At 37.7% G+C, this 235333-nt stretch overlaps 7 protein-coding genes across 24 annotated transcripts; 5 read left to right on the top strand and 2 right to left on the bottom strand.

Annotated features, from left to right (window-relative positions):
- The first annotated feature begins 2422 nt into the window (after nucleotides 1-2422).
- On the top strand, nucleotides 2423-37383 carry OCLN (occludin). The gene is made up of 9 exons (XM_081318226.1): nucleotides 2423-2520; nucleotides 4785-4858; nucleotides 5528-6221; nucleotides 7671-7829; nucleotides 23031-23167; nucleotides 28818-29018; nucleotides 30064-30235; nucleotides 32551-32592; nucleotides 35132-37383. Exons 2-9 carry the CDS (start codon nucleotides 4809-4811, stop codon nucleotides 35231-35233), a joined length of 1557 nt encoding a protein of 518 aa, XP_081174352.1. The 5' UTR covers nucleotides 2423-2520; nucleotides 4785-4808; the 3' UTR covers nucleotides 35234-37383.
- Nucleotides 37384-49110: 11727 nt separating this feature from the next.
- GTF2H2 (general transcription factor IIH subunit 2) lies at nucleotides 49111-67908 on the top strand. 3 transcript variants are annotated; one of them, XM_081317806.1, is made up of 16 exons: nucleotides 49111-49247; nucleotides 50089-50164; nucleotides 50274-50351; nucleotides 52333-52369; nucleotides 53233-53319; nucleotides 54539-54589; nucleotides 55393-55447; nucleotides 55650-55755; nucleotides 62152-62242; nucleotides 62399-62486; nucleotides 63800-63907; nucleotides 64445-64508; nucleotides 65092-65195; nucleotides 66540-66642; nucleotides 67170-67209; nucleotides 67517-67908. In XM_081317806.1, exons 2-16 carry the CDS (start codon nucleotides 50109-50111, stop codon nucleotides 67634-67636), a joined length of 1188 nt encoding a protein of 395 aa, XP_081173932.1. In that variant the 5' UTR covers nucleotides 49111-49247; nucleotides 50089-50108; the 3' UTR covers nucleotides 67637-67908. The 3 variants fall into 3 exon arrangements, with proteins under 3 accessions (XP_081173932.1, XP_081173931.1, XP_081173933.1); XM_081317805.1 differs by having other exon boundaries at nucleotides 64424-64508; XM_081317807.1 differs by lacking the exon at nucleotides 66540-66642 and having other exon boundaries at nucleotides 64424-64508.
- A 7091-nt stretch (nucleotides 67909-74999) lies between these two features.
- NAIP (NLR family apoptosis inhibitory protein) lies at nucleotides 75000-104051 on the top strand. 2 transcript variants are annotated; one of them, XM_081317804.1, is made up of 15 exons: nucleotides 75000-75056; nucleotides 83491-84059; nucleotides 87489-87588; nucleotides 88934-89015; nucleotides 89490-89538; nucleotides 90389-90514; nucleotides 92372-92471; nucleotides 93478-93559; nucleotides 96222-96279; nucleotides 97911-99251; nucleotides 99600-99770; nucleotides 100774-100935; nucleotides 101715-101801; nucleotides 101977-102141; nucleotides 102990-104051. In XM_081317804.1, exons 2-15 carry the CDS (start codon nucleotides 83492-83494, stop codon nucleotides 103352-103354), a joined length of 3456 nt encoding a protein of 1151 aa, XP_081173930.1. In that variant the 5' UTR covers nucleotides 75000-75056; nucleotide 83491; the 3' UTR covers nucleotides 103355-104051. The 2 variants fall into 2 exon arrangements, with proteins under 2 accessions (XP_081173930.1, XP_081173929.1); XM_081317803.1 differs by having other exon boundaries at nucleotides 97149-99251.
- Nucleotides 104052-107974: 3923 nt separating this feature from the next.
- On the bottom strand, nucleotides 107975-121368 carry LOC308662426 (survival of motor neuron protein-like). 8 transcript variants are annotated; one of them, XR_014025187.1, is made up of 11 exons: nucleotides 121184-121368; nucleotides 119892-119963; nucleotides 118562-118687; nucleotides 117065-117265; nucleotides 115161-115304; nucleotides 112995-113066; nucleotides 112139-112252; nucleotides 111540-111721; nucleotides 111113-111213; nucleotides 110586-110647; nucleotides 107975-108275 (listed from the first exon to the last, which is right to left on the bottom strand). XR_014025187.1 is itself a non-coding variant. In XM_081318222.1 (9 exons), the coding sequence occupies exons 1-9, from the start codon at nucleotides 121235-121237 to the stop codon at nucleotides 108272-108274; spliced, it is 840 nt and encodes a 279-aa protein (XP_081174348.1). In that variant the 5' UTR covers nucleotides 121238-121368; the 3' UTR covers nucleotides 107975-108271. The 8 variants fall into 8 exon arrangements, 3 of the variants coding, with proteins under 3 accessions (XP_081174348.1, XP_081174350.1, XP_081174349.1); XR_014025188.1 differs by lacking the exon at nucleotides 111113-111213; XR_014025189.1 differs by lacking the exon at nucleotides 111113-111213 and having other exon boundaries at nucleotides 110595-110647.
- A 1248-nt stretch (nucleotides 121369-122616) lies between these two features.
- Nucleotides 122617-129661, bottom strand: SERF1B (small EDRK-rich factor 1B). Of its 2 annotated transcripts, XR_014025192.1 has the most exons (4): nucleotides 129551-129661; nucleotides 125296-125404; nucleotides 124906-125071; nucleotides 122617-124155 (listed from the first exon to the last, which is right to left on the bottom strand). XR_014025192.1 is itself a non-coding variant. In XM_081318225.1 (3 exons), exons 1-3 carry the CDS (start codon nucleotides 129555-129557, stop codon nucleotides 124999-125001), a joined length of 189 nt encoding a protein of 62 aa, XP_081174351.1. In that variant the 5' UTR covers nucleotides 129558-129661; the 3' UTR covers nucleotides 124525-124998. The 2 variants fall into 2 exon arrangements, 1 of the variants encoding a protein (XP_081174351.1); XM_081318225.1 differs by lacking the exon at nucleotides 122617-124155 and having other exon boundaries at nucleotides 124525-125071.
- Nucleotides 129662-132265: 2604 nt separating this feature from the next.
- Nucleotides 132266-184522, top strand: BDP1 (BDP1 general transcription factor IIIB subunit). 6 transcript variants are annotated; one of them, XM_081315715.1, is made up of 41 exons: nucleotides 132266-132648; nucleotides 134950-135511; nucleotides 136723-136832; nucleotides 137749-137808; nucleotides 139796-139951; nucleotides 142719-142852; nucleotides 144364-144458; nucleotides 144976-145030; nucleotides 145610-145768; nucleotides 146392-146673; nucleotides 147384-147543; nucleotides 148321-148453; nucleotides 149386-149459; nucleotides 149646-149870; nucleotides 151374-151521; nucleotides 152369-152451; nucleotides 152587-152824; nucleotides 154336-154529; nucleotides 158129-158321; nucleotides 159352-159524; nucleotides 160847-161045; nucleotides 161215-161342; nucleotides 162363-162570; nucleotides 163710-163876; nucleotides 164140-164356; nucleotides 165167-165372; nucleotides 166907-167279; nucleotides 168815-168922; nucleotides 171744-171777; nucleotides 172066-172149; nucleotides 172734-172962; nucleotides 173701-173864; nucleotides 174205-174361; nucleotides 174821-174992; nucleotides 175915-175966; nucleotides 176433-176604; nucleotides 180462-180681; nucleotides 181741-181783; nucleotides 182313-182529; nucleotides 182975-183215; nucleotides 183573-184522. In XM_081315715.1, the coding sequence occupies exons 1-41, from the start codon at nucleotides 132398-132400 to the stop codon at nucleotides 183681-183683; spliced, it is 6987 nt and encodes a 2328-aa protein (XP_081171841.1). In that variant the 5' UTR covers nucleotides 132266-132397; the 3' UTR covers nucleotides 183684-184522. The 6 variants fall into 6 exon arrangements, 4 of the variants coding, with proteins under 4 accessions (XP_081171841.1, XP_081171840.1, XP_081171842.1 ...); XM_081315714.1 differs by having other exon boundaries at nucleotides 176424-176604; nucleotides 183573-184521; XM_081315716.1 differs by having other exon boundaries at nucleotides 132267-132648; nucleotides 159448-159524; nucleotides 176424-176604; nucleotides 183573-184521.
- Nucleotides 184523-190199: 5677 nt separating this feature from the next.
- On the top strand, nucleotides 190200-226820 carry MCCC2 (methylcrotonyl-CoA carboxylase subunit 2). Of its 2 annotated transcripts, XM_081321300.1 has the most exons (17): nucleotides 190200-190394; nucleotides 192791-192857; nucleotides 194010-194094; nucleotides 194778-194879; nucleotides 195923-196050; nucleotides 197279-197391; nucleotides 203950-204063; nucleotides 205654-205718; nucleotides 205991-206090; nucleotides 207615-207710; nucleotides 215745-215817; nucleotides 217114-217190; nucleotides 220486-220552; nucleotides 221280-221436; nucleotides 222379-222493; nucleotides 223191-223276; nucleotides 226535-226820. In XM_081321300.1, the coding sequence occupies exons 1-17, from the start codon at nucleotides 190263-190265 to the stop codon at nucleotides 226650-226652; spliced, it is 1695 nt and encodes a 564-aa protein (XP_081177426.1). In that variant the 5' UTR covers nucleotides 190200-190262; the 3' UTR covers nucleotides 226653-226820. The 2 variants fall into 2 exon arrangements, with proteins under 2 accessions (XP_081177426.1, XP_081177427.1); XM_081321301.1 differs by lacking the exon at nucleotides 203950-204063.
- Nucleotides 226821-235333: the final 8513 nt, after the last annotated feature.

Genomic DNA, 235333 nt, shown 5'->3' with positions numbered 1-235333 from the left:
AGGCCGATGTTGAATACTGGAAGACACGGGTGTCAAACTCACCGCATCACGTGACATGTCATGATGTATTGTGACTTTTTGCATTGCCAGAGCTGGGTGAGTGTGGCCTCCGCATGATGCAACCGGCTCCATGGGCCAGTAGTTTGATACTCCTGCAAGGAGTCACTGATCTGGCCCCAAAATCATTGATTTAAAATATTTATATAGCTGCCCATCATGTATCATAATATTGGGCAGTTTACAAAGAATAAAAATAACATTTTTGGTTTCCAGCTAATATGTTACTCTAACATGTTAGCAGGAAGAGCCAGGTCTTCAAGCCAAGGCTTTCCAGAAGGTTGGAAAGGTAGAGAGTTGCCAGATTTCAGAGAGAAGGTATTCCAAAGGGCACGGGCTGCTAGTGAGAAGGCACACTGCCTACATTTAAGGGAAGGGACCTGGGTGCACCCATCCTATTGGACTTGGTACAGTGGGCGGATACCTTCTGGGAGAGGGGTTTCACAAACAACCTGCTCCTGTGACACTGAGGGCTTTAAAAGTGATAATCAGAATCTTGAATTACACCTAAAAAAACTAGAAACTTGTACAGCCACTGTGTAATATGGACAAACCATGAGTTGTCCAAAACTGTGTGCATTGCTGCACTCTGGACCAGTTGCAATTTCCACATGGTCTTCAAGGACAGCCCTGTGTAAAACATGTTACAGTAGTTCAGTCAAGAAATAGGCAACTGGTTGAAAGTTTGTGTATCATAGTTGAGTCCAAGGATGGCCTCTAAAGATCTTGGCATTCTTGTCAAAAATATCATCATCATCATCATAATTATTCTCCTTACTTTCTCATGTAATTTGATCTTTTCCAGGATTTGGACTTTTGCAGCTAGTATCAAAGGCAATCACATTCCATGGTGCCCACAAGTAGCTCTTTGTTAGCCTTTGGTTTATTTTATAGTCAGCAAAAGCCTTTTGAATGGCATACATTTTTGAGGGACTACCTCTCTATATTTACATTTACCCTTCCCATCAGGTTTAACAGGAGAGGTCAACAGATTCTGTCTATGAAGAAGTGTCACCTGACAAAACCTAGGAAGACAGCTTTTTTTCCCATGGGATCCACATTTTGGAAAATCAGTTCCTTGGAGCTTAGATTGGTCCTGACCCTATTGGCATTCATGAAGGTGCTGAAAAGACAGCTTTGCTCTTGCTCTGAGGGTCAGTAATGGTAGATAGCTTTTACAATGGCTGTATTGAATGTGATCTATTGATTGGATTTGGGGTGTGTGTGTGTGTGTTTTAATGTGATATTTATTGCATATCTTGTTTGTTTTTATTGTTTTTATTTATTTGTTTTGATTTCAGTGCTATTTTTATTGCTGGGCTCCACCCAGAGTCACTGAATGATGTTGGTTGGCTATACAAATTCAATAAATAAATAAATAAATAAACCCCTGAAAGTACTGAATGATGGCACAACAACCCTGAAATTGTTTACTTTCATTTATATTTAAATTTACACATGATTTCTCTTCAACCATTTATTAAATATTTCTCTTCAGTCACACTAAACAGTCACAGTTTGGTAACATTATTTGGTGTGTCTGTCTAGGGGCCACTTCCAACATTTCTCCAGGCTACTTGATGTGCACCTCTGCTTTACAGCAGCGTTTCTCTTGTTGAGTGGGGACTTTGAGAGTTAAAGTCCGCACATCTTTACACTTTTAAGGTTGAGAAACACACAGTGTACCTCCTATCTTATAACTCTGAGATGGGGGATGTCTCCCTGAAGATGAAAATTATTTTTCAATAAAACCGTTTTTATGTGGAGGGTATATTTGCACACTGTAACTCCAGTGCTAATTACAAAGAAGTAAGGAAGATATGAACCCATCTGAAACTTTCGATCACCCAAAAGGATACATAGCACCATCTTTTCCGAAGCAGCTTTTCCCAGAGCGCTTCTTCTTTCTTTGATTCCGCCTGCCCGGAAGCCAGGCAGGGAAATAAATTGCTTCTCCTTGGAAGGGTTTCCTATCTTAGAGGACTACGGTAAGAGGAAAGCGCTGGACAAGCCTTAGTCTAATTATTTATTCTTCGTGGTGCTAGTCCTTGTGGTTGAAACTGTCAGATGACAGCGAAAGAATCCCTGGAAACAAATCCTCCTTGCGTTAAAGGAACTCTCCCGCCCTGAAGGATTCATCCAACCAACCTACGGGTTGCCCGCGGGCGAGTTTCAGGTGTTTGGGTCACACGGAGACAAAGACACTTCTCATCTCGGCCTCTTGGGTGCCTCCGAGCCCCGCCCCCGAATCGGCCTGGAAAAAAGCGCTCGGCCAATGGAGCCGAGCGGGGCGAAGGCGCTTCTTCCCCTCCCTTTGCTCAGGTAGGTAGGTATTGCGCATGCCCTCTCCTGGCTTGGGTGTGGCGCGCGCGATAGCCTGCCTGGGCTGCCGAAGGAGGCGATGCGCCTCTTAAGAAGTGCGAAAGCTCAACAGGTGGCTGAAGCTCCGTGAAGGCGAGGTAAGGCTGCCTTTCAGCGGAGCTGGTGGGCAGAGCTGGGCAGCGCGAAAGGCGCTCAAAGCAGAGCGCGTAAAGAGGAGCCTGGGAGGAATGATTTCCCTAGTTGTTGTTTTTTTCTTCTCTGAATTGGCTGTGATTTGAGATAAGCGTCCTTGTGCTCGTCGCCGTCGCGCTAACTTTAGGACTTGAAAAGGGCTTCGGTCCCACGGCCTGATCTCTCTGGATCAAACTAGTTGGTTCAGGTTTCTCCTAAAGTTGAGCAATAGTGGCCGGAGGAGTGGGGGAGCCGAAGGGGACGCAGGAAATGGGAGAGGGGGAGGGAATGTGCCTTTTGATTTTCTCTTTTTATTTTGATAAGGATCCCTCGGGGATATTTATGCTAAGTGACAATTAACTTTTAGACATTTGAAGGTTGGGTTTCAGACGAGCTAACTGCATTTTGGCTTAGTTTGATGTATGTGCTAAACCTTAATTATTTCCTTTTCGTCTCGAAAGTATTTCTGGTGTAAACACCTCTTTATTTATCATGACTTATTATGTTTCCACATAACAGTTAGCTAGGTTCTTCAGTTGTAGCAAAAATAGTTGCACTTTGCAGGTGACGGAGATAGTTTCGGAAGTTGGAAATAAACATCTCTGTAGTTATTCTACTGCTTCCTGATATTTATTTTCTTGTAAGAAAAAAAACCCTCCAAAACAGTGTAATATCATGAGAAGTGACAAAAATATCCTACATGTTCCATAGCATTTTATGATTGAGAAGATTATGTGACATAAAAGCCTTGTCAGGAAACATCCAAAATTGTATGTATGCTACCTTATGTTTGTACTAACTATACCTACTGTAGATAAATTTGTTGAGAGCAGTTTAAGTATTTGATAAGCACAGTACATACAAACTGATAGCCACTTTTTAAAGTGCTACTTTTTTCTTCTACTTTAATGCCTATTTTCCTTTAGTATTAATCTGATTTACAAGTGTGTCCAATTTAAATACAGATAGATACTTGGATCTTTCTGCTCTTTGCAAATTAAATCACTTTAAATCACTGAGCTGTGTTTTCCAATATATGGTAGTGAATATCTTTAAGCTTGCTGTTAAAGAACTAAAGACAAATCTTTAAGAAATTTGCTAAAAATGAAGTCTTTAGTATTAGGCTGTGTTACCTATAATAACAATCCCAGCTTCTTGCAATGTTGCCATTCTGTTCATTAATGTAATTCCTTTAATAATCTTATGTTTAGTTTATTCAGATGCCTTTTAAATAAACACACTTATGTATTAATACATTGGTACATTAATGTAATATAGCAATTTATATATTGCTATCATCCTGGCTCTACTTCATAGTTGTAAAACATTACTATCATCCTAGCTCTACTTCATAGTTGTAAAACATTGTGTTTTTTACTATATTTTATTATTAAAAAAAACTGCTTTCAGAGCAAGAAAAATATTTCTCAGTAGCTTTATTTTTCTGTTCTTGAGGTTACCCTTAGTAAATAAGTGCATGCCTTATCAGTAGTGTGATATAAGTTTTTTTCTGATTGTTACTTTTCTTGAAAGAGGTGAAAAAGTATTTCATTAATAAAAGGGGCATAATAAAAGGAGCTCCTTTGTCATTTCCTGTGACCACCTTATTTATAAAATATGTTCAGAATGTGAAACTGTAGTTTTTATTTGGACTAAAATAAAAGCTTTGAGGAAGTGGGATCTATGATGCATATTTCAGTGGGAATCTACATATATTTGAAATAAAGACCAAAGAATGCAGAAGAATTAATCTCCAAATTATACCTCATTTAGTGACCATTACAATGGTGATGAAAAAGTAACCTTGCAATCTGTCCTTGCATTTATGGTACAACCTTTGCGGGTGCTTAAAGCAAAGGAATGCTGATGTAAGATCATAAACACAGTTCAGTTTCACTTAGGACCACTTCACTTAGTGAAGTGCTAAAATAACTGGTCCCAATTGTGGTCACTGAGTGAGGAGTGCCTGCATTTCTGTAAGATCGGATAGTGAATCTAAATAGTTTTCTGTGAATTACAAGGGTAAATTATACAACTAAAAATAGGTAACTGAAAAAATAGATGATTGTGATATAGTGAATTAATAATTTAACTCATGATTCCAGGTATTCTTGGCTAAAAGATGTGTGACCTAAACTTAATCTTGAAAATTGCATTTCACATAGTTATTAGCATTTTGTTTCAATTAAGTTAAAATATTAAATAACTTATTTGAATATTTTTCTTTATAGTAAAAACGTCACAACCCAAGTTCCACTATGTCACCCAGACCTTTTGAAAGTCCTCCACCCTATCGACCAGATGAATTGTAAATATCTATTTCATTTACTATAAATAAGTAAAGTACACTATTAAAATATGGATTATGGCAGTTTTCTCCATTGCTGATATAATTTCTTAATTCTTAATATAATGACAGCTATTAAAACATATGTACAGTGCTTAGAGTGTAATATTGTGACTAAAGCTAAGATACACTATAGCACCTACTCATTTTGTTAAAAACTTTTATAGGTTTCCCAAGTAGCTAAATATTTAACAGCAGGCACACAAATGTTTGGGAGCTTTGAATCTCATAAAATACAAATTTGAGGTGAAAGAGGAGGTAAAGTGTATTTTCCCAGTGACAGGAATATCACAATAACTGACCATAGCTGCATTTATCAAGCTATTTATTTTAATGGAAGAAATATTCATTGCTGATTCAGACTGATGGCTCAATTAAATGAATATGTTAAGGAAATATCTTTTCCATCTTATTTTCTCATTTTCATTAGCAACACTACTTAAGAATAAGCATTTTTTTGGAAGCAGTAAGAAATCTTATGGACTTTCTATATGCACATTTTATTTGATCATGGCAGATTATACATGTGAATATGTAGCATATATAAATATGTTTTTGAGGACTATAACAAAGTAAACTTGACATTTAATGTTATTTGCTAGTGTCTAATAGTTTCTTTAATCTTTGTAGCATACCTTCACACCATTTACCAAGCAACAATACATTTGGTGGTGAATTCCATTCTCAGCTTATGCACTCTCAACCAGCGTATTCTTATTATCCGGAAGATGAAGTGCAACGTTTCTACAAATGGTCCTCCCCACCAGGAATAATCAAGATCATGTCAATTCTCATACTAGTCATGTCTATTGGGGTCTTTGCTTGTGTTGCTTCTACTCTGGCTTGGGATATGGACATGTATGGAGGTCCACTAGGAACTGGTTTGGGCTATGGAGGTTTTGGAACAAACTATGGTGGATACGGTGGCAGCAGTGGTTTTGGAAATTATGGTAGCTATAATAGTGCATATGGCCTTGGAGGAAATTATATTGATCCACGAGCTGCAAAAGGCTTTATACTTGCAATGTCAGCCTTTTGCTTTATTGCTGGATTGATGGTTTTTGTATTTGGTGTTACAAAGACTAAGATGGGCAGGACAAGGAAATATTATCTCTCTGTGATAATAGCAAGCTCTATATTGCTCTTCTTGATGTTCATTGCTACAATTGTATATATACTAGCAGTCAACCCAACTGCACAATCTTCTGGAACAGTGTTCTACAATCAGATCTATATGTTGTGCAGCCAGTTTTACACACCCACAACTACTGGGCTCTACGTGAATCAATACTTATATCACTACTGTGTGGTGGAACCTCAGGAGGTATGTAAATAAATTAGTATCGTACCAAATGCAAAATATTAGTTGTATTTGAAATAAAAAATAGAATTAAATAGCTATATTAAAATTTAGTTTTATGCAGAAATGATTTCACTGGTTTGTGAATGTCAAATGTCATCCTTTTTTGCAGCAGTATGATTTTTTTTGTTCTTAATATAGGGCAGGGGTAGGCAACCTCGGCTCTTTTATGACTCATGGACTTCAACTCAATCACTCAGGAATTCTGGGAGTTGAAGTTCATGAGTCATAAAAGAACCGAGGTTGCCTACCCCTGATATAGGGAAACAAAAAAAAAAATGGAAATCTCTTAGTTCTCATTTCTTCTAAACGGATTTTGACACAATGCTCACTAGATGTTTTGGGAAAAACCTTCGTGCTGTTTAAGCTTGGTTGGTTTTTTTGCAGACATTTTGTGAACCAAACTAGGTGACATCATCAATACTCCAACATTGTTGATGTTTGGGGCTACAATACCTATAGTATCTGCCATTAACTATGGGTTATTGAAATTGTAGTGCAGTTCATTAGGAGAATACCACTTCCATAATAACTACCCTGTTAAGATAAGAAATAATCTACAAAATGTTGAGGTGGAAACTAAATCTTGCTTTATTCTATCATATAAGTGTAGGATTCCAACATAGTGGCTTAATTGCATTTGTATACCATTATTTGCTTTTATCTCTACATTTTCAGTCCAATTGTATGTTTCCCAGTTAAAATTCTACTTCATATATAAAACCTTTTGCTAAATATATTGGCTGCAGTGGTTTGTATTTTATTAGACTAACTTATGCCTTTGCCAAGGGAAATTCTGTAAATGGATAAGAATTTTAGATATATCTGATGCATTTGTGCAAGCTTAATTCTTTGTAAGCAAACCAATACAAGTGGGGAATCCGGAATTTATCTGATCATTACAAGGGTTTTTATAATTTTATTTTTAAAGTTAACTTTATTACATATTTTGAATACTATATACAATACATATGTATTTGCCTGGAAAAATATACCATAGATTAAACATGGAAAACATTAGGTTTTTTCCAAAAGCAGTGTTCCGTCAGACTGAGTTCAGTTAAATCAATATGAGGGACATATTTATTTACTGCATAAATATTATTGTTAAAATAATGCATGTCTGTGTACATGATATGCTTGGCTTTTGCCACTGAAACACATGTAAATAATACTTATTTCTATGTTTAAGAAGCTCCTCCCCAATTTGTTTAATTTTCCATATAAATCAAAATTTCTTAATATAGTGAAAACCGGTTAAATTTAACTTTGAATCTTGCATATTTGGTTACTATGTAATGATTCCATGTTGTTTACTTGTAATTTGAAAAAGACTTTCTACTTAAGAGTATTAAGATTATTTTTGACTGTAAAAGCAGTAATCTAAACATACTAATCTGCTTTTTCCCCCAGGCTATTGCTATTGTATTAGGCTTCCTGATTGCTGCAGCTTTGGCTATAATAATATTTTTCGCAGTAAAGACCCGAAGTAAAATAGGTTACTATGGTAAAATGAGTATACTCTGGGATAATGCAAAAGGGTTTGATGAATCTCCTAATGTAGAAGAATGGGTAAGTTAACTATTTAATATTTATTTTGGCCTGTTGCAGGATTGATGTTTGTTTTATAAATATGTGCCGTGCTGAAATATGCTTTGCAGTAATGTGCAGGTGGTAATGTCACTTAAAATAAGGCAGAAGTATTTTTATCCCTGCTGGAGTTATGTTATATAGACAATTGTGAATAATCATCAATATCGGTGTTTCTTAACCTCAGCAACTTTAAGAAGTGTGAACTTCAAGTGCCAGATGGCTGAGGAATTCTGGGACTTGCTCCAGACTGATCTACATAATTTCTCCAATAAACAGTTGTTGAATTGTTGGAAGGAGGAGGTGTGTAGAGAAATAAGTGAGAGCGAAAAGAGGAGAATGGGTAAATATGTAAACAGCTGCAAAGACTGCTGCAGCAAAACATGGTTGTCTTTAGGATTTGTCTCAGGATCAGCTGTTGCTTTGGAGGAGCTTATGTGCTGGCTGCCTTATTACTGATTTTTGTCCTTTTTATAATGGCTAAATCAAGGCGCTCTGCTTTTCTTCTCTGCCAATTATGCCTTATTGCATCTGTGTTTTTTTCTCTGCTGGAAGGCAGTTGAGAATGTATCTACATCAATAGGTTTCTATGAGAGAAAAATGTATATGAATGAATGAATTTTTATTACAGCCTCTGGCCAATGAGGATAATATATGCAAAGGTAGAGAATGTTATTTTATAGGCAATTCATTTTAATAAGTAGGTATTTAATTTATCATTCATCTTGGCCTTGCCTCTACTGAGAGGAGGAATGTAGGTTTTGGCAGATGTCAACCCATCTATACATCCATCCAGCTGCATGCAAATGTTCAAGAATATTTGGTCAAATTGTCTGTTTCAATGGATTCCTGAGTGAAAAGAAGTTGATTCAGCCCCCATATTACAACAAAGTTAAAACAGCCCGTTTTTTTACTATTTATGTACAGTTTATGAACCCCAGATAAGAAAATAATTAATATGAGAGAACACTATTCACTTCATTGTTTTATTCATGGGAGAAATGCTTCTCATCAAACATTAAAAAGGTAACAGTTATAGAGAGTGCTGTTTATTTGGTTGTTTCATATGGGAATTCACACTTGAATTTTAAAACATACTGAATTGGTGAGTGAGGGTCTTTAGTAATCCGCCTGTAAAGTTCATAAAGGGAAAAGAATTTCCAAGGGGCACAAAATGCCAGGAATGGCCTTCACCCTAACTTCTGTGGTAGCACGGGATGTTGACCACAGGTTAGGGTGAAGGACATTCCTGGCACTTTGTGCTGCAACTGATAAAATGATGGGGTTAGCCTTGAACAATTCAAGTACACCAGTCAAACGGACTACAGCAGTTGAAGCAACATTGTCAGGAAAATGTGCCTGGAGGTTGTGTTCATGATACCCTGGGCAATGGGTTTTATTCCTGCTATCCAAAACTGGTTGTTAGCCTAAATGATGCAAGGTGCCACTGTAGACAAGCTCTTGGGTAAATCCAATTTTACTTCCACCAGCATGTTATTTCCTGTGCCACTGGCAGCCTCACAACCTCCAGACATAAGCGGCTTCCCTCCCTGGACTTAAAAGTTGGCATTACAACTTTTTCATCTAAAAACAAATAGGCATTATAGATTGAATCTTATAGTATTAGAAATAATGAAGTAATTTACTTTCTTAATTGTCCACTAATGGAGAGGAATTAGAAACTAAAAATAGCAGCATAAATCTTGTATTTAAATTGCCTGTTTGTGTTTATAGTATTCATTGCATCCTGGCACCTTATGACTTAACTGCGACATTGCTTTGGCATTGACCTTTATCGAGAAGCTTATTGTAAAGAGACTGATTACTTCATCTAGGGCTTTAAATGAGACAAAGTGAATGTTTCGGTGAGACAGTTTCTGGGCGTCTACTTTATTAGCTAATGAACTTGTTTACTCATGTTTCACCTGATAGAGGAGAGAGTAAAACAGAGCTGCAAATCAGATCCTAGTGAATAACTTGCAGCTGTGGTTTTTGTGTTTATCACAGAACAGTAATTTGTATTTGTGCATAAGTGTAGACTCTTGATTAGTACCTCCCCTCATATTATGATTTTGGTCTTGGTGGTAGTTTTCATTTACCTTTTGTTCTACTTATTTTGCTTTTTGTTTTGCAAAATAAATAGGGAAGAAAACCACATTCTAGTGACTAACTTTTACTTATGGTTTGTTTATGTGTTTGTTATGGACCAACAATCTTTCATGGAAGATCATTGCAAAGGCTATGTAAAAAATATTTTGGAGAAAATCTGTCTGCACAAGAGGCTTGGTGGAGGGTGGGAGGAGAATTACTACTTCTTTGCACTTGTGTTGTCATTTTTTTTCTGTTTCTTAGAGGACTTTGAAATGTACATAACAACTTACTCAGAATTACTCAGTATGTGGAGCCATTTATAGGACATTAATCCATTTCTCTTAGATTATAATTGCTAACCAAAATTGCCTGAGGATTAAGCAGAAGACCACAAGATTGATGTTGTCTTCTTTGTGTCCACTAAATGGCCTTGGTTACAGAGACTACAGTTATTGTAACTGAGCAAAACATTAAATGGCTTCAGCAATGCTGAGTGTGTTGAGCTATAAAACCTGGGGAGGTGAGCTGTCACAGGATTTGCAGTAGAAATGGTCAAACCATATAAAGTGCTTTATGTGCATCTGCACAAAAGTTATTTCTCACAGTTTGGAGTTGACTATGCCCTTACAGCTTTTGAGCACAAAAGCAATTGAGGCAGAGCCATGATTGTCATGTCGATCTGAGTCTGTGAAGCTGCTGGAAGTTGTCCCAAATAGTTCTGAGCCCCTTAATCAGGCTCGGTTTTTTGGATATTGTATTTGCTCTATAGCATTTTCAAAGCAGATCTGAGTATCATTTAAAACAAATAGAACACTCTCTCATTGAGGGGAACACTGTTACTTGCTTTAGTTCAAATAAGAATCAGTAGTTTTCACTTGGAAAGGAAAAAAAAGTTTCTTTGAGAATAAGAGCAAACAGAATATTCTTCTATTCCTTCCTTGCATCAAATAATGGTAATGCCTTAGTTTCTCTAATGCATTTCTTTAGGGCTGAAAAAATACTATATGAAAGTGAGACTGTTACCTTTACTTAGATTTAGTAAGTCCACAGAGATCTAATATTGTGGCCATACTATATGAAGAAGCTATGCAACCTAGGCTCAGAGTTATTTTTTAGATATTGTTCTGTCTGCAGCTATGCCAGAATTAGTGAGTTAATATAATGCTAAATTATACAGGGCCCATTGTGTTCTATGTAAAGCAGGCATGTCCAACTTGTGGCCTATGCGCTGCATGTGGTTCTGGACAGCTAGTGATGTGGCCTCACAAGATCATAATAAAAATATACATTTAAAAAGGAAAGTTTGTTATTTATATACATTAACTGTGTTTTGAAAAACCCAGTGAAAAAACAAGAGACAGCAACACAAAGCAATAATTCTTACTTTATGATTCAGGGGTTTATTTCAGCAATAATTTGGAACACACACATAAACATCCAATGACATAGCAGTTCCAATAAGGACAGCTATAGGCCAGTGGCAAATCAATCAGGTCCAGTCCCAACCTTTTATACCCTTTCTCATCCTAAGACCATAGACAGATGGTCAGCAACCTTACACTTTCAACTGACTTTCTGCTGACCCTTTGCTGAACATAACTTTCCACACACTCGTGTACATTGGAACCCGCATCCATCAGCTACTTTCAGTTCCCTATTTCTTACAGTTCCAGTCCTTATGTTCTAAATATATTTGAAACAAAGAAGCTTAGCAAAATCATATTAAGTAAAGTACAATTGCAAACTGCAAAATTAAACATAGCACAGACTTTGGTTCAGTACTTTTTCCATGAGGCCTGATTTAGTTCACCTGGGCCTAAACCTTGCATAGATGAACAATAGACAATATTTTCGTTTTCCACAACTATATTATATATTTTATGCAGGGCCCGAAACAATTCCTCTCTATTCATTGCGGCCCATAAGGCTGAATATACCTGAAATAAAGTATTAGATTAAACCAGGGAGATCCAGATTCAAATTCAGTCTCAAGCATGTGCTTCTGCACACTGTCAGATCAATGTATCTTACAAAAATGTCATTGTTGAAGTACCATATACACCTTCTTTGAGTTCCCGGGGGGGGGGGGCAGGATTGAAATGTAAAAATAGTAGTCTAGCAATAAATATAGCATGTAGACTTTTTCTAAAACTACTTATTGCTTAAGTAGTCAATAAATAGCATTAGACTACTTTTTCATTGTAAGAAAAAGTCTAGCATTAAACCCAGATATTTTCCTTATCCTATTCTTCTTGTACACCACAGTTAATTAATACTTCATGATTTGTGATTACCTATAGTTGGCGGCAGCATATTTAACAGAAAAATGTCATTTCCATGTGACAGTACATGTAATTAGAAGCTCTAAGTGGGTGTCTGTACAATGTTTCCCAGACTGCTTTACCATCACTTGGTTTATACTATATATGAATAGGCCTTATGTTATGTGGGAACAATAGGAAACATCCACAATTGTTGATTCAGTGTTCCATAAACACCTCCCAAACAATTTAGCTAGAATTCTTTCATATATGACATATAAACTCAGCATAAACTTGCATCTGAGCATATAGAAAGATCTACCAAGAATAGTTATATAATACTGTGATTACATTCAGACTTCATATTTTAAAATCTAGTGTTAAAATGTAATCTACCACATTCTTTCTTTACATATTTATTCTTCCTTTACTCTTTTAAATATATTGTATACCATTATTATGGCTACTAATGGGGGGAAAGACTTTTTCATAATTTGGAGTTTGGGCTATTTGCTTATAGTAGCAGTACTCCCACCACAATGATTAAGAACAAAAACCAATAAAAGCTATTCTGATTTTATTCAGTGCATTACTGCTGGGAAGACTTGCATTCCCAGAGAATTCTTTGCAATAAAGAAGTTTTCCCCAGCACAGTATAGTTTAGTTTTCCTTTGAGTAATTTCATTTTCACAGAGCAGAAAAGGTAAATCTACTCTATGTAGTGTGGGTTTTCTTCCACCCCAGTTGGATCCACTTACCTTGTTAATGTATTGTTTTAACCATAGTTTATTGAAACATTGTGAGTTGCTTCACACTTAATGTAACCCATAAACTACAATTTGCAGATCACATAGCTCATTTTATACATCACACTAAGCCAGACTCAAACTAAGCCTGGTATGCTTTAGCATAATCCAAGATCTCACTAGAGTTGGCTGTTTCTATTGCTGTGCCTTGGAAAAATGTGGTGCTATCCTGTGTATGTGAAATTTGTAAGGTATTAGCAATTCCTTTTCAGGTTTATAGGCTTTAAATTTGAGATGTTAATGTCATGAAACAAATGAGAAAAGAATGTTGAGCACTTAAAAATACCTTCCCCTTTTTCTTTGAATTTTTTTTTCTATAAAGCTTCATAAAAAGCTTGAAAAACCAGTTACACTATCTTTTTTGTTTTCTCTTTCTGTTGGAGGAAATCCTAAAGTGAACCCAGACTGATAACAATTTGAAAGTTAAGTCTATATAACACTGAATATTAGCTGCAGTTTGGAAATATGCTTTTGTGGTAAATGGTTATGCTTATAACGTATACTAGCTTACAAAACATAGTAGGTAATAGCCATGTTCTTAGTGGTCTCTTAGGTCCATGTACACATTAAGCAGCTATTGAATAATCTTAGCCTAAGTATTGTTATCAGCAACAAATATTTTGCCCTGTTTATAATGTGAGAACACAGTTGAAACAACAGTTGTTGTGATTCTTCGCCAGCCAGTGGATCTGGCAGCTGAGTCTGAGGAATCAGATGAGGAGGAGGGGCCTGGAATGACATCAGAGTCAGAGGAAGGCTCTGAGCGGCTCCAAGTCTTACAGTCAGATGAAGAGCCTGGCCCCTCTACTCGTGCTCAGGCTGAGACACAGCTATGCTGGGACCCTGAGTTGGACAGTGATGAAGCACAGTTGGGACAAATCCAGGATGCATGAAAGCGCAGGCAAGAGAAGACAGTAGGACAGAGGAATGCAATGGGGTGGCTCCAAAGGCAAAGGAGAAGGCATTAGGAAGCCACACCTTGGCGGAATTATAAAAGGGAAGGTGTGGGAGGTGCTGGTTGGTGAAGGCAACCGTTTGTGTTGAGGATCAAATTTCTGTGGACTGTGTTTGTTTGCCTTGGACATTGACTCAGGTCTGTGACAATAAAAGGGGTTGGTTTTTTTCTTGCGGTTCATGCCTGTTTCTTGGAAGAGGGGTTTCTCCTTGTGAGCATAACAAGGACTCACGTAGGCTGGGACAGAACAACAGGTACCTACCTTAGGAGATCCTTATTCTTCTGAAGAAACTGTAGAAAGATATTGTAAGTGTCAGTACAGTAGTTACAACCACAATTGAGGCCAAAGTTTACAGTGCTAAGCGAGACAGTTGTTAAGTGAATTTTGTCCCATTTTACTTTCTTGCCATAATTGCTAAGTGAATCGCTGCAGTTAAATTAGTAACAGGGTTGTTAAATGAATCAGGCCTCTCCACCAGCTTTGCTTGTCAGAAGATCAGAAAAGGTGATCACATGACCCAGGGACACAGCAATACATGCCAGTTTGCAAGCATCTGGATTTTGATCATGTGACCATGGGGATACTGCAATGCTTGTAAGTATGAAAAACGGTCATAAGTCACCTTTTTCAGTACCATTGTAACTCCAAATAATTAATGAATGGTTGCAAATTAAGGACTACCTGTATCAATAAACCATAGTCAAAAGAGTGTAAATCATTCTTAATAATGAATGCAATGAATACCAGCATCTAATTTTCCATTAAGTTGAACTACACATTATATCTCTTTTCTATACATTAAATTCTGTACATTAGAAAAACAAATTTGTGGAGTGGTGTATATCAAAAATTAAATTATAGTCCAGGAGTTATTTCTGATTACACTATAATGAAATTCAGATTTACTTTTAATACACAAAATTATTCTGAAGATCAAAGATACCTCCACAGCTTATTACCATTTTTCCAAGGAAGGAATCATTTCTAGTATGAAGCTCATAACAGCCTTACAGCAGCTAAGAATACAAATCTACCTCAGTATACAGTGGTGCTTAAAAGTTTGTGAACTCTTTTGAAATTTTAATATTTTTGCAAAAAGATGATCTAAGATGTGATCTATCCTCCACACAAGTACTAAAACTACATAAAGAGATCCCAAGTAAGCAAATGGGTCAAAATCATTTTACTTATTCATTGATTTTAAAGGAAAATGATCCAAAGCCACATCCTGTGATTGTGTGTGGCAACAGCAGATGAACTTTTGCTTTCAGTACTGGTTTGCCCAATCCCCCCCACTACCCCCAGGCAGCAATAAGTGCAACTAAATGTTTCTGATAACTTGATCAGCCTTGCACATCAGCTTGGAGGAATTTTAGCCTTTGCAGAACAGCTTCAACTCAAGGTTCTTGGTAGCTTTCCTCAGGAACTGCCTGCCTTTGGTCTATCCACAACATTTCTATAGGTTTAAGGTAAGGACATTGTAATGGCCATTCCAAAACATTAACTTTCTTTTGCCTGAACCATTCTTTGGCCATGCAACTTAAGTATTTTGGGTTGTTGTCTTGTTGCATGGCACACTTTCTCTTGAGCTTCAGTTCATGGATAGATACCCTGACATTTTTTTTAATAGAATTTACCGGTATAATGTTTTTGACTCATTTGTTTAATTGGGTTCTCTTTATCTAGATTTTAAGATGAGTGTGGAGAATAGATTGTGTTTCAGGCCATATTTATGCAGGAATATTGAACATTCAAAAAGATTCACAAACCTTTAAGCACCACTGTACCTTGAAGGAATAAGCAAGATGTGGTGGCGTAGTTGTTAGAATGCAGCACTGCAAGCTATTTCTGCTGACTGCCAGCAGTTCAGCAGTTCGATTTTCACAGGCTCAACGTTGACTCAGCCTTCCATCCTTCCAAGGTCAGTAAAACGAGGATCCAGATTGCTGGGGGCAATATGCTGACTCTGCAAACTATATATAGAGAGCTGTAAAGCAGAGGTCCTCAACCATTTGGGTACCAGGGACCTGTTCCATGGAGAGAGGTTTTTCTGTGGACCAGAAGGTGTGTGATTTTCTGTGCTGCCTGTATCCCACGGATGGGGCTTTGCTTGTTTGTGCGGACCGGTTGCTGGCATGCCGCGGTCTGGTACTGGTCCACGGACCGAGGGTTGGTAAAGCACTGTGAAGCGGTATATAAATCTAAGTGCTATTGCTAATATATGGATCGCTGTCTTTAGCAGATATTGTTTTAGCCACATGGTCTTCTTAGCATGAAGTTATATCACATTATATGGGACGTGGTGGCTCAGTGGGTTAGGACGCTGAGCTTGTTGATCAGAAGGTCGACAGTTTGGCGGGTCGAATCCCGAGTGCCACGTAACAGAGTGAGCTCCTGTTACTCATCCCAGCTTCTGCCTAGCAGTTTGAAAGCGCGTAAAAATGCAAGTAGAAAAATAGGGACCACTATGGTAGGAAGGTAACAGCGTTCCGTGCACCTTTGGCATCTAGTCATGCTGGCCACATGACCACAGAGATGTCCTCGGACAAACGCTGGCTCTTTGGCTTTGAAACGGAGATGAGCACCGGCCCCTAGAGTCAGAAACAACTAGCACGCATGTGCAGGGGAACCTTTACCTTTACCTTTATATCACATTACTTACGTGACCATATTTATTTCTGTGACATCTTGCCTTGCAGTTAGCATTGTTAATAATTTTTGTTACCAAGCTAATACTTTAGGCTGAACATTCCTGAATATATAAATGTGTGTCTTTCACATTTGCCTGGAAATTCTTTTGGAGTATGACTCATTTATCTGTCAGTTTGTCCAATTCCCATAAATACTGGAGCCATATCTATAGGTGGACCCTTAAGTGAAAAGAAAAAGTCCTTAAATTCTATTTTGAACAGTGAGTTAAAACAGGTGCAGAATTGGCTCTTCTCTGTTGAATGCATTTCAACAGGGTGCATTTCCTGCTGGTTCTCTTTTTGTTGAAAAACATGGCTGTTGTCAATACCTTTTTTTCTCTTCAGTTGGCTGATTGACATGTATGTTAAGCTTTTAATTAGGATATGTATCCTGGAGGACCGGGTTTTTGTTGGATTGCTGCTTTCTTATCCTAGAATGGTAATTGTTTATACTGGTTTAACTGAGATGTTGCTGCTTCACATGCTGTAATGTGGTAAAGAATGAGACTAAATCTGTTTTTGCTCCTTTTTATCTGATAGGAAGAAAAATTTCTAGTAAAACTTCTGTTCTTAGTGTGAGCAGCTGCATACAAGGGTTACTACTGAAAGATTGGGATTCAGTGACACACTCAAATGTTGCTAAAGTAAAACTCACACAATTGGTCATGCTGTTTAGGGTGGCTCGGCACTATGATTCATGAATGTCTGGAGAGCAGATTTCCTACCTTTGCACAATTATAGGAGCTATTGTGTATCAGTATGAGGTACTTACACATGACTACCGTATATACTTGAGTATAAGCCGACTCGAGTATAAGCCGAGACCCCCAATTTCACCCCCAAAAACTGGAAAAAGTTATTGACTCGAGTATAAGCCGATCCGCCGTTCTGCAAGCCTCTGCCGCCAGCAGAGGCTCGATCCGCCATTTTGCAAGCCTGAATACACAGGAATACCCTGTGTGGCCGCGGCTCGTTGGCAGGTCTCCGTTCCTCCTGCCGACCTTTGGGGAGGTTTGGGCGCCTCCCCAAACCTCCCCAAACGTCGGCAGGTCTCCGTTCCTCCTGCCGACCTTTGGGGAGGTTTGGGCGCCTCCCCAAACCTCCCCAAACCTCGGCAGGTCTCCGTTCCTCCTGCCGACCTTTGGGGAGGTTTGGGCGCCTCCCCAAACCTCGGCAGGTCTCCGTTCCTCCTGCCGACCTTTGGGGAGGTTTGGGCGCCTCCCCAAACCTCCCCAAACCTCGGCAGGTCTCCGTTCCTCCTGCCGACCTTTGGGGAGGTTTGGGCGCCTCCCCAAACCTCGGCAGGTCTCCGTTCCTCCTGCCGACCTTTGGGGAGGTTTGGGCGCCTCCCCAAACCTCTGCAGGTCTCCGTTCCTCCGCGCAGACCTGCCGACCTTTGGGGAGGTTTGGGCGCCTCCCCAAACCTCGGCAGGTCTCCGTTCCTCCTGCCGACCTTTGGGGAGGTTTGGGCGCCTCCCCAAACCTCCCCAAACCTCGGCAGGTCTCCGTTCCTCCTGCCGACCTTTGGGGAGGTTTGGGTGCCTCCCCAAACCTCGGCAGGTCTCCGTTCCTCCTGCCGACCTTTGGGGAGGTTTGGGCGCCTCCCCAAACCTCTGCAGGTCTCCGTTCCTCCGCGCAGACCTGCCGACCTTTGGGGAGGTTTGGGCGCCTCCCCAAACCTCGGCAGGTCTCCGTTCCTCCTGCCGACCTTTGGGGAGGTTTGGGCGCCTCCCCAAACCTCCCCAAACCTCGGCAGGTCTCCGTTCCTCCTGCCGACCTTTGGGGAGGTTTGGGCGCCTCCCCAAACCTCGGCAGGTCTCCGTTCCTCCTGCCGACCTTTGGGGAGGTTTGGGCGCCTCCCCAAACCTCGGCAGGTCTCCGTTCCTCCTGCCGACCTTTGGGGAGGTTTGGGCGCCTCCTCAAACCTCCCCAAACCTCGGCAGGTCTCCGTTCCTCCTGCCGACCTTTGGGGAGGTTTGGGCGCCTCCCCAAACCTCCCCAAACCTCGGCAGGTCTCCGTTCCTCCTGCCGACCTTTGGGGAGGTTTGGGCGCCTCCCCAAACCTCGGCAGGTCTCCGTTCCTCCGCGCAGACCTGCCGACCTTTGGGGAGGTTTGGGCGCCTCCCCAAACGTCCCCAAACCTCGGCAGGTCTCCGTTCCTGTTTGGGGAGGTTTGGGCGCCTCCCCAAACCTCGGCAGGTCTCCGTTCCTCCGCGCAGACCTGCCGACGTTTGGGGAGGTTTGGGCGCCTCCCCAAACCTCCCCAAACCTCGGCAGGTCTCCGTTCCTGTTTGGGGAGGTTTGGGCGCCTCCCCAAACCTCCCCAAACCTCGGCAGGTCTCCGTTCCTCCGCGCAGACCTGCCGACCTTTGGGGAGGTTTGGGCGCCTCCCCAAACGTCCCCAAACCTCGGCAGGTCTCCGTTCCTGTTTGGGGAGGTTTGGGCGCCTCCCCAAACCTCCCCAAACCTCGGCAGGTCTCCGTTCCTCCGCGCAGACCTGCCGACCTTTGGGGAGGTTTGGGCGCCTCCCCAAACGTCCCCAAACCTCGGCAGGTCTCCGTTCCTGTTTGGGGAGGTTTGGGCGCCTCCCCAAACCTCCCCAAACCTCGGCAGGTCTCCGTTCCTCCGCGCAGACCTGCCGACCTTTGGGGAGGTTTGGGCGCCTCCCCAAACGTCCCCAAACCTCGGCAGGTCTCCGTTCCTGTTTGGGGAGGTTTGGGCGCCTCCCCAAACCTCGGCAGGTCTCCGTTCCTCCGCGCAGACCTGCCGACGTTTGGGGAGGTTTGGGCGCCTCCCCAAACGTCCCCAAACCTCGGCAGGTCTCCGTTCCTGTTTGGGGAGGTTTGGGCGCCTCCCCAAACCTCCCCAAACCTCGGCAGGTCTCCGTTCCTCCGCGCAGACCTGCCGACGTTTGGGGAGGTTTGGGGAGGCGCCCAAACCTCCCCAAAGGTCGGCAGGAAGAACGGAGACCTGCCGAGGTTTGGGGAGGTTTGGGGAGGCGCCCAAACCTCCCCAAACGTCGGCAGGTCTGCGCGGAGGAACGGAGACCATGCCGAGGTTTGGGGAGGTTTGGGGAGGCGCCCAAACCTCCCCAAACAGGAACGGAGACCTGCCGAGGTTTGGGGACGTTTGGGGAGGCGCCCAAACCTCCCCAAAGGTCGGCAGGTCTGCGCGGAGGAACGGAGACCTGCCGAGGTTTGGGGAGGTTTGGGGAGGCGCCCAAACCTCCCCAAACAGGAACGGAGACCTGCCGAGGTTTGGGGACGTTTGGGGAGGCGCCCAAACCTCCCCAAAGGTCGGCAGGTCTGCGCGGAGGAACGGAGACCTGCCGAGGTTTGGGGAGGCGCCCAAACCTCCCCAAACAGGAACGGAGACCTGCCGAGGTTTGGGGAGGTTTGGGGAGGCGCCCAAACCTCCCCAAAGGTCGGCAGGTCTGCGCGGAGGAACGGAGACCTGCCGAGGTTTGGGGAGGTTTGGGGAGGCGCCCAAACCTCCCCAAACAGGAACGGAGACCTGCCGAGGTTTGGGGACGTTTGGGGAGGCGCCCAAACCTCCCCAAAGGTCGGCAGGTCTGCGCGGAGGAACGGAGACCTGCCGAGGTTTGGGGAGGCGCCCAAACCTCCCCAAAGGTCGGCAGGAGGAACGGAGACCTGCCGAGGTTTGGGGAGGTTTGGGGAGGCGCCCAAACCTCCCCAAAGGTCGGCAGGAGGAACGGAGACCTGCCGAGGTTTGGGGAGGTTTGGGGAGGCGCCCAAACCTCCCCAAAGGTCGGCAGGAGGAACGGAGACCTGCCGAGGTTTGGGGAGGCGCCCAAACCTCCCCAAAGGTCGGCAGGAGGAACGGAGACCTGGGGAGGTTTGGGGAGGCGCCCAAACCTCCCCAAAGGTCGGCAGGTCTGCGCGGAGGAACGGAGACCTGCCGAGGTTTGGGGAGGTTTGGGGAGGCGCCCAAACCTCCCCAAACAGGAACGGAGACCTGCCGAGGTTTGGGGACGTTTGGGGAGGCGCCCAAACCTCCCCAAAGGTCGGCAGGTCTGCGCGGAGGAACGGAGACCTGCCGAGGTTTGGGGAGGCGCCCAAACCTCCCCAAACAGGAACGGAGACCTGCCGAGGTTTGGGGAGGTTTGGGGAGGCGCCCAAACCTCCCCAAAGGTCGGCAGGTCTGCGCGGAGGAACGGAGACCTGCCGAGGTTTGGGGAGGTTTGGGGAGGCGCCCAAACCTCCCCAAACAGGAACGGAGACCTGCCGAGGTTTGGGGACGTTTGGGGAGGCGCCCAAACCTCCCCAAAGGTCGGCAGGTCTGCGCGGAGGAAGGGAGACCTGCCGAGGTTTGGGGAGGCGCCCAAACCTCCCCAAAGGTCGGCAGGAGGAACGGAGACCTGCCGAGGTTTGGGGAGGTTTGGGGAGGCGCCCAAACCTCCCCAAAGGTCGGCAGGAGGAACGGAGACCTGCCGAGGTTTGGGGAGGTTTGGGGAGGCGCCCAAACCTCCCCAAAGGTCGGCAGGAGGAACGGAGACCTGCCGAGGTTTGGGGAGGCGCCCAAACCTCCCCAAAGGTCGGCAGGAGGAACGGAGACCTGGGGAGGTTTGGGGAGGCGCCCAAACCTCCCCAAAGGTCGGCAGGAGGAACGGAGACCTGCCGAGGTTTGGGGAGGTTTGGGGAGGCGCCCAAACCTCCCCAAACGTCGGCAGGTCTGCGCGGAGGAACGGAGACCTGCCGAGGTTTGGGGAGGCGCCCAAACCTCCCCAAACGTCGGCAAGTCTCCGTTCCTCCGCGCCCTGCCTGCCTGCTTCTTTCCGCTGCGGAAAGAAGCAGGCAGGCAAGGCGCGGAGTTTGGGGAGGTGCGCGCGCACCTCCCCAAACCTCCCCAAACTTCGGCAGGTCTCGGACGGCGGTGGCTTGGGAGAGGTGCGGGCGATCCCGGAAGCACCAAAGCCTCGGCCGCGCACAAGTCCTCGGTAAGTTTTTTTGTTGACTGGAGTATAAGCCGAAGTGGAATTTTTCAGCCCAAAAAGTGGGCTGAAAAATTCGGCTTATACTCAAGTATATACGGTAATTTACAGAGCGCATTAGTTACCCAATCTCTGGGTTCATACAAAGCTTTGAACCAGAAACAAATCACACAAACACTTGGATAAAATAAGGCTGGCTGGTCTTTTAATGTAGCATACAGCCCTTGGCATTTTCCAGGCTTACAGATAGTCTTTGGCTTACAATCATTTGTTTAACACCAGTTTAAAGTTACAGCAGCCTCAGAAAAAGTAATTTACAATGGCTTTTTAAAAAATTTGCACTTACAACTATTGCATCACCTTCGCAGTTGCATGATCACAATTTGGGCACTTGATAATCAACTTGTATATATGACAGGTTCAGTGTCTAGTCAAATGATCATGATTTATGACCCTTTGGGGGGAAGCTGGGGTCACTTAATGTTTGCCAAAAAAAATTATTGTAAAATCGAATCTGACTCAATTTAAGTGTCCAACAACTTACAACAGAAATTATGGTCACAATTGTGGTCTTAGGTCAAGAATTACGACATGGTTTTTTTTAACTGAAGCACATATGAAAATTCCTAAAATGACACCAGTAAATGCTGTTTCTCCTAGCCCCTGGGCCACAAACCACTACTGGGCTGTGCAAGTGGCAGGCAAGCACTCCTGCTTGCAGCTCCACTTGCACGAGCAGAGGGTCCTTGTGCTCCTACGTGCCCAACACTCACACCGAACTATCAGCCTTCCTCATTGGACTGCCAAGTTGTAAGGTTTGGGGACCGCTGGCCTAGAAGAAATGGTCATTATGAATGAAGGGGAAAACAATTTGTCACATCATCTCCTCAGATGGAAAGTAGAAGTAGACAAGGAGGTTATAGAGATGGCAGTCCAGTGTTCTCCTGTGGCAGTATTCAGAGCTATGCTATTTCTCATCCTAGAGATAGTAGGTATAGCCATTATGACTGAAGCCATTGTTAATCTTATTCCCCATGAATGTTGAAAGTCCATTGGTGGCCAATTCCATCTAGAGTCACATAAAACTGAAAATGGGTGACTATATTAAACAAACAAACAAACAATCTTGCATTTATTTCTTCTGCTAAATTAAAGTTTATTCCTGTTTATTCCGGTTGTATTGAAGAAAGCTTAGTGAAAAATGTTGGCAATGGAATCACTCCATAATTATATTTGGAGCGCAGTGGCCTGTCACTGGAACCCCATATCTTTGTTAGTGGTGTGTTTCTACTGCAGAAGCTAATACCTTCTCTCTTGTTTCCTGACAGTGTTATGTAATATTTAAACATACGAAGTCTAACCAATTAGAACCTGAAGTACTAGATTAATTGTATCCTTCTCAATGTTATGTCATGTATGTTCTTCCAGGTTAAGAATGTAAGTGCAGGGCCAGAGGCAGCTGCCTCAGGGACTGACTATCCAGATCGAATTGCCAGTTCTATGGGATACTCAATTTCTGATGCTCCCGTGCATCAGATTCGCAACGACAACTACACAACTAGTCCGTGAGTAATCATTCCTATATTTCTGCTTCATTGAATGAATGCAATGTATTTGAAAGTCAGGCAAAAACATGGGTGCAAGCCATATGAGAATTTGCTCCTTCCTAGAGCAATTTTGTAGACCATGAATTCTCATTATATTGCTGTTGGTGAAACTTTTAAAATCTGTGTTATTCATTCTAGCTTTCGGTCCTTTCAGAGATTTGTTTCTGCTACTAATTGATTTACAGTGTATCAAATTTACTTTCGCTCTTTTTTCTAATGGGGTTCTTATTCTTTATAACAGCAGCATTACAACAGTTTGTTTATTCATAGTTCAAAATTATAATGGTCGTGAAAAAAGTGAGTTATGATTGTTTTTCACATTTACAACCATTGCAGCATCCCCAGGATCACCTGATCAAAGTTCAGATGCTGGGCAACTGACTCCTATTTATGATGGTGGAGGGTCCCGGGGTCATATGACCAAGTTTTGCGACCTTTTGAAAGCAATGGGGAAGCCAGATTAACTCAGTAACCTTGTTACTAACTTAACAACTGCAGTAATTCACTTAACGGTGGCAAGAAAGGTCATAAAATGGGGCAAAATTCACTCAATACATGTCTTGCATAATGACAGAAATTCTGGACTCAGTTGTGGTTATAAGTCAAGGACATTAAATATGAATATGCTTGCACATGATCAACCCAAATACTTTAACAATTTTAATAACTGGCACTGATAAATATCATAAATACGAGGTATTAATTGGGCCTAATTAATTCTACAGGGACGCAGTGGCTCAGTGGGTTAGGATGCTGAGCTTGTTGATCAGAAGGTCGGCAGTTTGGCGGGTCGAATCCCGAGTGCTGCGTAACAGAGTGAGCACCTGTTACTTGTCCCAGCTTCTGCCAACCTAGCAGTTTGAAAGCACGTAAAAATGCAAGTAGAAAAATAGGGACCACTACGGTGGGAAGGTAACAACGTTCTGTGCGCCTTTGGCATCTAGACATGCCGGCCACATGACCACGGAGACGTCCTTGGACAAGCGCTGGCTCTTCGGCTTTGAAACGGAGATGAGCACCGGCCCCTAGAGTTGGAAATGACTAGCACGCATGTGCGGGGGAAACTTTACCTTTTTAATTAATTCTAGAATGAGAGGCTTCCAAGGTTTGCCAGACTGTAGTTAAACTGGGAGGTTGAAATCCAACCCAAAGAAGGCAAACTATTTTGTAATGTTTTCTAAGGAGAATACATGGGCACCCCCACACTCACCAAGAATCAAGCTTGCCCTGAAGACTCATCTTTTTTTTGTCTAAAACAAGCAATTGTGCTTAATTTATTAACTATCGTATTTAAAATTAAATCCATAAATTGAGTTATACATGGTACTTTGCAAGCATATTCAATACACTGAAAAGTTATAGGTTATGTAGATCTAATGACCAAAATTTAAAAAAAGTTCTAAATAGGGGATGGGAAACTGCAGTTTGTTCAAATGTAGTTTTGTATTAATGAAATGACTGTCTTATATGTATGTTCCAGTTCTAATCTTTATTTGTATAAGATAGCCTTTGTTTGGATAAGAATAAGTCAGTTTGTCTTTTGATAACGTAGTATATAAATATACAATTATGGTGAACCCTGTGCTCTCTGAGACTGCCAGGGCTTGGTAAGAAAGTAGAGCTGAGACAGACAGCCTGTGATCCAGGATCACATAACTGCATTTAGAAGTCTTGGGTGCAGCCACCAGAATCCTCCCAGAGTTTGTCACAGTGGTAAATGATTAAATTTAACTTTTTTCCCCTGGCTTTAATTTTTGCTTAAGTTGCTTTCTGGAAAATCCCCCCCCTGTCTTTTCACCTGAAATAAGTTATGTCGTCATGATATTGTCTTAGTTTCTTGACTGTATTTTCTACTACAACATTGTCTTTGTGTTGCAGTTTAGATTGGTAATATGTTTAAAGGACGCTATGATGAAATCTACAGTAAGCAGAAGGCATGAAGCCAATATTTCTGGGTCTTAAGGCAATTGATCTACTTTGGCTTCCTGATTGGCAGCAATACTCAGTTTTCTCTCATTTGTCTACTTAATGGAAAGAAGATTATCTGTGAATTGAGAATGTCATCCTGATTTGTTGTTTGGGACTACATGCCTGCCAGATTTGAGTCATTCTTTAATCCTTAACAAGATACTCTGTTTTACAGTATTTTTTTCCTGTCCAGTTATATCATCCCATCGTTTCCGCACAATTTTGTCCCCTCCCTTTTCATTGCTTTCCTTCCAAATACAGCACCCTGTTGCCTCCTACCTCCACCCTGTTTTTCACCACCTTTATACTATTTCTGCTGAAAAGAGGAGAGAAATATGTGCCTCTCAGAGATTGTGTGTTTGTGTATTTCTGCAGAGGAGGCTGCTTTGTAGGTGAGAGAGGCAGAGGTTCTTTGGTGCTGAGGACAACTGGTTTTCTAAATGAGATAATTTGAATCACCCATAGTTAATACAAGCTAACCCTTGAGTTAACAGCCTTGTTTAATGGACTCTGGATGCTATGAATAAAATCTGTAATTTCCTTCAAATGTGTAGAATCCTGTTTGCCATTTTATGCATGCATAAAGACATATTTCCTATTGTTTGCATATATAACTGCCTGAGATATACATACTTAAAATGAATAAAATATGTATGCATAAAATAATCTTCCCATGCTTAAAACATTCACATTTACAATATCATATGGATTTAACGGTCATTCTTTTCATGGATACTACTTAGTATGTTAAATCCAGGATTTAGTTGTAATTCAATTTATGCTCCTCCCCACCCCCACCCCCCAAATTCTGGCTCTTCTTTTTTTAGACAGACTTTTGACAAGTATGCATTGTGTAAGTACAAGTGTTTTACATGCATATATTTATTACAGAAAGAGAGCCCAGAATTGGTTTTAGTGGGACTTGGCAATTTATAGTAATTTATAGTAATTTATAGTAAAGGGGAGCCAAACAGGATTTTTGTCTAGATATTTTTTCTTTTTGCTGTTTACTCTTCCATTGGAGATGGGGGTGAATTTGTAATTCTTTGGGATAAATATGATAATGTTAGAAAGATTCTTTTAGTTCATTTTCTCCCATGTTTTTAACTAAGTGGTAGTTTTGCAAGAGCATTATATGAGAAACATCAGTAATTTAGATTATTGGAGAGATGCAGAACATAGTCATTTTACATTTCAAAGAGATATATTGCGATATTTCCTTTTGTTTACAAGCCTGGCTTGCTTTTTCTTACATCCATTATTGCTTTCCCAACAATGTCTGCTGTACTGTTAAGAGGCATCTATATGAGTTTGCCTTCTCATACAGAAGTATTTTGAGAGTACCGTGGAGCTATTTAGTAAACAGAAAGCCCTGCTGCTTACCCTACCAGTTTTTAGAGTGCCCTTCAACACACTACAAACTTCAGATATGCTCAGTGATCTTGAAAATTCCTGGTTTGTTGCACCATTTTCATCAAGGGTGTGCAATTTAGATGTAATATTTATATCTTTGATATAGTTGGCAGGTTTTGTCATGTGCTACACTGTACTTTGTATAGCCAACGTCCATTTTGAGAGGAGTTTAAGGGATGAAATAGGTAACCAGAGAATTTGAAAGTTTTAAAGCACCCAATTTGCTTTTTTCAAACTCACCAAGATGCTCCAAATTTTGATGCACATGGAGGGGGGGCATGGTCACATTCTTGGGGTTACAGAAAGGATGTAGCTGCTAGACCATACTTTTTGCCACTCTGATCTACATAATACAGGGGAAAGTTGAGATTTGCTTTTCAGATGGCAGGTTGTCCAAAACACTTGCACGGGGCTACTTGAATAGTAGAAAATAAACAATACTTCCCTTTCCTTAGCTTTTACAGTGTGAAGCTAGATAAAGAAGCATTGTTCTTGTTTTGCTAGAGAAGAGAAAAAGATCAGAGTCTAACTAACCTGGATTTACAATAAAAGTTTTCAAGTAAGCATTAAGTTGCGCTTAAAAGGATTGTAATTTGGAGCTCACACATTCTTCATGACTACAGAAACTAATAAATATTGTTGCGTGTCTCAGTTTTATTTTAGTATATGAATATATACTAATTCATATGTGTGTGTGTGTGTGTATGAATATACTAAAATAAGAGTGTATATATAAATTTGCTATTTAGCTTGATTGTGAATGTAGAGTACTAGGAATGGATGGTGGATGCTTGGCTATTTAATGTATGCATATTATTGCTAACAGAATAAAGATACAGTACTATAAACCTTATTTTTCATTCTTTTTTAATTAGTTTTATTCATTTATAACATAAAATGTGAAAATACAAAAGCAAATAGTAAGGGACAAGAGTAAAAAAAGGGAAAACAAGATGTGAAGAAAGGGAGGGGAAGAAACAAAAGTATTGACTTCTGATTCTGTTGCAGTAAAATCAGACATTAAAATCAAATCTCAACTTTTACATTTCTATAGTAGTGTGCACTAGCCTAGCCATTTCTGTATCAGCAAATCAATCTAATCGGTAAAACATCATAATATCATTTTTTTCCACCTCAAGCACAAAGTCCAGAAGCGGTTTCCAAGTAGAAACAAAAATACTTATGTTCTTTTCTTTAATCAGCACAGTCAATTTGGCCATCTCTGCTAATTCCATCAGCTTTTGTAACCATTCGTCCATGGTAGAAATCGAGGCATCCTTCCACTTTTGTGCACGGAGCAATCTTGCTACCGTCACCATATATAAAATCAGAGTTCCAAATTTTTTTCTAGTTCTTTTTCCATTAGACCCAGAAGGACTTATTTTTCATTCTTGATCTTGACAAAAAAATATGTGGGTTATTCTGAGAGTTTTGTTGCTCATTAGCTTATAAATAACTCACAAAGAAATGCAACAAAGAAAAGGGAAAGAAAGTAGTAATGGGGGAAAATATGCAATTATTTAATTTATTAGCTCCAGAAAGTGATCATTGTATGCCAGTTTTTTCAAACTTAGTAGCTTCCAGAATTCTGGAAGTTGAAGTTTATACAGTACATCTTAAAGTTGCCAAGTTTGAAAAATGTTGTAGGCTGTAGGCTTTGCAGACTGGCCATTGTGTAATGGGCAACAACAGTATTTAGCCATTCAGATTCTGGAAGTGACTTGTCCAGTCATTAATGCCCAGCAATTATGTTTTAATTTTGTAGAAGCCTATAATAACCAGGCACCTAGTGCTTCTTCATTCTGTTTCAATGTTCTAAAATATAAATATTTCCAGTACAAATATAATTCATATTCACAATTCAGTACATTCTTTTGCTTTTCTTTTTATCATTAGGTAATTACAGGGGAATAACTTAAAGATCTATTGGCTGAAGTATAATTGCAATTCTAATCGTTAAATATGCAACTAATAATTTGTTCATTATTTGTACCTTTAGAAAAGGATACAGGCTTATACCACAAAATAGAATATAGAACAATAAACAATACATATAACAAGAGTACTACACTATTTGTCACTAAAAAATTGTTATGTTGTCCATCTGTTAATCCATGTAACATAGTTCTTTTCTATGAATATTTCTTGCATAATATAGCAAAATCCCCCTGCATTTTTGATGTTTTTGGTATGAGCTTGAGAACTAATTATCTTTACATTTTAACAGGGTACCTGAAGTTGTTGCTCCCTTAACAAAAGACCTAAAACAGTCCCAGTATGTGAACACCAACAGTTACAATGGGTCAGCTAAGGATCCCCCACGTAGAAAGAAAAGAGGAAGAACAAGAAGAGCCACTAGTGATAATTATGATGCTGATTATACCACAGGTGGCGAATCTTGTGATGAACTGGATGAGAACTGGGACAGGTATTGGCAACTTCACCTATTTAGCTGTTGTTATAGCACTAATAGTAGAAGATCTTAGTTCTAGCAATATCTAAGAGTATTGATGATGATGATGATGATGATGATTTAAATGTATATGCTGCCTGTTGCCCAGCAACTCTGGGAGATATCTGTGTGCTATGGAAAGAGGAAGGAATAAAAATTGGGGTTCAGTCTCACAGTTATTAGGAATTAACATTTAATGTTTTAACAAAAATGGATGAAATACCTTTCCTGTTACCAAGAAAAATACTAATCCTATTTGTGGCTGAGATGAAGCTCATGCCTTTTATGAAAGCATGTGCGCATTAATGTAAGGTTTTGGGATTCGGTAGAAGAGAAAGGTAAGGTAGATGTAGTTGCTGTGTTAGTGTCATTTGATATCAACATATAACTATTTGCATATAAGTGTAGAACCATGAAAAGAAATGCACTGAGAGACTGTTTTCTCATAAAACTCAATCAGAAACAAACAACTCTAGACATCATCTGTCAAACATCTTTTTAAAAAATCACCCATACAAAATGTGACAATAAAAATAGAAACTTGCTTAAGGAAATCTTAACTATTTCATCAGCATTAATTAGCCCACATGTCAACATTTTTTTTTAAAAAAGTTCCTTGGGTTGGGTTGGGTTAAGAAAGAGTGCAATCTGAGTATAAAATGTTGCTTTATTTTGTAAAAATCATTTTCAACCACAAGTGCCTACGCCTAAATGAGAATCAAATTAGCTGTTATAGTTTGCTGTCTGGTCAATATATACTACTCATTGTGTCTAGTACATTTGAAAAAAGGATGCAGAAAATATAGCCTGTCAAGTACATTTCAAGAATTGGTGGAATTTGGAGCAAATTCAGAGTGTTTTAGGAACAAACCAAATACAAGTTTCTTCCTTTAAAATCCCAGATATTTTTTGTTAAGATACGTTTTAACTAATGCAAATCAGTTTGTTTTGGGTGTAATCTGACCATAATTATGGACCCAAATCATTTTACAAGATCCGTTTTAAATTACATGTCATCTAGAGAGTATCCACCTGTATCATCAGACCAGCAAAGACAAACGTACAAGCGAGATTTTGATGCAGAATTACAAGAATACAAACGACTGCAAGCAGAACTTGATGAGATCAGTAAAGAACTCTCTCGTCTTGACAAAGAACTAGATGACTACATTGAAGGCAGTGAAGAATATAAGGTAGCAGCTTTATTTAAACTGATGTAAACAGATAATTCATGTATTCGCCACTTTAAATTATATAAGGAAAGGGATTATTATGTTTTTAGTTAATGTTGGTCCTAAAGTTATCTTAAAAGTTGGCCCTAGAATTGATCCTAGAGTTAAGGATGTTGCAACTGCTTTTTATTCAGGTCATGTCCAAAAAATAGGTTGAAGCAATTTGCAGTAATTACCAAATCTTTTTCAGCTGTCTCACCGAGTGAATCACCTTTAGCGTCATTTAATATGACTGGATTGCTTCACAGCTTCCTATTTTTGTTTTTTGAAATCTTCTAAAACATGAAGCAATATATCCTTTTGCAAAATAATAAGGTTAAAGACTATTAAGTTATTTTGTTCGCAGATGTTTTTTAGGATACTGAAGAATTAAAATGGAAATAATTTAAAAATAGCACCTAGAGAAAAGCACATTGGCATTTATAATCACTGTAATTTTGTTTCCTAGAAGTTAGTCTGATCATACTTTAAAAGGCTACAAGCATTTCTCCTTTTACGAATTTCACAGAACAGTGGAGTTTATCTAACAAATAATACTGCCTGTGATTAAAAAACTTTATTTTTTGAGCAGGGGAATGGGTACCAATCTCTGATCACCTGCTCAGCAATCACGGATTGAATCTGCTGAGAATTTGAGTCTTATCAGCATTTCATATAAACTCTATATCCCTGATTTAAAGGAAATGGCATTTTAAGGAAACTTTTAAAACTTGTTCAGACAACAAGGTTATCCATTTGTTATGGTGGTTAACAGTAAATAATATTCAGTAGTTTACCTTTCACATGAAGGTTAGTGTCTCAATACTCATTGCTTCTTCCTTCCTGACACATTAAAATCTTAACGTTCTTAAAGATCAATTTCATATTCTGAGGTTAGTCTAAGACAGGGGTGTCAAACTTCTGGCCCGTGGGCCAGACGTGTCATGATAAAACTGCACCCACCCCATTGCCAGCAATGGGGAAAAAGCTCCGATACGTCGTGCGACATCATGTGATGTCGCGAGTTTGACACTCCTGGTCTAAGAGTATTGAAGTCTCTCTTCACTATTTTTTGGTTCAGACATCCTTCCAGTCTGTTCAACAATGGTTATAAAGGAAATGCTTTGGGCTTCTTTTAGAATATCTTTTTACAACTGCAGTTTTTCTTGTTCCTCTCCATACAAACACAGTTGAGACCAGAAGTTCAGTTGTAAGTCATTGCAGTTGTAGTTGTTAAGTGATTGATGGGTTGTTAAGTGGAGTGCCTGAGTGCCTTAGGTACAATACAGCAGTAGGCAGAAGCCACACAGTACAGCAGTAGCAGAAGCACTGGGTCTAGGCTTGAGGTAGTGCAGGGGTGTCAAACTCAATTTCATTGAGGGCCGCATCAGCATTGCAGTTGCCCTCAGGGGGCCGGGTGGGTATGGCCAGGGTGGGCGTGGTCTACTGGGTGGCCGTGGCTAGAGTGCGTATGGCCTACTGGGTGGGCATGGCCAGCTCTACATCGTTCGCATCAAGGGTGCCTATGGGGGCCTGGGCAGGAGTGGGACAGATCTGAGGGTTTCTGGCAGAAGGAGGGTCTCTGGGCCAGGGCCAAGGCAGTGGGGGCCATTCCCTCACTGTTTCCAGGATGGCTTTGCGGGCCGCATGAAACCACTTCGCGGGCCGGATCTGGCCCCCGGGCCTTGTGTTTGACATGTCTGAGGTAGTGACTTAGGGCCTTCAGCAGTCTGAGCCAGCTGCACTGCCCCAAACCTTGACTTCATCTCTAGTGTTACAATGGATGAAATGATGATACGGAATTACATAATTTATTTTGTACTTCATCTTCTGAAGACAATATTATCATAATCTTGAGAGATCAAGATGCCCCTGCTTTTATGATTAGCTCATTAAGGTAGCTATATCCTCATTCTTAAAATGGTGATTTCTTTCAGGCTTACAAGAAAGCTTAAAAAAAGACATGACTGCTTTAAAGAGATGCTTATGTTCTGCATGTTTTAACATATCTATACATATTTCTAATATTTCAAAGTATGTAAAGATTTAGCAATAATTTGCCAGCTGCATTGGGTTTCAGCTCAATAGGTAAATTATCTGAATTAGGTAAAAGTGGTTTCTCTTTGGGTAGTGACACACAAACCCATTACCCCAAAACAACACATTTAAAGAAGGATTTTCTTATTAGTAATAAACAGGATTGTTTGATAAGCATTTTGCGTAATGAAGGAAAAGGATTGAGAAATAATGAGCTACTATATGGTTTCTAATTTGACACTGGGTCTTTTTTTTCATAGGCTGCAGCTGATGAATACAACAGATTGAAGGATATCAAATCAGTAAGTGGTTTTAATAACTGTGGTGGCAAGACTCAGTTTAAGAAATAATTTTAAATGTTCATTGTTGAATCCTTATTTACATTTCAAATTGTTTAGTGTATTTCCTTACTCATTCTTCATCTCCAGGCTGCTATGTGAGCTCTTCATCATAACTCCTGTTTAATAGCAGCTTCCTATTTCCCAAACACTTGAGATAGATAGGATCATCTTGTGGAAACAGTCTTTGGACCTGCCAAAGAAGGCAGAGGCACTTTCCCCAGGGCCAATTCTCTTGTCTACTAGGATTTTATGACACCAAACCTTAAATAAGTCAAAGTGCAGAAAGAGGTGTATATACTAGGCAAATTTATATTAATCACAGTGATTCAAGATCTAAGAGTGCATAGACTGATCACAGCAAATCTTATATAGGGTTCAGAGCGAAAGGCAGGAGAACAGTTTGATCTTCTCATAAAGGAGTTTGTAACTACCGTAGTAGGAAATGCAGATGGGTTGCCTTAGGAATTCTGAGTGTCCTCCTGTTGGGGACAGAATATTCTTATTCCTAGGGCACTTTGCTTAACAGTACAATTGCCATGCTAATTGCTGTTTGTTGTTATTTTAAGAATTGACCCTCAATCCATCTCAGATAGGGAAAGCTGTTATCTGCATCCTTAAGGGGGAGGGATGGTGGTTGTAAAGACCATCAAAGGCTTTATGGTTCAGGGAGGAGATGCCTAAGGTAGATGATTTAAATGTACAGAAAAAGCTGCCATAGTTAAAGAAATTGTGATAGACCTTGTATCAACAGAAACAGAAGACAGGAAATAAACTCAAAGGTTCAAGTGATGGAGCTAATGCAAGTGATGGTATTAATTCTAATAAATAATAGAAATATAGGCTCAATATGTGGACCAACTTAAAAAATTAATAAGGGCTCATCTTTGCCTCTATATAATGCTAAATGTAAAATTAGCTCCGTATTCAGTACAACAGTTAATAGTATAGTGTTTCTTGAAGATATCAGCATAGCTATGTCTTCTCAATTTCTGATATCAGAACTACAGCAAACAAATATATATATTTGACACTTGATCAGCTCCCCTGCCCAGGGGAGCCCTTTGTAATTCAAGCTGACTGCAGTGACCATTGCAGTCAGAGCTGTATTACTGCAAAAGAACAAAAGTGAGGTCCTACATGATCATTTATACAAAGGGATTCTGGTGTATCTTGATGACATCCTGATATACAGTATGAATATGACTGACTATATGTATATATTTGACTGACCATATATACATTTTTTTACCTCTGTCCCTAATAAATGTTGAGAGTTCTTAATGCCTGGCCTTGAGAAAACAAAAGTAAGACACAAGAAAGTTCATACAGATCACTAATAGCAAGCAGTAAGCAGATTTCAGGTTTGTAAAATCTGTCAGCCAGATTTCAGAGACATAAAATAAAATTAAAGGCTGAGAAATTATCAGAACTAGATGGCAGTATTCCAAACACAAATTCAATCCTGTATACCCTAAGTCTTTCTTATTTCAGTAATATAATTTAAATGAGTCAATTTGTTGTTACTCTAAATCTAATAGAACCTGGCCTGGCTTCATCCCACTGTTGATTTATAACGTCCCAGAGAACATATTGATCCATTATGATGGAATCCTATCCCATTAATAAAAGAGAACTGTGCTTTATTTAATATAGCTGCTTAATTTGATTTTTAAACTGAAATTTGGGATCTATTTACTTAACAATTCCATAAAAACAAGCAGGAATTACTTATCAGGTTGTAATATGTAAGACTGTAAGATTCTAAAAATTGTAATGTCTCTTCTTGGATGATGCAAATTAACTTACAAGTTTTTTAAGAACAGAGCTTATATATATATATTGCTTGTTTTAAGGCTGTACAATGCTTTGGATTCAGTTTGGAAGAGTGTTTCACAGTGCTCAAGACCACAAATAACATTTATTAAAACAACTGAAGCGGGATTGCCCAGTTCTAGAAATAGACCCAGTTGCTTCAATAATTCATAGCATATGCTGCTTTCAGGTTTCTCTGCATTGTGAAGAAGCCAAGTAGAAAGACAAACTAAACAGTTTTTAGCACATTGTCTTTTAAGTACCATTTATGCTATTATGGCTGTAGGAAGTATAATTTCTTAATTTTGAAATATAGGACAATTTAATTTTATTACTATTCATTACTGCCATGAAAAAAATGATCATTTTCATGTCAAACTTCATTCCTGGTGATTTCATGGACACATAAATGTTGTTGTTTTCTTGACAACAAAATAAGAGTAATTTTTCATTGTGTACTTTGGTGTGTTTTTTGACTTCCCAGTAGCCCCAGGATACCCTGGTGATTTCTTAATCAAGTCCCACCTTACTTAGCTTTTTTTGAAATCAGCTATAATTGGCTAGCTCTTGCCATCTGTGATTATTTTTATGGAATAAAACAGGAGTATTAGTTACATTAATCTATCTTGTATTCTTAACATTAAATTTTACAATTTGACATTAATACTGCTTTGCACATTGTCCTTAGTCCGCAGATTATAAGAACCGAAAAGCACACTGCAAGATGCTGAAGAGTAAACTCTCTCATATCAAAAGGATGGTCAGTGATTATGACAGTCGGAAGTCATAACAAGAAGGAAACAAATCAGTCTGCATAAGAATGCTAATTTTCATTAAAGCTGGGATACCTTTGTGTTGGACAATAGTGGGAGAGATCCTTTGTATACTTTTATATACTTCATAATAATATTTGTGCCATGTTTACCATGAAATAAGAATTCAGTATATGGGATCTTTTATAGTTTTACTGAGTCAAGGAATTTTGATGACTTATGTTTTCAGAATCAACAGTGGATAGGTTGAGCTTTTCCTTTTCTCATCTTTGCCAATTCATTCCATTTTTCTCAGCATATTACAGTCTTAATTTCAGAAATATTTGATAAATGTTTTTCATTACATTTATAGAATATAAGCTATGTCCTTTATCTGAAACCTCTGTCTTCCTTTTTTTATTCTTAACCAATTTTATATATCTAGGCCACTTGTAAATAAAAAAACTAGCAGGCTTTACTTTTAAATGGCATCTAAATGGGCCCATTGTTGATCAGCCAGTATAATATATTTTTATTGACAACATGAAACTGAATGTAAATTTATTCTGTTAAAATCTCCTTGTATTTTAAGTACCATTTTATTACAGAAATATAATTTTAGTACTAGTGTATTTGACTTGACTGTCCAGTTTGTAACTATTAACAAAAATGCCTGTATGTAATATTTGACTATATAATCAGCTACAATTCTATACAAACTTAATGGGAAGTCCAAAAATCAATGCGGTTTATTTCTGATATTGTTGGCACAATTACCTGATCCTTTTAAATTGCCAAAAAATCTAGACTGCTCTGTAAAGACAGATCATATTATGGCCAAATGACAAAACATAAGTAAAAGCAAATGTATTCACATTATAAGTAGTCCTCGTGTAACAACCACTCATTTAACAACTTTTGGAAGTTACCATGGTGCCGAACAAGTGGTACTTTTAACCAGTCCTTCAGGTTCTGGCTGTCCCAACACCCCTATAGTCATGTGATTGCAATCTGAGTGCTTGCCACCTGGCTAACATTTATATGGTTGCAGTATCTTGCAGTCCTGGGATCGCCATTTGAAACCTTCCTTGCCAGCTTCCCACAAGCAAAGCCAATGAGGAAGCCAACAGAATAGGTTACAAGTTTCTCTGGTAAGTTGCTCACGTCCTCCCACACTGGGCAGCAATTATCCCCTGGCTGTGCGATGTTCACAGCATAGGCCCTCCCTGTCTGCTTGCAAACTGTCTGGGACTTGCTTAATGATTCTTCCTCTCCACTTAACAACAATGGGGAGTAATGCGGTCACATGGCATCATTCTTTACAATCTCATTGGTAAGCAATGGAAATTCTGGTTACCATTGTTAATCCATGACTACCTGTAATATATTTAGTGTTATAATGTAGATATGTTAAAATATATTAAGTAATATAAATTTTTACCATGAAAGCAATTACTATAAAACAAGAGAACCTAACTTTTATACAGCTAATACTCTGTTAGTTTTAAATATGGGCACTCTTTTGACAATTTTCTCTGGTGATTGAGTGTTGGTGCTGTTATCAAAGCCTGCTGGTGATAGAAAAATTATAAGCACTGAATTGAAAAACCAGATGCATACATTTTGGCTGTATTCCACTGATGTACCTCATGAATGGAACTGGGGAATTTATTTTCTTTTGGTGGGTCCCAAAACTACTTGATTTTAGGTTTCTGACAGTGACTGCATCTAGAATTCTTTTAGATTAAAAGGTGGGGAGAGATGCTGGAGAATAAAAGGAATACATGCCATACAACTAGCAGAGGTATAAGATGAATCTAAACTATTGGATTGCAAACAAGTTTGATTGTAGAACCATAGAGTTGGAAAGGATGCCCGAAGTTATGCAATCCAAGGATCTGTTGGACTCTGTTGCAGGGTCTGTTGAACCATGTTTTAAAAGATTCATTGAGACTAGTAAGATTCAGTCATGACCAATAAATCCCACACATCGAAATGTAACTAAGTTTGGATTCATTTACTGTACATTTATGTAAGGATTGTAATTTTTTTTTAAAAAATCACTTTTTCTTAACAATGGAAATAGTGTTTAAAAATATGTGACTAGAATGCAATACGTACATATTGAAAGACTAGATTTCATTTTGTAATTTGTGATACAGTGTCAATAAAATTCAACTTTGTCAATATATAAACAATCAAATCAAGTGTTCTGTTTCATAATATGTTCCATTCTGAAGGAATTGAAGTTCCATGCAAAGAGACACCACGCAGGCACCAGCTTCACCCTTATTTCCCCCATAATTTTGGACTATTGCAATGCTCTCTGTTAGAATATGTTGTTGAAAAAATGGTTTGTTTAACAGAGTATTATTAATACACAGTGGAAGTTGTGCTGGGACTTTTAGGCAAACAGTAATGCACTAACACGAGTTTTATAACTTATTTTTACTCAGACAACAAAAAGAAACACAGTAAGAAATAGTCCAAGTATCAATCCAGTATCATGCACATAAAAGTCAGTCCATAAAAACATAGTATCAAAATACAAAAGCTGCTTACCAATATCAAAAACAATATACACTGTAGCAAGCAGTTGATTCTTGAGAGAATAAATATCAAGTTAGCAAACAAGAGAACAAGAGATATCCAAACACTAACATCAAACACATATACAAGAGCAACTACATGTAACATCTAACTCTCTTTTATGTGGAATAATTACAGCCACACCCTTAGGCCGTTTAACTCCTTAAAGGTGCTTTTACTCCATTATATAATATTGTCACCCAAATCAAGTTTAATCTCTAACAATCTCCCCTTTTGGGTGGCATATTATACATATATTTTTACAATCTCAAATTACACATATCACAAACAGATTTATGCTTTATAGCACCCTGAGCTTTAGTAAACTGATCAGCAATATTATCTTCAGTTGCACAATATTCCAGTTTAATCAAATTATCTTTAACACATTGTCTGACATTTAGATACCGTAGATCCGTATGTTTTGATCTAGTTTTCACTGCAGCATTAGTTGCTAATTTTATAGCTGCTTGATTGTCTTCATACACTTTTATTGGTTCATTACAATTTAAACCCATATCAAACAATAATTGTTTCCATACCAATAGCTCAGTACATAATAAAGATAAACAAGAAAATTCGGATTCAGTTGTTGATAAGCTTATATGCTTCTGTCTGTTAGACCTCCATCCTACTAAAGCGTTTCCCAATAATACAACCAATCCTGAAGTGGATTTTCTGGTTACAGTATCAGATGCAAAACTAGCATCTGCAAATGCTTTTAGTTCCAATTCCTTTGTTGGCTCTAGATATAGAGAATAATGTATGGTGTGCTTCAAATATCTTAAAACTCTTTTCGCACCTTGCCAACATCTGGTTGTAGGATTCTCACAATATCTAGCTAAATGATTAACTGTAAATGCTATGTCAGGTCTTGACCAATTACATAAATACATCAAGCTGCCTATTAATGATTGATATATCTTTTTATCAAAGACATTGCTGTTATCTGCTGAACTCTCAAAACCTTGAACCATAGGTGTTTTTACTGGTTTACAGTTTTCCATATTATAACGTTTCAGCAAACCATTAATTTTCTTAGCTTGAGACAATTTAAATCCTTTACTAGTCCTGACAATATCCAGCCCTAGATAATGACTAATAGCTCCTAGATCTTTTACTCTAAATTTTCTTTTTAACCCTGAAATTATTCTTTCAGTTTCTGTTTCATCTTTTGCTATAATAGCAATATCATCAGTGAATAATAATAACAATGATAATTCACTATTTTGCTGTTTTATAAATAAACAAGGATCTGCAATACTAGCTTTAAATCCCAAACTATTTAACTCTTTTACTAAACATCTATTCCACTCATAACCTGACTGTTTTAAACCATACAAACTCTTATTCAGTTTCCAACAGTACCCTACCTTACTTTCTATTCCTGATGGAACTTTCATATATATATCATGGTTTAATGTTGCATGCAAATAAGCAGTTTCAATATCTACATGTTTTATACTATAATTCTTATTTGCTGCCCAAACTAAAGCAGCCCTAAGAGTGGAAGCTCTTAACGTTGGGGAAAATACTTCATCATAATCACTATTATTCTGTGCAAATCCTTGAGCAACTAATCTTGCTTTATGTATTACCTCTCCTGTAACACTTTCTTTCAGTTTAAAAACCCATTTACATCCAATTAACTTTTCTGTTTTAGGTATTTTAACCTCTTGATAAACATTAAGATCTTGCAAAGACTTTATTTCTTTATCCATAGCTACTTTCCAATTCTTTCTTTCATTCTCAGGATACATTTTTATTTCTTCAACATTAGAAGGTTCAATGTCTATTTGACAAATTAAACCTGCCTCAAAACGATCAGGCTGTCGTCTTTCCCTGTTAGACCTTCTGAGAATTATTGGACTTATAGGTACATTTACATTATTATCTTCTTCCTCTCCTGTCTCCACTATCAGTGGTTCTTGTTTGATCTCTCTAGCAGGTTCCTCCTCTTCTTTATCACTTTCATTTGAGGAGTTAGTTAAATCTTGTTGAGGAATATATACAATATCTTCTACCCTTTCCCAGCCTGACTGTTCCTGAAAAACAGCGCTAGAACTACAATAAATGTTTTTAGTACCTTTCTCCCAGAACCGATAAGACTTATGGTTTAACTCATAGCCAACAAAAAATAATTGTTTAGCTCTATGTTCTCCTTTATTTCTTATTGAACTTGGAATATGTACCCAAGCAGGTGTCCCAAATGTGTGAATATAACTAAGATTTGGTTTTCTCTTATACCATAAGGTATAAGGAATTTTACCTGTAGCTGAACTAACCACATTGTTTAAAATATGATTAGCACATTTTGCTGCTTCTCCCCATAAGCTATCAGGTAAACCAGAATCTTCAATCATAGATCTAATCATAGCTTGCAATGTTTGGCCCCTCCGTTCAACAAATGCATTATGCTGAGGTCTATAAGGAGCTGTACGTCTATGCTCTATTCCCTCTGAAACTAACAGCTCATTGAACTGTTTATTAACAAACTCAGTTCCATTGTCTGTTATTATGGTTTTTACATTTAACTGAGTTTTCCTTTGTACAAACTTGAGCCAATTAGATATTGTTTGTATAGTTTCAGTTTTTGACGTAAGGAGATAACAGAACCCATATCTGCTATAATGGTCTAGAATATTTAATATGTAGCAAGCACCCCCTAAACTGGGTTTCATAGGACCTATCAAATCCATAAATACCAGTTCTAATGGAGTTGTGGTTTTAAATCCATCTAACCTATTAGCTGGTGCTGCCCTGCTCTTTTCTCTACCACATACGTTACACTGTAGATATTTCTTACAAGCCTTTAACTTAAACCCATTAGACAAAGCTACAGTTCTTTTTAGTGTATTAAAATTCACATGACCCAATCTTCTATGTAATAAATGAATACATTCATCATGTGGTTTTTGATTTGTACAAGTAGTAGCCATTATAATAGGATCATTGCTAATTACAAACAAACCGTCTTTCATATTAGCTATTAAGTTCACTTCATTCTTTTGAATAAGACATTCCTCCCCTTGGAAAGTAACTTTAAAACCTGCTTCCAATAATGCCTTAACTGATAATAGATTATAATCACATCTGGGAACATATAGCATTTCCAAATTTTGTTTTAAAAATGAACAGTAAACCTTACCCTCTCCAGAGACCTTGACTCTCCAGCCATTAGCCATAGAAATATATTTTTTACTAGACCTTATATTCTCAAAATCCCTTTTTATTTTTGAAATACAGTGTGTAGCTCCACTATCTACCACCCACCAATTGTGGTTATTAGTAGTTCTATTAGCTACAGCTACATTAATCAGCTTTTTATTCTTTCTATGGCTTTCCTTTCTCTGACAATTACTATTCTGACAAAACTTAGCAATATGTCCCTTTAACCCACAATTAAAGCATTTCCTTAAAATATAAGCAGATTCAGTCTTCTTTATTTCTTGTTGCAATGGCTCTCTCAACTGTTTTCTCTCCATACGACATCTTGATTCTTCCAACAACCTTCCAGTTATTGAAGAAACAGTTAGGTCTTCTTTGGACAAAACCTCCAAGGACGATACAAAGGCATCGTAGCTCTCATCCAATGATGATAAAATGATGTAAACCTGGTGAAGCTCTGAGAAAATAAGTTCTTTTTCTTGCAGTTCCAACAAAGTTGCTTTTATAAAGTTAAGGTGAGCTAACATATCGCCATTCTTTTCCAGTCTAGCTCTAAATAGCTTTCTGGTAAGATTTATATGAGCACCAACACTGTCCCGAACAAAAATCTTTTTCAACTTAGCCCAACATTTAGCAGCAGATTCTTCTCCACGCACATGGACTAGCTGTTGGTCTCCTAATGTTAGCCCAATGATAGATAAAGCCTTATCATTGTCTTTATTGAAGTCTACAATCTTCTTGTTATCTTCTTCATTAGTTGGATCCCAGGCAGTTACATCAGGAGGATTATGGACTATTTTCCAAAGACCTTGATTTTGTAATAGCAAACTACATTGTGTAGACCAGGATACGTAGTTTGACCCATTAAGCCGGGTAATGCAGAATGGATTGAATAGTCCTTGTGCCATTGTCTGAATTTTAAAAACTCAGTTAGGAAATATAAATACAATACTGTGCCTGTCCTCAGCACCACACTGGATCTGGGCCCATAACCATTGTTAGAATATGTTGTTGAAAAAATGGTTTGTTTAACAGAGTATTATTAATACACAGTGGAAGTTGTGCTGGGACTTTTAGGCAAACAGTAATGCACTAACACGAGTTTTATAACTTATTTTTACTCAGACAACAAAAAGAAACACAGTAAGAAATAGTCCAAGTATCAATCCAGTATCATGCACATAAAAGTCAGTCCATAAAAACATAGTATCAAAATACAAAAGCTGCTTACCAATATCAAAAACAATATACACTGTAGCAAGCAGTTGATTCTTGAGAGAATAAATATCAAGTTAGCAAACAAGAGAACAAGAGATATCCAAACACTAACATCAAACACATATACAAGAGCAACTACATGTAACATCTAACTCTCTTTTATGTGGAATAATTACAGCCACACCCTTAGGCCGTTTAACTCCTTAAAGGTGCTTTTACTCCATTATATAATATTGTCACCCAAATCAAGTTTAATCTCTAACACTCTCTACATGGGACTACCCTTAAAAAGTGTCCGGAAGATTCAGTTGGTGCAGACTGCAGCTGCACAAGTCATGTTGGGTGCCCTTATAATACCCTTGCTTCATGAATTGCACTGGGTGTCAGTTTGATCCTGGGTCCAATTCACCTATAAAGCCCGCTTTGTCCTATCACATCAACCTGTTGCACTTGATCAGGCAGGGAAGGTATGCTACAGACGCTTTGTTAGTCAAAAAATGTCAGCTGGGGGGATTTAGGAAGAGAGCCTTCTCTGCCGCTGCCCCTGCATTATTATGCAACATCCTGCCCCAGAGGCTGGCCTTCTGAAAAGGGGTCAAAACCTGACTCTGTGGCTTGGGGGCAGGGCACAGAAACCACACAACCATGGGGCTGACTGGCCCCATGAGAAAAAAAACCCACCTGTATTAACATTCTGCTAGACCAGGGGTAGGCAACCTTGGCTCTTTTATGACTCGTGGACTTCAACTCCCAGAATTCCTGAGCCAGCAAGTCCACGAGTCATAAAAGAGCCGAGGTTGTCTACCCCTGTGCTAGACAGAAGCTCCCTGAGGATGGGCTCAAGCATGAGTTCGAAAGCTTGGAGGACTAAACCTCTGGTCTCAGTGACCGACCCAGATTGGGTCCTGTATTAACTAATGCTAAATGCCTATCTTGGATTTTTTTTTACACTTTTCAAATGTTATCATTTTTAATTTTAAAAAATCTTAATATTTTAATGTTAATTTTATATGTTTATATATCTATTATATTATATTCCCTCTCTGAGGGAAATGGATGGTTTAGAAATAGGAAATGTAAATACAGTTTGCAGGTCTACATGGTGTTCTCAGTGCAGTTCTCCTCTGTTCTTTTCCTCCCATTGGGCCAAACAGTATTCCTTTTTGTTGGCCAATGGGAAAGCATGAAAAACAGCAGCCATCTGGCTCTTTATTCTTCCCCCTTCCTTGCTCCATTCATCTTTCATGATGGGGGTGGAAATGCCCCGTCCTATGTACAGGAGAATGGCAAACTCCTGCTCAGAATAGCCAGGAGAAAATGGAGAAAAATCTATCCAGTAAACCTTAAGGTTTCCAGGGTATCTCAGCTTCATGAATCGAAGGGTGGAAGATCCTGCCGCAGCTCCCAAAGCAAATGTGCAAAAGTCTCTTCACAGCATTTTATTTGGAGTACTTGAGCCAAATGTTAAGCAGTTCGGTTTGCAAAAACATTTGGAAGTCCAACAGAGCGCAAACACATATGAATATACCATAGATCTCAAATCAGCCAAGCCCTTGCATGTGGAAAAATTCAAAGTCAGCACAGGTAAAACTTACAGATAAGTAATACTGCTCATTTTGCTAGAAGAGATGAAAAGCTGTTGGCATTTTAGATGAATTCAATTAGTTGGTTTACCTCTTGGCACTGCTTTTTTTCTAAAAAAAAAAAAGAAAAAGGTGCCAGAACTCTCATCTTGGCGGGCGCGGGAGGCGGGGGGGGGTCCTGCTGCGGTCATGGGTGTGAGGGGTGTTGGCAGCGGGCTGCCCCCTGGGGCTGGAGCTGGCGCGGCTGGTGCTGTGGGAGCAGCAGGGCCCGCTCTATATGGTGGGGCTGCGGGGGGTGGGCGGCAGAGGCGATGCGGGGCAGGCAATACAGGGCGGCCACTTAGGTGCACAGGGCGAGATGACGGTGGCGCAAGTCCAGCACCAGGTAGGCCACCAGCCTGGCTGACACTGGTGAGCACAAGGAAGGAATGCACATGGACTCCGCAGAACCCACTTCCCACTCCTTGTCCTCTCTTACTTACCTAGTTGAGATGGTATAGTTGGGCAGTAGGGAGGGATGCAAAGTTCCTGCCTACTCGCCTTCACTGCAGACAACTTTCCGGTGCAACGTTTGCCGGCCAGGTCTTTTGGCGCATTCAGCAGCAATTCCTAATGGCTTTCGAAAGCCAACAGGCTTTTGAAAGCGAATAGAGGGAGTAGCATAGCTTGTGCAAAAACTTTTTTGTGTGTGTGCAAAAAAGGTGCTGGAACGCCATTCTGAGCGTTCTATGAGAAAAAAAGCCCTGCCTCTTGGAATCAAACTGATGCCTGGGGTGCCAATGTGTCCATAGGCTTTGCTCTTGGTGCAAGCCAGTTTCATTGTCGCACTAAGTTTATGTAACATTTTTTAAAATGTTAAAGAAAGCTAACTGCTGCAAAGGGTCTTGTGTTGTTGTTGTTAGTTGCGAAGTCGTGTCCGACCCATCGCGACCCTATGGACAACATTCCTCCAGGCCTTCCTGTCCTCTACCATCTTCTGGAGTCCATTTAAGCTCACGCCTACTGCTTCAGTGACTCCATCCAGCCACCTCATTCTCTGTCGTCCCCTTCTTCTATTGCCCTCAATCTTTCCCAGCATTAGGCTCTTCTCCAGTGAGTCCTTCCTCCTCATTAGGTGGCCAAAGTATTTGAGTTTTAGCTTCAGGATCTGGCCTTCTAAAGAGCAGTCAGGGTTGATCTCCTCTAGGACTGACCGGTTTGATCGCCTTGCAGTCCAAGGGACTCGCAGGAGTCTTCTCCAGCACCACAGTTCAAAGGCCTCAATTCTTTTGCGCTCAGCCTTTCTTATGGTCCAACTTTCACTGCCATACATTGCAACTGGGAAGACCATAGCCTTGACTATACACACTTTTGTTGACAGGGTGATGTCTCTGCTTTTTAGTGTGCTGTCTAGATTTGCCATGGCTTTCCTCCCGAGGAGCAAGCGTCTTTTAATTTCTTGACTACAGTCCCCATCTGCAGTGATCTTGGAGCCCAGGAAAATAAAATCTGTCACTACCTCCATTTCTTCTTGTACATTGTATTTATTTCCTAGAACTTTTGAATTCACACAGATTCCAGAAATATTCTTGCAAAATAGTAAATCAAGGCTAAGAATGTTTCCTTGCCAAGAAGAAAGACAATACAAAAGGTAAAGAACACCTTGGGTGTTAACAGGAGTACTGTATCCTCTTTATGTGGTGTGTGTGTATGTAGCTATCTGCAATGCTTTTTTTGTAAAAGAAAAAGGTGCTGGAACTCACACATGTCATACAACCCACCTTGCCTACCCTACAAGGTTCCATCCAAAAAAGGTGCTGGAACTCCGTTCTGAGCGTTCTATGAAAAAAAAAGCCCTGGCTATCTGTGAGTACATCTAATATGTTTTTAATATGTCTCCACCTCTTCAAAATTTGATGAGCTCAACTTCATAGATGTATCTATGGTATATTCTTGATTTCTTTTAGGATCATCTTCTCTAGGTTGTTGCTGGATTTATGTGTAAATGAGATTTGTAAATAAATCCATGATAAGACTTATCCTCATGTATACACTTAACATGGAAGTGTCTAGGAACATTAGGTTTAGTTTCACTTCTGGACTATCTCGAGTTTTTTCATGAATGATCAAATTAGAGATCTAGAAAAATTCATCAACTCTTTTCTTTGTGAGAAATAACTGTGTTCAAAAGCATTATATTGGGGAACAAATAAACTAGGAGAGGACCAGGCTGAGTCCAAGGGAAGGTTCAAACACATCATCACTTTGGAAATCCTTCATGCCCACAAGAGATCTAAGTCCAGCCCTCCTTGAATTCCGTTGACTCTTATCTACTACCAATTTGCCTTGACCATTAGTAGTTCAGATTTTTGTAGGGACATAGCATGGAATAAACTTGAACTCATTTGAACAACCCTGGTTTCTGATTTCTTGCACCTACAGAAATGTCCTTAAAATATTCACCTGCCAAATTGGAAATGCAATGCTTTATCAGACCAATTTGGTAGCACAGCTTGGGCCTCTATTACTGGTAACCCTAATATGTATATTAGTCTGCTCATTTGATAAGCAATTGGCCTTGGAGTCGATTCCTGAAGATAAAGTGGAATTAAAGAACTCTTTAAAAGAATTTTTTAAAAATATTGCACTTGCCAATGTGTTCCACATGTAATGAAGTAATGGACACATGTTATCACCTATTCTCTGAAATGTTCCTCTTGAGATCAAGATGGCCCCTATTCTGTTATTGGTTTGAAGAACTAGGAAGACCTAACCCTTCACCCAGGCCTTTGGTCACTTGCAATCTTTTATCTTTTCTTGATTTACTTTTAATTTCTTTTACTGTATTAACAGCTCAGATTTATTGAGGCAAAATACAAGTTTAATAAATTATTACATACTGTACAAAGAGGGTTATTAAAATTGTATGTTGAAAAAAGATGGAAGAAAAAAACTTCAAAAATATGTACCCTGTCTGCTTTAGATAAAACTAATCCAAGAGATTGTTCACCTCAGTTTCTGTCTGTTTTCCTATTAAAGTAAGCAAGGTAGCTACTACATATAATATATTACATATAATGAACTGAATATTGTTATAATTGCATTTTTGTAACTTGTCTGCAACTTATATATAACTTGAGAGCAATCCACAATCTCTTTAAAACTAATGGGAACAGGAGAATAAAGCTCAGTAACTAAAGCCTAAACCAATTTACACTAATTATGACATGAACCATAACATAGTATTTTGTATATGCAGTCCATTTCTTTTAAGCATTTGATACTTACTTTAATGCAAATCTAGTTATCTTTAAAGACCTACTTCATATGTTTGTTAAAACCAAAATAGTTTATTTCTGCTGTTGTGGAATTTTGGGATCTGCAGATTTATCCACGATGAAAATTGAATATACTGTATATTCATGTATTTCCATTGGCTCAAATAATTTTCTTTAAGATTTTCTGAACAAATGAAGTAAATGAGAAATAAGACAGAAGGCTAAATACTAGAACCACCAGCTATTCTGATTCACAAACTCATTCAAACCTGTCCTTTTACATGTTACAAGGAATTATCTCCTCCTAGAAGAATATTTTGTTAAGAGCATTAAGTTGGAAACTTATCTGATTAAAAGTAATGTTTGATGTTCCTCTAGTGAACTAGGACAATGATGGTAAACCTTTTAGAGACTGAGTGCCCAAACTGTGACCCAAAACCCACTTATGTATCATTGGGTGCCAGGTGGGCATGGCCCATAGGGTGGGTGTGCCCAATTGGGTGGGCATGGCCCATTGGTTGGGTGTGGCTGCGGTGGTAATGGCAGACTGGGACTAAAAAGTTCAATCAATTAATTCCAACTTTGCGAGATCTTTTTTTTCCCCATGAAAAGTTGAAATTGATTGATTGATTGACCCTTTTTTTGCACACGATGACAAAGGAGGCCTAAAGCGAAAAGGTTTAGAAAAGATTTAGGCTGCCCTATGTCTCCTGATAAAATACATGGGAAAATCCCATTGGAGAAAAATTCCACTTAGACTTAGGGTTAGGTCTCCATGAACTCATAGAGCAAAATGGACATTGCCAACAAACTCAAAGTGCCTGGGTATGGTTAGGAGGACACTTACTTTTATAGGCTGCCCTATCTATGTTTTCTGGTAAAATACATGGGAAAATCCCACTGGAGGAAAATTCCACTTAGGGTTAGGGTTAGGTCACCATGAACTCATAGAGCAAAATGCTTCTTGGGGGGTCTTTTCTAGGAAATTAAATGTAGAATAGGAAAAAGAAGATTGAATTCCTCTCCCAGTTTCAAACACACTGTTCACAGTTGTGCTGGTTAGTGCTTTTGGCCCTTGGTTGCTAGCAGCTTGGGCTGGTCGATGCAATATGACCACCCTTTCTCCTGTCGGGTTAGAAGGCTTTCCTGAAGTCGAATGGAATGGCCACTGCCATTCCAGAATTGCTAGAGCACCCTTCTTTCTTCATCTCCTATCCGGGGCGATTTAGACCCATTTAGGATCCCCAGGCAGGGTAAAATTATCCGTGGGGGTGCGGAGTATCTGCAAGCCTGTAAGAGGTTGCTACTGCAGAAAACCGGAATTCTTGTAAACCAAACCCTTCCTATGTACACCCATACAACTGCCTTAAATTGACCCACTCCATGTCAGGCCAATTCAATCCTACAATCAGTTGCATCTGCAGAAATCAGCTGTGCTCGACTTAAATGCTCCATTAAGGCCTCTATGTATTTACGCAGCTAGCATGTGGGTATAAGAGTATACTCTGAAAATGTCTCTCTCCCCATTCCCCCCCCCACCTAATGGAACGGAAGCTAGCCAAATTGAGCCCTTCCTCCCCTTTTGCTATAACTTGTAGCGGTTGAGCGGGTTCGAACAGTAATACACTGGTATTCAATCACAATTGCACTCCAATCTGTTATCTCGATCCCCTCCCATCATTTCTTTTTGGATTGCTCCCACTCAAGGTCTAATGATACCGTACGCCTAAATATTACACATAAAAACGAAACAGAGAACGAGGCTGTGTTGATCCGGAAGGGAATAAAATCCAAAGCTCAAAAATGGGTTTTATTTTTGATACAACTACGCAAAACAACTAAACTGAACAGCTGAACTCTTTGTCTATCAAGAGGGTCCTGTAGAAAGTCTTCTCCAGAAGGCCCCTTTCAAGGATTAACCCATTGGCTAATAATAAGAAATAATATTTATTGTGCATTACAGTGTTTTTCCCTCTTATCTCAAGGTTTTTCCTCGGCGGAACTATAGTGCACCGTTTTTGCACTGCGACCGGAGTGTTTAAAGAAGGGACGGAATCAGAGAGGAGGCGGCGTTTGGTTGGGTTGTTGTCGCTTTTTTCAGGAAAAGAGATGGTAGTTTTGTTCGTCTCCTCATTGTTCCAGACAGATTTTTGACGAAGAAAAGGAGGCTTGGTGAATCTCTCCAGTTCCGAGTTGTTGTTGTTTTTTTTAACTCTTTCTGTCAGCTAAGAAACGCTGTGAGTCCAAAATGCTTTTTCTCTTAAAATTTGTTCCGCTGCTCCTGGAGAGTGAACCTTCCAGATCAGACATAATAGAGGCTGGCTTTTCTTCGACTATAGCAGTCTTTGCTCAAAGTTTTGATCTCGTGCTTGGTGTTATGTTAACAAATACCGCGTAATTCTTGTCCGTTTCTGAGGTTCTCCTTACAGCCCCACGGTCCGATTGTCACGTCTTTACCTCTAATCAAATCATATTTTGAGATTACTGGTTATATATTACTGCTTATATACTTTATTTTTGTATTATTCATTCATTCACCTAAATTTATAAAGTTATGTCAAAAACCGTTTAATACATTACTCTGTAAATCACATAAATTCAAAGGATATACTTATAATTTTTTTTCCTGTGTACACAGTAAAGGTTTAGAGATTGGCACAAGAGCTTAAAAACATAGCTGAAATGTATGTTTATTCACATACATGTATTTAGAAAACAAGGCAATGCACTGATTTCCCACAGAAGTAATAAAAAAGGATGTGGAAGTGCCTTGGAATGCAGAGAAAAGAATTAATAGATTTTCAGAATTTTGAATGAAAGGATATGAAAGGTGAAGGTGAACTTTGTGGCCTCAAGTTTTAACTTGATGTTTTCCATGTAGCAAGTATACACAAGTTTTTTTTTCAGAATTGAGGGAAACACAGTTGCATAAATTTAGTCTTGAACACAATTCAGGGATATGGTTATATTAGCTTTCTATCATTGTATGTATATATTGTGTGTGAATATGTGTTTTTGTGTGGCTATTAGTATAATGTTCTAAAATCTTAATTAGATTGTGATAATTATTATTGTTAGGAAAACATTGACTCAAAGAAATGGATGATGAACCTGAAAGAACCAAACGGTGGGAAGGGGGTTATGAAAGAACATGGTAAGCTTGCTTTTTTAGCACTTAAGTTTTCCTCCATTTTTAAAAATGTGACATCCTGCTGTAAGTACATTACAGAATTTTTGCTTTTTTGTTTTTTGTTTGCTTCTAGGGAAATTCTTAAGGAAGATGAATCTGGATCATTAAAAGCGACTATAGAAGATATTCTCTTCAAGGCCAAGAGAAAAAGGTAAGCATTAACTGAGCGCAGTGTACAGTACATTATATTGATATAACTTTATAATAAATGTGTAACTTGAATTTAAATACAGTTAATTCCATTCCATATGTAGAATATTCAGCTCTCCCTTGTTTGAAGTTATATTCAGTCTGATAAATGAAATATAGCGCTGTTCTTATCTTTAGTGGTTTATTTTAAAATTCCAAAATATGCCTAGTAATATTTGTTTATTTGAAATATTTTACTCCATTGTTCAGCTGAAAACATTGAGATTGATTTTTAAAATTAAGCAGGTAGGATATTTAATGTTAAAATTAAATAAGTAGGATGTCACATGCCAAAAAGGAAAAGAGATTTGGACTGAGAAGGTAAAAATTGAATTCAAGCAAACTTTGTAGGTAGCATATTTGTATAACAACATGCTAATATTATTTAATATTTCTTTAACAATTGTGACTCAAATGTCAGTTGAATGTGATAGGATTTATATCTCAGTAAAACACAAAACTATGCCTGTAATGTGATGTTTTTCATTTCATTATAATTAAAAAGATACAATTTGTTTATATATTTTTAATGTAAATATAGTAGTACAATTAATGGAATACAGCCTGATACAGTTGTTCAATTTGTTTTCATTATCATAAAAGTTTAGCTATTCATTTAAATTGTGTAATTCATTTTTATGCAAATAATCTTTAACTCTCAATATTGATTTTTAAATATTTCTAATTTTGCTGTTCATTTGGTTTAGAATTCCAGTTCATTGAACCTTGTGTCTGTTCCTAGAATAGGAGGCTTTTCTCACAGTAACTTTATGTGACTAGATACTGCAATTGGTCTGGCCTTGAGGACCACTCAGAAGCTATAACTAGTTCAGAATACAGTGGTGTGAATTGGTATGGGTGCATATCAGTACAGTGATGTAATGTTATGTCGTGAGCTGCACTATTGTACCAGTATTCTTCAAGGAGCTTCTGGTCATCTATAAAGCCCTTCATAGTACTGGGGCTGGATATTTGCAGGATTGCTTCTCCAGTTGTACCTGCCTGATAAGTTTGGACAGCTTAGTATCCTCCAGGTCCAAACACTTAAACAATGGCACTTTGTAAGACTCAGGAGACATGTCTTCTCTATTGCCATGTGTGTCCTATAAAACAGTATATCCTCTGAGGCAGATGTGGCTCTAACCTTGTTGATTTTTTGGAAGAAATATGTATTCTGAATTACTTTTATATATTGTCCTCCTAAGCATATATATCAGATTTGTTCTTCCAAGTATGTTTTTTTATTGTTTTAATTGCTCAGAGTCATCAATGAGTAGGGAGCCTAAAAATAAAAATTCAAATAAGCCTTTTTTTAAAAAAAGCCAGTAATTAAAACCTTAGGGCAGAATATAATTGTTAGTATGTTAGGAGATGCAATTTTCCCATGTGCCTCAAGTACAGCTCCAAAGTGATATGGACACACTGTGAGGAGAGAGATAGGAAAAGCAAGCTCTGTACTACTGATAGAAGGAGCGAGCTTTATTAATTTCTGGATCTAAGATATGGAGGCTGCCAGAAAATAGGCCTATTTTCTTACTAGTATTTAATTCACTCCTTGCCAAGTTATTCTCACTAAACTGACAGATTTTATCCTGTGAAGATGATGCCTCGTGCAACCAGGTGCCCATGCCACATAAGGCTTTTTAAGTCATAAACACTGCTTTGAAATGGAGCTGGTAGCCTGTGCAGTAATTTCAGAAACATTACCCTACAATGGGGGGATTGACCCTCTAGCAGTCTTGTCATGCTACTTTGGACCAATTGTAGGCACCTGTTAATATCCAAAGGCTGCTGTATATAGAATGTGTTACAGTAATCCAGGTGGGTAATGATCAATGCATGAATTACATGGATTATAACTTTTAGACAATGTACAAATTAAAATATATGAACAGCTTACCTACGGACCATGAAGATTGCAATAATTATTTCTTATTTTATAGAACTTTTGAACATCATGGACAAGTACGACTTGGGATGGTACACTTTCATTTTCTCATTTTGCTTCAAATAAATTTGCTTAAATTAGACTTAAGCATTAAATGAAGTGGGATAAATTGGATGACAGCTTATCTGGGTTTTGGTGTGGAAGGATCAGTGATTAAGGTACCAGGCTAGAAACCAGGAGACACTGAATTCTAGTCCTGCGTTAGGTATGAAAGTCAGATGTGTGACTGGGCCAGTCATTCTCTCAGTTCAACCCACTTCACAGGGTTGTTGTGGGAAAAATAGGAGGAGCAAGGAGTATTAGGTAAGTTTGCCGCCTTATTTATAAAAAATAAAGGCAAGATAATAAATATATTACCTTTAATTGTGGTAAGTAATAAATTACTTGGACTAGTTTGGGTAGATTTTTATAATACTTCAGGCAAAGAGGTGAGAGTGAAGCCTCAAAAAAAAAATCTGATACCTGCAGTCTGTACTTGACATTTATATATTCATTATTAGTTTGTTTGCTTTCAGTTGAGCTTTGAGTTCAGTAGATCTTAAACAAGTTTATGGAGATTTGTAATTTGCTACTCTACCTTAGTTTTAAATTTTAACATTGTTTTATTGTTGGGCTATTATTAATTTAATTCTTTTTAATTCTATTTTTATCTTAATTTATATTGTCTTTTAAATATTGCCCTGTAAACCGCCCTGAGTCCTTCGGGAATAGGGCGGTATAGAAAACTAATTAAATAAATAAAATAAAAAATAAAGAAAGAAAAAAACATTTTGAAAACCAATACATAAAAAGCTTTGTCACTTAAGGTTAAGTTGTATATAAAGGTAATATTTAATGCTATTTTTTGAATACAATAGTATAGTTAATATTGGCTTTATGTTTTTTATCTTTATAGATGCGCCATCTGTATGTCATAGTAGATGGATCAAGAACAATGGAAGATCAAGATTTAAAACCTAATAGATTAACGTGTTCCTTAAAGGTGATAATTTTTGAAATAATTCAAAAGTGCTCCAAATCTGTATAGCAAATATAATGTGGGGTTTGTATAGGACAGGGGTAGGCAACCTTGGCTCTTTTATGAATTCAGCTGCCAGAATTCCTGAGCCAGCATGGCTGAAGTCCCCTGGTATAGGAGAACCACCATAGACCAGAGATCATTTCTTAGTTTAATGAACATGCACAATTATTCTTCTAATAGAAGATAGTAGGAAATAACTATATCACTGGGAAAATGAAATATATAAATATAGTACATTATTCACTATTATTTTTCCTATTCAGTGAATATAAGAGTCTATTGCAGACATGTCAAACACAAGGCCCGGGGGCCGGATCCGGCCCACGAAGTGGTTTCATGTGGCCCGCGAAGCCATCCTGGAAACAGTGAGGGAACGGCCCCCACTGCCTTGGCCCTGGCCCAGAGACCCTCCTTCTGCCAGAGACCCACAGATCTGTCCCACTCCTGCCCAGGCCCCCATAGGCACCCTTGATGCGAATGATGTAGAGCTGGCCACGCCCACCCAGTAGGCCATACGCACTCTAGCCACGCCCACCCAGTAGGCCTCACCCACCCTGGCCACACCCACCCGGCCCCCTGAGGGCAACCGCAATGCTGATGCGGCCCTCAATGAAATTGAGTTTGACACCCCTGGTCTATTGAAATTGGTACTCATATATAAGGTATTTATCTTGTAGCAGTTTTCCAACGTGTGAGTTATCAGCATATATTAAACTTTGTTTCAGTGAATTAGCGTGCAGTTTAATCTCAAGCACATTAGCAATTTCTGATTTCATTGGGAATTAATCTCTAGAAAATATGTTCAGAAGTGCAGTTTTACAAGGTAATTACAAACACACCAGTTCACTTTCAAGTCCTGTTAAACTCCACAAGTGTCGCAGTCAAAAGACGTACATAGATTCCACTTACAATTGTTTTTTAACTAAGTGGGCTGTGCAGAACTAGGATCATCCTTTTTGAAAAGAAGCTGACCCTTGAAGTGTGCTTATTTTCATAAACATAATGAATAGATGTCACAGTATTTTTTGCTATTAACTTCTAGATATATTTTTAAACCACTATGGTTATGTTTAGAAATTAGTTTGAAGAGCATTTTTCTAAAGAGATGCAAAGAATTCAATACATTTGCCCAATATAAAATAGTATTTGATAGATTGTTTTAATGTTTCTCATTCTGTAGCTACTGGAATATTTTGTTGAAGAATATTTTGATCAAAATCCTATTAGTCAGGTATGTGCATTATTGAAAACGAAGTTCATAGTTATTGCTTCTTAAATTTTATCTGTTTAAATATATAAGATAAGAAAGGGTTATATAGAATTTGAAATTATTCAGGGCAGGATGTTGCATGCGTAGGACAGCCATTCCTGTAATTAACTTTTTTCCTTAATGTTTGGTAAAGTGTAGTGGTTAGTTAACCATCTAGAGTTGGGGAAGCAAGTATACTTTCTTTTTTCCCAGTTGTCGCAACTGGATTCTTGGCATGGTTTAGAATGCCAGAGCCAGCTTGGTTCTGCAATCTACGTGGATATAATTAATCTTTATTTATTTCCCTGGATTATGGAGAAACAGTTCATGATAATATCCTGAAGCTCTTAGAACTATGATTTCCTTCTTTCCTGGGCTTCTGATTTCATCAGTCAACATCTGTCAAGCCTGTTTTGTAGCCATATAAATTATAAACTTAAAAAAAAAATTGGTGGGGGAGATCAATGATTCCTAGCATTCTGAAATCTGCATTATCAGATTCCATGGCTTTACAACACAATTAAGCAATAAAGAACTCCTTTATGTAACTTAATTAAGTATGCAGATTACAAAAAGTTTCCTAAAGCATTTTGCTCCAGTAAATATTTTGCAGTAATTCTTTTTCCCAGACCCAGCAAAATCTGTAGTAAATACAAAGAGAAGCAATAATGCTTTGTATGTGGAGCTATCCTATTCTGCCTGTTATATAAATATAGCCACATCTTTTCCGAGATATAATTTTCATTGCTCAGTGAATCCTATTAATGCAAACAAATTTCTTGCAGATTGGCATCATTGTAACTAAAAGTAAAAGAGCTGAAAAACTGACTGAACTTTCAGGTATTGATTTTCTGTTTCCTGAGTTCTTATTTCTTCCTAAAGTGGCCGTTGTTTCTGATACAAATAATATGTATTTGATGTTGTAAACATGTACATTAAAGGCAGAGAGAATAACAACTAAATATCCTAAGTGAGTATTTTCCTTAGCCTGGGAGTGAGCTAGGACACTAATCTGTAATGACAGGTTAATTTCTTTTCATAGGGAATCCAAGGAAACATATAACGGCTCTGAAAAAAGCTGTAGATATGACCTGCCTAGGAGAGCCTTCTCTATATAATGCCTTAAATTTAGCCACTCAAACATTAAAGTAAGTATATGTTGGAAATGTAAGAGTTATTTTATTTTATTTTATTTTATTTTATTTTATTTTATTTTATTATTTTATTTTATTTTATTTTATTTTATTTTATTTTATTTTATTTTATTTTAAAATAGCAGTAAATGATTGCACTAATTATAAGTGAAGTTAAAAGAGCAAAACATTGACAGGGCCATTTAATAACTTTTGCATCTGAACATGTCTGTCTCATGTTCTGGTCCTTTTCCTGACTTTTGATTCCAGTGGTAAATCATAATTTCTTGTTAAATCTGGACAAATGCATGTCTTGCCTACATACCAAACTGCAAACTAGCTGCCTTAATTTATTCTTAGTACAACAACAACAACTTTTATTCATTAGCCCTTGGGCCATATCAAAGTACAAAGTTCCAGCAACAAACCATCACCAAAACTAGATAAAAGCAATCCGAAATGGAATTTGATAAAATACAATTTAAAATGGAATTAAAATACAATTTAAGTTAAAATAGTAATAAAATGCAAATTTAAGATATAGATAAAATATGGAAACATTATATTTCGGAGTCGCCCTTACAATCTACCCCAATCAGTCCCACATATGCAGATCTTAACTGGATCATTTTGTTCAAATACTGTGCTACGTTGGATGTTATTTTCAAGTTCTGGCCGGACATAAGGTAAGTTATTTTGATATGGGGATCCCAATGGGTCATTCGTTTGGTATATAGACCAAGATACCTGTCTCTCACCCTCTTATACAAACAACAGTCAAATAGGATGTGAGCCAGGTCCTCTACCTCTGCCGCTCCGCAAATGCAGAGACGCTCATTGTACGATATAGCATGAAATCTCCCATATCTGACCATTGTGTCCAGCTGTTCAAATCTTGCTCTCGTAAATATCTCCCTAAGATGTTTTGGGAGTTGTGACTTCAAATAACTGTCCACTTGAAAAGTACATTTGTATTTACTCAGCCATTTCAAGTTACCCACCTTACTAAGGATAGCTATATCAGTTTGTGCTTCTATATCCTTAATTCTTTGGGCAACTCTTTTTTTAGATTGTTCTCCTGTTACGCAAGAAACAGGAAGGCCACAGCTTCTTACAAAATTTGTTAGTTTGGTGATCCAGGAGATTTGTGATTGTAGTTTTATTTGCTCTAGTAGGCATAATTTGGGGAGTCTTATCAGTCTCCATTTCATTAACTTTGCACCAGTAGTTATAAGCTCTAATTTTAGATAATGCCTGAATTGTATGAATTCCCAATTCAGCTCTAACTGCTGCAGCAGATGTTCTTGGATCTACACCCAAAATGCATCTCAGATGCTGGGACTGTGTTCGTTCTAAAGCTGTGGTTGAATAAAGACCCCAAATTTCTGCTCCATACAAGAGCATTGTCGTAACCTTAGCCTTATAAACTTTGAGTAGTGGAGCTAGGGACCCTGGGTAACTATGATTCTTTAGTTTGAGCAATAAATTCAAACGGGCTTTTGCTCTAAATGTACTTCGTTGATGATGGCAGGCCCAAGATCCAGTCTTGGAAAAAGTTACTCCCAAATATACAAAGGTATTAACCTGTTCAATTGGTTCACCGTCTAATTGCCACTTATGTCTCTGATGGTTTCTTCCAAACACCATTATTTTCGATTTGGATTTGCTAATAATTAGGGAGTTATCCTGGCAATAAGAGCTGAATCTTCTTAATAGCCTACGTAATCCTACTTGTGAGTATGATAATAAAATCATATCATCAGCATAAAGCAAGCTGTTACAGTAAGTATTTAGGATCATCGGCATGTGTACCATGGTATCCTTCATTAACCCTGGCAAATCATTGATGTATAAATTAAATAATAATGGGGCCAGGATACACCCTTGCCTTATCCCTTTATTTGTGTGAATCCTATTAGTCAGGGCCCCATTAACCCCATACCGCACCCTCAAACAGGTACTTGTGTAAAGGGCTTTAATCAAGCCAGAAGTCTGGGTTCTATTTTAAGAGATATCAATTTACTCCATAGTACGTCTCTATTTACCATATCAAATGCTGCTGTAAGGTCTATAAAAGCAGCAAACAGGGGTCTCCTCTTATAGGCATATTTGGCAATTAGATGGTTCAAAACAAAGCAGTTATCAATAGTAGATCTGTTCTGTCTAAAACCTGCTTGTTCTTCTGTGAGGATGTTGTTTTCCTCTACCCAGATTTCAACTCTGTTCAAAAGGTACCTAGCATATATTTTTGCTACAATGTCAATCAGGCTGATGGGCCTATAATTACTAGGATCCTTTTTATTCCCTTTTTTATATATAGGGACAACTATTGCCATCTTCCACCCATCTGGTATATGGCAGGTGTTATTTATGTGTGTAAAAAGACCTGCTAATACAGGGCCCCACCAGTTGGGAAATTTCTTAAATAATTCTGCTGGTAAAAAATCCTCGCCTGGGGCTTTATTGCTCTTTAAGCTTTTAATGATGGACTGTATCTCCTTTTCTGAAACTGGTGGCCAAGGGGGGAGGGTTCTAGGATTTACCAAATCACTGTTTAAAAATAATTTCTTTACCGGTTCGGTGGGGGCAAACAAGCACTGATAATAATTCTCCCAGTCCGCAGCAGAGATTGGTATGTCAAATGCAAATCTCCGTTCCTTCAGAATACCTGCTACTGAGTGCCAAAATAATACTGAATTATGACTTCTGGCAGCCAACTCAAGTTCTGACCAGATTGAAATGGCAAAACGTTTTTTCTTTAATGTTATAGTTTTTTTATATTCCCTTCTTGTGTGCAGCATCTTAGCTTGTATATGGGCAGTAGGATTCCTCTGGGCAAGCCTCATGGCTGCCTTCAATTTCTTTTTCTGTCGCTGGCAATCAGGATCAAACCAGCGAGGTCTACCCACTTGGGCTCTTTTTGTAGTAGGTTTAGCTGTTAGGTGTTTCTTCAGTATGTTACACAGATTGGAGAATGCATTGAAGGCTGACATCCAGTCAGTAGTAGATGACTGTATTGTTCTAGCCCACTTAGTAGCATTCTCTGTTTTAAGGCATTCTAATATTGCCTTAGTATCAACTTTGGCCCAAATTAACCTTTTATTTTGGGTCACCTCTACCTTTTTAGTGAGCCATCTGTCAGCCATGTTATATGGTCTTAAATCTGAGCGGCCTCGCAATGTCACACTTACAGGCTGATGGTCGCTATTGTCGCTAAGGTGTACTGTGACCTCTGAGAAGAGGTCAGCCTTATCTCTAGACACACAAAAGAGATCCAGTACACTACTTGAATTGGCTGAGTGGTATGTATAAGGGTATGTATAATTCTTGTCCTTACCTCCCAAAATTTGGAGATTATCCTTAAAAATTAAGGAGACTAGGAGCAGGCCAGCGGCATTACTTTTACAGTCTCTTGAGAGCCACTGAGGATGGTTATCAAAGAACTCCCCTGGGATTCCCTTCTTCTGGGCAAGCTCATACAGAGAGGGACCCAGTCTAGCGTTCAGATCTCCTAATAATACCACTATGGACTGAGGGCACAATATAGATAAATCTTCTAAGATAACTTCCAAGCCCATCCAATATTCAAAATTATAGTGCTGGGATGTGCTTGGAGGAATGTACACATTTACCAATATTAACTCAAACTGGTCATATTCAAATTTGACAGCTAGAAAGTACGGATACTTATCTTCGTTATATAATTTCTCTCCCTACCATTGCAACTCTTCCTTTATAAGAATGCATAGCCCACCAGAGGGTCTCCCTTTGTTCTTTGTTTTTAGGGCTGGGGAGGCCCATCCCTGAAAGCCTGGCAATTGTACTGGTTCATCCACTTCGGTTAGCCAGGTTTCTTGAAAGGCTATTACGTCAAATCTAGAAAGAAAGCTCATTAGTCCACTATCAACTATCCTTTTCCAGCCAGCTATGTTCCAGGTCATCAACTGTATGGGGTTCTCAGAAGCAACGTGGTCTGACTTGGTTGATTGGCTAGATGGTGGAAATGCCAGATGTCAACTTGACAATGGAGCTGGGTCAATATCATCTAAGCTTCCCATATAAACACAGTTGTTGTGAGGTTCGATATTTCTCCTCGTGGGTTGCAGAACTTGTTGTTGCTCCTCTATATCTCGGTTGCCAGTGTGCCTCTGCTCTTGCTCCAAGAATGATTTTTTTCCCAAAGAGCAGGTACTCTGGCTTAAGTCTATAAATGTAGATTTATGTCCATTTTTGGAGGGGCATGGCTGAGGGTTCATCTTGTGGAGAGATGTTGTGGGAACTTCTAAATCAAATGAGGATGGAAGCTGGATTATGTCCTTAGTGTTTGTCAGCTTAGGGGGCACTGTGTGATGAAGCCCTTTGTCTTTCAGTTGTTTCTCAGAGGCTGGGTCAGTCAGTGCAGTTACTCCACTCTCAGCCTGTGTGACAACACCTTTTTTTACTGTTGAGGTAAAGGCAGATTGTTGATTAAATATCTTGTCACAAGGTTGCGTGTTTAGTGGATCCAAATTAAATAGAGGCTTTGCTGTAGATTGGGTTGTTGTCAGTGCCTCTTTTAGGTCGTCCAATCTTTGAATGATGTTAACTTGCTCAGGTTCTGGCAATGCACTGAATAGGTCAATCAACATTTCCTCTGGCACATCCTCAGCAGTTCCTGCAGCTGTGGGTAACACAGTTCGTATATTGCTTCTTTGCTTTCTCAGGGTCAGTTCAGTTGCAGCAGCCTCAGGCTTAGTAGTGTGAGGGCTGTTGCAGCCTAGATTTAAAGCGACAGTTCCCTCTTGGTGACGCTGTTTCAGGAGTGGGCACACTTTTTCTGAGCAAAAGACCCTTATTGGAAATATAGAGAAAAAGCTCAAAAAGGGCTTCATTCTGAAGAGCATGGAGGGAATTGTGGGCTGCTTGAATGATAGGAGAATTCTCATACATTGTGTTCTTGCTGGCAGCCACTCTACATGTAGTAGATCTATCAGAGTGGATTCACAGCGGAGCAGCTGGCTCAGGGACAGCCTAATAGCTTTTCTATTGCTCCAACGCCCTCTATTTACTCTCTTGTCATAAATTTGCAAAGTAACCTGGTTAGTTTGCAGACTGTAGTTATATTGGTCATCTCTTAGACCTTTGCCTGATTGAGTGTTTTCTCTGTAGGTGTTCAAATTTTTGGGAGGAGAACAAGGTCCTTCTCTACTTTCACCTTCTGAGTTAGCCATCTCATGTCTGTCCATGGTTATCCTCCCAAGTCCTTCCACAGTATTTGGGTGGCTCCTAACAAACTCTGCAAAAGACTCTTTCAGACAATCAACCTTATCCATGACAATTGACAAGAGATTATATATTGAGTTTACAGTTTGGGCTGTAAGCAAACATTGTCTAGAGAGGAAGTCTGTCACATTTTCCCCCTTCAAATTTGCTACATCTCCCTCCTGTGTAAAAGAGGCTGTTGCCAGATTCCAAGGAGGGGAGCCATTCTCCAAGAGGGAGGAGGACAACTCCACACGCTGTCTGCTCTCCAGTTCAGTTTGTAAGTCCCATTCCGATGAGTCACATAAATTAAATTTATCTGATAAGGTGCCTGTGAATGAGTTACTTACTGGAGCAGACTGTCTGTTTGCAATATAATCCTCCATTTTCTGCTGCTTCAAAGGCTTGGATATACTTTCTGCTGCAGAGTGCTGTCTCCTCCTTCTTTTCCCCATTCAGGTTTGTTAAAACAGGTTTAAAAATAAGTTTAAAACTATGGTTTAAAAAGTTGAAATGGGTTAAAAATGGGTTTAAAAAGTTTAAAAGAGGTAGGTTAAAATACAATATTAAAAGAGGTTAAAAAGTTAAAATAAAAATAAAGTAAAATAAAATAAAACCTTTACTTTTGGAGGAGCTCTTTACAGCCTTTGCTGCCTCTCCACCATCTTGGCTCCGCCCCCCTAGACTTCTCTATTCTTAGTAGATTGTTCCTGCAAGTCATTTTGAAATATAAAGCCCCTAGAATGGCCTTTTTAGCTTTGTTCCCTCTAGCTCTGTTGGATTCTTTTGTTGTTGGAAGGTGTGTAGTCTTGCATGATTACAGAAATAAACTGTGTTGGAATAATAACTTTATTGAATTGGTCTTGTTATTAATGATTTTGGAAAATTGTAAAATCCCATATGATTTTTTTTATTTGTGCTTTTATCAATATGAGAGTAAATGCACATTGTTATATACCCACTCTTTTTTCAAACTGCATATATGTACAATTTTGCATATCTGCATTACAAACTTAGGTTTGCTTCTTTCAGTAAGAAAGGATTTAATAAAAACGTATTCCTCTGATTACAGTTGAAAGTTCAAACAGAGTTCACATATTCAATAAAATCATAAATACATTTGGAACTTGTTCTTGTAACTATTAGAAGTGAACATTTTATTGTCTTTAGGCACATGCCAGGACATACAAGTCGAGAAATTTTAGTAATACTCAGCAGCCTAACAACATGCGATCCCTCAAATATATACGACCTAATAAAGGTACAGAATTTATTTTGTTTTATTATTTAATTGTCATATTGGACCTGCTTGATAATTAAATAATTGGGTTGTTATGAAATATTGGAAATTTCTTTCCTGTGATAATTTTCTGTTCTGATAGTGTTTTTTTTTATTTTTGTCTTTTTTCATCCAAAGTCCTTAAAATCAGTTAAGATCAGAGTGTCTGTTATTGGTCTTTCTGCTGAAGTTCGAGTATGCACTGTGCTTGCCAGAGAAACTGGTGGTATGTATATTTATATACATAAAATGAATTCATAAATATACAAATGGATTTTTACCAAAGAAAGTGATGCAAGGATCATCATTTTATGAAAGTTTATTTATAACCATTCCCTAATATATCTTTAATATGCTTATGGTTGTGTTCAATAATCACTGTAAAATGTTGAACTCTTTGTTTCCTGTAAAACGTTCACAATGCTAATTACCCCTTTCAGTCGTGCATTTGAAGCATGACTGAGAAATCTTTTGATGATTGAGGACAACACTAAACATGTACTGAGTCTCTGACAAATGCAGGGTGATAGTGGCAGGAGGTTGGTGATGTGATTTTAAAAGAGTTGTTTCCTTTCACTTTAGAGGGAAATTGTGGACTTGTTCTGCTTTAAACTATGTTAGCTATTTTAAAGTTTATACTCCAGAGTTCTTTTTAAAAGTGTTTTCTGCTTCAAAGTGATAGAAAAACATGCTACAAAAAGGGATTTTGGAGCAGATTTCAACCCTGGGTCTCTGGTAGTTTATTGCTGCTTGGGGGGACATAACACACTGACACAACAGCAACTGCATGATGGGAAGTGTGTTCAGTGTAGCCGCAAGGAACTTTAAATATATATTTTTCAAACAACTGTCTTGCAGCAAATTTTAGATTATTGATGTAATTTTTTAATAATACAAGAAAATAAATTAGGAGCATGTGGTGACTTTAATAAAAAATGAATGAATGAATGAATGAGAAAATTCCTCAGTATTTGTTTCTTATAAATTGTATATTGCATCTGGCAATTAGAATTGACTGGGTCTTTCTGACACTGAATACAGTAGAATTGATCTACCGTATTTTTATTCATGGTTAAATTATTACGCTGCAGTAGTGCAATCAATGCACTATTAATAACACAGTCAAGGTTTCAGTAATATCTTTTTTTAATCAGCCTTACAAAAATTCAAAGATAAGTGGATGAGAAACATTTTCACTATTCCCTCTGTGTACAGTTCTCATATGTATTGGCTAGACCAAGGGTAGGCAACCTTGGCTCTTTTATGACTCGTGGACTTCAACTCCCAGAATTTCTGAGCCAGTTATGCTTCAGTTCTGCGAGTTGAAGTCCACCAGTCATAAAAGAGTCAAGGTTGCCTACCTCTGGGCTAGATCAAAGGAGAAAACAGCACTTTTCCTTTTTAGAGAGCTTCTTTACTTGCAAAGAGTCTTTTTTTTAAGTCTATAGGACAGTTCTAGCAGGCAGTTCAACCAAGCAGCTGTTAATACATCTGCTGGCAGTGATTGCAACTTCTGTTGTATTATTTTCTGTACGGCAGGAACTTACCACGTTATTTTAGATGAAAGCCATTATAAGGAGCTCCTGATGCATCATGTCAGTCCACCACCGGCCAGCTCTAGTTCTGAGAGTTCTCTTATTCGAATGGGTAAGAATTTTGTTACTTCTAAGAGTTCAGTATTAAACAGGCAGCATTTCTGTAAATGTTTGATGCAATTCTCTTTATGTCATTGTTTTTAATATGAGAAGTGCGGGTCATAGTGTGGAAACCTAGAGGCAAAATTATGTCAAGTCTTTTTTGTTTCTAGGTTCAGTATGCAATGTCTCAATGATAGCTCATTCTACCATATTGAATATGTAGTCATGTATGCCAAGGGTAGTCCTTAATTTTGTTAAGAAACAGCTGTATTAAAAGAAGTTGCATGTTCCTGTTCATTGAGAATTTGCACAGATTGGAACATTTTTGGATATTATGTTCTATATCAGGGGTCTTCAAACTTGGCCCTTTTATGACTTGTGGACTTCAACTCCCAGAATTCCTCAGCCAGCAAAGCTGGCTGAGGAATTCTGGGAGTTGAAGTCCACAAGTCATAAAAGGGCCAAGTTTGAAGACCCCTGTTCTGTATCTTGTCTGAATGCAAACTTGGACATCAATCTTTCTAAGTATTTCTTTTTTCTTACATAGGCTTTCCTCAGCACACAATTGCACTAATGGCTGACCAGGATGCAAAACCATCTTTTAGCATGGCGTAAGTAATATGTGATTCTATATTAGGTACTGCATTTTATAGGGTAAAGGTTTTTAAGGTTTGCCAGACCATTCACTAGCTTGTGTTACATTTTCTACATCTTCTCTGTATGTATAGGCAAACTCAGTCTTGCTTTTTCAGCAGGAGGTGATGTACTGAAAATGGCAAATACATTTTTGATACAAGTGCTTTTGCATATTTTAAAATTTTAATCAAAATTAGTTTTCACCAACTTTTTTGTTCATGCTAAAAGTATTGATCATCTGATCTTTTTAGATGTACTAATTGTCAATAATTCAGTTGTTATTTTGTAATTGAAAATAATCCCGAATCATTTTTAGCATTTTATCCATTGCAGGACACTGAGATTTTCCTTATAAAATGTAGCATAATTGCTGGAAAAATGCAGTATAAAATGGAAGCACTTAAAGGTCATGATTTCTTTGATGTATGGCAATTTCTGTAAGAATGAATCATAATATTACTTGTAGAATCTTAACATATCTGCCTTTAATTTTGTTCAAATAATTCAAGTACATTCAGGAAAAAAAGTATTTAGGAAACAATATGTGTTTCTATACAGGCATCTGGAAAACAGCAATGACCCAGGCCTTACATTAGGAGGGTATTTCTGTCCCCAGTGTAGAGCCAAATATTGTGAGCTCCCGGTGGAATGCAAAGTATGTGGTGAGTATCAGGGCTTTTATACTAGTCTGCCATAAATGAAACATAATAGCATGTTCTTCTTTTTTGTTCTTATAGTTAAAAACAAAGTAGTTTCAGCATTTTCTTACAAAGTAGTTTCAGCATTTCCACTTCCTCCATCTTTCATAAATGATCTATATCTCAGTTGGTTCAAGTGTGTCACATTCCCTAGAAAATTCTATCTTTAAGCTGTTACATGGGTCTCAAGTAAGCTGCTATTCTTATGACTTACTTAGCAATTAAAAATCCGACTCAAATATAGTTTATCTACTGGAGTCTGAACAGTGGTTAAAGATTTGTTTAAGATAGAAGCAATTTGTTTACAGAATGAATACAAAATAGTTTCAAGTAAGCAGTTTCTGGAAGTACTACTATTACCAGCAATTAACAATGTAAAGCTGATTAAAGTTTTCTCCTGTACTTAACATAGTCGTTTATCTGATGCTTCATTAATGAGTATTAATGCCTAAAGCATTCCTAGCTTATTAATATTTTGCAGTTTAGCGCATTGCTAGATTTGAATACAAGTATGTTTTGAGATATCTGAATGAACTTCTATAGTTTTAGGATTATAATTTTATTGTCCTACTTTTTAATGACCTGAGTTGAGATTATGACTTAAAAGTAATATACATTTCTGTATAAATATTTTAAATAATACTTTAAACATTGTTGCTGGTCTATTAAAAAGATAGGTTTACTGGAATGGGAAGTCCAAGTGCACTTGTATCTGCCATGTTTCATTAGAAACTTCAACCATTCCATTCCTGTGTGCAGGACATCCCTAATTGATAATACCTGAATGAATTAATTCTACAATTCACTATGATTGAAATTAGACTCAAATATAAAGGTAAAGGTAAAAGTTCCCCCGCACATGCGTGCTAGTCGTTTCCAACTCTAGGGGCCGGTGTTCATCTCTGTTTCAAAGCCGAAGAGCCAGCGCTTGTCCGAGGACGTCTCCGTGGTCATGTGGCCGGCATGACTAGACGCCAAAGGCGCACAGAACGCTGTTACCTTCCCACCGTAGTGGTCCCTATTTTTCTACTTGCATTTTTTACGTGCTTTCGAACTGCTAGGTTGGCAGAACTATAATCACAGACTTTAGATTGGCTGTGGCTATTGTGTTAGGACTAGAGTTTAGTATGCAAATGCTCATTATCACACTTCAACCCTTTTAAGCAATTAGAATAATACCTGGGACTTAAGCTTATTCCCTTGCAACGTGACATGGCTAAAAATAAACTTAGAACTTTTATATATTGGACACACTATTTTGGGATAAGGAACAGAGGCTTGAATATCTATAAAACGTATTGTATGCAGGACTTACACTAGTGTCTGCACCACATCTGGCTCGATCATACCATCACCTATTTCCTTTGGATGCTTTCGAGGAAGTCCCAGTGGAACAGTATATGGGGGAAAGGTATGTAAAAAATACTTAGGATTGCGAATCCAAACTCCAGGAATTTTGTTCTTCAGCTAAATGATATATCTTTAATGTTTTTAATTAAGTGCCCCTTGTTTAAAGCACAACATGTTCACTACTAAGTAAATTATTTCCAAATTATTTTTTTTACTTTATGATGAGATTTCTTTTGATTCTTCATTTATTACTGTTTCTTTCTAAGAGTAATTTAAGGTTTGAGGCAGAGTTCCAACTTTTTGGTATACAGGGGAGGGCCGTTTCCTGCCTTCTTCTAAGGCAGTTGAACACAGTTCCTTGGATGGTGTGAATCCCTAAAGGGCTGTTCACCTAAAGAAAACTTTGTTAAAATTTTCTTTATGGAAATCATTATATTCTGTTTATGTATTTTAAATGAAGAGATTATACGCCATTATTAATGGCATTTACAATAGCAGCACCAATCCTCTTCTAATTATAGTAGTAAATTGGGAAAAAAAAGTTGAATACGTATTTCCTAATAGAACTTTGCAAATATTTTTAAACAGGTATTGTCAGGGATGTCAGGGAGAAATTAGAGATCATCATGTAAGTATTTATTAAATTTAATTTATAAACTATTCCGTATATTATGTCCATGCAAATAAACATCTTTTGGGGAGCTTCATATGTATATCACATTAGATTTAGGGCCTTAAAAATAATTATTTTCAGTCTTGACATTGGAATAGACCAGGTTTCATTACAATGTAATAAAATTATTGCTTATAATATTAAACAGGTTATTATCATTTGCTTAGCAAAATTTTAAAAAGCATACAAAGGGCATTGGTAGTTTATTAACAACGCTACGATGTGCTAACATGTTACTTTTAAATTTCATTTTTCCCCTCAGGTCTACATCTGTAAAGTCTGTCATAGTGCATTTTGTGTTGAATGTGATCTTTTTGCTCATGATACCTTGCACTGCTGTCCAGGTTGCATTCACAGCCATCCTGGTCCCCCCTGCATTTGATGCCTCTTATTAAATATTACTTCTTGTACAGAAGTAATTCTCTGAGCAGAGAATCTTCACCAGTTATTGAACATCTTCAACAAATTAGGTTAAAGAGAAAGATAAGGAAGATAAGTCAGCTGGAGGCGTATCTAAATATGATTTTATGCACCCATTCTATAATGTATTTAATGGACACTTAATTCTCTGTGTTACCTGTATTTGTTTTTGCTAATGTTCTTTTGGAATAATGTGGAATAATGTGCCAAATATATCTTGAAAATATTAAAATGGACATGTGCACTTAAAATATGAGTCTTATTTATATGTTGCTTTTCTTAAATATATTTTCTGAAATTGTAAAGGCTATAATTATAACGGCTATAATCTGACACTATTAGAAATACTTCATAGCAGTCATTTTTATATACCTGTATATTATGTCTGGATTTACAGAACATGAAGTTTCTTTTCTGTGATAACCCCCTGTGCATCTTAGCTTCCTTTGTCCATTCCATTAAGTGTAGGGAAATGTTGAGATAGACTCCAGATAACCAGTGTGCTTCCATCTCAATAATTTTAAAGTACTACATATTTTGCTATGACATTGTTTACAGTTTAAAGATGAAAATTTACAAATGTCCAACTCTTCCTTAGCTTCCATAGGCAGAAGAGAAAGTTGCCTTCTATAAGCATAAGTTCTATTCAAAGTGATTTTTCTATGTAGAATATTTTATTTGAGATGTAATTTTAATTAGTGAGACTGGGAACATAATTTTAAAAATTACTCTTAAATCTGTTCACAAGATCTGCCAATATCTAGAATATCTCTTCAATGACATCCAAAGCAACTCATGGTGATACTAAAATGATGACACACATGATTATGTAATTATTATGTATAATGTGAACTTAAGGTGAATGTACTTATAATCCTGCCTCTTATTTTTCCATAGCAACCCTGTGAAGTGGGTTGAGCTGAGAGAAAGTGACAGGCCCAAAGTCATCCAACTAGCTTCCATGCCTATGTCAGGTCTAAAACTCATAGCCTCCTAGTTTCTAAGGCAGCACCTAAATCATTACACCAAACCTGGTGTAACTTTGTATTGGGAAATTGTTATGTATCTCTTCAGACTTGGTTTAATATCATGGTTCTGATTGACAGAGACAAATTAAGCAGAACTCCGAGGCTTGCAAATTCCTCAAAGAACATGTTTATTGATAGAGTATCAGTACTTTAAAAGTGAAACCAAGTCTGAAGAGATGCATAACAATTCCCCAATACAAAGTTAAGAAATCCCACCCCCGAAGCTATGCAAGCAACTACGTTTCCCCACTCAGCCCGTTGGGCTTTTTATGAAGCGCCCAGCCCGCAGTCTCGGGAGCAGCCGATGACTGGTTCCCATGAGAGAAAGTCCGAGAGACAAAGTCTGTTTTGTCTAGCGCAACACCTGGCAAACCCCTCCCTCCATGCTATGTGGCAACTAGGAATGAGAAGGAAAAAGATGGCAACCATGCTCATTCTAAAGTTGACACCTCGCTGTCATGGAAATTATATATTTATATCAAAACATCCCCCTTCATGGATTACTGCCTTTTCGTGGCGAAGGGCCTTGCGTAATTCAATGAAGCTATGAGTTACGCCATGCAGGGCCACCCAAGATGGACAGGTCATAGCAGAGAGTTCTGACAAAACGTGATCCACTGGAGAAGGAAATGGCAACCCACTCCAGTATCTTTGCCATGAAAACCCCATAGACATTACCAAAAGGCAAAAAGATAGCACGCTGGAAGATGAGCCCCTCAGGTCGGAAGGCGTCCAATATGCTACTGGGGAAGAGCAGAGGGCTAGTAGTAGTAGCGCCAGAAAGAATGAAGCGACTGGGCCAAAGCCAAAAGGACACTCAGCTGCGGATGTATCTGGTGGTGATAAGGAAAGTAAGAAGCTGTAAAGATTCTTTCTCCATAGGAACCTGGAATGTAAGATCGATGAATCAAGGAAAGCTGGACGTGTCAAACAAGATATGACAAGACTGAACATCGACATCTTAGGAATCAGCGAACTAAAATGGATAGGAATGGGTGAATTTAATTCAGATGACCAACAGGTATACTACTGCGGGCAAGAATCCCTCAGAAGAAATGGAGTAGCTTTCATAGTCAATAAAAGAGTAGGAAAAGCAATGCTGGGATACAATCCTCAAAATGACATAATGATCTCAGTTTGAATCCAAGGCAAACCATTCAATATCACAGTAGTCCAAGTCTATGCCCCAACCACCAGTGCTGAAGAGGATGAATTTGACCAGTTCTGTGAAGCCCTACAGCATCTTATAGAACTAACACCAAAAAATGATGTCCTTATCATCATGGGGGGTTGGAATGCTAAAGTAGGAAGCCAAAAGATAACTGGAATAACAGGCAAGTTTGGCTTTGGAGTATAAAATGAAGCAGGGCACAGGCTGACAGAATTTTGTCAAGAGAATACGATGGTCATAGCAAACACTCTTTTCCAACAACCCAAGAGATGGCTGTACACATGGACATCACCAGACGGTCAACACAGAAATCAGATTGATTATGTGCTCTGCACTCAAAGATGGAGAAGCTCTATACAGTCAGTAAAAACAAGACCAGGAGCTGACTGGTTCAGATCAGGAGCTTCTCGTTGCAAAGTTTAGGCTTTAACTGAAGAAAATAGGGAAAAGCACTAGGCCACTCAGGTATGAACTAAATCATATCTCTGATGAATATATAGTAGAGGTGACAAATAGATTTAAGGAATTAGATCTGATAGAGTGTCTGAAGAACTATGGACGGAGGTTTGCAACATTGTACAAGAGGTAGCAACTAAAATCATCCCAAAGAAAAATAAATGCAAGAAAGCAAAATGGCTGTCTGAGGAAGCTTTGCAAATAGCTGAGGAAAGGAGGGAAGCGAAAGGTAAGGGAGAAAAAGAAAGATACATCCAATTGAATGCAGAATTCCAGAGAATAGCTAGAAGAGATAAGAATGCCTTCTTAAATGAACAGTGCAAAGAAATAGAAGAAAACAATAGAATAGGGAGGACCAGAGATCTCTTCAAGAAAATTGGAGCGATGAAGGGAACATTTCATGCAAAAATGGGCATGATAAAGGACCAAAATGGCAGGGACCTAACAGAGGCAGAAGAGATTAAGAAGAGGTGGAAAAATTACACAGAAGAACTATACAAGAACAAGCTTAACGTCCCTGATAACCACAATGAGGTGGTAACTGACCTTGAGCCAGATATCCTACAATGTGAAGTGAAGTGGGCCTTAGGAAAGCTGAGCAACAACAAGGCTAGTGGAAGTGGCAGTATTCCAGCTGAGCTATTCAAAATCTTAAAAGACGATGCAGTAAAAGTACTACACTCAATTTGCCAGCAAATTTGGAAGCCTCAACAGTGGTCACAGGATTGGAAAAGATCAGTCTACATTCCAATTCCAAAGAAAGGCAGTGCCAAAGAATGTTCAAACTATCACACCATAGCACTCATTTCACATGCTAGTAAAGTTATGCTTAAAATCCTACCAGCTAGACTCCAGCAGTATGTGGATCGAGAACTACCAGAAGTACAGGCAGCATTTCGAAGAGGCAGAGGAACTAGAGATCAAATTGTCAACATACGCTGGATCATGGAGAAAGCTAGGGAGTTCCAGAAAAACATCTACTTCTGCTTCATTGACTATGCTAAAGCCTTTGATTGTGTGGATCATAACAAACTGGCAAGTTCTTAAAGAGATGGGAGTATCAGACCATCTTATTTGTCTCTTGAGAAACCTATATGCGGGTCAAGAAGCAACAGTGAGAACTGGACACGGAACCACTAATTGGTTCCAAATTGGGAAAGGAGTCCGGCAAAGCTGTATACTGTCACCCTGCCTATTTAACTTATAAGCAGAGCACATCATGAGAAAGGCAGGGCTAGATGAATCAAACGTTGGAAATAAGATTGCCGGGAGAAATATCAACAACCTAATATATGCAGATGATACCAATCTAATGGCAGAAAGTGAAGAGGAACTAAAGAGCCTCTTGTTGCGGATGAAGAAGGAGAGTGCAAAAGTTGGCTTGAAACTTAACATTAAGAAAACCAAGATCATGGCATCCGGCCCTGTCAATTCCTGGCAAATAGATGGGGAAGAAATGGAGGTAGTGACAGATTTAATTTTACTGGGCTCCAGGATCACTGCAGATGGGTACTGCAGCCAAGAAATTAAAAGACGCTTGCTCCTGGGGAGGAAGGCCATGGCAAATCTAGACAGCACACTAAAAAGCAGAGACATCACCCTGCCAACAAAAGTGCGTATAGTTAAGGCTATGGTCTTCCCAGTTGCAATGTATGGCTGTGAAAGTTGGACCACAAGAAAGGCCAAGCACTAAAGAATTGAGGCCTTTGAACTATGGTGCTGGAGAAGACTCCTGCGAGTTCCTTGGACTGCAAGGCGATCAAACCAGTCAGTCCTAGAGGAGATCAACCCTGAGTACTCTTTAGAAGGCCAGATCCTGAAGTTGAAACTCAAATACTTTGGCCACCTAATGAGAAGGAAGGACTCACTGGAGAAGAGCCTAATGCTGGGAAAGGTTGAGGGCCAGAGAAGAAGGGGACGACAGATAATGAGGTGGCTGGATGGAGTCACTGAAGCAGTAGGCGTGAGCTTAAATCGACTCCAGAAGATAGTAGAGGACAGGAAGGCCTGGAGGAACGTTGTCCATAGGGTCACGATGGGTCGGACACGACTTTGCAACTAACAGCAACAAATCAAAACATCTGGCTTAAGTATGTAAATTGTGGCAGTTGCATGATTACATTTCTGCACATGTATTAATTTGCTCCTGTTGCAGGCACCATTGTTGCTTTGTATCCATCATACCTTTAGATTGTTGGGGGCAATAAGCTGACTTTGTAATAATGCCGCTTGGGGCCCCCCGAAAGCCCTAATAAGCAGGCATATACATAGAATGAAGGCTACTGCTAAGCTTGTAAGCCGCCCTGAGTCTTCGGAGAAGGGCGGGATATAAATGGGATTAAAATAAAAAAATAAAATAAAGCTATAGTTTTAGCAGCAAAGCAGATGATTATTTGCAGAAATGTGTCCTCTATTTTTATTGTAATTTATCTAATCATATGTTCTGTATATAAAAAATAAAACCTAAATATGCTTTATTTTCATTTGGCATATCCAAGTATGCCGCCAGTCACTGTTAAAATCCTGCCTTTTGTTTTCAGAGTACATAAATAGTACCCTGCTGATGCTCCCAGTAGCTATTGGGAGACTTAAATAATCTCCCAAGGGAGTTTCACTCCTACTGCTCAGGTCTTAATGAAGGCCATTCACCAGAATGACCAGGCTGTTTTTGTTCCATGCCCTGGGCTGAATCCCAACTGAAAAGGATCGAGATTAGGTTTTTTCAAACAGGGCTCCAAGGAACTTGGGGTTTCACAAAGACTTAATGGGTTCCACAGAAATAAGTAGTAAAGTACTTATTGTACAAGAAGTAAAAATTGAACTGTCCTGTCCTGACTTTTGTGAATGCTCTGTGCAGGAGACAAACTGGCTGCCTTTCCCACACTATGCATAAGCACAAAACATGACTCTGACTGCCACCAAATTCTGACACACATTCCTAACTGCACAAGAGCAATTCCATCTGTCCTCACTTTCCACATTGCAAACAGTACAGTTTTTGTGTCTACGAGTAGGCTGGCTTGGTCGCTCAAACAGTGATAAACTGGTGAAGCGGGCATAGCAGTGATTGCACTTTCTGCATCGCTTGAGAAAAGCTCATCTTACTTCCCCTGTCCTGACCACTTTCTACAGGGGGATGATGGAGAGCATCCTGTCATACAGCATCACAGTCTGGTTTGGAAGCATCACTGCTTCAGACAGGAAGGCAGTGCAGAGATTGGTGAGGTTGGCCAAAAAGATCATTGGCAGTTCCCTCCCTCCCATCCAGGACATAGCACAGAAGTGTTGTTTGAACAGGGTCTGTAAAATTATCTGGGGCACTACTCATCCTCTTCACATGCAGATTCAACCATAGTTTCATTCCATACAGCATTAACCTTGTGAACTCTTAGGCTTCCTCCTTCCGTTATATATTCAAGATGGACAGTATTTAATATTCTACTGTTATCTATATGTAGGGTGTGGGTCTATAGATATGTTGTATGTAGTATCTTTTAGATGCGTGTCATGTATGTGTTTCACTTTGAGAGCGGGCAACTAAATTTCATTTTTGATGTGTGCCGTTGTGCCCATAGTAAAAATATGACAATAAAGATTATCTTATCTTATCTTATCTTATCTTATCTTATCTTATCTTATCTTATCTTATCTTATCTTATCTTATCTTATCTTATCTTATCTTATCTTATCTGTAAGTCCCCAAGGGGCCCACTTGATTATTACACTTGACATCTTGTGCACACCTACTTAGGTATAAGGCTTATTGAGCTTTATGGGGACTTTAAAAAGATTTGCAGACAGACAGGAGGAAGATGCGTATCTAAGGGGCTTCAGCTAGGCATTCACATCCCATTAATCCCCATCCTAAATATATGCGCCCTAAAGTATATGTATATATTTTTATTTTGTTTTTCTGTTATGCCTTATATCTTTAAAATGAACATTTTTTTAAAAAATATAGATAATTGGGTACCAGACTGGTACAATATCAGATAATATACAAAAAGATGGAATAAATAAAAATAAAAATTCCAGGGCTGCTGATATTGCCGCTTCTGGCACGTTTTCAGAGATTAAATTTGACTGATTTCATTAGCATTTCTTTCTTCAGAATTTATGAATATCTGAATATAGCTTTAAAACAAATATCCCAAATTGCTAGTCAAGCATTGAAATATGCTGATATTTTTGTAAGACAATCTGTACACAACAAAAAAAGGAACATAGAAATAGGTTAAATCTAGATTACATCTTTGCTCCTTATCTTGAACTTTTGTCCAAGGAATAGGAATTACATTGCAATCATTGAAACTAATTTATTTGGTTAAAACATTAACACACTCTCTGATAACTGAAATTCAAGTTTTATTTTTGTTTTTGGCATTTATAATCAACAGTTTACTTTTCATTTTATTAGCAACATTAACACTGTAACTCTTGATTGGGGTTCCAGGAATTTTTTAAAGACATTCCGTGGTTTGGAAAAGTTTGAAAAACTTTCCCCTACCCCACCCCCAGCAATAAAACCATTCTTACCCTAGATTTTGCTACACAAACTGTTCTGCTTTTGCTTTTGCTTTCCACACATACATTTCTCAACTGAGCAAAGTCTATTTTTTCTCGCTTCCTGTTTCCTGTAAAGTTTACTTTTGGTGTGCGGGCTGAGAGATCCTTTGTTCCCTGAAGGAACTCATTTCAACTGTCCAGAAATCAGGACCTGGAAACAGGTAAGTTCCAATGCTAAACTGAACTATCAGTAAAGAAGAACATTTGTAGCTCAGGGTTGAAATGAGGGGTCCTCGGTGCTCTGAGCTTGCTTGTTTTCTTGCAGATGTTTCATTACACAAACTAGGTAACGTAGCACTGACGATATTACCTAGTTTGGGTATTGAAGTGTGTTCAGGTAAACTGAACTATATTTGAGAATGATTTAGACATTATTTAATATGGTGACAAAGAATATAGTGACAATGTGAAACAGTAATATGCATTCTTATTTCCTCCTATCTCTTTTTTCTCTGTGTTTCTTTTGGTGTCAAGTTTTGATTTTTTAATTTTATTTTTATTTTTGGAAGTGAAGCAGTTGTTGCTGTTTGCGGCAATTGCAATATCACATATCTGCCCCAGCCCATTCTTTGGACTCATTAAGTTACAACTTTAATTGAGTCCATGAACAGTGAGTTTCACAAGACTATGCTCTTCAAATGCAAAAGGAAAGGGAAGCCATATTAATTTCTTGTAGATATCAAGAGAAATTGTGAACCACTGCCTGAACTGGTGAGAATAAAAATTTCTTTTAATGCCAGAATCGTGATCTTATTAGTACCACAGCAAGGAGCCCAAAGATTGTTATAACTTCTAATTTGGATTCAGACTGTTTATTCATTTCCAAGCCATTCACACAAATCTGAATTGCAAGTGGCATTTCATCTATATTCACATATTAAAAAATGTCCTAGAAATTTGTTTTTGCATTGTTTTGCATGTAACGAGAAAAAAAATGTGAGAGAACACACATAAATACGATGTGCACAAAATCTACTTCTATAATCAATGTAGGTTCTTTTTAAACTTCATTGATGTTTCTTTTTTAAAGGTTTTATTTTTTATTTTTATTTATTTATTTATTTATTTATTTATTTATTTATTTATTATTTAGACTTATATACCGCCCTTCTCCCGTAGGCAGTATATACCTATACCTACATTGCTGGGACATACTAGATTCTTCTATGGTTCTTATAGGGAAAAAAACATTACAAGAGAAAAATGAGGCACAGGAGTTTTTATATGGGCTTTTCTGATAGCTTGAAAAGAGGGGAAGGGAGAGAAGAAAGTAATTTGTAAATTCTTTTTAGTAGAAACTGACATAATTGACATCTCACCTAAGATTTTGTTTCTACTGCCTGATGAACTTCAAGGCCATCCTCCACCATGTGAATGTCCATAATATGCTGGGCTAAGCAAAAACCTGAGCAACTTCCTGGCTTTGGATGAGTTTGTAATGTCTGTGAATGGACCCTGTTCCTTTCCTCCTAATCTGGTAGACCCAGGTGTTAAGGATGGATGCAATTAGAAGAGTAGAAGCTCTCCTGATATTCCTTGGAAATCCTCCTCCATGCCTGCAACCTATCCTCTAGAATACAGTTCTGGTGTGCTTTTGAAAAATTGCTAAATCTGTTTCTACAAATGACCTAGCTTGTCATGTTGCAACAGTAAAGGATGAACACATAAACAGTAAAGGATGAACATATAATGAAACAGAAAGAAAGCTCTTTGAAAAGGCCATTTCTCATGTATTCATAAATTGTCTCGCTCACAAACTGGAGGTATGGAGCACTTCTGATCCTGCAATCTGCTAGATGCGAAACCTGATAATTGGCTAAAGCCAACATTCATTCTCCTGCCAACTAGCAGTTCGAAAGCATGCAAATGGAAGTCGATAAATAGATACCACTTTGGTGGGGAGGTAACAGCATTCTGTGCACCTCAGCATATAGTCATGCTGGCCATATGACCACAGAAGTGTCTTTGGACAATGCTGGCTCTCTCGGCTAAGAAACAGACATGAGCACTGCCCCCTACCTTACTTTTTTAACATTCGTTCAGCTAGCCACTCCTCAGAAGATATTATGAGTAGAGATTAATAGTTGTTTTTGCAGCCAGAAGTTGAAGTTCAGTTGGAGGAGAAGGAAATCAACTGATTGTTTTCCTTAACTTCTCTTGAATTAAAACTATAAGACAGCACTGTTTACCATCCTGGAAATAGGACTCAGCCTTTAGGACAGCAAATTTTAGACCAGTAAAATTTCTGCCACCTCAAGGACTGGTGGATTACAGTTTATTTTAACTTTGTTATCTGGCTATCTCATTTACAGTGGCAATGAATGCACAGTTGGAATACTTGAAAGAACAGGTTATGGATAGACCATCATGGGGAAAAATTGATGTATACCAGGGCTTTTCAACCAGTGGTACAGTTACCACCTGGCAGGTGGTACGCGACCATCCTAGAAAAGTGGTAGCGGGGGAGGGGAATGAGCTGAACTGGTGGCAGCACCACACAAGCCTCCATCTTTAAGTTAAACAGTAATCTATAGAGTTTATTAATCAGTTTTTCATCTGTTTTTAACAATGTAAGATCAAGTTCTGTCTGTTCCTTATAGAGCCCCGTCGCTTTCACGTCTTCTTCATATCTCAACTGAATTTGTAAATATGGCAATACCTTGTTGTAAGTCTTGTCTAGATTTCAACCTTCCTTCATTATCCAGTAAGTCTTTATAAATTACAAGTTTATCATAGTTAATTAAGTTTGGGTAAGCAAAAGCTTCCATTGAGAGCCATTCAGGTATCTTAGTATAATTTTTTTCTTTTCTTTTTTCCCATTCTAAGAGAAGTGCATTTCTTATAGCATGGTTCTGAAAATATCTATGCTCTTTATTCTTTCCATACCACAGAAAGGCATGCCAGCCAATCTGCAGGACATGCCCTTCTAGGTATGGTAATCTTTTGTCTCTAAGTGTTATCCATTCTTTAATCCACGTTAAAGTAGCTGCTTGGTAATATAACTTCCACTCTGGAAGTCCCAATCCTCCCCTTTCTCTAACGTCCTGTAGCAATTTCACTTTAATTCGTGCTTTCTTCCCTTGCCAAACAAATTTCAAAATTATGGTATTCAGTTCATCAAAAAAGGCTTTTTCTAATTTTACCGGAATGGTTTGAAATAAAAAGAGTATTTTTGGTAAGATATTCATTTTAACTGTAACTATTCTCCCCAATATTGACAGTTGGATATTTTCCCACTTTTCTAAGTCCAGTTTTATTTGTTTTAATAGTTTTGTATAATTGTCCTCTTTCACTGTTATACATCTTGCTGTTAAATAAATTCCCAAGTATTTAACTTTTTTAACTATTTGAAGATTTGTTTTTCTTGCAAGTTGCATTTTCTGTTTTTCTGTTAAGTTCTTTGTCAAAACTTTGGTCTTTTCTCTATGTATTATCAGAACTGCAACCTCAACATATTGTTCTATTGTGGCCAACAGTTTTGTGCTTGTTTCCAGAGGTTCTTCCAGTATAAAGACCAAGTCATCCGTGAATGCCTGCAATTTTTATTTTCACCCTTTATCTCCAGTCCTCTGATCTCAAAGTCTTGTCTAATATTTCTGTTCAATACTTCCAAAGTTAATATGAATAGCAGTGGTGATAAAGGACATCCTTGTCTTGTGCCCTTTTTAATATCAAAATTTTCTGTATAGTCTCCATTTACAATTACTCTAGCAGTCTATCATAAATTGCATAAATTGCATTCATGAAGTTTTATCCAAAATCCATTTCCAAAAGTTGCTGAAACATAAATTGCCAATTTAAGTTATCAAACGCCTTTTGCGCATCAAGAAATATCAAAGCCATCTGTTTGCCTGGATGGGCCTCATAATACTCTAAAATGTCCAAGATTGTTCTTAAATTGTTTTTTATCTGTCTTTTAGGAAGGAAGCCATTTTGATCTGTGTGTATAAATTCAATCAAAAATTTCTTAATTCTTTCTGCCATTATTGAAGAAAAATTTTTATAGTCTACATTTAGCAATGAAATTGGTCTATAATTTTTTATATGTATCAAATCTACATCTTCTTTGGAAATTAAAGTGATATTAACTTCAGTCCATGTCTTTGGTATTTTGGTTTTCTGAAGAGTTTCATTACAAAGTTCTTTCAAGATCATAGTAAGCATGTCTTGTAACGCAGTGTAGTATTCTGCAGGCAGTCCGTCTGGCCCTGGAGTCTTGTCCTTTTTTTGCCTTTTTATAGCTTCTGTAGTCTCCATCATTGTTATTGGTTTGTTCAATATATTTTGGATATTCTGAGGAATTTTCGGTAGATTTCCTTTTATTAAATACTGCTCTATTTTTTCCTTAGAAATTTCCTTTGTCTCATAATATTCTTTCAGTTTTTCTCATTGCATCATTTTGAAACTGTATTTCTCCTTTTGTATCTTGGAGTTTCTTTATTATTTTCTTTTCTTTTTCCTTTCTCAATCTATATGCTAGCCATCTTCCCGGCTTGTTAGCATTTTCAAAAAAGTTCTGTTTGACCCGTTTGATCTGTTGAGCCATTAATTCCATCTCAGCTAAATTTAATTTGTGCTTTATTATTTCCATTTGTTTCTTGAGTATTACTTTATCTGGCTCTATTTGTAATTCTAATTCTAGTTTTCTAAGTTCCTTCCTCAGCTTTAATTGTAGTTGTTTCTGTTCTTTGTTCTTCTTAGCAATATAAGTTATGGCCAGGCCTCTAAAGTATGCTTTGGCAGTGTCCCAAACATTTTGAAGTGATGTTTCTTCCTTCTTATTGATTTAAAAAAAAATTCCATTTCCTTTATTGCTAATTGCAGGAATTCTTTGTCCTTCATAATCGATGTTAGGGACCATCTAGGTTTCTTCTTAATTCCTTTCCATATCATTTTTATTGGATTGTGGTCTTCCCAGTCATTGGTTTCAATTCCTGCCTCTTTGATCATCAGTTTCAAGTCCAACGACATCCATAACATGTCAATTCTTGACCATGATTTATGTCTATTTGAGTAGAATGTATATTGTAGTTTCTCTGGGTTTTTCTCTCACCATATATCTAAAAATACTAAATTCTTCTATCATTTTTGAAAATGCTTTAGGTAGTAAATTTCCTCCTTTCCGTCCTTGTTTAGCACTTTTATAGTCCAAAGTCCTATCCACTATTGCATTAAAGTCTCCCATTATACAAAAGTTTTGGTAATTTGAGTCTAATATTTTCTTATATAGTTCAAGATAAAATTGTTCTTGTTTGTCATTAGGTGCATATATTCCAATCTTTAATATCTGCTTTTGGTCCATCATAATTTCAACCATTAAAATTCTCCCCTCATCATCTGCATAAATTTGTTTAGGCATCATCTTTTCTTTGATATAAAAAGGTACTCCTCTTTTCTTTTGAGATGACGTAAAGTTTGCCAATTTTTGGTTGTTCTGAAATTTTGATATGTTGCCTCTTAATATGGGTTTCTTGAAGACAAATTATATCCATTTTTAATTTTTGTAAACATGTAAACATTTTCCTCCTTTTGGAGGGGGAGTTTAAGCCATTGATATTTATTGATAAAATCCCAATTTCCTCCATCTTTTTCAATTATATCTGGGTCTTAATCTTATCTGTCTCTGATCTCTTGGTCTTGTGCCCTCTTCTGGATAAGAGTATGTAGTTTTAGTTTCTTTGGTTTCTTCTCTTACTCTTTGATTGGTCTCACTTTCCACTTGTGTTTCGTCTTGTTTCTTGTGTTCTGAGTCATCTCTCTCCAGAAAGGGTCTGTGGCTATCAAAGAACTCCAATGCTTTAAGTGGTGTGTCCAGTCTGTATATTTTCGTATCCCAGCAGATTAAAATCCCTTCTGGAATCAACCATCTGAAGTTCACTCCTTTTTCAACAGGTTTCTTAGTTAAAAAGTGGTAGTCTCTTCGAGCCTCTCTTATCCTTCTAGGGATTTGCTTGAGAACCACAATTTCTTTTTCTTTATATTTCAGCGGTTCATTTCTTACTTTTCTCAGGATCTCATCTCTTGTAGCTCTTTTTAAAAATCTGACATGCACTTCTTTGGGCACCTTATTTCTTCTAGCATAGTTGGAGTTAACACGATATACTTGGTCCATTTCCCCTGCCATTTGTGACTTCCCAAATCCGAGTACGTCTGCCAGCAACTCTGTCATCAGTTCTAAAGGATCCTCTTCCTTATCTTCCGGTATATTTTGAAATCTTAAAAAGTATGATGCTCGCTCCATTTCTATAACAACCAAAGAGTCTTCCAGTTCTCCATTAATTTGCATCAGTTTTTGGTTTTCATCTTTCAGGTCTTCCAGTTTCTGGTCCACCTCCATTGATGTGTGTTCCATTTTTTGGATTCTTTGTTGATTTTCTGCAATCGTCTTTTTAAATTCTTTCATTTGGGAGTCTATATTAATAATTTTTGGTTCATTTTGTCTAAATCACTTTTCAACTCTTCATGATTTTTAGATGCTGTAGCAGACTGGGCAGCATTAGCATCCTGGATTGCTTGTAGAATTGCTTGAGTGTCCTTCTGTTGGGTATCGGTCTTCTCCTGTTGTAACATTGTAGTAATTGGTTTGTGGTAGACTGGGCTTGCAGAAGTTGAAGCCGGGGCAGAAGAGCCTTTTTCCCAAGTTTGGATGTTAGAAGTACTCATCTTTGTCTTCAGGTTGTACTGTATGGTGTCTCTGCCCAATAGACAGATTTTCTAATCCAATAGTCTCCTAATGGTTAAAAGATAAAGGTAAAGGTTCCCCCACACATGTGTGCTAGTCATTTCCAACTCTAGGAGCCGGTGCTCATCTCCGTTTCAAAGCCGAAGAGCCAGCACTCGTCCGAGGACGTCTCCATGGTCATGTGGCCGGCATGACTAGACACCAAAGGCGCATGGAACGCTGTTACCTTCCCACCATAGTGGTCCCTATTTTTCTACTTGCATTTTTACGTGCTTTTGAACTGCTAGGTTGGCAGAAGCTGGGATGAGTAACAGGCGCTCACTCTGTTATGCAGCACTCGGGATTTGACCCGCCAAACTGCTGATCTTCTGATCGACAAGCTCAGCATCCTAACCCACTGAGCAACCGCGTCCCTAATGGTTAGGAGAGAGTAATCCAGAAAATTATATTCAAAAACCAATGATAAGGATTCCAGGCTTCTCTATATTTATAATCCAAGGGAGTCCAAAATTTTCAACTTGTTTAGGCAATAGTCTATCTTGAGAACAGTAGAAACACACCAGAGAGGCCAAAGAGAAAGAAAAAAAGAGCAGGGAGTTTATTTTTCTGCAATAAAGTCTCCAACTCCCTTCAAAGAAATATCTGGGCAAACAGCCAAGTTTCAGGCAAAGATAACTCTGTTGAGGAAAAATGGATGTAGCTTTCAAGCTTTGCCAGTAGATGGCACTTACTGTCCATTCTCACTCTTTCTGCCGAGAGAGATGAAAAGAATTTATATATAACTTTCAATTTTAAAAGGTTTTAAAAAAATAAAAATAAAAAGAGAGGGAAGAAAAGGGAAAAATAGAAGTTGTGCTGTCTTTCAACAAAAAACGCCCAGTTCTATCAAAACAAAAGCTTCCCAAACTTTTACGCCACAGATAGCCTTGTAACAAAGTAAAGTTTTCACTTAGCCAAAAGCTTAAACCACCACTTCTAATTCGGGAGGGGGTGATGAAAGGAAAAAATTCCACCCTCCTCCCTAATAGTAAGGGCTTCGCTTTCAAGGGCTGGGAAGGTGCTTTTCCACTAAAGATCTTGGCTTGTAGGGAGAGTGAAAGGAAAATCCTCACCCAGAACAGCTGATTGCTCTTTCAATTGCTGTTCTCCTGCCTCCACCAAACAGCTGCTAATGGCGGAATGCAAAGTGCAGTCTGCCTTTCTTCCTGCCGGTTCCAGGGGCTCTGTTGGGACCAGCGGTTTGGCTACCGCCTAGCCACAGTCCTCACACATTTACCCATTGGGGCCACCCCTACAGGGCAGCATTCAGTCCATTTGGACCCACCAGCTCAGGGGTGTCAAACTGCCGGCCCGTGGGCCGGATGTGTCGCAACGAAACCGCACCCATCCCATTGCCGGCAATGGGGAAAAAGCTCCGATACATCGCATGATGTCGTGAGTTTGACATGTCTGCACCAGCTAGTAGAATTCGGACCCGGAGGAAGAGAGAAACAATTCCCTGAGTCTGTCCTAGCTGACGTCAGCGGAAGCTCTCTCAAGTTTTTGACACCTTGTGAGGCGACTGGTGGTACTCAGATGTTGCCATATCCTAAAAGTGGTACAATGGGTGAAAAGTTTGAAAAGCCCTGATCTACACAGTTGCTAATAGTTAAAAAATGTCCTGATTAATCAATCTGGCTGTGCAGTAAAATGTAAAAAAAAAGTAATAATTCAGTAATGCTCTAAAAAAAATAGTAAAATGTAGTACTTGTGATAGCAAAGCCATACTACTTTCTGTTGACTACAGGCCATTTTAGTCCTTGGGGAAAAATAAACACCATAATTATTACTACTCTTTGCAATAAAGAATGTAATTTCAGAACCGAGGTCATTTATGATGTATTGACTTATAAATTTTGTTTGGTTTTTAATAGAATGGCTGCCCAACAGAGTTCTGCAGATATCAGTAACATTTCAGAGCTGGATTCCTCTTCTTTGGAGGCTTATTACACTGGGCTCAATCTTAATTTTAGCAAATTTATGGAAGAAATGGAGCTAGATCACCAGCAAGTCCGGAATCAACTGCAAAGAGGGTTTAATCCTACAATGAGAAGTGAAGCCAAAAGGTTAAAAACTTTCCCCTCCACAAGTAATTCATTTTGGATGGCCACAGAAATGGCTGCAGCTGGCTTCTATTACAACAATGTGAAGTCTGCAATACAATGTTTTTGCTGTGGATTAGTTTTGCTTAAAAGAAGTTCTCAAAGGTCACCTTTTGAGTGTCATAAAAATCTATGGTCCAGTTGTGAATTTATTTTAGGCAAAGAGGTTGGTAACATCTCTAAATATGACATTCGAGTTCGGAATCCAGAGAACAATTCTCTAGAAGTGAAAAATAAGTATAAAGAAATGGAGTCAAGACTTGAATCCTTCACCAACTGGCCATTTTATTGTAAAGAGATACAGCCTGCTTTACTAAGTAATGCTGGATTTTATTTTACAGGTAACCTCAAAACATTTATTTTCTAATTTCTAAAATATTGCTTCTGTTAGATTTCCATGCTCTAAAGACCATGGAAAGCAATGCACGTTTTTTGTTGAGATGCAAAATTTTGCTAACAGGCTATTAAACAATACTGCTACAATTTGCTATCCTTTAATTATACCACATTTCAAACACTCTTTGCTGTTGAGAAATATTGCCATTTTTATGTTGATCAGTAGCATTATTCCCACTATACACCAAGCCGCAAATCCAAACAAGCCTTCTTACTGATGTTTCTGGATGCTCATTCATATTAACTGGGCTTTTTGGCAATGCAGAGTCCTTATTTATTTTCTCCAGGAAGTGTCAGGTATCTCATAACCCCACGGACCAGAAGAGTCATTACAAGTATTCTTAGAACTGGTGGGTGATCCAGTTACTTTCTGGGTGCAATGCACAGGTTTAAAGCCGTACATGATACACTGCCAGGTTATTTGTGAGACCGCCTATCTGCCTCTCATAACATATTGGTTAGAAGACGCTCCAGGACCCTTTTTGAAATGTTGTTATCTGATAGAAAGAGTATCCCTCATCCTATGGAACACCCTCTTCCATAAGATGCCAGGCCCCCATTCTCCTAGTCTTTTGGAAGACCAGGCTGTTCTCCCAAGCACTGAGGTAAGTGGCAACTGTAAATGTGAATGTCTGAAGAATTGTCGGGCAGCAAGAGGATTGTTGCTGCTGTTTATTAAATGGTGGTATTATCTTTTTTATGTTTTTGACTGCTGCTTTTAAGCCACCCAGGTTATTGTATGTAAAGTAGGCAGCAGTGCAAGTCTAATAAGCCAACCATCCTGGTGTTTGAGCCCTGGTGGAGCAGTGGTTAGAATGCAGAATTGCAGGCTAACTCTGCCCATAGCCTGGAGTTCAAGATTGACTCAGCCTTTCATCCTTCTGAGGTCAATAAAATGAGGACCCAGATTGTTGAGGGTAATATGCTAACATTATAAACTTCCCAGAGACTGTTGTAAAGCACTATAGGGTAGTGTATAAGTCTATTGCTATTGGTATTGGTAAGTCTATTGCTATTTTATTTGTTTCATAGAATCCAGTAGAAGCTACAATTAAGTCTACAAATTTAATATAGCATTTTGTATATGTACTATGTAATCAGGATGAATCTATTGGGTTTCATGAACAAGGATGGTTAATATATATATATATATATATATATATATATATATATATATATATATATATATGTTTTCGTAGATTCTCGCGGGTGTCTGTATGTGTAGATCTAGAGTCTCGGGTTTCTTCCCGCGTTCCTTTCATCTTCAGAAAGTTGTGGCGACGTTTCGACGAAATCCCATCCGTCATCATCAGGCCGGAGTGTTCCTCCTGCTGCTTCCAGGAGCAATGCGTGGTCTGGCTGTTCCTTTCCTTCCAACTGCCAGCCCCACCGGCAGTTGGAAGGAAAGGAACAGCCAGACCACGCATTGCTCCTGGAAGCAGCAGGAGGAACACTCCGGCCTGATGATGACGGATGGGATTTCGTCGAAACGTCGCCACAACTTTCTGAAGATGAAAGGAACGCGGGAAGAAACCCGAGACTCTAGATCTACATATATATATATATATATATATATATATATATATATATATATATATATATATATATATATATATATATATATATATATATATATATATATATATATATATATATATATATATATATATATATATATATATATATATATATATATATATATATATATATATATATATATATATATATATATACACACACATACACATACACATACACATACACATACACATACATATATATCTTAATTTTAAAAATACGAATCCCAGGCCAATTTACATAAAGTATAAAATCTTTGAACACCGAGATGGATAAAAAACAGTCATTTATTGCTAAAAGATCATAATAAGCAATAAAAAGTAATTGCTTAAACTGTTTAAAGCATATCTGCCTAATCTAAGCTTTCACTGGTCCTCTGCCAGTGTCATCAGAGAAAGCACTGAAGGTTTGAAAAACCGTTGGTAAGCCTGTTTGGTTCCATGCTCTGCTCATTGGCTGTGTGATGGACCTTGCTCTAGCCAATCATGATTGTTCTGACTGTCTCGCATCACTTCCCTTGCAATCTGGTCTTACTGTTGTCTGGGTAACATTTGTAAAATGATCTTTAACAATTAATTTCTATAATCTATATTCCATATGTTAATTTTAGTTGATATCCCCTTTCCCCAAAGTATCCTTCTTTGCAAACATTAGATTAATACAATTCTCATTATTTTGATAAGTAACAGTTAGGTATATAGTTTTCCCAATATTCCTAAAAACAATAATCACCGCCCTGAGTCCTTTGGGAGAAGGGCGGTATAGAAATTAAATTATTATTATTATTATTATTATTATTATTATTATTATTATTATTATTATTATTATTATTATTATTATTATTATTATTATTATTATTATTATATTAATATATTTCTTTTCTTATTAGTCATTTTGGTTGCCTTGTCATAAATCCTGTTACAGTACTTATTTCAGTTTATTTCTATCCCCAAGTTCTAAATATTCTTACTGGTGACAATTTTCTCAACAATAAATTACATTTACATTGGTAGATTTAATTCTATTTTTTCCATATAATCCCTCTCACACTTTTATATTTCTTAAGAAATAGATAAAATAATAGAAAGAGAAAAGAAAAGAAGAGAGAAACAAAAAAGAGGAGGAAAAGAAGAAGAAGAAGAAGAAGAAGAAGAAAGCAATGAGATACAAGAAATAACATACTACTTAAAATATATATCCCTCCTAACTTAATATATATTTATTTCCTCAATTTTTTATTCTTTTTAACCATAGCTAAGAATATATTAATCTATTTAATCTTTAAGCATTCCATTCAATAGATCCCCCTCCTTCTTCTTTCGGAGGTCTTTTATTTTTGGGACTTCTGTTCTTGAGGAAAATAGATAGGATAGAGAAAATCAATATTCTTACCCAATTCAAACATACTGTTTACAATCAACTTAAATTAGAGCTTGTGACTTCCGTTGTTTGCAGCTTGGGCTAGACTCTGACGATTAGGCTAGCCTTTCTTCTGTTGGTTTCTGGAAGGTTTCTCTTGGACCATTCGGGGAGATCGCCATCTCTCCTAGGTCCCTGGGATTTTCTTCCTTCATGCCATCTCTCTGGGGTGGCTTCTGCCCATTTAGGGTCCCCAACCAGAAAGAAATTCAGCTGAAGGGCTCGGCATTCTGAATCCCTCAAACTGCTTTGCTGCACGCAGGACCGGAAGCCTTGTTTGGCATTCTTATTATACTGCTTTGTTTTCCAAAATGATAGCTTCAAAGTACCAGAAGTCAGATGAATAGTTCAGCTCTGCGTAATTGTCATTCATGCAGGCATAAAGGACACAGTTCAGTGTTTTTCCTGCTCTGGGTGCCTGGGAAATTGGGAAGAAGGTGATGATCCATGGAAAGAGCATGCAAAATGGTTTCCTGAGTGAGTAATGTACAAGACAAGTTCACAATATCTTTTTATACCTGGTTCTGATATTGAAGAAAGCAGTACTGTAGCTATATTCCCAGCAGCTGAGACCCCATTACCAGATCCCTTGAAGCAAATTCAAGATAGCCAAAGAACAGAGGGACCAATAGTATCTTTGATCTGTGACCACCAACAGCAAGCTTGTTTACTTACCATGTCTCCAGATTATCTTCCAAGGAAAGCACCAATCATTGTAGAGTGATAGTAATTTAGCCCCATGACAACATAATTCAATAGTCATTCACTACGAGACCATTGCAGCATTCTTTTTTTTTGTTTATTTTTATAGAAAGGCCTTCCATATGCATTCTCAGTTGCAAAAATGTTGTCGTTGCTCTGTGTCTGCGAAACACTCTCCTTTTGGAAATGAAATTGAATTTTACCTCTCTGCATCCTGGAAGAATATTTATTAAATTTAACATTTCAAACAGTTTTAATAGGTTTAAAAATGTTTACTTAGATTAATATAAACTGGCATGATTTTTTTTATTTGAACAATGTTGTCTATTGCTTTAGCAATATTCAAAACAGCAGGAAGTCTTAGGCCAGGGGTAGGCAACCTCGGCTCTTTTATGACTCATGGACTTCAACTCCCAGAATTCCTGAGCCAGCCAAGCTGGTTGCCTACCCCTGCCTTAGGCTCTTCTGATGCAGTCCTGCCCTTCCAGGGTGCTGATTGGCTTCTTAGTCCCATGCAACAAATGAGTCACTCTGGATTGCTTAGGATGAACAAGTAGAAGAAGCAATCCTTTTCACTATCAACAAGCTATCACTGTTCCATCTTCAAGCACCACCATTCTGAAAATTGGAATGGTAATCAGATTTCAATATAATAGTTTTGTTAACTAGAAAGACTGTGTAAATACAATGAATAAGTAAATAAATATTTCTAGTGGACAAAATTCCAACCTGATACCCTTAAAACATCTTGGACTATAATAATCATTGCCAGCTCCATAGTCAATAACCTGCCACCAGCTGATGGTAGAATTTGTAATCCAACATTTTTGGCAGGCAGCAGCTAGAAAAACATTGCTCTTGGATATTTGTATGCTAGGTTTCAAGACACAAAAGTATAAGAATCCTGAGAATAAAAACTAGAACATGTCCTTATTTCATAATATGAAACTCAATTTGCTCATTGTACAAAATGTCCATAGTACAGTGTACCCATTACAATATGTTTACATTTGTGCTTTACGTTCTTGGTAAAATAGCAGGATAGACTGAAATTCCATTAATTGTTCATATCTGTTGTGATCATTTAAAATATTTAAATTACCATTATTTTATTTTATAGATGTGAATTTCTTCAAAGGGAGAAGTCCGAACATGAAATTAAACAGTATATTCAAAGTTATTGTGGATTTTTAGGCATTACGGTATTCTTTTTTCATTTTTATTTTATTGAAACATTAGACTATGATTGTTTAAGGAGTTACTCTTAATGGGGTAATCCTCAAGATCTTAATTTTTCTATTGGAAAGTCTAACTAAACCTCCTAAAAAGTATTTCTCTAGTTTCTCTTTCTTCACAAAATTAAAAGGTAGAATGTTTGAGTATTGTGGGAAATTAAAGCAGCAGTTAGCTGATGCTGAGATCTGGAAAATAAAAAGAATCCAGAACAACCCTGCAGCTGTTCTAGACATAATTATTTGTCAAAGTATAAACTCACGGCAGATGAAAGAAAGGTTGTTTGAACAAAACTGTTCAGTGGAGTCCTTATAACAACTTATGTACAGTATTTATAAATTGAATTCAAAATCAATGGAACTGCATATTAGCTTATTATCAAAGTCATAGAAGAAACATGACTAGAACCTATAAAACTAATTCTAATATTTTGTTTTGTTTAGGGAAAGCATTTTACAGCATCTGCGAGGAAATGTTTACCTTCTGACCCAGGTAAGTAATGGAAATAGAATTCTAGACCAGTGATTTAAATCATAAGAAAGCAGTGTAGACATTTTGGATGTTCAGACTTGACCATTGGCTTCATTCCCTGGCTCTTATGGATCTTGTTATCAAAAATTCTCTGAAGAATATGAGACTGCAAGATCATGCTAATGGTCATGAGGTCCAAAATGCCATATGATCTTCATTATATGAGTTCCCCTTTCCTATTGTTAAAACACTATTTTTTAAGTGTTCGTGGACCTTCTCCATGATGCAAACTGCTGTCACTGCAATTAAAAACTCAACTATCCGCTTGTGAACACGGTACAAGTTTCCACAGAATCACATGCTTCTTTGGCTTTTTATGTTTGTACTGGTTGAATTGCTACTGTATCAGTGGTTGTGATTATGTAGATGTCTATACAAAGTAAATACAACAGTTCAGTGGAGACAGGGCAGGAACTGATTGCAACAGATAACATTGTCCAGTTAATTTTTTTGTCAAAGCTTTGAAACATTTCAAAATCTGCTGAGTTTTAATTATTTACTTAACACTGTGTTTAAGAACACCTTTCATTAAGAACTCAAGATGGAGTACAACTTAACTCAAAAGAATTTTCTTGTCTAATCCCATCCTATACATAAATAGTGAAAACTGTATAAATGTCTCTGTACATGTGAGAAAAAGACATACAGGGAAATGATGATTGTATATCATCATTTCCTTTATTTACAGTTTTCTGGGTCTTTTAAAAACAACATACATTTTCTTCTCTACTGTAAATCATGAAAATATGTCTATTTGACAATATCTCAGGCATTTCTTCATAAACTCTGTCATATTTTTTTGTTGCAAAAGAGGACCCAGAACCCTTTTTGAACATCTATAAGGATGAAGAGATTCGGCTGGAATCCTTCAAAACGTGGCCACAAGATGCACATGCTGATCCAGCAATTCTGGCTAAAGCAGGTTTCTTCTATACAGGTAAGTCTCTTATTGCTCCCCTCCCAATAATCTTACTCTTATTTACCAAGGTCTGCAAAGTAATTACTGAAATGTAATTAAAATTGTCTTACTTGCACTCAGTTCTAATTAATAATCACCTTCTCTTTCTAATTGTATATCCTTGTATTCTTTTACTTTTTTAAATAATATTTTGAAAACATCTGTACATTGTTTTAAGTCAAAAGTCAGGTTTTGGAAATGATGGCTATATTGAAGAATTTTGATTCAGTCACCTCCTAGGAAAATTGTTTTTATTTTTTAAAATTCCTTATATATAAAGAGAAGTGTTTCTCAAGTTTGGTGGCTTTAAGATCGGAAATCTTCAGTGCCCAGAATTCTGAAAGTTTAGGTTCACATATCTTAAAGTTGTCAAGATTGAGAAGCACTGATGGACATTAACCACACTATTTTGAATATTTAACCTTAATACTGTTTTATGAGGTTCTGCATGCTTGGAAAATGACTCAGAGTAAAATAACTTCAGCTTTGAGTAATTGTGGTACTCATTAAAACAGTTCAAGATTTTTCAGGTTTTATGAAAGCCTCAACAAAGGAGCAGCTACTTGAAGAGACACTTCAACTTTAAATAATGTATTCCTTAAAGTGTCAGCATGTTTTTTCAGGCTTTCATAGGCTACTCATTAAAATCAAGCAACTATGCTTGGTTGAGGGCTTAGCTCTATGTATGTTGTATTTATGTTTTTACGGAAGCATATATAAATGTCTCAAAAAGAGGAGATGGAAGTTTAATAATAATAACAATAACAATAATATAATTGGAAGGGACCTTAGAGGTTTTCTAGTCCAACTCCCTGCTACAACTTGATATATATTTCTTTTCTTCAATTGTGCTTGGCCTTCTGAAAGGTTATGAAAACCTAGCTCTTCACCCAGTCGCTGGGGTAAAAATAATATAAACCTTGGATTGTTGTCAAGGCATGCTAGGATGATTAAGGAGCCTGGTTTTTAGCTTTTAGCTTTATGTTTTTCATGTTTTTATATTTTTATTGTTATGAGCTGCCCAGATTTGTGCTCTAAAATGGGTGGCTGTACAAATCTTTTAAATAATTGTATAAATAAATTCATAGAATGGAATCATAGAATGGAAGGGCTGCCCAGTGTAGAAATCCAATATTATAGCATCCCTGCTAGATGGCCACACATCATCTGTTTAAATACTGTATCAAAGGTGCTTCTTCAAAAGGCATCTGGACTATTTTTTTTTCTCTTGAGGAAGAAGAATAAAATGTTTTGCTTCTCATCCACGTTGTGATGGTGTGTGTGTGTGTGTGTGTGGAAGGAGAGGTACTGACAGTACTGACATTTGAGACTGGATAGTCAGAGAATGGAAGGATAGGTTCGGACTGGATGGTGCGGCAGGGGAATGGAAGGATTCAGTGGTGGGATTCAAATATGTGAACAGCCGGTTCTCTGTGTGGATGGCGCTTCTGGAAGTCCATTCTGGGCCTGGGCAACAAAAAATTACCTACCAGTTCTGCCGAAAAGGTGTGAACTGGCTGAATCCCACCACTGGAAGGATTGTATTTCTTTGCAGACATCTGGTTGTTAGCATTATATCTATTACTTTAATGATCTTGATCTATTGTTAACAAGTCAACTGAAACAAAGGGGAGTATTACAGATTTCTGATAAAAATTAAAGATCAAACATTGATGACAACATTCTTCTCTCTCTCTCTCTCTCTCTCTCTCTCTCTCTCTCTCTCTCTCTCTCTCTCCCCCACCCTCTCCAATGTGTGTTTGTGCATATACTGTCTGTATACACATACACGCACACATATCCCACAATATTGAGCTGCTATTGCCTTTTTTGCAGGGAGAAACGATACTGTACAGTGTTTTTGCTGTAGCGGATATGTATACAACTGGGAAGAAACTGATGATCCTTGGGAAGAACATGCGAAATATTTCCCTCAGTAAGTGAAGATTGTGCTGAATTATCTCAGTATAATATAATTTATTAAAATGGTATAACTGCTTGTTTATTTCTAAGTTGCAAATATGACCCACTCTTGTAGAAATAAATAAAATAATAAATAATAAAAATAAATATTTGGATAAATATGCATGTTCTAATTGGTTGACTTAATTACTCCCTAAATTGTGCTAAGGGAGTCCTCTTAGGGAGTTTGTTCCAACTCCAGTGAATTCTTTTCCACACTGTGGGTCCATCGTGTTAAAAAAATGAATTCAATACAGAAGTCAAACAAACATGGCAAGATAAGCAGAATGTTTTCCACTAATGACCTGAAAATGTTAGAAGGACTGTACATGAATAAGTTGTCCTATGGATAGCTTTAAGTACCATTGTGAATTCCTTAACTTAAATGCTAAGAACTAGTGAATCTGTCTCAGCAGGAGAATAGTAGAGGACTTTATATATTCCAACCATCTAGAATATGGCAATTTAATGGTGAGAAACACCACTCACCACCCATATTTCCACATTTGGGCCAACTTTAATTTTCTAATTGTATTCAAGAATTGCTTCATGTCTTAAAATTTTGGTGCATTGATCACTCTTTCCTCCAAATAGTAGGGATGCCTCTCTTTTATCAAACAACCAGCCATCAAATGTGGTTATCTGGCTGGATTAAGCAGGACTTTCTATCAACATGCAGATAGCTAGGAATGGTGACAGTTATATTCAACCATCACAAATAGTTCTAGATTGGAGCAGACCACATAATCTACTATGGATCCTAGGCTGTGGACAAGAGATATAGTTTTAGTCTGTTTGGAAAAAAAGAAAGCAATTTAAGGCAAGCAGATTGGTTGGTGCCAGCCAGAACATCCAGATAAAGTAGCAAGATTCAACCATTCAATGGGGCACCATCAAAAGGAATACAAATATTAGTGGTATCTGATATGGTTCATTTTGTTGATCTCATTTAACACAGCTATTCTTTAAATGCATTGCAGTTGTAAGCTATCAGATCCAGAAAGATGGATATCGTCAGAAAATACCAAAATGCAACCAGAGGCTGAATCACAGAATGAAAAGGTAAAACAGAGGGTAGCTAGGATTTGATAAATTAACTTTTTCATAATAAAAAGTATTTTCCATCTGTACAAGTAGAAGTATCAGGGGAAAAGACAAGAACTGTTATTGTTTTTTTGTAATATACTAAGACATTGTCCCTGGTGTGCACAAATTTTAGATTTTGGTTACAAATTCAGTTTGCCAGTATAGACCCAGACAAGAACGAGTTTCATTGAAGAGGGGGTGATTGCTTTTAAAAAGGATAATAGAGCTTAGAGCAAAAGAAGGATACTACATTTCTTATTTAACTAATAAATTAGCTTACATCTTATATAGTGTAATACCTCCCTAATATATCACACAACATCTATTGGTTGTGCTGGATCTTTATTTAATTTTTAGTACCATTAATTGTAAATGGGTGAAACAGAAGAAGGTTCAATAACACAATGGCCATGTTGATGCTGAGGTAGTGGTGGTGGCTCTAGATTTGTTGTCAGCAACTGTGCCTCAAGTGAATCATGAAATCAGTGTGCAATCCCTATGAGCAACTGCTTAGTCTGCATATATGGAAGAGCCATATGTTTCACAAGATTCTGTCTGTCATCCATGAAATAATAGTTTACATGAAATTAATGGAATAGATTGTAGTTGATGCCACCAACTATTACTGTAATCCTTTGGAATGCCAAGGCGTCTCTTTAAATTCTACACTAGTATCTAAAGAGAGTGAACAAACAGAAATGTAATAAAGTAAAACAAAGTGTCCTTCTCAGTGCTATGGCTGATCAATGAATAGTGATTCAAGTCCATATAATCCCCTTGTACTCTACTTGAATGCTCAGAATAGCCGTACACCACTATCGTTTTTACTCTCCAATCCATCCATACTTCCAACTCTTATTTTTCAATGGCCTCATGCAGTGTTTCTTAAATCTTTTGCTCTCAGGACCTTTTTCACTTATAAAAATTTTGGACAACTAAAAGAGTTTTTGTTTATATGGAGTATATTTGTCAATATTTACCATTTTAAAATTTAAAATTAATGCATTCATAGAATATTTATTGAATCATGTAAAATAACAATATTAAACTCATTAGCTATTAAAATAAATATAATATTTTCCATAAAAACCCTATATTGTAAGAAAAAAAAATGAAAAGTGATACAGTTTTAAATTTTTATAAATAATTTCAATATCTAGTAAATAATTTTGATTTTGTGGACCCTCTGGAGTCCCTGGTCTACATTTTAAGAAATGCTAGCCTTTAGTATGTAGTATAATATTGTAGCTATAAAAGCACCATTGAAAACAAAGCAGCTCTCTGTCCCGTTGGTCAATACGTACATGGCAAAATCAGTATTCTGCTACTGCTCCTTCAAATCTGTATTCATACTGAGGCAATAAACAAGCAAATAACAAACTGATACTGGCGAATTAATGCCCATGGGAATGCATAGGAGAAATGGTGGGCAAATTACAAAATGACCACTGTGACTTTGCAGTGCAAGCTCTTCCTCTTTTTTACATGCATTGTGACATCACATGCACAGAAGAGTCAAAGCTTGTGTTGCAACTCTTGTTTTCTTATTCTGATGAAATTGTTGGGATTCTATGGATAACTCTGTTATTGGGTCCAATTCAAGATGTTGGTTATTCCATATAACATCATATACAATACCATATGGGCAACAATCTTTATAAGAGTCTTCTCCAGATAACACCTGCCACCTGTCCATAATATGGTTGGGAGTGGATTAGCAGTGGGCTAATGCCTCCTTAAGTAACACCAGCTGCCTGCAATTAGTGCAGGTTCACATCCCACCAGGCTCAAGGTTGACTCAGCCTTCCATCCTTCCGAGGTAGGTAAAATGAGGACCCAGATTGTTGGGGGCAATAAGCTGACTTTGTAATAATGCCGCTTAGGGGGTGTGTGAAAGCTCTAATAAGCAGGCATATACATCGAATGAAGGCTACTGCTAAGCTTGTAAGCTGCCCTGAGTCTTCGGAGAAGGGCGGGATATAAATGGAATTAAAATAAAATAAAAATAAAAAATACCCGTCCTTAGAATGACTCAGCTTGGAATAGCTGTCTTCCTAAGGTCAGCCTAGCTTCCACCTTTTGAATTTTTTCAGAAGAATCAGATTAAAAACAATTCTCTTCCAGGGAGCTTTGGTAGCATTTGTGTATGACACATTTAATTATTTGAATATTTATGGATATTATGAATGCCTTAGATGTATGCAACTGTGGCAAACTTCCCAGGGTTATTTGATTAAGTGGCACACAGGTAATTGTAATAAAGAAAATAATAAATTACAAAAAAAATTGAACTTTAAATCAGCCAGAAAAAAAATCAGTATAGCTACTCTATGGAGACACTAGAAGAGAAATCAAGGATAATGGCTCTTGTGGTTAAGGAATCAAAGCCCCAGAACCAAGATGTAGAGATCATTCTGAATTTTGGTTTAAGTATGTCCAGGTATCCATTTGCATAGCTAAAACTGGTGTGCTATTGTGTTTTCTTTTTCTGGAATGTCAGCTACAACCCTAGCAATACCAACATTTGTTACATCCTGTTTTTCAATGTAATAGAAATAGAGATTTCTCTTTCACCTTTAGCAGTATTTATAATGGATGTGCAAGACAGAACTTTAATATAACATGCTTTTTTTGTTAGCAAACCTATTACAATGAGAATTTCAATGAAATAGAAGCTGTCTGCTCAACCATGACCAGTAAGTATTTTACCACATGCCATGACATGGATCTCTGAGATTTTGCCTTAAATTTTAAGATAAGGATGTGAAGTGTTCACTTTGTGCAGCATCTAATAACCCTGCACTAAAAACACCTGTGCAGCCTTTGTATGCAGTTCACTGATTCAACAGGTTTCTTAAAGTTTATATTTAAATGCCTAAGGTTTCAGAGCAAATGAGGGGCATACAGTCAACTGTATTACCCAGCTGGATATCAAAAGAGATGCTTTATGTAGACATTAATTTACAGTATACTGTAAACCAAGCCTGATATGTGTAAAGTCACTGATCTAAAGTAAAATGTGAATTTATTCTAATCATAATATAATTTGGTGCCTTTGACCTAGTTTTGACTCCTGCTAATAGTAACTATGTAGGTAAAAAGCGAGGAGACCAAATTTTATCCACCATAAAAGTTATCAAAATAATTTGCTTACACAGTCTGCAAAATATATAAGGCAGATTAATTTTTAAAATTACTATTTATATATTGAAAACTTTAGCATGGCAAATTCTCAAATTTCATCCAGCATTTTACCATTCACTTATATAGATGTATATTTATATGTGCAATATTATGTCCTTGATTGGGTCTCTTTGCAACATTGTAATTAAGAGCAGATATAGTAGAGAAGTAAATCCACTCCATATTAACATTTTATTTATTTATATATACTGTATAGCAACACTAGGAAGTGTGCAAATAGGACACTTCTTTGCTGTAGGTATAGGATGTCCAACAGAAGAACAGACAACTACATGGAAATGTACAATTGCAAATAACAGTTATAGTTAAAGCATGTCAAATCAACTTTATCAAGGTAAATGTGTCATTTCTGCTTTTACAGACATTGCTCTCGATAAAGACGAATGGCTGCAAAGAAAGCTCTCAGAGGCTTATAATGATTTCAGTTTCAGGAAAATGATTTCTTTTGGGGATCACACTCATTTTGCTGTTGACTTGAAATTGCTTTACGGGGATCTGGCCATTGTCTCCAAGGACATCAATAACCAACCACAGCAGCAGCTGACATTGCCTGAGGTCCTGGAGAGCTTTTATTCCATTACAGTAATAGAAGGAGAGGCAGGTAGTGGGAAGACTGCATTGCTTCGGAAAATAGCAATTCTTTGGGCCTCTGGATGTTGTCCCATACTCAATAGATTCAAGTTAGTTTTTTATTTGTCCCTGAAATCTGGAGAACGCGACCAAAGTTTGGCCGACCTTATTTGTAGCCAGGTAGTAGGTCTTAGAGGGTCCTTGACTGAAGATTGCCTGAAGAATGTATGTCAAAGATTAACTAACGAGATCCTGTTCCTTTTGGATGAGTTTGACAAAATGAATGGGCTTCCCCAAGCAATTGAAGATTTGATTCAAAAGAACTATTTGAACAAACACTGCTTGGTTGTTGCAGTTCGTCCTCACCAAGTTAGAGGAATTCGCCAACATGCAAACACTCTTCTCAGTATTTTGGAATTTCCACTAAGTAGCACCCTCTATCTGTTAAGAAAACTATTTTCCCACAACATCCAGCTTTTAAATAACTTTTTTACTGAATTGTCATTTGAGGAGACCATTTGTTCCATACTGAAGACTCCCCTTTTCTTTGCAGCCCTTGCCTCATACTGGGCTCAGTATCCAAATGGCGAACAAAACACTGGTGCTGTCATTTTAAAAGCCTACATGCTGTACAGCTTGTTGAAATATCCTCAAGAAGTGGATCACATGAAAGCTGTGATATCTGCTTGTGGTGAATTAGCTTTACAAGGTCTCTTCAAATCCCTCTTTAACTTCAGTGAGAAAGACCTGTCTGAAGTTGGGGTTAATGAGGAGGAAGTTCTCTACTTTGGATTGCTGACCAAGTTTACTGCCCAAAGGCTCCACCCACTCTATAAATTCTTCCACCTTTCCTTCCAAGAATTTCTCGCAGGACAAAGAATGAGTGAGCTCCTGGCTTCAGATGTTCAAGAAGATGTAAAGAAAGGCCTGGAATACTTGCAGCAAATCAACACATTTGTGAAAATTAGTGGGCGCTACCAATATATTTTGAGATATGCTTGTAGCAAACCATCCAAAGCAGTACCCATAATAATATCCCATCTACTGAATTTACTCAGTTGCAAGAAGTCATGTGAAAGCCACTCAGATAATACTATTTATCTGCAGCAAACTCCAGAACTTAATTTAAAGCAATATGAGCTTATCAGCACTGCCTCTACTTTGGTTCCAGAATGTTATCACTCAGAATTCACCAGAATGGTACTAAAATTTGCTACTGAGTTAGCTTATCAAAGCAATATAGTTTCCAGTTGTGCACCTATGATTTTAGAGTTTCTGACTGGGAAAGAGATTTCTTTAGATTTGTTGACAAGTGGATCTATTCGTAAATTATGTCTGGATTATCCAGAAAGTTTGTTCTTACCAAGTAGATTTAATAAAACGCTTTCAGGCAGGGTGAACTGTGTTTCTATGGATTCAATGGAAAGTGTTTTTTTCAACTGTAAGGCTCCATTGGTCGAACCAATATACAATCATGCTTTTGAACTCTTCAGTAATGTTAACCAGAAACTTAAAGAAAACATAGCAGTTATTAATAGTTTCCAAAAGCGTATACTCAGAGAGATACCGGATTGTATAATAACTCCATTTCTCTGTGTGAAAAGCCGTGAGAAGATTCCATATCTGAAATTTGTTGTCAGTGGTATGACTTCCCTTGAAGCTCCTGATATTCAGAACTTAAAATTGCTCTTCTCATTTTTTGATAATATTGAGCTCAATTTGTACAATTGCAATGGCCTCCTTGAGAGTATCAAGCCGGTTATCGAAGAGAACTTGAAGTCTTTTAAAATCTGCAGCTTATGTAATAATGAACTGAATGAGCTGGAAGAAAACCTGCTTCTTTCAATGTCTTCACTGGAATCCCTTGTCATTACGGGGAACACTTCATTACCAGGTACTTCTATCCATTTTGCTTTTTTATTTTCTTCCAAAAATATTTTTTCATAAATAAATCAGGAAATACTGGGGGATTAGGAGCAACATAAGTGGTTACCAAGTTCCTAAGGAAGGGTAGTGGTGGTGGTGCTGGGGGAGGACTGCTTTCAATTTTGCTTAATTTATTTGAGGCCTTCCTGAAGAGTAGGTTGCATTAGGTCTGGCAAGCATGTCAAATCAATTTGCCCTAAAACACATTCACAGTAAGCAATGTGCTGGATTTTATGATAAATCTGAGTCATGTAATTTACATGTTAATTAATGAATAAGTAAATGCTTTGATTATCTGTTTGATTACAACTTTCAGAAACTGTCTTTGCAAATTTGGACAAATACACATTTTTGAAGGAACTCTCGTTGGATCTACCTAACTGCCACAATATATTTGATACAATCCCAGAGGGGTTCAAAAATCTTCATAACCTTGAGAAATTGATCCTCTGCAATATTAAGTTTAAAACAAGTTCTGCCCGGCTAGGTAAGTGTTATGCGTATAAAAGTCAAGAGTACTTCCAATGGACAACTGGTTGAATATGGATGAAAAACTGGGGGGTTTAATGCTTTTATCTTTTTTCTCTAAGATAACACCATTCTTTTAAAATGTGTATCTTTTAAATTATATTAGAACTGAGAATTCTTGTTCCTATTTCAGAATGTAGTAAGTCCAGCTCAGAGGACTCTTACAGAGAACCTTTTGAGAAGGAGTCACTGAGGCTTCAGGCTGTCACAACCATGTGATAGTAATCCAAGTGTGTAACTAAGGGCAGGAGCATCCAGTTGTATATTGTATTGTTCCAAATTGTCTAACACTGTACATCATTCAGAGCTGTGATTGTGTTAGGCAGACTACACGTTTAATAAATAAACAAATAAATAGAGCCACCAACCAATCTAGGCAAAATGCTGACTGCAGCATTGTGATCCATCCCCAATTACTTTTGTGCATGCATTGGTGGGGCATAGACATACAAATGGGGAGGGGGAACTCAAGCGTGATTCAGCAATTGCCTTTTTTCTCTATTTTGTCCCCCCCCTCTAATGGGAAGCACTAATTAGAGAAAATGGTTAAAAGGAATTTGAGGATTTTAATAAATCACTGTGTTTCATTCGTATATTTTATTTTTAAATGCAATACTCATATCATTAATGGTATAATCATTAGGTGATCGTATGGCCTCAAAATCACTGGGGTGCCAACTAAGAAAAAATATGTATAGAAAAAGTACATACAGTATACTACAATGCACATAAAATAGATACAAACGTGAAATTCATATCATGAAGAAGTAGCTGAAAATGAAACTGGCAGATTTGTTTATGCCTAAGGCAAAAAGGACTAGAAGTGAAATATATGCTTATGTAAAATAGATTCTTAACTAACGTGAAGTAAATCTACTGTATATCTGACACTAATACAGTCAAATGTAGCTTAACATCTTTCACATCACAATTTGTTTTTTCTTTTCCTTTTTGTTTTCCAGTTGAGTTCATACGGAACTTTCCAAATCTCTCTGTCTTCCATTTGAAAAACTCAACTTTTTTGGATATGGGGGCTCTTATGGGCGCAATGTCTTCCTGCAAGAAGCTCACTGAAATTCTGCTCAATGACTTGAATGTTGGAGATAAAGGACTGTGTGCCCTTAGTAAGAAAAATTTAATGGAGAACTTTTGCAATGTTAATACCAAATTACACTTTTGCTTAGTAACAAAGAAGCAATAATTCAAATGTCATAAAGTTCTTAATTTAAAATATATCTCAGAGATTAGACCTTCTGAATATACTTGGGAAATGATGCATCTAGTTTGCTTTTCTTTCCATTCTTATACACACGTTGCTATGAAATAAGAATGCTGGGTGTGCTGAGTTGTATTTTTAATCAGAAAAAAACATAGAAGGTGCCTGCAGTGGACAGGAGGAATGACCTTGAGGAAAAGGAGGAAGAAATGATAACCAAGACAATGGTCCGATAAAAGAAACTTGAGTCAGGGCAGGTACTATAACCTAAGAAAACAAGAGATACTCTTCCTCCTGTTACTCAAGGTCATCCCTTCTTTCCACTACATTCCTACAAACAATCCAGTTTCCTATTTACATATCAAGAGGTCCTATGAACTGGAAGATTCAGACGTGTCCGTGTCAAAATCTGCAAGTTGGTGACTGTGGTATTGTGATCAAAGCCATATTCTTTTGTAAATAGGTTGATATTACATTCATATGACAAAAGGGTAGAGCTTAGATTGCAGTGCCACACCCATCACCTTGCAGATTTTGACCATAAAAAACTCAGATAAATGAATTACAAGATTAAAGAGTGATAAAAAGCATTTTTTTTAATTGTAAAAGTTATATAATCTGTTGATTTGAATTGAAGGCAGCTCTTTGTACTTCAATTATACTTATATTTATTTTTATATATTGCAGCTGCTGTTTTGCCAAATTTTATAGCATTAAAGATGCTGGATCTCTCAGCATTATATTTGGAAAACAAGGAAGCAAGTACACCACTGGGTATGGTTTAACTTTTCATTCCTAATGAATATTTTCTGAAGTTTGGTACAGTGATTAAAGTGCTGATCTAGGAAAGTCAGCATTTCTGATGTTGAATTTTCTTGAATAGGTTATATATCTATACAGTACGGTTTCCTGGGAGATGCTCCATTGCCACATCTTTTTTATTTTGCAGCATTAGCTTTAGGTTCGCTTAAGAATTTGGAACACCTTGTTCTACCTAGTGGAGAAGGAATAAGACATGCAGCTAAATTGATTGTTCAACAATGTTTCCATTTTCCAAATCTTCGTATGTTGCAGTTTAATCTGTATTTAAGTGATGAAGGCCTGTTGGAAATAGGTAAGCTCTTAAAACAAATAATCTCTATACGACTTTTTAGCATATGGCCATCCTCTGTTCATCATCCAGTTGATCCTGTAGATTTGGCCTGGCCCCATTATCTTATATCTGAGCACAGAGCCAACAAACACATTTTAAAAGCCCTTAGAGCACCTTTGACATATAAAAGCCTAATATGATATAATTTGTTTCAACTACATGATGTGACAAAGTATAATTTGCTTCAGTTGAAAGACAATGTAATGCAAATGATATCTCTTGCTATGGCCACCCATGACCTTAAGGGTGTGGTAAAAGCCACAGTGATATCCCATACATTATTGTGATATTGCACAAATGATGAAAAATGTATAATTCCTGATGCATGTAACCTAATTCCCTTCTTGCAAATGCCCTTGAAGGCAAGAGAGCCCTTTGTCTGTAATGCATTCATTTAGATTACTGCCCGGAAAAGGAATTTTGACATTGCCTAAATGGCCCTTTTAACTTTTCCAGAAAATGATGAAACCTCTTTTTGTTAAAAGAGTTTGCTACCATGGAATAACATAAGTATGTCATGTTGAGGGAAGAGCTAATGCTTTAAAATATTAAAAGTCAATATGTTATGCTCAAATGAATCATATCAAGTTTTATTTCTTTTTATTAAAAGGAGAAAGCCATTCCTTTTTATGCTAATTTAGTATTTCTCAACTTTAGTAACTTTTAAGATATGTAGCTTTTAACTCTCAAAATTTCCTATCCATCATGCTACCTGCACTGATTCTTTGCAGACTGTATCCATGACACGAATACCACGGTGTACAATTTATTTTGAAATATCATTTATCTACTTAATGTTTTTGTTTCAGCAAAAGTAGCTGCTGATGGAGGCTTCCAAAAACTTGAATTTCTGTGCCTCTCAGCCAACCATAAAATTACTGAAGAGACTTGGAGGAATTTCTTTCAAACACTGTCCAACATGCCAAGCCTACAAGATGTGAATTTCGGTCGCACTGTTACATATCAAATCAAATGCCAAGCAGCAACTGTGAAGTCTTTTGTCCAATGTGTTTCTCGACTGCCCAACCTCAGGACAATCAGCATGATTGGCTGGTTGTTCGATGAGAAGGACCTCAACATGTTTGAGGTTATGAAAGAACAACATCCCCAATCAAAGGATTTAAGCTTAATCTGGAAATGTACATTGCCATTTGCACCTATTATTGATGAATAAAGAAGTGGAATGTAGTTCACTGTACAGTATTAACATTATACATACTCACCATTTATTGTCGTTTTAAAATTTATTCCATTGTCCTGCAATAATTTCTTTTTCACAACCAGAATCCCATTTTTCTGAAAGCACTTCCCCATCAGTATTGGTACCGCTTCCTGATTCCATGACATAGCATGGGGAGCTGAGATAATCTACTTACAGTTCAGCTGTAGCTCAACAGGACTTGCATTTCTGTATATTGCTGAAACTAAGTTGAAGGCCAGTTTTCACATTGGCAGGAAAGCTGAAGTAGTCCAAATTCTGACAAGAAGTTCTGATTTATAATCTATGGAATAGTGATCAGCATGTAGTTGGAGACCACCCTCCCAAGCCTATCTAGGAAGAATTACTGCAATTGTAATCTCTTTTTTCTGTCACATGTCAGCATTTTTTTCATGTTTCAGCATTTTTTCCTATTTCAATTTATCTATTTTCGTTTCAGATATTTAGCCTGCTTGCATAATTTTTTATTTCTCCTTTGCTGCACTCAACTGGTAGATAATTTCTGCTGATATGTTATGATGTCCACTTTTGTAATAATTTTACATTAGTTATTTTATCTTTTTATGTGTTTTTCTGCTGTTCTTTAAAAATATAATAAGCTTCAGGGAGAAGGTCATGATGTTGTTCAAGATATATAAAACTCAGTTCATAACTTGGACTTTGTTTATTTCTTTTAGTCTTGGGATACTGACCGGAGGAATTATCCCAATGTGTACTGCCTGCAGGCTTTCTGTCTCTATTAAGCAGGGAAACCAAAATATTACCTTAATAAATGTATTATAATATATATTATGCATGTCTATGGTGATTTATTAGGTATATTGCTAGCTAGTAAACATACATTAAATTAGTAAAATAGATTCATATGGTCCTATTTCCTACAGGGGAAATAGGTCAACATACGATGCTATAGCTACTGCTTTACACTCTGTAGCAAGTCATCTCGAGAAACCTGGAAGTTATGTCAGGATGCTTTTTGTTGACTACAGCTCGGCTTTCAATACCATTTTGCAGAGCAGTCTCATCGAGAAGCTGACTGACTTGAAATTCTCCCCCGCCGTCTGCGATTGGATTCAAGACTTAGGGACCGGTTACAAACAGTGAGGGTTGGGTTGCTTTGTCCACCTCCCTGAAGCTTTGCACCGGCACGCCACAGGGCTGTGTGCTTAGCCCCTACCTGTACTCTTTATACACATATGATTGTGTATCATCTGACCCATCCACTGCGATAAGTTCGCAGATGATACAACTGTGGTGGGTCTTATTACAGGTGGGGATGAGACAGCATATAGGGCGGAGGTACAAAAACTATCCATATGGTGTAGTAACAACTTGCACCTAAACATCAGCAAGACGAGAGATGGTGTTAGACTTCCGGAGAAAAAAGGAGGAACCTGCCCCACTTTACATCGGGGAGGACTGTGTGGAGAGAGTTTCCTCCTTTAAATTTCTGGGAGTCTACCTCTGTGAAGATCTGACCTGGAAAGTTAACACAACCCAGGTGGCTAGAAAGGCCCAACAGAGGCTTCACTTTCTTAGGGTCTTGCGGAAGAACAGGGTAGAACAACAGCTAATGACCCTCTTTTACCGGTCTACTATAGAGAGCGTCCTCTCGTATGGTATTGTGGTTTGGTATGCTGGTCTGACAGCCGCGGACAGGAAAGTATTACAGAGGGTAGTGAGCACAGCACAAGACATTTTTTTTTAATTGAAAAGTTTTACAGTACATTTTTTAAAAAACAAAACCCCTCCCAACCCCCTCTCCTCTCCCCAAACCTCCCCAACTCTTCCCTCCCCCCTCCCCGACTTCCCAGAGCTAAATACAGGGTATAAAAATACAAACAAACAAACATAATCTACAATATGCAAATGACAATAAAATATTAAATTCTATCACACTTTAACTCTTAATAAAATAACTACAAGCAATTTATATATCACATAAATCCAATACTTATTCAAATGCTAGGTGAAATTTTTTAGTCCCATATTTATTCTGGATGTAATCAATCCATCTTCGCCACTCCACAATATATCTCTGTTGCGACTGGTCTTTCAAATACGCTGAAATCTTTGCCATTTCTGCCAAATTGGAAACTTTTAAAGTCCATTCTTCTATAGTCGGCAGTTCTTCCTTCTTCCAATATTGCGCTACTAAGTCTCGCTGCCGTAATTAAATTCAACATCAACTTAGTGTCCACAACAGTAGTATCTGTAACAATGCCCAGTAAAAACAATTGCGGACAAAACTTTATCCTTTTCTTGAATATTTTTTGCATATTCCACCAAATTTTAGTCCAAAAAGCTTTGACCTTTTTACAAGTCCACCATATATGAAAATACGTTGCATCCTCACAACCACACCGCCAACATTTGGGCTGACAGTTCGGATACATACTTGCCAATTTTTTAGGATCTAAGTGCCACCTATAAAACATTTTATAAAAATTCTCTCTTAAATTTTGGGCCTGTGTAAATTTTACTTTTCTAACCCAAATCTTTTCCCAAGTATCCATTGTAATAACTTCTTGAAAATTCTGAGCCCACTTTATCATACAGTCTTTAACAAGTTCCGTCTCTGAATCAATTTCTATCAATGCAAGATATATCCTTTTAATATGTGCTTGACCTTGATCTCTAATTTGCTTTACCAAATTTTCATCAATCCTTGAGAAACCAATTTTCTGGTCTTCTTTCCACCTAGCCTGTAATTGCCCATACTGAAACCAGGTTTGTACAATCTTTTCTTCTTTTAAAATATTATATGGCTTTAATTGCCATACATTCCTCTCAAAACTCAAAATTTCCTTATATGTAATCACATCATGTTTAAATCCAACATTTATATTTTCTATTGCGTGTTTAGGTATTGCCCAAATAGGTATCTTATAATTTAACTTATGTCTGTACTTTTTCCAAACTCGCAACAGAGCAAACCTTAAAATATGTATCTTGAACACATTGTCCACCTTCTTATCATACAATAAATATGCATGCCATCCAAATAGCAAATCATGGCCCTCAAGATTTAATAATCTCACTTGTGTTAAATTAAACCAATCACTTATCGCTGACAAGGCAGCAGCTTCATAATATAATTTAAAATTAGGCATTTTAAGACCACCTCTTTCACGCGTATCTTGCATAATCTTAAATTTGACTCGTGGCTTTTTCCCTGCCCAAACAAATTTATTAATTCTTTTGCCATTCCTCCAAATTTAAGTCCTTCTTAAGTATAGGTATCATTTGAAATAAAAATAAAAATTTTGGCAAAACATTCATTTTCACAGCTGCAATTCTTCCCAATAAAGATAATTGTAATTTTTTCCAACTGTCTAATTCTTTTTGTACTTTTCCCCATAACTTTTCATAATTATTTTTATATAACTTTACATTTGAGGGTGATAAATATATCCCCAAATATTTAACCCTTTTAACTATCTCAAATCCCGTTAGCTCTTCTAAGACAGCCTTTTGTGATACTGTCATATTTTTAGACATTTTAGTTTTTTGTATATTAACCTTAAATCCAGAAACTTTCCCATATTGCGTTATTATCTCCCATCAATTCTACAACTGAATAATCAGGCTGAATCACTGTAACAACCAGATCATCTGCAAATGCCCTCAATCTATAATCCTGGTCTCTAATTTGAATTCCCTTAATTTTATACGAATCCCGTATTTTAATCAATAATATTTCCAATGTTAAAACAAATAATAAAGGTGACAACGGGCACCCCTGCCTTGTACCTTTTTCAATATTACATACTTCAGTCAAACTGTTATTAACTATTATGCAGGCTGTTTGCTTTTGATATATTGCCCTGATGACCACTGGATGACCTCGCCAGGGCTCGTTGCCTTGGAAGAGTGAGGAAAATTCTCAGGGATGACTCACACCCTGGACGGTATCTCTTTACTCTCCTACCATCGGGTAGGATATAGGAGTACAGTCAGCCGTACCAACAGGATGAAAAACAGCTTTTATCCGTGGGCTGTTAGGCTTTTGAATGGGATATAATCTCTGTGAACTCATGCAGAATTGACTTGGGAGGCCGGTGTGTGGTGTAGTTGGTTCACATGGTGTGGTAGGATGGTTTGTTGTCACTGTGTGTTGGGGGGAGGGAGCACGGGGAGAGGCTCAGCTAATCTCAATGTACACATGTTGTACTTTGACAATAAAGGTTTATTATTATTATTATTATTTATTTGTAGTTCTGCAACTGCTAATGTGTGCTCAAAATGCAATAATTATCATACAAACAATAAAAGGTGACACGGTGTAAGATGAAAAATAGGCTCTTCTGCTAGATACTACTATGGCTTCCTTACTTGCCTCAAAATTGAAATCAGGGGTGATGCAATGGGAAACTTTTAAAACCTTATATGAAAGCAGAGTGTTTTCTAGTGACCTTAATTCATGCAGTATGTGCATTATCTGTGTTCTGTTGTGAGGATATGTATCTGCGTATAATCCACATAAGACTCCACAAAAGGAAACACGACCATTGTGTTAAAAAATTCTTTTTACCTATTCTAGCTATCAGTAAGCTTAATAAAAAAAAAGAAAAATCAATTTGGAAAAGGTTAATTTTATTGATCAGTATTTCAAACCAGTTGGGTGATAGTAACCAACCATTCCCTTAACTGACAGAAGAGTTGTTCTAGTCCTGGATCCTGGATAGTCCATGCATGGACACAGTTTTTCACTTAGGTCATTGCAGCTGTCCACAACTACAAAATGGAATACATCAAGATAAAGCTGCTGTGGAGCTAGCATTGAAGATAAGTCTTCATGTTGGAAGTTGACTCTAAGAATCAGCATGTTATCAGAATTTATCTGAATGTTATTCAATCTGTCCAGAATATTCACCTAAAAATGAACACAAGATAACAACAGCAACATTGTTAGTATTTTGCCAGCAGTGAACATGATGTAGACGGTGGCAAATGGTCCTCTCTCAGCATTATCTGTTATCTGTGAGATTCCTCTGCTAAGAAGGGTAGAGGGGGGGGGAACTTTCTCTCTGAGAGACTGTCAAAAACATCATGTGGGAAAGCAAATTCATTTGGGAACCTATGATTTATTCTAGATTAGCGATGGTGGCAAATGTCTGTAGCTCGGGTTTAGGATGGGGGTGGTGGTTCATTCTCCGAGCTTGTGGGTTGGTTTCTGAAGGTTTTGTTACCAGGCCAGGTAACATCTTCAGGGTTGTTTAGGGGATGTCGGTGTCAGTGTTCCTCTGTTCATAAGGGCTTCATGTGGCCAGAGGAACACTGACACCCCCTAAACTCCCCTGAAGATGTTACCTAGCCTGGTAATGAAATGTTCGGAAACCAACCCACAAGCTCAGAGAACGAAACCGCCACCCTTATTCCAGACTTCTGATAACTGCTATAAATCTGATGCTTTTAAGTACTTATTGTTCTTGGGGCTATAAAATATAAATAATATAAATCGGAATAACTACTTCCAATGATTTTATCAATCCATAAGCTCTGCAGCAATTTTGGATTAAGTAATAGTATTCTGTGAGTTCTAGATGCTACTAAGAATGATTACAAGACATGCTACAGTGGGGGAGACAATTATTTGATCCCCTGCTGATTTTGTATGTTTGCCCGCTGACAAAGAAATGATCAATCTATGAGTGAAGTAAGTATTTGATCCCCTATCAATCAGCAAGATTTCTGGCTCCCAGGTGTCTTTTATACAGGTAATGAGCTGAGATTAGGAGCATTCTCTTAAAGGGAGTGCTCCTAATCTCAGCTTGTTATCTGTATAAAATACACCTGTCCACATAATCAATCAATCAATCAATCAATCAATCAGATTCCAAACTCTCCACCATGGCCAAGACCAGAGCTGTCCAAGGATGTCAGGGACAAGATTGTAGACCTACAAAAGGCTGGAATGGGCTACAAAACTATTGCCAAGCTTGCTGAGAAGATGACAACAGTTGGTGCGATTATTCGCAAATGGAAGAAACACGAAATAACTTACAATCTTCCTCGGTCTGGGGCTCCATGCAAGATCTCATCTCGTGGAGTTTCAATGATCATGAGAATGGCGAGGAATCAGCCCAGAACTACATGGGAGGATCTTGTCAATGATCTCAAGGCAGCTGGGACCATAGTCACCAAGAAAACAATTGGTAACACACAATGCAGTGAAGGACTGAAATCCTGCAGCGCCTGCAATGTCCCCCTGCTCAAGAAAGCACCTGTGCAGGCCCATCTGAAGTTTGACAACGAACATCTGAATGATGCAGAGGAGAGCTGGGTGAAAGTATTATGGTCAGGTGAGACCAAAATCGAGGTCTCTGGCATCAACTCAACTCGCCGTGTTAGGAGGAAGAGGAATGATGCCTGTGACCCCAAGATCACCATCCCCACCATCAAACATGGAGGTGGAACATTATGCGTTGGGGTATTTTTCTGCTAAGAGGACAGGACAACTTCACCGCATCAAAGGAATGATGGACAGGGCCATGTGCCGTCAAATTGTGTGTGAGAACCTCCTTCCCTCATCCAGGGCATTGAAAATGGGTCATGGATGGATATTCCAGCATGGCAATGACCCAAAACACACAAGGAGTGGCTCAAGAAGAAGCACATTAAGGTCCTGGAGTGCCCTAGCCAGTCTCCAGATCTTAATCCCATAGAAAATCTGTGGAAAGAGCTGAAGGTTCGAGGCTGACATTTGGCAACTCGAACCTTCAGCTTCTTCCACAGATTTTAACCTTAATGACTTGGAGAGGATCTGCAAAGAGGAGTGGGATAAAATCCCTCCTGAGATGTGTGCAAACCTGTTGGCCAACTACAAGAAACATCTGACCTCTGTGACTGCCAACAAGGGTTTTGCCACCAAGTACTAAGTCATGTTTTGCGAAGGGGTAAAATACTTATTTCACCCATTAAAATGCAAATCAATTTATAACTTTTCTGAAATGAGTTTTTCTGAATTTTTTGTTGTTATTCTATCTATCACTGTTAAAATAAACCTACCATTAAAATTATAGATTGATCATTTCGTCAGTGGGCAAACGTACAAAATCAACAGGGGATTAAATAATTCCCCTCCCCCCACTATATTCTTAAGTGATATTTGGCTAAGTACCCATCTTAATACATTCAAAGGAATATCTTCTACTGCACAATGCCAATAAGATGTAATACTTACCAGACTTACTTCATGTGAGTGTGTCTTCCCACAGAAGCTTCCACTCGGCCCTGCTTTAAACCCTATGCAATGTAATATACAGTTTGAAGTTAAATATTAATACATTTTGCAGTCCTGCAAGAAACAGGTAACATAAATAAAAATTCAAGCTAAATTAATCTAAGTTTTTTTCATAGGTAAACGCCAGTGATAAAACCAGCCTGCAAAAAGTGAGCAGGAAGGGCTTCAACGTTATTAACAATTTATGTGCAAATCTATGAGCTATATAGCTTGTGTTTTTCCCCTTGTAGCACAAATTATAAGAAAATGATTCCAAAGCAAATAGCTTTGGTTCCAAGCTTAGTTTATGATGAAATAGAAAAAGGTAATTTTAATCGAAACTACTGCCATTCCTGCCCTCTGGAATACCATTCTTTCCCATGACTCATTTGCCAGTTCTGCTTTAGAAAAGTGTTAAGACCATGGCCTTATTTTCTTGTTTGTACATTTACTCAACAAGTTGGCATTTTAGTATTTACGCTGTATACCGCTTTGAGTCTTCTTTTTGACTGGATAGTCGTATAAGCCTCTTGCCATCATCAACATCCCATTTCACATTTTTAGCTGCAAGATTTTATTGCTGAAATTCCTAGAGCATCATCAATAGTATTTAGAGTTCTTATACATATTCTCTCATTTTTTCACACAAGAAATGTGTTTACAATAAACATATCACTGCAGATTCAGAATAACATGAAAAATATTTCATGTTTTCTGTCCAGAGGATTTTGATTATCTTTCTTTAACACTGATATTTTTGAGAATTGTGGAAAAAATAGTTAAGCTGAAAGAACTTTGTTGCGATAGAAAATGCATTTGTCTAAATAAAAAATTCTAAGAACTGCCAGATTTGTTTTTTTTTGGCCCAATGCTTTTAAAATATGAATGAAGCATATGAAAAAAGATGATACGAACAGGTCAGCTGGCGAAGATTACAGTGCAGAGCTTAGTGCAATCCAACATAGAACAGATCGATGTAGACAATTTAATTAGCAGCCATCCACAATGATGATCTTATCCCATTCCCTTTTCTGATAGTTTGGAACTTAAGAGCAGGAAGTGTCTTAATATTATTTTTTTAATGAAGTTCTGGGAGTCTTTTGATTGAAGAAAAGAGTAATTATAAATAATATTGTCACTATTAGGTAGTAGTACTATTTACCTAAAATTACTGTTGTATATTTTTAAAGATAAAACCCAGAGAAGCAGACAGCCAAGATATATTTATAAGCACCTATTACTTATAATAATTAAACAGAATAGAAAACCAAAATACAAATAGAAAATAGAATATAAAATAAAGATGGCTTATTGAAAGCCAGAGAAATGAGGAACTCTCCCTTTAAACTACATGGTTTAATATTTACACTAAGTTTTTATATCAATCTCTGTATATAGGACATTTCTTACAAAAAAGCCATACTGTCACAAATCACATTTTTATTTTATTTTTAGCAGCAATAACTCTGATAAAGTAGGCAGTTTGCCTTTTAATATGGGGGAAAAAGGCTCACCAGGTAGTAGCCAGTGTGGTAGCCACTCATATACCAAGCTATTAACATACTTCCTAAAGCTTCATCATCATCATCGGGTGAATCTGAACTAAGAAGTGGAGGAGGTGGTATCAACTAGAAAAATAAAGGACAAATTTATCAGCTAGCTTTTAGTGCAGACATGTCAAACACAAGGCCCGGGGGCCGGATCCAGCCCGCGAAGTGGTTTCATGCGGCCCGCGAAGCCATCCTGGAAACAGTGAGGGAACGGCCCCCACTGCCTTGGCCCTGGCCCAGAGACCCTCCTCCTGCCAGAGACCCCCAGATGTGTCCCACTCCTGCCCAGGCCCCCATAGGCAGCCTTGATGCGAACGATGTAGAGCTGGCCACGCCCACCCAGTAGGCCATACGCACTCTAGCCACGCCCACCTAGTAGGCCACGCCCACCCGGCCCCCTGAGGGCAACCGCAATGCTGATGCGGCCCTCAATGAAATTGAGTTTGACACCCCTGTTTTAGTGTTTCTCAAGGCTGGCTGGATAAATCTGGGAGTTAAAATCCACATATCTTAAAGTGTCCAAGGTAGAGGAACATTAGTTTGTACAAACAAAAAGGAAAGCACTCGTGTTAGAAACAACAGTGACATTTTAACTAGCAAAAACCACAATACACAAGTTCAGAATTAGTAACTTCTAATTTAATTTATACATTTTTATTACTGCTTATTAAATTCAAGCAAATCCTTAATGCAAAATTAACCAAAATTAATGAAATAAAAATTATAGAGGAACATTTTCATGACAATTCTCAATTAGAAACTCAAAACATAGTTTATTTCTCACAACATGACATGCCTTTTATGGCCTATTATCACTCACCGGTGGTCCTGAGGGAAATGGTGGAGACCAGCCTGATAGGAAAGGTGGAGGCCCAGGGAATTTCCTTCCAGCCTAGAGCAGCAAAGCACTCTTAATCAATTATACCCAATAGTCCATAAAACAAACCTAGAGAAACATCAATGTGCTTTTGGGCAAACCTGATATGAGCATCAACCAAACTTTATTATGGTCAAACACCAGCATAAGGAGGGTGGAGTACAATCAAAATCATGCCTATAAAGGTTGGTAGTAGCTATGTAGTCCAACTGATGCTCTGTGTCTGCTACACAGTATTTAAATAATGATTTGGCCTGATTTGGGACAAAAGCCTGAGGATGAGATTTAGTTGCCACTGTCTTTTTCCGTGTGGACTGAAAACCCTCCCTCATAGTTAGTGGGGCAAGCCAAGAGGGAAAAAGCCAATAGTTGGGTATGGTCATTCACACTCTAACTTTCACTCTCTTGAGACACATTTTGGGACGATGGGTCTATTTTAGCAATTTGGACTTAACAAGTTCTAATGGTGCAAAAATGGAAAATGGGCCCAGCTGGGCATAAAGAAGTTGTGCTATTGGCTTGGCTTCAAATACCGTAATTTGCTGCTGAATGTGGTGGCCACCTCTTGTCTTGGGGAATAAAAGTTTGTGTTGAGGAAATGACCTACCATGGAGTTGATATGCAAGGTGAAGTTAATATAGACAAGAATGATCCTCTCATTCTGGAGCCAGATAGATAGGGTTAGTTGGAATGCATTGTCTCCGGGGTTGGGAGAAGGACATTTGTGCTGTGTGCAGAGGATGTGGGCTTTGGGGCGTGGACATTAATATTTTTCTTAGTGAGCTATGGGTTTTTCTCTTGTTAGCCACGAATTCCATTTTTACAAATTCCAGTGATTTTCTGATATGGTGTGACTTTAGCCAAAGTGGAAAATATCTGCAGATCCAGGTGTTTCTGCAAATTATTTTGTGCCTCCCTAGTTAGTTAGTTAGTTTGTTTAACAGTGTTCTCTTGAAGGGATTTTATGAGAATAGTCACTCTAAAGAACACGAACTGTTCTCCAAAATCTCTATTTTAAGTCAATATTAATTGAACCACAGAACTGCAGAAATGTTTCCATACTGTAACTTCTTTCAAATGGATAAGCTTCATTACAGGTAGTCCTTGACTTACAACAGTTCATTTAGTGACTGTTCAAAGTTACAATGGCACTGAAAAACGTGACTTATGACCATTTTTCACACTTACAACCATTGCAGCATCTCCATGGTCACATGATCAAAGTTCAGATGCTTGGCAAGTGACTCATATTTGTGATGGTGGCAGTGTCCCAGGGTCATGTGATGATCACCTTTTGCAACCTTCTGACAAGTAAAGTCAATGGGGAAAGCCAATTCAATTAACTACGTTACTAACTTAATAACTGCAGTGATTCACTTAACAACCTTGGCAAGAAAGGTGGTTAAATGGGGCAAAACTCACTTAACAAACATCTCACTTAGCAACAGAAATTTGGGCTCAATTGTCGTCGTAAGTTGAGGACTTCCTGTATTTTTCAAAATTCTCAGAAATTTCTTCTGAGTGGGGCATGACATGCCTCAAGAATCCATGAAGCAGGGAATCAAATTTGTGAGATTTACAGAGGGTAGATTTGATTCCAATCAATCCTTAATGAAACACTTACACAGCTGCCCTGGTCATCCTTTTTAACTGAGCTGCATGAAATAGGGAGACAATTAGGTTTTCACACCGGTACACTACTTGCTGGATGATTTTGTTTATGCACAAAGCAGAAAAAGTAAATGTTTATTTTTTTCCAGATTCTCTTTACACATCGATACAATTCACACGAGTTCTGTTCTGATAACGTTCAGTATCAAAGATTAAAAAAAAATCAGAAAATCTGAGATGGGCATATACTTTTTCAGACAATTGTGTTTACTCATCTCCTTCAATATAACCTATTAACCTGCAGCGAGACTCTATCGATTCTGATAGGAGTCCTTCCCATCCAATATGAACAACCCATGTCTGTTTGAATAGTTTCCAATATGTCCTCCCTCATAAAAGTAGTTTCAATACTGCACCTTAAGTTTTAATATAACAACTTAGTTTTGTCAACGCCACTGCCTAGTAAGGTAAAGCTTTCAAACTTGCTTATAAACTTACCCTTTCTGATCCTTGTGCTGAAGGTGATGGTGGACGAGGAAAGTGGGCGTTGCACTGCGCTGATTTTGTATGGTTGTGTCTGCTTTGAGGTGACCGGAAGGAAAAATCACTTTCATCCGTTGAATATTGAGTCTCATTTTCATTCTAGTAAAAAAAACCATTAAATTTTATGAATGTGCAGCAGATATTTAAAATTACAAAATATATTGCACTTTTTCTTTTCATTCTATTCTCTGGAAAATATACTGTTTTAAAGGCAACTGCTAAAATCCCTATTTCAAAATAACCAAATAGCTTCAATAACTTCCCCTATAAATAGCCATTTTAGTGACTAATTTGTTTAGCAACCAGTAAAAATGACGATGATAATAACCACAAAATAGCTGGAATAGACTGTGGTCACTAAATGAGGACAGGATGTATCTTTTTAGTTAGCTGAACTTATTAAGCTGCAAATGTATTTCTCTGTTGGTAGCCTTGATTTGAAAACTACAACAGGTTATGTGGAGATATTTCAAAAATACAATACAAAGGGAGCAAGAATAAACTACAGGTAGTCCTCGAGTTACGAGTGTAATGGAGCCTGCCCATTCCATTTGTAACTCAAAAACTCAGTGTATCTTGTACCTCAAAGATCACTCCCTTGCTTGTTAAGATGCACAGGGCTTGTTAAGTGAACATGAGGTATCTCAAGAGTGGGGCAGGCCATGGAGGGCCTAGTGATAAAACAGGCCCCCAAGGCCTCCCCAACACACTAAGATACCTCATGCTTCCCCCTCCCTTCCTGCCGCAGTGGACTCACCTGGGAAAGATCCATCTCCTCTCTGTTGCAGTTCCTGCTGCCACCGGATCTGAAGCTGGGGGACAATTACATGCCTCCCCCCCCGTGGCCCGGTCCTGGTGCCAGAAGCCTTTTCCAGGCTGCTGCCACCCGGAAACAGGCTGCCAGAGAACTACGTAAGCATCACCCAGCCTGAGATCTAGGTGGCAGCGGCCTGGAAAAGGCCTTCGGAGCCCAGATCCAGCTTCCAGAAGCACGTGGAAGTGTCCCCCGGCTTCGATTCCATTCTGTTGCAGAGAACAGAAGCCTAAAGTGCCATGAGATCACGCGAGATCAGTAGCGTGAGATTTCATCCCACTGATCTCGTGTGAACTTGCGTTACTTTAGGCCTCTATTCTCTGTGAATGCATTGAAGGCCTGGAGCAGCAGGAGTGCCACTGCAGTCACTCGTAAGGTTGAACGACTGTCGTGATGCGGCAACATTCATATTTCAGGACTTGCTCATAAGCATTAGGAAGCACTCATCATGTAACTTTGAATGAGCGTTAAGTAAACGCTCATAACTCAGGGATTGCCTGAGTTTAATTATGAGCCTTTTATCAGATGTTCTGGATCAGCTCTGGGGAGTGAAAGAAACAATGGCCTATATAAGTAGCTAAGTAAGAAGCTCACTCAACTGCAGAATAGCGCTGTATTTCATATGTATTGCTTTTTCTTATCACACAATATCTTTTCCTGATATTTTCTTTGTGAATTATATGAAAAAGGAAAATGGAAATAAGAACATGAGCTTTCTTCGACTGCCATCTTAAGTGCAGTGCAAACTTCTGCAATAGGACATTTGTTACATTCATTTAGGTTCTTCGTGTGATGCAGAACCTTGAAACAAGATCAGGATTCTCTATTGCACAGGAAACTTACAGAACATCTTACTTACAGTGTGGAAGTTCAACTCTGAATGTGAAGATATTAAAGAGAGTGATGGGAAACCTATAAAACTATTACATTCTTACATCATTTCTCCTGTATAAAATCTACAAAGAAAACATATATTTGCCTCTAAATGCAGTCCACTTCTGTTAGAACCTTAACACTTGTAATATTTTTCCTATTTGGTATTTACCTCAGCAGCACTTTTCTCTTCATTAGTTCCCTCAGCATCCTTCAGTGGTAAAAGATCTGATAACTTCTGTTCTTCCCTATTACCATATCCAGTATAAACTACTACACAAGTTCCTTTCTTCCAGTTAATTGAGGTAATAGTTGCTTGGTATACATTGCCATCTTCAGACCAAACTGCGCTACATACATCGTTAACTCTCCACTGCATTGAAAAGAAAAATGTTACATTAATCATTTTTTTCTCTATATATTTACTATCCAATTCCTGGCATAAAGGTGTGACCTTATTTTTATACAGCAGGCATTCTGAACAGCTAAAGTAGTTCTGAATTTATTAATGGATTGATGGAAAGATAAAATCTGAATAAAGTGGAAGGAGTGTAAGTGAAAGTTTTGTTTTATTCTGGGATATGAAGGTAAATCAGCTCATATTGTACCAGTTTTAAAGATAAACAAATATATCTATATCTATCTACACACACACACAAATACATATCTTATAATTTTTTCCTTTGGGTTTGATCCAGTTGTTTCCTTGGACTTGTACTATATAATTATAAAGAAAAAGTAGTCTTTTGTAGAACAATGCTCTTGCTATTTCATAAATTCTTAGTTTTTTGTAATTATTTATTCTGGCACTTAAATATGTACATAAAGATAAAGGTTCCCCGGCACATGCGTGCTAGTCGTTTTCAACTCTAGGGGCCGGTGCTCATCTCCGTTTCAAAGCCAAAGAGCCAGCGCTTGTCAGAGGACGTCTCCGTGGTCATGTGGCCGGCATGACTAGACGCCAAAGGCGCACGGAACGCTGTGGTCCCTATTTTTCTACTTGCATTTTTACGTGCTTTTGAACTGCTAGGTTGGCAGAAGCTGGGACGAGTAACAGGCGCTCACTCTGTTACGCGGCACTCGGGATTTGACCCGCCAAACTGCCGACCTTCTGATTGACAAGCTCAGCGTCTTAACCCACTGAGCCACCGCGTCAGTGCCTCCCAAAAGCTTACTATTTAAATACATTGTACATTTCCAGCGGACATCTTGTCACTTCAATCAAGTTACTTTTTAAATTTGCAGTTGATGTTTTAAGGGTCCCTGCTTTATTATTCTTACTGAAATAGCTTTAATACACTAGAAACAGATTCAAATAATACAAAATGTACAAGTTTTCATAAACATACCATTTTATAACAATAGTAAACTATTTCAGGAATTGGAAAACTAACCTACCAAAAAAGCTTAAATCTTGGTAAATAGCCAATGTCTCAATTTCTCTATCAAATTTAATGTGAAACAGAATTAGATAATTGAAACTTTACCTCTTCTCTGTTTCACACCAGGAAACAATTTTTGTCTTTTTATTTCAGATTTTTAATTCCTTTTTGAAGTACATTTAAAATGCTTTTTTCAATAAAACAATTATTATTTTTTATTAATTTTAATGAATTCTATTGTTCTTTTATTAATTCTAAATGCAGTGTACTATTATACAACCAACAACCTGTTTTTGTGTTGTAGCATTATTTTTCTTTCTACTCTTATTCTTTTTATTGTTTTTTCTTTTTGTTCCAGCATTTTGCTCAGTTTTGTCCAAAGGCTCTGAAGAGTCACCATTCTTCAAGGCATTCTGTGGGAGAAAGTAAAGAAATTAGTAAAAAAATAGACATTTCTTCAAGTTCAGCTTGACTCCCGATGGTTCATAGATGTGTTTTCCTTGGCAACTGGCTTTCCACTACCTACTCTAGCCTTGGGAAAATCCTGATAGACTTTCAATCAAATGTTAATTAGATCCAACTCCCTTAATTTTCAAGTTCATTGGTTCTGCAACCAACTGCTTATATATTCAACTCTACAAGCAATCCTTCAAAGATTTGTGATGTGTCTGAGTATCATATAAGCAGATGCCACAGGCACAAGACAAAAAACTTGTAATTTTGGCTATCTAACTAGAATATATTATTAAAAGTAATAAAAAGTCTCTTTAAAAATCTATATTGATTTTCTTACAAAATTTGTTACAAAATTAAATTAACCAGCGTATGATTGGGAAGCTGAAGAGTAGCCAACCTGGGGCTTAGTCCTGGCACGTTGTTCATTCCTCCCCTCCCCCCAAGATAAATAACAAGTAAAATTTAGAAAATAAAATGACTTTGAAGATATATGAGGGCAATTTGGAAATAAACCTCCGTTTGGTTATCAATGACAGACACTCACAGACACAGAACTTTTATTATACCCGATGCTTGTTATGGATGGCTTATCTGAGTTTTTGTAAGGTTTCACAGTAATTTCTGAACTGATGGTTGAACCACGCTCCATGAACTTCATTAGCAGTACTCCTTTGGCATCTTCACAGTTGGCGGGGTTTTCTATGGCACCACTTCCGGTGTGGTGTTGGTTCACGATAGTGCTGGCCCGCACACTGCTAGACCCCCCGAAGAACTTTTGAAGCAGTTCCATTGGGATGTTTCTGATCATTCCCCCATAGCCCAGATTTGGTGCCGAGTGACTACTACTAAGGAATTTCAAAACCTTGTAAGATGTTATGACAAGTGCCTCAATTTGAATGGTGATTACGTTGAACAGTAATGTTGTAGCTTTCTAATATAATAAAAGTTCTGTATCTGCAAGCGTCTGTCACTGATAACCAAACAGAGCTTTATTTCTGAATTGCCCTCATATAAACATTTTCTTCCTGAAATGTTTTGCGTTTTGAGTGCAAGTGTGTGAAGCCTTTGTCCTCTTGACTATATCTCTAATAGGGAAAATTATTTCTTTAGAATTCTCTCTTTGGTTGCATAGTGAGCGTGAAATTCCATTATGCATTTTACCTTAAAAGATGCAACAGCTTTGTCATAGGCTTTTATCAGGGCTGTATCATCCCATATATCAGAATCATCACTCTGTGAAAAGCAGAATAAAAAACGTATTTTTTCTGAAGAAGTTAACACACACACACACAACAATCTCAACAATGAACCATGCAGTGTGAGTAATCTTGGCTTTTATCGGACATCACTATTACTTTGTTTCAAGAATACTATTGATATGCTTCACATGTGGTGGACTTGTAGAAATATAAAAGCTTTTTGGATTAAAATTTGGTGGAACATTCAAAAGATTTTTAAGAGAAAGATAAAGTTTTCTCCGCAATTGTTTTTATTGGGTATTGTTGTAGATTGTGATGTTAAAGAAACTAGCTTGATGTTGAACATGATAACAGCAGCACGGTTACTGGTGGGACAATATTGGAAGAAGGATAGTTTGCCCACTATAGAAGAATGGGTGTTTAAAGTTTCGAATCTTGCAGAAATGTCTAAGATTTCTGCTTATTTGAAAGATCATTCACAGGAAAGATATATTTCAGTTTGGAGGAGATGGATAAATTATATTCAGAACAAATATGGGACTAAAAGGTTCCATTTAGCTTATGAGTAGATTTTAATGGGATATTGTTATTGGTACGTTGTTTGTAGTTATGTTAAAGGGGAGTTAAAGCACATTATGAATTTGGTTAATTGTATATTATGCATAATTTTATTTAGAATATGATTATTGTAACTATAATCCTGTATTTAGCTCTGGGAAGTGGGGGGGTTTGGGGTGGGAGGGATTTGGGGATATATTGTAAAATTTTGTTTTTGTAAAACTCTTTAATAAAAAAAAAAGAATACTATTGACATGCTGGATCCGAAGCTCCGGGTGATGCGAACCAGCCAAGTTGACTCTGTCGCGTGGAATGGGGAAAAAAAAACCAGCAACTTTACACGTTTCCCTGCCCTGCAGCACGACAAAACTCTTTTCTGCAATTCGGGCAAGGCTCGAGCCGTTTTGCTCTGCGTTCAGCGCAGCTCCCAGGTCCAGAACCTCGGGCGCTTCTTCGCCCTGCTGAAAGGAGCCTCGCGCTTCCCCGCCTTTCGGGCAGTCCGAACGCCATTCTGGCCAGCCCCCTCCCCTCCCCTCCCCTCCCCCGGCCCCCCCGCTTCCTCCTTGAAGTTAAGGGGCTGAGGCTCCCTCGCGCTTTCCTTTCCTTCGCTTCCAAGCGGAAGAGCTTCAGAGCCCCTGGCCAGTCACGGCGACCGGGATTATCAAGAAGGCAAGGCGAGGCCCCTAGCACCGTTACCTGCCCGGCGCCCCGTCTGAACAGGACCGCATCGCCGCCTTCGCGAGAAGCCATGTGAACTCCTGAGCCAGAGTGAAAGAGCGGAAAACGACTGAAGGGAGGAAAGCGCCTTTCCCGAAGGCCCCTTCGCGGGTACTGCCTGCCTCCTTCGCTAAGTACCTCAGGGGAATTGCTCCGGCCAACGAGGCTTCCGCAAGCGCGGCCGGCTGCGCGGCCAAGGCGCGGCACCGCCCCCTACTGGTTGGGAGGCTGCCCTTGCCAGGAGATCATCGCTTCGTTGGTAACGGCCGGCTCTTGTTCAATTGGAGACCGGCTCGGCGTTTTCCGACAGGGAGGCCACAACCTACCAAATTCCCACCCAACTGGGGCAACAGCGAGTGATTTGAGGAGGCATAATCTACAGAAAGCAGCAGTTTGGGAATCGCTTTTTATCCTAAGAAAATCCAAGGTTTTCCAAGAACTCTATAGCCACAAGCATACCACCCTTAATTCCTATCTCCAAGGGACTGCCAGTGTTCTGCTTGGCGTAGCCCATAAATTTAATTAATCTGACAATCCTTTACCCACCATCAACTGACCCATTTCTTCTTGCTTAGATTTTTTTTTATCCTGCCTTTATTACTTTTATAAATAATTCAAAGTGGTGAATGTATCTAATATTCCTTCCTCCACTTCTTTTCCTTTTGCAGTAGGTTGGGCTGAGAGAGACTGACTGGTCCAAAGTCATCCAGTTGGCTTTCATGCCTAAGGCAGAACTAGAACTATCTGCCAGTTTCTAGCTTAGCTTAGGTCAACACATAGTTATGAAGCACACTGTACTTAACTTCTTTGCAAAGTGTGTTTGTGTCAATTTGATCAGTAATTGGTACAGTACCAAGGAGCAGGATGGAGTACCTGCCAGTTGCTATTAATGCAACCCATTAGTGTATTTAAGTGTCTCCCTTCCACCACCACCAAAGACAATGCTTTTTGTTAGCAAACAAGGGTAGGGTATTACAATATTCTTTTGACAAAATACAGCAAGGGCTAAAACTAATGGCCAGAAGCTGAAGTCTGTTTATCAGAATCTATACCAGAACCTATACCAATGGTTGACCAACAAACATCCACCAATTCCCAAACTGAGGTGGGTAGTAGTAGAGCTACAATATTTGAAATATTCCTCTTTACTGTTGTCTATTGTCTATTGTCTTTTGCATAAAGCATTAATGGTACTCAAATTTAACACAATAGAAAATCCTCCAGGTGTTAAGTTTCCTTACTGTTTAAGATTTGTACCTCACTTTGCCAAATGCCAAGCAAGAAAACAAGTGGGTAATAATCTCATCGTTATGCGGAGTTTGTCATGAATTAAAAGGCCTTTCATTTTTTATACTTAAAATTTTGATGCTCAAAATTAAGGAACCACTCTTTCCAAATGATTTTATTTCATTCCATGCTGCTGCATTATTTGTTGCTCACACATGGCAATGCATTTTTCAGGATACTTCTGTAATCCACCCACTGCATTTGTTTTGAAAATGACAAAAATATATTTGAAAATTATTAAGATCTATAAAGATGGTCCTAAAAGCTTAAATTTATAAGAATGATTGAATGATCTTTGAAAGATGGATGGCTCTTTGGTAATCTGTTATAGAATGCATTTACGATGAAATATTCTTTGGGACCAATTATCTCATCCAGTGTTTCTTCTCTATACAACTCATTTCTGTCTACATTAACGCACAGACTTCATTTGAATCTGACTTTACTCTTGGTGATATCATTAACATATCATTGCTGTTTTCTCGACAATACAAAAATCATTTGCCTTATTATGGAAAGTTTTTCAATTTTTTGGCTAGCATACAACTTTAGGATTTTTGTGGTAGTTTTCCTAATCTGACCATTTTTTTCAGTCCTAAAGAAAAAGCCATACACTGCCACCTACAGACACTGCATCCTGGTACGTGCAATAAATTTAATCTCACAACTGTCAGATGCCTACATAATTATGAGGGTTAGTGTTAAATTTTAGTAAAATATAGTACCCCTAAATTCTTTACAGAGAATATTTAAAACAAAAATACTGACCCTGATCAACTTGAATGATAAAAGACTGTGAGAAAGACTTCAATACAATAACTATATTGCTTGAAAAAAGAATTTAAGTTAAATTGATTTTTCTAAGTATTCTACTATCTTCCTACAATTCTGTATCCGCTGATAACAGTGCAAAGAGCAGAAAAGAGAGCAAATGTATGAGAAATGGGGGTTTATTACAGCAAGGCTGCAAAAATCCAAATGATTTCTAGATGGCAGTAAAGATATCTCATCTCTTTAACTTTTTGTTGTCAGCTACTCGTCCAATTAATGAAGACAAAGCACATACTGTATCATAGAAACTGGCTGTAGGTTAAAATGTTAGGAATATTTCTTAATTTTCAATCATTTTACAGTTGCCATATGTTCTAAAGCACCTTTTTGGAACTGTATCTGTAATATCTACAAATTGTTCTTAATCCAGAAGGCCAATTTTTTACCTAAACTCCCAAGTTAGTCTTATTTAAAATCCACCTATTTTTTAATTCTCACGTGCAACTAAAATTTAGTAACATCACAGGAAAAAAGCAAGGTTGTCTCTACTTTTAAGTTTTATACCAACTTATCACATTTAAATCACAACTATACTTGTTTAAAAATTAAATCTAGCTTGTAGCCATTTTCAAAATATCTACTTTGTTACAATAAAAATTTCTTTCTCTGATCTAAAAGACTCTGAATTATCTGTACCTTTCAAACAATGCAATTAGTTTTTTGTATGCTCTAGCACACAATCTTTGATGTGTTCAGAATTAAGTTAAGGTCACCCTGAATTATCCTCTTCCAAATGACACGTATGCTAATAAAATTTCATTGTTCAGAAGAAGTTGCTGTTCTCATTAAGATTCTCTTGATCTAATTTTAGGTCAGTCTGGTTCTGTCATAAACTGAAACACAATTATGCATGTAAAACTAATTGTTCAAATAAGATCCTTACCAACTGTCTTAGAAATAATCTTGCACATTAGTAAAATTAAGCAACCCATTCCTTGACTGCTGCACTTATACTGAACCAATTTTTACTCAAAATATAGTTTATATTTTAATTCAAATTACATTTTAATTGCAATTTTACATATAATCTTGGTTTGCAATTACTGAAGAATGGTATTAAATACTCAAGATTGCAATTAGAACACATGATAAAAGGCATGTAATTTGTGCTAAATGTGACAAAGGATTCCCTAAATTATGTCATATTTTTAGCAATAACTGAAAAACTATTGGAGCTTCTTGAGTACCCAATTCTGACAATATGTCATGCAATATTTTTATTGTAAAAATAATTTATGATTAACTTTACAGCTGACCTTTTACAAAGTGAAAAGCAAGTACACATACCTGTCCTTTTAAAATATCACTTCTGAATGTAAGAGTGTTACCATATACATTTCCCAGCCTACTTGCATATATAATAACTGGTATAATAACACGAGCAATTTATTGAGCAAACATTTTAACAATAACATATATTTTGGCTATTGCTACTGTTACTAACAGACATGCAAAGGGAAATACAAGTTTAAAATGCAATCCAATCTAGTAATTCAGTCAAAGCCAAGTCAGCTGCAAATACACTATACATTCTAAAATAAATGCATACTGGACAAGCAAGCAAGTAGAAGATAAACATTAACCATTTAATGTCTGGCTACTTTTACAAATATGTCTTTTTAGGCCCTATATTTTGAGATTCTGCAGCATTATTAGGTCCTCTCTGTAGCCACATATTATTTTGCTCCTGCCTGAAGAGTTTTCTTCTCATTAGCTGCTTTTTGCTTCTGCTGCATAATTTCAGAATCTCTGTAAAAAGGAAAGAATAAAGTCAGTTTGTGGTGCCAATTTTTACGAAGTCAAAACATCACAAATAAATCTCAGGTACTGAGCTGAACTCATCAATTTAATATCAATACATTCAAAAGAGCAAAATTTCTAGTTTTTCTGCACACAGAAAACTTTTATGCAGGATTTGTACAATTCATTCATGAGCTAAGATATGAAAGGTGTTGCAGATTATGCAACTATACCTCTGTTTCCTCTGAGAAGCTGACAAAGTGTCCTCTTTTCTTTTCCCCTTGCTCTGTTCTTGGGCTTTCTTCATATTCTTCTGGCGGGAAAGTTCACGCTGGTTCCCACCTGTAAAAGTAACAGACCAGGTTTTAGGCTAATTACTGGTAATTACATTTTGTATTAAAATACAACCCACAATATCAAATTCAGCTACCAGTGTGGCATTAAAGAGTGTGTCCTGGATGCAAGGTGTCTTTTCATCGCAAGAAACTTTCTTTGCTTAATTCCTAGGTAGAACTATATGGGCTAGGGTACAAATCAACATTGGGCAATGCTAATATACTGCTCTTTAAAAATGCATGCCCTAATTATATAAACTATAAAACTAATTAGGAAATTGAATATTTAGGAACGGCAAACTCTTTGCAGTTCTAAGAACCTGTTGTACTTTTTCCCAATTGTTCCTTTATAGCAGTCTGAAATGCATTTATAACCAAAAGATGACTTTAAAAATGGAAGTCTTGCTCAAATAAGAAAAACAGGAAAGAACAAACTTTGGCAAATATATGCAACCAATTGATAAAAGAATGTATGTAAAAAACTATGAAGCAGAAAATATTAAAACTTCTGCAAATTTATTTGGAATAGGAACCCACTGGGCCACTAATGAAATATTAAAAATATGAGAAGAGATAAGGAAACAGCAGAGGAACTGAATGAATTACTTGCTTCTGATGAAACAAAACAATGTCAATTCTAAATGGCAGAATTTAAGATATACATAAAAATAATTTTTAAAAATGACCAACTTAATTTAATGAACCCACGTCCAAATGGTATCCACTTGAGAATTTAAATTTAAATATGAAATGGATCTGTTCACAAATCATCTTAAACATCTTCATGTCTTTCATAGGTCTAAAATAGGTGAAGTGACCCTCTTAAAGCAGAGGTCCCCAACCTTTTGGGCAGCAGGGACTGGTTTTGTGGAGAGAGAGAGGTTTTTCTGCGGACCAGAGAGTGTGTGGTTTTGTGTGCTGCTTGCATCTTGCTTGTTTGTGCGGCCCGGTTGCTGGCATGCCGCGGCCCGGTACTGGTCCATGGACCAGGGGTTGGGGACCCGTCTTAAAGGAATGATAACTGTAGGCCAATCATTCAAACATTTATTGCAGGTAAATCAGTTGAAATATTAAAATAAAAATAAGCAGACATATAGAAGAATGAGATTAATTGCATTGTACCCGCTTGCTCTTTTAATTTTCATACAAATTAAAGGGGCATTTGCTTGAGCCGCTTTCCAATGTTACCTTGTTTCTCTGGATTTAAGATATGTTTTAGTCTCTTTTGCCTAAGTAATATTTCTTGCATATTTCTATCAAGACACTTCCCTTACTCTCTACGCATAATACTAAACAGCAGCTTTCTGGCAAACAAGAATATAGCATATGGAAATCTAGCTTAAAAGCAAGGGCAAGGTTTGATAGAGGCACATACAGTATAACGAAAGTCAGAAAATTACAACGTTAAAACTCAAAGTAATCTTTTGAAACTAAATAGTGAGATTCTAGATTGAAATAATACATTATTAAAAACATAAAGAGACTGGACAACCATTTCTCTGAAATGTATAGGATTTCCTGCCTCAGCAGAGGGTTGGACTAGATGACCTCCAAAGAAAGTACCTTCTAACTTTTCAATTATTAATATTAATATTAATATCAATAATTTTTAAATTTTTTTAAAAATTCCATTTATATCCCGCCCTTCTCCGAAGACTCAGGGCGGCTTACAAGCTTAGCAGTAGCCTTCATTCTATGTATATGCCTGCTTATTAGGGCTTTCACACCCCCCCAAGTGGCGTTATTACAAAGTCAGCTTAATTGTCCCCAACAATCTGGGTCCTCATTTTACCTACCTCGGAAGGATGGAAGGCTGAGTCAACCTTGAGCCTGGTGGGATGCGAACCTGCACTAATTGCAGGCAGCTGGTGTTACTTAAGGAGGCATTAGCCCACTGCTCCACCAAGGCTCTTATTTTTGAAATTTGTTGCCACGAGTGAGAATAGGTAGCCCTTTTGGATGTTTTAAAAGGAGGCTGGATAGTTCATGGAGTATCAGGCTATCAGTGTCTATGAATAACATGCCTATTGCTAGAAAGCAACAGGGGAATGTGGCCATTGCCTTCTAAGTCTGGCTTGTGAATTTCTCAAATACATCTAGATGGCCACAGTGATACAGAATGTGAGAGTAGATAGGTTTATGATCTGATTCAGCAGGTGTTTGTCTGTAAGCAAAATATAAACATTTTGAAAATGCAGAACACAAGAAAATAATATTGCAGGGCCTTAATATGAAATATACTAATATAATGTAGTTTTAAAGATTTTATCTGCCATTATAAAATTTAGGAAAACTGTTTGCATATTTGTTGAATCTCTTTAGTAGTTTGGTGATTAAGTATGAATTTGAAACTTTAAAATGTACAATAGTTCAATCCTAAAATTATCTTAGAATCAAATGTTTTAAGTTTGAAGTATATTTTAACCGGGATGTGATTTTTTATTTTGATCTACTTTTACAACCTATCTTACATTGTTAGAAATCAGTCTTGAAAATAAGACCTTTTTGAATTCTATTAATTCCAGTTTTGGCCAATGCTTCTTGTAACTTTTAAAAATATTTCTTAAAGTCTTATTATAAAAAAGGGGGGGGGGAAGGGAACAATACTTTTCAGGCATATTTAAATGTAAGCAAACCTAAATTCTAGCCAAACAACAATTTTCTGGACTGAAAACCAATAAAATACATCAAATAAACACACTACTACAGTGAAGTCTTAAACCCCTATTATTTCTAAGCTGATTTTATAAAAATGTGCTAGAGGAGAAAAATTGAATCAGTTTCTGACTAACCTATTTTATAGCACTACTGCAAGGATAAACAAGTAACATAAACAACCATGCATATAATTTTTAGTTCCTTGAGTGAAGAGGCACTATAATCATAAGGCAGGGATCTTCAAACTTGGCCCTTTTATGACTTGTGGACTTCAACTCCCAGAATTCCTCAGCCAGGCACGCTGGCTGAGGAATTCTGGGAGTTGAAGTCCACAAGTCATAAAAGGGGCAAGTTTGAAGACCCCTGTCATAAGGTGTATCTGTACCACATTTAACAATTTGGGTCTCTGAAAAAAACACACCAAGCTTGTCAATTCATTCAGTAAGGACTATGCATTCTGTACTGCCAAACCAGACGATTTAAATATACAGTATTGCACAGAAACTGCAGGTTTTTGAATGCAAGTTTCAATATATAAAAAAAAACATTAGCTGCGATATCCACAAAGCAGTAGTAGTGTGCTTTTAGGATGCATCGAGTTGCAGCCCTAAATACATTATTTCTCAGACTAGTTTGCCCAATTTGCTTATGGAATAACTGTTAGGCTTGTGTAATTTTAAAGCAGATCACACTGAACTATTTTTCTCTAGAAATCCACATCAGTTGAAATCATAATCTTAAAACAAAGCAACTATTTCTAAGTAATGCTTGTGCTGCGGTCTGAAGAACACACTGGAGTGCGATGCGAACACCAAACAGTTTTTCACAGCTGACTCTCGAAGCTTTTCAGAGCTACTGATGAGCCCACAGGCAGATTTGAGTGGAAAGGCGGTGAGACGGTCAGTTCACCTCGCAGACTTAAAAGAGGATGACAAGGGCTACAACTGACGACACCTTTTCTTTTCTTTTTTACCAACACCGAACGGCTCCCTTCGCCCCGTGAGCGGATAAAACCCGCGGAAACGAAGGATCAAAGCTGCCCTTTCCCCAGCCAGCTTTCCCTTGTAAAAGCGTATTTTGTAGCCCCGGCGGCGACGGTAAGAAAATCCATAAACCAGGGGTCTTCAAACTTGGCCCTTTTATGACTTGTGGACTTCAACTCCCAGAATTCCTCAGCCAGCTTTGCTGGCTGAGGAATTCTGGGAGTTGAAGTCCACAAGTCATAAAAGGGCCAAGTTTGAAGACCCCTGTCCATAAACCAACACCAATTGCGACGCACATCGCTGAAGCTTCCACTTTTATTAAATAAGGTTGCTGACCCCAAGATCGCCCGCCCACCACGGAGATGCCACGAACAACAGGCAGAGGCGCCTCCCTCCCTGGCCTACTGCCTCCGCAAGGCCCGATGCGCGGTGCACTGCCCCTCTCGCCCCCTTAACGGGCCCCGACCCAGCGTGAGGGGCCGCCTGGGGTGGGAGTCGGGCCGAATACTTACGGGCCATGGCAAAACAATAACCCCAGCGGTAACAACCGTTACGCTCGCGAGCTCCGACTCCCCACCAACCGCTCCAACAACCAGAACCTTCTGCTTGCCCCACCCGCCGAAGTTTTTATTAAGTAAAGGACCGCCTCCGTGACGTCACGCCACACAGCTCTCCGTCCCGAAGGGAGCCGTTCGGGGACGCTCCGCCTCTTATTGCGCTTGCGCAATTCTAGAAAAGCCGCCTTTGTTTGGGTGGTTACGTCTGCTTTCAGCAGCTGACTGAAGTTGTAGTCCTTCCGGCTGGGTCTGAACTATGGCAGTAGCTTCCAAGTTAGCGGGTACCCGTCAACTCTCTCTTTTTTTTCCCCTGCTAACAGAATAGCACGATTCAAATAATCTAAGCCAGCGTTCCCCAACCTTAGGAACTTGAAGATGCGTGGACTTCAACTCCCAGAATTCTGGCTGGGGAATTCTGGGAGTTGAAGTCCACGCATCTTCAAGTTCCTAAGGTTGGGAAACGCTGATCTAAGCTGTTGCCCTCGAAAGAAGAGCTAGGAAAAAATGCAGTTGGGTCGCCCTGTCAGGCCGATATTTTGCTTGGATTTGGCATTTTTATTCACCGATTCTAGTCCTTCTCATTATTATTCTCTGTTCACAACAATGGAAAATCAGAGTTGGCAGTTCTTTAGCCGCTATTGGTCTTTATAAGCATTGGGTTCTTCTCAAGAACGTAAAACGTTATATAGTGGCACAGTATATATGTGGGTCCAAGTATTGTGGTCTTTTGCAACTGACATTTGAATGTTCTAAGTGCCATCCCAATTTTTTAGGTATCAGCACCCAGTGGGCAGATAACTACTGAGAACACAAGAGCTGGTTTATGCCATAATCTTTCAATTTCAATTTTTAGATCTTAATACTTAAGATCTCCAATTTTTTTGTATCCTATTTTACTGTCCCCTCGTATTGCCACATCAATTATCCATATTTTCTTTTTCCAAACCATAATTATGTCTTGTGTGTTATGAACCAAGACTTCATCAGTCTGTATTCAGAAATCCCATGATATATTAATGCTGCTTTTTCAACTCTGTTCTTGCCAGTTTGGTCTAGTGCAGACATGTCAAACACAAGGCCCGGGGGCCGGATCTGGCCCACGAAATGGTTTCATGTGGCCCGCGAAGCCATCCTGGAAACAGTGAGGGAACGGCCCCCACTGCCTTGGCCCTGGCCCAGAGACCCTCCTTCTGCCAGAGACCCTCAGATCTGTCCCACTCCTGCCCAGGCCCTCATAGGCACCCTTGATGCGAACGATGTACAGCTGGCCACGCCCACCCAGTAGGCCATACGCACTCTAGCCACACCCACCCAGTAGGCCACGCCCACCCTGGCCATACCCACCCGGCCCCCTGAGGGCAACCACAATGCTGATGCGGCCCTCAATCAAATTGAGTTTGACACCCCTGGTCTAGTGGTTAAGGAACCAAGCTAGAAAATGGGAGATGTGAGTTCAAGTCCCCCCTTAGCCATGAAAGCCAGCTTTGGGCCAATCACTCTCAATTCAACCTACCTCACAGGATTTTTGTTGTAGGGAAAATAGGAGAAGGAAGTTGTCCTGACTATGTTTGCTGCCTTGAGTTATTTGTGAAAATAATAAATATGGGATTCAAATAAATAATTTTTCATTACTGGTGCATGATAATTTTTACAGATGTTCCAATGAATCATTTTGGAGACTGTGTTGTATCACTGATTGTAATCAAATTAATTTGGTCCACAGAATTGAGCTATTGTTCAAAAAGAATAGTGAGAAACTGGAATTAGCTAGCTATAAGATTGTAAGAGGTTTGGAAATCAAGTCCTGTGTGAAATGATGTATTTAAAGAATCTGGAAGCATTTAGCTACAAAAAGTGAAGATTGAGGAATTAAGGAAACAATCTTTAACTATCTGAATGACTGTCATATGGAAGAGGGAGTGAATTTTATATTAATGCAATTGAAGTCACTAGGACAGGGGTAGGCAACCTCGGCTCTTTTATGACTCATGGACTTCAACTCCCAGAATTCCTGAGTCAGCATAGTCCATGAGTCATAAAAGAGCCGAGGTTGCCTACCCCTGCACTAGGACATACTTTTTAAAATCTTTGAACTCAAGAGGCACTTATGTTCTTATCTCATACTATTACTATAATAATGGCACTTTTCTAATCTTGTGTCTCAGTGTAAAATTCTGGAAATTACAGTCCCTTCTCCCCCAATTAATGGAATTGTAGGCTAAGGCATTCTTTCTTAGTGAAAATAAACAAGCCAGTGATACAGAATTGCGCAATTGGCTGGAGATAAGAACAAGACTTTAGATGGGAACGAAATACGGAAAATGTCATAGGCGTTACCATATATGGGATTTATTTCTTTAGAAAATGTATTTGCCTCCCATCTCGTATCCAACGATGAATTAACAAACCAGCTGCCCTTTCTTCAGTACATTCTGAAACGCAGCGGTACGCTAACCGTTAATAAGAACCAAACCTTTCGGGTTGCTTTGTCGCAGAATGATGACGCGACTAACGCCGTCTAGGACAGGGGTAGGCAACCTCGGCTCTTTTATGACTCGTGGACTTCAACTCCCAGAATTCCTGAGCCAGCCATGCTGGCTCAGGAATTCTGGGAGTTGAAGTCCACGAGTCATAAAAGAGCCGAGGTTGCCTACCCCTGGTCTAGGAGCAGCTGATTCAGTCCTCTCCCAGAAAGGAAGGGCGGGGAGCTGGAATTGGACGGAGCGGGGCCGGTGACATGAGGCGGCCTCGCCGGCGACGCTGGACTTTTACTAAGTGTCGGGGCTTCTCCCTCGCTACACGATGTTCCGCCGCGCCAGGTTTAGCGTGAAGCCCAATGTACGGCCGAATGCTGCAGGGAGAAGCGGCCATAGTGGAGGCAGCACAAGCTCAGTTGTCCCGGCGGTCGCCGCCACCACTGATGCCGACGGCCAACCTGACTCGGCACCGACCACCCGGTCTTCTATGGCCGAGGATAATTCGGTGCCCCATCCCGGTGATACTGCCGCCTCTGAAGATCTTCATCTGAGCGGGGACAGTAACAACAGTATCAGGTAACTTAGGTTTGTTTTTAGCTTGTCACTGATGGTTTTTCGCTGGTCTTCTTGCCAGAAATCGCCGGAGCTTCCCCGTTTCCTTTTTTTAGCGTGAGAGACAGATTTGAAATTAGATGTATGACGCTCGTTTACTACGATATTTGAGGACCCGGCTTTGAAAAAGCTTTTCCTTCTGGTTCATACCTTTCTTCTGAGTCAGCAAAACTGCCATCTCAAAGAGATGTGTGAAAGAACTTTAGGTTTGTGTTGTAATAACCGAGCTGTTTGGACTTGAGTCTAGTGACTTGTAATGTGTGAACATGCAGAGTTATTGACATTAAATAGACTGTAGGAATCCTACCAACTTGCTGTTCTGATATAGAGAAATTTTCCAAGTATAGTGGTGATAATGCAGAAGCATTGCATTGGCCAAACTCTGATCCAATGATAATATAGTATATAAAACATATCAGCCACCTGTACAATGAATAATGCTGTCAGTATGTTCATCAGAAATGTGGGCTGTTTGTTATTTAAGTCCCTGCCAATCTCATAAACCTTTAATATCAGCTTCTTATAACTAATTAGATAACGTACAGGTAGTCCTTGACTTACAACAGTTCATTTAATGATTATTTGAAGTTACAACAGCACTGAAAGTGGTAAGTTGTGACCATTTTTCACACTTCTGACCATTGCAGCATCCTCATGATTACATGATTAAAATTTGGATGCTTGGCAACTGACTCATATTTATGCTGGTTGCAGTCTCCCGTGTTCACATGATCCCTTTTTGTGATCTTCTGACAAGCCAAGTCAATGGGAAAGCCAGATACATGTAACAATTGTGTAACTAACTCAATAACTGCAGTGATTCATTGAACAACTGTGGCAAGAAAGGTTGCGAAACGGAGCAGAATTCACTTTGCAGTTGTCTCGCTTCACAGCAGAAATTTTGGGCTTCATTGTGGTTGTAAGTCGAAGATTACCTGTACAGTGTTACATACATTGTACTACAAGCAGAGAAAGAGAGAGCTCAGATAATAACTGTAACATTAAAAGGAAAAATCAAGACTTAACTTGCAGCAAGATTTTTGATATGTGTTGCTTGTAACCTAATTTATCAGTTTTCAGTACATATTTAAAATATGTTTATTAACATTTTTATTCTTGTCATGATGATACTTTAATGTTTTTTAAAATATTTCTGCCTTTCAGAATTGGATCACAAAATAAAAATAGATTAATTAGTTCTTAACAGACATGCACAGGATTTAATTATAGCATTATGATATATTTTATATATTTACATGGAAGTAAATCCCACTGATCTCAGTAGTAGTTATTTCTGAGTTGGTATGTATAGGGAAACAGATTGAAGGAAACCCAAAATATTCACAGAACTTTTTATTAAATAACTACTGGATTCATGAACCTGCATTGTAATTGTAGTATTTTGCCCTGCTTATTGAGTCATTTTTCTACCAATCATGGCAGTGTATAAATATACCAAATAAATATTTGTTGATAATATAGTTCTGTTTCTGGGAAATTGATTAATTGAGTTATATTCATTTAGCCATAAAATCCTAGTATATTTGTTTAGGTCTCAAGTTTAATCTAAGAGCATCTGAGTGTTTTCCATAAGAATTAACTATAATATAGTACAATTATGTCAACTGTAAGGTAAAGGTAAAGGTAAAGGTAAAGGTTCCCCCGCACATGTGTGCTAGTCGTTTCCGACTCTAGGGGCCGGTGCTCATCTCCGTTTTAAAGCCGAAGAGCCAGCGCTTGTCCGAGGACGTCTCCGTGGTCATGTGGCCGGCATGACTAGACGCCAAAGGCCCACGGAACGCTGTTACCTTCCCACCATAGTGGTCCCTATTTTTCTACTTGCATTTTTACGTGCTTTCGAACTGCTAGGTTGGCAGAAGCTGGGACGAGTAACAGGCGCTCACTCTGCTACGCGGCACTTGGGATTCGACCCGCCAAACTGCCGATCTTCTGATCGACAAGCTCCGCGTCCTAACCCACTGAGGCACCACGTCCCTTATGTCAACTGTAATATAATTACCCTACTATCTTTCAAAGAAATTTTGTCATTTTTATTTTTTTATTTTATTTTTATTTTAATTCCATTTATATCCCGCCCTTCTCCAAAGACTCAGGGCGGCTTACAAGCTTAGCAGTAGCCTTCATTCTATGTATATGCCTGCTTATTAGGGCTTTCACACACACCCCCAAGCGGTATTATTACAAAGTCAGCTTAATTGCCCCCAACAATCTGGGTCCTAGCTAATATTTCTCTTAATTTTCCAGAAATGAAAAGACCAGTGATAAAAGTGGAGATGGAGACCGCAGGAAAAATGCAGAAGGATTTCCACACAGAAGAAAACGGATATCCACTATGCCTAATCTTATAAAACCAAAAATTGTACCTCCACCTATACAACCCACTGCTGATACGTCATCAAAATGCTCTCTAAAACAAGGACCTCCCTCTCCTGCTTTTAGTAATGTTTCGTTTCAAAAAGAAACATCTTTACTTGAAAAGATTGATGTGGAAAGTTCTTCCAAGTCTTCCATATTGCCCGAAAAGAAAACCACTGCTCCTCAAGTGCCACAGTTCTCTCCATTTAAAAAATCTGCTAGTAAAGAACCTAGCATGTGTATGCCAGCTCAGAGAAATGATGAAGCTCTCCCGAAGAACACAAGCTCGCCCCTCAAAGAAAGACCCACCCAAGAAACATTGATGGAAGAGGAAACAACGCAGACAAAATCTGCTTCAACAAATAAGAAAAGGATTTGTTCAGATCGTGAGAAAATTATCAAAAGCCAGAAGCTAAGGAAGATGCTTAAAGAAGAATTGAAGAAAGAGAAAGTAACTATTTTTGAAATATTAATCTGAAGTATCAGAATGAAACAGAAAGGGCTCTAGCTTGTTTTTTGGGATGAAACTATCCTATAGTGAATCAGATAATTGGTTTTTCCAGCTTGATATTTTTTCAGTGTTGAATGGCAAAAGTTTCTTAATTCTAGAGAGTGATTATACACCATCAAGTTGTTTTTCACTCCTAGTGATCACATGGGTAGAGCTTCTCCATGATGATCTGTCTTTAACCAGGTCTTTCAGAGAAGATTTTTTTTATCATTATCTGGAAATAATAGATTTCATCCTGTAACCTCTTGCATGTAGATCTTAGCCCCCACTGTTGAACTAAGGCAGTCTTCACTTGTGAGAAGTAAAGAATCACTTGTTACAATATGGAAGTACAGGTAATCCCTGAGTTACGAGTGTTCACTTAACACTCGTTCAAAGTTACATGATCAGTGCCCCCCTAGTGTTTACGAGCAAATCCCAAAATTACTATTGCAGCACCATAGCAGTCGTTTGCCCTTACAAGCAACTGACCGCAGAGGCTCTGCAATATTCACCCTGTTCCTTTCCCCGCTCCCCACAACTGCTTCCCCCTCTTTTCCTGCAAAATCTGTCTCCTCTCTGCCGTGGTTTCTTTCTCTTTGAGGGAGAGGAGACCTGGCTTGGAAATGCTTTTCACGCTGACAGTGGAAGCTCCTGGGTGCTGTAATATCATGTCAGTTCAAACACAAATTCTCTGTAAAACAGAATATGGCCCCCGGAAGCTTCCATTCTCTGTGGGGGAAAGAAGTGTTTGTTTTGTTTGCATGCCTATGGGGCAAAGTGTGGAATCGGAGTTGGCCAGGTGCAGGAACCAATGCCATCCGTGGCCTGAGCACGTCTCGCTCTTTGACTACATTGGTTTCTGAATATGGTAGGGTAAATTTTATGACAAATTTCCATTTAGTGGTAATTAGTTATGGTTTCATTATATCATACATATACACTTTTAAAAAATAAATGTATATGTTTTTTCTGCTATCTCTCAACATTATAAAATGTATTAAAATTAAAGTAATAGCAGATAGTTATATCGGCAAAACAAATAATAAAGCAAGCTAGCAACTGAATATGGCAAATGGAAAGCTCTTAAATATATATAAATGATAAAATTTAAAACGAGATTTAAATAAAAATCTATGGAATTATAAAACTATATTAATTTATGTTTCTAGAAACAACTGAAATTTAAATATCCAGTAATTGAAAAAAATACGCCAGAAGATCGCTCCAAAATGATGATGAGAGATTTTATTTATTATTTGCCTGAAAATAATCCTATGAAGTAAGTGCATATTTTCTTTTGTATTATTGGTATAAATTGTTTTTATTAATTCATTAGATCTATATTCTGTTCATCCTCTAAAGATCTCAGGTTGCCTAATATGGTTTCTCACCAGTGGTGGGATTCAGTCGGTTCGCACCACTTTGGCAGAACTGGTAGCTAATTTTTTGTTGCCCAGGCCCAGAATAGACTTCCGGAAGCGGCATCCACACAGAGAACCAGTTGTTCACATATTTGAATCCCATCACTGTTTTGCACTCATTCTTTATTTTTACAACAGTTTTGTTAACTTGGGCTCACACCCTAAACATCTGAGACATTAAGTCTAGTGGTCTTTTACTTATAAAATATTGGCTTCTAGATGTTTTTTCTAAAAATTACTAATATGTCTATAGTGTTGGTTTCTGTATTCTGGCCAGGTGAGTAGAAATATAATAAAATGTGGCTAGGAACTTTGTTAAATTGTTACAGGGCAAGCTTTATTGAAATCAATGGCACTTTATTCTTGGTTTTGGTATGTATAAACATTCACATCGTTTATTTTTTATTTTTTGTTGGAAATTTAACATTCTTAAGTAAGTGGACTTAAATCATTTTGCTGTTATCTGTTGTTTTCAAGAAATTATTGTGATATTGTGAAAACTGATTAGAGTTGTGCTTTATTATCCTGATTCGCTAATTGAGAAGCCATGTAGCTTAGTTCAGTCTTACTGAACTTTATATGAATAAATTATATTGTGTGTGTGTGTGTGTGTGTGTGTGTGTGTGTGTGTGTGTGTGTAAAATATAGTCTAGCATGCTAGCATTTAGCATGGTTAAATATACAATTAAATTGCATTTGGACTATGCACTATGAAATTTAGAAGTTTGTTAGATTAAATGAATCATTAAGTATGCGCTTTTCAATATTTAATAGGTCTTCATTGATTGAAGAGAAGAAAACAGACAAGACTTCTACAATGACGCAAGCAAAAGAGTAATTTGTTTCTTTTTTGAAATAGTATTAATGAAATGTGCGATCAGTAATACAGTTGTGAAAAATAAAAAAATGTGTTTGCTTAATATTGCTGAAACTAAATTATTGGTTTAAAACATAATCCTAATCCCATATTAATTATGTTGGTCTTTTGATGAAATCCTGGTTTTATTAATTATAATTAAAAATCAGGGGCAAGTAGCATGAATGGATGCTCTGCTCTATAATCTCCTTTTGCTTATAAATTTTTTTCTTTCTTTCTTTCTTTCTCTTTCTTTCTTTTCTTTCTTTTCTTTCTTTTCTTTCTTTCTCTCTCTCTCTCTCTCTCTCTCTCTCTCTCTCTCTCTCTCTCTTTCTTTCTTTCCCTTTATTACTTTATATGTAACTCAAGATGCAAACATACATAAAACTCCCTCCTCTTATTACTTTGCTACTTTAAGCATGTAACCAATATTTTTATATAGTGTAATTAAGTAAGTTCATTTATTTTATGAGGAAAAACCCCAATCTTCAATAAAAATGAGTAAAGAAATAGATAATAAAGAATTTTTAATCCACAAATTTTAGGAAATAAAGTTCCAATTGGGATCCAATTATTTTTTCAAACGTTTTAAGCTCTCCTGGATAGTCAGTCACCACTGTTTCTGGAGGGAGGGGTAAAATCCCCCTTCCCTCTCCACTGGGGGGAAAGTACTTTGCAGCTTTTGTAGGTAAAAAAAAAAGTTAGAATTTAAGAGAGGTAGATCTCACCCAGTCTCTTCCACGCTGCTTTAATGTTGCCTGATGGTAAGTGTGACTTCGGCTGTCCACAGCCTAGTGACCAGCCATATTGCTATGGCCAGTTTTTTGTCCGCTGGTTCGGAGGGAACGCCGGCTCTAACAGGAGAGCTACTGCTTTCCCGCGATCCAGCAAAAGGGGCGACTTTTTGGCCCTTTTAGGGCCCCCCAGTGATGCAAAACTGGACGAGGGCAACGGAGCTTGTCTCCCAAGTGTCCATGGTGGCTGCGTCGGTGAACCAGAAGTCTGAGATAACCCAACTTTTAAGCGCTGATTTTCAACGCTATGTCAGAGGTACCTGAGGATTAATGCATAAATAATTCCATACTAAGGGACGCGGTGGCTCAGTGGGTTAGGACGCTGAGCTTGTCGATCAGAAGGTCGGCAGTTTGGTGGGTCGAATCCTGAGTGCCGCGTAACAGAGTGAGCGCCTGTTACTCGTCCCAGCTTCTGCCAACCTAGCAGTTCGAAAGCATGTAAAAATGCAAGTAGAAAAATAGGGACCACTACGGTGGGAAGGTAACAGCGTTCCATGCGCCTTTGGCATCTAGTCATGCCGGCCACATGACCACGGAGATGTCCTCGGACAAGCGCTGGCTCTTCGGCTTTGAAGCGGAGATGAGCACCGGCCCCTAGAGTCGGAAACGACTAGCACGCATGTGTGGGGGAACCTTTACCTTTACCTTTACCTTTAATTCCATACTATGTTTAATAACAAAGAAACATTTGCAATCAAGAAGTCAGCTAAAGAATAAAACCCATTGCCCATTCTCATATCCAATGCCTAATCTATAATTTAGAGCTGGAGGTATTAAGTTTACATTTGTACAAATATGCAGTCAGGTTCTGATGCAATCTTTTTAGGTATTGGTGAGTTAGTGTAAGGAATATGCACATAAAAACTTACCTGTTCCAGCAGTCCGGCCTGGCCTGATAGCTCTTAATAGGTGTTTCATTTATTTTTACTATTGTTTTTTACTATTGTTTAACTGTTTACCTACCTTGCTCTGTACACCGCCCCGAGTCCCTCGGGAGAAGGGCGGTATAAAAAAACAAATAAATAAATAAAATAAATAAATAATACCCAGCGAAAAGTTATACTGCAGCTAAAAAAATTGATATAATGCTTCTTGTAATGATACTTTGTTTTGAAAAGGAAATATGAAAAGAGCTTAGTATTATTGGAACTGTTACTTCCCCAAATTTCAGGCCTGAAGAAAAAAATGTTGCTGATCATGAAGATGAAAATGAAGAAGAAGAAGAAGATGAAGAACAGGGAGGAGGAGGAGGGGAAAATGATGGCTCTTTTTTAGTCCCTCGAGTGAAAGTTGCAGAAGATGGCTCAATTATTCTGGATGAAGAAAGGTTAGATTTTGGTATCAGTCAATTTACGTTATAAAATTGGTGTCCATTTATAGAAGTGCTCAATATTGGTCAAGTTATTTGGGTACTTGAGGTAAGATTTCCCTCATTTGGACTGACAGCGTATAAATAAAATCTACTAATTCCTACCTTCAATTTATCCCCTTTTTTGCTTTTCTTTTAAAGATTTATATACTATGACTTATATTGTAAATCCCATTGAAGTTTCTGGTATCTAATTTGGAAAGTTATTCTATAGGACAATTATGTATTTTTCCCAAAAAATATTTCTTTTTTTAATACAAGTTTTATTGATTTTTAATATTTACATATACATGTATTTGTGAAACAATATGGTGGTTGGGTAATTAAAATAAAATAAAAAATAACCATTTGTAAATAGTTCAGGTTACATCAACAGAGATGCCCTCTCTAATTCCCTTAGTGATTACATAGTCAAAATAAGCAAATTAGTATATTTCTAGTTATAACCAAGTCAATCAACAACATTCAAAATATATTTTCACTAATACATATCAATATCCTGTTTTTAAATTTTATCTAATTGCAATAGGATATTCTTGCATAGCCTATAGTATATAGAAAAAAGCTTAATTTTGGGTGACCCACAATTCCCTATTTCAATAAAGAATAATTCTTTTGTCTACAAAACTTATATTGTTCATTACAAAACATTCATATGTTTTACCATTAAAGCCTAATTTTCATCTTAGCAAATCACCAGTTATTAGAAATATATTTTTTGCCTTAACTGTTCAACAATTATTAAAATGCTATCTTTTGTATATAAAATTCTAGATTCTATACTATAGTTCAAAAATAGCCACTGAATATTCTATAAGGCATCTTAACCGTACATAAATTCTTAAAATATTATTCCCTTAATCCCTTAATATTATTCCCCTTAATCCATAGAGATATATTTTTATAGTCTATCTTTAGGAATCCCAGAAGAGAAACAAGTTCAGTCTTTTAAATCTAACTCTTGCCTTCCTTTTGTGCCAATCATGTTTTGTTCTTATCTTCCTTTCTTCCTATACCCCTTATTTGAATCCAGGGAGCGTATCCAAATGTCAGTTTTGCAAGAAACATGTCCCCTTTGTAACCATTGTATTTTTGCTTTGGTAGTTCAGTTTTTGGTGGTTGATATAATATAATTGTCATTAAATCAGTCAAATCTTTTTGTTCTTCCAGTTCTATCTGGGTTAGGTAGAAAGTAGTATCTGGTATTGTGTTTGTCATTTGATTAATTGAATTCTCAATATAGTGTATTTGAAGGCCTTTTGTGTCATCACTCTTGGTGTTGCTTTCTTCAGGTGCTGTTGCTTTTTGGCTTGTAAGTTTTGTAGTTGCTATTAAAGTTTGGACTTTAAGGTTTTCTGTAGGTTGCTTTTGTTGTTCTTTGAAATCTCCTGTTTTAGTGTTAGTTTCCACTTCTTCTATTTGGTTTTGGGTTATCTTTTCCTTATTTAAGGTCAGAGTTTGATTTGGTGGCTTTAAATTGTCAGATTTTTCTTACAGTTTGGCTTTAATTTGCTCTGTCATTGCCAAGATCGTGTCCAGTATCAGTTTATAATCAAGTGGCAGGATGTATTGATCCATTTTGTTGTTGTTTACAGTTAAATCTTCCATGGAGGCTGTTTTAATAATAGTCAAAGATTTTCCACCTCCTGAAGAGTTGTATTCAGTGCCAGGTGTTCCCACAGCTCTGTTATTCAGGCAGCTTTCACAACAGAAAAAGGAAATTTACTTGCTGTATCAGGTTTCGCCACAAGATGTCATCAATAACATATAACATGCAATGTAAGAGGGTTTTTTCTTTTTCTTTTTCCAAATTAATATAGAACTTTTGTAGAATTAGTCCAAATTTTTTCTTTAATTCACAGTTTAAAGAGAGAATAGGATAGTGAGTCCCCAGCAACAAATAGAAGCTTTTTAGTAAATAGAGCTGAAATTGCTTAGATTCTTTGCTGCATAAATTGGATTTCTTTTGTAACTTTGAGGCTTTAAGCTTTGTTCCCAAAGTAGATATTCGCCATTTTCTCAAAAAATGGGGAAGGAGAATTTCAGGAAAGTCCCACAGGAAGATGATTAAGGGAATAGGAAAGGTAAAAGCTCACCCAGGTCCTCCAGATTGCTTTGTAGTGCTAGGTAGTATTTTTGGCTTTTGGCAGGGAGCGGCTTAGTGATCGGCCATCTTTATGGCCAGTCTCTTCTTCTTCGGGCCAAAGGAGATGATCCCGGATTCCAGCGGAGGGCTGCCGCCCTTCCACAATCTCAGGGAAGTCCTCCTCTCGATAATCGCCTCTCCAGGGCGATTTTTGACCCTTTTCAGGGTCCTCCAAACAAGAAAGAAATGGATGGCAGGAGACAGACTGTCCATGCACGTCCGGAAGCACCGCGTGCATGAACCAGAAGCCCCCCCCAAATATTTCTTATACATGTAATCAATGTCCTGTGTCTGGAAGAAGGGTTTCATAATAATCTAATTTACTGAATTACATTTTTATCATCCTGGAAAGATAATATAAAGTGAAATTATATATTGAAGAGCTGTTTTAACAGTACTAAAGGCAAAAAAAAATCCTTTATCAGTTTGTCATTCTTTCTTGGACATTTATATCTTTTGCTGTATTTCAACACAGGTAGCAAATTTTCTCCATTATTAGTAAGACAATTGTTCCTAAGATGTCATTGCTTCTTATGGCATTTCTTATGCAATTATTTCCTTCTTGTTATTCCTATTTAGTTTAACTGTAGAGGTTTTAAGGACAAAAGGACAGTGTGTGGTGGAAGAAAATGATCCCATCTTTGAGTGTGGTTCCTCAACAACATATTCAAGCTTCAGGAAAAGCTATTATACTAGACCCTGGTCAGAAAAAGGTTTGTATAACTTAGTGCTATAGGCACAAAGGCATATTAGGGTATATAATGTGCATCTTTCAGTATGTGTCAGTGAAGGATATATGCAGTTTAATTGTTACAGATTGCAAGAATATATATGAAATATATTTACTGCCAAAAAATCAGATATCAATAGAAGAATATATCTGTAGCTCAGGGTTGAATTGTGGACTCTTTAGTACACTCTTGAGTTTGGTTGCTATCCTCAGACATATCATTACCTGAGTAGGTAACAACAGTGCTATTCTGTGTGGGATTTTTCTCCTCTTTATATATACCGGTAATAGCTTGCTGTGCCAATGTTGGTGGGTGTGCGTTTTCTCTCAGTGGTGGTTTCTTGATTAAGGTATTTATTTTGATTGTTGTCTATTATCAGTCCCTGCTTATATGGCTGTTGGCCACTGGAGGGTATGTGTTCTGGTCTTTTTTGTTTCCTTCTTAGCTTTTGTCTCTTTTGAATGGTGTGTACATATGGCTTATTGATACATATTGATGGCTGATTTGTCTGAATGCCAAGCTTCCAGAAATTGCTCTATACAACACACCTGACCTACATTGAAATGCCTGGAATCATGGATCTCATCAACCTCTGTGTCACTACCTACTTTCAGTTTGATTGATGCTGTAAATTGACAAATTAGAGGCACACCCATGGGATCACCACACATAGGAGAAACTGCAATGCAGCATTCAGAAACTATACCCAGTCAAGGAACTACCAAGAAGAAAACCATACCCACATGAATATTGGCAGGCACGCTTCTGAATATAAACAGGGCATAAACCCCACAGTCATTAGCATTAATGTTGTAATGTAGCTGAATTATAAAATGTCTGTAAACAACCAAGCTCAGAGAGCACCAAAGACTCTTCAATTTCTCAGACCAGCAATTCCTTGTATTTTTTTAATGAGTCATAGGGAATTAGAAATCATTCTTGTTGAAATAATTCATCAGGTGATTTACACCTGGTAAGTAATAGGACAATTTTTCATAGATCAATATTAGGATTTGTGTGTGACTATATAGTTCATTTGCAAAGAAGAACATGTGGAGTGAATAGCTTAAAAATACCCTTTGTGTTTAGAATATTTAGAAAGTTCAGTTATTCTTCAATTAACTGAAACATTGAAGAAAGTAATGGCATCTTCAACTCTTATTAAATGTACAATTCATGTAACAGACATGGTTAATGCTGATTTAACTTAAAAATAGGAGATAATTCAACAACACATTTACTTTGTATGCAAAAAACTTCAAGACTCCTGGATATTCCACCTTTTCTGTAGTACTTGAAAGTGACAGCCTGACTCTGGATGAAGTTCTAAATAAGACAGATCATGTAATTTCCCACTGTGAAATACAGACCATTTTTTGATGATTATGAAAATAATATTTTGATATTTAGATTAATTTATAATCTGTTTAAGACACTGATATGTTAAAATGACAATTGCTTTAACCATATTTTATCTTTTTTTTAAATTACAGAAACAGACATGTTTTTCTTAGCTATAAGTATGGTAGGAACTGACTTTTCGATGATTAGTCAGCTTTTTCCTCACAGAGCAAGAACAGAAATCAAGGTAAACATTTTCAAGAAAAAATTAACAGGATCAATAAGATATTCTTTAGCTTGTGTATTTAATATTTTATGGTGTCTTACTATACATTATATCATTTCAATTTAATTTGCCTCTGGCAATATCAGAAAATGTATCATGCATTCATTTGATGTAGATTAATTGGTTCTTGTTCTTTTAGGCTTCTTATTTTTACTCATCATACTATTTCATTCTCATTAATATGGCTATTATTTCTAATAGAACTAATGTCTACTTATCAGTATGTTTCATTGGATTGCAGTTTTAATCATAAAGAAAGTTTTTTTCTGATATGAATCCAGAGCATTAACTTTGCTTTTGTTCAAGTAGACTTGCTTTATGGATGGTAAAAATTCTGTCTCTATTACCTAGAAAACATACATGAGATTAAAGACATAACAACCCTCTCTTTTCATTCTCTGAGTAGGAATAAGTATGGATTTAAGCCAATATTATTTCTCAATAAAGTAATTATCATGTTATAACATTCTGTTTTCAGAATAAATTTAAGCGGGAAGAAAAAGTAAATGGATGGAGAATAGATAAAGCATTTAGTAAGTATTGGTATATGCTGTCTTTCCCCTTTGAAGACATTTTATATGTGCATTAATAAAATTTATTGGACTGTATCTTCACAGTATGAATCTCAGGCTGAAGGGCTTATTTCATTTCTTTAAATTAATTAATATCGTGTAAGTAGAACTGTGATCATTGAAGGGAATTTTTTTTTATTTTTTTGTTGCAGTTTTCCATGTTCTCTCAAAATCAGATGCTTGACCTTATAGTATGAAGATTCCAGGCTGAAAATAAGACTATTTTTTCTACTCTAATAGAGTATAGGCTCCAACATACCATTGGATTTTACCCTTAACATTTCTCAGACAGATATGCATCTAAATACTTCCTTAACTGTAATATTTACAAAATATTTTAATTAATCTTAAATAGTTGAAATGTTTTCGAAATCCTGACATATTAAAAGTCACCCGTTCACTATTACATGTTTTTTTAAATAAGCAAGGCGTATTGTAATAAACATAATTAAAGTTGATGATATAGCTATTTCACTTATTCCATTTAATAAATTATCTTTTATGTTCAGTAACTTATCACATCATTTCTTTTTTGGGCAGAAGAAAAAAGGCCTTTTGACTTTAGTTTTTTTACGAAACTCCTTGAGAAGATCCTGGAAAATGAGAGGAAGAAGAAAGATAAAGATGTGGCATGTCAGAATCAAAAAGAAAAAAATGCTTACAAGAGAAATACACCAAGATCTCAGAAAAAGCGAAAAGGTATTTTTAAGATTACTTAAAATGGTTTGCAAAGTCATGCAAAGTCTTTGCTACGTGGCATTTTGCCTCAAAATTCTGATAAAGTTACGTGGCTTTCTGTTCTTTCTATAGAACATTAGAAATACATATATTAAGGTCTAAAAAGTTAATCCAGCCACCAATATTATTGGGTATTATTCCCAAAGTCTTCTCAGATGTTGCCACTGCATTACAGTTTTTAATAAGATAAGAGTGGAAAATTATTAATTACAAGGACGGTAGTTTTAGGACACTTGAATGTAGACAATACTCCGATTTGTGTGTGTGTGTGTGTGTGTGTGTGTGTGTGTGTGTGTGTGTGTGCCTTTGATTCGGTCTTGATTCTTGACAATTGCCTAGATAAGTCCTTGCATTTTTATTGATCAAAGCAGAATAATTTGATTCTACTTCAAGAATCCTGATAATTTTTGATGATAGATTTTGAATATAATACTAGACAATGTGTGATCCGTTGGGTTATCATTTTAGAGATATTCTCTTACCCTAAACAGAAAAAACAGATTGACCATATTGTTCATGCTGTTTGAACAAGTTTATTTTTTATTATTTGGAATACCTTGGCTTAATATTGTATCCTTTGATAGATAAAGTTGTAAATGGACAGTCTAATCATGGTCTGGATGACCATCAGGATGGTAGAAGTTCTGACATGGAAATAGAAGTAGATGCTGAAACAGCTGAAAAGGAGAATGAAGAATCTCCTAGCATTTTGGAACAGGTAAAAGAGCAAACAGTTATTGAATCAGCATTGACAAAAAAGAAAAGAAAAAGAAAGAAAAAAGATTCTGAACAGGAGACAGACAATCTTCTTGAAGAAAGAATTATTCCAGCAGAAATGATGGAAGAAAAAAGGACTAGAAAGAAAAGTAAGCTCCTGAAATGCTATTGTTGTATCATTGAAATACTATGCTAATTAGATTTTGCTAATTTCTGAACTTGAATTCAATTTACCTTTTATTCCACTAGTGCAAATCATTCCCGGACAGATTTCTACTTGGAATGCTGCCATTAGTGGAAGGCACCTAATTACTTCCCTCTTCTCTATTTTTGTACACCATCCCTTGTGCCAATTTCCTCCTGGTTTACTGGGCCTCCAGAATTCTCCTAAATATTTGGGAAGGAGACATAAGAGGGACATGGAAGATCCTAACTCTTTTGCTTTTATCTGGAAGATGATTCATACTGAATCCAACCCATTACTTGTGAAAAATTAAAAGAAAGGAAAATAACAAATGTAAATGGAGAAATACGCTAAGCATTCCATTGAAACTTAGTTTATTTACATGGAAAGACCTTGGCACAAACAGGAAGTTTTGGTTTTGTACTGGAGGGAATTAAACATCTATGGCTTGATTCGCCTACAGTTCTAAACCATGATGTTACTGCTTTTTTTTTGTAGAATGTGTTATGTGATGAGGCAGGACAATGCACAATAAAGCACTCTTCAATTTCATTCGGAAAAAATGATGATAGTACTGTGAATATAACCGTGGGCTCAGCTTCTATTTAACTATGGATATGTTTAACAGTAATGGCCAGTTTGAAACATTTTTAATGCGTGACAATCTGTTCTTAGGGAAAAATATATCGGCTAACGATGAGATAAGTGGCATTGGGGAAGTTGGTGATGAACTGGAAGTCCCTAACAGAACAATCCCTGATGAAATTCTTATCACGGATAAAGAAGAACCACCATGCTGTATCAGGTTAAATGAAGAGGCGGGAAAAGATCACAGGTATAAATTATATGTGCACTTTATACTGTATCAAGGCAATCTTGCAAAGCACAACACATTTTTGTAACTTTCTTTATGAGAATCTCTCCTATATGGCTTAATTTTAAATGTTTCTTGTGTAATTTAAGAAACAACAATATATTCAGATTTAGTTCAGTAAATTATTCTGTTTTCAGCTGTTGAAGTTTATGTGAAGCTGTATATGAACCTCAGTCTTGTTACAACTCAGGGATGTTGAAAACTACTTTTTATTTGGATGAGGAGAAATCTGCTTTCTCTCTAATAAACAATGAATTGACAATTGTGCGCTGTGAACAGCTTTTCCTCTGATACTTTTTCTCTAACTATGACAGTCTGGTTATTTGAGATAAAGGTTTTTCCCTGTAAGTTGATTTTTCCCTTTACTATAAAAATGATGACTTTTTCTTTCCCCATTGTTACTATAAGAATATATAGAACTATAGTAGTTTGTACATTAGTAAGGACATAAAAATGTGAGTATAGCTCACTGAACAATATAGTGCCACTCTGCTTGCCTGTATAACTTTTAGGATAAGTCTGTTTCTTGGCTTACACATTATATGAAGAGAGAAATTCCATGAGTTCTTCATAAGTTGGGGAAGGTAGAAGGAAAAAGAATAGTGTTTCTATATATTTTTAATTTTTGTATCAATGTTTTAAGTACCCTGTAAACCGCCCTGAGTCCTTTGGGAAAGGGCGGTATATAAATTCAATAAAATAAAATAAATAAAAAAATAAATATTCTAATTTTTTCAGTATTCAAAAAAGTAAACCAGGACAGGAGGATGCTTCATCACTTAATTCTGAATACCATGTAGATCAGCATTCGGTGTCTCAAATGACTCCAAAAGGAAATATAGAAGATTTTGAAAAGCCCGCTGAAGCCAAGGTAATATTTATTAGTTTTTCTATGTTAGGTAAAGGTAAAGGTTCCCCCGCACATGCATGCTAGTCGTTTCCGACTCTAGGGGCCGGTGCTCATCTCCGTTTCAAAGCCGAAGAGCCAGCACTTGTCCGAGGACGTCTCTGTGGTCATGTGGCCGGCATGACTAGACGCCAAAGGTGCACGGAGCGCTGTTACCTTCCCACCGTAGTGGTCCCTATTTTTCTACTTGCATTTTTACGTGCTTTCGAACTGCTAGGTTGGCAGAAACTAGGACGAGTAACAGGCGCTCACTCTGTTACGCGGCACTCAGGATTCGACCTGCCAAACTGCCGATCTTCTGATCGACAAGCTCAGCGTCCTAACCCACTGAGCCACTGCGTCCCTTTTCTATGTTACAGCTTGCTAATTCTCCTTATTTCAGGAATATCTATATTAAATATATTTATACTATAAACATGTCATTTTAAAGACTTGTGCTCCATTCCAGCAAAGTCAGTGAGCCCAAATATTTGAATATTGATATTGGTTCTGACAACGGCTCCTTGTGTTCAGAGATAGAAGGTGGGAAAGCTCTGGACCTGTCTTTACTGTATAGGTATATTGATAAATTCTTGGTATTATTAGCTGCAATATGTTTTGACTAGGATTCATTAAAAACATCCCATCGCTAATCTGGTAGTACATCCTCCAGTTATTTCTTGCATTATTTCACTTCTGTTTCTTTCAACCTTTTATTTCTCTTTTTACTCTTTTTCCCCCCACACATAGTTCTGTTTTATACATTGCATCATAATTGTTCATTTGTTATTTAGTGTATGTTAGTGTATGAGTCCAACCCTTGTGGTTGATGAATTGTGGTTGGTGGTTAAGTGTAAGATATAAATCAGTTGTTGTGTATTTCATAATGAGATCATGCTATTTTGGTTGCTTTGCAGAATGAAGTAGCTGTAAGAGATAAACTGGATAAAAATCAGAATATGTCATCACAAAATTATGGTCAAGAAATCATGTGAGTAAAAGTTGTTCTTCCTCTCTGAACCAAATGTTGTTTTCTATATGATAGTTTAAGAATTAGGGCAGTTTGTGATATGGCAAAAGCTGGGATTGCTTATTTGAAGATACCCTTTTTTATCCTGATTAAGTTTTCAGAGAGACTGTTTTATGTGCAAAATGGATATTTCCAATTTATTTGCAGGGAAACTGATAGGGCAATTCCTGAAAAGCCCACACAGGAGGTGCAGCTGCAGAACTTTGAATCAGACTTAACAGGAGCATCTGAAAAAATAAAACCTCTAGCAAGTAACCCATTAATTGTTAAAGTTTCTTCTGAGTCACTTGTACAAAATAAAGCTGCTTCCATATCTGGATTTGCTGCAGAGGTAATATGCAACGAAAGCAGTGACGTCATAAGAGTAACAGAGTAAGTTATTTATTATGATTTGTCGCAGAGTCAGCAATTACCATTTAGACTAGATTTGGAAGTTTTATTTGCCTATTGAGTCCTTATCAAGGACTTGGGATAGGCAGATATTTGACGTAGTAAAGGTATTGTCGCAGGATGTAAGCTATTCCAAGTAAAACTTCCTTTTGAAATTGATGGTGATTTTGTCAATGTCAATGGTGTTCAAGTGGCACTCCAGATGTTTTGGGATTGCATCCAAAGTGCTTACTGCTTCTTTGCTTTCTTTTGCCACAGTTTGTTCTAATTCTATTTGTATTCTTATTATTTTATCTCAGCCCTTTTATGTTTGTATGTAAATATATATATGTAACTCAAGGCAGTGAAGTATCTAATTGTCATGCCTCCTATTTTCCACACAACAACAAACCTGTGTGATGGTTGGGCTGAGAGAAGGTGATTGGCTCTAAGTCACCTAGCTGGCTCTCATGGCTAAGACAGGCCTAGAATTCAGTTTCCTGCACACATGCACATACAGAGGTGCATGCCCATCCACATGTGCACGCGCGCGCACACACAAACATTTTATAACAGTTCACCACAATATATCCAGCTGTAGTTAAGTAGGTGGCTCTTAAAGGCCTAAAATGGGGAGATGTCATAATTTGATATTGAGGGAATTGCTAGGAGTTACGTGAACAAAGACTGAGTTGCAGGTACGTAATGAAGAAATTATAATATAAATGTGGGAGAAAAAGTGATCTCCAAATAATCTTTCTCAGACAGGAGAAAATAGTGTACTTTTAAATTTTGAAAGACTTAAGTATGGCAATTTTTCTAAAGGTAAAAAATGATATATATGTAAAACAGAGTTTTCTTATTTTTTATTTGGGAGTTCTGCTTTTGAAATCATAAAGAGCGTTGGTGGAGCAGTGGGCTAATGCCTCCTTAAGTAACACCAGCTGCCTGCAATTAGTGCAGGTTCGCATCCCACCAGGCTCAAGGTTGACTCAGCCTTCTAGCCTTCCGAGGTAGGTAAAATGAGGACCCAGATTGTTGGGGGCAATTAAGCTGACTTTGTAATAATGCCGCTTGGGGGGGTGTATGAAAGCCCTAATAAGCAGGCATATACATAGAATGAAGGCTACTGCTAAGCTTGTAAGCCGCCCTGAGTCTTCGGAGAAGGGCGGGATATAAATGGAATTAAAATAAAATAAAAATAATAATAAATATATTTAAGAAAATTTACTTTTTATTTTATTACTAGCTCTTTTTTCCTTCTCTCTTCTCTTTTGGCTTAATTCTTAGCAGTATACAGTGGGCCTGTGCAGGAGAAGTTAAAAAGTCAAGATGGCAGCTGTTCCTAGGCAGCTGAAACCTTGCCATTTTTATATGTTGACTTTTTTTTGACCCCACTCCTTTGGAATAGTCTTAGTCATTAAAAACAGGTTATCTGAATGTCCCATTTCATCTAAATAACTCTAGGTTTCAAACCAGTTTTATCCCCCCACTGCTTTTCTGTAGAGAGAGTCAAAAAGCTATTGTGGGAAAGATGGAAGTGAGAAGTCGATGGACAAAACCTAAACCGAATATTGGTAAAGTGTCTGGCAGGAAAGAAGCATCTGCTCAAGGCGAGTTCAACAAGTCTGGATCTGACAGTGCAGGAGAGCAGGTATACATTAATTTGGATTTATATGTGTTGCCTGAGGAACTGAAAACTTTCAATTATTACTCGCCTAAAATTATTTTATAACCCTCCATATTATTTCATAGTACATTGCACAGGAATGTACAGCTAATTTTCAGTCAATGTAGAGTATGGTAACCAACAGTTTCTGCTTGAATGTATGTGAATGCTGAGTTAGGGCCCTCCAGGGTGTGTCACTAAAGCAGAAATAATTATTGCAATTATAATTTTCTCTGAAATGATGTACAGTAAGAAGGAATAACAAGACTAGAAAGGAACACAGCATGTTTTCTAAATTGTTTTTCAGAGGTTTTGTAAAATTATTTCTTTAAAGAGAAGAAAGATATTTTACATAATCCTGCTTCTACAATTTGTATGACTGATTAAAAAAACTGAATAGAAACTGTATAAATAATTAGTTTTCTAAATAAGGTCTGGAATATATTTTCAATTTCTTTTGGGAAGGAAAGAGGTATAATAATCAAAATATTTGGTTAATATTTTTATTTTCTGTACATTTTAAAGTTCTCCTTGCCATTTAGCATATTTCTTGGCAAGAATAGTAATAAAACACGAGGAATAGGAAGTTATGGAATGCACTGAAAGGTCTCTGCTGCCAGTTTCATGTTTGCTTGCTTTGAGAATGCTCACTAGTCATTTGCCTAAAATGTATTACATGTATTTGAGATGAGTGAAAATTAATATTCTTAAGCTGCCAGCTAATTAGAATATAAACTTGAAATCTGGTAAAATAAAGTGTTTCTAAATTTTACTTGAGAGTGATTGGTTTTGAAAAGGTACAGCTATTTGTTTTTTTATGATTAATTCTTAGGAAAATGAGCAGAATGATGCACCTGGCATCATCACAGCTGAGATTACTGAAACACGTTGCCAGGGTTTGGATACAGAATCTGCGTAAGTATGGGGAGAAGAACTCAGAATTTGGGCAAGGATTTTCTTCTTTATTCACTAATAATAGGAGTCAAAATGATTGTCAGCTTTGGGAATTACTTCATTTTATTATTGCCTTTTCACGGTTGATTTTTTTAGGAATAAGAACCAATCCACTTCACAAGAAAGTAGCAAGCAAACTGCTCTCAAGCCTACACCATTAGGAAGGGGACGATTTCAGAGACCAAAACCAAATTTAGGAAGGGTTGCTAGAAGGCAAGAACTACCTGGAAGAAGCACTGATACAGGGGAAAAACCAAGTGAAGCAGTAATCACTGAAAAGACTGTGATGCAAACTGAATGTAATGATTGCCCACTTCTAAGTAACAATACCATTGTAAGTATGCTGTATATAAAACAATAACTGTAACTGTCAAAGGCTAAATGAATTAGATACCAACCTGGCTGAGGAATTCTGGGAGTTGAAGTCCACAAGTCATAAAAGGGCCAAGTTTGAAGACCCCTGACGTAAGACCACAATTGAGTCCCAAACTTTCATTGTTAAGCAAGGCAGTTAAGTGAGTTTTGCCCCATTTTACAACTTTTTTGCCACAGTTGTTAAGCCAATCAATGCAGTTGTTAGGTGAATCATGCAGTCATTAAGCAAATCTGGGTTCCCCCATTGACTTTGCTTGTCAGATGTCAGTTGCCAGTGCCCCAGTTTTGATCATGTGACCATGGGGATGCTGTAAGGCTCTAGGACAGGGGTAGGCAACCTCGGCTCTTTTATGACTCATGGACTTCAACTCCCAGAATTCCTGAGTCAGCTATGCTGACTCAGGAATTCTGGGAGTTGAAGTCCATGAGTCATAAAAGAGCCGAGGTTGCCTACCCCAGCTCTAGGACAAGGGTCCTCAACGTGGACAACTTTAAGACTTGTGGACTTCAACTTCCAGAATTCCTCAGCCAACAAAGTCGACAAGACTTAAAGTTGCCAAGGTTGAGGACCCCTGCTCTAGGACAACTCGCCACAGCCAACTCATTGTGAGAAACTTGCTGTAGCCAACCCATCACAGTTAACTCGCTGTGGGACAATCGCCATGGAACAATTCAATGCTGTATTAATCATTTCACTCAATTACTTTTATTATTGGCGACCACATTTTCATCAAAATTATTCTAAGTCTTGTATTTCTGGATTGACTTCTTTATTTTATTATTACTGCCCACGGTTCCGTCAAAATTCATTTAACTGTTGTAATTGTTGAATTGTCCTGCTGTGAGTTGTCCTGTGGCAAGTTGGCTGCAGTGAGTTGGCCTGTGGTAAGTTGGCCGTGGTGAGTTGTCCCATTCTAGCAGCAATGTTCATAAGTGTGAAAACCTGTCATAAGTTACTTTTTTCAGTACCATTGTACAGTGTGTGACGTATATACTGATATAACTCCTATAGATTGACCTAACTCTTGATTACTACAACCTGGAATTTAGAATCCTGGAGAACAGGTTAAAGTGAATAAAGGATGGCTTTTATATATATGCTGACAATTCTACTCTCTGCTTTTGCAGTCAATATAAAAATTTTGTTCATATATGTTGGATTTCCTTCTCTTAACTCATCATTACTATTGCTGTGCTATATGTTTTTGAACTGAATTAAGTTCATATATAGAAGAATTCCTTACACCAGCACAGTTCAATACAACAATAATTTGGGAACCTGAACACCTCTGATAAGAGTTTTTCTTTTGTTGCTGTTTGATTTTTAAAAAAATACAGAATTTGTATTACCTAATATGTGAATTAATGACTTTTTAAATTTTTTCATTCTCCTCTGAGCATACTAGCCTTATACTAGCTGATCATATTCTCTGCAAAATCTTATACTTCTGAGATTTAATCTTTTTCTAGGATACAACAGCTCATGAAGCTGACACAGAGTGTGATGCACTAGAAAATAGAACAGTTGTCAGCACTGAGAAAGTAGGTGCAGCACACCCAAACCAATCTCCTGTGAAGAATCCAATGGAGTATGAAAGAGATACACTAAGGAATGCCACCCTGTCACTTGATATTACAAAGGATGTGGTAAATCCTGACGGCAGGTAGGTTTATTATATTTTAAAAATAGAGAACAAACCCCTTTTTCATAGGGAACTTCATAATATCTATCTTTATGACATAGCACATATATAGCACAGGGCTGGGAACTTGGGGCTCTGTGTGTCAGGTTTCACACTGAGGCTCGGCTGTAAATCACAGATCTCCATACACATAAATCCTTATTCTGTCTTTGGCTTAATTTTGTTGACTACATGACTCAGCTAGCTATATGTTTCATTGCCTTAGGAAAATAACTTTAACCCAATAGTGGATCATCCATAGTAGTGCAGAAACTGTAGGATCTTTTGTAAAAATAATATAATAATAATAATAATAATAATAATAGTAGTAGTAGTAGTAGTAGTAGTAGTAATGGGCCTTGGAGGTCATCTAGTCCAACCCCTTCTCAGGCAGGAAACCCTATACCATTTCAGACAAATGGCTGTCCAGTCTTTTCTTAAAAGCTTCCAGTGTTGGAGCATTCACAGCTTCTGGAGGCAGGTTATTCCACTGATTAATTGTTCTAACTGTCAGGAAATGTTTCCTTAGTTCTAGGTTGCTTCTCTTCTTGATTAGTTTCCATCTGTTGCTTCTTGTCCTGCCTTCAGGTGCTTTGGAGAATAGCTTGACTCCCTCTTCTTTGTGGCAACCCTGAGATATTGGAAGACTGCTATCATGTCACTCCTCATCCTTCTCTTTATTAAACTGGACATACCCAATTCCAGCAACCATTCCTTACATGTTTTAGCCTCCAATCCCCTAGTCATCTTGGTTACTCTTCTCTGTACTCTTTCTAGAGTCTCAACATCTTTTTTTACATTGTGGTGACCAAAACTGGATGCAGTATTCCAAGTGTGGCCTTACCAAGGCATTGTAAAGTGGCATTAACACTTCTTGTGATCTTGATTCTGTCCCTCTTTTAATGCAGCCTAGCACTGTGTTGGCTTTTTTGGCAGCTGCAGCACATTGCTGGCTCATATTTAAGTGATTGTCCACTAGATAAGGATCCAAGATCCTTCTCACAGTTAATACTATTGAGCAAGGTACTACCTATACTGTACCTGTGTATTTGGTTTTCTTGCCTAAATTTAGAACCTTACTTTTTTCACCATTGAATTTCATTTTGTTAGATAGTGCCCAATGTTCAAGTCTGTCAAGATCCTTCTGTATCTTAAGCCTATCTTCTGGAGTGTTGGCCATTCCTGCCAGCTTGGTGCTGTCTGCAAATTTGATGAGTTCCCCATCTATCCCTTCATCCAAAGCATTGATGAAGATGTTGAACAGTACTGAGCCCAAAACAGAGCCACAGGGCAGCTATGTATCCATCTGGTGGTGATGCTGTCTAACCCACATTTTTCTATCTTATCAAGTAGTAGGTTGTGATCTACTTTATCAAATGCCTTACTGAAGTCCAAGTAAACTGTATCCACTAATTTTGTCACTTGGTCAAAGAATGCAATAAGATTTGTCTGGCATGATCTATTTTTGACAAACCCATGTTGGCTTTTGGTTATGACTTTGTTTGCCTCTAGGTGTTTGCTGATTCATTGTTTGATTATCTTTTCCAGAATCTTCCCAGGTATTGAGGTCAGGCTGATAGGTCTGTAGTTTCCTGGATCCATTTTTTCCCTTTTTTGAAGATGGGAACTATATCAGCTCTTTTCCAGTCCTCTGGTAGTTCCCCAGTGCTCCAGGATCTTTGAAAGATATAGTTCAGTGGTTCTGAGATCACATCTGCCAGTTCCTTCAGAACCTTGGGGTGTAATCCATCTGCCCCTGGTGATTTGAACTCGTCTTGGGTGTTCACTTACCATTTTCTTGCCTATTTTAACTGTGTTTCTAATCTGTTTTTTACGGTACTGTTTTTGATAGGTTGGACTGTTTTTCCCTTTGTGTAAAGACGGATCAAAAAATGAGTTAAATAGTTCTGCTTTCTTGCTGTTGCTTGTCACTTTCTTGCCACTTTCTCCCACTAATGGACCAATCATTTCCTTAACTTTTTTCTTGTTTTTTTACATGTTGAAAGAAGCCTTTTTTGTTATTTTTGACTTTGGTCGCAAGTCTTAGTTCATTCTGAGCCTTAGCTTTCCTCATGTCATCTTTGCAGGCTTGGGCTATTTGCTGATATTCTCCTTAGTTATGTGCTTCTCTTTCCACTTTTTATACTTGTCTTTTTTGTCTTTCAATTTATCAGCGAGTTCTTTATGCAGCCATGCTGGTTTCTTTTGAGAGCTGTTATTTTTCTTCTTCGTTGGTATTGTGCTAGACTGGGCTTTTATAATCTCTCTTTTCAAAATTTCCCAAGTTTCTTAATATTTATGCTAGCACGGAGGAACCTGCAGTAGGGAGATCAAAACAGTTAATAAGTGCAGTCATGCAATCAAAACCTTGTCCTTTTTTAATGTGTACAGTATTGCCTAAAGAGACCTGGATTCTGCCATGTATTTGCACTTGTCATCTTCATTTTATCGCAGCAGTTTAATTTCTCAACATTTTCTTCCTACCCCTCTGAGTTAATGGATACATGGCTGGCCTCTTAATGGCATCAGAACACAGCTGTGATACGATTACATAATACTTCTTTCTAGAGCAGGACCTGCTGGTTCCCACTTGTGATTTTCAGTTCTTAACACGCTCAGTGCTGTATTTCAGCTCCCATCAACCTTACATAATGGTAAATGGGAATTGCAACCCAACATAAAAGGAGGACTGCCCTTGTTATAATGCATGAATTATTTATCCATGTTGGCTATGTAGTGTCTAATGATGAATTTAAATAATGGAAATACTCTACATAATATTTCAGCTACCAAAAGATTCAGATTGGATTAAATATATTACTAACAACCCACTTTTCCTGCAACAAAGGGTGTTTAGGACCTCTTTTATACCAATTCAAATCCAATTATATTTCTAACCTACGATAAATGTTATTCTAAGTAGCAGAAGCTCCAAGGTATCTGGCAGAAGTCCCTTTAGACTTACCTGAAAAGCACATCATTTTTTGTCATTTGAAGGCTACAGTTAACTTTTGGTGGCTTATTGAGCGATACACTCTAAAAGTGTTACAGAGGATCAGTAACAAGTAGTGGAATCTGTCAAGATGAAAACTACATTTGATGTAATTTCATTTATATTTAATATTATTTGGTCATTCTTACAAATATAACAATGACTCATTTTTGATGCATTCAAAATTATAGTTTGATGCAACTTTGAATCAAAAGCTGGACCCCAGACCTTATGAGAGTGACATGCAATTCTAGGCTTCAAGTTGTGCACCTGTGTGCAGCTTGATATTTTTTTAACCAGATATGCTTTAACAGTGTTTTGCCTCCAAAGTCTTCTCAGTATTAGTTACAAGCTACGTGGAAACATTTTGTAGATTTATTAGGATCTTAACAAATCAGTTGCAACTTTTGTCTGTCTGAAAATCATCATAATTATTTTTAATAAATTATATATTATTATAGTGGGTACTCCTACCTAAATATTAATTTCTAAAACATTTTATAGTCAAAGTCTAAAATCTTCATGAACACAAAAACTGTTTTTCTAAATTATAGTAATCATAGGTTGATTTTTTTCTTTCATTAATCAGAGATTCCAGTCTTCAGGAAGAAAAAAAAGATAATACTGTTGAAATAGAGCACTCATTGAAGAGTTCTCCATCAAGATGTAAGAAGAACTTAGAAACTCCATCAGACAGAGAAGAATTATTAAACACAGTAATACCTCAATTGGACACTGCAGAAAAGAGTGAAAGTCAATGCAGTGAGGCCTCTAATCTAAGTGTAAGATAACTTCGTATTTTGTTGCTTAATTTTAATTAATGCGACTTGTTTTATTTATTTTCTTAAATTTATATGCCACCTGATTGGAACAATCAGGTCGCTCCTTCCGACGCAGTCTGAAGACCCATCTATTTGAACAAGCCGGCCTGGCCTGATGGGGGATATGTTGAGGTTTTAATGGGGATTTTTATATTGTTATCGATTGTTTTAGCTGGGCTACTATTTAATTCTTTTTAATTTTTGTATCCTGTATTTTTTATATGTGCCCTGTTCACCGCCCTGAGTCCTTCGGGAGAAGGGCGGTATACAAATATAATAAATAAATAAAATAAATAAATAATGCCACCCAGTTTAAGGATATGTAAGAGCATTTAAATTTATGGATTTGTAATTTGTGTGTGTGTGTGTGTGTGTGTGTGTGTGTGTGTGTGTGTGTGTATTTGTATGCATTTCACAAAATCCCCTGGCCCAGGGCTTATCAAAAGAACCAGTTTTTTTTAAAGCTTTGTTGTTTAAGACAGCAGGTTGGAATTATGAAAATGTCCCAAGATCAGATCCAGAAACAGAAGACACATGGTTCTGAGAACACATAGCATACATTGCTTAGCTGATTGGACATACAGCATGCCAACCCTGCCAGTTCACATAGGTCAATCAGAAATGATCAGAGAGAGGCAATTCTGTTAGTGACTAGGCCGTAACTCATGAAGGGCTTTATAGGTGGCAGACGGCCTCTTGAAGTGCAGCTGGAAGCCAATTGGTAATTAGAACATTTTGTAAAATGGAGATGATCTATGGGCAAACTGGTGCACAGCCATGGATCTGTGCAAAAGCCCACCTACCCATGACTTTGGTGTCAGCCAGTTTTTTAAATGTCAAATGTTACATATATCAGAGTCCTGAGAACTGAAAATTATTTTCTAATTGCTCTTCCTGAGATTTGTTTCTTATGTGTTGCACAATTTTGCAATTTCAGAATTTTAAGTGCTTGCATCATACATTAATTCTTGAATAATCTAATATATTCTAGGAAGCAGTAAAATCTAAAACCTTACCATCTTTAGAGGAATGTCCTACCAGTGCTCAAGAGGAGGTTGCAACCAATGAAACCCATTTGTCTCTCCAGAATCTTCCAGGAGTTAAGAATGATGTATCAAATGAGATTTCACTGGAACCTGATACCCAGAAAAAAGAATTTGTTGGGTAAGGATACTGTGGTTTTTAAGACTCTTGCTGTTAACTTCTTTTGTAGACACTTTAGGCTTACAACTTACTTGCAGCCAGGACTATGAAGGAGGTGGTCAGAATATCATTAGAAAGGGCAAGACCTAACCCTAACCCTAACACTTTTTTTGGAAGGTGAGTGAAATTGATAAGATTAAAAGAAAAAATGCAAGTCATTAGATAACACCGCACCTACCTTTTTGTGTGTTTCTGAGTAGTTTAACAGTTGATCCAAGAGCCTTACATCCTCTTGAAAAAATAGCTAAATTTTTTGGGTTGACCATGGGGAATGATGGAGGGGAAAGAACACACTGGGACTGCCAAATGATTGTTGATTCCCCCCCCCTGCTATTGGAAGCTTGCATGCAGCATAGCAATAACTGTGCCATTGTTATATCCCTCTTCAATTCTAATTTTGAAATTCAGTTGGGCTGTCACCATGGGCAAGTTGGATATACTAACCTCTACAGTTCTGTGGAGGCAATATAAAGACATCCATTTTCAGCAGTGTTGTAACTAAATACAAACACAAGATGAAAATGGCTCTGGGGAATCTCTAAGCCGAATGCTGCTTTGTTGCTCTCTTGGGAAGCAAGGAAAATATACATTTATCACATTTTAAAGAACTTCCCTGGTAGAGAGCACAATGTCTATCTATTACTGCTTTTATCTGACCAGGTTTCTGATGCATCTTTCCAGGTTGCCTGATTTTGTGCCATCACTTGTATCTGTCCTATCTACAATGGACATTTAGTACAAATTTTGATAATTGCCACTTTTGTTTGTACTCCTCTTACTACAATAACATATTTTATGTAATTTTATTATATATTAAAGTTTATTAATAATTACAGGTCTGTGCATATTTATTGTGCTCTCTGGCCCAAAGGTCTTAATAAGGGTTTGATTTGGTTTGAATATAACTCTTATAAGAGTGGCATGTTTTTAGGGTTGCACTGTCTGAACAGAGTCAAATGGCTTTACTGAATCTAATGAGGTGTTTTGCTTGCACAAATTCCAAGACATTTTTTCTAAAGCATTTTCAAAGCATCAGCCCTACTACATGTGCTTTGTTTAAATCCAAACTGAACATTAGATGAGAATTAAGTTCAATAATGACTAGAAAATAAATAAAATTTACTATTCTATTAGATGTTAGAGTGCCAGCTAAAAATTAATGCAAAAATTGACGTAAGTTTCCGTACATTTCCTTAGTGATCACATGGATATTATCTGTTAGAGATTCTGTCAGTAATACTTTTGGCTAATTGCCATCTCTGCTCATTTTGATTTTCTTCTAGCAAACAGAGGTCACAGGGAGAAAGCAAACACAGTGATACTCGATCAACACCATTTCTCAGAGGCAGGTTCCAGAGACCCAAACCTAACATTGGAGGCGTAATTGGAAGGAAAGAAAAGAGATCTTTGGAAGGAAATGGATTAACAACCATTGGAAATCCGGAACTACAAAAATCTGAACCTACCAAAACTCCATCAATGGTATTAAGCCAAAGAAAATGGTTTGGATTGTTTTTATTTTAAGTAGAATTCTTGAATGTTTGCAATTCAGTATAAATGGGGTTTCTGTATTGCCACAATTATTCCTTGATATTCAGAGAATCACTGCTGAAACTATTTGTCAGTTTAAGATTGAAACTTTAACTTTCAGGCTCAGATCAATGATAAAATTTTATCTGATGAAGACTTGCAGAGAAGACTAGAAGACTCTGAGAAAGTAATTCAGAAAAACTCTCCAGTGCTTGGTACTTGTCTGAATAGCTCCGATCTACGTCTCAGGTATGTTCTCATATGTGACTTTTGTTTTATGATCTATGCTGGTAAACCTAAATAAATAATGAAAATAGTTACATGTTGCTTTTATGAACTTTCACTTTTTTAAAAGTATGGCGCTCTTTCCCCCTTGCTTTCCAATCGTGTGTTGTTTTGATGTGCAGATTTTTTCCCCTTTCCTTTTCTGCTCTTCTTGAACAAGTTACAGGAGCCCTGAAGTGGAATAGAAAGTGACAGAACCCCCTTAGTGATTAGAAACAAACAGATGGGGAAGGAAAGTAGAAACAGGAGCATATTTTAGGACATGAGGCTGTGGAACTATATTTATGAATCATATACCAGACTGATAAAGTTTTAGGATTTATTAATCCTAAATACATATACATATAGTGTAAGAATGTAAGAAATTAAAAAATTTTAAAAAATTAAAAAATTCTAAAATGAGTAGTTTGGAAATTTGAAATTTATTCCTTTCAGTTTTGGATTTAGTTTGTTGGATTGTCTGTTCTCTTTCTCTTTGAGAATGGCAAGCAGGGAATGTTTGTATTTTGTTTAGTGGATTACCTTATTTAATCTTCCCCAGGGTAATAACTGAAAATACATTTCAATATTTCAGAATAAAATACTGTAGGCAAATGTTCATTATTAATTGTTTCTCAACAATAAAAACTTACCTTGTTTTTAGCACCTGGCTTGATCATATCCTGTATCCACATAGCATGCTGTAAAGTACTGATTTATCAAGCTACTATCCTGCTACAATGATAGTATTCTTGGTAGCTCACACAATAAGAATGTACAATAAAATATAACAAATACAGTGAATGGCATTGGGCCCCAAAGCCCTCTGGAAAAAGCAAAAATACAGTTCATCTTCAGTTATTTTGAAGGAGAGTTTCTAATTAACATTTGACAAAGAAGCAATCAGAAGAAAGAATTCTTAAGAATTAATTTCACATCAATATACTAATGCCTGTTTTAAATATCTATTAACTCAATTTGGTACTTTCTGTCTTTTGTTGATAGAGAGAAATCCAATTTCCAAGAAGATAAGTCATCTACAATCAAGCCTGCTCAGTTGCTAAGAGGGCGATTCCAGAGAGCCAAATTGAATGTTGGAAGAACCAATTACAAAAAGGAAATGCCTGCGTCAGAAGATATTAGTGTTCCAATTGTGGAAGAAGTAAAAGAGATGGAGATTAGCAAGAAAGATGATCTAAATATAACTTTTGAGGTTAGCTACCTAATCAATTTATTGAAACTTTTTCAGCACTATTTAACAAATATTTATTTATATCATGTCCTTTGCTTTTGTTTTTCCATCTTATCTTATGAAGAAACAGGTGTATTGAAAAGACAGCTGCTAGAGTTTTAACAAAAGGGATGCGGTGGCTCAATGGGTTAGGATGCTGAGCTTGTCGATCAGATGGTCGGCAGTTTGGCGGGTCGAATCCCGAGTGCCGCATAACAGAGTGAGCACCTGTTACTTATCCCAGCTTCTGCCAACCTAGCAGTTCAAAAGCACGTAAAAAATGCAAGTAGAACAATAGGGACCACTACGGTGGGAAGGTAACAGCGTTCCGTGCGCCTTTGGCGTCTAGTCATGCTGGCCACATGACCACGGAGACATCCTCGGACAAGCGCTGGCTCTTCGGCCTTGAAACGGAGATGAGCACCAGTCCCTAGAGTTGGAAACGACTAGCACGCATGTGCGGGGGAACCTTTACCTTTACCTAGAGTTTTAACTATGTGTGTGTGTGTATGTGTGTGTGTATAATGTATATATGTGTGTATATAAAAACAGAATATACTTCTTTTATTTTTAATCTTTATTAAATATTTTATATATTTGAGGTATTTTTATTATAAAATTAATAAAGATTAAAGTGGTATGTTTGAAATTAACTATAGAAATTAACTCTTCCCTGATTCAGCCAACAGAGCTAAATATAGTTCATCAGAAGATGAGATGAAAGCTTTTGTGCTAGCTGTGGGATAGTGGAATGGTATGGAGGCACAGTGGAACTGTATGGAGGCACAGTTGTTTAAGTCTCATTAAACCATAAATTATTGTGATTCCCAGATGAAACCATAGCTGTCCCACATCTTATAAAAAGAAATCATGCAGATAATTTTTGAGTTACAATTAAAATATTATATTTTTAGTAAAATAAAAGTTAAGACATCACTATATACATCACTGTTGTAACGACATCTTACTGATTTACATAGGATATGAACTGAAAATCTGGAGAAATTTCAAATATCAAAATAGGAAAGGTCAATATTCTAAATTCTGAATTTTAATATGAAAGTGGTTTAGTTGTACTCTGGTAAAGTAATTGCCATGCACAACTTTTCTTCAACATCAAGGATGAAGTCATTGTCCAAGCATCCTCAGATAATTTAGATAAAAAAGAAGGATCAGAAACCACAAGATGTATTGATCAGAAGAAACATCCTTCTGAGAAATCACTGGCAGATGGTCTTCTGAAAAACCAGGATGACGTTAAAAGAAAAAATTTGGATGCTCTTGGAAGGTAAAACAGTTTTCAATAAATAAATGAAAAATTTCCTGAGTTCTTAGTATAATCTTTATTTTCTATATATTATGGCATAATACTTTCATTAATTTTCAACTCAAAATTTCTCTTGCTTTTTTCTTTTCTGTCTTTTTTGAATCAACTGAATGAACTTGATTGGTTTTGGGTTTTGAAAAAAAAGGATTTAGACAACAGATAGTTGCGAATATGTTTTCAGTTTCAAAACTGGTATCATCTAATGGTTTTACTTTTGTTTTTAGTGATACTTTTGATCCTCAAGAAATAAATCATTCAGAAAACAAAAAACCAGCCCTGCTCATGATAAATCATCTGCAGAAGGTAAAGCCAAATGTGGCACAAGTTCCCCAAAACACAGAATCCTCCTTAGAAAGAGAAAATAGCAAAGGAGATACAGGAAGAGATGCAGAATGTGATACCTCATATGGTAGCAAATTTGGAAAAACAGCTCGATTAATGGTAAGCATAGTTTAACCATCCTAAATCATTGCTTGATTAATGTTTTTATGAGTATTGCATTTGCCGATACAAAATACTTGCTGAATCTTTTTTTATCTCCTTACAAACTTAGAGCAGCTTATGAGCAGATTTCATACAAGAAATATTATAAAAATGTATTTAAATACCATACATATGTATATATGCATGGAGTATATTTAAATAAAATATATACTGGATTATACTGATTTTCTGTTGTTAGTGGAAAGCACTTCTATTTTTTTATTTCCTTTTCTTTATATCCTGCTTTTATTATTTTTACAAATAACTCTCCCTTGTATACAGATGCAGCCTTCCTTACTGCAATTGATTTTAAGTGCTGTAAAGTTGCAGAGGTAGGCAGCAGGAGGAAATATGCTGTGCAGTGCAGCCCATTGAAAAGTTCCAATGCTGTTAAGAATAGTCCTTTTAATTTATTTTAAAATGGTTACAGTTAATGTTTCATTTTGCCTAAGATTTTCCCCAAAATATCGTATTTGCTGTATTTTTTCTCCACATTTATTTGTGTACACCTATTTAACGGTAAGATAAGGTGTATGAAAGGTGCTTCTTAAAAATATTTGGCAAAATAAATATATATTGAATTCACAAGCTCAAATAATGATATATACATGAGAACATCCCACATGACTTATGTGCTTATCTCCAATTTTAGGACATCATGGGATAGTTATGTCATTTCTGCAGTGACATCATAACAAACATGTCACATTTTGACATCTTTATATAGGTGCCCTTGATTAATATGGCATGTATTTCTACTCTTTCCAGGGCCGCTCAGTATATTTAATGGAATCTGCATCAACTTCTGAATCAAGGAAAGGAAAAAAATGTACTGAATTAATATCCTTAACAAGAAGTAGGCCCTCTGGGAAACATGGTTCATCAGACCAGCCTTCAGAGAATGAAACTCAAATTGAAAAAGAAATCCCTAAGCTGCTTTCTGTCCAAGAGAAAGAAGTAGAAAATCTAAAAGGGTAAACGTACACCTTGAGTAGTGTTATGTCTTGTGTGGGGATGAGAGAGTTCTAAAACATTCAGATTCAGATTCTAGGGCGGGTGTTATATAGTCACAAAGACTGTAAGAAGAATAGTAGAAAATTCAAACCAAGTCCTATGAAAGCTCAAAGAGAGTAAAAGTTGACTTAGGAAATATGGACAAACACATCAGAGGAGTTAGGTTTTCACACCACACAGGCAAGCAGCAGACACTGCTTTCAAGCCCAACTAACTTTCAGAGTTTTATTCTGGGGTTGTAATTCATCTGCTCTTATTCACCTGGTTCTTATAAAACCCGATCAACGCAAGTCTAGGTATAGTAAGGACTTAATTCAGTAATTACTCATTGTGGTTATTCATCGAACCAGCACCTGAATATATCTCCATCTTAAGAACATAAGAATGAATAGTTGCTGGATCAAAAGCCCATCTTAATCCAGGTCAAGTTTCTGTATTTATTTTTACTTATGTATTCATTGAATTTTATTTTGGTGCCAACTGACATCAGAATGACCATGGATGCTTCTGTTCAGGTGACTCTCGATGCTTCTGTGGTATTTGCAAGCTGGAGATGGAGGCATACTTCTCTCCTGCCATTATTTCTCTATAACTGGTATCTATAGACATTTTGCCCTCAAACATTATATTGAAATTTCAAGGCAAATAGTACTCGATACCCCTGTCCCCCATAAATGTATCAAATATCCTTTAAAATCATCCAAATTAGTGGCCATCATCACAACCTGTGGTAACAAATGTCTTAGATTAATTATGATAAATTATGGGTTTAAAAAATAGTCTCCTTATCCACTTTCTCTGTTCCAGATATTTTTATATGTTTTGATTATGTCCCGCATCCTTCCAATCACATTTCCTTTGAGCCAAGCAGTTCCATATATTCTAGCTTGAACCCCCAAGTGTTTAGGTTCTTCTCTTCTCTGTACTTTTTTTCAGCTGTATTGCATTGCTTTTCAAATATGGTGGCCAGAACTGCACCTAGTATTCCGATTGCTGGAATAACATACAGGACCTACTATATTAGCAGTTTCTTAACAATCGTTATACCCTTTTCAGAGTTGTTATTCACTGAGAATGTCTTCATGCAGCTTCCCATAGGGACTGCACTGTGTTTTCCACAGTTGGATTCAGAGTCCTCAGACTATTAAAATATATGTGAAGTCCCAGGCCAGTGAGAATTCATAGGCCCTATTTCAGATTTGCTCAGCAAGTGCATAAGACTTGGTAGAATGGTTTGAGTATAATCTTCCTCTGAGAAGTTATTCTTAGATGGGAGCATGGCCTACAATATTTCTTTTAATTTGAATATCAGAATATAAACACATTTGTACATAAGAATTTTTAAAAATCTAGTTTAGTAACACAAATGCCTAAAAGAAAATCTAGATACCTATTATCTTGTATTTTTGATTTTTAAAAAATTACTTTAGTACTATTTGCTTTTGTTCCTTTTTTTGTTAGTCCTACTAATTAAAATATCTCTTTATGATCTAGAAAGCAATCAGGAAGAACACTAAAGCAGAGGAACAAAAACTATGATTCAAAAACATCTTCCACTTCTGAATGTGAAAATGACCACTGTAGGAAAATGAAGTACCAACAAAAAGTTAAACAACATGTCAGCAAAGGCAGAAATTTAAAACTAGCCCCTCGCAAAAAATCAAGAAATGGAAGTTCTAAAATTAATTTGGTAACCCTTAGAGCTTCTTCACAAGAAGATGACGATGAGGAGGAGGATGAACCTGAATCAGAATATGAAGTGGAAATTTTTTCACCAGAAGAAGTAAATAAAGCTCCTGTGTTTGTTCCTAAAGGGCTTCGATCTCCAAATCCTGTTCCTATGCACATTGAAGAAACAATGGAAGAGGTATATCAGAAATACTAACCAAAAAATGTTCAATTAATGCATCTCATTAGTCTTTCTGTGCCATGGATTCCTTTTAGAGTCTGGTGAAACCTCAGGTGAAACGTGAGAAGACCTTTCTCAGATAAATTTTAGTTAAAAGTTATTGAAGAAAAGTTGAGCCTGCAATTTTGGTTTGTAAGTCATTGTGGCTGTTAACTGAGACATCCACCTAACTGCCTCAGTCACCAACCACAATCTCAAGTTTCTCCATTGTGGTTATTTTTTTTCTATTTAATCCCATTTATATCTTGCCCTTCTCCGAAGACTCAGGGCGGCTTACAATCTAAAGCACAATGTGCTTAGCAATAGCCTTCATTCTATGTATATACCTGCTTATTAGGGCTTTCGGCCCCCTCCAAGTGGCATTTTTACAAAGTCAGCTTATTGTCCCCAACAATCTGGGTCCTCATTTTACCTACCTCAGAAGGATGGAAGGCTGAGTCAACCTTGAGCCTGGTGGGACGTGAACCTGCACTAATTGCAGGCCGCTGGCGTTACTTAAGGAGGCATTAGCCCACTGCTCCACCAAGGCTCTTTTTTTTAAGTGACCATGCAGGGATTCTTTGCGGCCTGGGGGAGGTCTTGGGAGACTCAGCACCGACAGGCATGCAGAAACTTGCTGTGGATTGTAAGACAGCTTGTGGGCCTACTCCCTCTTCCCACTCCCTCCCCCCAAGCTCAGAAGGCCCAGCAGTGTGCAGGCCTCTTCCTTTTCTTCCCACTTTGAAGAGGCCTAGCCTTCCTGCCTCGCCACACTTGGGTTCACTTTCCTTTCCTTTCCCTGCAGCTGCTGCAGGGAAATGCCTTTTAGATAGTGTGTTTAATTTTATATACTCAGGTAGAGACGTGCCTTTTCAAATTGAGACTTAATAGAATAATATGTAGAGGCAAGGCAATTCCCCAAATGATAATTTTGTGTATTCCAGTATAAGTAAATACAATGGGGACAAAACAGATCTTAGAAACATCTTTGAATGAACTCTCCAAATGTACAGTTTTATTTATTTTTATTTATCAAATTTATTTGCTGCCTATCTCATGCTTCGACTTTGCTTTTAGAATGAGTGAGCAAATCAGATACAGAATGGAGGAGAGTTAATGAATAGAACTGAGTTTTTCCCCAAAAAAGGGAGTGATGAAGGAAGGAACGTTACACTTTTGAAGAATTGCCTTTCTGTCCTAGACTATTGGTTAAACAAATTATCTCTTTTAAGAACATAAGTGAATAAAGTAAAAATAAAACTTGTGCAAATGACTAAAGAATAATTGTTGCCCTATAAAATTATTATAATTGCCAATGCATTTTATCATAGAAGCAGACTTCTATGTTAAATGTGATTTCAGCGTAAGTATATTTTGAATAAACTTGGATTTTATATTTTATAGTTTGCACTTTTATTTCAATGTATAACATTATAGTATATAAAAAGAGAATCAATTGGATTCTTTTGAACAATTAAAATAATTGTGTTTTTCTACCTTGCCCTTCATGACAGTTGGAGATATATGAGAATGTTGCAGATGAGCCATATATCTCTCATGATCTAAATTTGTCTGTTCAGCCTGGGATGCAAGATGATAGCAAACTGTATTTCTCAACAGTTGTAAGTATGCAATTTTTTTTCTTTTATGATAAAATATACATATGTCTAAGACAGAATGTGCATTACTGGTTGTCCTTGCTTACTGACCACTCATTCAGTAAATGTTTGAAATTGTAGTATTACTGGTCCTCAAAGTTCTGGCCATCACAGTGCCCTCACGGTAATGTGATTGTGATTTGGGCACTTGGCAACCACCCTGCACTTATGATTATTACAACATCCCTCAGTCACATGACTGTCATTAGCGACCTTCCCTGTCAGCTTCCCACAAGCAAAGTCAGTGGAAAAACCGACAGGGAAGGTTGAAAGTTGCTGTGTTAAATTGGTATGGATGCACCAAGATTTAAACAAATTAGTGGCTGCATCAGAATACATGGCTCACTCATCGTTGCACGCGGCCAGATTTTCCTCCCGGGCATTAGCGTCTAATGTTACGTCCCATAGACTTCTGTGGCTCAGACAGTGGTGAGCGGATGCTAGGTCCAAGTGGCGGTTGGCCTCAGCCCCTTACATGGGAGGCCAGTTATTTGGAGAGGCACTAAACCCTTATCTGATTGAGAACAAGGATAAGTGTAAGGTCATGTCCCATCTTATTAGGAGAGCAGACAGGACAGCTACCCCTTAAGCAGTCCTTTCGCTGAACCAACACAGGGTCGGAATTCAATCATTACTCCCGTCCTTATCCTCCCAGACCTGAATGCCAACTCGACAGATCCGGTAACTGGGACAGACCCAGACGGCAATTTCAGGCCAAATGGCCCTTTCGAAGTGCAGAAGGCTGTCCTTTTCAGAAGGTTCAAGTGACAGCAAAGGTGCCTCTCCCATAGGAGGCAGGTTGGCTCTCTTTGCACACAAATAGGAGAACACCACCACAGATCTCTGGGTTCTCAACCCCCCTGAGGCATTTCGTCTCTTGCCTATCATCCAAAACTCTGGTCAAAAGAAGCCTCATGAAAGAGGCCATTCAACATCTCCTGGAGATCCAGGCCATAGAACCAGTAACGGCAGGGCAGAAGGGACGGGGTTTTTATTCCATTCTGTTCATCGTTCCGAAGGCCTCGGGAGGGTGGAGGGCAATCCACAGATTAAATGTCCATTTGGCATACAAGAAGTTCAAAATGCAAACGCTCCAATCCATATTAGCAGGCATCAGAAGGGGGGACCTCGTGACGTCCATTGACCTGACGGAGGCCTACCTACACATTCCCATACTTCCCAGACACCGGAAATTCCTCAGGTTCTGCTATGCAGGCCACCATTTTCAGTACAGAGCTCTGCCATTCGGCCTGTCATTGGCCCCCAGAGCATTCACAAAGGTCCTGGCGGTGCTGGCCACGCATCTGAGGACCATTCCAGTGCGTGTCCAGTGTTATCTGGACGACATCCACATTCAATCCTCCTCAGTGCAATTGGCTCAGTCAGATCTGGCATTGTCCATCAAGAACCTCCAGGACCATGGTACTCCCGCCACATGACTCCCTCTCCCAACTTTACATAGACCAGGGCTGTCCAACCTTTAAAGCTTTGTGGACCAGCAAGGGGGGGTAAAGAGGAGATGGTTCTGTGCCAGCAATGCGCAGTTCCATTTACACAAGTGGCGAGTGTGCGCGCTCCCTTGCTCGTGCAAATGGAGTTGCATGCACTCGCACATTTACCTGCTGCTTGTGTGGCCCAATTCCCAATGGGCCATAGCCTGGTACCAGGCTGCAGCCAGGGGGTTGAGGACCCCTAATATAGACTGTGTTTGAATTCCCAAGGCCTCCCCCAGCCTCCCCATATCCCTTAGGCACTTCCCCTCTCCCCTGTTGCACCCTCATGTTCTGTTCTGAGGCTTCTGCCACTTCCCACTTAACCGCCTGCATATCTCTGGGTTACAATGGCAACCAGTCCTAATTGCCATTATAAATCGAGGACCACCCAGAGAAGAGTTGATCCACTAAGATGTTTGTAACAGTTTATTATTGTAAGCAAGTTGTCTACTTTCCTGTTTAACTTCTCATCTTGCAATTGCTGCTGGCATTTACTTGCCATTATTAATTGATTGACTGACTGAACAGAGTCAGTCTGTTCAATTACACAGAAAGCAGAACTTTCATTCATTTTCCTAACATTAGTTATAATGGTACTTAAAAGAAAAGTGAAAGAAAACAGGGAATTGTGGTCCACTACTACTTTTATTAGAGAAATGAAAGAGCTGTGTTGGATTCATTCAGAGTCTCCCATTCTAAGTAAAGCTTGGTTTGATAATGAAACTACTGATGGAGAAATAATGAGATTTTATTAGCTTCACTTCTTATCAGTGTATTATCACAGTTTGCTATTGACCCCCAAATGTATATCTGATTAATCCATTATTAATTCCTGGATATTAGGCAAAGTGGTCTAAAATTTACAAAACAGTGTGCTTTAATTATAATTTTTTTTCATTATTTAATATGATACTTTGGAATAAAGATACGTATACAGAGTTAAAATTAAAATTTCTTTCTTGTCAACTACAACTGATTTTTTAAATATGTGAGATAGTAAGAGTTTTATTGGTGATGGAACTGATTGCTTATTGAGATTGTTATTGACTAAACTTCAATAAATAGTCTTGAACACAAAGTTGTTAGCAATACTGAGAAGGATGTAATTTAATTTATGGTAAACTGAGTCCATTGTCACTATTTTACCACAAAATAAATCTAGGGAGTAGACAGTCTGTTTTTAGTATAAAGATTTAGAATTACTTCTGTTCATGTAAGTGAAAAGTCAAAGTTGATTCATTTAATTTATTTTAAATTGTAGTAGTTCATTTCTTTTTTTTCTCTTTCAAAAGGATATTACACAAGAAGAACAAACAAAAGAAACAGGTACATTGTCCAAAATATTCAGTGAACCCCTGAATGGAGATTTGTTAAATTAAAAGTATAGCTTTTAGTTTCATGGTGTTGTGTGTGTGTGTGTGTGTGTGTGTGTGTGTGTGTGTGTGGGGAGAAGAGGTTCCTCATTCTTCCAATAAATCAAGCATTAATCACTAAGGTTATATTATCTGAGAGTAAATCCCATTGAAAATATAATGATATTTTTAATAATATAATACAAAGAAATGTGGTAAGTTTGTTGATTTATAAGCCTATTTATTTGGAAACTTGTTTTAGGAATTAATGATGGAAGTACTGAAGCAGCCATGACTTTACTTGCTATGAGGGATCCAGTGTTTCAGTTATGTACTGATATCCAAGGTATGGTCAATATTATCACACAAGATGAGAGTGGATAGCCTGTAGTAGCAATAGCAATAGCACTTAGACTTATATACTGCTTCATAGTGCTTTTTACAGCCCTCTCTAAATAGTTTACAGAGTTAGCATATTGCCCCCAACAATCTGGGTCCTCATTTTACCAACCTCAGAAGGATGGAAGGCTGAGTCAACTTTGAGCCAGTGAGAATGGAACTGCTGGCAGTTGGCAGAATTAGTGTGCAATACTGCATTCTAACCACTGCGCCACCATGGTCACATGACTTTTTTTTTAGTCCCCATAGCTCAGTCTGGTCTCATTGAATCACAGCAAAGTTTCTTGTTATTTTGACACTGGAGACAAAATAATTATGCAAAGCCTAAAATATTATCAGCATCTTTCCAAAAGCTGAAAAAGAGTTATGCTTTTTTCTGCTGTGTCTCTTATTTCTGCCTGTTGCTGTGTGAGCAGAACTATGCTTTTGAATAGTCAAGTAACATTTTGATGATTTCATTTGATTTGCTTAAAATGCAAAAATATCTCAATAAAGGTAAACTGAATCTACCTGTTATCTTTTTATATTCAGGAAAAGAAGTACAAATGGTAGTCCCTTCAACAAATGAAGCTATTCATTCAAATAATACAAATAATACAGAAGGTAACGGCAGTAAACCATCATATTCTGAAGAATGTTTGGAAGAAAAGACAGTTGTGTTACTTCCAGACTCTCCAAAAACTGCACTGGTTTCACTACAAAAGACAAATAAAACTACTACAGATTTGGAAAAATCTTCACAGGAAACTAGAATCTCCAGGTTTGTTCTGCTATATTACCCCAAACATTTAATTAATTAGGAATCTTACCTTTTTAAATTCATAAATATTATTTTGATGACACGCTTCATTGTATAAAACCAATTTCCCCATCCCAAATTGTTTTCTGCTATATTGCCTAACTTTTAGTTCATGTGCAATAAAAATACATAAGTCTGCATTATGAATATTTTTATGTTTAATCTGAAAACTTTAAATATTTTTATAAATTGCTCATTTATTAAAATGTGACTGTAAGACAGTAGTATGGCATTATGGCAATTTAATCCAAATAATCAACATAGTGAACTGCCAACAGACTGTGGGATTGCCACACAAAACATCTGGAGGACAGTAATTTGCCTTAATTATTAATATTAGCAGGATAATTAAATTCTAATGTTAATTTTACATACGTTGTATTCAGAGTAATAAACCGCTAAGAAGTCAGGTTTTGTCCAGTTCATGTTCAAAGCTATTATATAATATGCCTATGTTAACATTTGAGGTGGAATGTGAAAACAATTCCTGAGTATCTTTCTTAAGTTCTTTTAGTGATAAATTTTCCAAAATCCAAATAACATCTCGATGGCAATAAAATATATTAAATTCTTTACTCTGGGATTCCGTACCACAGATTTAGTAGTCCTAAAGTTGTTTGCTATCTTTTCTACCTGATAATATATTAAAAGCTGAGAACACGAATGATCCTTTTAATGATATTTTGCTTTTGTCTGCAGTACTGTATCATTGTGTAAAAGAAATAAAACACCCAGACCAGCAAGATACAGACTCCCAAAGCCTAAACCAAATCTTAACAGTGGCTTGGTATCAACCAGGAATGTTTCTCAAAAACCTCTGACTCTAAGTTCAGGAATGGAAGAATATAAAGAAATCCAAAATGGTAGGCTTATGGAGTTTATACTGTATAAATTTTTGAAATAAAATGTTATTGTTGTGCAGATTGCATATTTATGGCTATCAACACAATTGAGAGAGGTGTTACTTGTTTTAAATCTAGTATGGGCTATGCATCGTTCATTAATTTTTGTATTGGTGACATATTTGAACATTTGTTCCTTGACTGCTAATAGATTAATGATGAAATCTAAGTGCCTTATACAATTCCAGATCAGCCTATACTTTAGATAACAAAGTCATCTCACAATAAGCAAAATGTATTTTTGTCTATCTCATCTAAATAGTAACAATAGCTTACAAACTTTTCCTGCATATACCTAAAGTAACAGATGACAGAATGCCAGAAAAACCTAGAGAAGAGCAGAAAGTTGAAATGAATCTCCAAATGGATGAGCAGCTTGCTAAAATTAGCACTATGGGAAAGTATGAGTTACATTCTGAAAGTGATGGCCCCGCCATGCAGGAAAATAATATAGAAAGGTATATACTCCACTACAGTTGTATATTTGTTATTTCTCAAGTGTTGGGGCGATGTTTGTAATATGTAGTAAATTGTTTTGTAGAACATAGATGTCTGCAGGGGTGAAGTTCTCCAAAATTAATTGGGAATATAGTTATAAATGATGTTTTGCATTTTCTAAAAAAAGCCAGTCTTCATTTTTAACATTTAAATTTAAATGCTCTTAATTTTCTCCAAATAACTTTTGATGCATGAGAGTAATGAAATATATTCTTAAAATAGAATTGGAATCCATTTTTCTTTATAAAGCACTATGTTCCTTACTATCTACATTTCTTAAATTGTGTGGTTCCATTTTTATATAGAATGACTGTACATCTCATGCCATTCATTTTAAGTTATATGGTATAAAAGGTTCTGGAACATTTTGATAAACAGCGTCTAGATTAAAACTATTTTCTTTTCTTTTTTTGCATAAGTGGAAACCCAATACAAGAGATTTATGAAATTGCATCTGAATTAACATCTCCAACATGTTCTCAAGAAGCAGTAGCTTGTTTATCTGAACTACCAGATAATCTCAACATAAAGAGTAATCTCCACGCTTTTGGGTCTGCTGAACACCAGTTTTCTACAGCTGAAGTTGCTCAAGTAAGAAGTGTTAATTATTCGAAATAGCTACCTTTTGGAATGTAGTATAAAAGGAAATCTGTTGCTAAATAACTGCATATAAGTTTACTACATTCACCCTATTTCGGTTAACCATATTCTAGTTAAATTCACCGTAATATATTCTGGTTAATCATGTTGAGAGCTTTATGTGTGTTTGTAGAAATTGGACAGGTTGGTTAACCATATTCTAGTTAAATTCACCATAATATATTCTGGTTAATCCTGTTGAGAGCTTTATGTGTGTTTGTAGAAATTGGACAGGTTGCTAAAATTAAACTGAATTGCACAGTTTTACTGCTTTTTCTTGATATGCTTCCTTTCCAGTAAACTATGCCTTTTTAGTAAGCATTACTTTAGCACTGATTTAAGATTGTAGTTACATTTGCTTTGAAAAGGCATATTACTGTTCCTCCAAAAAGTGTTTGACTCTCCATTAATGAGCAAAGCGTTAGAAGAAAAAACACAATTGAGTTTAGATGAATTTACTGTTTACTGTAATTACAAAGATTGAAGGATTGTTGTTTTTAAATTATTGCATATTATTTTTGTGAATAATTGCTGTGCTATAGTTGTTTCCAAGTACGGTAAATGAAAGGCAAATATGATGTGTTCCATTCTTTATTAATAATACTGTATATATTTTCATTTACAAATTATTTCTGTTGTGTTCTGACACTTGATAGTTTTCTAATTTTCTACTTTTCTAATTTTTCTAGTTTTATTTATTAGGGGTTTTATCCTGCTTTCTGGTTTCTTTCCCTTGAATTCCTGGGACAATAAGCTTTATGTGATTTCTGATAGCACGGATAAAGATACGCAGTAATTTTAGAGTTATATATATTCTGGACAATGGGATTTTTTCACATGCTGCATATACTCATTGTGATATTTTTATTCATAGACTGAAGAAAACAAGAATGCCAGCATTTCAGTAATGACAGAGATGAGTACAGGTATGATCTAATATTTGATTATCTGAACACAACTTTTATTTACAATTTATTTTTTCTTAAAGGACATCTCTGGGATTTAAAATAAAGTATCCTTGCTTTTAACCTATTTGTATATTTCCTTAATACTATCATTGTCTGATAGAAGGGGCAACAAATAATTATTGAGAGGAAGTACAAGAAATAGAGTAATAAGAATGATCAGGGAACTTGAATGGAGAAAAAAGAGAAAAAAGAGCAGAAAGACACAGAACATTTTAAGCATATTTGCTTACCAGAATAACTGGCTAAGCATGCCTACTTTTCCTTACAGTATTTGCTTTGCTCAGAAATGCAAACACATGGTGATTTAAAATGAAATAAGTAAATAAGAAAAAAATAAATTGTTTATGTTCTCAAGGGTTTACTTTTTTCTGCTGTTTTGATTGATATTTTTAATAGTTAAGTGGTGACATTACAGATTTTGTAGATGCAGAGGAAGAGCCAGAGTTCATTTTAACACTGGTGGAAATCTCGCCTGATTCTGTGGAATGTAATAGTGTCCCTGCTGCGCTTTCACATGGTTCTGGGGAATTGCTTCCTCCACCAATACTTTTCACCTCAGATAATATGGACTCATTGCAACTGACAAGAGATGTAAGGTAAATATTAAATATTAATATATTCTTTAGCATTCAGGTACTAACTTTTGGAACTTCTTAAGACTAGGGACTGACCCTAAAAGTTCTCTTAATACTGCCTGCCTGGCTTAAAAATCTGCTTATTTTTTGGAGATTAACAATCCTTGGTTTTCTTGACCTGTGAAGTGACTTTTGATACTATTAATCATGGTATCCTTCTCAGAGAGTGAGTAGGACTGTGTTATGCTGGTTCCCCTTTCTCAGAGGCTGTTTGCAATCGTCGTTTCTCCCTGTCCAATCTGGTCCAGCAGAATAAGCATGCTTTGGGTTCTGTTGGCTAAGGAATGCTGATTGCCAGAACCTAGAAGACATGTCTTTTTTGCCCTAAACATTTGTACTATGAAATATTCTCCCTCCAATGATTTAAGATGGTCCTGACTCTGCTGACCTTTCACAAGATACTAAAGACCTGGTTCTGTGCCCTGGCCTGGGGCCCATCTCCTGATTGTGTTAACACCATTAACAGTGATATCTTCCTCAGCTGCTGTATATTTAAATTTTTGTATGTCTGATGAGAATTTGTTTTTAAGTTATTTTAAGATTAGTTGCCATGAAAGTCTCTTGCAGTTATGGGTGGCTATGTAAATGAAATAAATTAAGTATGTAAGTAAGTCTATATTTCCAACTCAACTCAATAAAGAGTTCTTTGTTTGCATATGACAGTCCCTTTGGGAAGCAAACATGAAACATTTTTTACTTCAACATGTTGCCAAACCCAAGGCCTGATTCCAATTTAATCTTGATAGGTATTTTTCTGAGGATAAATTAAAAATAGAGAGGGGGCTTTGGCTTTAAGCCATAGGCAAGTTTTAAATTTAATATTCTTTCTCTTGAAAAGAGATGTAACAATGTACAGATAGTCCTTGACTTACAACCACAATTGAGCCCAAAAATTTTCATTGCTAAGCAAGGTGAATCACTGCAATTGTCAAGTCAGTAACATGATTGTTAAATGAATTTGGCTTCCCCATTGACTTTCCTTATCAGAAGGTCCTAAAATGTGATCACATGACCCTGGGACTCTGTAACTGTCATGCATATCAATTGCTGAGCATTTGAATTTTGATCACATGACCACAGTGATACTGCAAGGGTTGTTTGAAAAATGATCATAAGCTACTTTTTTCCAGTGCTGTTGTAACTTCAAACAATCACTAAATGAAGTCGAGAACTACCTGTACTTCAGTATATTCCAGAACACTGTTTTTCAAACTTGACAATTTTTAAAGAGTTCTGAGCTTCAACTCCCAGAATTCTCCAGTCAATGTGCTGGCTGGAAAATTCTGTGAATTAATGTCCACACATCTTAAAAGTTGCCAAATTTGAAAAAAATACCACTCAGAATAAATAAGTACATACATTTAAAAGTTTAAATGTGATATTTTGGGAAAGAGCTGGCTTGTGTGACTTTTGAAAATATTGGGGGATATTCTTTATAGAAACAAATGCAGAATTATTTACTTCTAATTGTTTGCCATGCAAGCTTGAGGCAGGCAAGTTAGCAAAGTACATTACAGCTATTAATTATTAATTAGTAAAAAAGTATTTATTAGGGAAATTTATATGGTTGCCTACTCACAGTGAGTCTAGGTGGCTTACAAGCAGTAAAAACACAACATCAGAAATAAAAAATAATACCTCCCCTTATAAAAATATAATAAGATTTACTGCAACAAATGGCCACAATAACTTTCTGCAGCTGGAGGAAACAGTGCCCATTATCATCAATGAGTTTGTGGTTACTTTTCATGATCCCTGCCTAGTTTCCTATCTTTAAGAGGTTTTATTTTTTTTAGATTCATTCTTGTAATCAATCAATAATAACCTGCAATATTGAAAAATGCCAATATTTACAGTCTGTATTTCTAAGAATTCTAAGAATCCATTTCTGTGTATCTGGGATGCATAGATATTCTTGGAAAATGGATATCTGCAGTTTCATGCTTTGTTTCAGAGGGCCCCTACCAGCCTATAAGATAAGATAAGATAACCTTTATTGTCAATTTTTAGTGAGGGCACAATGACATACATCAAAAATGAAATTTAGTTGCCCGCTCTCAAAGTGAAACACAAACATGACATACACCTAAACATACTATATACAACATATGTACAGACCCACACCCCTAAATATACATAACAAATAAATATTAAATATTGTCCATCTTGAATATATAACGGAAGGAGGAAGCTTAAGAGTTCACAAGGTTAATGCTGTATGGAATGAAACTATGGCTGAATCTGGATGTTCTGCTTCAGATAACACAAAGCCTCCTCCCAAAAGGTAACAAGGAAAACAGGTCGTGAAGAGGATGTGTAGTGTCCCAGACAATCTTGCGGACCCTGCTCAAGCAACGCTTCTGTGCTATGTCCTGGATGGGAGGGAGGGAACTGCCAATGATCTTTTCAGCCATCCTCACCACTCTCTGCACTGCCTTCCTGTCTGAAGCAGTGATGCTTCCAAACCAGACTGTGATGCTGTATGACAGGATGCTCTTGATCGTTCCCCTGTAGAAAGTGGTCAGGACAGGAGAAGGAAGATGAGCTTTTCTCATGCAATGCAGAAAATGCAGGTGCTGCTGTGCTCACTTCACCAGTTTCTCACTGTTGAGCAACCAAGCCAGCCTACTCGTTAGCTGCACACCCAGGAATTTTATGCTGGTAACCATCTCCACAGGTGAATCATTAATGCACAGAGAAGTGTGGCTGTGCCTGCCTTTTCAGAAATTGACAATGATCTCTTTGATTTTTCCGGTATTTAAAACTAGGCTGTTTTCCTTACACCAGTTCACCAACCCCCAACCTCCTTGTGGTAAGCATCCACATAGTCATCATGAATAAAGCCCACTACTGTTGTATCATCTGCAAACTTCACAATATGGTTGGTGGCAAACCTAGCACAACAGTCATGGTTCGACAGGGTGAACAGCAGCGGATTTAGGAGGCAGCCCTGAGGAGAACTTGTGCTCAAGAAAATGGTATTAGAGGTATTAGTTCCAACTCGCACTTATTGGGGCCTGTTGGTAAGAAAATCAAGACAACAAACAACAAACACACATGAGTATTTCTTTCAAGCTCAGATGGAGAACAGAAGAAATAGCATCCTCCATAGAGCGATTTGGTCAATAGGCAAACGGAAGTGGGTCAAATGTTGGCGGGAAGCTAGATACAATAATGTCCTTTTATCAGCTTCTCAAAGCATTTCATAATGGTGGATGTCAGTGCAACTGGACGGTAATCATTGAGGCCTGTAATTGTGGACTTTTTGGCACTGGCAAGATGATGGCCATCTTAAAACACGATGGGGCCACTGCCTGCTGCAACGAGAGATTGAAAATATCTGTGAGAACACAAGACAGCTCATCTGCGCTGTCTTGTGGACACGTCCAGGGATGTTATCTGAGCCTGCTGCTTTCCAAATGTTAACTTTCTGCAGTGTTTTCCGGACAGTGGTGACATCAAAGATATTATAGAGACCATTCTGAGAGCATAAAGAGTGTAGCAGGAAGCAGCCTTGCCAGTTTAGTTCTGCATAAATGGGCATTTTATTATCATACCTGCTATAGTAGCTATTTTTTGGAAGCATCTGCAGGACAGTAACAACGTTGGTCTCCAAAGGTTGTTTATTGCTGTAAGCTCATAACAAAGAAAGCCATTCAACACAGCAGTGACCTAGAATAAAATCCCACTGATGCCAGTGGAATTACTTCTGAGGTTAATATTTTATTATTAATAAGTATTTAAATAAAGTAAGTTTTAAATTTCAGTACTATCTGAGAATCATATATATCTATATCTATATATATATCTCCATACAGTGTTGGATCCATCCAGGCGTCAGTTGAAGAAAGTGCTGCTTCTGTCACAGACCCTACAGAGAGAGAATTGCGTCCATCGTCATCAGAACAATTAGTAGATTTGGGTTTGGCCTCTTGGAAAAATCAGAAAAGGTCTTCAGTATCTATAGAAGAAAGTAGTGTTTCTGAGAAGACAAGACATACTGCTCCTATACAAGAATACCTGGAAAGCTCTGATAAGGTTAGATTCAGGGATTCACAAAATATTTATTTCAGAATCATTTATCTGTTAATTACCACTGGATCCAGAAAGTTTTGGATACCTCATGAGAAAAGTATGGGAAGATTCTACCCTGTTCTAGTCTTGCATTCCATTGACAACTACAGATACAAAGTGTCTATGGAGATTCTCAGTCATCCAGGTCATCGTTGTCACAGAGGCGCTTTTTCAAGAGGCAACTGGACTTTGTTTTTCCTTGAAGAAAACTGAAGAAGCTTCTTGGAGGAGAAGCGAAATGTCTTCAAAGAAAAAAAAAGAAAGTCCAGTTGCCTCTTGAAAAAGCTCCTTTGGTCCAGATACAAAGGTTCATTTCTAAGTATTGGGTCCTGCAGTGAACTCGCAGAGGCCTACATGAATAGTTTGCATGCTTGATTTTCTGGGAAGTTGATAAGACAGTTAATATAGGCCTGTGCAAATAATCAGCCATGTTATTTCCTGGTTCTAAAATAACAAATGTATTTTAAAAATATCCTCCATTTCCTAGTGCAGCTACGTGGGCATATATTTCTTAATTATAATGTTGCATGCTGTTTTTAATGTTGAACACTGCCAGAATTGTTATGGAACCAGGGGCGGGGTGCTGGTGGCTATACATCTGAAAAGCAAATAAACTAAGTTGGTCTCAGTCGGCTTTCGTTATTGAATCCCGGCAAAAAAAAACGTATTATGTGGCAGATGTGATGCTCCTTTTTTGTTCCACTGTTTTTAAACTTTACGTTCTGCATGCTGGTGCTTATCCTAGAGGCTGAATCTGGTTGTGGTTGAATTGCATATGAAAATGAGGTAGGTTTTCATGTGTTAGAAAGTGGTGGATTCTGTTGAAGGGATGGGCTATCAGCAACTAACCCATCATGCCAGCTCTTGCCCCCACTTCAGATTTGATCATTAGACAGCTTAAACTCCAAACCATCATTTCACAAACTGAAACAAGTTAAAATATCTTACTGTATTGAGCTTTTTAGTCATGTAACTAAAAGGGAAATTATTTACCAATATTCATATTATTATTTTTTAATGCAGGGGACCTCTCTTAAATTACAGTATACACCAAGAAAGGCTGCTGGTAGGTGAAGTTCCTATTGTTTTCACATGCAAAATTGTGACACATATGCATAGACACATAGGCAATTGCTTCTATTGGTCATATTATATAGAGATGTGATGGAGCTCATTCAAAAAACTGGGCCTTTTGAAACATACCCTTTTATTCCATCCTTTTCCGAGCAGTTTTAATGTGGCATAGACTTGTGGGGATGTTATTTGAAAACTGTATGAAAAGCCACCTTTGGCACCACAGAACTAGTGGGACTTGGGGCATAGATGAATCCTAATGATTACATAATTTGAAAAATATGTATAAATAAGAGACATAGCTTGCTTGCAAGTAGTAAAATGAAGTTAATTTGCAAGAGGTCCCAAATTAGCCTCCATATCTGTGTTTGTGCTTGCATGCATATGTGTGTAAAAATGAAAAGAAATGGAAACTATTTAGGGATCTCTTGGAAATTAATTTTATTTTATTATTTGCAAGGAAGCCATGTCTCTTATATCAGAAAAATGTAATTTTTCAAAGAAAATAATGTCCCTTACAGAGTTACAAGTGGAGGAAAAAGAGCAGCCTCAGTCTTCTCTGAATGTAGGGACTGTGTTGCTTGGTGAAACAGATAGTGAGGCTGGAATCGTGTCAAGAATGCCTGGTGCTAGAAAAGCCGAAACAAACAAAGAACAAAGATTCTGTGTAGCTTACAGTTCTGAACAATCAGACCAAGTTAGAAATACAGACGCCCTTCCAAAAACATCATTACCCAGGTATGATTCAAGCATCATTTTTACTTTGATCCTATAAACTTTTATTTAATATTTGTAATGAAGGGAGAAACAGAACCATTAAATTATAACTGCTCAGCCTAAATTAACCACTGTTCTATTTAAAGGAACAATTAGAAAATTTAGAAACCAGAAATTTGCTATATCGCAGGGCTTTTTTTTGTCATAGAACGCTCAGAACGGAGTTCCGGCACCTTTTTTGGATGGAACTTTGTAGGGTAGGCAAGGCGGGCTGTATGACATGTGTGAGTTCCGGCACCTTTTTCTTTTACAAAAAAAGCACGCTACTAATTAGCATAAATAGCATAACAGTTCCAGATCAGGGGATCTCAAATCAGTAGTCAAATTCAGGGGATCTCTGGGGCTACTTTTGTAATTTTATTCATTTACTATATTTTGTTACATTAATTTTAATTGTTTTGAACAGATCATATCAAAAATCTCTGGGATTTCTACCTTTAATCTGTAAAATTAATCCTGATGAAGTAGCTGCTAAAGAGAACAGCAAACCTCTGAAGAAAACCTGTACATCAATTTCTGAAAATACCACTGAATGTCCAGCTTCAACTTTCAAAGACAGTAACAAAGAGATTCAGGAATATAGTTCACTTCCAACAACCCTGTTGTCACCTTCAAAATATGAGAGTGGAAGCTGTTCTTCTGTTCAGGTATAGATGAATATCTCTACAAGAAACATAATAGTACCAGATAGTTGGGAACCGATACTTGCCAATTTCCTCTTGCTATCTTAATTATCTGCATCAGATTCTCCAGAAGACTTTAGACAGAATGCTTTCAGCCCTCAGAGAAATATTTCCCTGTTGATCAGAAAAATACCTCTGGATTCAAATCTTTGAATTTCATAAGATAGATATTACAAGATAATTTCTATAGAAAATCATATTGTAAACCATAAGCAAAATTGCCTGTACCTCTGCATGACTTGTTCAAACACCCTACATATGATGCTTTTACACAATTATTAAACAGCCATCAGACTGTAAAATGTTTTTTTTCTTTTTTAGGTTTTACCTGAGGAAGAGGGTTCTGCTAAAGAGCAAGAAAAAGAAGAGTCAATAAAGATCTCAGAATATTTCTTTAGTGATATTTTTATGGAGGTGGATGATTCAGAATAACTGTGAAGATTATGAGATGCTTGGTTTCTAATAATCTTAAATAGCAACATACTATCTTAGTTAATTAAATTATGTTTAATATATTATTAATATATTAAGAGGAAATTTTCTGAATGAGAGAAATATTCTTTTATTCTGAGCAGTCTGCTTTTTTGAAACATTGATGAAAATGTATGTTAAATGTTAAGATGTACATAATCAGAAAAGCTGTTTTTGTTTGAATTATGTTAGATTATTCTAAACATGCATATATTGAAACATTTAGAAATGCAATGAGGAATATCAGAATGATCATATGCCACTTCAATACAATACTTATGTAAATAATATTTACTTCTTTTTGTGAAGTAAATCTATGGAAAGGAGAATATCTGTAAAATAGGCAAATTCTGGACATTGTAGGTAATGAAATCAGAAGTCAACTTATTTTTGTAATGAATATATGTGAATTGTTTCAAAAATAATGTTAAATGTCTTTAAATGTACAGACATAAATGTGAAAAAATATTTAAGTTGAATGTATAGAACGATAATTATTCTGTGTTAATTCTGTTCATCCTGAAGATACATAACTTTAGAAAATTTCTAGTGGTAAAGTGCTAAATTTTATATGAAGCAATGCACTGCCATTTTAAAACCCAGTTAAAGCAGTGAAGAGGAAAAATTAAAATTAAAGTCAAATGTATGAGAGAGTAAGAGTTCCCCCAACAATATAAAATATGGTTATTTTCCACTTTATGAAATTTCTTTTTTTCCCCTTATTGTTCTGTGTTTCTAGTTTAATAACTCAAGCTATAAACATATTCCATTTGTCACTGAGGGTTTTTTTTGTTCTTTAGTATGATTTTGACTGAAAAAAGGAAACCTATAAAATAACTTTTAAATTAGCAATTGGATACTAAATTCTAGTTTTCTTTGGAAAGAATTATGCAATATCTATGAAAATAATTGTCTGCATCTACTATTGTTAATGTATACAATTTTGAATAATTAAGAAGCTACTTCTATTTTCTGGATTTATTCTGTGCAAATATTACTATAGGCAGATATTACATTATTACTGGATTTGATATGAAAGATGTTAGCATTTTTAAAAAAGCATAGACAATTGGTTGGATCCACACTTTTTAAAAAATTACAGTAGACCCATGATTTAATTAATATTTGTCATGACCAAAGATCAGTTTATTTCAGTGCCTCTTCTCTAAAGATATCCAAATCAGTATTCTAGTTATTAGTAACAAATTCAGTACTCTATGAGATTTAACAATTTTATATTGATTTGACTGATCTGAATTTCTGTTTGCCATTTTAATTTTGGAGGGTTGCAAGGAAATTAAATAAAACAAGAATCTTACGGTACTTATTTATCAAATGTACATATAGATCAATGGATACAAATAAACATTACAAATATTCAGTGGTAAAAATTAACCCAAATAGTTCCACCATAGAGCAGCGTGTGTTCATATTAATATATGGAAGAATACATCCTCAAAAATCCACCAGTCTGCTGTAATAATTATATTTCAATGAAAAAAGTGTAGCACAAAAATCCTATTAAAGAAACCAAGCTATAAGGTGCCTTATCTTTCCTTGTTAAGTGGAAAGGACAAGAAGATCCTATTAATTTTTATTATAATTTTTTTTATTTTTTTATTTTTTTTAACACCAAAATATACTGGTGGTACACCACCCCAATACACCCGACCACATCTCAAATATTTCCACATCCAGGTAAAAAAGTTCTTGAGCTTTTCAAAAATTACAAACCAAATCTACATACATAGCTTCACACCCTGATAGCTACCAGAACGATCCGTGACATTCACCACCCACCCACCATCCATGCACCCACAGTTGGCTGAAATGAATGAATGAAATGCCCCCCACCTCCCCCACCAACCCACGCCAAAGTTCCCGCCACCAAAAAAACCTGTCTCTCTGTATCTCACAGAACCAAAAACAATCAAATTGCCAATCCGATGCCTGCAAATACGAACCTCCACTCGGCAAACACCACCATATTCGATAACAAATTGAAAGAAGCGCTGCAGGGAGAAAGGCCAAACCGCTGCAGGGAGAAAGGCCAAAGGTCCACATCCAGGCAAGAAAAACGAAATGCACAGGCACAGCAAAGGTGGCACCCCGCTCAACAGCAGCAACCGTGAGAGGCATCCCGGAGTCCCAGTGGACAACCACCCAGATATGAGCCAGCAATGTGCTGCAGTGTTTGGAAAGTTTCTACTTCCAGTTGCATATCTTCAAGTTTTTTGTTGCATTCTGACTGTAAAGCTTTTTTCTGCAATTCTATTTCTTCTAAAGCTAATAAATCTTGTTGTTCTTTCTCTTTCATTGCCGATAGGTGATTCTTCTGGCATTTTTTCACTTCCTGCTTCATCCTTGTTAATTCCTGTTGAAGGATCACACATTCTTCTTTATTTGCCTTTTCAATAGCTTTGATTTTTTCATCCATTTCTGCTTCCAATTTCCTGTGGGCTTCTTCAGCCATCTGAGCTGCACTTAAAGCCTTCTCAAGCTGTTCAAATGCAGATTTTCCAGATTTTTCTTTCTGTTTTTTTAGTTCTTCACTCTGCAAAACCACCTGATTGATATGAATATGCAACTGGGCAATTTCTTCCTCCTTCAATTCCAGAGTTTCATGCATTTGCCATTTTGTTTCTGCTATAACCATACCCTTTATTTTCTCTAGCTCCTGAAGCCTCTCATATAGTTGTTCCTGCAGCACTTCTTTCTCATTGGTCAGCTGTGCTAAGCGCTCCTTCTGAGTATTAATTCTTTCTTTACATTGATGAAGCAAGTTTTCTTGATGTTTTACTCGCTGAGTTAGTGTTTCTATTGTTTTATCAGCATTCTCATTACCAACAGGACCCACTGACTGCAAAGTATTTTCCGTATTCTGATCTTTTACCGGACTCTGAACTTGTGACTGAGTTTGAACATTTGGATTCGGTAGTTCAATGTTTGTCTCATTACTATGTAATTGTTTCAGTAATGATACCTGTGTCTGCAGGACGCTGATAATTTCGTCCTTTTCCTCTAAGGATGCAGCAAATTCTTCTTCAAGATGCCTCTTTGTTTTCTTATCCATTTTAACTTCCTGAGTAAACGCCGAAGTGCCACGGGCTGGACTTCCGCGGCCCGAAGTTTGTTCATCGCTGATCTTCTGCTTCAGTTTTTTGAACATGACGGCGGCCGGCTGAAGCAAACGAAAGGAAGGTACGGCCAGAGGAAATCCTTCTCTTTTGCAAGCCTCAGAGCATCAAACGGTCCCGAATCTTCTTCGAAGATTCACGGAAGCGCTGCGAAAAGCGGCCTACCACAATCTCCCTATTCCCCCACCCATTTTTATTATAAATTATAGTATGTTTTCTTGGCAATGTTTACAAAATTCTTTAAAATATACAGTACAGGTTCCTTTATAGCAAAATCAATATATTTACTGATGACAGAAAGACAAATAACTTTGGTTAATTGACAGAACATCTCATTTTAATTAATGTGCAAAAAGGGTTCCTTTGGTGAAAAGTTTGATACATATTTTCAGTGGTATGTAATGTTCATGCGAAAGCTTTGTTTCAAAGAAAGCAGGCATATTATGTATGTAAATTATGTGAATAAATTTTTATATGATTTATATGTCGAATTTTCTCTTTAACAGTTGATGGAACATACAAAATTCAACAAAATTAATTTTATGTTTTACATTGTTATAGTATTTCATTCTTAAACATTTAAGTTTACTTATCAGTGAAAAACAAATTGGAAATTAAATATTTAAACTATTATATATTGCATAGTTCAATTTACAGGTTCATTATTATATCTGAAACTAGTCCATCAATCTACTTTTCCTCTTTGTAGAACTGGAACTGGCAGTCTTATAAAAGTGTACTCATTTAAAATACTGACTCCTTAGGCTGTGCATCTATAAATTAACAAGAACACTTTAAAAAAATCAAGTCTGATCTGTTCATTTACATTTAAGTGGTGGTTTGCTACTGCTCTATCAACATAGTTGAGTCACAGCATCTTTTGAATTCAAAAGCAGTGACCACACAATATCAGTACTTAGGGCTTTATTCCAAAGTAGTAAATATAAAATAGTTAGCAAATATTCATGAGTACTGAAGAATGTAACTAAGATAACAGTCAAACTGTATGCAGAAATGGAAGAATATTCCAGAATATTGAAGAATACAAGAAGACAAAGAAAGAAAGACTTATCCCTTGTGCCAGTGAGAGAACCCCAAAGAGATGATGGTGGGCAGATCACTTCAAAACCAGCAAGCATACATGCACCACCATCCCATCAGTCAGTTTTTTGACTAGCCTATACTTAAGTTGCATCCTGTGCTTTAATAGCCTATGCAAACTATGAATCACCATAAATTTCCACTTATTTCAGATGGTCTCATCTCAATGGAGTTTGCCGAAGAGAAGTTAATCTTCTGCTACACTTAGAATGCTTTGTCTACTTCTGCAAAATATCAAAGTTAAAAAGGATTTGTTTATATCATATGATATCTGTTTCTCAAGATTTTTGGATTGATGATGAGAAATCATTGTTAATCATCTCACTAAGGACAGGACAAAAACAAAGTACAGTTGATTCTCATTATTTGTGCTAGCCATGTTCTACGAAAATGCCCTGAATGCTGAATTAGTGAATACTGAACCACTGCTCCTAGGGGAAATGCAGGACACTTGTTTATATCAGGAGAATAGAAACAAGAAGGCAGAACATTGCCTTGTTTGACCTTAGCTGGGAAATTGCATGTTGGGCAATTCAAATTTTTGCTGCTCATCATGTGTCCACAAATGCCTACAAAAACGACACAAGTATCAATTTTGGAGCTACAAATACATGTTAGTAAGCAAATTCACACATATTGAATCTGAATGAGGATCAACTGTATTAGTATAACATTTCAATGACTAAAATGAATGCTTGCTTATTCCTGTATTACATACTCAACCATTACACAGGAATAATAAGTTTTATGTAACATGCACTAAGGGAAAGTGGTACATACCACTATTCAGTTCCTCCTTGCCAATCTTCCAATAAGGTCACTAGCATTACATTTGATCCGTACATTATCAAGTAAAAACAGTGCTTATTGAAAGTTATCAGGAGATCACTGGATATAGAAACTGAGTTTCATTACCCCTTATTGTTACATTTTGCACAGACTCATTCATATGTCTTTAGGATAGGATCTTACTTTTTTCTTGTGAAAACTTTTTAAAGAAGACAGTGGTAATTGCCAAAAAATGGCATAGAGCAGTGGTTTCAAAATGCTGGCCCACAGGCCGGTTGCATCATATGGAGGCTGTGCCTACCCCAGCTCCGGCAATGCAAAAAAAGTGATATGTGATATGTTGCGACATGTCACATGATGTGGTGAGTTGGTATAGAACAGGACTTGTAGGCATTTTCTTTAAATGACTTGGGACTAAGTAAAATATTTACTTAAGTTTACTGGAATTTTTTACTGGTATCCCAGATTTTATTGCACCTGTATATTTTCATTTATATTTAGTTATCAGCACAATTCAGCTGAAACAGTAATCTTATGTAGGATTAACAGAGTTTTCTTGTGGAGAAAGAAATGAGAGGGAGTGGAATAACCATAAATTGAGGATTTCAGGTAGTTTGATTACCACCCCATTCATTGTGGTAAGAGGTGATGATGGTTAATTTAGGTTAAAACTATTTGAAATGAGCAGAATAATGTTGAATAAATACAGAAAATCCTGCCATTTGATGGTCATCCTGATTTTACAGCCCAGATATAACAGTCCTAGTTTAGCCAGCAAGTATCAACCAAACTGTAATTTACTTTCCCATTCCTTTTCCTCGTAACACCTGCCCTAGGCCTACGTGACAGCCTGGTGTTGTTGTTGTTAGTTGTGAAGTCATGTCCGACCCATCGCGACCCTATGGACAATGTTCCTCCAGGCCTTCCTGTCTTCTACCATCTTCTGGAGTCCATTTAAGCTCACGCCTACTGCTTCAGAGACTCCATCCAGCCACCTCATTCTCTGTCGTCCCCTTCTTCTATTGCCCTCAATCTTTCCCATCATTAGGCTCTTCTCCAGTGAGTCCTTCCTTCTCATTAGGTGGCCAAAGTATTTGAGTTTTAGCTTCAGGATCTGGCCTTCTAAAGAGCAGTCAGGGTTGATCTCCTCTAGGACAGCGTGACAGCGTACATTTTCGTAAACCAAATGCAGTAGCCCAAAGAGGCAACCCCTTTTCCATTCTGCCAGTGGACGTTTCTTGAACAGGCCGAGAGACTAATCCAGCAGCGCATAGTTCCCTCTTAACCGTAACTCTTAACCTTGCCCCGCTGTCTCCAGAGGAAAGGACCTCACTTCCAGGGTTCCCTCGGCTGTCCCTTTAATAAGTCGGAGGTGGAAAAAGGAAGCAGGCGGTGCCGTCCGCTCGTCCGCGTTTCGCTGCCTCCTTCCATTGGCTCCGGCGTGGGAGGGGCCGCATGCTTACTTCCAGCCCCGGGAAGTCGTCCCTTTGGTGCCCTGGCGCCGCCAGCAGCGATGTTACCGGGCCTAAAATGCCGTCTCTTTGCCTGTCCGCGGGCGGCTGCAGCGGCTCTTGGCCGTGCGTATCACGGGGACAAAGTGGCCACTGTGGGTTCTCAACCCGAGGTCGCTTCCCCTTTCTATCAGGTAGGCCAAGGAAGAGGAGCGCGGTGAAGATTTGTAGCATGTAGAGATGCTTGAAGATCATCCACTGCAGGCTTTGGTTGGGCTTCCAGCCTTTTTGGGGTTGTTTTTTTTGTTTTGTTTTTTGGTAAGATCTCTGCTTTCATTTGGGGCCGTTGCAGAATAGTCATAAACCCACAGAAGAACGGGTTTCTCGATAAAAGTGAAATCTGAATAAAAGTTGGGCAACTCTTCTTCGGCCAACCGTGTACCATTTAAAAAAAGGCAGTGGCAATTGTAAAGATTCTCGACGTTGTTGATTTAGTCTTAAAGCACTTGCCTCCTCTTTCCCCCCCTCCCCCCCACCCAAATTGCTTTGTCAATTCCATCATTCTTGCACTGGAATGAAGGTCAACTGTTAGGGATGTTACAGTGACACCCTGCCTTAGGCAGGAGGCTGGACCTGATTTCCTCTGAATGCCTTTCCTTTCGGTGATTTATGTTGACACCAAAATACACTTACAAAAATTCCCTTGAAGGATTAGAGCTGTTGTATTTCTCAGTCATTTGTTCTTCTCATTTAAGGCTCTATTGTTTCCAGGAATATCTCCGGTCCTCAACCTAGATTAAGTTTTCCCCCCCTTGTCTCATTTTCTCTTTAGTGTTGCCATAGGCAGGCAATTGACAATACATTAAACTAAGCCCAAAAGGAAACTTTGGCAATTGTTGCTAGATGATGGTGATGCTGCTTTTGCTCTTGGGAAAAAAAGGGCTAGTTTATAATTCAAGCTTGAATTCAGTAAGCAATCCACTTTATCTGGAGCAAAATAGATTTTTTGTCTCCAAAAGTGTTTACTTTGCTGTGAGTCCCAACTTCTCAAGAAGCTGTTTTGTGTTGCCTAAAACTGACTCAATTCCAGCCCAAATTCTGCTACCTTATATAAGTGGGCTTAAAACTCAGGTTTTAACTCAGAATTATTTTGTGAGTGGGTATGTCTTCAAGTCTGTTTTTTTTACTCCCAGTGACTGACTGGACAAGTCCTTGCAGGGGTTTTTTGGCAAGGTTTTTCAGAAATGATTTGCCATTGCCTGCTTCCTAGGGCTGATAGAAAGGGCTGACTCAAATTTACTCAGCTGACGTCATGCCTGAGGAAGGTCTAGATTAGAACTTAGTCTTCTGATTTCTAGTTGGATGCCTGAACTGCCATAGCAAACTGACTTTCCAGGTGCTCCTTTCTCCTATTTTCCCCACAGCAACAACACTGTGAGGTGAGTTGGGCTGAGTGAGTGTGACTGGCCCAAGGTCACCCAGCTGGGTTCATGTTTAAGTGGGACTAGAACTCACCGTCTTCTAGTTTGCTTATAGTTAGTCTGCTTGTCTTGAGATCAGTCTAAAATTTATTGTTTTAGAATTTATTCAAATGGGTCCTACTTGTGAGCATGTATGCTTACGTTTGTGTCCCTTGTTCCCATGATAAAACCTGCAGGCTAATGACTGAAGATCATATCTAGCCTTCTGAAGACCACATGATTGTTAAAAACAGAGATGCATAGAGAGCTTTGTGGCTGTGGCAATTAGATTGTCTGGAAGGCTGTATTAGACAATGGGAAGCCTGTGAAAATAGTTGGTGATTTGAATTCTCTAGGATCTGATTGTAGGTAAGGTCTGGGTGTATAGTCTTTAAAATGGTTAGGAAGAAGATTTGGGGAAGAGATCAAATGGAATAATTTGTCTAACAACCAATTCTCATGACTCCATCTCTACATCATTCAGGAAAAAAAGATTATTTTGTTTCTTACCTGTTGCACATTTACAGCAGTTCAGAACAATGTGCCAACATGAAAATTCTCTGGTCAGAGCAACTGTAACACAAAGTATGGTGCAAACTTGAAGGTGCAGGGAAAAAAGATGATGTTTGTCTTATGTGCCCTTTGTTGTTTGTCCTCCTCTGCAAATTTAAAAGAGACGATGAAAGATAAACCTCTGAGACAGAATAGATACGAATGTAATTTGGTGGGATAGTAAGTGTATATTTAATTTCCGAAATCCTAAGATGTATTGAATACACAGAACTTGCACCAGACTTCTAGCATATGTTTTCTGTGATTAATAATTAAACTGTTAACACTCCATTTCTTTAAAATTGTCAAACCGAAATAGAAGCAGTTATATTTGCTGTAACCATGTGACATTAAGAAACACTTCATATGTATAAAATGAAAAAGAATAGATTTATTATTTTATATCCAGTTGTAATTATTTAGTAATTACGTTTAAGGAATGTGTTTTGAAAATGTAGTTTATAAAGCTTAAATAATATATATAGGACAGGAGAAAAATACTTTTAATTAAATATTTTTCTAACTAACTCACCTTGGATAATGTGTACATTTCCTTACATATGATTATTTCTCAACAGGAAAATTATGAGCGAATGAAAGCTTTAGTAACAGAGCTGAAAAGACAATCTGAAAAAATTAGATTAGGTATGTATGAATGCATTTTTTTTCTTGTTAAGAGTATCTCATATTAAAGTCTGATTGGTTGGTTCTCAAAAATAACAGTGTTTAAGACAATCTTTCCCAGCTTGTTTTCTCTGACTATATTGAATTACAACTTGCATATTTCCAGATCATAGTTCACATCTTTAGAGTGGCATGGAAAGCCTTATAGAGTAGTTCAGAAGCTGCAACAATCCTCTTACCAATAGTTATGTTCTGTAGCCACTGAGTATTCTTGGTTGTTGATCCCATTGTAGAATTTCCTCCTTCATTTTTGGTCTTTCTTTCAATTTTGTGGTTTCTAGTTGTAGAAACACATTTAATATTCCAATCTATTATGTCTCCATTGAGTGCTATCATATATTTTAATTTCTGCTACAGAGACATCTAAAATTAGATTCTGAACAAGAAGGTGATCTGTCCATAAATATGCTGGCTATTTCTATATTTTGCCTATTTTAGATTTTTTTTCTAAATTGCCCCAAAGTAACAGGAATAACACAAATATAAGAATAAGGAAAACTATTTTTTTAACTTAAAATCTTCTAGGTCAGGGGTGTCAAACTGCCAGCCCACGGGCCGGATGCATCATGCGGAAGCCGCGCCCACCCCATTGCCGACAAAGGCAAAACTGGCCCAATACGTTGGATGACATCATGTGACATCGCGAGTTTGACATGTCTGTTCTAGGTCAAAGCCACACTGTAACGTCAGTAGGGAAGAAGCTGTATATAACTCTGGGGCAGCAGGTTCACCTATGCTGGGGCTGCTATAGAAGATGTCTTTGTATAGCTATATAGGTTTATGCACTTAATTCTTTTTCTCTTCAACTTCTTTGCCAGAGTTTCTTTCTATTGTTCAAGTCTCACAATCTTTCTACCTGTGAAGTCTCACAGCTGAGATATTTGGTGTTTTTTGCTGTGTTTTGCCAGAAACACTTCCTATGTGAGAGGAGTGGTACTGATTGCATTTTCACAAACATATAGGAAGCATTGCATTAGTATTACAAAAGGTGAAATTAAGCATTAATGAAATAATCGGAGAATAATATAGCATGCATATGGTTTATGAATGTCTGCTTGTTAAATGCTTATATACATGGCAAACATTTAAATGATCAAAGACCCTGCCTGATAGGTGGTGGAGAGAAGTCACGGAACCTGCACACATCAAGAGGCAAATTGTTACCTAGAGAGAGAGTTGACAGACTTATAGATCCTGGGTAGGTATTTGCTGTTTCATTATAACCATTTTAACATAAGATGCATACATTTCCAGTTTTTCTGTTTTACTATTAGATGATTTCAAATTACCAAAATGCTTATAATTTTGGAATGAGTTAAAAATTACCATTTAGTTGTACATTTTTAGTATTTAAAATTTTTAGTATTTAGTGGTCACTGTGAATATTCCCTGATCAGAAGAGAAAGGTGGGTTAAAATTCCAAAATAAGTCAATGTTCTTTGAGAGTTAGGCTATTCTAGGTAAAAGGTAAAGGTTCCCCCGCACATGTGTTCTAGTTGATTCCGACTCTAGGGGCCGGTGCTGATCTCCGTTTCAAAGCTGAAGAGCCAGCGCTTATCTGAGGATGTCTCCGTGGTCATGTGGCCGGCATGACTAGACGCCAAAGGCACACAGAACACTGTTACCTTCCCACCGTAGTGGTCCCTATTTTTCTACTTGCATTTTTATGTGCTTTCGAACTGCTAGGTTGGCAGAAGCTGGGACGAGTAACAGGCGCTCACTCTGTTACGCGGCACTCGGGATTCGACCCGCCAAACTGCCGACCTTCTGATCAACAGAGGCTATTATACTGCAAGCTTAAACAGTACATACCTGCCAATATTAATCCGGTAAGAATGCTTCATATGACTAACTTATAAAATGTTTTTCTCTTTCTTCTAGATCACCGTTCCTGGAGTTCTCTCAGTTTGCAGGTTATCAGCTGTATGGTAATGAAGAAGTGCCAGCAGGAGGCATCATTACAGGCATTGGGCGAGTATCAGGGTGAGAACTGCTACTGCTATATTATTTGGGTTTTTTGTTGGTTTCATTTCTGCTTTTTCCTATGGTATTTTAATTGCCCTTGCTTTCTAGTTTGAGCCACTGATATTCAGAAGTATTGTATCACCATTGAATATTGGCAGTTCTGCTGAGCAGTTTGTATTGTTGAGAAATTATCAAGCCTTTGAGCTTCGTGGTTACATAGGCCCATCCCACTTTGTCCTTGCTGCCTATGGCTGTTAAAAAGTGTAGTTCAGCAAGCTATCTGGAAAGCCAGAAAACTTCATTAAGCCATCACTCCATATCAAACAAGAAGGAATGATTCAAAAAAGGCTGGCTTTATTAATATACCTGAAGAATTTGTAATTTAATATATAGATGTTTGTGCCCCATCTGATATTTTCATAAACTACAAGTTCTAGTAGCCCAGCTAGAGTTGAACCAGGCAACCAGTAGTAGTCCAGTAACAGCAAGAATGCCACAAAATCTCTGTCAGGGCTGTATGGTAATGTGTCTGCATAAAACAGTGACAGATAATTTTGTTGCTGTTAACAAGTAAGGTGTTAAAATAATTGTTTTATTGTACATTGCCCAGAGTCCCTCTCTGTGGGAGATGGGTGGTTCAAAAATGTGAAAAATAATAAATAACTTGGGTAGGATTATAGTCTTTAGAAGGGTAGCGATAGTTGTCATTCAGCATTTTAGTCTTTTTCTATGTCAGGAATTGTCAGTTGTACTGCTGGATGGAAATGCTTCTCACTTATTTCATATGAGTTATAATAGAGCCGTTTCAGCAGTGACTGATACCCTTTACATGTAAATGTTACAGTAGTAGATTAGGGATGGTTTGTGAAGTTTCATCTAAGGAAACTTGCTATATAATAGATGTAGAAAGCAGGATGGTGAGTTGTAATATATAATAATAGAATCTCTTATTGAATATGTCTGGAACTACCAATATAAGCTCACATTTTAAAGAAAGTTTCATTATTTTCAATTGTGCAATTAATATTGGATGTTCTCAACTAATAAAAACTGAATTTCAGAGTGGAGTGTTTGATTATTGCCAATGATGCAACTGTCAAAGGTGGAACCTATTATCCAATTACTGTAAAGAAGCATTTGCGTGCTCAAGAAATTGCAATGCAAAATCATCTCCCTTGTGTATATTTAGGTAAGCATTAAGTGTGGAGGCAAGTTTTATTTTGTAAGAGACTACTGTTATGACACAGTGTTTACTGTGCCTAGCCGTAAAGCCATAGTATTTTCTAATTCAGTGGCAGAATATAATATATGTAATTAACAGCTTTATCTTTGAGTTGGCAAAAACATGATTTGTAATTGAGTGGAAACCAATAGAGGAAATTGGTTTGAACTGATTTTGAAAATCTGGATTTGCAAGGATAATGGTTTGTTATAATGTTTGACTGGTCTGTTTATTTACTTATAATGGAAAACTATAATCAGCCAAAGGCTGATGTGTTAAGGGTGGCAGGAATGATTTTTAAAGTTAAGTGCCCAGTATTTTTTTAAAGAAACAGAAAAATAAATGAATAAATAATATAATAATAGCTATACATTATAGAATGTACATAGAACATAGATCAATGTTTCTCAACCTTGGCAACTTTAAGATGTGTGGGCTTCATATGTTGGCTGGGGAATTCTAGGAATTGAAATTCACATGTTTTAAAGTTGCCAAGGTTGAGAAACTTGACCTAGATTGTTGGATAAGCACCCTTAAACATGGACCATATTTCCTGGAGCTGAGTTAAAATCAACACTTCTACTCTGAAAATTTAAACAATGTCGTTGAACAATAAACAAGGCTTACTGTCACTAGCATAATGCCTAAAATATTTATCGTAACTTCCAAAATATAACTTGAGTAGAATAAAGATGCAGAAATTGGATTTGGTATATATTATGTTATATATTATGAAACAGTGCAGTACTACACCTCCACTGTAATAATATCTTTAAGCTGTGTTTCAATATTTTGTTTCATTGTTTGGTAAAAAATAGCAGTCACATCTAATGGGCAGATGAAAAGAATGACCTTAAACAATCCACGATTGTACTAAAACACCTAGCTTTTCCTTCTCAGGCTTTGGGTTCTTCTTTTTTGTCTTTGTAGGATTTGGATGGAGGTAGCCTAGATAAGAGATTCTGGATTCATTCAAGTAACTGCTCACCAACAACTCCTGCTTGCGTTGTAGCAATGACAGTGGCAGATTATGAATGTTGGGTAGAGAAATAAATCAAGTCTGCTTTTTAATGTCCTCCTCAAGGCCTATCTACATTATCTAAGGACTCTTTGCTATCCTCCAAGGAAGCAATAATTTTAAATAAAGTTTAACTTAAATGCTAATTATTAATTCTCAATTTTTATTTCATCTTAGTTGATTCAGGGGGTGCCAACTTGCCTCGCCAGGCAGAAGTGTTTCCTGATCGTGATCACTTTGGTAGGATTTTCTATAATCAAGCAGTCATGTCCTCCCAAAGAATTCCACAGGTAATTTTATTTAAGAACAAAAGCAGAAAAGTATTGGTGTCAAATATGAAGTTTATGAATAATATTGGAAGGTATGTGGATCAATTGGAATTGAGAACCGTGTAAATGGGTGCAAATAGTCATCTTGTGTTGTTAGAGTAAGAAGTTATGACTTAATGACTTCAGAGCGAACTACTTGTCAAGAATTCTTGATTCTTTGAACTTCCTTCTTAAATTGATACAGATGGTCTTCATTTAGCAACCACAATTGGGACCAGCAATTTGTCATTAAGTGAAGTAATCACTAAGTGGAATTGCAAATGTGCTTAAGATTTTATTTCAGCTCTCCTTTGCATTACAGACCTGCAAAAGTCATAAATGTGAAGATTGGTCACAAAGTTACTTATAACTGCAAATGGTCAATAAATGAAGCAGTTACTGAACAAAGACTATATACAACATACCGTATATCACTTTGGAATGTCTCCCAGTTTATTTTGTGCACTAGTGCCCTTTTCTAAGATTGTCAAAAAAGAATTTAACTGTAGACGATTTGTTAGGGAAAACCAAGTTATAACAGGTACAAAATTAGTTTACAACATAGATGTGTTAGTAATTGATGGTGGTGTAGTTTGTGATGGTATATAAACAAAATCTCATCTTCCACAAAGAAATGGAAGAAGGATAAGTTTCTTTCAGGTTGTTTTTTTCATCATCAATTTTTATATGGCCCCTCACCTTTTTTTTACTCACATAGAGATATTTTTATAACTTTCTCACGTTGCATGAATATCAGTATATTTTTTCAGAAAAGACTATTTTGGCAGTAGATGATACTGTGCCAAGCAGCAGGGACATGACACCAGGAACTAACAGGTGGCTATTTGATATTTTGCTCTCCATCACTTGTGTCTCTAACAGCAAAGTAACATAATAATCTGTTGTTTCAACTTCAATCAAAAGGAGCATTTGGCTCTGCTAACTGATTAATTGTCGGACTTTGTCTTGCTCCCCTTGTTCGAGATGTCCTGTAAAAACATTGAAAGAACTGCATATAGGATTTATGCAATTATCCCCTTCTGTGTTTTAAAATGAGTTTTAAAATGAGTTTTATGATGCTTTATGTTATGATGCAGAACTGTTCTAAGGAAAAACAAAGATTTAGGGTGTCATAAGCCTCCCTTATTCAATATATCTGACTTCTTTGCAAGATACAGTAATGTTTGAGACTGGAAAGTGGTAGACATGTTATCCTACCATAAGATGGCAAATGCATTTCTAGCTCAGTGCCCACTATTTGTACATATTCTTTACTGAAAGAATATTTGATAGTAATTAAGAGTCCTTGGAATCCCTCTCTCCATTTTATTTTAGTTCATTTTTCCTAAAAAGAGGAGAATACTATTATTTATAATGCAAGATAATTTTTATAGATGTCTGTTTGTGCTTGTTGTATATCCACCTACTCCAGCAATGTCTGGGTGATGTAAGTCTTGTTGGTAAGCTTATTTGTCTGTGGCTCAATAAACTGCAAATTATTTGTTACTAACATCATATAAGCCAGTTCAATTAATGATAAAGCCTGATTTGCTCACTGTTTTATAGAGTGTGCATGATGTGGTATAAGGATATCATTTCCATTTATTTTTGTTGTTTTCCCAATCTCTATCCTCATTTTGCTTGCAATACCAGTATAATGGAAGATTCCATCATTATCCATCACATTTGACAATCTAAGTGCCAATGATCCTCACATACATCTGGGAATGCACTTTAAAAAAGAATTAATATTCTGGTTTAATAAATTATTTATCTATTAGATTTATGTGTTGCCCATCTTGTCCAGAGGCGACTCTGGGTGGCTTATAAACCTGCTTTCAGAAAAAGTCAGGACTCTCAATCTTTCTCTCTCTGTGTGTGTGTGTGTGTGTGTGAATATTAAGATATGGCCATGACTACTGTATGTAATAGAATCCTGCCCCTTTTCTATGTTCACATGTCAAAAGGAGCAGGACTTCAATTATGTGTTTACAGCCCCCCTCTCGGCCTTTTTTTATTGTCCCACAAATGTCCTTGGATAAAATATCGTCTCATAATTGCAGTGTTAAGATTTATGTTTTTTACTTTTTATTAAATCTACTGAAATGAGATACCTTGTCAACTTACTGCACTGCATAACTATCCTACACAGTATAGTAGCACTTTCAGCTCTGCTGTTAATAAAGAAGAATAAATTAGCTGTGGGTGACTTAAACTGGTATTTATTTAGTAGAAGTGACGGGGAGGAATAGTCAGGGGGATTTAGAATTCTGCCTCAAATTGTAGAATTAAAGCCGAGGATTTTTGTTTATAATAAATGACTTGAACTGAGACTCAGTATATAGTCTATTATCAGAACTGAATTTCCAATATACCTGGCTAAATTAGAACAGAAAAAGAAAAATGAATTGGGTTCAATTTTGGAAAACATATTCGTAACATGGACTATATGGCTATGTGAATAGTGCTGAGAAAGTTATATATGTAATAGAAAAAGATATAAATAGATAAAATGGATTTTGGGGATAATTTTTTACAGCCGATTAGGGCATTATATCAAAAACAAACTGCCCGAATCATAGTTAACAATAGCCTGACAGCAGCATGTAATATTGAGAAGGGCACAAGGCAAGGGTGTCCGTTATCGCCCTTGTTATTTGTGTTAACATTAGAGATACTATTGGTTAAGATTCGGAACTCGGAAAAAATTAAGGGGATACAAGTTGGAGATCAGGACTATAGATTGAGAGCATTTGCAGATGATCTGGTTGTTACAGTGACCCAGCCAGAGAACTCTGTTGTGGACCTGATGGAGATAATAACACAATATGGGAAGGTTTCTGGATTTAAAGTAAATACACAGAAAACTAAAATTTTGGCTAGAAATATGACAGTTTCACAGAAGGCTCTCTTAGAAGGATTAACTGGATTTGAGATTGTTAAAAGGGTTAAATATCTGGGGGTGATTTTGTCGCCCTCTAATACAAAGCTATATAAAAATAATTATGAAAAACTATGGGGGAAAATTCAAAAAGAATTGGAGAGTTGGCAAAAATTGCAATTGTCTTTGTTGGGACGGATTGCAGCAGTGAAAATGAATGTCCTGCCCAAATTTTTATTTTTGTTTCAAATGATACCGATTCTTAAGAAAGATTCTAACTTGGAGGAATGGCAGCGTGGTATCAATAAATTTGTGTGGGCAGGGAAAAAGCCACGAGTTAAACTTAAGATTATGCAGGATACTCGTGAGAGAGGTGGCCTTAAATTGCCTAATTTTAAATTATATTATGAAGCTGCTGCATTAGTAGGAATAAGCGATTGGATTAATTTGACGCAATTGAGGTTATTAAATCTTGAGGGCCATGATTTGTTGTTTGGCTGGCATGCATATTTGTTGTATGATAAGAAGGTAGATACTGTGTTTAGGATGCATATTTTAAGACAGGCATTGCTGAGAGTTTGGAAGAAGTATAGACATAAGCTAAGCAGCAAGATACCATTGTGGGCAATTCCAAAACACGCAATAGAAAATATACATGCTGGCTTCAAACATGATTTGACTACGTATAAGGAGATTCTCAGTTTGGAAAGAAACGTTTGGTGTTTGAAATCATATAGCCTCTTGCGAGAAGAGAAGGTTGTTCAAACTTGGTTTCAATATATCCAATTACGGGCCAGGTGGAAAGAAGACCACAAAAATGGATTTACAATGACTGATGAAAATTTGATAAAGCAGATTAGAAATCAGGGTTCAGCACATATTAAACGGATATATCTTGCATTGATAGAGATTGATTCGGAAACAGAGCTTGTTAAGGATTGTATGATAAAATGGGCCCAAAATATCCAGGAAGTTATTACAATGGACACGTGGGAAAAGATTTGGGTGAGGAACGTAAAATTTACTCAAGCTCAAAATCTAAGAGAGAACTTTTACAAAATGTTTTATAGATGGCATCTAGATCCTAAAAAGCTTGCAAGTATGTATCCGAATTATCAGCCTAAATGTTGGAGGTGTGGTGATGAAGATGCAACATATTTTCACATATGGTGGACATGCAAGAAGGTTAAGGCTTTTTGGATAAAAGTCTGGTGGAATATGCAGAAGATTTTTAAACAGAGGATAAAGTTTTGTCCGCAACTTTTTTTGTTGGGAATAATTGCAGACGCTACAGTTGTGGACACCAAGCTGATGTTGAACTTAATTACGGCGGCAAGACTTTTGATAGGCCAATATTGGAAGAAAGAGGAACTGCCGACCATAGAAGAGTGGACTTTAAAGGTTTCCAACCTGGCAGAGATGGCGAAGATTTCGGCCTATTTGAAAGATCATTCGCAAGAACGTTATATTATGGAATGGAGAAAATGGATTGAGTTTATCCAGAACAAGTATAGGGTTAAGAAGTTTTATGTAGCATTCGAATAAGTCTTCTTTCGTTTTTTTTCCTTTTTTTATTCTAGTTTTTTTATATATATTTAATATTGTTAAGGTGTGTCTTATCCTATATAAGCTAGAGAGTGATGGATTTTAGAATTTATAGTTGTTAGTATATGGTTGTTTATGATTGCCTTTTTATATATATATACCTTGTATTTAGCTCTGGGAAGTCGGGGGGGGTGGAGGGAGGGGGGGAGGGAGGGAGGTTGGGGGGAGGTAGGGGGGGAGCAGGGAGGGGGAAGGGGGGTTTTTTAAAGGAAAACTGTATTTTAAAACTTTTCAATAAAAAAAAAGATATAATTCTAGTCCTAAATAGGACATGAAATAGCAAGCTTCTCTGTGTGAAAAGTAAACAGATTAACTTTTTAAAATATGAAGGAATAAAGAGGGAGTTAAAATGGTGTCTGCAACTGTGTACTTGAAGTCTGCCCCCTTTTTAACTTGCATCACAGCACATAAAAAGGGGGATTATGCAGTTGTCATCTTGCTTTTTTTTACCCCCCCCCCTCCCCTGACAGAATAATACATTGATCATAAATTATTTCCCAGTCTTATCTGGAAAGGATCAGGTTAGGAAAAGTTAAACTAAATGAGTGTAGATCAGTAATTTAAATTCTACTAGGAAAACAATAGATTTTTCTGCCAAATATTGCAGGAAGAGATAATCTGTATCTCTTGAATCTGTATTTTGTCAGTTTAATAGAAATGGTGAGGCATAGGCTTAGATCATAGTAGCCTGACACAAAAATTAGATCACAAAAACCTGACAGTCACTTTGAAGTTAAAGCACAAGTGAAGAAAACCTCCCCCCCCCCGCTGCACCCCACAAAGTTGTTGTTGTTAGTTGCCAAGTCGTGTCCGACCCATCACGACCCCATGGACAACGTTCTTCCAGGCCTTCCTGTCCTCTACCATCTTCTGGAGTCCATTTAAGCTCACACCTACTGCTTCAGTGACTGCATCCAGCCACCTCATTCTTTTCATTTACGTAGGAAAGGAAAAAATAGAGAAAGTTCAGGTAGAAAAATGTGTCACTGGATGGTATACTTGTGAAAAACTGTGGAGGTGGAACTGCACTGGGCAGCAAATTTGGTCTGTGCTCTGAATCATTGTTGTTTAATCTGGCAACTTTAAGATGTGTGGCTTTCAACTCTCAAAATTCCTTTCCACTGGTTGGAAAATTCTGGGAGTTGAAATCCACACATCTTAAAAGTTAGCAAGTTTGAAAATACTGGCCTAAATGATCTCTTTCAGCTCTATGAATTTGTGACAAAAAAGAATGAAATATAAACCCACTAATTTCTTGAATTAAGTATAAAATCATTCAATCAGAGATTGAAGATGTGTTTTTGTTACATACTTTGTCGTCTGTTGTGCTCTATATTGATGTGTTAAATTCTGTTACATAGCAGATACACAATAAGAATGGAAAGCTCATTAAGAAGAAAAGTGATTAGGATCAGCACATCCAAAAGAATGAGTAATTCAAGTACATAGGTAGAAGGTAATGATAACATGGTTAAAGATACACAAAAAGAACAAAAAAATCTGATCAAAAAAGAAATGACCAAACCATGACTGAATTCTAAAGTAGGTTAAAGGTGGGCAGTTGGGTCCAAAACCTGGTCTGTCCCAAACCTGGTCTGTCAGCTTTCCAGCTGACAAACTCAGCTTCTTAACTGCTGAGCCATCACACCCCCTTTTAAAGTAGCTTTTTGTAGTTGTCAGTTGCAAAGTCGTGTCCAACCCATAATTCATTGCAACAATATGAACTAAGATGAGTGGCTGCTATGTAGAGACTGACAGAAACATACCTCACATTCCATCTTGCTGCTTTCTTGAAGTTAAAGATGATTTTCCAAAGAAACTTGGTGCCTAAAGGAATGTTGAGAAGTTAATTATGCTACCCCACTTGTTGAAGCTACCCCACTTATACAGTGGAGTTACACCAGGATAACTGTTGCTCTCCAGAGTAGTCAGTTTTGGTTTGTATACCCAAGGGAAGAATTAGGTTTGTTATACATTAGATTCTTAGACTGAAAACACAAGACAATACTTGCATCTGATTTCTTATAAATCATCTTTGGGTTTTCCCCCCCCAGATTGCAGTAGTTATGGGCTCATGCACAGCTGGAGGAGCTTATGTCCCAGCAATGGCTGATGAAAGTATAATCGTTGGCAAGCAAGGAACAATATTTTTGGGTGGACCTCCATTGGTGAGTGAAATATTTTCAAAGGATTAGCAAAGGCTTCCTTTATAAAAACAGATAAATATATATCTGTATTGTAGATTTCAATATAACAGCTAGGTGTTGCAAAAATAAATATTTTGTTGAATACCAAAATATTTTATATACTGTGGTTGCTTAGCATGTGATGGCATCTGGCTGATTCAGTAAAACTCACTAGGTAAAACTCACCAAGATCAGAACAAATTATTACTTAAGCATCCAAGAAATGCCAAAACTGAAAACTAGGCTGAGAAATTAAAAGAAAATGCTAGAAAGAGACAGTGACAAACCACTTCGCAATTGCTTTGTGAAAAATTTATGGTGGTGCCCATAAACCCACTAGGAATTAAACATAATTTGAAGGCATCATCATTTTTACTTCTATTTTCTAGCTATTTCAACAGCCGGGCTGGGCTGATTAAAAAAAAATCCACATTTTTTTGGTCAGCTATTATGGATTCAGAAGTCTTCTGCATTTCTTCTAATGGGGAAAAAGTCCTGATGTTTATAATAGGAAAAAATGATGTAAATGTAGTATACAAGGAATCATAGACAAGCTGCATTTTAATTGAACATAAACCTGACATTTTAAATGGCCTGAATGATAGAGTGTCATTTTTACTTAAAGACATATAAAATAACAAATGGGGGGGAATTGTGTGAGGCCTCTCAGAGCTGACAGCACTAGCCCATATAAATCCCAGATAAGTAATTATTTTTGTCCTTCTCATTTGTTTGATCAATTGATATTTTTTGCCATTTTGCAATGATTTGCTAACTTTTTGAGAAATACAGTCGAGTACTTTCTAATAGTTATCTTATTTTAAAGTTAAATGTTCATATTGGCAAGGGAGGTAAAACATGTACTTTGCATTGCTTGTCTTGCAAAAATAATTGCTTGATGTGGAAAGGAATAGTTTTCTGGGGCAAAGTAATCAGCAAAAGCAGACGTAGAAAATCAATAACAATTCTTGGATAATGAAGCTCTATAATTTAGCACTTAATTAATCTGTTATTTAATCTCCTGTTTAATTTTTAACCATTAATTATGTTGGTTTAGAAAAATGGGAAAGAACCAGAGTTACTGATTACTTTTCAGCATTTTTTTCAGAATCAAGGGCTTTTATGTGGGGATATTATCAATTTGAATAATAATGAAAAATAAGGGCAAGCAGCTAATAACAGTAATTGCATTTATATCTTCTTACAGATAGACAGAAAGATAGAAATAGAAGAAAATAGGTGTAGCTCAGGGTTGAACTATTGAGTCCTTGGTGCTCTCTAAGCTTGGTTATTTGCTTACAGACATTTCATTACCTGACTAGGTAATAACATCAGTACTAAAAGGGAGTTTGGTTTATTCCCTGTTTATATACAGTAACTTGCCCTGGTGTTGGTGGAGTGTGGTTTTCTCCTTGATAATTCCTTGATTCAGATATTGTTTATCTGTGTGTTGGCTTCTGGAGGTGAAGTGTTCTGGTCTTTTTCTTTCCTTCTTAGCTTTAAAAAAGGGTACGTGTCCAACAAACAGCACAAGTACATTTGGAAGTGCTCAGCTTTAGTTTTCATTTTTAGGTAAAAGCAGCAACTGGGGAACAGGTATCAGCAGAGGATCTTGGAGGTGCTGATCTTCACTGCAGGTAAAATAAACACTTCTTTCCACCAATAGGTTGGATTGTAATAGCTTTTCATTATGCTAGCTGTTATCCTATTTTAAATGGTGATGGAATCTTCTGCTACCACTCTCCTGGTGAAATACTGATAGGTTATGAGCACTTGTTCATTGACGTTTAATGTGGAACAAGGGGGATTTACAACCAGTCCTCAGAGTTCTGGCTATTGCAGTTTTCCTGAGATCATGTGTTCACAATCAATTTCTGACATACTAAATTTTTGTATGTTAAATCTGCAGAAAGTCTGGCGTAACTGATCACTATGCTTTGGATGATAATCATGCACTCCACTTGGCTAGAAAAGTGGTGAGAAGTTTGAATTACAAGAAGAAAATTGATGTGAGTGTATATTTTTCTTCATTAGGGATGTATCAGAACATATATAAAGATGCTATGCTGTATTATGTGTTTACTGTTCTGAGAAAAGTATGAATTTAAAGCTGCTTCACTTCTGGCATGATTCAGCTGATTTCTTAAGGGTAGTTGAAAGTGCATTGCAGGCCCTTGTGCACTTTCCTCTGCTCTCCTTCCTTCCACCCTTTGAATGATCCACTTCTGTTTTCATCTGTACCAATAACACAGTGCCATTATATTAGGGATCTGCTGCACTTTGAGAGATATTTCGAATATTTACTGTGAGATGGGTGGCATATAAATTTAATAAATTAATAAATAAATCCCCTAAAAGGTATTTTTCCCAGGGCTTGTATGATATCCATGGGATCCCAAGAAAATATGGGTTTGAGTTAAGAAGGTGCCCACACCTAGCCCCCAAAATCATACTGCATGCTGGCAGAGACTCCTTGACTCACAAGATGTATTTTTTTTTATTATGTACAGTAATTGCGGGCTACGATCGGCCCTAGGAGGTAAACCACAGGAAACATGACCAAATGCACTAATAAATTTATCCAACTATTCCATTGGCTACATTTCTTTGCCTTGTTTCCCAAGGTCATTCCCACATACCATTACAGCTACTGTGCAAGCCAGAAAAAGCTGTCAACCAAACCAAAGGACTTTTTTGAGATGGGTTATGAAGAGCAACTTGCCTTTATATTGTGCAAGGTGACATGGGAGTTGGAGAGAAACCATTCAGTGGTAGATAGGAAGCAAGTGAAGCAGAAGTGGAGGTAGAAAATGGGAATATGGAAAGTGAAGGAAAGTACAGTACAGCTAGTCCTTGTTTATTGATAGCTCATTCAGCAATCATTTGAGGTTACTATTGTGCTGAAAAAGATTTATGGCTGGTTCTCAAACTTGTGGCTATCACATCATCTTATGGTTGTGTGATTATCATTTGTGACCTTCACCCCTGGTTTTGGACAAGCAAAGTCAGTGGGAAAATGGTTACCTTTTGGGTCATTTTAAAAATATTTTAATTATGACGTTTTTTAAAAAATGTATTCATTTTTTGGGAAAGATTATGAATTGTGTGAGGAAAATATGTACCTGAAAAGAATGCTAGCCCTACTATAGCCTCTTACCTCCATATCCCACTTTTTTCAAACATTATCTCACCTTCCACTCTTGTTTGCTGAGGATGTAATTGTAGTGAAGTCATGTATTCCTTGAATTGTGGGTGATGATAAAACTCATGGGATAAAGAGAATGTACATATAATCAAGAGCCACATTTTTACCCCTATAATTTGGGTCTGATTGAATCATAAAGTTGATTTAAATATATGAATATTGGAGGTATCTGGAGGAGAACAAGAATCTAAAATTTAGAGTAAATTTAAATTTCATACTGAATATTGACAATTGTTTAGTCCGGGCTTGTAGAAAAGGAGAACTCGTAGTTATGTCTGAATTCTCTTATAATTCTTGCCTTCTTTTTTGGTTTTTCCAATTATTTCAGGTAACAGTAGAACCCTCAGAAGAACCTTTGTTTCCTTCAGATGAATTGTATGGCATAGTTGGAGAGCAGCTTAAAAGAAATTTTGATGTCAAAGAGGTAAACATTTCTTAAAATGATTTTAAAAGATTGTGCCCAACCAGATCCTTGCAAATTGCATACAGGATATCCATGGGACTGTGTAATGTTCTCGATATAGGAGGCTAATCTCAAGAAAATCATATGAATTATGGAAGTTTGCTTCGTTCTTTTTTCATCACTTTGAAAATGTTAGAGCCCAACATAAAACATCATGGTATAAAACTGATTGTTTAAAATATAGTTTATGAAACAAAGACAGATTCACACTTGCAGGTGAGCAAATTAATCATGCCTTTTGGCAATTCTTACATTTTACTTCTTTTTTTTTTATTGAAGAGTTTTAAAATACAGTTTTCCTTTAAAAATCCCCCCTTCCCCCTCCCTCCTCCCCCTCCCTACCTCCCCCCCTCCCCCCCTCCCCCCCGACTTCCCAGAGCTAAATACAAGGTATATATATAAAAAGCAATCATAAACAATCATATACTAACAATTATAAACTCTAAAATCCATCACTCTCTAGCTTATATAAGATAAAACAAATAATAATAATATTGAATATGTAAAAAAAAAAAAACTAAGATAATAAAGAAAAAAAAAACCGAAGGAAGACTTATTCAAATGCTACATAAAACTTCTTAACCCTATACTTGTTCTGGATAAAATCAATCCATTTTCTCCATTCCATAATATAGCGTTCTTGCGAATGATCTTTCAAATAGGCCGAAATCTTCGCCATCTCTGCCAGGTCGGAAACCTTTAAAGTCCACTCCTCTATGGTCGGCAATTCCTCTTTCTTCCAGTATTGGCCTATCAAAAGTCTTGCCGCCGTAATTAAATTCAACATCAACTTGGTGTCCACAACTGTGGCATCTGTAATTATTCCCAACAAAAAAAATTGCGGACAAAACTTTATCCTCTGTTTAAAAATCTTCTGCATATTCCACCAGACTTTTATCCAAAAAGCCTTAACCTTTTTACAAGTCCACCATATGTGAAAATATGTTGCATCTTCATCACCGCACCTCCAACATTTAGGCTGATAATTCGGATACATACTTGCAAGCTTTTTGGGATCTAAATGCCATCTATAAAACATTTTGTAAAAATTCTCTCTTAAATTTTGAGCTTGTGTAAATTTTACGTTCCTCACCCAAATCTTTTCCCACGTGTCCATTGTGATAACTTCCTGGATATTTTGGGCCCATTTTATCATACAATCCTTAACAAGCTCTGTTTCTGAGTCAATCTCTATCAATGCAAGATATATCCGTTTGATATGTGCTGGTCCCTGATTCCTGATTTGCTTTATCAAATTTTCATCAGTCATTGTAAATCCATTTTTCTGGTCTTCTTTCCACCTGGCCCGTAACTGAGTATATTGAAACCAATTTTGAACAACCTTCTCTTCTCGCAAGAGGCTATATGATTTCAAACACCAAACATTTCTTTCCAAACTGAGAATCTCCTTGTACGTAGTCAAATCATGTTTGAAGCCAGCATGTATATTTTCTATTGCGTGTTTTGGAATTGCCCACAATGGTATCTTGCAACTTAACTTATGTCTGTACTTCTTCCAAACTCTCAGCAATGCCTGTCTTAAAATATGCACCCTAAACACGTTGTCTACCTTCTTATCATACAACAAATATGCATGCCAGCCAAACAACAAATCGTGGCCCTCAAGATTTAATAACCTCCCTTGCGTCAAATTAATCCAGTCACTTATTCCTACTAATGCAGCAGCTTCATAATATAATTTAAAATTAGGCAATTTAAGGCCACCTCTCTCACGAGTATCCTGCATAATCTTAAGTTTAACTCGTGGTTTTTTCCCTGCCCACACAAATTTATTGATACCTCGCTGCCATTCCTCCAGATTGGAATCTTTCTTAAGAATCGGTATCATTTGAAATAAAAATAAAAATTTAGGCAGGACATTCATTTTTACTGCTGCAATCCGTCCCAACAAAGACAATTGCAATTTTTTCCAACTCTCCAATTCTTTTTGAATTTTCCCCCATAATTTTTCATAATTATTTTTATATAGCTTTGTATTAGAGGGCGACAAAATCACCCCCAAATATTTAACCCTTTTAACAATCTCAAATCCAGTTAATCCTTCTAAAAGGGCCTTTTGCGATGTTGTCATATTTTTGGCCAAAATTTTTGTTTTTTGTACATTAACCTTAAATCCAGAAACCTTCCCATATTGTGTTATTAACTCCATCAGGTCCACAACAGAGTTCTCTGGCTGGGTCACTGTAACAACCAGATCATCTGCGAATGCTCTCAGTCTATAGTCCTGATCTCCAATTTGAATCCCCTTAATTTTTTCCGAATTCCGAATTTTAACCAATAATATCTCTAATGTTAACACAAATAACAAGGGCGATAACGGACACCCTTGCCTTGTGCCCTTCTCAATATTACATGCTTCTGTCAAGCTATTATTAACTATAATTCGGGCAGTTTGTTTTTGATATAATGCCCTAATCGGTTGTAAAAAATTTTCCCCAAAATCCATTTTATCTAAAACTTTCAACAAAAATTTCCAATTCAATTGATCAAAAGCTTTTTCAGCATCTAAAAAAATTAGCACCGCAGCAATCTGGTTGTTCCTTTCCAAAAACTCTAACACATCAACTATATGCCTCACATTATTTTTCATTTGCCTACCACTAATAAACCCTGTTTGATCCCCATGAATCACCTGTTGCAGAACCCTCATCAGTCTATTAGCCAAAACCTTAGCAAATATCTTGTAATCTGTGTTTAAAAGCGATATCGGTCTATAATTTTTAACTTGAGTAACATCTTGGTCTTCCTTCGGAATCAAAGAGATAAAAGCTGTTCTCCAAGACGGTGGCACCTTTCCCCCCCTCTGGATTGTCTGAAACAGTTCCTTTAACGGTTTTATCATTTCTAATTGTAAATTTTTATAATAGGCCGCAGTCAAGCCATCCGTACCTGGTGCTTTATCCACCTTCAATTCCTTAATTGCTATAAAAATTTCTTCTTCTGTGATCAGTTGATTAATCCCTTCTTTTTGTACTTGCGTAAGAACCGGGATGCTAGCATTTTCCAAATATATATCAATGTCCTTTTCATTAATTTTCTCCTTAGCATATAATTTAGAATAAAAATCCACAAAAGCGTCCTTGATAAGGTCCTGTTGAAACACAACCCTTCCTTTATGCTCAATCTTGTCTATATTAGAAGCCCTTTGTTTTTTCCTCAATCTATAAGCTAACCATCTGCCTGGTTTGTTAGCGTTACAAAAAGTGTTATGCCTGGCAAACCGCAGATTGGTTGCCACTTGGTCAGCCATTAATTTATCAAATTGTCCTCTTAACAATTTAATAGCCTCCTTAGTCTTCACATCCTCTGAATTCAAAATCAAAGCCTTTTCTTTTTCCTTTATTTCATTCTCCAGTTCTTTCCTCCTAGCTTCCACAGCACGTCTATGTTTGTTGTTCATATATATCAACACCCCTCTCATGTATGCCTTGCTAGCATCCCACACCATATCCATAGAAGTACCTTTGTTCATATTAGTTTCAAAAAAATCCTTCATCCGCTGTTTGCATTCTTCCACATTTCTCTGATTTCTAAACAAATTCTCATTTACGCGCCACGAGCGCCTGTCTCTTTTCTCCTTATCAATCTCTAACCACACTGGACTATGATCAGAAATAGTTCTTGCACAAATCTTCACCTTTTTAGTCCTCAAAAAAAGTCATTAGTCACCAAAATAAAATCAATCCTCGAAAAAGATTTATGTCTATCAGAATAAAAAGTATAATCCTTTTCCTGCAGGTGTCTCTCGCGCCAGATATCTCGCAATTCCAAGTCATCCTTCATTTCAAAAAAAGATTTAGGCAGTCTAGCATGACTTGGAATGCGCTTAAAAGCTCCAGCCTTATCCATCTGTACATCCATAACACCATTCCAGTCCCCCATAAAAATAAAAGATTTATAATCCAACTGGGTAAGCCTTGTATAAAGTAAACTAAAAAAGTCAGCCTGTTGTTGTTGTTGATTAGGGGCATACAGTCCAACTAGAAGCGTCTTTTTGCCTTCTAACAACAAGTCTATCAATACGTATCTTCCATGCTTATCTGCTTCAATTAAATCCGCTGTTATGGCACTTTTAATATAAACAACCACTCCATTTTTCTTATTCATTGCAGAGGCAATAAAATGTGTACCCAGTCTTGAGTTCAATAAAAACTTTTGGTCCATAGCCCTAATATGCGTTTCTTGCAAACATATAACATCTATCTTAAATTGTTTTAAATATTGAAAAACCTTCTTTCTCTTCTGTGGTGAATTTAGTCCATTAACGTTCCAAGTCAAAAATTTAGTTGCCATGCATATCCTCCCAAAGCTCTTGAAGCACTGCTTTGATAGGACTATCTTCTTTAGGCCGTGCTCCTCCCACTGCTTGGCTATGAGTACGTTGTGAAGATTCTGAAGACTTTTGCTGATCTTGTTCTTTTATTTTCTTTGCTCTTTTTAAAGCAGCACGCGTTACCCTTTGCTCTCTAGGATCATCCAAAGAGGTTGTAGCTTGATCTCCTCCAGCACCATTTTCCTCAGTTTCATCCTCTTGATGTTCTCCTTCTCCTTCTCCCGATCCCTTTGCAGCTTCCAGAAGTGTTAATGGGGTTGCTTTTAAAACAGTATTGTAGAAATCACGCGCTTGCTTCACAGTAATCAACCGGTACCTTTTGCCTTCATACATCACCATCAGCCCGTCTGGAATCTCCCATCTGAACCTTATATCTCATTGCTTGAGCTCTTGCACAAGAAATGTAAAATCCTTCCTTCTCCTCAAAATCTTTGGAGGGATCTCTTTTAAAACCAAAACTTCTTGATCAGCAATCACAACTTTAGCATCATAGGCAGCTTGTATAACTTCATCTCTGGTTTCTCTTTTTGTGAAGTAAACCACCACATCTCTAGGCAACTTTCTCTGTCTGGCAATCCATGAGTTTACACGGAACACTTTATCCATAGCTGCTCTTATTTCAGATGCTGGCTGATTCAATACCACTTCAAAAGCCTCAGAAACCAGCTGCTTTAAATCTTCCTTAATGTTCTCTTTTAAACCTGTGATTCTAACAGCAAACTGCATCTGGTAATATTGGGCAAGGCTTAACTCCCTTTCCATTTTGTCTCTTAAATTTTCATTCTCCCGTACTTTAACTTCTAATATTTCATTCTTTTGAGTCAAATCATCCAATTTTTCATCTAAATCTTCCACACATTCCGCCACTTTATGCACTGAAGACAAAATGTCTACCTTCATAACGCTGAGCTTCTGTTCCATCCTCTCTTCCATTCTCTCCTCCAGTTTCTCCAATTTCTCCTCCATCTGTGCAAATTTATCAGCCATTGATTGATTAATTGATTCCAAAAGTTTATCCAGAGCATCTCGTAAATCCTTCAGTGTCAATACATCAGGAGGATGCAACGCCTGTAATGATGATTGTTGCACCGGAGAAGATCCACCACTCCGAAGAGTTTTAGGGGGAGGTTTAGCCGCCATCTTTTACTTTTCAATTGTGACGCACTTTCACTAAAAGTTTAAAAAGTCCATCAAGCTCGAGAGTATAATAAAATAATCCTCTTCACCTTTTCCTCTTGTACCGCTCTGCCTGCTCCTTTAAACCATAGTCCTTTCTTCAGGCAGGGGTGGTCGCAGACGCCTGGCTCTGCTCCAAGAAGTCCGGAGCAGAGACGCCAGCCAGCTGGGAGCAACCCAGGCTTCGGGGGAGTTCAATCCTTCAGCCGCCCAAGCTCCAAGCTCAGGCGGCCCCGGAGAACTCTACCCCTACCTGGGGCCTCACCCCCTCCTCTTCTCCCGAGGAGGGGGCTTCAAATTCGCCCGAACAGCTGATCGGCGCTGTTTCGGGCGAAAAAACAACAGCTGAGCCGCGGGCAGCCCGGGAAGGCTGTCTCCGTCGCCGTGGAGCCACCGGAAGTACATTTTACTTCTTTTTAAATGGTTCTTTTGTCTTAAACATTTATGTCCTGATCTGGAAAAAAACTTGGGTGAAGTATAAAATCAAACAAGTGATTAGCCAGGAAGCAAACATGCATCCTAGTTTATATATCATTTAAATTACCATCAGTAAGCCAAGAAACCTTAGTTTCAAACTGTGTTTACTGAATCAAAAATAATCCCAATTTCCAAATTAAGGAATTTAGACTAGTATAAAATGGAATTCTACTTATGACTGTGTCAGTAGCTAGATGCTGCATCTGACTGTTCTCATTATTGTATCTCTAGCTTAGTTTTTGCATTTAGGAATAACGATTAATAAGATTGAGAACAGAAATACTGCCATATGTGTTCCATCTATCTTTAACAGGCCTCTGCTGCTCCTGCTCTTTTTCAAGAGGCCAAGTTCACAACTCTTTACCTCCAATTCTTGTCAAATCTGTTGACACAATTAATCAAGTCTTGAAGTGGCAGGTAATATGATTAGATACACATTTCAGCTTCAATTTTCTAAAGACCAAATTAAACAAACTGCTGCTCATGGTCACAGAGCAAACTTGACAGAGTGGTGCAAGGTCTTTAGGTGCGCAAACCTAATATTTAGTCGTTGATTGCAAGTGTAGGCTAGGAATATTGCTATATCTGGGAGTAGTAGCAACTTTGCTTGCTTCCAAGGACATACAGTATGTTTTGAGTAATGCTTTTAGGTTACACTGAGTTTTAATTTAAGGGGGATAGACTGTAGTTTTGTAGAACAATCAAGCATTTTGCTCAAAATGATGAGAAATAAATACGTTGGCAGATGAACAACATTTGTTTTACTACAGTTATAATTTTTTAGAAGATAATTTAGCAGTCACTTTAATATTCTAGTTCTTTAGAAGCAATTAGATTTGTAATGAAAAATAAAACATTGATCTCATTTTTTAAAAACATTGCTAAGAACGGCAAGACTAGGCTACCATTATTGTTTCTGTAACATTTTAATTTCCTACTACAAAAGATTTTTCAGTTGTACAAGAGACAAGTCACCTGAATTTTTATAACCATGTTTAATTACAAACATACATGAATTTTATTTATATAATTTCTAAATAGTTTTGTTAAATCTTTACAGTTAAAATTGAAATGTGAAAATCATCCTAAGCCAGCAATTTTAAGCGTAGGACAGATAAAAGAAAAGGATACTACACATTCAATAATACAGCAATTATATCAAAATTTTGCAACTAGTTTCACTAATTTTATAAGCAATAGCCCAAGAAAAAGTCCTTAGTTATCTTGTGTTGGGCTTTACATGCTGTGCATAATGCTTAAGTGGTATATTTTACCTTTTTTATCAGGAAAAAACTAAGTCATACTGAACTCATTCATTCCTTAATCACAATCAGAAGTTTACATAGAAGGAGCCATTTCAGACAACAGATTAAGACTACAGGTGGCTTGATAGCAAACAAGCACTACATACATCCAAACTCCTTACTGTCCTTGACCTGTCCACCAATGTTAGAATTACAACTGATTCCACCTTGATTTGTTAGCCTGACATGTGACTCACATGATTCAAAGCAGGATCACTTATTTGCACAGTACATTAAACAAATTATGAATGGAGTCTTCTGTAGTTTTGTGGATCCAGGCACTTGGGAGAGAACCTGGCCATGTAATCTGAACCATATGCAATAACTCAATTGTTTTTTAGTTGAGCAGGTCATAAGAATTAACATTTCTTACAAACTGTTGTAAGATAATTGCATTTTATCTTAATGTTATAATGACACACAAATAAAATGATTCTGATATGAGTAATTATGAGCAAATATGTACTTTGGGAAAGGGGTTTGTTTTCTTTCCATTATATAACGTCATCATGCAAACCATTTTACTTGAGCTAGTTTGACTGGACTTGAAATATGCATTGTTTGGGAAATGGATACAGTTAAAGATGCTATGAAAAACATCTCATTTTACATATTAGATTGATAATTATTACAATAAAATGAATTGCTAATAATAAATGTGTCTCTCTTTTCTCTTAACTCAAGGTCATTGCTAGAATTGTTGATGGAAGCAAATTTGATGAATTTAAAGCCTTATATGGGGATACATTAGTTACAGGTATTATTTTTAAATGAAAAATGAAACTATTCTACAACTTCATGCTTTGATTTAATTTATCTTTCCAATTTTTAAAAAACTTGTATTGATTCCATAGAAAACATATTAATTTATTAATTCATGTAGTAATGGATTTATCACTTCAATACAAGAACTCAAGGCTAGGGATCCCCACCGGGCTTCAGCATGACAGAAACTGGGCCTTGCAAACAAGCAAATCCCCATCTGCGGGATGCAGACAGCACGTGAAATTATGCTGCCTCCCATCCATGGAAAAAACTCTCTTCATGGAACTGGTCCCTGGTGCCCAAAAGGTTGGGGGCTGGTGCTCTAGGCAATGTATTATCTTTAAGTAGTAAAAATGTTAAGGCAAATTACATATTTAACTAACACTTAAATGTAAATGTTAGTTAAATATGTCATTTGCTATGATACACATTAACAGTAAATGGTTTGGTGCCAGGAACTTCAGACTGAACAATCCTCAAAGGCTTTTTGGAACAATCAAATTTTTACAAGCTTTCTGAGAATCATCTCCTTCCAAAGAGGGGATGCCCCATCATAACTCCTTCCTTTGAATTTTGGGATATGACCTTCAGCAAGCTCTAGAATTATCCGATTTGGATAGACAGAATCTACCTGGGAAAGGTAGTCTCTCAGAGATTGAGGCCCCAAGCTTGACAACTAGCAAGCAAAGTCTTGAATTGCCTTTGGAAACACACTAGTAACCAGTGTAACTCTCAAAGAGGTATAATGTACTTCTATTGGCTGGCAGGCCACTGCAATTTCAACCAACTGCAGTTTCTGGTTTATCATCAAGGACAGCTGTAAATGCTCCAGTCATCCATTTGCAAGATGACCAGGTAGGAGTAACTGACCTCATGCATCCTGTTCCAAGTAATGACATAACTGAAGCTGAGCAGGGCCCTTCTTGCCACAGTTTTCATCTGCTTTTCTAGGAAGAACTGTGATTTCAGAAGGCCCCTAAGGTCTGCTCTCTCTGCAGGGAGCAAAACTCAGTTGAGAGTAAAATCAACAGGCTTCTGAATTAACATCAATATCCTCCAATAGTAAATTTGCTAGTTCTTAAATTGTCACATGTTTAGTTTGTTCCAGGAAAAGCAATTGCTAGGGCTATTGCTATGATAAATTTTATTATGACTGCAAAATGATTTTTTTAATGTTTGGCTACACATTTTTTTTCTTTAAAGACTGGGAATTCTTAAGTTTAAAGCCTTTCACAGACAGTTGATAAGAGCATGGTGTTCTCATGATTTTTTTTCTCTTTTCTTTCAGGATTCGCTCGGCTATTTGGTTACCCAGTTGGAATAATTGGAAACAATGGTGTTCTTTTTTCAGAATCAGCAAAGAAGGCAAGTGTAAACATCTGTTATTGAAGCTTCTCCCTATTTTTGTAGCCAAGAATCAAAATGCACACCAGAAACTACAATCCATAGTGGCTGATTAATATTAGATAAGAGCATCTGTGGAGGCTTTGCTCTTAAGTGTGACTGAATTTATTGCTGGGAGTGGGACCTTCTGAGATCTAGTAGCTGGCTCTAGAGACAGTGTACTGAAAACACGTGCAAAAGATGTGCAAAGTATATCTCCATACTTTTAACACTTAATTGGTCCAAAGGTTGTGAATATTATAATGCTGCTATTTGTCTATTGATAATGCTGCTTTCAATTTATTACTGTGTTGTAATTTAGCTTGTGATTAATTAGGCTAAGAACTACAGGTAGTCCTCATTTATCAACCACTTGTTCAGCATCAATCAAAATTACCATGGTGATGAAAAATAACCTTACAGCCAATTTACAACCATTCTGATTTTTGCAGTATTCCTCAGTCACATGATAGTCATTATAGTCAGTATGCATTGTTCTATATCTGACCCGTGGGTTTTTCTCCCCCCCCCCCTTCCCTTGTAGAACAGAGAGATTGGAGAGAAAGAAATTTCAAGAGAGTAAGATGTTTGTTCTTCCACACATTGAAAACAGTGCAAACATGCTGGTAGCCCGGGGTTGGTAGCCAGGGGCATGCTATGCAAATAGTTTACTGTACTCTTTTGAAATCTTTTTCTTTCTGTCTCTCTGTTCTGCAAGGACAAATGAAAGAAGAAAAAAGCAAACAGTTCCTGAAGGAAATTTCTCCTTTGTCTGACCCTTTTCAGCCACTGGTACAGTCGTATTGCTTTTGATATGTAGAAGAGCAAAGAGCTTTCTCTCTTGAAATCTCTTCCTCTCCACGTTGTAGAGGGGATGGGAAGAAAAAGGCAACCAATTTTTGTAGACAAGTTTTCTTTTGCCTGACTCTGTTATTGGTGCTGTGGTTTTATGGAATACTTTAGCCCAGAGCAGAGATGTTTGGGATGAAAAGCACTTGGAATGGATGGGTGGTACAAAGCTGGAATGTGCTTTTGGAACCTGATCTATGTTGCCCACTGGGATGCCTGTGGTGCTGTTCTCTAAACATTGACCTCCTTTTTCAGATACAGAGATTTACATTTTGATTACCCAACCATTTACTCCATCCCTCTGTTCAATGGAAGGAGAACTGAGGTTTGACAGTGCATGCTACATGGCTTTGACAACAGTTTCTCTCCCCCCCTCTCTCTCTCTCTCACACACACACACACTGCTGCTGAATGCCAGGGACAGGTGTGATTTGCAGGAAATAATGTATTTCTGAAAGAGCTGTGCATATGATGTTTAGGGAAGTGATAGTGGTATATCTGATAAGTGGATGATTGGGGGTATCTAGGATTTGTGAGTGGGTAAATGGATGCCTTGGCCTAAAAGAAAGGGGTGTGAGGTGAAAGGACTTGAGGGGAGCAGAGACTGCTGGCAGAAATGCTGGAACTATGATATTGGCAGGGCCTGGGAGCAAACTGGAATCTGCCCTCAAGGCCAGGTTATCAGATGTTGGTGCTGAATGACAGCTTGCTCTGCATTAAATCTTGCTTGTGTTACCAAAATCTGGTTTGGTCTTCAGGGGTTAGTTCCCCTCTTGCAAATGTGTCCATTGGGTTTCATGTTTACCACCATGTGAGATTGGAGGGGATGGGAGGGGTCAGGTGGTAGCTGTCACCTGAGTATGTGTTCTGAAGATAAATGAATATTTATCTGTCTGGGTTGAAGTTGGATTTGCTGCTGCTGTACCCTCCTCCCTGCCCAGCACCTTCCCTGTCTAAGCTGCTGGATTCTATCACTTGCACTAGACACTTGGTGACATCATGTCTGGAGTGTCTCGGGAGTTTGTGGCAACCATGGACCCATCCCAAGTCATTGTGGGCCTGACATTATCAGAGCTATTTTTCAAGATCTGGGTTCTTGAGTAAGGGCAGACAAACTTCTTTGGAGGGCATTGTCATCAGTCCATTATCATGGTTGATCATTCTCTGATTTTTGGCTTCCTGGTGTCACTCTACTTTGCAGTGGTTGGTAGATTGCCCATCCCGGTTGTCTGAAGGACCTGGATGGAAATCTCACTGACAACTCCTTATTTGTGGGTATCACAGGATTTGATTCTCTTTCTTCTTGCTTAACTTCTATATTAACTGAGTGAAGTCATCTGTTGGTTTTGAATCAGGTATCATCAATATGTTAATGGACCATTAATAATGTACATCTTGACCCTAGACCAACCAAGTGATGCTATTGAAGTCTTAGCTCTGTGTCTGGAGGCTGTACAGGGCTGAATTGGACACAACATACTCAGTCCTGTTCAAATTCAAGTTGTTATATTTGTTGGCCCTTTTAGTTTGGAAGATATTCCATTTTTTGTCTTTGATAGGGTTGTACTTTCCCATGGAATTCTGATAATGAGTGTTTTTTGCTTTTTAGATTTATATCTGCTGTTAATAAATAACACCAGTGTAGTTGAAGACGATGAAGATGATTCAATTTTTTTTTAGAGATAGGATATAGCCTAATGGCTGAATAATTAAGCTCTTTCTGTTTCTCATATTCTCTCCCCATCCAATCCAATTTGCAATATATGGGATTCGTTGTAGGGCTTACTTTTGAGAATTGTAATGTAGATTATGTAAATTGTGTGCTTTGAACTTCTACAGATGCTGAGCAGTTGTAGTTTGCTATGAAGCTTTTCTCAAGATACCTGCTGCAGTACTTTTTCAGTACTTTTTATAACAATGTTACTATTTCTAGGATTAAGTACAGTAGCAAACTGTTACCTCAGTTACTATCACCTGCTGTTTTATCACATCATGTGTTAAAACCTGCTACAATCTATTTTAGCAGTTATTAGGGAATGAGTAATTGCTCCATTGATTGCCTTTATAAGAAAGTAAGTATTGTTACATAGAAAAAGTTTTGTTTTAAACATGATTTCATAGTTTGAGGGATAAAGCCATTTACAGAAATATTTCACTTGGGAAAATAGGTAACATAGATTCAAATTCAAGATCATGGCTTCTATTCATTTATTTATACATATATACTGTAATTACTTGTTGGCAAGTATAGAGAGTACTGTACATTTCAAAAATGCAATGCTTTGTTCCAATTTTTTTAAAAAAAATAAGCTTTAGAAGAACTGCTTTATGATCATACAATGATATTAGCAGCAGATAGTATTGTATTATTTAACAATTATTTCTCAGTAGGTCAACTACGGTATCATTTTTTTTCTTATCTTTACAGGGCACACATTTTATTCAGCTTTGTTGTCAGAGAAATATTCCCATTATATTTTTACAAAACATCACAGGTAATAAGTGATTATCATAGTCTATGAAGCTGAATTTCAGGACAATAAATATTTGAGCAAATAATTATATCTTTACTTTTAAATAAGTGTGTGAGAGTAATAAATTAATTCCTGCTCATTATTTCTAACAACCTTATTTAAGTTTTAGGAATATTATCAGGTGTTTACTAATTGAATTATTGTTGCTGTATTTAGTTATTATTCATTTATAAAGAATTTTTCAAACTAAGTTATACTCTGGTTGAATTTCTTTCTGGTGGCTGACAATTTACTTGGATAATTATGATTTAGCAATAATAAAGTAATTCCCTTAACTAGTAATTAAATAATTATGAAACAGGTTGTACTAGTTAAGATGCAGGTCTAGAAATTGGGAGAATTCTAGTGCTGCCTTAGGCATGAAGTTAGCTGTTGACTTTAGGCCAGTCGTTCTCTCTCAACCAAACCCAGCTCACAAGACTGTTTTTGTGGGGGAAATAAGAGGAGGGAGGAATGTTATGTATGTTTGCTTTCTGGAGTTACTTATAAAGCAACAAATGAAGGATAAAAGTCTAGCAAATAAATAATATCAGCTAAAAGCCTACAAAGCATCTAACATGTTAGCTGAATCAATTAAAGTAATAAATAAAATGAAGTTTTACAGTCTCATTTGCTTTGTTTTTCTAATGGTGAAGCAAGCTATTTGCAAATATCCTTGTTAATGTTTCTTAACTCTTTCTCCAATTAGGCTTCATGGTTGGTAAGGATTATGAAGCTGGTGGTATAGCAAAAGATGGAGCTAAGATGGTTACTGCTGTAGCATGTGCCAGTGTGCCTAAAATAACAGTTATTATTGGAGGCTCCTATGGTGCTGGAAATTATGGGATGTGTGGACGAGCATATAGGTAAGTATGCACTTCAGCCATAGTATTATAGATGTTGGGAATGTGTCTACAACATGTAAAAATATTGTTTTTAATGTAGAAGAAAGTATTGATTTAAAGTACCTATGTGAATGAATTGTTTAATTCAAAGATGGCACTGGACTGAATATGGCTGCATGTGCTATAGATCTCACTGAATAAATTTTTCGGTACTTCCTATTTAATGAGATACACATAGTAGTGTCCCATACTATGGAACAAAAGCTAAAATACGTTTTGTTTACTATATGGGCTGAAAAGCCCATTGATCAGGATCTAGGAAGGTTTTACTAGTGTTCATATTATGCAGATAACATCCCTTCCCTCTCTGTCCCCTCAATCATAGAAAGTGAAGGAATGAATTTGTAAAGATTCAAGGTGCTGGTGATGACCTATAAAGCCCTAAATGGCATGGGCCCGGATTATTTACAGGAGTACCTTTTGCCGGCGTTAACTTCCCATCATCCTGTGCGCTCCCACAGAGAGGGCCTCCTCAGGGTGCCGTCGGTCAGGGAATGTCGACTGGTGGCCCCCAGGGGGAGAGCATTCTCTGTGGGCGCGCCTGCCCTCTGGAATCAGCTCCCTGTTGAGCTCTGGATGGCTACCGACCTTTGCTCTTTTTGCCGCGACCTGAAGACTTGGCTATTTGAACTTGCCGGCCTGGACTGAGGGACTGGGATTTTAGATTTTAAATTTTAAATTTTAGAACGTGTTTTATTGTTTAGGGCTACTTGGTTTAATTTACTTTAATTTTGTATATTATGTGTTGTATATAGTGTTTTAATTGCCCTGTACACCGCCCCGAGTCCTTCGGGAGAGGGGCGGTATATAAATCCAAATAATAAATAAATAAATAAATAAATAATAAATAAACTCTGGAGAGATTTTTATTCTATATTTGTATTTTTGTATTGCATTTTTCAGTCCAAGATTTCTTTTTATGTGGCCGAACGCTCGGATCTCTGTGATGGGAGGAGAACAAGCTGCAACTGTTTTAGCTACAATAGCCAGGGACCAAAAAGCAAGGGAAGGGAAACAGGTACCGTCCACTACTTGTAATATTTTGAAATACTTTAGGAGGGAATGGTCAAATTGCTGTATTTGGTGCTATCACTTCCCTCTATTTTCTTCCAATAAAGTTACTTTCTCTGATTATATTCATTCAGTCTGATCTCAGCTGAAGTTGTACTGGAGTGGGATTCATACTTACAATAGCTTAGAATAGTACTTCAACTATAGCTTGTATTTTCAGAACTTACATATTTGTACATACAATAGTAAAATTTATGGATACAAAGGAGTCTAAACTATTTAATTAGTGACCTACTGTCAAATTGCTGTACTTGTGTTTTATAAGCCTAGCACAATAAACAAACTTTTGGAATTAATGTTACTCTCATGTGGAACCTAACTAAAGAAAATTGTTGATTTCTCATTTTTATCACCAAGAGGAAAACAGTTTTCTAAAACATTGCATTGTAAAAATCTTTATCACTTACATAGTTTAGGAAGCTATTTTCTTAAATTTTGATACTTATTTCTGTAAAAGAAATGCCATTAACATTTGTGCGGTTTGGAGCACATTTAATAGGAAATCCCACTGAATTAAACAGAAGTCCAAATGTACCCAGGATTATTGATTAGACGTTTAATGTATATTATCTCTTAGAACAGGATGTCGAGTGCTCACACAGAAAATTGCCAGAGTTTCTATTCCTGTCAATTATCTTTTGTAGTTTTCTGAAGAGGAAGAAAAAGCTCTGAAAAAGCCAATAATTCAGAGATTTGAAGAAGAAGGAAACCCTTATTACTCTAGTGCACGGTACGTATAGATGAGGGTGACATCTTGTCTTTATATTTTTATTTTTATTTATTTATTTTTTTATTTTAATTCCATTTATATCCCGCCCTTCTCCGAAGACTCAGGGCGGCTTACAAGCTTAGCAGTAGCCTTCATTCTATGTATATGCCTGCTTATTAGGGCTTTCACACACACCCCCCAAGCGGCATTATTACAAAGTCAGCTTAATTGCCCCCAACAATCTGGGTCCTCATTTTATCTACCTCGGAAGGATGGAAGGCTGAGTCAACCTTGAGCCTGGTGGGATGCGAACCTGCACTAATTGCAGGCAGCTGGTGTTACTTATATGTGTTACAGCTTAAAGATAATTTTTAAGGGTGGCTGGAAAAGGAAGCCAGACAGCCAGCTGACTAGCCTAAGCCTTCTGAATGTTGGAAAAGCTGAAGAGACGTTATTTATCCTGTCCATTAGTGAAACTTTGGTTAAGATTGATCTTGTAACTAAATGTAATGGAATGTGGGGAAAAGCGAAGAAAGTGCGCAAAGAGATGCTGCCAAGGGAACATCGGCTAAGAGACAGCATGACAGAGCAAGAAGCTCATAAGAGACCCTCCCTTGTCTCTTGGGTGGGTAAGGAGAAGGGGGAGACTTGTGCTTTCAGACTTGGAAGATTCTGTCAATATAGCATTACAGTAAAGAAGAATTAGCTCATCTGATTGCTCAGCAGGCTCAGGAGGTTACTAGGAGCTTGTGGACTAGCACTTGCCACTCCTGGCTGTGGTGAAAATGCTCTGAATCAGAGAGCATGGGGGTTTCCAAGCATCTTCCTTTGTCAGCTGTTACATGCCCATGCTCATTGCTTTTTCGATCTCTCTGTTTCTCTTTCTAAAGATAATGTCTCTCCAAATTGTGCCAAGGGGTATATGGAGTGTTGTCAATAGAAGCTCACTAAATATTTGTTCTGAACATTTTCTGAATATGGCTTTCCTTTCACACGTATGAACACCCCCCCTGAACCATAGTTATATTAGGAGGATATATCCTGCTAATCTAGCATACATGTTATAGCTGGGGTGTCAAACTCGCAACATCATGTGACATGTCGCGATGTATCATGACTTTTTTTCCATTGCCAGCAATGGGATGGGCGTGGTTTTGGCATCCTTACCAACGCATCCAGCCTGCAGGCTGGCAATTTGACACCCCTGTGTTATAGTGACAGAAACTGGGAAACCATGAGTTCTGGTCCCACCTTAGGCCTGAAGCCAGCTAGGTGACCCCAGTCACACTTTCTCAGCCCTAGGAAGAAAGCAGTAGCAAACCACTTCTAAAAAACGTCTAAAAGACTTGTCCATACTGTTGTCAGGAGTCAAGAATGATGGACTGGTACCCCTCCTCCCAATATGCAAAAATACAAAAATAAGTCATTGTACTAGTTTTATATGTATTTACAGTGTGCCTGTAGCTTTATAATTTAAATTATAAAATGTACCTTTTTAGCAATAGAAGGGATGCTTTTATGCTTTTTATTTTGAAAGAAAAAATTCCACATAAATTATATTTCACTTTATATACGTGACATTTGCTCTGGAACTGCATTTCCTCATCCAATGTGCCAGGCTAGAAACTTTCATATGCAAAGGTCTTAATTATCAGGCATCATTAGACATTTTTTAATGAGCTAGATTAATCTTCTTAGAGAATTCTAAAAGGAGTTTAATTAGTTTACCTTGTTACAAATTTCATGAGCTACTTTCTCCTCAGTTTCGTTGCTTTTCTTTGCAGAAGTTGTGCTATGAATGTTTTACAAGGAAAGATATGATTCATATTCTCATCATGGGACCTACTGTAATAGGTTGTTCAATAATTAATGCTCTGTCCCACTACTGAAGACGGGCTTTTACTAAACAAAGAGAAAGCTAATGTGACGTGGAGAAAGCAATCTTTATTCTACAATGAAAAATCTTTCAACCGATCAATAAAGTCTCTGCTTCCCTTAACGAAAGTGTGTTTTGCAGGTTTAAAGATTGGAAAATTCTCCCTCAGCATGAGACAGTATTTACAGTATATTTATATTCCATCTTTCCATGCAAGCAAGCCTGTCAGGGTAGTTAAATAACACAGTAAAAACAACAAGAACAGTAAATTAAAAATGATGCAGTTTAAAATAATTGAAATACCTGTACAACCATAAAAATTGAAATCATTCTTACAATAGTTCAAAAGGCCCTGGTTGAAAAACTTTATCAATACGATTTTAAAGGAGGAAAGAAGGGGAAGAAATGTAATTCCCAAGAGAATGTGTTCCTTAGTTGGCTGACACAAGGGAAGACCTTCTCTACGTGACTAATGAACTAATGTTATTCTGTTCTCTGCACAATCCAGACAAAATCAAACAATGCTGAGCCTCTCCAAAATTCAAACTACCTTCAAACTTCAAACTTTCCAGACAAAGATATCACTTGCTCATCCATAAACAAGAAAAAAAGGCATACTCTCAAGCTATTTATTTGGTTTTTAGAGGTTTTATAATTCAGTCAAAAGTTGTACATCCAATAATTATCAGCAGCCTTTGACTTTAAAATACTATTTGCTTGATGTACTGAATGTCAAACAATGTACTAATAAAGAAACATTCACTCTTTTTTCCTACCTTCAGTTCAACTACATTTATTCCAATTAAAGCAGGGTCCCCAACCCCCGGTCCATGGACCAGTATTAGGCCATGGCATGCCAGCAACCAGTCCGCACAAACAAGGAAAGCCCCATTTGCAGGATGCAGGCAGCACAGAAAATCACGCCTCCTCCGGTCCACGGAAAAACCTCTCTCCACGTAACCAGTCCCTGGTGCCCAAAAGGTTGGGGACCTCTGAATTAAAGTACCGGATGTGCCTAAAACACAGGCAGTCAGTGTTCATTTTTTTCCCCTGTAATGTGAATCAATTATTAACAGTGATGCGTTTCCAGTATATGTCACTGCAAAAGACTAAAAGGTAAATGCAGAAGAACTAGACTGAAGTAATAAGAAAAAGGGGAGGGGATTACATAAATTTTTAATTTTCATGACATGTAATTCTATCAGACAGTTCATACTGGAAATGCAATGACAAAGTTGAAACAGTGCTTACATTTAGCAAGTTTTAAGTCAGCTATGAATGAATTCGTATACAGACGAAGCTCAGCTGAAAAGCGAACTGCATGTTTGCTAGAATGTTATTATGATACTGTTTTAAAAATCCAGTTTTCCTCTAATTATTTGTTTTTGTGACACATGTTTCAGATTGTGGGATGATGGAATCATTGATCCAGCTGATACAAGACTTGTTTTGGGGCTTGGCCTCAGTGCTGCTTTCAATGCACCCAGCAAGAAGACAGACTTTGGCATATTCAGAATGTGATATGAAGGGTTTACCAATTGTACTTTAAATTAAAAATAAATCAAACGGTCTAACACAATCAAGTAACAGAATAAAGATTTGTACAGTAATGCAGTTGGGTTTAATTTTCGTGGATTTTAAAAATAATTATTTTATTAAACCAAGCTCCAACCCAGTTAAATAGATACAGCTGCCAGTATTTGTAATTCATTCAGTCTCTGAAAATCAGATCCATCCATTCACATTAAATGTATTACATCAATAGAACAAAAAACACCCTGCCCCCCCCTTTAATTTTATGTCTTTTGAAGGAGGAGAGGATGTTTTGTTCTAAGCAGAGGAAGGAATGAATGAAAATAAAATATAACAGACATTAAATATTGTTTAAACAATTTCAGTTTGTACTGCATAATTCATATTGTTTTATTTATTTTTATTTTATTTTAATTCCATTTATATCCCGCCCTTCTCCGAAGACTCAGGGCGGCTTACAAGCTTAGCAGTAGCCTTCATTCTATGTATATGCCTGCTTATTAGGGCTTTCACACACACACCCCAAGCGGCATTATTACAAAGTCAGCTTAATTGCCCCCAACAATCTGGGTCCTCATTTTACCTACCTCGGAAGGATGGAAGGCTGAGTCAACCTTGAGCCTGGTGGGATGCGAACCTGCACTAATTGCAGGCAGCTGGTGTTACTTAAGGAGGCATTAGCCCACTGCTCCACCAAGCATATTGTTGAGGGTTTTTCAACAGTTCAAAGGCTAAGAGTGCCTACTTTTCAACAGGGCAGCTTTTGGTGTCTGGTTTAGAAATACCTTTTCAAGAAGACATAAGAATATGGAGGGATAACAGTCCCGACAAGACAGATCCAAATAGATGAATTCACAATTTTAGGAACATAATTTAACAACACATCATTGAATCTAACTTGCTAATCAAAGCCTTAATAATATGTAGGAATTCCTTCAAGATTGTATTTATTTTTGTTAAATTTGTTAATAAAACCAAGCTGTTTAGTATCTAAATATACCTTTACCTAGGGACGCGGTGGCTCAGTGGGTTAAGACGCTGAGCTTGTCGATCAGAAGGTCGGCAGTTTGGCGGGTCGAATCCCGAGTGCCGCGTAACAGAGTGAGCACCTGTTACTCGTCCCAGCTTCTGCCAACCTAGCAGTTAGAAAGCAGGTAAAAATGCAAGTAGAAAAATAGGGACCACTACGGTGGGAAGGTAACAGCGTTCCGTGCGCCTTTGGCGTCTAGTCATGCCAGCCACATGACCACGGAGACGTCCTTGGACAAGCGCTGGCTCTTCGGCTTTGAAACGGAGATGAGCACCGGCCCCTAGAGTTGGAAACGACTAGCACGCATGTGCGGGGGAACCTTTACCTTTACCTTTTTATACCTTTACCTAATAGACTTAAAGTTATGAGTTTTCAGTATCATAAATTTAGTGGGTGTAATCTGAGAACATGTTTTAATATATTGCTATTTGGAAGGTTATATTCTTTCTGTAACCTAATAAACATTAACAATTTATGTTAATCCTATCTTCAGCCTTTTTTAAAAAAAATATTGCTAATTTTTACAAGATTTTTGAAAAATTAATCCAGAAAGTTATTTTTTCTTGAGAACCAAATTCAAACTTTAATTGATTTCCTAATGACATCCAGATGTTTACTTGCTTTAAATTCACATTGCACAACACATCTTTGTTCCATTAATTGTAAGTTTAATTTAAATATTATAAATTGTTTAAAAAGGTAAAGGTAAAGGTTCCCCCGCACATGCACGCTAGTCGTTTCCGACTCTAGGGGCCGGTGCTCATCTCCATTTCAAAGCCGAAGAGCCAGCTCTTGTCCGAGGACGTCTCCGTGGTCATGTGGCCGGCATGACTAGACGCCAAAGGCGCACGGAACGCTGTTACCTTCCCACCGCAGTGGTGCCTATTTTTAATTAGCCTATGGTTAGGTATTTTCATAAATTTCTTTCAATTAAGATTAGCTGTATTGACAGCTGGTACCAAACACTATGATGTGTTGCTCTCCAATCATCAGTTTTGATTCTTCTTTCATTTTCTTACCATTGACCTGCAAATACATATTGATTAGTAAAGGTGCAAATGGATTCCAGCAAAGATTGTATTTTGTTTTGAAATAGTCTTCCTGTAGTGGGAAGTGCTTGATCCTTGTCTTTCTGAATATCATGGCATTTTGCAGGTCACTGCATAGTCAACTTTTGTTATAGGACTGGGAAATTCAGGTGTAATAAATGAGAATTTTTTTCCATCTAGTTGTTGAGTGTTGGGAGTGGAGAACTAAATCACTCTGTAAGACTATAATATTTGCTGTCATTATTTTATCTTTGAAAGTATGAGAGTTAAGTCATTCTCATTTTTGTGATGAGATTCAGAAACCGAAATAATCCTTGTGGATTATTCATCCAATAACATCTCACTGATGAACTCAGTATTGACATTTCAATGATGCATCAATCGCTGCAGAAAGATTTTCTATTTCATCATCTACAAGGCAAGTAATGGAAAAAATATGTAGAGATGAGTAAATTTTAAATGAATTGAACACATTTGCATTATATCATGCTTTAAAATTCTAAAATGTTATGTATTTTCCTGCTCAGAAAGGGAGATACTTTCAACTTTTATTAATACTCCCTTCATAGGCTTGCATTTAGCAATTCTTAACATGCCTTTTCTGCATGTCTTTCCTTTTGAAACCTGAGAAAGGCACATCTAAAGATATGAATATCCTTTGCTAATACAAGGCTAGGCAAACTTGGGCAGGGGGGGATTGGAAATATTGCTTTGATCTCTGTTGAACCTTTGGAAGTTTGGACATGCAAGTGGTTTGGAAGATGGGACAATTAAACGGTCCATCTGTTCTGTCATTCGATATTTGGGCAAGAAGATACACTCAAAATACAGTATATTATTGACTCCTTACCCAACGATCCTCAGTACGAAGGGTACCTTTTTTTCTACTAACAGGATAATGAGTGACCCATTCTCCACTGCCTACTGATACATTCTTGAATGAACGCAAATGGCACTGTTTCGTAGTCACTATTTTTTAAACAACGGATAGCTTCTGAAACATAGTAGCCTGGTCATTGGCATGATGGTACTTATTGTCACTGCTGTTGCACCTGAAAAAGGACATGCTGAAGCATGAATTATTTGGTAGGTAAGGGAGTTTGAGGACAAAGTAAAATATTCCAACTCTACAATTCCAGAGAATAACTCTGAGATCCAGGCGAGAGGGGGGTGGGGGGAGCAAGGGAGGGAGGAAAGGAAAGAGGGAAGGGAGGGAGGGAGGGAGAAGTTTTGGGATAGTGACAATGCAACCAGAAATGGCTGGAAGTTACCTAATATAAGGGGGAAAAAAGTACAGGGTTGGTCTGAAAAAAAAGAGAAAATGCAAAAAAGAAATATCCTTGGACATGACTGTGCCTTTATTTGGAGGCGTGATTCTGGCAGACAGCAACATTAATAACTGGGCAGAGTGAGTTTCACATTTTAACACTGCGGGGGTGAGAAATAGTTTGAAAGGAACTCTGAGATAGCTGTAGATAAAAATAGATTTCTTATTAGGGGGCTTAGCCCACCATATATTTGGGTTCTCAGGCTAATTCATTAGCTTTGCTAATCTGCATTTCTGTGTATTCCAAATGTGACAAAAAGGTCAGAGATACAGTAAATTTTGAAATTAATCGGCACATTTACTTCCAGTTATGTATGCTGGCAGAATACATCACTTGAAAATTTGAACAAAATGCTAAGTATTGGGAGGGGGGCACTACAGACTAAATTCCAAAATTATGTTTCAGGGTAGGCATTGTGTATTTCTGACACCTTCCACTTGTGACATCTGCACATTATTTCCTGGATAGTTAAATGCTCATTAGAAACTTTCCAATCTAGTTATCTGAATTCTTTTTCAAGTAGTGGTATAATGTCTTCCTCCAATCTTAAGAGGTTGGATGAGAAATAATATACCGAAACAAAATCTGGATGTCAGATATACTTATTGTAGGAAGTCACAATTGCAGGAATGTTATCAATTTCCTTATTCTGAATAGGGTCACATTCTCCCAGAAGGACCAAGTATATAGTTAGGGACAGTTCTGAATCCAAATGGTTATCTTGCTTTCCAGTTTGAAGCAACAACTCTGAATTCCTCTAGCTCAGACATGTCAAACACAAGGCCCGGGGGCTGGATGCGGCCTGCAAAGTGGTTTCATGTGGCCCGCGAAGCCATCCTGAAAACAGTGAGGGAACGGCCCCTGCTGCCATGGCCCCGGCCCAGGCCGGCCAGGAGCCAATGTACAATTTTGTGGTGGTCATCTATGCTGACATACATTCAGTCTTAGCTCCACAAGGCCATCTGGAAACAGGGACCAGCCCCTGCCATGTCAGCACTGCCCCCTGGGTGCACGCTGGGGAGGTATCACCCTTTGTGAGGAATGAAGAAATGCACCATCGCCTGGAAGTGGCCAGCACATGGCCCTGCCTACTTCGGGCAGGCTAGGGGCTGGGCAGTGTTGCGCTTCTCTTCAGATTTGTGCCACCTGGGTAAGCCTCTCAGCGCTGTGAGAGCGCCCTGCTGCCTGCCAAAACTGGGCAGGCTGGGGGCTGGGCGGCATCGCGCTTCTCTCTGGATTTGCACTGCTTGGCTCAGCCTCTCGGTGCTGTGAGAGAGCGCCCCGCTGCCTGCTGAAACCAGGCAGGCTGGGGGCCAGGCGGTATTGAGCTTTGCACCGTTTGGCTCAGCCTCTCGGCGCTGTGAGGAGAGTGCCCCACTGCCTGCCAAAACAGGGCAGGCTGGGGGCTGGGCAGCATTGAGCAGGTAACATCGACTCTCACGCTGCTCATGGCATCCCCTCCCCCAGAGCCCACCAAGCCGGATATGTGAAGTAGGCGAGGGCCACGTGCTGGCTGCCTCCAGGCGATGGTGCATTTCTTCATTCCATATGAAGGATCACACTTCCCCAGCTGCGTTTCTTGCCTATTTTTCTCCCTCCCTCATCTCAAATATTTCTCCACCACTCTGTTCTTAGGAAGGAAGGAAGGAAGGAAGGAAGGAAGGAAGGAAGGAAGGAAGGAAGGAAGGAAGGAAGGAAGGAAGGAAGGAAGGAAGGAAGGAAAGAAGGGTCTGGGTGAACTCCTGCCTTAGTGCTGCCCTGCTGCCCTTTCACCATCCCCTTGCCCCCTCCTCCTGGCCTATCCTGGGGGGTCTCCCATCCTATTGCTAAGGAAGCTTTGGATAGGGAATGGGCCTCCCTCTGACTTTGCCCTTGTACCCATCATGAGCAACCTGGCTAAGGAGAGCAAGCACAGCAGCTGGGTGCCCCCTTGGGGAAGTGGTGCTGGGCTTAGTGCCGCGGGTGCTTGAGGACTGGGCTGGGCATTTGACCTCCGCACCACCATCCAGCTCCCTCCCCGTATGGCCTGAGAGGAACAGTGAGGCTCCTCCAGTGGACCATGCCTTGGCACTTGTCCCGGTCTCATCTCCTTCTGCCAGAGACCCTCAGATCTGTCCCACACCTACCCAAGCCCCCATAGGCACCCTTGAAGCGAACAATGTAGAGCTAGCCATGCCCTCCCAGTAGGCCACACGCACTCCAGCCACGCCCAACCAACAGGCCATGCCCACCCTGGCCACACCCACCCAGCCCCCCAAGGGCAACCACAATGCTTATGCGGCCCTCAATGAAATTGAGTTTGACACCCCTGCTCTAGCTGGTATGGCAACTCTGCCATTTCCTGCAATATAGTAACTTTAAAAATGATGCATGTATTACTGGGTTTGCTATACCACACTCTACTGGCAGAGGGTGAGATAGGGGTTGCTGATAGGGGTCTAGCCAAGCAATTTGTTTCAGGAACCAGAGAGACCATATTAGACTGAATTTGACATTGTTTGTTGCCAGTTTATTTTTAAGGGAAATGTACAAGTGCTGGCTATTTCCATTACACTTTATTTAGTTTGGGTTCTGGTTATTTGAGATAACACATTTTTCTGTATGAAGGTCTCTTCCTTCCATCCTCTCTTCCTGCTCCTTAGTGTGATCATTTAAGAAAGCTGGCTTACAGATGTCATAGGATGGTATTGTGGTTACTTGGATGAGGCCATTAATGCAATTGGCATCTCTGTTGTAATTTGAACTGCATTAACAAGACTTGAAACCACACTTTTAAAACAGACATTTTTCTTTGTGTTAATGGTTTTTAATATTTTCTTTTCAGATTTCTGGTTTTAATTTTGGTTTCAGTGTTTTTATTGTAAATCACTGAGATAACTTTGAAGTTACTGTAATTATGGGCATATAATGTGTTTACTAAAACAGTAATGTACTTTGCAAGCAGCTTACTAAAATGACATAAAAATACAATATTTGTGGAATGTTATACCAGCTTAGTCAGTTTTCGATAACTACTTTGTAGAAGTTTCTAACTATATTTCTGATTATTTATTTATTTATTTATTTATTTATTTATTTATTTATTTATTTATTTTTCATGTTTCTAGACTGCCCATCACCCTCAAGGAGGGGTTTTAATTGTCCTCTGATCTCTTAGCCACATAGATGGGAAATTATGGGACTATCATTCTAACATAAACTTTCAATGCTGTATAAATGCGTTCTAACATACAGTCTATATTTATTTATTTATTTATCAAATTTATACAGCCATTCAAGGAGACTATAGATAAAACAGCTCAGATCTGGCATTATAACCATATATTTTCAAAGAAACCTTAAGGGATGGGGCCAATCTAATTTCAGGAGGAAGGAGGTTCCATAATGCAGGCATCACAGCAAAAAAGGTATGTCTTCTGGGCCTCATCAGATGTAGGTTCCTAGCCAGTGGTGGGATTCAAATATGTGAACAACTGGTTCTCTGTGTGAGTGCTGCTTCCAGAAGTCCATTCTGGGCCTGGGCAAAAAAAAAATTAGCTACTGGTTCTGCCAAACTGGTGTGAACCGGCTGAATCCCTCCACTGTTCCTAGCCAATGGAATTCATGGGAAGATCTAATGGGATGGACTGATATAACCAGGGAAAAATGGTCCCTCAGTTATGCCATGAAATACTTTAAAGGTTAAAACTAGCACTTGAATTAAACTCAGAAACAAACTGGCAACCAATGTAGCTTGTGGAGCAGAAGTATAACATGATGCTCTAGGACAGGGGTGTCAAACTCAATTTCATTGAGGGCCGCATCAGCATTGCGGTTGCCCTCGGGGCCGGGTGGGTGTGGCCTGGGTGGGCGTGGCCTACTGGGTGGGCATGGCTAAAGTGCGTATGGTCTACTGGGTGGGCATGGCCAGCTCTACATCGTTCGCATCAAGGGTGCCTATGGGGGCCTGGGCAGGAGTGGGACAGATCTGAGGGTCTCTGGCAGGAGGAGGGTCTCTGGGCCAGGGCCAAGGCAGTGGGGGCCGTTCCCTCACTGTTTCCAGGATGGCTTCGCGGGCCACATGAAACCACTTCGCAGGCCGGATCTGGCCCCCGAGCCTTGTGTTTGACATGTGCTCTAGGAGCACATATAATTGTCTGCATCACTGCATTCTGTACCAGCTGAAGCTTCCAAATACTCTTCAAGGGCAGATCCATGTAGAGAGCATTGAAGTAATCCAATCTGGAGGTGACTAGGACTCAAACAATGTTTGATTATTTACTGAAATCCATCAATGAAATCAAGTTTCATTCATGCAGGCTTTTTCAAGCTGTGTTCTTTAGAGTCTTAGAGTTCTGCATGAATTCGATGGGATCTGGGAGATTTATTTATTTATTTATTTATTTAATAATATTTCTATACCGCCCTTCTCCCGAAGGACTCAGGGCGGTGAACAGGGCAAGAATAAAAAATACAAAATTACAAAAGTTAAAAAATAATTAAATACATGCCCACTAAAACAATCCATACATATTAAACTCCAATAAAATGACAGTTAAAAAACCCCACCAATCCCCCATCAGGCCAGGCCGGCTTGTTCGAACAAGTATGTTTTTAGATCGCGGCGAAAGGAGCGAAGATCAGGCGCCGTCCGGAGCTCAACCGGTAACTGGTTCCATAGCTCCGGGGCGCCCACAGAGAAGGATCTCCCCCTGGGGGCCACCAATCGACATTCTCTGATCGGTGGCACCCTGAGGAGGCCCTCTCTGTGGGAACGCACAGGGCGAAGGGAGGTTGATGCCGGCAGCAGGTGTTCCCTAAGGTACTCCGGACCCCTGCCATGTAGGGCTTTAAACACCATTACTAGTACCTTGAATCTCACCCGGAAGACAACTGGCAACCAATGCAGCTCACGGAGCAGAGGTGTAACATGGGAGTATCAGGAGACTCCCAACACAACTCTCGCGGCTGCATTCTGTACCAGTTGGAGCCTCCGGGTGGTCCTCAAGGGCAGCCCCATGTAGAGAGCGTTGCAGTAGTCTAGACGAGAGGTCACGAGCGCGTGAGTGACCGTGCATAAATCATCCCGGGCTAGATAGGGCCGCAACTGGCGCACCAGGCGAACCTGGGCGAAAGCCCCCCTAGTCACAGCCACTATGTGATCTTCCAAGGTGAGCCGTGATGCTAAGGATAAAAGAAAAATGCACGCAAATGCATCAGTTTCTGTCACTAGAGTTTTTCTTCCTGATCATGTATTCTAAGATTTTTTAAAACTGGTTCCAC

The sequence above is a fragment of the Vipera berus genome, assembly GCF_964194415.1.
Source record: "Vipera berus genome assembly, chromosome: 2".
NCBI classification, from domain to species: domain Eukaryota; kingdom Metazoa; phylum Chordata; class Lepidosauria; order Squamata; family Viperidae; genus Vipera; species Vipera berus.
This window is presented reverse-complemented; position numbering and strand designations above follow the sequence as displayed.

What these genes read in the sequence shown, in the direction of transcription:
- NAIP (XM_081317803.1), top strand. Translation starts at nt 83,492, where the DNA reads ATGGCTGCCCAACAGAGTTCTGCAGATATCAGTAACATTTCAGAGCTG. An exon ending in AGCAGGTTTCTTCTATACAG is followed by an intron (nt 90,515 to 92,371) that starts GTAAGTCTCTTA and finishes CCTTTTTTGCAG; the next exon opens with GGAGAAACGATACTGTACAG. An exon ending in TGAAGGCCTGTTGGAAATAG is followed by an intron (nt 102,142 to 102,989) that starts GTAAGCTCTTAA and finishes TTTTTGTTTCAG; the next exon opens with CAAAAGTAGCTGCTGATGGA.
- SERF1B (XM_081318225.1), bottom strand. An exon ending in GCTTCTCAGAGGAAACAGAG is followed by an intron (nt 125,072 to 125,295) that starts GTATAGTTGCAT and finishes TCCTTTTTACAG; the next exon opens with AGATTCTGAAATTATGCAGC.
- BDP1 (XM_081315714.1), top strand. Translation starts at nt 132,398, where the DNA reads ATGTTCCGCCGCGCCAGGTTTAGCGTGAAGCCCAATGTACGGCCGAAT. An exon ending in GACAGTAACAACAGTATCAG is followed by an intron (nt 132,649 to 134,949) that starts GTAACTTAGGTT and finishes TTAATTTTCCAG; the next exon opens with AAATGAAAAGACCAGTGATA. An exon ending in AGAACAAACAAAAGAAACAG is followed by an intron (nt 171,778 to 172,065) that starts GTACATTGTCCA and finishes AACTTGTTTTAG; the next exon opens with GAATTAATGATGGAAGTACT.
- GTF2H2 (XM_081317805.1), top strand. Translation starts at nt 50,109, where the DNA reads ATGGATGATGAACCTGAAAGAACCAAACGGTGGGAAGGGGGTTATGAA. An exon ending in TTCAAGGCCAAGAGAAAAAG is followed by an intron (nt 50,352 to 52,332) that starts GTAAGCATTAAC and finishes CTTATTTTATAG; the next exon opens with AACTTTTGAACATCATGGAC. An exon ending in ATCAAAATCCTATTAGTCAG is followed by an intron (nt 54,590 to 55,392) that starts GTATGTGCATTA and finishes AATTTCTTGCAG; the next exon opens with ATTGGCATCATTGTAACTAA.
- LOC308662426 (XM_081318222.1), bottom strand. Translation starts at nt 121,237, where the DNA reads ATGGCTTCTCGCGAAGGCGGCGATGCGGTCCTGTTCAGACGGGGCGCC. An exon ending in AAGAGAAAAGTGCTGCTGAG is followed by an intron (nt 115,305 to 117,064) that starts GTAAATACCAAA and finishes TTTTTTTACTAG; the next exon opens with AATGAAAATGAGACTCAATA. An exon ending in CATTTCCCTCAGGACCACCG is followed by an intron (nt 112,253 to 112,994) that starts GTGAGTGATAAT and finishes TTATTTTTCTAG; the next exon opens with TTGATACCACCTCCTCCACT.
- OCLN (XM_081318226.1), top strand. Translation starts at nt 4,809, where the DNA reads ATGTCACCCAGACCTTTTGAAAGTCCTCCACCCTATCGACCAGATGAA. An exon ending in AAGGCAGTGAAGAATATAAG is followed by an intron (nt 30,236 to 32,550) that starts GTAGCAGCTTTA and finishes TTTTTTTCATAG; the next exon opens with GCTGCAGCTGATGAATACAA. An exon ending in GATTGAAGGATATCAAATCA is followed by an intron (nt 32,593 to 35,131) that starts GTAAGTGGTTTT and finishes CATTGTCCTTAG; the next exon opens with TCCGCAGATTATAAGAACCG.
- MCCC2 (XM_081321300.1), top strand. Translation starts at nt 190,263, where the DNA reads ATGTTACCGGGCCTAAAATGCCGTCTCTTTGCCTGTCCGCGGGCGGCT. An exon ending in ATCTGAAAAAATTAGATTAG is followed by an intron (nt 192,858 to 194,009) that starts GTATGTATGAAT and finishes CCTGCCTGATAG; the next exon opens with GTGGTGGAGAGAAGTCACGG. An exon ending in ATTTTTACAAAACATCACAG is followed by an intron (nt 220,553 to 221,279) that starts GTAATAAGTGAT and finishes TTCTCCAATTAG; the next exon opens with GCTTCATGGTTGGTAAGGAT.